This window comes from Epinephelus lanceolatus, chromosome 9 (genome assembly GCF_041903045.1).
Source record: "Epinephelus lanceolatus isolate andai-2023 chromosome 9, ASM4190304v1, whole genome shotgun sequence".
Lineage (NCBI taxonomy): Eukaryota > Metazoa > Chordata > Actinopteri > Perciformes > Serranidae > Epinephelus > Epinephelus lanceolatus.
This window is the reverse complement of record NC_135742.1, coordinates 13,868,511-14,137,607: the sequence shown is the minus strand read 5'-3', so window position 1 is coordinate 14,137,607 and position 269,097 is coordinate 13,868,511. Positions and strand designations below refer to the sequence as shown.

Sequence of the window (269,097 nt, the reverse complement as noted above, 5' to 3'; positions counted from 1 at the left end):
TCACAATAATTCTTCCAAACTGATGATTAGCAGGAGGCATATGATTTTTACCATGTTTGCCATAGTTGCATGCTAATATTTTATATTAGTACATAACATAAAGCACAGCTGAGGCCGATGGGGACGTCTTTGTTTTGTAGGTATTTGGTCATAAACCAAAGTATCGGATAAAATGAAATTTTCAGGTCAGGGAATCAGAGTGATTATAATTCATCTTCAGGGGACCATGAATGTCTTTTACAACAATCCATCCTGTAGTTTTTGAGATATCTTACTATGTAATGACGAAAACTCTGTCTGTGTGTCTGTTCCACGTTTTTCTCCTCACTGAATTGGTCAATCCATGTGAAATTTGGCACAGTGGTAGAGGGTCATGGGAGGATGCGAATGAAGCAATATTACATCAATTGGCCAAAGGGGGGCGCTATAGCAACCGATTGAAATTGCAAACTTTGAATGGGCATATCTCATGCCCCGTATGTCATAGAGACATGAAACTTTCCACACAGATGCCTCTCCTCATGAGGAACAAATTTGCCTCAAGAACCTATAACTTCCGGTTATATAGATTTTCCGCCATTTTGAATTTTTTTTAAAAATTGATGACTTAAAATTGATCTCTTCCTAGGAAGTTTGAGCGATCTGCATGAAACTGGTTGAACATAATCTAGGGACCAATATCTAAAGTTCCCTCTTGGCAAAAGCTGGAAAACTTACTAAAACTGAGCTTTTATAAGGCAATGAATATTGCAGAGGGCGTGGCTCATCACATAAAGGTGTATAACATCTCAAGGGTTTCACCCATCACCACGCAACTTTGTAGGCATATGATCACACATAATCTGAGGGGACCCCTCCATTATTGACCCCATCAAACAAAATGGGAGCGCTAGAGAGCTAATTTCTTATCGAGGCCTAACTGCTATATCGATTTTTATTAAACTTGGTAGATATGTAGAACAGGACACCTCAAGGTGACTGGAGAAATTTAACTCTAATTGGCAACTGGGTGGCGCTATAACAACAGAAAAATGCTTAAAAATGGCTGAAATGCGACCGATCGCTGTGGCTCCCCCTGTGGCCGAATGTTGTTGTTGTTTTTTTCTAATTTTTGGTGTGACTAAGTCATGGTATGGTATGCTGTACATAATCACGGAAACTGTCAGTGTGTCATTCTGTCAGTCAGTCATTCTGTCTGTCCCATGTTTTTCTACTCACTGACGTGGTCAGTCTATGTGAAACTGCACATAGGCATTGAGGATTGGCATAGGTAGAAGGTGACAAAGCTACCAATGGGTATGGACTAGTTTTAATTAAAAAACAAACAAACAAAAATGTCCAGCTAGTGGTGACGCACCAGGAAAGGTATCCCAGTTGCCAGAAGATAATGTGGGCATTATATGTGTCTGCAAAACATGATTTGGTGACATTTGCACATTTCATACGTGTCATACCAACATTTCTAATGTAATATAATATATGAACTGAACTGGAAGGTGGAGGGGCGGTGGATGGTGCCACTTAGGCAAGACAGCCACACACCACTATTGGAGACCAACAAAAAAATAAATCAGTTATGTTTAGCGAGTCATTGCTATGTTACCATCAGCTTTTTGGGCTCCAAAAGTGGGTTTATCAAGACATTGTGGCCCCCAAACCGAGTATTTTGACCTAAAACATGATTGTTTCTTAACCATAACCAAGTAGGTTTTGTTCCTAAACCTAACCACACATTAACCACAGGATACATAAAGTCTCGACATGTCTGCTATATAAAAATGTACAAATGTGACTTATACATGGTTTGCAAAAATGTACGATGCCAGCATTTTTCCTGGTGATTGATTTGGGAAGAATCACCTTCGTCAATAGGATGCATCGTCCAGCACCAATCCTTTCAGTATACTGAGATATTTGCAGAATAAGGGAAAATTTAAACTGCAGGTGGCACTTGAGGAAAAGCCAGAAGGTCACCAAAGACAATAGAAATCATCCTCTGAGGACTTTGAATCTCCATATCCCTATATCCAATCCATCAGATAGTTAATGAGACATTGCAATCTGGACCAAAGTGGTGAACCAACCAACCAACCTACACTGCCATCCCTAGAGCTGTGTTTCTAAGGCATTCCTACCATGGCTAAAAAAAAAAAAAAAAATCAACACAGGCCTCAAGGGAATAGTTTGGGGGAATATGCTTATTTTTGTTGCATGAGAGGATTGATATGCTGCAATCCAATGTACTCAGAAAAAAAGGACCTCCAACACGGGAAATTGCCATGGAATGGTCATTCAAATTGGAAACTCAGGCAAGACCAATCTTGCTCGAGCTGGCACACACAGTGCTCCAAGCAGAATGGCTTTTTTTTTTAATCAATTTTTACTTAATATAATGTGTTGCCTAGTGTTTGTGTTGTTTAACGTCTTGCAACAATGTTGGAGCTGCCATTTCCATTCAGTTGTGTGTACTCGGGTGGCATAGTGGTGCAGTGGTCAGCATTGTTGCCTCACAGCAAGAGAGGTCCTGGTTCGAACTCGTGGGTGGGGCGTTCAAAACCCAGGGTGGGGGAGTCCTTCTGTGCAGAGTTTGCATGTTCTCTCTGTGATGGTGAGGGTTTTCTCCGGGTACTCTGGCTTCCTCCCACAGTCCAAAGACATGCAGGTTAATTGGTGACTAAATTGCCCGTAGGTGTGAATGTGAGTGTGAATGGTTGTCTGTCCGGCGGCCTGTCCAAGGTGTACCCCGCCTCTTGCCCAATGTCAGCTGGGATAGGCTCCAGCCCCCCCGCGAGCCCAAACAGGATAGGCGGTCATGGAAAATTAATGAATAGATGATTTGCACTCGGTAGAAGTCTTTGAAAGCATGCCTATTTCTGTCTCCATCCGCACAAATCATAACCACAACTTTATGCTGTTGGCTGTGGTGATTCCCACTTTTACAATCAGTTTTTTGAATGAGCAAAGACAAGCAAAACAGTTGACATATTTTATACCCCATTTCCCTTCGCTAATGGAATTGTGGTAATTGATGTAGATCATCTGTGGATGCTTGTGAAGCTCAGAGACTTGCCACAAACAGTTTGCTTTGGGTGTCCATGTTTTTTGGGAAAGCTGATATTAATTATCAAATCAAACTTGCAATGGATTGCAGCATCACTACTTATATTAGGCTTGTAAATATGTAATGCTAGTAGAAGGACACAATTAGCTTGCCTTCGCACTAAAGGACTAAAAACAGGGGAAACAGCTAGCTAGCTAATTGTACAGATTCAACAAACAAGATATAATGTGTTAATTAGGGGGCTTAGGTGGGAGGACTTTTAAAACTTTGGACAGCATCAGCCTAGTTGTTTCCCATGTTTTCAGTCTTTGTGCAAAGCTAAACTTACCATCTGCTGGCTGTAGCAGACACATATGAAGTGTATAGTGTATATAGGTGGTATAAACCAGCAAAGGGCCAGTCTCCAGAGTTACAAAATAAACACAAACGCCTACACCCTCACTCCGGTGACCTAATCAACATTTTTCCATTGAAGGTTTGCAAGCAAAGCATTTATTTGCAGGGCAAGATAGAGGAGAGAAAAAAAACTAATTCCTCATTTTTACCAGAGCTGCCACTGCAGCAGCTAATTATGCATCAATTCTTTACTCGCAGTGTTTCTGTTGAGCTTTGAAAATGTGATGGAATGAGGTCACTGGGGGGCATTTAGAGTCCTTACATTAACTTTTCTTCTCTTCTCTCTGTCCTAAAGGGGAGAAAAGCAAAAGAAAAACGATGTCTCTAGTCAACTGGTGTTTCTAAATATAATCAGAAGCAATATGACTAATATACAGTGGAACTGCTTTATGCTTTTTTCTCAATTTTGTTGAGTTATACTCGCATTTATCCTTTACATCCTTTTGTTTTAAAAGATTATTTATTCAAAAACTGAAGAAGGTACAAGCTATATATTAAAAAGAGTCTTTGTTGCTGTCTTTGTCTCATCAAAAAACAAATAAAATTGGCCCTCTTCCCTTTGTTAGTTCCATCAGATAGTTTTAGACACAGTATTCTAGAAGGATTCCGTTGATACTGAAAGGAAAATTGAAATGCAAAATGAAACACTGGCAAAATCAACACAAAACTTTGTGAAGCCGTATATATTTCAGGGCATATCTCCATCATTCCCCAGCCACTTCAGTGAAAAACCAAGTAATGGAAATTTGTGTAATAAGAGACTCAATATTCCAAGTGGAGAGTGCACCCCTTGGCGGGAATAAAAGGCCTGTGACTGTACTTAATGAGACAAATTACACCAAAATGACAAGGTCTTAGATATTGAAATTTCAAACATTGGATATCCCTGTACTTCCACCACACATGAAATCAAAGAAAGTACCTTCTTTGTATTCATGGATTCTTGGCTAACATATCTAACAGGATTATTACTCTGACACACCATAACCTACAGCACTAGAGCAATTTCAACTCAGCTTATTTGCATGGCTGTTTTTCCTTGGGTAAATCCTGCAGTGTGAGTACAGAGCTACAGTACGGGGCTAAAATATGATGAGAGGCATGGTGCCAAAATACAACTTTGCCACTTTTTTTTTTTTTTTTTTGGCTCTTGAAACCCTATGTGGCTAGTCCACCATGTTCTTCACAGTTTACAGCCATGCTAGCAGCTCTGTGAGGCTCTACTTAGGCACAATGCAACCCTGTCTGCTAAAAATACTGTTTGTATAATACTAAATTGTAATTGTAATACTAATGTGTCCTTGACTTAATGAATTACTACATTTATGTACCATGATGAATTTGCAGGGAGGTTGTCGGGGTGGATGGTGACGTACAAAGTGCAGGACTGTGACACAGGATCCCGGGTTTGTAGAATCCTGTTTTAGGATTTCCTTAATAACCTACAGTATTTGCTGTTCAGATTAGTTAACTACGTAATGACGAAAACTGTGTGTGTGTGTTTGTGTGTCTGTTCCATGTTTTTCTCCTTACGGACTTGGTCGATCCATGTGAAATTTGGCACAGTGGTAGAGGGTCATGGGAGGATGCGAATGAAGCAATATTACATCAATTGGCCAAAGGGGGGCGCTATAGCAACCGATTGAAATTGCAAACTTTGAATGGGCATATCTCATGCCCCGTATGTCATAGAGACATGAAACTTTCCACACAGATGCCTCTCCTCATGAGGAACAAATTTGCCTCAAGAACCTATAACTTCTGGTTATATAGATTTTCCGCCATTTTGAATTTTTTTAAAAAATTGATGACTTAAAATTGATCTCTTCCTAGGAAGTTTGAGCGATCTGCATGAAACTGGGTGAACATAATCTAGGGACCAATATCTAAAGTTCCCTCTTGGCAAAAGTTGGAAAACTTACTAAAACTGAGCTTCTATAAGGCAATGAAAATTGCAGAGGGCGTGGCTCATCACATAAAGGTGTATAACATCTCAAGGGTTTCACCCATCACCACGCAACTTTGTAGGCATATGACCACACATAATCTGAGGGGACCCCTCCATTATTGACCCCATCAAACAAAATGGGGGCGCTAGAGAGCTAATTTCTTATCGAGGCCTAACTGCCATATTGATTTTTATTAAACTTGGTAGATATGTAGAACAGGACGTCTCAAGGTGACTGGAGAAATTTAACTCTAATTGGCAACTGGGTGGCGCTATAACAACAGAAAAATGCTTAAAAATGGCTAAAATGCAGGCGATCGCTGTGGCTCCCCCTGTGGACCAATGTTGGGGTTTTTTTCTAATTTTTGGTATGACTAAGTCATGGTATGGTATGCTGTACTCAGTGGGTATGGACTAGTATATATAAATGTAATTTCTAGGAGAGAGAGCTACAGAGTGCGGGTGTGAGCTAAATGCTATCATTGGCATGGTATCATGCTCACAACAGCAATGGACACATGTTGATGCTAAGCAGATAATATGTCAACATTGTAAAACTGGCTAATTAGCACTAAATATAATGTTCACTACAGCTGAGTCTGATGGAAATGTCATTAGTTTTTCAGGTATTTGATCTTAACCAGAAAACTGGACAATTGAAATGTTTGATCTGATGATGGTGCTGAAGGGAAAGTCAGGGGATCGCAAAATTCAGTGGGACTCATCCTCTGGGAAGCATGAATGCATGTACAAAATTTCATGGCAATCAAGTGAATATTTTTTGAGATATTTCAGTCTGGAATGGTGGACAGACTGGGTGACAGACTAACATTATGCCATTGTTAAAGCCATGCTGCTAGTGCAACCCGGTTTCACTCCAAAATTATTATAATCTGGCGCTTAGGCAGTGACTTGTGGCGTCAGACACTGATTAAAAAAACAGTCCTCTAACATCGGCATGATATACAACCAGTCCCCGTTGTAGTGTAAGGGTGCTCAGCAGCGTCGGGGGGAAATGCAGGCCGGACAAGAATGAAAGTGTAGGGAGTAGGTGGGCGGGAGTGGTGGTGGATGGGTCCAACAAACACGACCTTCACCCAGGAGAGCGATTTTTGCATTTATAAAGATTATAAAGCCAAACCCTGTTACCCTGTTCTTTTTCCAGAACCTAACCTTGTGCTTTTGTTGCCTAAACCCAACCACATGTTAGTAGTTGGAGGGGGAAAAAAACGTCATTTTGAAAAAGACAAAAAATGGAAGTGTAGTTTGAAAGAAGACAATGCATGTAACAGGCACAGTGTCAACAACCAATGCACACAGGGTACCTTGCACGTTGTACCTGGACATGAAAGGCACATGACCAAACGTTGATATGTGACGAGATTTGAGTGAGAACGTGTTGGTTGGTGTTGCTTGAGAACTCTTTATTCTACACTTGTAACCTAAACAGAAAGATCTCAATTTTCCAAAACTATGTATTGTTTTTTTAATCTTTCAGAACAATTAATCATATCTAAATATTTTCAGTGGAGTTTATTCCGGTTATATGATAATGACAGAGTCTTCAGTGATCGGAATCAGGCACTCACATTTACAAAATCCCTTAGTGGAACATTTTGCATGAACTGTGATTCTTTAACTTCATAAAATGCCTCATATATAGGTCTATTACTAGATCTTGCTGGAGTTGACAGCATACTCATGAATATTAAAGCTCACCTTACAGGTGTGCCGCTCTCTGTGTTTCGAGTTTGGATGAGCTATTTAAAAAAAAATAGGCTAAGCCTGCAGAAAGGTGGGAAACAGATGTGTGTTGTCAAAAACAAGTTTCACAGCGATTTCACAGGAGTTCAGAGACTGCAAACAGAGTTACAAAGAGGAACAATAGATGCTCCTAAAATTGCAGGTTCATCTGTCAGAGAGATTGAGAGCTACTGAATGCTGTAGAGGGAACACTCTTGAAAATGAAGACAACTTATTCCAAACATTGACAAACTGCCTCGGCAAGAAAACCACAGTGTGGCCTCCAAATTTGTTCAGTTTAGAATTAAAGTTCCCCTTCAGTATCAACAGAACTGCACATTACAAGCACCCCAAAGCAAGGACCTATAACATAGAGAACAGTTTGTGCACCATTTGTATCCAAGGTCGATATACAAAGATGCATTAATGTGGTCTAAGGAGCAGAAATGTTGAAGGGCTGATTGATGATGACTCATCTTCCAGCCTCTTTTCATCCAAAAAGGTCTGAATTTAAAGAAAGCCAACAGGATGCATCAGTGTCTGTTGCCCACCATTAAACATGTTGGTCAATCTGTAATGGTTTGGGCATCCATCTGGTCAGAGTCATCAGGTCCAATGTTTGTTCTGCACGATTGCATAGCAACCAGGAAATATGAGGCCAGTTTATAGGACCAGATGCACTCTAGGGTGCAAACACTGGCCCATAATGATGATAGGTTAGTTTAGGTTAAGTTAATCAATTCCATCTTGGATGGGCCAATTTAATTACGGGAAATAAACAAAGATAGCCTAGTTGTTTATTTCTAATCACTAAATGGATGTTTTAACGGATAGTTCCAGTCCTTGATTATGATTGGCTGAGACGCGCTTGAAGCTGTTGTAAAATACTCTATAAACACACAGCTGTGGCTGCAATATAATTTCAGTATTAATGCACCAATTAGTCACCTATTGTCATATGAGACGCAGAGCTAAAGAGGTCAACCGCTAACTGAAGCCTGAATCATTTAGTATCTGCCAGGATGAGAGCAGTCAGAAATAGGTAAAGCTTTTAGTTGTGAATGCACACAAAACCACAAATGTGCCACAGAAGAAACAAAAGCTACATTCACATTACAAGCAAATGTGGCCCATATCATATTCTTTTTTCTTTTATGTGACACCGATCTGAACTTTTCAGAGAAGTGTGGACAGACAAATCTTTTTTTAAAGATTTTTCCCTATCAGGTCCGGGCCACTTTCATATGTGTTCCTGAATCCAATACATATTCAATCACTGGCCATGCGACTGCTGTGAAAACAGTCATAATGAAATTCATGTGTGTTTTTCACACACATCCTGGGTCTTCAACAACTGGTTTGTGATCCTTAGGGGTTCCTCAGTTTTACTGCAAGGGAGCTGCCAAATTACCTCCTGACAGTTATATTAAAGTTTTAATTTAGATTTTTGTCTGAAAATACAAATTAGAATGATATACCAGCATATCATTAGCAAAGATAAATCAGCTTATTTATATAAGACATTTTAATTTACAGTACAACATTAGCTACAGGCCAACTGTTTCTGATGAATCCTTGTACAAATGGTAAGCTAGCTAACGCTAAATCATCGTGTGGCGCCTCTCAACAGTCCCAGAGCCTGGTATCCCAAATTTAAATGAAAGTCTGATGATGTCATTCTGCATAATAATCTGTTTGGGAAAATGTCACTGGACATATGTCCCCCTCAGAACATTGGGCAGTCCCCTCCTCAACATACAGTGAATTGGCATCTGACCTCCATGGCAAATCATCCGAGAGGTAAATGTTTGCACTGTTCCAAAACACCTGTGTCTCACAAATGTGATGTGTTTTGTTCTTCTTCCAGTGTGCATGTTTCAGGGCTGAAATCTGTTTGCACTAATGTCAGGTATGGTTCACTTGAAACATGAATGTGAACAGTCCAGGCAGAATGATTGGATCTGGGGAAAAAAATGTAATTGAGCATAAGCCCTGTAATGTTAGCACAGCCAAAGAGAGCCTATGGGGATTTATGTTTGAGCAATCAGGCAACCCACTGTGTCCTGTTGCTTTGCTGGAAAAATGCCTGTCATCGCTGCCGGTCAAACCACTGACCATTTATCTCCATTCTAAGCTAACAATGTACCTTTACATAGCTTGCATGTTTGTAGTGGTAGCCTATTGTGCTTTAGCATTGGCTATGCTGTCAATTGTTAGCAATGTAATTTTTTCACAACATAATGGGAACTTATTATTCTTTCTCCTAATGTTAGGTATACTACAGCCCAGAGGGTGAGCTTTTCTAGTTCTATGCTGGCTCATATTTGTAACGCAGCAACACTTTTCACCACATCTCTGTATTGCTTGGAAACCATTTTGCTAAATGTCGCTGACACTTCTTGGGGGAAGAGTAATTGTTATCAATAAGTGATTGCATTTTTTGTCACCATGCGTTTATTTTATGAAAAACTGCCAGACATATGTAGTAAACATTTTTTAAAAAGCAATAAGCCACTTGATACCGTGATTTATGGTGATTTTAGAACAGCTAAGGGGCTTTTAGGTACTCCACTCCGCATTGTGCTTAACAATGCCCCTTAGCTGTTCTAAAATAACTGTAAACCTTGGCCTCTCATGCCCCCTTCCTTAATTTTCTCTGTTATTCAGGTCAAAACTTGTCCAGTTGTGTTCCAACACAACCATCAGGGAGAAAAACACTGGCTTTTTTGTGTGCATCTCCATCATGCTATCACTCACTTAAATTGAGCTTGAAACACCAACATGCCTCATTTGCCTCATGAGTCAGACATTCTGCATAAAGTTGTGATTTAAATATAAATGAGAGATTAGTGAATGTCCATGGGCGAGATTAGAAGTTTGGAAGGAGAGCAAAAACCAGCAATGACGTTGTTAGAGCTGCTGTGGCTCTGCTGCTTAAAGGAGGCAGAAAGGCTCTTCTGCTTTAGCTGCAACAGCTCAGGGGAAAGTGGAGACTCTTGTGTTTTATCTCTGTTACTGAACTCTGGGCTGCAGGTTAAATACTGTACTGGGGCACAAGCCCAGCAATGAACACAGCCGTTAAAGGAAGGAGAGGGATGTTAACTTAGTTTGAAACCTGGAATATAATTTTGCTAATGGGCTGATGTACACCAGTCTGAGTCTGATTGTGATTTGGGAGGGATGACGTCAAAGTACAGGAAGTGCACATACATCTTAACAGAACGTTGTTGATAATGTCCTGTCAAGGTACCCCCAACAGCAGCCAGTTCACATTATACAGCCACTACCTGCTGGTCTGATCACAGTCTATATCACATAGAACTCCCCAGGCCAAATCCCATTGTTACTGTTGTTTCGTAGGACTTCTGTTGCCGCTGCGTTCATTTCTATTTTGTTATAGAGGCTACTTACTACATCAACATTTTTTAACTTGGGAGTTACTTGCTTGTTGCCTTTTTGATTTACTTGGCTCAGCATGGCAATTTCAGTCTGTCTGTCGCCCAGTCCACCACTTTGTTTCAAACTGAAATATCTCAACAATTGTTGGATGGTCCGCCTTTAAGTTTGGTTCAGACGTTCATGGTGCCCAGAAGAGTAATCTTGTTGACTTTGGTGATCCCTTGATTTTTCTCTAAGTCCATGTTGTGTTTTCAAATGCAACTGATACAGGGCGACGTGAGGCAACGTAGATGACGCAACAGTTGGCTTTCCTTGCCGCTAGTTCTTTGATGTCGGTTTGGTGTGTCTGCACCTTAAGGCACCTCCATGAGGTTGACTTTTGCTGGTTTGAGTGAAATGTACAAACATTCATATCCCCCTCAGAATGAATTGCATCTTATCCATACATGTTAGGCAAAGCATTGTTCTCCAAATAGGCTGGTTCTCCTTTTCCTTTAAAAAATAACAAATGTACAGCTTTAATTTAGGGTGCTTTCACACCTGCCCTGTTTGATGGCTTCAATTGAAATCAAGTTTGTTTGCCCCCCAAGTGCGGTTCAGATGTGAACACAGCAATCGCAATCACGCGCACACCAAAACAACTGGACCAAGAACTCCTTGAAGAGGCAGTCTCGGCCTGGTTAAAAATTAACTCTGGTGCGGTTCATTTGTGTTGAGAACGTGTTTGGGTTTAACAAGCATGAGCATGTTACAGTCCTGGAGGATTATTAATGTGCTCCTCCTCCTGTACTGCCTTGATATCAAAACATTGTTTTCTAGTTGGAGCCGCGCCTCGTTTTCAAACTGTATGGTTTGACTAAAATGAACAATGACAGCAATATAGTCCACGATGAGCAGCGCTAAAATCAACCTGCGTAGTTGTCCCTCCATTGTGACATTAGAAAGTGTCACATTTATCTTACAAGTGTACTCTTCTTCAATGTTTTGTTTACTTCCTGGATTTTTCACACATGGAAATTCTGACCAATCAAGAGCAGCTTTCTAGCGCAAGGCATTTGATCTGGTCCACTTGTAAATGCTGCTGTGACAACACGAACCAACTCTAGGCAATTATGCAACTCTGTAACAAAATTGGTCCTTGATTCAGACCAAAGCAAGACAACTCTAGGTCTGAAAGCACCCTTAAAGGAGTACATTGATTTTAATGTACAAGACATTCAGTGGAACAAGTCTTTCAAGTTTAGGGGAGACTCATGGATACCTGGAAACATTTTCATTCAGGTATCTTGAGGTTGTAGTTCAAGGGACCACTCTGAAAATGGCTATGCCAGTTTTTCCTCACAAAAATTTAGCCTAAATTTGGAGCCTTATTTAGTTCCCTTCCTGGCAAGCTATGCCGACATGGTTGGTACGAATGGATGCCTTAGGTTGTCTAGTTTCACAACATACTACTTAACCACTATCTAGCTTAACGAATGAGCGCATCACAGCCTCCTAAAGACCACTTCCCCACCAGCACCCCCTTGGTGGGCGCCACTGTTTGAGTCTTGATCATCAGAAAGATATAAACCAGCGAGTATTATTAAAATGGCACCACTATGGGACTATAAACAAAGGAAACAATGGTCCTTTATACTGCCATTCCTTTTCAGCTGAAATTGTTCACCAAATTACATCCTCGGTGCTGATATTAATAATTCAGACAGCCTGTGGATTTTGTTTATTAGAACTGGAAGCACACTGCCTCAGACCAGGTCACAATTATTTCAAACATCATTACATCAGATTACACAGGAAATCATACTGCGTGATGAGAAAGTTTCACACAAAACCACAGAGCACAAATGCTTTTTATGATCTCTATTCTCTAGCTTTTTTTCCACTACATAATCCTTGATTACGTTGGTGCATGGGATTTAGAAATAGCCTTTGAGTGATCAGCCTCAAGGACTAAAAACTGAAATTAGATAAATTGAACACACATCAGAGTCTGTGGGCTCATCCATTACACTCAGACATAAAAGGAGCAGAGGTCTAATTATGTAGTCTTTTTTGACATGTGTGCATGCTGAATGCTGATTATCCAACTTCCTTGTCCCATGAGCACTTTGGTTCTGTTATCCTGAGATAGAAATGAGAGCATTCATTCCACGATTATTGCTGGCAACTCATAAACCATCATCTATGAATAGGTATTGAGAGTTCTTTATAGAACAGAATGATTCTGACGAGTCTGAAGCTTTTACATACTGATCATTCAATGTCAGATGAAATTTAAGCTAAGGAGGGTTTTAAATGAGTCCTAAATAAAGAGGTATGGAAGGGTGAGAAAACTGTCAAAACAAGGCAGATCTGAATAAGTAGCTTCACATCTCCGATTTGGCTGCGCTCTGCTCCTCCTCCGGATTCCTGTCAGCACATGCTGGACCCAAACACATCAAGCAGACAGCCTGGCAGTCTGATGGGACCAGAAAGGTCATGCTACATTTCAGATGCTGTGTAGAGAGGGATCGGCCGAATGTTGGCGCTTGGAGATTTAATAAAGTCTGTCGTGGGTATATACCGTGTGTAGCCCCACACAGACATCTGTCAGACATACAGGACTAAATGATGGCTGGCTTTTGAAACAGAGAAAAGCTTCAGGGTTTGCAGAGTGTTAATGATGCTCCTAGTTTAAGATGTAATGTGCTGCAGCTTCAAAATGAAGGGTCCTTGTCCTTGTAGTTTAGTCTCAGATTTGATTGCTGTTGGTCAGAGGGATGGGGGCTTTAATTATCACTCCTCAATGCCAACACTCTGTTGTGCGTGTTGAGATGCCAAATCTTTCAGTGTGCTTTAAAGTCTGCTACAGTTTGATACAAGTTAGCATCTAAAAATGCAGAAAGAGCCTTCATGAATTCAGTATCCATGATTTTTAACAGAAGTTATGTATGTTTACATAAAATCTTGTGTCTTGTAAAACTAACACAAACTTGATTTGCTGGATGGTAAAAGTACTGAGATCTTTTACTTGAACTCTGAATCTGCAGCTCTCCTCGGCTTTATAGGGCATTTTAGTTTCAGAGTACTGTTAAGCTTTCTGGCCTGCAACTTTACAGTTTTGGTTCACTCTCAGCACTCCCATAGAATCATTTTCAGAAATAAGCTCTACCAACTCACTGGTGAAAATGGTGGAGAATTACACAGCTAAGGAACCAAACATTTTCCTCAGGACTTGGCAGAGACCAAAAACAGAGCTGAAAGAGAGATTGGATTCACATTCACCAGGTGGTCACAAACATGATTTCAAATGAATTATATTGTTTTTTAATAACTGCTGGATGTGTAAATATACAACTGCTTACGATCAAGTTCGTCATACCATGGTGATGATATGTCAATGTTTTGTTCACAATGTGTTTCTGCTGCCCCCACGGAGCCATCCAATCACCCTTTGCAGGTTAACAGTGCTGTATGCAACAGAGCAACAGAGCGTATCCATGATTCAGTGTTTTAACAAGAATTGCCTGCACATGGCTCTCAACTCAACGTAGAGATGACTGAGCCAGGGGAGCAGCTAACAGTGCTAACAGCACGAACACTTCTAACAATAGCAACAGTGCTGACAAAGATAAAAATGTTAACATAGGGGGAACTGGAGGCTGGGCGTTACACACATCAAAGTCAGGATGGCGTTATCAGCAGTAACCGCCATATGAGTGGAGTGGAGCTGCTGCAGTTAGCCATTGAAATACACACACAGGGACTCAACATGCACATACAGCCGCAAGTATCAAAACTACTCATGAGGTAGCAGAATGACCCCAATTCGAGTGCTATGTCATATTGTGTAAAAAGCTAGCCAAGGTGGAGGTAGCTGTAAATATTTTATATAGTGTTGGCTTGTCCAGTTTACAACATTGCATCATAATTTAAACACAGAGCAATCTGTTTATTTTGGATACAACTTTAATTAAGCATATAACTTATAAAGCTGAACATGTAACTTGAGAAGCTGTCAGATAAGTATATAAGTACAGCACTTGCCTTTGAAGTGTAGTGGAGTATAAGTGCTTGTTAATTTCCTGAATGATGTTAACTCTATGTCTTCTGTCATGCTGTGAGTCCTTAGAGGTGATACATTCAATGGGAAATTCAATGTAAAACGCCCAAACTAGATACTCCAAGAGGTGCCATGATGCACTGTGATACTGCCAGAATCCTAAGATATGTCATGATGCAGTTGTTCAATCATACCGCCCAGCGTTACAGTAACTAGTTATGTGATTGAACTGCTTTGGCAAACACAGGCAACATGCCAGTGAAGGTGTCCCAGGTCTTTTTATTTGGACTTTTTCTTGACCCAGCATCTGCTCTTGATGTGGTGAGTCGAAGATTTTTGCAAATGTCTCAATCTTTCCAAAATCCTCCCATTTGACTTTATTAAAATTGTCCGTTTTGTGCAGTACTCGTTACATTTGCAAAGCTTTTGTGCCTGTTAGAGGTGTAGACTAAGGGCAGCATCCCCAAACAGGGAACTACATGTTCATGCAAGTGCAAATGTCCAAAGTATTTGCATTTATGATTTCTTCTAAAACTCATTTTCTCTCCGCTTTGGAAAAGACATAAAATCTAAAATAAAATCTGTATAGTAATTAAAATGGCAGCTCAGAGTCTCGGTTTTTTTTTTTTTTATTTATTGACATTTACAAAGACCATGACATATGGTTGAAAGCTCCAAAACTACGAGATGGATCTCTGAGCTTAGATTACTTTGTTACACATTCCCAAGAATGAACTTCTGTGCCCAACTGTACGAAGCAGCTCTCAACGGTACCGCAACATGCCGTTGTACAGTGAAATATAATTTAACCAACTGCTTTCATTTCCATTTTTAAAAGCATGTTGCTGTTAGACCGTAGCTTTCCCAAACGTTCTCCCACTTTATAATTGCAGGGGAGCCGAAAGCATTTTCCCTGGTCTGTGGAAGTTATTTCATATCATGAGACACATCTGGCCCCCCTGTTGCCTCCAGGGGTTTATGCATTATGCTAAATAGTCAAACCTATCAGCACCACGTCGGCTTGTGCCAGCTGCTGAGTGTTGTGAAATTATGAAAATCACTTTAAATTATGTGATTAATTTTAGCAAACTTTGTTAACAAACTTTGTACCTGCTGAGGGTGTCACTCATTAGTGATCAGTGTAAATCTCACATACGTCTGTGAAGTTTGCAGGTATAATTAACTCCTTCATGTAGAAGTGCGCAATCTTTGTTGGAAATCAGATTTTATATATTACGTTATTCATATTTTGAAGCATTCGATTTTCCCACCTGCCTGTCATTTCCTCTGCAACAGACACTATATTCAAATCCTGTGAAATTATTAGGTAGCCGCCATTGTTTTTATTATTTTGCCTGGTGGATGCCGTGCCTGTAACGGGAGTCATAAAAACAAGCACCCCTGAAGATTAAAGTTGATATGGCAGAGGGAGTATTCTGGCGCTCATCATTCACTGCCTTCTTTTGGACAGCGAGGTCTGATGTGACCTGTGCTGTGATCTTTTCACAGGGTGTCTGTCACTCATGTCAGGCTCATATCTCAAGCTTGCGGCCACTGAGGCTGCACTCACGCTGCTGGCCTTCAAACTGCTGCACATCCCAATTTCCTCTTTAATTTTTTCTTTGGATGAATTTTGGTGAAACTGAAATACCTCAGCAACTACCAGATGGATATCCTCCACAGGATAAATCAGTTTGATGTCCCCCTGACCTTTCCTTGAGTGCCACTAGCAAGTCAAAGGATTTACTTATCCAGTGAAATATTACAACAACTACTGGATGGATATGGATAAATTTTGGGCAGACATTGATGGTCCCCAGAGATGTATTCCTAATGACTCTGGTGATACGCTCACTTTCCTTTAGTGCTGCTATGAGGTCAAGCAGCACCCTCAGGGGCTGAAAAATGAAGCCAACGTCAAAGTGCCAAAAACTGCAGTTCCTCAAATGGCCACTTGAGGCTCGCCCCAAAAGCAAGTTGATCTCTGTAGACTTTACAGCAGAAATAAACATTTTTACAGCCTGGTCCAAAAACGGTTTTGGTCTCTACAGCCGTGTGTATAGGGGTGGAATTTTTATATGAAGCATCTGTTTAAATTTAAAAAAGGTAATGGCTTAAAGCGGCTGAAAGGTGTGGCCGCTTTGAGTGAGACTGTCTGTGAGGCGTTACCACATCAGCAGATCAACCCCTTGCTCCTCCATATCTCCACCCTCTCATCAAGATATGGTTACCTCAGGTCATGTCTTGCTACAAAAACCCAAGATGGCCACATCACAGTGGCTATGTCCTTTTTTTATTATTATTATTTTTAAATCCCTTTTTCACCAATTAGTGCACACACATGTTGACAGTATGGACATATTAACAAATACAAAAACAAAGAGAAAGGCAGCAATAGATTTACAGACGTTACTGATTAACAACACACAAAAAAAGCATTAGATTAGCAACAGAGGACAGTGTGTGAGGAAAAGAAAGAAAAACTAGGGAAAGACAAAAAGACAACGAAACAAGGATAACTGTAGGGCATGGTCTGTTTGGGTTTGAATACATGTCAGAGTTTTGCAGGATGAGTTTGGTTTAGTATTATAAATGTATTAATAATATCTTTCTACTCATATATGCACACATTCCCACATACACTTATGTTTCCCTAGTTGCATGCTTGCATTCACGTTCGTACCCTGGTTGTGGCATTAGGTCACTGGCAACAAGATAGATTTGACGTAAATATATTTTAGTGATTTGCTCAAATTGGGTGCTGATTTTTACCTACTTTTCCAGTTTTGTATTATTGTTTTCTTGGCAATAGTTAGGGCCACAAGTAGGGCTATTTTGAATTGTATCCAACATTCAAGGCTATCGCTGAGTATGCCAACGGAGGAGATAATGGAATATTACATCCAAGGAATAGGGATAATGAGGTGGTTACTTCTTCTCAGAAACATTGCATTGGCGGAGGGTACCAGCGTGCATGGAGGCAGTCGTCAGTTGTGTAGAGTGTACACTGAGTGCATATGTCTGACGCGGGAAATCCAATTATGTGCGTCTTGTGCTGTGTGATGTGTGTTCTGTGGACGATCTTATATTGTATGAGCCTTACTTTGGTAATTCTAGACATGCTGAAGATGTTGTTACAGATTTATTTCCAGAAATGGTTATCAGTGTAAATGTTGAGGTCCCTTTCCAATTTGTCTATTGGAATGTGGGGTACTTTAGAGTCAGGGGAGAATATTAATTTATACTAATTTTATTAATGCTATCCAGTAATTGTTGTTGTTGTTCCAAGTGTGGGTTAGAGATATCTACTTTTGCTTTTGCTTGAGTGTTTTAATTGGATATATTGTAAGTATTGTTGCTTCACAGCGGCTACTTCCATTATTTTTATAGTCTATGTATGAGGTTGACATTTGGTGGATTGCCGTGAAATTTGTACAGACATTCATTCAGTTGTAAAACTAAAATTTTCAAGTCAAAATTTTAATTTTTCCAGTCGGCTACAGTCTTTGGTGGTTAATTCCCTTGCATAGCTTTACAACCTTTTGCACTCTGAGACACTTTTGTTGCCATATTGCGTGCACAGTCTTACCTACGCCATCATTGTTTAGACACTGTAAAAGGATCTATATCTAGTTTAGGGAAGACTGTAGTCCATATCCATTACCACCGTAAACTGATGGTGCTGGTGAAATAACAATAGGAGAAATCTCATTCCCATTTGATTGATATCTGATTGCACAATTTGATTAATTACACTGTTAGATGCTGGTTAGCTTACTCTCTTCCCTTTGTATTGTCTCATTGCCCCTCCTTCAGCCTGATATATGGCGGGTTGACTCTGCCAAATAGCCTGCCATTAATCTGGAAGGCTTAGAAGGTAATATGATTAACTACAAAATGTTTGCCTATGATGTTATGTACTTTCCTCAAATGCACCACATACAATTTGTGTTTGGTGCTTCCTAATAGTGTAGAGACAGGTGGTGATTTGAGTAACTGCACTGCGTGTCTGGTGTGTGTCTGTGTGCTGCTGCTCCCATGATGCTACAAGTAACTATGCCTTAACAAGCTCCACAGCCAGCATGCAGTTCCACTCCTGTGGAGAGGGAGACATCCTGATTGGCTCATTCTTTGTTATAAGCCCACAGTCTTCCCAATTAGGGGCTCAGAGTATTGCTTTGGGAGGTGAGGGACAGGGAGCCCAGCAAGTTGGGTCAATCACTGGGTCGAGTCTGGCCAGCTCTAAACAGCTTGTTGGGTTTTTCCATGGGGAAGATGGTGTGTCGTTGTTGCACTGGAATTGTACAGTGTTTTGTAAATCACATTTCTTCTTAGTTTTTGACAGTTAGGGATGAGCTGCTATCCCGGAAATCATGGAGCTCATATTCACAGTCGAGAACAGTGGAAATGTGCCAATGCTGAGCCAGTAGCAACATTTGCTTAAGCTGCAATTCGGTGCCTTTTGGCATTAAAATAGCTATATATAAAAAATTGGGTCCATTCCACATTATCAACCTATGCAGGTCTTGGTCTCCTTGTTCACCTGGAATTGGCTCTCAGTGTTCAGGATGTGTTGTGGCAGAGACATTTGCTGAGGGGGTGACATCTGGTGAGGATGAGCAGGTGGAAATGATGTCGGAAAGCAGCCAGAAACAAAAAAAAAAAGAAGTTAAGTGGGTGGCAAAGATAAAAAAAGGAGACAAAATATGTTCATTAACAACTCATTGAGATGATGCAACTATCGACATGACACTCTGTATAAGCTGCAAGTGACAGACGTGTGAACGTTTTTACAGGTTTGGTGAGCCAGCCTGCACACGCTGTCTGCTTCTTTTTTTGTTACAAGCATGTCATTTGCTTGTGTGAATACTCTGAGCTCCTGTCCTTTGGAGAACATTTACTGCAAACCAATGGTTCCCAAACCTCAAAACAAAGTAGTTTCTAAAAGATACCCCGGCTTCAGACAAACATGAGCAGTTAAAGAGTGACTTTCCCTTCTTAGAGCAATTCATTTCAACACATTTTAAATTTCTGAAATGTAAAACACTATCCAGGAATTCAAACGCGTCCTCCAAATTAAACAACAAAACATTTCTTTTGTAACTCCCTTCCGTAGCCGCAAACAGAAACCCTTTCAATGCAACTCAATTCAGTGTGATTCAATAAATCATTATTGTCTCCAGAGAGCAATTATGGTGCAGGATAAAGGAAAAACAACAAATGTCGAAGAAACACACACTGTATATACGACTGCAATAAAAACACCATCAACAACAACAACACGGTAACAAACAAAGACTCTATAAACAACAAGTAAGAATAAAAACATCAAATTTGCAGAGTGCAATGAGTAAATTTGTGCAGCCATGGAATGTGCAAAGTGCAACAGTAAGAGGTGGACTGTAGTTTATGGTCAATGGCTGCAATCACCTTGGGATATAAGGAGCTTTGAGCTCTGGAGCTCCTGAGCCACTGAGGCCTATACCTCTGCCTAAAGGGCAGAAGGTGGTACTCCTGGTACAAGGGTTGGGATGGGTCGGCCACGATGAAGTTAGCTGTACTCAGCAGGTGTTTGTTGTACAGGGCAGAAATACTGAACTCATGACACCCTTGTAAGACATCCCTTTAAGCAGGTGTTCACCACTCTCTGTAGCTTTGTCTTACACCTCGCCTTCAGATTCCCAAACCAGCAGAGCAGAACAAAAAGTTAAACAACTCAATAAAGGAAAACAGAGTCGCAACTGTTTTGACCACACTGAAACAGTTCAACTTCCTTAGACAAAGATCTGACCCTATCGGCAGGACAACATTGTTAGCCCGCTTCTTCAAAATTGTTTAAAAATTACTGTTCAAAAAATGGTCAAGGTTTGGTTCGGTTTAGGTACAAACACAACTTGGAAACTTCGTAGTTTGGGTTACAATGACAGCTCTATCAAGGTATGTGGACCTTTGTCATCATGGTTATGAAAACAACTTAAAATGATACTGATACCAATAGAGTTATTCATTCAATAACCATTTTGTCAGAATCTTGATATGCTGAACTGCAAACTTCAAACACATCGTGCTCGACTTCACCACACCACACACTGGCCTGTAGCTGCTGCTGCAGGAGTGAGACCTTAACAGATGATTTGTGCTGATTAAGATTTAACAGAAGTCTTTGGTGCTTGGACACCAGAGGGAGATGAGATATTTTGTGATTGAGGGACATCTGAGTGGCAGCAGGATAAATCCCCCCCATGGAGTCCAGACACTGGTGGTGGTGGTGGCTGCTGACTCTGAGGCTGATGGCTGATGAGACGATGAGGCTGATGAATCTGTAAAGACTAGGTGGTGATGGGAAGGTGGAGGGCGCGTACGACAGCAGCAAGAAAGAACCATATTTACAATAAGGAGCAGTAACATGATATGCTGACTAAGAAGGTGTATTGCTGTGCTGTTGGTTGATTGTGAATCAGCTGATGACTCAGTTGACCTTCCCAGACGATGACACCTAGAGACAGTGAGTGAGCATACATGCAAGGTGTCAATAGCAGGGTGAGAAGGAAACATACAGCCTGGGCATGGACAGTGTTGTCTTCCTGGCTGAACTTTTGCCAGAGCCTCATGTGTTAGAGTCCGCCTGGCCACACACTCACAGTCACAGGGCTAACTGTTAGCATCACATGGCTACCATAATCTAACGGTTGTTAACAGGTTTAACGACGGAATCGAGCCGTTTCAATGTCGGTGTGAGTTTGTTGGGACATTTCAGTGACTCAATGTGGGATGTTAGCTGCTGTGTTAGCTCATGCTAACCAGGTATACATTGAACTGATGGTTCACTGGAGGTGGCAGCAACAGAAAGTTTGCTGATCCGGCGCAGAGTCTGGATGGTCTGGGATCAAACCCCAGGCGCGAAAAACATCAAATGCAGGTATTGTTTAAGTGGAGACAGTGCGATACTGCTTGGCACTGGGTTATTTCTGTCGATTCCTTTAAGGTAGGAAGTACAGATATTTACACCTAATGACAGCGTGGATATTTCCTACAGTGAGTGAGGACTTGAACACCTGCTAAAGAGAGTTTTTTTAAAATTCATTTGTACAGTTGGGAGACATTAAATACATATTTTTTGATGACGAGGCAGCAGTGCTCCTCACTGTGCCAGTCAGGTAAGACAGAGAAACAGTGCACTGGAGTCACAGAGTGGAAATGATATAAAAGCATGTGTAATTCTCTCAGCATTATTAAATATGAAGACTTATCTTGTCTTATTGTTGAGATAAAAGACCTCTTTAATCACATTTTTTTGACAGTTCTGCAGCAAGTTCCACCACCGTCACAGCAATGAAAAGAAATGTTACATTCATAAACATATTTCACTTGAGGGCTGAAAAAATGTGCCTCAGCAAGATCTGCTTCAAAATGTGTATGTGTTAGAAAATATCTTTTCCAGTGTGGAGCGCCTCGACCAAAAATATACAGCCTAGATGAAGAGTAACAGAGAGTCAGGTATAGGTAACATTTCAGTGTCTCACTTTGATTTACTTCATGCAGAAGCACACATCAGCATTATGTTAAACCTGCCTTCCTCAGAGCATCTTACTCCCACACACAAAGTGAGACTATGTAAAAAGGTCATACATACACAACACAGATTCCTCTAATTAACCACTATCATCGACCAGCGTGTAGCAGTATAGGTACATCACAGCAGATATTTAGTTAGCCTGGATTTCAGTATTTTTTAAGTAGGAGGAAAAAAGCAGTAAGAATAGATAATTTCACTTCTTCTGCAGAGGTAATGAACGCAGGTGCACCCCAGAGGTGCATCCTTAGTTCACTTCTGTATTCACATTTCACTCATGACTGCACTGCAAAATATGATAGGGACCACATCATTAAATTAGCAAGCAGCAAAACTGATAGAGGGAATTCAGAATAATGATGAGTCCCTTTCACGGAGTGGAGTTTGTGTGACTCACAGGGTGGTGAAGTGAAAATAAAGTTGATTTAAATGCCACCAAGATGAAGGAAATCATTCCTGACTTGAAGGCAAACAGCAGAAAGCACACACTTATTACTGTAGTGTCAACGGTGTTGCTGTAAAGACAGTCTTTTTTTTTTCTCCCATTATTATGAGTTCAAATGTCCAAGGACCTTAAATGTCTTTGCTGTGCAGCGATTGGCAAAGAGGCTCAGCAGCAAAAGAAAAAAAGAGAAAGCTCTGTGCAACAGTCAAGGTTTCCATATTATAGTCTGGTAAGCAAACTGCACTGATGAGGGGGAGGCTTATAGACAAGGCTGTAAAAACAGCACATTAAACAGCACTGGAACACAGTTGCCATCTGTGGGTGTCATTTAGGCAGCGTGATGGGGAGATAGTCACAGATGCAAAATCAACAGGGCGACAGACTGATAACTCCACTCTCATCAGGTAGATGCTATCAATGGAAGTGCCACTCAGACAGAAATGCACAGTGTTTGGTACCAACAGTTAACTCTCACAATGTCAAACTATTGAATTTGTTGCACCACTTCACTTACAGCAAGTTATTCAACTGGACAGTTCAAATATTTGTTACTTTTGCTTCATCGAGTGCTTTTAATCCTGATATTTTTCCCTTTTATATGTATCTTTCCTCTTATAAGTCCTGTCTATTTTGTTATTTCCTCATATTTTCTTTGGAAGGGATTATTACTAAATCGCTACAGGTGTTTAAAAAGGCAAAAATTTTCTGATCTACCGTCTTAAATTTGAAGATTTGTTGCTTTTCTGTGAGGGTTCTTCTTCATTTTAAACTGAATATCTTAGGGTTATGGAGTGTTAACTGATAAAAACAAGACATTTTAACTTTTCATCTTGTGCTCTCAGAGCTTGTGTTGTGCATATTTCACTTACATTTTGATATTTCATATACCAAAAGATGAATTTAAAAAGAAAGTCAACAGATTAATTGATAATAAAACATGTTGCAGCCCTGTTTGACTTGTTTTATGTAAAAGGAAAATTAGTAAATGTCTACAATGTGTAAATACATCAAGTATTTCCCATATATTTCAGTTGATACATTGCCCATAGTAAAGCAAACTTAAGATGATGTGATATGGATAAGACATTAATTATACTATTAAGCATAAGCTGTCTGTATACGCTATTATATAAAATAGCATATACTATAAAATTTTACATTTTAATAATGCTGCGGTTAACATGTGGCACAAAAACCACACCACCAGCAAGAAAACCAGCAATGCCTCAATAAAAACAACCACTTTTCATGCCTAAATAGCAGCTGGATAAACAGCAGTGACACAGCCATTTTTTTTTTGTTTGTTTGTTTGTTGGTCTTGAATAGTGGTCTTCAGCTTGGCAGGCGCCACTGGCAGCCTCTGTGACTGAAAAATGAAGCCAACATGAAAGTGCCAAAAACTACAGTTCTTTGAATGGCCACTTGAGGCTGGCTCCAGAAGCCAGTCAGTCCCCATAAAGCCAAATGATAAAATGCCCAACTGTACAGCAGAAATAAACATGTTTATAGCCTGGTACAAAAAACGGTTTTGGTCTCTATGGCTAATTTCCCCCTTCATGACAACTGTATGGTGGGTAGATTTTTTTCTAGCCCATTCATTTATATTTTATCAAGACTTAAAGTTACACATAATTAAGGGTGGGCTGTTTTGTGTGACAGGCTGTCTGCCGATAGTATTCTCGGTTTCTCAGTCAGATCCACCCCTCGCTCCTCCACAGCGCCGGCCTCTCCTCCAAATATGGACACCAAGATGGTGTCGGCCAGAATGCTGAACTCGAGGCTTCAAAATGGTAGTTCACAAACCAATGGACGTGATGGTAGATGCATTATTTTTACAGTCTTTGGTCAGACATTTTGCCTTGGTGTCATGCCATCCACCATCCCCTCCACCTCCAGAAAGTCAGCTCATATTCTTTTTTTTAAAGATATTTTTTTGGGAATTTTTAAGCCTTTAATCAATAGGACAGATGAGTGTGGAGGGGAGAGAGAGAGAGGGAGTGACATGCAGCAAAGGGCCACAGGCTGGAGTCGAACCCGGGTCGCTGCGGCGACAGCCTTGTACATGGGGCGCCTGCTCTACCACTAAGCCACCGACGCCCCAGTCAGCTCATATTCTTGAAATGTTTAATGATGCGTATGAAACATGCAAGTAGAATGTACAATGCCCACATTTTCTTGTGCCAACTGGCCTGTGGTGTATGCTATAATAAGTAATGTAAATTAGTTTATAATTACCTCATAATTGTTTTGGAAAATAATATAATTAGGAAAGGAACATTCATCTATACATTTACAAAAAACAGAGTGAAAGTCATCACTCAGCTCATTTGGGATCACTTTTGCTGAGTGAATGGATCCTCATCGCTGTTTGAGCAGATTTTTAATGCGTTTCTCGCCTCAGGTGCCAAGTTGATTGTAAAACCCGTGCCATGGTCAGCCTCTTTCATGTTACACTCTATGTTGTCAGTTCTTGCACTGAGCTCACACAGTCTCCACTGCCCCTGCAACCCTGCACAGAGTAAGCAGATAATGGACAAGTCCTGAAGTGAAGACCAGTTCATAGCATCTACAATTAGGAAACACAATCAATAATGTCACAGCCTCTGCTTGTGCTGAGAAGCATTACATTCATGTAACCGTTCACAAAAACTGCTGCTCCACTGTGTAGTAATTTATGCCGCATTTTTTATCTCGTATTTGTTAGATAACCTCATCGGACCCGAATTTCTTTCTGAGTCACAGAGAATTTTTACTTTAGAAGCAAGCATATATTGCTGTTATGAAGGGAGAAACATTGCATGCTTCACTGGGGACTGCATTACATAAGGGTGATTGAGTCAAATCAAGCTATTGTGGCTCCGCAGCCTGCCATAAACACATCAGTAAAAGCCAATCATCTTCTTCACAGGAAACAGTCTTTAAAATTGCTGCTCCAAAACTCACCAACTGAACCAGCATTTTTCACATACATAACTTTAGGCTTGACAAGTTAAAAGGCAGACGGGGGAAGAACACACAGTTTTCATGATGGCAGCATAATTACACACATTTCCATCCAACATGGCAGATTATACAATCCTAAAGTGTCCACTGCCCATTCCAAGCATTATGATAACTCTGCTTTTTTGTGTCTGGAGTGAGAGATTAGCTGCAGCAAGTACTTATACTTATGTTAGACAGTGAGATAATACTGGATTTAACATTTATATAAGTAATGCTTTACTAATGAACTAATGCCTCTCTGACAGCAGAGTGTACCTTTTCTCATATAAAGCTATTTTTTTTCCACTCCAGTCCATTCACCTAATTAGTCAAGTAGTACATGCTGGATGATTTTGGTTTTAGTCCATTATTTTCTACCATGCTAGACACACAACAAATATAATAATGATAATTTAAAAAATAATAACTCATGTTCCACCCCCTGGGTTGTAAAGGTGGCATAAATAGCTTTTCAGTGGGTCATCTAGCAACATGTAAATGTTTGCATCCGACGACCAGTTTCAATAGCTGTGTCTCAGTTCAGGGGCTGCAGCCTTTGAAGGCTGCATTCGAAGACCAATTGCATCACATCGGCGTGACCAAGGCTGTCCCATCTTGAAGGCTCCTTCAAATGCAGCTGAGAAATGCAGCCTTCTTTCCCAGAACTTGGAGGATGCAACAGATGAATCCTTTGTGGCCCAGTCTATCCCAAGATACATTGCGTACCGGTGATGATTATATACCTATATTATTAACAGTTGTTAACTAGCTAACGGTTAACTGTTGCTATTAGCTAAAAGAAAAGCTTAAACAATTCTTGAGGAGAATTAAACTAAATATATAACAGCCATCTCTGGGTCCATGATTTAGGGCTAACTAACTTACTAGCTTACTCCTTATTTCATCAACCGCAGCTAGTTGTGAGGTAACAAAAACACCAATAGGTCGGGGCAAGAACAACTGGTGATACAACCAGGAAATCCTCTGCAGACCAGACTGTCCCATTTCGGAGACCGTTCGGTTTGGCTGATGCAATCTTCAAAGGACGTGGCCGACGTAGACAACGAAGGCCGCGTCCTTCAAAGGCTGCAGCCCCTGAACTGAGACACAGCTTATGAGAATATGTATGTAGACAGTTGTCTTATGTCTCTGTGGTAGGTTTGTCCTCTGTAGAAAGTCGTCCTATGTCTCTGAGGTAGGTTTGTCCTCTCTATACAGTCATCTTACATCTCACAGGAAGGTTTGTCCTCTGTAGACAGTTGTCCTATGTCTCTGAGGTAGATGTGTCCTTTGTAGACAGTTGTCCTATGTCTCTGAGGTAGGTGTGTCCTCTGTTACGGTTTAGACAACAAAAGCGCGGGGTTAGGTTTAGAAGAATTCCATAATGGTCTGGTTTATAGTAAGTACATTTGTTACTAACACAATGTCATGTGACATATGTCACATATGTCACATATGTCACATCACATGTATCACTAGCATAGTATGCTAACCATACAAGTGCACTGCTAGTCCAATGCCAAAATTTTAGCTCTTTATACCACAGCAGTTGCTTGGAGCGTCAGAAAATGTTACCACCCAGTGTCTCATACCGCCGCTAAAAGATGCCTTGGAGCATCTGTATCTAACACCAAGGGCAACTGATCCAATGTCAGTATTTGAGGACGTTGAATTGTCCGCTACTTGTGTAATCACTACTGTCAGCCAAAGTGAAAGTGAAAGCCAACTCCAGATTCAGTCTTGTCTTGGAAAGAGCTTTGACAGTTTGGCATTCGCCTTTGTATAGTTCTGTTTTTTTGGCGCTGTATCAGCGATTTTCATAGCTTCCTCTTGGATATGTGCTGCTTACAGTCTGGAATGTGGTCACCATCTTTATAGAAAGTCCCAACTTCTCCTGTTTGCTGTGTCCAGGAATGACCCTAGTGAGGTCATGGTCATGGGGATTACTTTTGTATAAGACTATACATTGTTTTTTTAGGAAAATCCTGCATAGTATAATTTTACCCATATTATATAGTGTAACCTTCGTCACAAACCAAAGCATTGGACAAATTTTGACCTCCTGGTGGTGCTATGAGAAACCAGGGGATTCCCAAAGTTATTAAAGTTTCAGTTAAAGAGGTCAGAGCTTTGAGTTTGAACGATGCTGCGCTTTAGCCAATCACAATGGAGGGGGTGGGGCCGAGACGTGCAGGTGTCCCCAGGAAATGTGTACCTACAGAAACAGCAAGCTCCGCGTCCATGGCGACCGCTCCACCCAAAACGCCGTCTCGTCAATGTGAAAAAAATATTTTTTCCAGCGGAAGTCTCAGTTACAACATGATTGAGCTAACTGAAGTAATTTCATGTCGTATCCGACAACAGGAGGCCTTTAACAGATGACGTCCTGATGTTAGCTTTGCTGCTGCTGTTAGGCTGTTAGCTGTCCATGTCAGCTGCAGCCACTGATGCTCTCTAGACATTGTGATTTCCCAAAACTGAATCAATACCACACATAGCAACACAAAACTGCTTTGCTAGCTCAGTCATGTTGTAACTAAGATATCCGCTGGAGAAAAAAAATTTCATGGACCGTTTATTGAGTTACTGAGTTACTACAGACACCGCTAACGGGGCTAACAGCTAACGGTTAGCCCCGCTAATCTACGATAACCATGTTATTAATTACAAAACGTGCACACAGAAATAGTAATGTTTGTTGAATCATTGTGATTATGGACTTTACAAACATCAGATTAGTCTAAACGGTGATATAGTGACAAGGGTGATATATATATATATATATATAGCTAAACTCTGCTGGTTTTCTACCTGAAAGTATTTGTAAACAACAAGGCGATTCCCTGGGGGCACCGCCGGAAGTGAAGGGGTTGAGCGATCCCCGAGGCCCCTGCACTTCCGTTAGACGAAAAACTACGGGCTGTGCCTCCAGAGGTAAAGAAAAAAAAATCCTTTTATTTTGTTTTTTTTTTGTTTAACTGATGGATTTCCAGATTGCTGTTTTACTGCTTTGAATACTATCTGTCTATTAAACATTTGGAAAGTTAATCCTCTCTAACATCACAAGAGAGATCCCAATCAGATGTTTAGTCGGGCAAAGACTGTCTGCCTGAAGCATTTACAAATTCAGTCTGAAACTAATCACCTCACAACTTGAACAGTCCCAGTAATATACAACATTTATTACCCTTGTGAAGGTCTTGAGGGGATATAAGTGGGTACATATGGTGAAAAAAACCCTCTAAAGACTTGGGTTACTTGTGGACAGTACACGACCTGTTCCCTCAGAGCATAACTGACTTTTTAAACCGTCTTGAGGGGATAGAAATTTGTGTACGAGTGGGAGTGATGGGTCTTTCTAGGTCAAGGAAAGTGAATCCCAGGAAAGCTTTTACTTAGAGCAACACGATTTGCTTATCTTGAGTTGCCAAAGCCATAATCACATTGTCACTCTTCAAGGCTGCACTATTTATAGGCTTTTCTATTCATATAAACAGCAAATTACCACGAAAAGTAATCATCCTCCAAAGTCATAAAGCAAGCCAGGCCATTAACCTTGTTGGTGTCCTTCTTTGGAGACAGCTCACTTTTTGGGGGGGCTTAACATGATTTTAACTAGTGGATCTGTTGTTACAAAAATCAGAAGCCCACCCTAAAATTTTGAGTGACTGTGTGTAGAAATAGGTGACATAGTTGCCCAGCTGTCATTGCATTTGCATTTTCTTAAACACATTTGTGTGGTTATCTTTGGATGTTGTCCAAACACATGCTGTGCGTTCAGACTGGAAACATTATTTTGTCCATAAATGAGAGTGTGAGTGACTGTCAATCTGTGTCAGCCCTGTTATTAACTCCTGCCCAGTGCATGTTGGAAAATACTTCAGGACCCTGCAAACAAACAAGACAATGAATAATTTATGGCGTGGAAAGGTTTACCACAATCACGCCACTCGTATTAGCTAAATACCATCACAGCCATTCTTCATTTTCTCTGTCTGATTCACTTGTCATTTTGTATTGTTATGAAATACCAAAATGTCTGCAGGATTTTTGCATTTATTTACTCACACACTCCCTCAGTCTTAAAATTGTTATGAATTCCATAACGCTCCCTACGGTAAGCCCTCTTTTATTGGTAGACAGCATGCACATACTCCACTTCAGCGTGTTCTGTTTTCAGACTCTTGGTAAACTAGTCTGGGGCAAACAGTTGCAGTTACATCACAGCATCTATATGCTGTTGAAGTTCAGTATACAGCTGTACATCTCAACAGTATACAAGAGATACCAATATGATAAGATCATATGGCTATATGCATACGTTAAGTGTTAAAGGATATCTTCAGTTTCATATACATCATTTCAAATGCTTGTCTCCGACTTTGAAGTTGAGTAACAGAAATGATTAAGGCTAGATTTTTTTTTGGAGTGAGCAGTGAGCAATTTGAGTGTGGTGGCATGAAATCTGAGTCATTTGCAAAGCCATATTGAGCAGGGTGACCTGAAGTGGCTTTAAGCAGAGGAATGGATGGAACGAACCAACTCATTCTCACTTCCAACTCATGAAATACCAACATTTGGGCAGTGACCCTACACGTCAAACTATGACGCTCTAGGTACCCCTCCAGTATCAGTTTTGGACATTCAGGGATGACGTGTCAAAGTACTTTTGTTACATCCATTGTGTCTTCTCAAAATACAGGAAATATACAGTTTATGCTCATTAACTGCATGCAGTCACATTTCAAAATAAACTTAGAACATAGGTAGGGGCGCCCAGTAGTTCACCTGGTGGAGCGAATGCCTCATGTACAAAGGTCCTGTCCTTGCTGCAGCAGCTAGGGGCTCAATATCGACCCACAGCCCTTTGCTGCATGTCATTACTTAACCACGCAGGAACAAGAACCAGACCTGGGCCTCCCTGGTCTGCCTCCGGGGTTTTTCGGACCTAATGCGCTGCTGGTTCTGCCGGCCTGAATAGAATATAATGTCTATAGCCTTACTGTTGTGTACAGCCTTTATAGACTGAGGTGAGTAGTGATGCGCGGGTCGACCCGTAACCAGCGGGACCCGCAAATGGACCTGCGGGTCGAGCAGCAGTGATCGTCTGTTAAATCGGTCTGTAAATGATATTTTGACATTATTGGCTATTACTGTCATGGCATCCGAAGGTACTGATGTGTTGAGCAGGTGACAGTCCGCGGTCGTTTTCAAAACACACTCGTGTCACGCACTCCAAAAGAAACTTGCTGAAACTTTATACAATAATTTATTGTACAAAACAGGGGAAACAAACGTTGACAAAAACAGTTCCATAATTCATATTAAATTCAAAAGATAACAAAAAAACATCTGCAAGTTAGAGGGAATAGTGATAAAGTGGTAAAACTTGGCAATGATCCACAGCCTCAGACAGATGCGCTCAAGCGTGTCGTGCGCACAAGCTCAGTTGGTAGGACACTATATTTTCATATTTTTACAATGCGATTTAAAAGTTTTGATTTTTATTGATAACCTACATTTACCAACAAGAAAAAGACTACATTTAGCACCAAAAAAATATGTAAAAAAAAAATAAAATAAAATAAAAAGTAAATAAAAAACGAATATCGAATACCAAATTTTCATAACGAATACCTACCCATAGAAACGAATATTCAGATATCTGAATATTTGGGTACAGCCCTAAAATGTATTATTATTATTAATATTATTATTATCCCCTCTCTCTTACACTCTTCATGCTAATACTGCCCTATCAATTAAAGTCAAAAAGCCCTAAAAATATCTTAAAAGAAAAAGTTTTTAGGTGTACTTCCTTAGCCAACAATAGCATGCTGTTCGGTAGAAACATTGTGGTTTGGCTTAAAATAAGTACATTTGTTTCCAATGTAATGTAACGTCACGTGACATACATAACTAGCGTAGTATGCTACAAATATTACCACACTACTTTGTCATTAAAATAACTCAAGTAACTTTTGGATTCACATGAGACACAATCACAGCGATCTCCTGGGTGAAAGTCCGGAGTATGTTTGAACCATCCACTTACCCTCCCGCCCACAATTAGTAGACCTTTTTTTGCTTTTAATACCACGGCATTTCTCTGAGCTTCCAAAAATGCTGCTTACTGGTACGTGTCACCTGCGCTTAAAGGTACCTCAGGGCTCAGGGCCACTGACCAAGCATTGGTGATTGACAAGTTGGGAGTGAGAGAAGTTTAACTAATAGCTCTGTGAACGAGGAGAGGAAATTCTCAATACACTCTGCTTACATGCTTTGGGCCGGACATGATATCATGGGCTCTAGTTTCCCGGCACAGCGCAGGTGGCGCAGGGTGGCGAACCCCGCGCAGAGCTAGTTTCGAGCAGCACAACCCGAGGCGCGCTCAGTTTGGTAGTTTGGCAGACCGAGGTGCTCTGAGATGGGTGTGCCGGTGCAGCAGGGGGAGGTGTCGACAGATCCAGCTTAGCGCAGTGACAGTTTCGTTCCAAAAGGCTTCGCCAAAGGTGCGCTAAAAGCTCGAAACCAGGTCTACTGTCAGCGCAGGGGGAGTGCAGCCAGTGTAAGCTGAAGTTTGGCTGACTGGTGGACAGTGCGCACACGTCACCAAAACCTCACAGGCAGGTTTCGGGAATATCAGGTACATTAACAATGCAATAAATACCCACAAAACCACTATTCAATGTAACTATCTGCAATCAGCACATAAATGTATCTCTATATCGACTGTCCTGTCACATCTGATGTCAGATCAAAGGGGATTGGCACCGTTTGGCACGTTTGGCACGCATAATGGAAACCGAACCTGATTTGATTAACACAGCCTGCAAACTAATGAGTTCACATCCCTCTCAGCCAACCACAAACAGCCACAGCATTAGATAGGGAGTAAATATTCAGCATTTGTCATCTTAGAAAAGTCAAAAGAAAAGAAACAGAGTGAGACTGCGAGAGAGAAAGAGAGAGCGCGCACGCACGAGAGAACCACAACATTGATTTACAATTGTGGTGACCTCCTCCCAGGCTACCTTTGCATCATCAGCCCGTGGAGGTCTGCGCGCAGTTCCGTATATTCGGACACTGCGAGCTTGGACCTCCCGGACCAAAACATAAGTTTCCTCCTGGGAGGAGTTTGGCTGTCTGACGCTGCTGCTCTCTTCTGCAATGGCGAATTGAGTAAACTCTCATTACACCTTCGCGCGGCACATTTAAGGGCGAGGAGAGGGGCTCATTTGATTGGTGTGATGTGTGTAAAACCCACTCCACGCCTTCTTTCCTCCCTCTTTTCGACTTGCGCTGGTAGGAGGGACGGAGGTGGGAAAGAGGAGTAGCTGCGCCAGGGCGCACAGTGTGCCAAACTTACAAAATCTGCCTGGCCACCACGAAACTAGAGCCCCATGACTTCAGCTCTTTATGTTAGTTGTTTACTGCCGTCACATCCCTCAAATCTCTCTTAATAGGATGATGAGTGCACAGCCATAGAAATGGACACAATATAAAAAAGAATAAAACCCAAGTAAAAAAAAAAATACTATAATTTTCCTTTAAGCTAGCTGGCTGTTTCACACATGCAGATCCTCATCTCCAGCAGTGAATCTAGGGCAGAGTTCCGCTAAAACTTAGCATAAATTAAGCTTAATGTATAAATGTATAAAACAAATGAGCCCCTCTCTGAGCTTATTGGGGCTTTAAGGCTCTATTACAGTAAATCAAACAGCTGTTCTCCCATTTTAAGCTGTCAGATCACTTTGAGTTTTCTGGAGTCCCAACAAGATAACACACAGCACTTAACAAGTGCTCTTTGAATGCCCTCTTGTAGACTTGAATGGACAGCCTGTAACCTTATGCTTCATTAGATTCTGTGAGTGCCTGTGCCAGGCATTAGGCTAAATGACTTCTGTTTCCCCCAAAACACTGTAATAGTGTTTAAGGACCTCTGTCCGACAAAGGTTACGATCTGTCAAAGACATTGGCAGTTAAATTAGAAATACGCCAGTCTTACTCTCGCCTGACCGCTTATGGTGGCGGTCCCATCAGGTATATTAGCCAAAGTGCAGGGACAGGGCTTACTCCTCAAAAGCGGTTGAGTTTGTAATAGCATTTTCCCATCGTACATCAGGGGCTTATTCTTGGACAAAGATTCTGACCTTGTCTCAAGTCGCTGGAAACTTGACAGTTAAGGAGAATTTATAGGTAGAAAGTTTTAGTGTTGTCTCCATCAGGTTGAACAGGAAGGAAAGGTAATTTTTCATACTTTGTGTATTATACTGAAGGGAGAATGTCATGGTCCTTAGAGCAGTGCACTCCACAGGTCCTGGAAAAGAAAAAAAGTCTGAATGAGAAATGGAGGCCCACATTTTTATCTGGGCAAGTAATGATGATGTGTTACCAGCTCCAGGAGGAGGCTGGAGTAGAGGGTAGAAGAGAAGGTGAGACTCAAGGGTGGTTTGGAGGCAGGGGGTTGTGGAGTGCAGTGGCTAAATGTAATTTCCCAACAGGTGATTTTAACATTGAGTGAATAAAAAGGATTTCTAGCACCGTTTCTGCACCACAAATGGTGGTGAGTATTTGCAAAGTGGATAAAAGGAGTCAGACATTAAGCACCCTACATTTTTGTTCCGAAATGATTTTACAAGGTAAAGTGTAAATCCATTCCCAGTTTTTTTAAACATTTAAAATGTGTTGTACAAATTAAAAGAGACCTCAACTGATTTAGCACTGCTCACCTGTGACATTGTTTGACAGCAGTGATGGGCAGTCTGATTCTTTTCACCGTATTGGTTGAGTTGATCCATGTTAATGTACCGTACCTTTTGAGCCTTTTGAGTTTTGATACTTTCTGTAAAATAGGTGTGGACATGCACGTTTGACAGGCAGTGCTGCCCGACCCACAAAACTTCTCTTCAGTGCATTATCAGTCATCATGTATAAGTTTACATTAATAAAGATAAAATATTAATTTTAATCAACACATTCTCACTCCGACCTCGTCACATAAAGACGTTTGGTCATGGACTTTCCACGTCCAGATACAACGTCAAAGGTACCCTGTGTGTTGGTTGTTGACGTTTTGGGACGCCGTGTCAAGTTCTGCCTGTTACATGCATTGTCTTCTTTCAAAATATACTTCCATTTTCACAGGAAATTTATCGTTTACATACAGTCTCTTTCAAAATAAATGCACTACATCGGTTAAAAAAAAAAGCACATGGTTCGGTCTAGGAAAAAAGAACAGGGTTTGGCTTACGAATCTTACGGGACATGAACACCGCTCTCCTGGGTGAAAGTCAGTGATTGTTTGACCAATCCACCACCCCTCTCACCTGCCCTACTCAGACTTAGTGTTCAACTTAAATCATAACGTTATAATATAACGCCAACTGGCCGCATGTCATGCCAACATTGAAGGAAGGCTTTTTTTCGTCAGTGTCTGACACTGCAAATCACTGCCCAAGCACCAGATTTCAACTTTGGAGTGAGACTGGGTTGTTTTAATGAATTGAATAAGCATCCCATTGTATGCAGGTAGGCTATGTCAGCTCAACTTGATGTCACTGATAAGGGTGGGTGCACATAGCTAATGCCCCAGGTACCTCCACAGCCTTGTGCTGCATTCATGTGGTGTCAGACAAATAAAAATGGGTTCCCCATCATATTTCATAGTCCAACTGATCCTTTGCTCTTTGTTGTCAAGGCTTAGAGTTTAGCAGAACTCCAGCAGACAACTGGCTCCACACACACCTTCCTCACTGTTAGATCAGAACTACAAGAAGGGAGAGATTAATAAATGAACAATTTAGACCTCAGTCACATTATTGTTTTAATGGAAACAAGGGTCTGACCAATGTAAAGAAGGAGAGCGGTGTTTGTGTCCCGTACAATTATTAAGCCAAACCCTGTCTTTTTTCCTGAACCTAACCATGTGCATTTGTTGTTGGAGGAAAAAAACATCAATTTGTGGTGTTGTACCAATGTAGTGTGTATATTTTTAAAGAGACTGTATGCAAACATTAAATTCCCTGTGAAAACAAGTGTATGTTGAAAGAAAACAATGTATGCAACAGGCAGAACTTGACACAGTGTCCCAGAATGTCAACAACCAACACACCCAGGATACCTTTTATGTCATATCTGGACATGGAAGGTCCATGACCAAACGTCGATATGTGAAGAGGTACCACTTTCCTCAAGTGAATAAATTGTAGCCTGCAATCTGTAACCATGATCTTTTAGGAAAACAAAGAGAACACTGACGTGCCATGCTGTTGCTGGCTAACTTGAGCTTAGCTCTTTGTGGCTAAAAGTTGAGGATTGACTGGTGGATGTCAGGGTATTTTTGTTTGAAACTGGAGCTCATGTAAGCACACATCATGTTTTGTTTTGCAGGAAGAAAACATAATTGGATTTTGGTGTAACAATATAAAAAATGGATACTTTATAATGTTTTGGCATGTATTATTAAATTGGGGCACAAAATGTACATGGCCATGAACCAAAAGGGTAAAAAAAGGTATTTTTCATTTCACCTCGACTTTACATGCTCTGAGCAGCAGCACATGAATGCACCATTGGCCTTGGCTGGGAGAGGTCTCTACTTGAGTCAGATTTAATCGTTCCTCGCTCATTTATTCAGCGACGTTGCTGCACTACGTAATGACACATTAGGAATTCATGAGCACTCGAACGTTCAACAAGCTGACCCGGTGCATACCATACAATAAAAGGAGTTGTTCAAAAAGATTCATTCATTAATTTTTGCCCATCACTACTGGAGGGTCTAAATTGAAAAATGAAATAGGCTAGGCTACAACAATTGATGCAGTGGAACCAGAAATATTTCTATTTTATTTATTCACGATCAACAGTGTGCCTCACGAAGGACATAGAGACGGTGTGTGGGGAAACATTCAGCCATTTCAGACAAAAGTTGCTACCAAATCAATGCAAATTAACCTGAAAACTTCCTGTGAAGAACCACCAAACTGCACACCTCGTAATCCTACCAAGACTTTCAAACTGAACTTGCAGAGCTACGTTGCATAAAGGTGTTCTTTGATCTGTAGCGTCTGTCGAACTCCTTATCAGACAATGGTGTGACAAGAGCGGAAAAGCTCTGAGGTAATCTTTGTTATTCTGCTAGAAGTAGTGTTGCCCACAGGGAGAGGATTCACAGACTGTTTAATCAGCCATATTAATCATACATTATTTATTACAATTACAAGAGCTGCTCTGTGTGCAGCAGTAGCCTCAGCCCTCGAAGGCAACAGCATGAAAAAGAGTGTGTGAATAGATTAAACTGAGCCTTTGGCACTTCTCAAAGAACAAAATGCATCGTTCAGGACCGACTGAAAAGACATCTTTCTATCAGCCCTACATGATGTCAGTCCAGAGGCAAAAGGGAATGACACGCACGTTACTGCTGTGTGGTATATCACACAAATTGTCAGAAGTGGCCTGAGAGCCTGCACCTCTTAGCCATGTCTGTACTTCAAGGCACCAGGTTTGAGCACTGAAGCTTGATCATCTCCCTTAAATACAAATAAGCCACAGTGGAGGAATGCAGTAATTAACAGGGTGAAACTATTGAAAAGTGCATGTCTCAGTTGTCGCCATTAGGCACTTTGTTCACTACCATACTTTTTGGGAGCCAGCACCTGCTTTGCCAAACACAAAGCCTAGCAGAGAGCTTGCCATTACAGGTATTTCTCCAGGCCATCCATCATCGTGGCACGGTAGCGCTGAGGTATGCTTAGGTGAGGCTGATTAAAGCCAAGGATGCCTCCCGACCCGCTCCGAAGGAAATGAGAGGGGAGGGAGGACCCGAGCCCCTGCTCCATCCATCTCCCTACTGCTTTATTCATGTGCTATCTGGTTCACTGGCTTTTGCTTCGTGTTCCCTCTCCATTACTTGAATTCTACGGCAGGTGCTGGTGAATTGTGCATGTGTCATTATATGTTCCACAGTACCTTCCCCTAACTGCTTTTTTGTGTGTGGATGATTGTGCATGGAGAGATTAATGCCAACCATTTATTCACAAAATTCACCTTGTCGAATAATGTGAATAAAGATAAAATGACATAATAAAATTATAAAAGGTGGGACTTATTAAACATACAACAATATTAAATATTAAACCTCCTGTGGATTGGAGGCTTGCAGAATCTTTTTGAATCCTTTTTTAATATTACCCCTACAGTAAGCTTCATTTGAAATATTTCCCATTTGTTGATTTCAGTTTTTTTTCTTCCTTTTTTTTTATTTATATTAAAATTTTTGAACTCTATGAGTGGTGGAAGAAACAGTCAGAACTTTTACTTACGTTAAAATAGCAATACAGCAGTGTAGAAAAACACACAAAAGTCCTGCATTCCAAATTGTACTCAAACTTGTGAAAGTATTAGCATCGAAATATGCTAAAGGTACCAAAGGTAAAAGTGCTTATTATGCAGAATGGCCCACTTTGGAATAATGTATATTATATTATGAGATTATCATTACTCATGCATTATTGTGTGCATTAATGTTGCAGCTTACTTCTTATACTCTTGGTAGCTTGTGAATTTTCCCCAGGGATCACCTTATCTTAACCCATAATAATATATTCTTTATTTGTTAAAGGTTCAGTGTGTAAGATTTAAGGGAATTTAGTGGTGTATAGCTGTGAGGACTGCAGATTGCAAACAACTGAAACTCCTCCTGGTCAGAATTCCTTCAACAGTCATTGTTCAGGAGGTTTTTAACGAGAGCCGAGCCATTCATTGAGGTCTCTTCCTCTCCAAAACAAACAGACCCAGTGATTAAAACTGGTAAAACACTGAATAAATCAGTTTCACGTTAAAAAAAAATATTGTTTTTAAGGTTCAAATGTAAATCTCATTTGATTGAGTTGATGTATAGAAGGTAAAATGTACATGATTGCTAAGGTTGAAGCTAAGACATTAGTTCATTATTTACTTTCCTGTATATCTGTGGAGGAACTGTCAGGTGTGCCATTAAGGCGGAATTTGCTATGGGACCGTGTGTAGCGCAGTGTTAAGAATGTCTTGCCAGGCTCGACTTTTTCAATTCAATTGAATTCAATTTTATTTATAAAGCCCATTATCACGAATCACAATTTGCCTCAGAGGGCTTTGCAGCATATGACATTCCTCTGTCCTTTGGACCCTCACAGTGGATAAGGAACCCCCCCCAAAAAAAGATCAAGTGGATGGTAGGAAAGATGGTCAGAGGGACGTTTAAAGGACTTTAAGAGCTTTAGGAAACTCTTTTTATGACAAGCCGCCGACAAAGTATTTTATTTCACTTTGTTTCTCATGATCGCGCCGACCGCCATTTTGTTTTCTCCTCTGTCATGTTACACTGTGTTAACTGTATTGATGCATTCTCTGTTATGTTTATTCTTAAAAGTAGTTTTTATAGCATGACAAGAGGGATATACTTCAGAGAGACAGAAATGCCCAAATTAAAGCCCGCTTGAGAGAATCGACCTGTGTTGTTGTGAAATGAGCTACACCCTATCTAGAGCCAGTGTTTGTTTTGTCTTTCTCAGCTACAGTGGAAACATCTCTGTAGAAGAGGACTTCCATGTAGATATAAATGGCTCATTCTAAAGTAACAACAACACAGCGGTTCTTATTTTCAGGTGACACAATAAAGAAAACAAACTTATTATATTATATTCCATTTCTGCCCATTTGCCAATTTTCCCTAAAACCTACACACTGGACCTTTAATTAATCTTTTATTCTTGATCTGAATCTTCAAAATAACTTGTAACTTAAGCTGTCAAATAAGTGTAGTAAAGTTAAAAGTACTATATTTCCTGCTGAACTGTGTAATAGAAGTTTGAAGTCATAGAAAATGGAAATACTCAGGGAAAATACAAGTACCTCAAAATTAAATACATTACTTTCCACCACAGACTCTAATTGCCTGATTTGATTAACTGCAGTGTTGAAATGTTTTAATCTTGATTTTCCAGTGTGAAGTACTGTGGGACTTAATTTTGAAACGTGCAATATGAATAAGGATTTTCCCCAAGTAAATAATCAATTATTTTTAGTCTCAAGCTTAACTGACTTAAGAACATCATATGTGGCAGCTACTGAGGTGAAATAGAGGTTTCAACTACAGGCTTACAGAGTTAAAATGGGCCCCAGGACTAGATTTAACCGTCCTTTAAAAGTAATCAGTAATAATTTTAAATCAATTCTGAACAGTTAATCCATGAGGAGAGGTCTGAATTGAAACAGTGTGATTTTGTCTGCTTTGTCAAATAGGATCTGAGGTGCTGCTTTCAGAGGCAAGGTAGAACTGAGAGAGATATGTGACTTGATTGCAAAGTAGAGAGCTACAGTGGTGTAGCCTTGGTTTTATTTTGGAAATCAGCATTTACATTTTCCCTATTTTTTTCTTTATTTCTTTCACTTTTCTAAATTATAAGAACATAGAAAGATATAGCCTATTATGCAGGATCCCCCCCCAAAAAAACAAACAAAAAAAACAAGCAAACAAAAAAACAATGTATAGACTCATACAGAAGTAACCCCTCTCAATCATCAATTTTGACCCACTAGAAGAAGAAGGGGAAGACATACTTTATAAATCCCAGAGGGGAAATTCAATTTTTCACTCTGCTGTCATATACACACAGGCTCAAAATACACACACATGCACAAACAAGACCTATAAATGCATTAAATGGAGAGATGTCAGAGCGAGGGGGCAGCCTATGGACAGACGCCCCAAGCGAACACACTCACACGCCAATCTTGTCATATATCGACATTAAGTCATGGACTTTCCACCTCCAGATACGATGTGGGGCGGCAGTAGCTCAGTCTATAGGGACTTGGGTTGGGAACCAGAGGGTCTCCTGTTCGAGTCCCCGTCCAGACTAAAATATGGAACGTGGACTGGTGGCTGGACAGGTGCCAGTTCACCTCCTGGGCACTGCCAAGGTGCCCTTGAGCAAGGCACCGAACCCCCCAACCGCTCAGGGCGCCCCACCAAGGGCAGCCCCCTCACTCTGACATCTCTCCACTTTGTGCATGTATAGGTCCTGTTTGTGCATGTGTCTGTCTTTCAGACCTGTGTGTAATTGACAAGCAAGAGTGAAAAACATTGAATTTCCCCTCAGGAGGATTAATAAAGTAAATAAACTTAAACTTAATGTGAAAAGTACCCTGGGTGTGTTGGTTGTTAACGTTCTGGAAGGCTGTGTCAAGTTTTGCCTGTTACATGAATTGTCTTCTTTCAAAATGTTTTAGTCCAGATGGGGACTTGAACCAGTGACCCTCTGGTTCCCAGCCCAAGTCCCTACTTGTACCACCACACTAGAGAAATGTGGTGGTAATTTTTTTGCAGAGACTTTGCCCTCTGCCTGTACTTTCTTATTTTCTGTGTCCGGGGCGTTCATGGGCGTTTATACCCACAGCAGGTGAGGTTGGTGCTTTACAAAAAAGGTAGCAACCAGCTGCCAGACCATAAGCAGCAGGCATTCAGGAGACACAGCGCCAAAAAAAGAAAAAAAACCCCCACACAAACATGGTTCTCAAAAGGTAAGGCAGCACTGCACTTTGCTCTGCATGTTTGTAACAATGGTCCATGTTTGCTATTTCACAGTTAAAAATATGTTTTTTGTGAAGTAAATATCTTTGACACAAATGTTGAAAGAACACACTGAGCTTTTTGTCTTAATACCTGTAATTTCTTGTCACTCTGGCATAAATTTATAACCACCCTAAAGTTATTGTGTTATTGTACTTTGTAATTTTCTTGTTTGATTTGTTTTGATATTAAAGCAATTAAAACAAAGAAATAATATTATTTAGGCATTTTAAATCTTCCACAGTTAAAGAGGTATGGATATCTGTGGACAGTCTGTGGAGCATAGAAGGTAAGAACAATGTCCATTTGAACTCAAAATCTAACATTAAGTTATATTCATATTTCTGTCACAGTCCAAACAAGAAAACAAGAGGTAGAAGCTTCACAAAGATATGCCTTGTTGCCTTACATGTTATCAGGCCAAGTGGGATTGAATAAATGAAAAACAGGATGGGGCCTAAGACTGAACCTTGAGGAACTCCACAAGGTAATGTGTGCTGAAAAAGGAGTTTCCTATAGAGGGAATGCTGTCAGGAGAAGTTTGCCTTCAGGGCTTTCTGCCAGAAAGGGCTTTGGAAAAAGGTTTTGGAAAAATATCAGGGTTGGGGTTAAAATGAAAATATTTCAGCCAGAAAGGGCTTTCTGGCAAAAAGCCCTGAAGCTAAACTTCTCTCATATGCTGGTGATAGGAGCTGGAGCAGTTTAGTTTTTCCTTTGATGTAGACCCACAAATCTAAGGCAGCCCATTAAAAATCAGCGTTGTCAAATGGTGCATTAAGATCTAATAGGATTAAAATTGAACTTTTAACCCCAATTTGCTGCAAAAATAAAATCACTGGCTGTAACTTGTGTAAACACAAGGATGTTTCTATGTGTTGCTCTAAAATCCAGATGGAATCTTTGCTTTGAACTGATACCTCACATAAGACTTGAGGTCTGTATCCAGATGTATTTTTAAAGAGGTATTTTAATTTAAAAAAAAACAAACAAAATGAGGGGAAACAACCTTTTGCAAACAATGAGTCATTATAGGAATATATATGTGGGCAGGGGGGGCAAGTGATTGACACCGTACAAATTGCAGATTCTATCAAAAATAGGAGAGATGCTCCCCCCCAAAAAATGACCCAGTCCATTTAACATCAATCACATGAAGATGAAGTTTATACAAGCAGGTCGTTTGGAGTGATTAACCTTTTTGGCATATGATAAATGTAAATGTTATGCCCTTAGATAAATGTGCTGATTAGATATGGGCATTGGGAGCATGCTGATTTGAAAAGCCTTTTTGCTACATCAACGTGATGAAACATCACTAATAAAACTAATAAATCGATTATACCCACTTTAAACAATTTGCATAGGCTAAATATTTGATCTTTACAGGGAGGAAATTTGGATCATGTTTGACAGTGATTTTCATACAGACAGGGGTATTCAGATTTAAATTTGCCATCCATAAAGGGAAGAGTTTCATAACATTTTGCTTCGTGTTGCTGCTCTTGTAAGATAGAAAATCAAATATTCAGTGTTATGCTCGCTGTAAGACTGTATGAGCTTTCTGGATCTTGTTGGATGCTTTTCAATTTGTAAAATGAAATGAGAAGTTGTGAGATTAATACAGCTTACCTGTGTGGATCACTGAGGCTTCCTTATACAGCACTTGCCAAAGATGTGGGAATGACTCAGAGAAAGTCGTGCTGAAGTCTGGGCCCATTAACTTTTTTTTTTTCGTCTTCTTGTTTTTATGCTTCTAATGAGCTGTTTCATCTCAAGGGGCTTATCCTGCTACTGAAGTGAATAAACCTAGTGTAATGTATGTTTGGAATTCAAAATGAGTTTAATTTCCTTTCTCTATTGTGTAACATAGTACCTTTTGTTAGGGGATCGATTTTGATCTGAATTGTACAGCCAAGGTGACATAATATTCAGTTTAGATATTCAGTAGAATAAGAATGAAGTGTTCCTGATTCTGTCAGCTATGGCATATGAAGGTAGCAGTGCCGGACATAGCAGATTTTGGTGGTCTTTTTTAGTTTTCTCTTACTCAAATGCTCTCCACATACACTCCACCATCCTTAACAATGCTCTAGCATGTTCTAGCTGCTGTGGCTCGGAGGTAGAGCGGGTCGTCCACTAATCAGAAGATCAGTGGTTTGATCCCCAGCTCCTCCAATCCACATGTCGGAGTATCCTTGGGCAAGATACTGGACCCCAAATTGCTCCTGATGGCTGTTCCAAAGGTGTGTGATAGCGTGTGAATGGTTATTGAGTAGCAGGTGGCACCTTGTAAGGTAGTATTGGCCACCAGTGTGTGAATGTGTGAAAGAATAAAGAAGCTCATACTCTCCATGCTGAGTGTAAGCTTTTACCCTCGGGCAGATGATACAGGATAATCAAATTTAAGCTCAACCATTTTAAAAATTCATTTGTGCCAACACCAATAAAGATTTTAGATAATAATATTGCTGGATGCTCTCTGTAGTAAGTGTTTTGATGTTCTTTTCATGGTGTATGCTTTTCATTTTTTCTGGAATATTATTGTAAGGCAGCAATACTTGCGCAGCTACTGAGTCCGAAACAAATTTCCCCACAGGACCAATAAAGTATATCGTATCGCATCGTATCGTATCATACCGTATCGTATCATATTGCATTATATCATATCATATCATATCATATCATATCACATCGTGTCGCATCATATGGTATCGTATCGTATCGTATCATATTGTATCGTTTTGTATTGAATGAGTGAATGTGACATGTAGTGTTAAAGCGCTTTGAGTGGTCAGAGGACTAGTAGGACACTGTACAAGTGCAGCTCAATTACCATTTACCATTCTGACTATGATGTTCACTCATATACCTCTTTTCCACCAAATTAGCTCCGGTTCTTGATCCACTTCCTGTCAAGATCTTTGGAACCTTGGTGCTTTCTAGTAAACAGCCTCCCATTTCCCAGCAGTTTTGGGCTGAATCACTGTAATCAAGGATGTGTCTCCAACAGGAGAGCAAATCACATTGCAATGACTACCTGCAAGCTCCTGTCCTGGTATTATAGATGTTTATTTAAATCTAAAAAACAAGCATGGACGGACTATAAGAAGACGTATAGAATATTATTACATGCAAGACTCCATCCTCCTTTTCGTGCCCGCTGATGTTGCATGGTTCACACTTCAGGTAAAGGAAAACCTGCTTTTTTTTGGGTTCCTGCTGGATAACCAACGTTTGATCCATCCATACATTTTCATCTGCTTATCTGCAGCGGGGTTGCGGGGGCAGCAGGCCAAGCAAAGCATCCCATACGTTCCTGTACTCAGCAACACTTTCCAGCTCCTCCTGGGTTACCCCAAGGCATTCCAAGGCCAGATGAGATATGTAATCCCTCTAGCGTGTCCTGGGTCTGCCCCGGGGCCTCCTACCAATGGGACGTGGCCCAGTGTTTCAGGTTCTGGTTATTTGTAGGTCAGAATGCTCCAAATGGTCCGAAATCAGTTGTGGGAACCAGAATGGAACCTGTTCCGTGTTTGTGGCAAAGGGGTATCTCTGAACCCATTAAGGTAAACTGTGTTGCCAGGACTAGAGGTGGAACCCCTACTACAGAGCGGCTATTAGCATTAGATCTTTTCCATTATTTTTCCCTTATGTTCAGTGTTTTTGAATTTAAATAAAGGTGTAGGGTGGTGGTCTACATGGCTGCCTATTTTACCTATGTGAAGATCTGCCACTGGGAAGTAATTGTATGAATGGACAGTTCAGTACATCTGAACTTATGTGCATGCAGTGATGCCATCAGCCAAGGAATGTCGGAATTTATTTTTCTTTCTGTACCCACTACACCACTGTGATAAAGAACTGCTAAATCTAAAACCTTGTCCTTGTAAAGGCTCCTGAAAAAAATATCACAATGTAGATTCTTGGCTTCTTATAGTGGAGGCATCCTCATATTAACAAACATTTAATGTGATTTTTGTTTTCAGGGTGGGGTTGTTCCTTTAAGTACATCAGATTCTTTTGGCAGCAGCAGAGGACGTAAAGTGTAATCCTCTAATGACAGTCAGGCCCGGCTTGGCTCACATATTACTGTGAAGAGGTTGTAGCTACAGCAGATCCTGTTAGTTTCAATTTTCTTACTGCTGCTGAGCCAGCAGAGTGAACTGAATGATAAGGGACCAGAATCAAGCCTAATCCTTCTATCTCCCTCCCACTGTGTCTCTCTTTCTCAAACTAACCACGACCAGTTGATCTGCCATCACCTCTGGCTGTGGGAAGAAGCCAATAAATGTTCCTCTAGGGTGTGATTTGATGTAAATTTTATTGTCTTCAACATTGACTGATTCTCATCTCTTACTAAGATGTAAGCAGGGAAGGAGGGGAGCCTTAATGTTTTTTTTTCCATTCTGCTCCTGCTCTCCACCTTCTCCCCTGGCAGCACAGAAGGTTTGGATTGGAAGAGGCAGCCTTAAAGCCTTCCCTTGGTCTATTTGACATTATGTGGCAATCCAGAGATGGCAGTCTAAGCAGCATAATCTGGACCCCCTACCATCTGCCTGGGATGTGACCCATGCTTTTGCTTTGAAGAAATATTGCACACAGAAATGTGCTTACAATTTCAATGCTATAGCATATGATTTATTTATAAGTTTTTGGTCATTTGCAGACTGGCACACCTGATTTCTCATATTTTTTCGGTGCATCTACTCTAAAATGCATCCAACAGAATGGGAAAGCTTCACTTTAATATAGCAGTAGGCTTGGTAACTTCATGCCACTTCACTGTTTAGCAGGGAAACATTTTAGCTGAGTGATTCACCTTGAATAAAAACAAGTCGAGCTCAGTGCTAAAAGAACATATTTTTTGTTTCTCCTTTGAAAAAGTTTTTTATTCCCTGTTTATTGTACTTCATTTGACTGCTGTCAGAGCTGTTTCATGTGCATCAGCATTTGAATTTTGACTCAAAGGGAGCACCTCTGTCTGAACCAGAAACTCTGCAGGAAGCTCAGCAGAGGAAAGGCAAACGACCCAGAAACAGACCTGCGTGCGTGTCTGCGTGTATGCATGTGCGTGTGCTGTGGAGAGGTGTGGGTAACAATGGGTTGATGTAAATCAGAAGAGCCATTTCCAAGTATGTTATTTGTATTCATACAGTATGAAGAGCTTTCAGTGAAGGATTATTAAGAAAAGAGGAATAGTCACAGACATCACAATTTGCCTTTTTGTTATTATGTTTAGAATGATTGTTTGGATATTTTCAATATATATTAACTGTTCTATAAACCTATTAAAAAGGAAATATATAATATTAATGTAAATAATGAATGAAAACAATGTGGAATCGCAACAGTATGTTAACAGTTGGCTGCTGATCACCTTCAGTTTTGACAAATGGAGACACTAAATTCACATTAAGCTTTTCAGGATGTCCTTGTTTGCTAATTGTGTGTTTTAGGACAGTGCAGTGTGTGGCTGCAATGTTGTTTTGCAGTCAACTCTCATATCTAAAATCTCTGAGCTAAGAACAGAACACAAGAACAGACGTTCGACTGTATTACCACGATATTATAAGGAAATTTAGGGATTATTTGATGATGGATTACTATAATATAAGCAAGTTATAAGTCCACTGATATAAACTAAAAGCATAGAAGAATGGGTACCGGGAAAAACACAGGAAAAACACATTTACTGATAGCGCTGTAAAGAGGTGTTTCGTAAGGCTAATACAGCAAAGACTGATTTGGTGTTTTAAGAAATTCTAGGCAAATGTATTTTTCTGTGTGCTACAGATTTCCTCAGTGGCATCTGAATACAAATAACACTAAACATGTTTGAAAAATTATGAAATATATTATTTGTGTCTTCCTAGATTTTTGTTATAGGTATACTATGCAGGATTTTCTAAAGACAAAACATATAGACTAATACATAAGTAATCCATCTCAATCATCACTTACGACCCCCTAGAAATGTGTGGTGGTGTATTTATCTGCAGAGACTCTGCCCTCTGCCTGTATTTTCTTATGAAGTGAGGTCAGACTTTATAAAAAAGGTAGAGACCAGGTGCCAGACTGTAGGCAGCATGCATCGAAGAGGAAGTTGACGAAAATTGCGGACACGCTGCTGAAAAAATGAAAATATTGGGTGGCGAAATGCCAAGTGGACAAAGCTCGTTCCAAAAAAGAGTGAATCTATGGTTGGCTGTCACTTTCCCTGGCAATACTGTTTACAATTTGTAGCCGACAGTTACTGCATAGTATACCTTTAACTTCCATATAAGAAAGACACTTGAAGCACCTAGTAGTGTTACATCACTGCTTGGGCAAAGGGACAGACTACATGTGCCATGTAATTAGTACAAAGTTGAAGGAAATAATTAAAAATCTTTGACATAATGTGCAGCCAAAAAAGTCATAATTAGAAAGGTTTAAATTTTCATTACGATAATGCATACATTATGAGAAAGCTTTTGGCATCAATAACGAGACTGAAAATAAATAGAAATCATAGCAGGTTTCACACCCGGCCATACTGAGTTGTAAGCAATCCAGAGATTTTGTGTGTGTGAGAGTGTGTTGGTGTGTAAGTGTGTGTGCAGGGAAATGACTGAAGGGAGTCGTGTGACAGCTTTCAGGAAGAGCCTGGGGACGATCAGACCATCTCATAAAGGATTTTTGCAGCAGATGGTTGTCTGCCTGGTCGGGGCTGAGCGGTGATTCTCCCTGCCCTTGTCTCTGACCTGGTGTCATCCTTTTTTCAGTACGGAGGGCAGCTGAAGGCCAGTGATTTTTCATACTGGAGCTTGTCCTTGGAGCAGGGAACCAGCAAGCGTATTCAGACCTGTGAGAATGCTCTCTCTAACAGACCTGTGTAAAATTCAGGATTGATTGTGAGGTGCTGATGAACCTTTTTAATGCTCTTAAGATGTATTGAAAAACATGCTTCCTAATCTCATGGTCATCTGTCTTTATTCATTCTTTATAACTCTGGATTTTACATCTGTGTTGCTTCACAGATTCAAGGCTTTATTGGTAGATGTTGACTCTGGGAGGCTTTAGAGAGGCGGTTTTAATTTGGCCACCCTCGGCCATAACATTTGTAAATCCTCTAATCAAGAGGTATTCCCCAATATTGTCTCAGAGAAGTGTTTCATGGGACATGGACAATAGCGCTGACTGATGATCTCATACACTCTGCATTGAAAAAAAAAAAAGAATTTACCATGGAGGGATAAAATATTTATGATGCATTTGGAACAAATCCCATCATGTATTCGCCTCTGCAATTTCCTTTGAATGTGGAGCGGAGTGAAAGAGGCAGGAGCTCTGCGCTGCTCTCTCCAGAGATGCCTGTAGACAAATGCTGGCTATATCAAAACTTCAGTGAGGGAGGTGACAGTGTCAGCTGCTGAACTGTGGGGGAGTGCAATGTGCAAGCGGAAAACAGTGTTTGAGTCTGGCTGCTATTGGATTCTGGCTTTGGTTTGGCCTTTGCAAGGTTTCTCTACTGACACCTAATGGTGATAGTGATATAAAATATTAAAAATATCTCCAAACAATTAGAGAATAAATATAGACATGACACACATATCTTATCCTCACAACACCAGGGGCTCCTTGAATAAATCCACTTTTCCAAGGGCTTTGCCTCTTGTTTTTTATTCTCCCGCCTATAAATAATAAGCATCCTCTTTTTTCATCCTTCCTCACACCTTTTACACTGCATTATTTATAGAAAAAAAAGAGTGGAGGTATTTTACCACCAATTACTAGGTTGTATAATACATTATTAAATCAGTAATCTATTGAAATTATTTATTTTACATCCTTAATCTGAGTCAGTCTCACTGCTTCTAGAATGTAAAATTAAATCAAAACCTACATTAGAAAATGAGATTGAAATTATTGATTATTTGAATAATCAAACATCCAAAGTGCATTCTCAAACATGCTGCTGTAGTTCTATTGCATGAACTATAATCTATTTTGGTTTACCCTTATACATTAGCCGCACCGTGAGTCTGAGTTGGAACAGGTCCAACATTGAGCAAAAAAGATAGAACATGGCGCCTGACTTTTCAAGTCCTTGAAGGTTAATTATTCAAGAATTCCCTCTTCTCACAAGAAGCCAAGAACAGCAGGAAAGCACAGTGTGCTACAGCATCTTCCTTTTTCCCTTTGAGAGTGTCAGAAGTTTAAAACCACTGTTCGACTATAATTGAAATGCACATGTTGTCTGAAGTCTGGTGCCTTCAAGCAAGGCAGAAGGAAAACATAGTACAAACATAACCTCAGACACTCTCTCCGTAAGCAGAGCAATCAGCGATATGGTTCTAATCAGCGACAAGACTAATCTGCTCTTTGTTATTTCGATTATGCATGCATTGTGAGTGTAAATGAGGCTATGTGTGTAAATTAGTTGGTTCATCTGATTAAAGATTAAAAAACACACCGGTACATGAATATGTCGGACATGTAAACAACAACACAACAAGAATACGGTTTCCATAATTAGATTTTGGTAGTTTAAAAAAAAATCAATTGAAAGCAATTAAGATTCACATAAGGAGCCGAATTTCTGTGAGAGCTGAAAGGGGATATAAACAAACCTCAAACAGACAAAACTGGAGGCAGAGGAACGCCTTCACCAGATTCACATGTTGAAATCTCCTCAAAACATTTATGTCATCTGTGTATAAAGGCCTCTTTTATTCCTCCTTCATAACAATTTCCTCAACCAAATATTTTCTCATCCTTAACAGTCAGAACTAGACACAGAAAAATATTTTGACAACAGGAAAAGCAAAATTGTAGCCTCTCCTCGACTAAAAAATCTTTAGACTCTGTGGGCCATTATGCAACATCGCCTATTCACTGAAATTTCGAACGGCTCACATTGTCATCAATAAACCCCAAACTGCACTACACTTTCTAATCCAAAATCAGATAAACAAACAACTACAGCACTGTTTTAGCTGCAGATACCTCATATGCATGGATGGATTACTGAACAGGCCCAACAGGCACAGGCCCAGAGGTTGAAAATGTCAGCCCACCCCGGCTTTAACCTGCAAATAGATTTTAAATAACCACAATGAGACACAAAACAACTACAAACAGACATATAACAACACATTGTCAGTCCAACCTCGTCACATATGATATGTGCTTGTGGAACTTCCACATCCACACACGTCGTGCAAGGTACCCTGGGTGAGTTAGTTGCTGACGCTCTCCAACACCACGTAAACTTCTACCTGTTGCATGCATTGTCTGTTTTCAAAATACATTTATGTTTTCACATGAAATTAAACGTTTGCATACAATCTCTTTCAGAATAAATGCACTACATCGGTACAACACCGCAAATTGAACTTTTTTCCTTCAACAACAAACGCACATGGTTACGTTTTGCCAACACTTGCACACAGTTAGGTTTAGGACAAAAAATAGGGTTTGGCTTTACAGACTTACTAGAAGCAAACACCAGCCTCCCAGGTGAAAGTTGGTGGTTATTGGACCCATCCACCACCCCTGCCGCCTACACTACATTTCCATTTAACATTGCTGGGCACCATTAAACAATAATAGCAGATGGCGCTGAATCATGTCGATGTGAAAGGATGACTTTTTTCGTTGATTTTGACACTGGAAGTCTCCAACTAAGCGATGGTTTTTGACACCTTTGGAGTGAGACCAGGTTGCACAAAATGACGACAAGGAGACACAAAATGACCACGGATACCAAACCACAAAAAGATACATTAGACCACAAAAAACCCAAAACAACAACAACAAAAGAAGAGGCAAAAACCACCATATCATAATCCGCCTATTCCCATATCTTAATAAGCATCATGTCCTTTATGAACCAACCAAATACCATTTCAGTGTTCAGCAACGTCAGCTTTCTCAAGCAAATGAAGAGAATTCAAAATGTGGGTCTTTCTGGTCCCACTAATCACCTGTTAGTGCAAAACACGCCTCCAATAAAGACATGTCATGACAAATCAGAAACAGTAAGACACAATGAACAATAGTTAGACCAATGGAACTGTAAAAGTTAATTAATTTATAAAGCTAGAGTGCACCAGGGATGGCGTTAGTGTCCCCTGGTGCCCTCGTCAAAAAGCCTGCAGAGTTTTTCCTCTGGATTTTTGCAAAAATTAATTAAGTCTGTGGTGAACAAACATTTATGACACTTGCATGTTTTGCTCAGTGAGATAATCTCCACAAATGAACACCACTTTTTTGATTTTTGAAGCCTAAATGCAATCACCAGATGTGAAAGGCAAGATTATTTGGGAACTAAATAAAAGATGTTCATCAATATTATCATGGTCACAGATCACAGACAAAATTTTGGGTGTAACAACACATCACTATGGAACTGTTCCAGGAGTGGCTGGTGGCTATTAACAACATGATGTTCAAATGAAATCAAGCTCCAGTGGCAGCACAGTGGGCGTCTAGACCTTCATTTGCTTTTGCATTTTAGATGGAGGAGATCTTACCCCTTTCTTCTCTTTTCTTCTTCACAACTTTGTTGAAAAGTTGTTCTCTCAGAATATTTAAAACTTGCAAACAACACTAAAGCTGCAAACCCCAAGGGCAGTTGGGTGATGCATGAAAAAAAAAAACCTGATAATGAACTGAAGAAAATCGTACTTCAGACTAAACAGAGGAGAGGATTTCACTCCTGATCAACACTGATCTTCTACAATGCCTGTACATATCTCTGTCACGTCCCTGCTGGGCAACACATCTATAATACTTTGATGATTTCATTCAGAAACATGAGCTGTCTTAAGAAATATACCGCAAAAACTACTACGTGAATATTAACTACTGTATACTGTGTGTTTGCAGGTTTTGCTTAATCCAAACATAACAGCAGGTGATTTCACTGATTTAAACTAACTGTGAGGGTGAGGGTGTGTTAAATGAGATGCTCAGGTGTTTACTTGCATTAAAAACTGCCTCCACATATTCAGAGTGATAACCATGCTATCAGTTGCCTAGTGCAAGAACACAACAAAACAAGACATGAACCAGCATCCAGATAGCCCTGAAAAATCACCCGCTGGTTCCCCTTCCCTTCACACGGAAACACTATCAAGATTGCAGAGGAAACAGGGGGGGGGGGGGGGGGACTGGCAAAAAGCAACTTGGTAAGACATTTCCCACAAATTGCAAAAATAAATAATAGATTTAGAAAATGATTTTAATTATTATTTTAAGGAGAAAAAAATCTAGGGAAAAACTATATTTATAATTATCACTATTACATATTTAAGATTATGTTTAAGAATTGTTAGAATTTTTAGGCTCTTTTTCCAGGTCATTTCTTTGTTTGTTTTTAACTTCTTTTTTTTAACTAATTTTCTTGTTTTTAATTTTCTCTTTTGACTAATTTGTTTCTAATTTTTTAGGTCAGTTTTTGTCTTATGTTGCTCATTGTTGTCTTCACATGTTTTTGACAGAAACCAAGCCAATTTGCTCAGGTTTCAAAGTGTTAAACACATAAATAAATATAAAGTATTTAATATTTTCCCACCAAAATCTTACCGGTGTGTTACCGAAACACGATTTATTGTTAACCAAAATGTACAGGGGAAAAAGAAGTGTTAACTAAATAAATAAAACATGAACATTTCAAATACCAGCTACTTAAATGTTTCAGAGACTGTTACTTATTTTACTTTGTTACTGGTGGATGGGGTTTGCGTTGCATGTGTAGGACTTGGATTCATGACCTAAGTATTTCTGAAATTCTGGCTACTGCCCTGATGATAATTTGGCTCTAATACTTCTCAGGGTGTACACATTTTTCATGACATATTTCTGACTTTTTTTTCCTTTTAGTTTTGGTGAAATATGTTAACTAACAATTAGCCCACTGTCATTACTTTATAAGGAAGAAAGTTTTTTTTATTTCAACACAAAAATAAGAAAAGTGATTTTTAAAAAGTTCCACAAACGACTGTAAAGAAAAATAACAAAAAAATAAAAATAAAAAATAAAAATACTGTTTAAAGATCTCTGACACGAAGCCCCGCCCACTCTGCAATGTTGCATCAGCATCGCAATATCCGGACTACGTCATCAGCCCCTACCCGGCACTTTACTGCTTACATCTCACACTGTCCGCGGACTTGCAGAAGTTATCTCTCAAAGTGAGGTAACTTTTCACTTGTGATGGCGGACCAGGCTGTCGTGGAGAAAATGAACGAACTGCAAGTCAACGACACCAAAAAGGTGACACCTCAGTCTCGTAACCGGCTACATTCACGTCCTATTAGCTAGCTAGCAGCTAGCCTAGCCGGTGGTCGGATTCATGCTGTCATTCAGCGTCCAGCAATGTGGCGATGTGGCTAGCTAGCTTTATAGTAACGTTGTGCTAGCTTTAACTTATATGTGACGCTCAAATTAGCTGAAGAGTAAGTTTCATGTTTGTTTTCATCTGTTTAGGTGTTAAAAATGCGACACATTGCCGTTGAGCTAGCCCAGTCGGCGAGTTTGGTTTGGCTAACGTGGCATAAAGAGTGCCATACGCCAAATTCCATTCAAAAATCTGTCAATTAAATGTTTCACTGCTTGTCGGTAGGCTCTCACGCATATTTCAATAACAGTTAGGACCTAGCAAGAGTCATTTATGTTCAATTTGTAAATCAGCATACACCAAATGCTCCAAGCGGATCTTTTTCATATAAACTTGTCTCTTAAAAATGGTTTGTAACGTTACTTCCACTCATTTCTAATAATAACCTTAGTGTGCGTTACAACTTGGAGGGGGCTGTCAGGTGGTGAGCACTACTTTTAAATTATCACCGGGTCACTTGCATGCTGCATTTACCCTTGTAGTTTTTGTGAAAGCTTTTCACTCATACTATAACTGCTCTGTACTACTTTTTAGCACTATGTAACAACCAATTTTAAGATAACAGATAATTATATTGAAGTGTTAATATGTTTATGTGCCTCCTGTCAGCAGTGTACGTTCCTATTGTTAAGCATTGTGCTAGTGTTTACCTTTCCAATCTCTTATGTAAATAGTGCGTAGGTTGTGTACCTGAAGTTTTCTCTGAGTAAACTTCATACCAACTTGTGTTTCATTTGCTTTCCTCTTGATAAAAGGTTACTAATATCCTGGTGTGATTTGTGCACAGGGGGGAACTGGAAGTGGGAAAGATGGAGGAAAGAAGAAGGCTAAAAGTGCTGCAGGGGATTCTGGAGGCAGGGCTGAGGTGAGTTTCGCAATGAAGCATCAGAAAGTAATTAGATGCTATTATTAGACATAATGATGTTTTGTTTCTCAAGAGGTTGAATCATGATGCATATTTAGTGCTTGTGGAGATCTGTAATTGCAGGCTCACGTTTCTCAAAGAACTCACACACTGGCTTTATGGTTGTTAAGGTTTTTGATCAGATACTAGTATGGTTAAAACTTTTAATGTGGTAAAGCACTCCACAGATTTCCAAGCACAATGAATAACAGGTCAATCGGAAACAAACCTTGGGATAGTTTGAGCATGGATACAAGTTACAGAACATATTTCAGCAATCTAAAAGACAGACTAAATATGAGGTGTTGCTTTCAGTACATTACTTGCCGAGTAAAGTGGTGTGTCTTTGTACTCCTCACTGTTTTGTCCAGATGTTCCATAATAACTCAAAGTAAAGATGAGGCAAGCTGAGAAGATTAGAAGATAGTGGGTAGACAAAGGAATTAATATTTCAATTAAATATTTTTAATATATTTTACATAAGCCTCCTGTTTTGGTTTGATGTGTGGCTGACTGAGACTATCAGCTATTGACACTTAGTATTAAGAGGGAGATAAACAAGTCGTACAGATTAATACCCAGTGCAAGTTACACACTGACAAAATTTTACACCACCCTCCATGTACTCACACCTTTTTTGTTTTCATGTAGCTGACACCAGCACCCCAATACATTGACGACCGGCTTACTTTGTACGCCAAACTCAAAGCCGAGCATGAAGCTCTGATGGCAGAGAGGGCTGCGAAGGATAGCCGACCCATCAAGGTGACACTGCCCGATGGAAAGGTGGTGGACGCCGAGTCCTGGAAGACCACACCTTACCAGGTGGCCTGTGGAATCAGGTCAGTGTGTTGACGGGATCGCTGTAACTGTTACCTAATAATGTGACACCTTGCTTTCATGCAGCACAAAAAAAAGAAGGTAAACCTCAAGGGTGCTTAAGGATTTTAATTTCCAGAGATTAGCTGTCAGGTTTGTTTGTACAGCCTGTAATCATTGTTACAGTTTCAAAAGGTTTCACAACACCCACGTTATGAAAACGGTAATTGAAAGTGACACCTGCCAACCTTAGACGTCCACTGAAGACAAGAAAGTACGCTGACAAAAAACCTCATTAGTGTTAAAAAAGCAGTGGAAACTTTGCTGTGGGATAGTCTGAGAATGATCTCCCTGTCATCTTGGTGCAACATACAACAGGAACCAAAACTGTTTTAACAAAGGTTAAATGTTAATATCCAAAGCTATCACTATTGTTGTAAGAGTGGATGGTGTATTGCTTCGTAAAACTTAAAAGCACCATCTTCATCCCCACCTCTGTATTTTCTTTATGATTCAGAGTTTTTACCCTCTGTGGGTCATAAGCCTGTTTTTAAAATCCTAAAATTCTCATGATCAAGGCAGTTGGGTAGTTTTGTATGTGTATTTTAATTTCAGAAGCCTGGGGGGAGAACTTCAAAGGTGTGGCACTGTACTGTAAGCAGCATCCCCTTATCTCCTCCTCTCAGGATATAAATCTGTCAAACCAGCAAACACATTGTATGACCAGGGGCAATGTACGGGATGTAACAGACGATGTTGTGTTTGACCTCTTTTGATCATGTTTAGGTGTTCAAATTGCTTTTTTCTAGTATAATGTCAAATACCATTAATAATTGTGTACTTCTGTGGAACATTTCCTTGTTTTACATCCAGCCAAGGCCTTGCCGACAACACAGTGATTGCCAAAGTGAACAAAGGTGTGTGGGACCTGGACAGACCTTTGGAGGACGACTGCAGCCTTGAGTTGCTCAAGTTTGACGATGAGGAGGCTCAAGCTGTAAGTCCACCTCATCCCTGCTCTGACACAGTGCATATATTTGTTTATTTTTCCCCCTTACATATGTATGAGGGGAGTGTATTATCATAAATTCATTCTTAACACCCTCGTCTGGATTCATAGTGTGCTCCTTTTTGAGCACTAAAAATTGCAATCACCTGCCTCAACATATCATTGAGATTTGTTCTATGTGAATTGCTTTCTCATGGCGCTAACTTGGCGTCTGTGATATATAGACTATACTCATAATGGAATACATATACAAAACAGTTCTTCAGATTTTCTACCATCAAATCCCAGTTGAATATTCAGAATAATTCATAGTTTTTCTTTATAAATTTTGTAAAATGATGTGCTAAGGTTATAAATTATATTATCTCACAAGTGAAAGTGTAATTTAAAGAAATTTGGCGGTTACATACCAGTAGAGATGGGGGAGAAAAATTAATACAGCATAGTATCGCAATATTTTGGGTGGCAATTTTGTATTTATACACGGATGCCAAGTATCAATTTATTATATGAATTATTGATATTGCATATACAAAGTTTTGGTAGCCTGCTAGAAAAATAAATCAGTTGCTTTTTCAGTCCACTTGATACATTTTTTGCAATAAAACTGACTGAAGTGAGATGAATAGACTCAAAACTATCTTGTTAGACAAATCAGATGTCATTAACATTTTTTGGGGACATAATTTGCAGTTGAGAAAAGGTAATAAATCGCAGTACATCTTATTGCAATACTTCACATATCGCCAAACATTTAAAATCGCAGTAATATTGTATCGTGACTATTTCATATCGTGGGACCATTGCTGGGTACTTAGCAGTTCCCAACATCTTGCAGAGTTCGTTCAACCTTATTGATATGTAGCTAGGGCAGGCAAGGTTAAAGTGATGAATGAAAGGTTTACAATCAATAATAAACCTTAGAGCTCTGTGATGTTCCAACTGCCAGAGACGCAAAGACATTAAAAGGAGACGTGAGAATGTAAAACACTGCAGCCATTGTGTACTGTCATAAAAGTGGCAGCAACTGGTCCCTGAGAGAATAATGAGACTTGTTCTTAAATTAAAAGCCCAATTTCAGCTTCATCTTCTATACAAGGTGCTGAATATTTTACCTGAAGAGGAGCCAGTCAGTTGACATTCTTAAGCACCATTTGTCAGCAGGTTTCGTCACATATCTTAAAGATTTTCTGCTTTTTTTTTTTGTATTGTCAGCACTCAGGAGAAGTGATTTTACTCAGTTTAAGTGGTTTAAATGTTCTTAAGGGCTTCAGCGGTGTCTGCAGCACAGTAAATGATCAGCTCAGACATGAAGGTCACCAGTCTTGAGTTTCCCACACAGTCATATTTCTCACTGTTATTAAACTGTGCTATTTTTTCTAATCCGGCAATGTGTTTTTTGTATATTGTTTAGGTTTATTGGCACTCCAGTGCCCATATCCTGGGGGAAGCCATGGAGAGGGTGTACGGAGGCTGCCTCTGCTACGGTCCCCCCATCGAGAATGGCTTTTACTATGACATGTTCCTGGAGAACAATGAGTGAGTGGCGCAGGCTTTGGGTTCTGATTTGTCTGTATAATTATTTGTGTTTGTCAGTTCTCAGTGTCATGTTGGTGTGTACTTCAAGACTTAGCAGCTGTCAGTCTGGTTTACTGGCAGAGACTGGTGACAAACACAAAACAGGTTGATTGTAATGACAGTAATGCCGTCAAGCCTGATTTTTCTTGGGTGTGGATTTAAATTTGCATACTTGTATGTCTTCCCATAGGATTGGAAGCCCTAAAAGCAAATCTATTCAAAGCACAAAACTAGAGGTTATGCCTGTGAAGCTTTGAAAGTGTGTTGAGACAGCCTCAGAAATGTGAACACTTCTTTTTCGTAAACAACTTTTTCACTTGACCTTTCCCTGAAACAGATGCATTTCTCCCTGCTGCAGGCTGCAGGAGAGCGTGAGGAGTGCTGTCTAATTAATTCTACAACCTCCTTAATGAAGTCATTTTATGCTAATGGCATTCTTGGAGATGTTTTTTTTGCAAGGATATTTTGACATTGCTCCAGCCCTAAAGCCAAGGACTTTCAACTATTTGCCCATGCTTGGCTGAGGTTATCAGTTTCGGGAAGTCAAAAGAATTACATCGGTGAACAAAAGGCCTGGCCACATGGCGTATTGTCTGGTCACATCCATGATGCCCTCTAGAAACACTGGCAGACTAAATTTAGCCACAAGTGCACTTTGCATATTAATGTGAGACTAAGTGAGGCAGTCATTGTCTTTGGATGTAATGTGCTTGTTGTGTTTCTCTTTTGATGTTTTGGACAGGGGCGTATCGAGCAATGACTTCCCATGTCTGGAGACCTTGTGCAAGAAGATTATTAAGGAAAAGCAGCCGTTTGAGAGGCTGGAGATCAAGAAGGAAACTCTGCTGGAAATGTTCAAGGTATCAGAAAACACAAACTCATTTTAAAAAGGAACATTTAACAAGCAACAGAGCTCTGAAACTACTTCTCATCCTCGACAGTACAACAAGTTCAAGTGCCGCATTCTGAATGAGAAGGTCACTACTCCCACCACCACAGTTTACAGGTGAGTCCATGGTCTGTGCGTGTAAGTGTATATCTTTATATATTAGTTATTTAATTAGTTTGATATGGACATCACTGTGGCATTTGTAACCTGTATTTATGCACAGCAGCCAGATGCACTGTGTTTAGTGTTTGTAGTGAAACACTAATTTTCAACACCTGTCCACAAGAGGCTTTTTTGAAAAGTTTAAGTCGAAAAAAGAAAGAGTACATCCAAATACATACTCAAAAATACATCCACAAATTTATCCACAAATACCCTAAAACTTCATTTAATTGCCTGGGCTATTATTTGCGTGTATCACTGAAATCAATGGGCCTATATTTGGGACAGGTGTTCATATGGGACAGGCCTTCAATTCCTATCATTTCAATCAAATTGTTTATTTAAGTCAGCATGAATATTACTTGAATAAAAATCAGGTTTCAGATAATATAGAAACTATGAATAACTCATTTAATCTAGCTCCAACAGACAGTACATCACAACAATACTCACAACTTGGAATAATTTTTATGAAAAACCCTTTCGATACTTTTGATCTGAGGACCCTTATGGACTAAAGGAATATAGATTACTTACGGGGTAATTGAGGAATGGATACATAATCGAGGTAGCCAACAACCCGGTTTTATACATCTGAAGAACTTCTATTAAAAACAAAAAAAGAAAAGGACAGTTTGGCAACCAGACCAGGCGCCTCATTCAGACAGGTGCTTATCTGTCAAAATGTGTAGCCACACCAGGCTAGTAAAAGGAACAAGGCTTTTAATTGAAGTTTTAGGGTACATACACAAAAAAACAAATTACAGGTGCATCTGCAGGGGTGTTAGATGTGAGAACAATGTTTCTCTTTTAGCGATGATTCATTATCTCTCGTAAACACATTAAAATTGTTACATTTTCTATTTGTTTGTTAGACAGTTGTATAGTTTTTCTCCCTTAACAGAGCAGACTGATTGTCCAAATTATGTTCTGCAATGTAATGCAATGAGATGGTTACCGATCGTTGAGCCCTGTTTGTTAATACTGTATGTTTTTTCTTATGTCAAAAAATCCCATTCAAAGACCAAAACAAAGAATAAATCGATCCTACTGACAAGTATTATCTGTGTCGCAAAAGCCTGATGTAGCCTATTCCTCTGTGTCATAGGCGTCTTTCATTACGATGAACATGGGCACTGTATTACATATCAATTCAATCCCACCTGGACTCCCCTGCAGTCTGAAGCAAACACGAGTGCACCAAATTTGCGACTGAAAATATCCCCCAACAAATACACTATTAACTCATTTGGATAATGTTTGCTAAAACCTAGTGCCCAGTTATACTATGAAAATGATCTAGCCTCTTTAAAGAATTAAATCATGTTTCTTTTTAAAGATTTACATCTTAAGTAGAACCCTTTGGGCTTGGGGTCAAGTGTCAATGACAAAAACACTTACCCTATTCAGTATTTTCAAAATGCTCAGCATGTATAAACACTCTGTATTCCAGGTGTGGTCCCTTAATTGATTTGTGTCGCGGGCCCCATGTGAGACATACAGGGAAAATCAAGGCACTTAAGATCCACAAGGTGAGACTCTTTCTTTCCGCACATTATGTACATCAAACCTGTTGTTAGTGTAAATGTGGATTTATCGTTGATTAATCCAGGTAACACTTCAAGTGCTGCCCTGAATGTCTGCAGGAAGCACATTTGTCCCCATTTCTAGAGCTACCTTATGTTTTATTCTCAAGGGATTTGAAGGACCCAAAAGACTGATGAAAGCTAACATATTCCCTTTGTGGTGTGCTAGAATTCATCTACATACTGGGAGGGAAAGGCGGACATGGAAACCCTCCAGAGGATCTATGGAATCTCCTTCCCTGACACCAAAATGCTCAAAGACTGGGAGAAGTTTCAGGAGGAGGCCAAGAACAGAGATCACCGCAAACTGGGCCGGGTAAGAAGTGAAATGTGAAGGTGCTGGCGGCTAGAAAAAGAGTTGGTCTTCATAGTCATTTTAAAATAGTCTCCTGTAGGTTTTACTCCCAGAAAGGACTGTTTTCTACTGTATGTCATGAAATGTAGGTAGGATACTTCTGAAGTATAAGAGCCAGGAGTGGGTTTAATGTGTGTCTGATGTTATCAAGTCACATCTTTTCAACAGCATTCCTCAAAGGCATTTCTGAACAATGTAAAAATACAGTACTCCTGGTGTTTTTGCAGCAGAATAGTAACAAGAATCACTGTCCTACAACAAGAGAAGCAGATTTCTTTATATATTTTTAAATGTCAAACGCTCAGAAAGTATCACTGACTTGGGAAATTGGTAGAAAGTTGTTTTACATGAATAGTATCGATCTAGAATAGCATTATACAAAAAATACCCATGACTCATTTTCAGCTTTGAGTGATGGCAAAATGGTGCTTAACACCCATGGTGTAAATCAGCAGTAGAGCTTTTCGCAGCAGGCATTTTGACTTGTCGTAGTAGGAAAAGCACAGGTACAATTGTTAACAATAGTGATGGCTGCATTCCACTTAAGGGAGGTCCTGGCATTGTGCATGCTGGCTCACTGGAATACATTACAGGGACACTTAATGGAACTGAGCCATCTTTAATGTTATCATTTTCACCTGTGCTTTATCTACTATGATATGTCAGAATGTCTGCTGTGGAAAAGATGTTCTTCACAATTTTGGAGCAGTTTTAAGAAACTAGGAATATCCTTACTGCCATGTAATAAATTAAAAACCATGTTGATAGCGAAGTGATGGTTCATGGTGTGTGTGTTGTTGCCTTTCACTCAATAACAATAACAGGTGTGTTAAAAAAAAAAACAATCTGAGCAGTTTGTATGTTGTCAAACAAACCCTGGTTACAGTTAAACATGTGATGAACCCCTGCATTATTAGATAAACCAGTTTGGCCTGAGTGATGGCTCTTTTTTTACTGTCTTCCATCACACTAATAAACCTGTTTTTATTATTCAGGAGCAGGACCTGTTCTTCTTCCATGACCTGAGTCCAGGGAGCTGCTTCTTCCTGCCTAAGGGGGCCTTCATCTACAACACCCTGATTGAGTTCATCAGAGTAAGTCAAAGCTGTCTGACCCACAGCGGATAATTGCTGTGATCTCACTCTAAACTTTCCGACAGAAGAAAAGACAGAGGGTATGAATCAGAAAGTTTAAATTGGCAGAGAGACCTGGGGAGAAGGGAAGAGCAGATTTGGATCTTTAGTCGGCCTGTGTAATAATAATGGCTGTATACGTGTATTCACAAGATGTATTGCTGCAATTTTAAATCACTTTAAGCGTCATATTCTTTTATACAGAAGAGCAGTAAAGGATTGGTTATATGTTGATGATGTGGCTTCATGTCATGGTCTCGAAACTGATAAAGTAGCGGCTAATGAATATAGTCTTAGAACCCCAGGGCTGTGCACATAAAACAAATTAATTTAAAACATGAACATGTGCGTGCAGATGCAATAAAATGCAAATTTATGTCCGCACCCTCTCTTCCCACAACAATAATGCTGTAAGTAGGTGTTGACAAATCAAATTTATGCTCATTCAATAGGAGATTTCTCATTTTTAGCAGCTAATAGAAACACTTTGTGTTCAAAGGTTAACTTCACACTGTGCAAACTTAATTATGAGTCTCAAAATAGCTCATTATTATTACTACTATTCTTTGGAATAAATTCAAATAAGTAAACCAGGTGTGATTAACAGCATTGAAGGAAACCTCTGTTGCACCTGCTCTGTTATAAAGAGCCACAGATCGATCTGATATAAAACACTTACTTTCTTGGTTTTCAGTCAGCGCAGTCATAATGCAGTGCACATTTGAAGCAATTTCACTTTGAAGTGGTAAAATAGATTTCTGACTGAGGAGTAATGAGATGTGTTTATTAAACAGCTCTGCCTATACAGGCAACAAAACACCCAGAGCATTCAAATATTTTTCTGGTATATGACTGTCGGGATTTGAAATAAATTACCCTATTTTATTTTATTGTTGCCATCAGCTTTCTGTTTTGAATTTTAAAACTTATATCAAACTAAACAGGCCAACTCAAGGTGCATTAAAGCACTACAAAAATGTTACCTTTTCCTTTCAGTTCACAGGGAGTCCCCTTCATGATGTGTAAGCAAACTGAAGTGTGAATATTGAATAGAAAAAACTGCCCTTATTGTCATTGCACAGTGTACAATGACATTTGCTGTGCAGCTCCTGAAATGGATACATTAAAACTCCACATATGCATGCACGCTCACACCCACACACACATGCGCACCTGCCATACAGATAAATAATGCTAATTAAAAAAATAGATAAAAAAGAAGTAATAAAAAGAAGTGGCATATTAGAAGCTACAGTTTGTGCATTGTGCCAAATGCTATCACACCTTACAAAGACATGATTGCACATTTAAAAGTTAGTGCACATTTCTTCATTTGTATGGCAAATACTTGTCCAGTTGTCACTCCTGTGGGATGGAGTATTGTGGTGATGTTAAAGGGACAGTGCACCCAAAAATGAAAACTCAGCCATTATCTACTCACCCATATGCCGAGGGAGGCTCAGGTGAAGTTTTAGAGTCCTCACATCCCTTGCAGAGATCCCAGGGGAGAGGAGGTAGTAACACAACTCCACCTAATGGAAGCTTACGGCGCCCCAGATTCAGACGTCCAAAAACACATAATTGAAACCACAAAATATCTCCATACTGCTACCCCCTCTCCCCTTGGATCTCCGCAAGGGATGTGAGGACTTTAAAACTTCACCTGAGCCTCCCTCGGCATATGGGTGAGTAGATAATGGCTGAATTTTTATTTTTGGCTGCACTATCCCTTTAAGGTTGGTTGTAGGGTTGGGCACTGAAGTCAAGTCAAGTAAAGTAAAGTAATACGTTGACTACAAAAATTACCATTTATATATCAGTTACTCATGCTGTGTTGTAGGGATGTGCCATATCATGTTGTTCACGATAAAACCAGTATAATTTTTAATATCACATGAAAAATCAATATTGTTATGCTTGCGATATTTTGACTTATCGACATATAGACATCATACTGTTACCCATGGCAACAACAAGCATGGCTGAAAGTGAAATTATTATCAACTGTGGCATCCTGAATGTTTTATGAACAGCTCCCGGACTTCTCAGACCCTTTTAGCGACTTACCGGTCAGAGGGAATTCATTCAGCGGCTCCTCTGGCAGCAGCACAGCGTCTCTCCCTCTCCTCTCTCGCCGTGTGCACACGGGAGTCGGTGTTGTCAAGGGATTTTATCATAAACCTTTGGTAATGTAAACCTGCGTGCTGCTCGCGGCTTGACAGAAAACAACATATATGTGAATGTGCGATAGTTCTGGTAGCATAACAGCCTGTCACAGGTTATAGCATGATGATTAGAGGGGATATGTCAGAGCATAAAGGTCCAGGTGGAAAAAAACACACATGCCTCCAATGAACGAAGAATCCCAAAAACATTGTTCATGAATTGAAGTAAACAAGGATCACATTTAACGACAGCAAAACAATATCAAAACATCCGTTTACCATCTCTTACACAACTTGTGCAGTATAATCTAAGTCTCAGTACTTCATGGACACATGCATTTCCAGTTAATCGATACAAAGCTCTATGGCTGGCTTTCAATCTGCAAGTTGTTTGGTCTATTTCTTTGCAATTTAATTTTAGTAGTAGCCTATTATCACTGCTGTTCATGATTGTTTTTTTTTTTTTTTTTTAAATTGAGTACCTATTCCACATATTTGTTAGGTGTGTCTAAACAGAGTGAGGGAGGCGAGCAGACACACACACACACACACACACACACACACACACACACACACACACACACACACAAGCAGATAGAGACAGAAGATTAGCTCTACGTGTGATAAGAAAAGAGCAGAGAAGCAGAATCGCTGGTTGACCCCTGCTGCTTCTTCAGAAAGTACATTTTTTTATTGCAGAGTTGAGGACCTAAAAAAGGTGCCATTAGGTGCTGGTACTGGACTCCAGGTATCGATTTGAATGTGAGTGGCACCAAAACCTATGAAGGTGTGAGGGATGGTGTTGTGTGGAGTTCAGTTCAGCGATGAGGTAGAAGCTATTCTCGAGCCTGGGAGTGCAAGTCTTTAACGCCCCGTAGCGCCTTCCAGATGGCAGCAGAGAGAAGAGATGGTGATATAAGTTGCATGAGTTGCATCCTTCAGATTGCTGTTGGCTCTGTGGAGGCAGCATGATCTGAAGATGTCTTTCAGGGAGGGCAGGGGAAGTCCAATTATTTTCTGGGCTGTGTTTATGACTCTCTGGAGAGCTCCTCTGTCTGCTGCTGAACAGTTGGCATAACATACTGTAATACAGCATGTCAATACTCTCTCTGTAGAGCAGCGGTAGAGGGCACGGGCAGCTTCACAGACAGGCTGCTCTTCCTGAGTGTCCTCAGGAAGTAAAGTTGCTGCAGAACCTTTGTTGCCAGAGCTGTGGAGTTGATTGTCCATGTGAGATCCTCTGTGATGTATTACTAGAAACTTGAGGCTAGAAACTCTCTCCACTTCTACTCCTGTGATGTTTAGAAGAGAGGGCTCCTCACAGTGTCTCCTTAAGTCTCTGATGAGTTCTTTTGTTTTTTTTATGTTCAGTGATAGATTGTTTTCTACACCATCCTGACAGTTTGCAGACTTCATCTCTGTGAGATAAGATAAGCTTTATTGTCAGTCGCAAAGCAAAAGAAATTCTCATTTGACAGCACTTGATATCAAACAGACAAATAAAAAAACATTTATAAACAACACACACACACAAAATATGACCATAACTGTTGAAACTGCAGTTGATCAGAACAATACAATTCAAAGACTGTGTTTGAGGCGTGTGTGGGGATGCAGTCGTATGTATAGAGGAGGGGACTCGGCATGCAGCCTTGTGGTGCGACAATTCTGAGAGGTGGGGACTGATTCTGACTCCCCATGGGTGATTGGATAGTCCTTGACCCACATGCTCAAGGAGTTTCCAAGACCCAGGTTAAGCTATTCGGTGACCAACCTGCTGGGAACAATAGTGTTGAATGCAGAGCTGTAGTCTATAAAAAGCATCCTTACATATGGCCCCTTCTGTTCAAGGTGGTTCACAGCAGTGTGGAGAGCTGAGCTGATGGCATTATCTGTGGATCTATTTGCTCTGTAGGCGTACTGGTGCTGGTCCAGGGTGGGGGGAGGGTCGATTTGATGTGCTTTAAACCAATCTTTCAAAGCACTTTGCTGTAATGGGTGTGAGTGCCACTGGTGTATAGTCATTCAAGCAGCTTGGGCCAGATGCACACACGATTTATACACTAAAACTATGCATACGCCTTTTCCCACACATACACTGGTATTTAGAAAGGAAGAATGAACAGTAAGAATTTTTTGCTCCTCAATTTCACTGATTGTGTTATTTATTATTTATTTATTTATTATTATATTTGTGCAAGCTGCAAGGCAGTCTGTAAAGTGTCAATCAAAGGCGCATTTATAAAGTTAATTTTAAAGTATTTATGAGTGATGAATTTTGTCATTGTTTTTATTCATCTCTCAGGTTAGTGATCAGTTAATGTTTTTCTGTGGAGCAATTTGTTAAGTCATTTTCAACGTGAGCTATATGAGTGAATCATTGATCATCCTTTTAACGTTTAATAATAAAAATGATTGAGATTTTATCGGGATGATAGTTTGCAGAAGTGTGATAAATTAGTGGTACGGACTCTACAGATTGCAACAGCTGTGTGACAGATGCTCTGGCACTGTCGGAGAACCTCGCCAATAGGACACAGTTAGTAAAATTGCACTGTCTTTACCGTACTCCTCATTGACAGTTTAATGAAAGGTGGAGGGGCACAAGTATCGATAAACACTCATTTCTACATTAATTTATGGCTAAATGTGGATGTGGAAATGAGGCTCGTGCATGTGCACCCAGCACCACAATGATTGAGATTTTTATAAAACGGAATCAGGCGTATTTATGGCTTTATAAATGTGACGAAAAGAATGAGGATTCACACACAGTTTTAGTTGGGAATTTACAATTTTATTGCTTGGCCCCTGGTGTTCGCCTGTTTGGGCACTGGTGAGATAATTGCTGATTTCAGACAGGCAGGATAGTAGACAGGGACAGGTTGAAGATGTTAGTAAACACCTCCGCAGGCTGATGGGCGCAGTCTCTGAGCACTCCTCCTGGAATCTCATCATGCTAATGCAGCAGTTTAAACATCCTCCGAGGTAGTTTACTTTTTCAAAATTTCAGCCTATTTATCAGTGAGTCCCCAGGTTTTGACAAACAGTTTTAGCCGGTTGTTTGTAGTTGTGATGTGTTCAGAGCATTATGAAGCCGAGTTGCTTGAGGTGCCAGTAACCCAGAACAGTCTTTGTGAGAAAACCTTTTTTCTGTCTTTGGCAGAGCGAGTACAGGAAGAGGGGTTTCCAGGAGGTGGTGACGCCCAACATCTACAACAGCAAGCTGTGGCAGACCTCTGGCCACTGGCAGCACTACAGTGAGAACATGTTCTCCTTTGAGGTGGAGAAGGAGATCTTCGCCCTGAAGCCCATGAACTGCCCGGGACACTGGTGAGGTCTTTTTCTCTCAAATTGAGATTTCTGTGAAAGTGTGATTTCAGTTTCCAACCCACACCACTTCTGTTACACACTGTGTATCAAGTCATGCTGCTGTAAAAAAAATACATTTTTTCAGTTAGTTTCTGTCTCTAATCAGAGAAACAACTGTGTTTAATGGAGGCAAGGCTACTCGTTCTCTCCACTTCTAAATGTGTTTGTAGAATTTAATGAGCTCAGAATATTGTTGTTTAACCTTTGTACAATATTTAGTTTTAATATCTAACAAAAAAGATTCTGTGGCAAACAGGAACAACCATTAAACAGTGTTTTAGCACGCTTGAATAGCTTTATAAGAGTTTGCACAGGGGTTTATTATCAGGAGCTGATGCAGTCTTCGTGAAATAGCCTCACATTTCACTGCTACAATAGATTGTCATCCAGCTCTGCTCAACTTGTAATGGACTGATGCTCTTGCCATGTTTTCAGTTGTTGAATGACCCAGTTCAATTTGCTGCTGAATGCTGCATTGCAGTGTAATGAGCCAGACTGCAGCTCTTTGTATTCAAATCTTTTATCTCCTTTTTACTTTTCCAATCTTTGTGCTATCCACACTGGCAGCCCCTCTGGAGATCAGACTAAAATGGAAATTAAGCTCGCACATTTTTGTCAAAGTGTTGGATGTCAGTTAAATCAAGTATTGAATGCAGTCTTTCTTAGTAGAAAAAAAGCAGTAAGGCAATTTTCAGTTATTTTGATAACTCAAGGTCAAAAAAGGCAGTGGTAATTTGCGTGTTTTTTTTACACAATGCTTGTGTTTCTGTTTGGCTGCAGCCTGATGTTTGATCACCGGCCACGCTCCTGGAGAGAGTTGCCCCTTCGCATGGCCGACTTCGGCGTCCTGCACAGGAACGAGCTGTCAGGAGCCCTGACAGGCCTCACCCGTGTCCGCCGCTTCCAGCAGGATGATGCTCATATCTTCTGCACCATGGACCAGGTGAGGCCTGCACTGATGCATTAACATGATGCAGCCATGTTCAGACCTTTTTAAGTCGTACAATAAAAAAAGTGACCTGATGGCATGAGTAAATGTGACGTAAAGGGTAATTCCACCAATTTTACACATCAAAGTCTGTTTGCAAATGTTGTGAACTACTGTATGTGGAAAAGTTGCTTATAGCCCTGATTTAATTGACTCAAGTGGCGTTACTTGTACAGCGTCTGTTGCAGCTGAAGACAATGAAAACAATTAGGGGATGTGAAGTTATAAAGAAGTGAACTTACCCCATCTCTGTCAGCTACATTAGGTGCTACTAGCATAATACACTCCAATCTCTGACTGAGCTGTTGGTTGTCGACTTGCATCGTGGATGTAGGTGCCAGGTTTTGACAAGGAAGAAGAATGTGTGGAATAAAACGCACAATGTCTCTGCTTCTGCTGCATTGATTCAGATGCCTTTTAAAAACACATCTGTCCATCATGACTCCGACAATGTCATCGGAGTGCAGTGCTAAATCAGTGCAGAACTCTTAAAGACAGCATTTTATTCATACCACTGTCACATTTTCCTGGCAATACCTTTTGATAAATGTTTCCACTTGCTATTTAGATCAATAAAAATACAACAGATGTATTTCTAAGATACACACTTCAAAGCAAGTTAAACAATGTTGAGACATAAAACAAACACACAGTGGAGAACGTAGTGGGAAGCTGTCCCAGTTAACGGAGATGTGGCTTTCTGTGGAGAAGAATTTCTCTCTGTTTGAAGAAGCCCAGTTCTGAAGGCTCTCAGTGAATCAGTGTCTTGCTGGCACCATTTATTGAATAAATTCAGGTAATGTTGTCAGTGAACAGTCTGTCACATTCTCAGGTTAAGTGAGAGGACTCCACAGGCTGCTGCAGTCTGGTGTAGCAACTTGCATCTTAAGTCCTTTCACCACGGAGGTGTGCTGTCAATATCGATGCACACAAACAGGATTTTGGAAGACAGAAGAGATTTCTTAATTAGGTTGTTGTTCTAATGTAGTAACACCGCGACTTGAAGCCAGGATCCCACTGATTTTGTTTTCTCTTTATCAGTAATGGTAGTGGATTGGATGGTTAATTGTTTGATTGCTCTTTGTAGACAAATTAATTCACTTTTAATTTTTCACTTTGACTGCAGCAGCAGCTGAAAAGTACTGCTTGTACTGTTACTGTCTTCTGTGACTTATCATATTGTGTTTGTAGTTTGTAGTGTTCGCAGATGGCAGCTCATATTTAGGACTTGAGAGTGAGACTTTTCCCTCTAACATAGAGGCACTTCTTTTCAGTCTCGTCTTAGTGTTTTATGTCCTGTTGTACCACATGTTTCCTACATCCAATTTATCACTTGTAGTGGAAGTGCATGATCGTCCTACTGGGATTTGCGGGGTAGAGCACCTTAGTGCAGCTATATTTTTCAACTACATCTACTGGAAATAGTCAATCATGATGTGTAATCTCCAATAAAATGAGCAGTTTATCCTCTCATTAACCTGATTACATCTTATGAATTCATTCTTTGTTAACCTCTTCCACTCTGCAAGGACACTGGCATCCTCAAAAATTGCCGTCTAGCTAGAGTGAATCATATGTCACGTGAAACTAGACGATCTAAGGAATCCATTGGTACTAACCATGTCATGCTAGCTAGAGGGTTAAATAACGATATCTAAATGAAAATGGCTTCTATGGGTATCCAAGTCTCCTCTTTATAGACACCTTCACTTGAAGACGTCCCATGAAGTTTTTTTCTATTGTATTTGAATATTTCTGCATACTGGGGTCCCTAAACAGTCTTGGAATTGCATAAATTGGGTATGACTGAAAAAGCTGAGACAGTTGTGGATTCAATGAGCCCAATTTTATTCATGTGTGATGTTAGCCTCCAGAGTTGCCATTTTATTGTAGTGAGAACATTTCTTTGAAACTTCACCTCACTGTATAAAATGACCTATTGTGACTCCTAGGACACACAAAATTTTACAACCACAAACTAGAGACCTTGGGCATTCAGAGGATGTCTGGCTTTTATAGGTGTATTAACAATAACAGGGTTACTCAGTAGTTTTTGCTCAGAAAAAAATGCGGTCCTTCAAGAAATTTCCAAATGCTAAATGTTTTTGACACCAAATCAAAGCATAGATTTTTCAGTGGTGATCCTCAAGGTCTTAATATGGTACTTTGTGGGATGTTTGACCATTTGTATCAGTTGCTGAGTGGTAAAAATGCTTAAATTCAGCACCAAATCTGTTTAATACATAGCATCAACACAAAAATTGCTGCAACAATTTGAATGACAGAATTCAGCATGGGGATGGCCATCATATACTTCCATCATAATGTTCTAAGCTCCCATACACTCCAAACTTTAATGTTTGAATAGGTGTAAAAACAAGAACAATGTTTATTATATATTTATGACTAGAAATACTTGACACAAAACTGAGCTGCATCTTAAATTAATCTTCAGGCTCCCAGCTTTCAGATGATCTACATTACTTCTATGTGCCACATACCGCTGTCTCCCCCTAAAGATCCCCTTTTGTTTTTTACCCCAGATTGAGGAGGAGATCAAGGGCTGCCTGAACTTCCTGCGGACTGTGTATGACGTGTTTGGCTTCACTTTCAAACTCAACCTCTCCACAAGACCAGAGAAGTTCCTGGGGGACCCAGCCGTCTGGGACCAAGCAGAAAAGGTAATCAGAAGGCCTCTTGTTTCCCTTGTATGGTTGAAAATGTGAATGCTACTCCCACAGAGTCTCACTGGGGAATCAAGACGCTGACCTGTGATATTATCAACATGAAATGTGGGAGCCGCATCACAGATGGCTAAATAAAAGTTTGATTTGCAGACCTAGAGAGCGTTTATATTTTAATGAATGAGTTTTGTTCTGTAGAGCTGCTATCAGTTCTGAAGCAGAAAATGCTCATTCATCTCCAGAGAATCTACATCAGTGCTGTCTTTGCTGTCAAATCACATTCCTTCTCTGTGGATTAGCTCTACATTTCACATCTTAGATTCAGCTCTGAGTTTCTCTGGGAGAGAGCAGGTAGTGTTTAAAACAATCTCGAACAAAGTAATAACAAGAGTGAGCGCTAATTAGTCTTTATTGCGTGGTGCTTTCAGCATTAGACGACACAGTGGGTGTCTCTCTTGGGACAGCTTCAAGTATAACAGATGATTCTGTAAAATCACTAAAAGACAGTTGTTGGATACAGGTGCCACCAGTTAGGGCTGGGCGGTATACCGGTTTGTACCGAAAACCGGTATTTATTTTCGTTATGCTATGAATTTTTCATATACCGCAATACCGGTGAATAGCCCAAACAACGTCCGGAACGTGCGCGGCGGGAAAGTGTTTCAGCGGGGACCCATTTCACCGCTGCACACGACAGGCACGCTTCAGCGGGTGAGAGAGAGCATAGAAAAGTTTAGAGGCGAGAATGGCTGCCGGAGAGAGTCCTGAAAGCAGAGCAACTGTACACGATGACCCAGAAGAACTCATACCAAAAAGAGCAGTGTTTCCCCTATATGCAACTAGCAGCGGTGCACCGCCGTTTACAATTCTCCTCTGCTCTCTGTATCGCGCACGGCGGAGTTTCGCCCCGATGTGCACACACACACACACACACAGCGCACACACACAGCGCACACACACAGGTAAGTACACTAGAGCACGGCTCGGACCGCATTTTCCTGACCGAAGACGACCCGTCCCGAGTCCGAGACAGTTACGGCCGGGCTCCACTGGGCACGTCAGCGGCGCGACACGTCTGTAGCGCGAGTCCCGTAGCAGCTCGCCCCCTCGGTTAATCAATTACAGCGGCTCCACCAGCAACGGGAGCGGCGCGACAACCCCCGTCTGTCGCGCAACAACTCTCTATTTTAGGTGGCACTTCTATTTTTGTGGCCCTACGCTCCCCTACGCGACCCTCCAGCAGATAAAAACTACATGAAATAGTGTGCTAAACGAGCACAATGTGTTTTTAAATGAATAAACCATTATCAGAGGTGATATGTGATGATTTTTTTCATGCATTTATCCATGTTTAACCGTGACATTGTGTAAATGTCCGTGGCGGACATTTGAAAGCGAGTAGATGACAAACAGTACAGTAAACTTGTAGATAACTCAAATATATGTAATAACTTAGGTGGAAAATGCTTTAACATTTCATGCAGCCTACATGCCTACGGCTCGGCAAATGGTAAACAACCCCGCTGGCTTCTCTACGTGTTGCTTCCATACGCAGTCAGTGGAGCCCAAATGAATGGAGCAGAGCGTGTGTTGTGTTCAGGCTTGTCAGGTAAATAACAAATTCCGACACTGCAGCATGTCAAGTTGGCCGAACATGAGCGAAATACCGTGAAACCGATATGATTTTTTCTTAAAACCGTGATATGAAAATTTTGTCATACCGCCTAGCCCTACCACCAGTATTGTTTTATCAGTAGCACAAGTATATGAAGCACATCCAAATTGTTTATTAGTCTTGCAAGCCTTTATCTGAAGGCTCTAAATAAATAAATAGTTGTCTGTTGATGACGTACACGGCATCTGTTGAGTTTCACAGCAGGGTGAGATTTTCTTTGCCATGACATTTGTTGTCTTCTTGAACTGATTGTTTGGAGGTATGTTTTATTTCACCAGTGAAATATTACATCTGTAGTGCACATTATCACACTCGATACGAGCCAGAAAGATGTTTTTGTTTTCCTCTGTTTAAGTGTTTTTTATAACACTTCTGGAAACTTGTTACAGAATAAGATGATGCTTTTTATGCCCCACTGGCTCCAACCACGTGTCATCTCCTTCTTCATTGACTGTTACGTTTTAATCATATCGATATGCTCATCTTTCTGTGGCAAAATGCATCCTCTGTTCTCTCATGCATGACCTACTGGAAGGATTTTACGTGGTCTTAGGGTCCAACAAATCGCACACAGTGGCGCACAGGGGGCTGTATCCATATTCACACTGTAATAGATGACAACTCAGTAAGTATGGGTAAATGAGCCAGATATAATGCAGCCAGATATGGGTACTTATTGGTGTTTTATAAATGCTCCTTTTAATTTCCGTCCCTGGTTCATAGTCAGTGGTGTCATTGTGCTGTCCTCAGTGCTTCATTTTAACTTCATTCTTAATCGTGTCTTATGCCCGCTGGCAGCAGAACATTACAGATGATAGTGGAAGTTATTTTTAACATGTTATTTTATTAACAATCAATCCAGTGGCCACAGTAACTGTTAAATATTAAAGACTTTGCAGTCTGCTGACGGACAGAATAGACCAGTGAACTTAAAGGCTACACTGCAGAGATTGTTGCTCACTGCATGTGTTTCTCACAGTTTTCAAATTAAGGATAATATGAGTAGGACCAGTAACACATCTGAAGCTGTGAAAAACAGAGGAGAATTATAATAGCTTCTAAGTTGCAGCTATTTGGTTGACCTATCATGACACTTTTCTCCAAGGAAAACATTTCCTAAATTCAGCACTGACTTTTTATGATTAATGTTTACATGCTCAAAGGTGGAAAATTATATACACAAAAAAACTGACTTGCAAACTTGGCACAGCGACTGGAACAGAACTTGCTGCATGTTTCCCTCACCTCATTAACTCCCATAAAATATTATTGAGACGTTAACATTTCTCAGTTCAGTGATTAGTTCCAGATGAAGAAAATGTCAGGTCTAAATATACAGCTTTGCTTAACACCACTGTTTACTCGCGTGTTGGTCAGCCGTTGACATTGTAACAAAGCGGTAATTGTTTTTACAGCAACTGGAGAACAGCTTGAATGACTTTGGGGAGAAGTGGGTTCTCAACCCCGGTGATGGAGCTTTTTATGGACCAAAGGTGAGCCATGTGCTGCAGTAATGATGTACTTAAACTGTAAAACAGCAGGAGGGTCGCTGCTGAACGCTCGTGTCGTTTCTTTGCAGATCGACATTCAGATCAAGGATGCCATCGGCCGGTACCATCAGTGTGCCACAATTCAGCTTGATTTCCAGCTTCCAATCCGCTTCAATCTCTCCTTCGTCAGGTCATTTACTGCTTTAATATATGTTTAAAAATAAAATGGCAGAAGAGTAAAATATTGTTTTTTGTGGCTGCAAATGCATGTGTATCATTAAGCATACTGTAATTCAATTTGCATAAACAAAGAAGTTTTGTGTAAGAAATATTGAAGAAATTAATCCATGTTATGGCATATATATGGGATGACTTTAAGTACTGATGTGAAAGTAGAAAATAGGATTGCTTTAATGAAACTATATGATGTACATTTATGGAGAAATAAAAAGACTATTGTAGCTGCCCCAGAAGGTATGGAGTTTTTAAAATGTTAAAGTAAAAATAATGCTGTCTTACAAAGAAAAGAAACATTTGCTGTCCCCTAATAATGAGAAAATACTAATTTCTCCAGATGATCACTGTTGTTGTCGTTTTGATTTTCTTTCTTTGTGTGAGTTCCTAATTTTTTCCCTCCTTCAAATGATTTTGCAGCCACGACGGTGACGACAAGAAGAGACCAGTGATCATCCACAGAGCTATCCTGGGATCAGTGGAGAGGATGATTGCCATCCTGACTGAAAACTACGGAGGCAAATGGTTTGTAAACAGTCATTTTTAAAAGGCTAATAGGTGCTGATGGGATGCTTTACTCCTGAGCACTGATAGAAACTTTTAGATTGACTGAACAGGAATATAACGGGGGAAAAATGGGGGTGTAAATATTTGCTCATATACCTGGTTTGCTTTTCTGCTAAACATTTCAATGTGCCCTCTTCTGTTTCAGGCCGCTGTGGCTCTCTCCTAATCAAGTGATGGTTGTACCCGTGGGACCGACCTGTGAGGAGTATGCCCAGAAGGTAACCACTGACCGCAGCTTCCTTAGTACATAATGTCACTCACAAGATTAGATTAGATGCAACTTTATTGTCATTGAACACAGAGTACAGACACAGGGACAACAAAATGCAGTTTAGCATCTAAACAAAAGTGTAAAAAGCAGTAGAGTGCAGAGTAATGTACATAGTGGGGATATAAAAAGCAGTAAGGGGTTGACATCAATACACTAGATACAGTATAAGCAGTGTGTAATGAATACGCTAACAGTATGAACATGTGCAACTCAAACTGTACTGAAGTTATAAGACATTTCAAAGGAATACTTCATCCACAGAACGACCATTTATTTATCAGTTACTCTTCCTGTGTTACACTGAATTTGTAAAGAAAACTTGTTATACTTGCATGGCTCCAGTGAACAGAGAATCCAAATAAGGTGAATAAGGATGTCAGTTTAGGTTAATTTTGCTTTTGAGAACCCAATAACTGCAGGTTAGCTAAAGTTAGCTTTGGCTGCTCTTCAGTGAGCATCATCCAGGTCAGGTATAGGCCTGGGACGATCAGCGATCAAATCGTATATTGCCGATTGGAGGGTTGCCAGGCGATTTGCTGGATATCAAGGCGATTTTGGAAAAAAACAGCGCTCTACTGTGCATTAAGAGATGTTTTTTGGGGAAATACATGGCTGTCAGAGAATCCCTGATCTAGAGCAATGACAATCCACAATATGAAATTTAGAGGCAATCGCACAGCCCTAGTCAGGTAAGAGCTAGCTAGCGGTGCTGCTCATTTGGTTGTACTGCTGGTTATGTCCTGGTAGCAGGACAGGGTTGCTGTGGAAACATGGTGGCCACCCCTCCGGTCTACCGGTGAGGAAGCGGCTCAAATTTGAGCTGCAAAACCCCTTTATTATGCTAGCACCACTGGCCATTCTGACACTGCTACCTGTGCTAACACAGCTAACAGCCGCTTACTCTCTAGGGCAACCTTGGGAGAGACTGGAGGGTCAACACAATGTTTCCACAGCAGCGCTGTTGGGATAGCGTTAGGAGCAGTAATCGCCAAATGAGTGGCACTGTTAGTTGGACCCGGTTGGTGTGCAGTGCAGTAAACTGACGAGCTACAAAAGTAACCTTTAGCCTGACCTAGGTAACCTGTCAAAAATATTATTGGCGGTTATTCAATAAACAGTTAACTATTGACATCCCTAAAGGCAAACATTCTTGATGAATTGAAGTAAACATGGACAGTGTTTAATAATACCAAAGTTAAATCAAATTATCCATTTACAAACTCTCACCCAACTCATGCAGCTTAATCCAAGTGTAATTTTTCCAGTTGTTTGCTCAGTGCTTCACAAACACAAGCATTTTTGGTAAAATCTTACAGTTTAAAAACTCAGTACAAACAGTCTCTCACACACAGACGAGTAGTGTGCTTTGTGTAGGTAGAAGTGTGATATCGTAACCCACTTCTCCCTAAAAATGCATGTTTGAGAAACACTGAGCATACGACTAGATAAATGAGACTTGGATTATACTGCAGAAGTGTGTGTTTGTTTGTTTGTTAACAGATGTTTTGATACAGTTTTGCTGTTGTTAAACGAGGACCCTTTTTTACTTTAATTCATGAAGAGTGTTTGCCTGTTTTGGATTCTCCATTTACCCTAAAGGCATGCAAGAAAAACAAAGTTTATTTTCTCAAATTCAACATGTGGTGAGAAACTGATAAACAAATGGTCGTTTTGCAAGTGAATTATTGCTTTAATTCAACAGTGTGTTTTATCACATATGCACCCACAGGCAGGAATCCTGTCCTGTTTCAGCACTGCTACAGTGTTAATTGTGCTTTAAGTGTGATGTTTTATGCTTATTGACATGGCCTTAAAATATTTAACAATATAAAATACTGTCATCTTCTGAAGTTCATGTTTCTGCATCTTTAAAAAGACTAAAAGGAGAACCACATGTTTGTACAGCTTCACTTGTATTTTCATTGCTCAGGCCATTGGTTGTATTAATTATGATTTAACAGTTTACTCACCAAATGATTTCTGAGATCTCAGAGTGGGGCTACATTGTCAAAAATCGACTCAATGGGGCAAGAGAGAAAAATGGCGTGAAAATCACACAGGTTGTAATCAAGCTTTCATTTTTAGCCACATCAGCTACCACCTCATTTAGAGAACCCTAAACAGAGGACACAGGAATACTGATGGATTTGAACTGCCAGTTCACCTCTGTTTTCTCTTCCAAACATATTAAAACTAATCTGTTGGCTTGTTTACAACCTCACTGATTGTCTGACTGCTTGTGTTTGTTGCCATGTTGGACCTATTTTTAACAGGCACAGTGTTATAACAACTGATGGCCAGAGCAACAAAAATAAACCCAAGCTGTAATAGTAAAATTTAGGTTACCTTTTAAATCGTGTGGAAACTGAATTTGATCAGTTTTTGTGTTGAACACGTTACTTGAACAAAAAATCCGTTTGTAAAATAAACAGCTGCACTGGCGTGATATCCATGTAATTGGAAAAGACAGCAGGTCAGTCCACACAGCGTGATAATAATGGTTGCAGAAATATAATCTTCAGTACAGCCAAATTGACAACTTGTCCAAAATGTGCTAGACCACATTTGAGAAACAGATTTATGGAGGTCAGTTAAAATGATGAAAGGGAGTGAATGAACTTTTTAAACCCGCTGGCACGGACTTAACTGTTTCACTGTTGGTTGTCTGTCTGGTTAATGTGGCAGGTCAAGCAGGAATTCCACAACAGCGGCTTCATGGCTGAAGTGGATCTCGACCCCGGCTGCACCCTGAACAAAAAGATCAGAAATGCACAGCTGACACAGTACAACTTCATCCTGGGTCAGTGGCAACACACTCTTTCGTTCACTCTTCTGTCTTTTTCCTATCTTTGATCTTTGATCTCTTTCTCACTGTCAATCTGGATATTGATTTTTGTTCCTCTCCTTTGTTCTCTTTGCATGTTTCCCTGCTTGGAAAAGTGGTGGGAGAGAAAGAGAAGTCAAGTAACACGGTGAATGTACGCACCCGCGATAACAAAGTCCACGGCGAGCGCACTGTGGAGGAGTGCATCGAGCGTCTGAAACAACTCAAGACCTGCAAGAGTCGAAACGCAGAAGAGGACTTCTGAGCTTCCTCACACTCGCTGCTATCAGCTCGTCCTCCTCTCAACAGCACCTCGAGTCTGGTAACTTTAAACGGGCTATGTGGTTGGAATCAGTTTTGGATGAGGGATAAAACTACTCTCACATTGTTGCCTGGTCTCTGCTTTTTGTCCCCTGGAAATCCTGTTTTTTTTTTTTTTTTGTGATTCAACAATTGTCTTTTTATTCGGTGTCTTCCGTTGCCTCTTTACTGTATCATTATGTTTTCGGTTATCATGTGCCGTGGTTGCTGTACTCATGGAATGAAGTATGATTGTCCTCATCCCTTCTGCTTATACAGAATACAAGCCCAGTTTGCCAGAAGAAAATGTTCACATTTTATGTTTCTGCAAACAATGAATATGTTTCATATCGTCTCTAAAGCTGCAGACAACTTTTTTTCTGGCGACCCTTTGTGGCATTTGTGTGGGTGTTTTTGGTTCTCAACATAGGTGTTTCTAGCAGCATATTGCAGGGTTTCCCAGCAGCCTTTGAGCCATCAAACCTGGGTGTTTTTTACCGACACACATTGCGCCGCTTTAATCACCGAATTTGGGTGTTTTTCACCAACCCATCTCTGCTTTTCCAGCGGGTTTTGTGGCACCTAATGCGGGTGTTTTAAGCCAAAACACGATCTTTTCCAAACAATTACCAGCTGATTTTTGTGCCAAAACCTAACCACACCTTTGCCCCAGTGATTCGGAAAGATTCAACAGATCAGCTACAAAATAATGTATAAATGTAGCGTATTCGTTGTTTGCAGAAACTTAAAATGCAAAGACTTTTTGCTGTAGATTGGGTTGAGAAGGTGATTACGTCTTTGAACATCTGATTGATGAACTGATTAAAACAGAGGGAGAATGGTTTGTTACACTGTCTTAACAGTTTCTATCAGTCATTCTTTCTTCAGGGAATTGTACATGAGTTACACTTTTGATAATTAAAAAAAAATCTATTCTTGATCTGTGTTATGCTTTTCTTTTCCATGGCAACGTATTTCTTCCTGTCCTCAGTGTTGTGTTATCGTCATCTGTAAGGATATGGAGAAAAAGACACAGTTAATGAGCATTATAGCATAAAGTAATCATGCAGCTGACAAAGTCAACATGTGCTAAGATCAATATATGGTTATAGGTCCTACTCACAGTCCACATTATCATGAAATGTGGTGTTCGTCAAGTCACAACTCTCAACTCAATTTTAGGATCCTACATATTGTGGCCAGGGTTGAAATTATTAGATAGTTTGCAAGTGGAAACATTTAATTTTCCACAACAGAGTGGTGCAGGTTTGGATGAGAGTTGGGGAGATGAATGTCAGAAAGGTGTTCCGCTACAGTAAAACTGGATCCTTATCACCTTCCTCCACGAGTCCATCATCACTTAGGACGGAAATTGGCGATGTGCTGGAGGGTAAACACCTGATGCTTCTCATTATTACATGCTTACTGAACTCAGAGACCATTTACTCTTGCTGTCTGCACCATTACACTGATACTGTCTACTCTACTCTATAAATAAACAGCAGGAGTCTGTTTATTCCTTTTTTCCTAAGAGGAAAATGTTTCCAATTACATGTAACCAGCTGGACGAAACATGCAGAAACACCAATAGAAAATCACACAAATAACTGTGTATTACTACTAATGCTCAAGTTATTTATTTTCACAGCAATTCCTGACTTTGCCTCCATCACATTATTTCTGCTCCAAACGTCCAAACGCTCCACAGCTTTGATGACACTTTCACCGAACCCTCGCTTTAAGTCTCAGATTATTATTCACACCACTAGTGGGTGCTACATCTGTGCACTCAAGCTGCACAGCTGGAGCAGACAAATAGTATGAGCAGTGTGTTTAACAACTGGAGAAAATGGCCCGGCACAAATCAATGTCATGGTACTAGGAGGAAAACACACACACCAAAAAAAGAAACTAAAGCACTTTGTTATAGCTTTGATTTTTGCATTTTTCTAGTCATTGTTAGCTTATTAAGGCTGAATATTCATGAAGTATTTACAGGTACAAGACTTAGTAACTCCTGCCTTGACATTGGCCTAGTAGATATTAGTACTATTCCCTGTTTTATTTGGAAATTACAGACATGAATCATGCAAACTTCTCTCATTATTTTAAGTAGGAACATTAGCACTAAAGTTAAAGTTGGAGTGAAAGATGTACTCACACTTGCTGCAGAGGCCGTGGGCACCTAACTCTCAATGCAGGCCAATGAAAACATTGATTTTGGCTGCTCTACAAGTTGCAAGTAATTAAAATAAGTGAGAGGCCATTAGTTATTTTGGCCAATTTGAACTTTTCAGCACCAAATAAAGCATTTTCACAGGGTTGGGGTCTCATGCCAGTCTATAATTTAGGCTTACTGAACCACAGGTCTGTGACATAGTTAAAGAGACTTATTAAAGTTCTTTGTTATTATTGTGGTTATTTTGGTCGTTTGGTTTTTAAAATTGCTGAAGGTAAAATTTCTGATTTGCAAATGCACTGAAAGAAAACCATAACAAAAACTGGCTTTATACTCCTATGCAAACACCAACCTGCTCCTCACCATCGTAAATGTTCCCATACTGAGGTTTACTTCTTTTAGGAAATGGGGGACAAAATGAAACCACCAGAACAAAGAAATCACAATACATGAACTGATTCATCTCTGTCGGTGCAAGGAGGACACCCTCATATCAATTCTGACCACAAGGTGGAACAACACAACCAGGATCTTGTGGGGGGAAAGAAGGAGTGGGGCTAATGTCAGCGGAGTGTGGGAGAGAAAAACATTTTGATAAGGGGTTAATGAAAAAGTCAATGGAGTAGGAGAGTGTCAACAGACAGAGCGAGACAGCCAGAAATCTCTGGGGAATTGGCTCGTCTGTTGACTCTCAGCCTCCCCGTGAATCCTCGCTCCCTCCTGCCCCGTTGGATCCTTCCTGTATGCTTCACTGACAACTTGGCCATGAAGGGTCACAACGCTTCAGTGAACTGAGCAAACTTTTCTCTCTCTTGCCACACATGTATTTCAAGGTATCGATTCACATGTTATAAAAGGTCCCACTTCTGTGGCTCTTAGCTTAGATAATGCTGGGGTAAGTCAAGGTATGAAAACATTACAAGTGAGCTCTTTTTTTATGAAGGAAAGTTCAGGTTGGTCAGTGGTTCTGGAGATTTTTTTTCATACCAGTCTTTTAATGCTTTTCATCATTTGTTTGGGTACTTAGTTCTAAAATACTTTCAAAACACTGCATTAACTGCAGTTCTCTTCGATTCCATGGTGACTTTTTTAATGATCTACCTCAAAGAAAGTGTTTGATGTTTTGGGAAACATTTATTCACATTCTTGCCAGTATTTAGATGAGAAGACTGATGCCGCAGTTCTTTCTGTGCGCTAACAAGGTGTCCAGAGGGTCTTATGAAGTATTCAAAGTTTATACATCTGTTCAGTGACAAATAAGGCCCCTGGAAAGTGTCAAAAGGTTCAAAGGACTATGACATTTTGTTATAATTTTTTTTATATTATATACTATGACTTTATCACATTTTCTATGACAAGTTAATCTATGGCATTGTTATTTACAATTTTTGTTTTTCATCCGACATACTATACTATGACTTTTTTTTCCATGATCTGGGACGACATACTATACTATGACTTTTTTTTCATGAATTTGGACGACATACTATACTATGACGTTGTTTTTTTTTCATGATTTGGGACGACATACTATACTGTGACTGTTTTTTCATGATTTCACATGACTTACTATAACTATTTTTCATAATTTTTGACGACTTACTGTACTAGGACTTTTTTTCATGATTTTGGATGATATACTATATTGTTAATTTTTCACATGACTTTGGATGACATACTATACTATACTATGACTTTTTTTCATGATTTTAGATGACTTAATGACTTTTTCATGATTTTTGATGACATACTATACTACGACTTTTTTTTCATGATTTGGGACGACATACTATACAATAACTTTTTTTTTCATGATTTTTGATGACATACTATTATGACGTATTTTCCTGATTTTGGACAACATACTATACTATGACTTTTTTTCATGATTTTGGACGACATACTATACTATGACTTTTTTTTTTTCATGATTTGGGACGACATACTATACTATGACTTTTTTCATGATTTGGGACGACATACTATACTATGACTTTTTTTCATGATTTTGGACGACATACTATACTATGACTTTTTTTTTTTCATGATTTGGGACGACATACTATACTATGACTTTTTTCATGATTTGGGACGACATACTATACTATGACTTTTATTCATGATTTTGGACAATAACCCGCTCAAGACTGTGGAGATGACAGCGGACTTCAGGAGAAGCCCCCCGACACTGCCCCGCCTCACCATCCTCAACAGCACAGTGTCTACTGTGGACACCTTCAGGTTTCTGGGTACCACAATCTCTCGGGACCTGAAGTGGACCTCCCACATAAACACTGTCTGGAAAAAGGCCCCGCAGAGGCTGTACTTCCTGCGACAGCTCAGGAAGCTCAACCTGCCTCAGAAACTGCTGATCACATTCTACACAGCCATAATACAGTCTGTTCTCTGCACATCCATCACGGTCTGGTTTGGATCTGCCACCAAACTGGACAGGAACAGACTGAAACGGACAATCAGGTGTGCAGAGAGGATTATTGGGACTGATCTTCCGTCCATCGAGGACCTGTACTGGTCAGGGGTCAGGAAACGGGCAGGGAACATCTTTGCAGACCCCTCACACTCTGGGCTGTCGCTCTGATGAACTCCTAACAGTCACAGAGTGGCAGGACAAACAACACTTGCGTCCTTGTATATTGTGAAATTTTTTGTATTTGATGTACATCTGTATATTTTTTGTATATTGTGTATTTCTGTATATTCCACTTCTTCTACATTTTGATTACTTATGTCAATTCTGATACACTGACAGCAAGTCTACCAGAGTCAAATTTCTTCTATGTAAACACTTACATGGCAAATAAAGCTGATTCTGATTCTGATTCTTGTTCTGATTCTGATACTATTCTATGGTATTTTTTCCTGATTTTCAAAGTCATACTGTACTATGACATTTTTGAGGATGTGATATACTATAACGTTTTTATCACATTTTTGATGACATACCATACTATGACTTTTTTTAATGATTTTTGATAACATACTGTATGATGTTTTTTCATGATTCTGGATGACATACTATACTATGACTTCTTTTCATGATTTTTGATAACATACTATACTATGATGTTTTTATCACATTTTTTGATGACATACCATACTATGACTTTTTTTTCATGATTTTTGATGACATACCATACTATGTTTTTTCATTATTTTTTAGGGCATACTATACTAAGATTTTTTTTCATGATTTCAGACGACATACCATTCTATGACTTTTTTTGATGATTTTTGATGACATACTATGCTATGACGGGTTTTCATGATTTTGATTGACATACTATGTGATATTTTTTTCAAAAATATTTTTTTACAACACACTATACTTAGACAGTTTTTTCATGATTTTGGACGACATACTATACTATGATGTTTTTTTCATGATTTTGGACAATACACTATAATATGACTTTTTTTTTAATGATTTTGGACGACATACTATACTATGACCTTTTTTTCAGGATTTTGGACGATACACTATAATATGACTTTTTTTCATTATTTTGGACGACATACTATTCTATGATGTTTTTTTCATGATTTTGGACAATACACTATAATATGACGGGTTTTTTTTAATGATTTTGGACGACATACTATACTATGACTTTTTTTATGATTTTGGACGACATACTGTACTGTGACGTTTTTTCATGATTTTGGACGACATACTATACTATGACTTTTTTTTTATGATTTTGGACGATACACTATAATATCACTTTTTTCATGATTTTGGACGACATACTATAGTATGATGTTTTTTCATGATTTTGGACAATGCACTATAATATGACGCTTTTTTTAATGATTTTGGACGACATACTATACTATGACTTTTTTTCAAGATGTTAGACAGCATACGATACTATGACGTATTTTCATGATTTTGGATGACACACTATTTTATGATATTTTCAATGATTTTTGATGAAATACTATTCTATGACTTTTTTTCATGATTTTGGACGATACACTATGACTTTTTTCATGATTTCGGACGACATACCATACTATGACTTTGTTCATGATTTTGGACGACATACTGTGACGTTTTTTCATGAATTTGGACGACATACTATACTATGACTTTTTTTTCATTATTTTGGATGACATACTATACTATGATATTTTTTTAATGATTTTGGACGACATATTATACTATGACTTTTTTTTCATTATTTTGGATGACATACTATACTATGATATTTTTTTAATGATTTTGGACGACATACTATACTATGACTTTTTTTCATGATGTTAGACAACATACTATAGTATGACTTTTTTTCATGATGTTAGACGACATACTATACTATGACTTTTTTCATGATGTTTGACAACATACTATACCATGATATTTTTTCATTTCTTTGGACGACGTACTAGACTATGACTTTTTTTTTATTATTTTGGATGACACACTATTTTATGATATTTTCAATGATTTTTGATGAAATACTATTCTATGACTTTTTTTCATGCTTTTGGACGACATACTATACTATGACTTTTTTCATGATTTTGGACGACATGCTATACTATGACTTTTTTTTCATTATGTTGGATGACATACTATACTATGACTTTTTTCATGATTTTGGACGACATACTACACTGACTTTTTTCATTATTTTTGACAATACACTATAATATGACTTTTTTTTAATGATTTTGGACGACATACTATATTATAACTTTTTTCATGATTTTGGACGACATACTATATGATGACTTTTTTTTTTATTATTTTGGACAATACAGTATAATATGACTTTTTTAATGATTTTGGATGACATACTATACTATGATATTTTTTAATGATTTTGGATGACATACTATTCTATGACTTTTTTTCATTATTTTGGATGACATACTATACTATGATATTTTTTAATGATTTTGGATGACATACTATACTATGACTTTTTTTCATGATTTTGGACGACATACTATACTATGACTTTTTTTCAAGATGTTAGACAACATACGATACTATGACTTTTTTTCAAAATGTTAGACGACATACTATACTATGACTTTTTTTCATGATGTTAGACGACATACTATACTATGATATTTTTTCATGATTTTGGTCGACATACTATACTATGACTTTTTTTCATGATTTTGGACGACATACTATACTATATTTTTTCATGATTTTGGTCGACATACTATACTATGACTTTTTTTCATGATTTTGGACAACATACTATACTATGATATTTTTTCATGATTTTGGACGACATACTATACTATGACTTTTTTTCATGATTTTGGACAACATACTATACTATGATATTTTTTAATGATATTGGACGACATACTATACGATGACTTTTTTTTATTATTTTGGACAATACACTATAATATGACTTTTTTAATGATTTTGGATGACATACTATACTATGATATTTTTTAATGATTTTGGATGACATACTATTCTATGACTTTTTTTCATTATTTTGGATGACATACTATACTATGATATTTTTTAATGATTTTGGATGACATACTATACTATGACTTTTTTTCATGATTTTGGACGACATACTATACTATGACTTTTTTTCAAAATGTTAGACGACATACTATACTATGACTTTTTTTCATGATTTTGGATGACATACTATACTGTGATATTTTTCATGATTTTGGTCGACTTACTATACTATGACTTTTTTTCATGATTTTGGACGACATACTATACTATGATATTTTTTCATGATTTTGGACGACATACTATGCTATGATGTTTTTTTCATGATTTTGGACGACATACTATACTATGACTTTTTTTCATGATTTTGGACAACATACTATACTATGATATTTTTTCATGATTTTGGACGACATACTATACTATGACTTTTTTTCAAGATGTTAGACAACATACGATACTATGACTTTTTTTCATGATGTTAGACGACATACTATGACTTTCTGTCATGACTTTGGACGACATACTATACTATGACTTCCTTTCATGATTTTGGATGACACACTATTTTATGATATTTTTCTATGATTTTTGATGACATACTATTCTATGACTTTTTTTCATGATTTTGGATGACATACTATACTATGATGTTTTTTTTCATGATTTTGGACGACATACTATACTATGATATTTTTTAATGATTTTGAACGACATACTATACTATGACTTTTTTTCAGGATTTTGGACAACATACTATACTATGACTTCCTGTCATGATTTTAGACAACATACTATACTATGACTTTTTTTTCATGATGTTAGACGACATACTATACTATGACTTTTTTTCATGATTTTGGACGTCATACTATACTATGACGTTTTTTCATGATTTTGGACGACATACTATACTATGACATTTTTTCATGATTTTGGACGACATACTATACTATGATATTTTTTCATGATTTTGGACAACATACTATACTATGATATTTTTTCATGATTTTGGACGACATACTATACTATGACATTTTTTCATGATTTTGGACGACATACTATACTATGATATTTTTCATGATTTTGGACAACATACTATACTATGATATTTTTTCATGATTTTGGACAACATACTATACTATGATATTTTTTCATGATTTTGGACAACATACTATACTATGATATTTTTTCAGGATTTTGGACGACATACTATAGTATGATTTTTTTTAATGATTTTGGACAACATACTATACTATGATACTTTTTCATGATTTTGGACAACATACTATACTATGACTTTTTTCAGGATTTTGGATGACATACTGTACTATGACTTTTTTCTGGATTTTGGACGACATACTATACTATGACTTTTTTTCATGATTTTGGACAACATACGATACTATGATATTTTTTCATGATTTTGGATGACATACTATACTATGACTTTTTTTCATGATTTTGGACAACATACTATACTATGATATTTTTTCATGATTTTGGACGACATACTATACTATGACGTTGGTTTTTTTTCATGATTTGGGACGACATACTATACTGTGACTGTCTTTTCATGATTTCACATGACTTACTATAACTATTTTTCATAATTTTTGACAACTTACTGTACTAGGACTTTTTTTCATGATTTTTGGATGATATACTATATTGTTAATTTTTCACATGACTTTGGATGACATACTATACTATGACTTTTTTTCATGATTTTAGATGATTTAATGACTTTTTCATGATTTTTGATGACATACTATACTACGACTTTTTTTTCATGATTTGGGACGACATACTATACAATAACTTTTTTTTTCATGATTTTTGATGACATACTATTATGACGTATTTTCCTGATTTTGGACGACATACTATACTATGACTTTTTTTCATGATTTTGGACGACATACTATACTATGACTTTTTTTCATGATTTTGGACGACATACTATACTATGACTTTTTTTTTTTCATGATTTGGGACGACATACTATACTATGACTTTTTTCATGATTTGGGACGACATACTATACTATGACTTTTATTCATGATTTTGGACAATAACCCGCTCAAGACTGTGGAGATGACAGCAGACTTCAGGAGAAGCCCCCCGACACTGCCCCGCCTCACCATCCTCAACAGCACAGTGTCTACTGTGGACACCTTCAGGTTTCTGGGTACCACAATCTCTCGGGACCTGAAGTGGACCTCCCACATAAACACTGTCTGGAAAAAGGCCCCGCAGAGGCTGTACTTCCTGCGACAGCTCAGGAAGCTCAACCTGCCTCAGAAACTGCTGATCACATTCTACACAGCCATAATACAGTCTGTTCTCTGCACATCCATCACGGTCTGGTTTGGATCTGCCACCAAACTGGACAGGAACAGACTGAAACGGACAATCAGGTGTGCAGAGAGGATTATTGGGACTGATCTTCTGTCCATCGAGGACCTGTACTGGTCAGGGGTCAGGAAACGGGCAGGGAACATCTTTGCAGACCCCTCACACTCTGGGCTGTCGCTCTGATGAACTCCTAACAGTCACAGAGTGGCAGGACAAACAACACTTGCGTCCTTGTATATTGTGAAATTTTTTGTATTTGATGTACATCTGTATATTTTTTGTATATTGTGTATTTCTGTATATTCCACTTCTTCTACATTTTGATTACTTATGTCAATTCTGATACACTGACAGCAAGTCTACCAGAGTCAAATTTCTTCTATGTAAACACTTACATGGCAAATAAAGCTGATTCTGATTCTGATTCTTGTTCTGATTCTGATACTATTCTATGGTATTTTTTCCTGATTTTCAAAGTCATACTGTACTATGACATTTTTGAGGATGTGATATACTATAACGTTTTTATCACATTTTTGATGACATACCATACTATGACTTTTTTTAATGATTTTTGATAACATACTGTATGATGTTTTTTCATGATTCTGGATGACATACTATACTATGACTTCTTTTCATGATTTTTGATAACATACTATACTATGATGTTTTTATCACATTTTTTGATGACATACCATACTATGACTTTTTTTTCATGATTTTTGATGACATACTATACTATGTTTTTTCATGATTTTTTAGGGCATACTATACTAAGATTTTTTTTCATGATTTCAGACGACATACCATTCTTTGACTTTTTTTGATGATTTTTGATGACATACTATGCTATGACGGGTTTTCATGATTTTGATTGACATACTATGTGATATTTTTTTCAAAAATATTTTTTTACAACACACTATACTTTGACAGTTTTTTCATGATTTTGGACGACATACTATTCTATGATATTTTTTTCATGATTTTGGACAATACACTATAATATGACGTTTTTTTTTTAATGATTTTGGACGACATACTATACTATGACTTTTTTTATGATTTTGGACGACATACTGTACTGTGACGTTTTTTCATGATTTTGGACGACATACTATACTATGACTTTTTTTTTATGATTTTGGACGATACACTATAATATCACTTTTTTCATGATTTTGGACGACATACTATAGTATGATGTTTTTTCATGATTTTGGACAATGCACTATAATATGACGCTTTTTTTAATGATCTTGGACGACATACTATACTATGACTTTTTTTCAAGATGTTAGACAGCATACGATACTATGACGTATTTTCATGATTTTGGATGACACACTATTTTATGATATTTTCAATGATTTTTGATGAAATACTATTCTATGACTTTTTTTCATGATTTTGGATGACATAATATACTATGACATTTTTTCATGATTTTGGACGATACACTATAATATGACTTTTTTCATGATTTCGGACGACATACCATACTATGACTTTGTTCATGATTTTGGACGACATACTGTGACGTTTTTTCATGAATTTGGACGACATACTATACTATGACTTTTTTTTCATTATTTTGGATGACATACTATACTATGATATTTTTTTAATGATTTTGGACGACATATTATACTATGACTTTTTTTTCATTATTTTGGATGACATACTATACTATGATATTTTTTTAATGATTTTGGACGACATACTATACTATGACTTTTTTTCATGATGTTAGACAACATACTATACTATGACTTTTTTTCATGATGTTAGACGACATACTATACTATGACTTTTTTCATGATGTTTGACAACATACTATACCATGATATTTTTTCATTTCTTTGGACGACGTACTAGACTATGACTTTTTTTTATTATTTTGGATGACACACTATTTTATGATATTTTCAATGATTTTTGATGAAATACTATACTATGACTTTTTTTCATGCTTTTGGACGACATAATATACTATGACGTTTTTCATGATTTTGGACGATACACTATAATATGACTTCTTTCATGATTTCGGACAACATACTATACTATGACTTTTTTCATGATTTTGGACGACATGCTATACTATGACTTTTTTTCATTATGTTGGATGACATACTATACTATGACTTTTTTCCTGATTTTGGACGACATACTACACTATGACTTTTTTTATTATTTTGGACAATACACTATAATATGACTTTTTTAATGATTTTGGATGACATACTATACTATGATATTTTTTAATGATTATGGATGACATAGTATTCTATGACTTTTATTCATTATTTTGGATGACATACTATACTATGACATTTTTTAATGATTTTGGATGACATACTATACTATGACTTTTTTTCATGATTTTGGACGACATACTATACTATACTATACTATGACTTTTTTTCAAGATGTTAGACAACATACGATACTATGACTTTTTTTCAAAATGTTAGACGACATACTATACTATGACTTTTTTTCATGATGTTAGACGACATACTATACTATGATATTTTTTCATGATTTTGGTCGACATACTATACTATGACTTTTTTTCATGATTTTGGACGACATACTATACTATGATATTTTTTCATGAGTTTGGTCGACATACTATACTATGACTTTTTTTTCATGATTTTGGACAACATACTATACTATGATATTTTTTCATGATTTTGGTCGACATACTATACTATGACTTTTTTCCAAGATGTTAGACAACATACGATACTATGACTTTTTTCATGATTTTGGACGACATACTATACTATGATATTTTTTCATGATTTTGGACGACATACTATACTATGATGTTTTTTTCATGATTTTGGACGACATACTATACGATGATATTTTTTCATGATTTTGGACAACATACTATACTATGACTTTTTTTCAAGATGTTAGACGACATACTATGACTTTCTGTCATGACTTTGGACGACATACTATACTATGACTTCCTTTCATGATTTTGGATGACACACTATTTTATGATATTTTTGTATGATTTTTGATGACATACTATTCTATGACTTTTTTTCATGATTTTGGACGACATACTATACTATGATGTTTTTTCATGATTTTGGACGACATAATATAGTATGATATTTTTTAATGATTTTGGACAACATACTATACTATGATATTTTTTCATGATTTTGGTCGACATACTATACTATGACTTTTTTTCATGATTTTGGACAACATACTATACTATGATATTTTTTCATGATTTTGGACAACATACTATACTATGATATTTTTTCATGATTTTGGACGACATACTATACTATGATGTTTTTTTCATGATTTTGGACGACATACTATACGATGATATTTTTTCATGATTTTGGACAACATACTATACTATGACTTTTTTTCAAGATGTTAGACGACATACTATGACTTTCTGTCATGACTTTGGACGACATACTATACTATGACTTCCTTTCATGATTTTGGATGACATACTATTTTATGATATTTTTGTATGATTTTTGATGACATACTATTCTATGACTTTTTTTCATGATTTTGGACGACATACTATACTATGATGTTTTTTCATGATTTTGGACGACATAATATAGTATGATATTTTTTAATGATTTTGGACAACATACTATACTATGATATTTTTTAATGGTTTTGGACGACATACTATACTATGACTTTTTTTCATGATTTTGGACAACATACTATACTATGATATTTTTTCATGATTTTGGACAACATACTATACTATGACTTTTTTTCATGATGTTAGACGACATACTATACTATGACTTTTTTCATGATTTTGGACGACATACTATACTATGATATTTTTTCATGATTTTGGACGACATACTATGCTATGATGTTTTTTTCATGATTTTGGACGACATACTATACTATGACTTTTTTTCATGATTTTGGACAACATACTATACTGTGATATTTTTTCATGATTTTGGACGACATACTATACTATGACTTTTTTTCAAGATGTTAGACAATATACGATACTATGACTTTTTTTCATGATGTTAGACGACATACTATGACTTTCTGTCATGACTTTGGACGACATACTATACTATGACTTCCTTTCATGATTTTGGATGACACACTATTTTATGATATTTTTCTATGATTTTTAATGACATACTATTCTATGACTTTTTTTCATGATTTTGGATGACATACTATACTATGATGTTTTTTTTCATGATTTTGGACGACATACTATACTATGATGTTTTTTCATGATTTTGGACAACATACTATACTATGACATTTTTTCATGATTTTGGACGACATAATATAGTATGATATTTTTTAATGATTTTGAACGACATACTATACTATGACTTTTTTTCAGGATTTTGGACAACATACTATACTATGACTTCCTGTCATGATTTTAGACAACATACTATACTATGACTTTTTTTTCATGATGTTAGACGACATACTATACTATGACTTTTTTTCATGATTTTGGACGTCATACTATACTATGACGTTTTTTCATGATTTTGGACGACATACTATACTATGACATTTTTTCATGATTTTGGACGACATACTATACTATGATATTTTTTCAGGATTTTGGGCAACATACTATACTATGATATTTTTTTAACGATTTTGGACAACATACTATACTATGATACTTTTTCATGATTTTGGACAACATACTATACTATGACTTTTTTCATGATTTTGGACGACATACTATACTATGACTTTTTTCTGGATTTTGGACGACATACTATACTATGACTTTTTTTCATGATTTTGGACAACATACTATACTATGATATTTTTTCATTATTTTGGACTACATACTATACTATGACTTTTTTTCATGATTTTGGACAACATACTATACTATGATATTTTTTCATGATTTTGGACGACATACTATACTATGACTTTTTTTCAAGATGTTAGACAACATACGATACTATGAGTTTTTTCAAAATGTTAGATGACATACTATACTATGACTTTTTTTCATGATGTTAGACAACATACTATACTATGACTTTTTTCATGATTTTGGACGACATACTATACTATGATATTTTTTCATGATTTTGGACAACATACTATACTATGACTTTTTTTCAAGATGTTAGACAACATACGATACTATGACTTTTTTTCATGATTTTGGACAACATACTATACTATGATATTTTTTCATGACTTTGGACGACATACTATACTATAACTTTTTTTAGGATTTTGGACGACATACTATACTATGACTTTTTTTTCATGATGACAGACGACATACTATACTATGACTTTCTGCCATGACTTTGGACGACATACTATACTATGACTGTTTTTCATTATTTTTGATGACATACTATACTGTGACGTTTTTTCATGATTTTGGACGACATACTATACTGTCACTTTTTTTCATGATTTTTTTAATAACATACTATACTATGATGTTTTTATCATATTTTTTGATGACATACCATACAATGACTTTTTTTTCATGATTTTGGACGACATACTATACTATGACTTTTTTTCATGATTTTTTTATAACATACTATACTATGATGTTTTTATCACATTTTTTGATGACATACCATACAATGACTTTTTTTTTCATGATTTTGGACGACATACTATACTATGATATTTTTCCTCATGATTTTGGATGACATACTATACTTTGAAGTTTTTTCATGATTTTGGACAAAAAACTATACTATTACTTTTTTCATGATTATTGACGACATGCTATACTATGACTTTTTTCATGATTTTGGAAGATATGAGATACTGTGGCCTTTTTTCATGATATTTGACGACACACTATACTATGGGTTTTTTCATGATTTTGGAGGACATACTATACTATGACATTCTTTCATGATTTTAGATGACATACTATACCATGATGTTTTTTCATGATTTCTCACTTTTCTATGTTTTTTTTTTTATCATTTTGAAGGATATGCTATACTACGACTATTTTTTTCTGGTATATTTTACATACATATTCATGCTAAGCTCAGCTAACTGGCTCGTGACTGGCTCTAGCTGTATATTTAACAGACAGATATGACAGTGGTGTGAATCTTCTCATGTAACTCTCAGCAAGAAAGCAAATAATGTGTACGTCCCACAATGTTGAACTGTACCTTTAAAGCACATAAGGTATGCTGAGATTTCTCACCCTATCTGCCCTTTGTTCTCAGCAGTTACAAGTTGTTGTCTTTGTTTTCGTGTTTATTTTCTTGTTACCATGACACCTTGACTGCAGTGTCTGCTGTTATATGCTCAGTCTGTATGATGTATGTAAAAGTTTTTTCCCTCTACATTTTTCCAGCACTGACAGCCAAAAGCCCAAAAGCCTCCCCTGTGACACACTCATGTTCCTACCTACTCTCCGCCCTTTCATCCTCCAGTCATGTTGCTTCTGGACTAAAGAAATGCATATTTGAATGCTTACCAACCATTTTCTCCTCCAGATATTTCTCTGTCTCTGCAGCAACTCCTACCATCTCTACCACACACACACATGCACACAACCTCCTCCTGCACCATTACCCCTCTGCATAAATGCAACACAACCCCAAATTATGGTCAGCCGCTTGTGAAGTTAGTTTTGCTTGGGAAAACCAAGCTGCCATCTTTAATATCATAATGTTACCAAATTATATGGTTCTAATTGGGAACTGTTTGATCACACTTTCTGGCATCTGGAAAGCTTGCGTGTGACCTTAACAGGCTTTTTTTCTCATCTCGAAAGCATGACCTTTGCTTCTGACCCAGCATAAATTAAGTAAACCACTTTACACCAAGGAGAAGCCTACGCCACTAGTCACACCCTGCATGTAACCAACGCCAACAACTCACTGTGCATATCTGTGATGTAGGTCTGGAGCATCTGCACTCAAGACAGCTGCATGTTAAAGGGGAACACCACCTAATTTAAGAATTCCAATAAGTTATTTCCACGGCCTGGGAAAGCTCAATCGATATTGTGAACACTACCTACTCTCTCCCAAAAGCCAGAAACCAGAGAAGTAAGTCTCAAACTTGTGATGTCATAGGGTATTTAATCTGGAGCTGCTCCATAGGCAATAAATGGGAGCCTGATTTTGTGGACCCACAGAGTGTTTTTATACCGCTATGGGCTTTCTTTTATTGTAGTGTTCTCAGTTCTGAAACAAAATGTACCCATATACTCAGAACATTCCCCCTGGGGCTCTCAATGTCATCTAAAACATATTTCCCAATTCACTATCAATGGACATCACAAGTTTGAGTTTTACAGCTCCAGCATTTGGATCTGGGAGAAAGTCGTTCATGTCCACTGATATTTTTGGACCATCTCTGACCATAGGAACAATGTGCATGTATTTTGAAACTCAATGTACAGTACAGGCCAAAAGTTTGGACACACCTTCTCATTCAATGCGTTTTCTTTATTTTCATGACTATTTACATTGTAGATTCTCACTGAAGGCATCAAAACTATGAATGAACACATGTGGAGTTATGTACTTAACAAAAAAAGGTGAAATAACTGAAAACATGTTTTATATTCTAGTTTCTTCAAAATAGCCACCCTTTGCTCTGATTACTGCTTTGCACACTCTTGGCATTCTCTCCATGAGCTTCAAGAGGTAGTCACCTGAAATGGTTTTCCAACAGTCTTGAAGGAGTTCCCAGAGGTGTTTAGCACTTGTTGGCCCCTTTGCCTTCACTCTGCGGTCCAGCTCACCCCAAACCATCTCGATTGGGTTCAGGTCCGGTGACTGTGGAGGCCAGGTCATCTGCCACAGCACTCCATCACTCTCCTTCTTGGTCAAATAGCCCTTACACAGCCTGGAGATGTGTTTGTCCTGTTGAAAAATAAATGATCGTCCAACTAAACGCAAACCGGATGGGATGGCATGTCGCTGCAGGATGCTGTGGTAGCCATGCTGGTTCAGTGTGCCTTCAATTTTGAATAAATCCCCAACAGTGTCACCAGCAAAACACCCCCACACCATCACACCTCCTCCTCCATGCTTCACAGTGGGTGGAACCAAAGATCTCAAATTTGGACTCATCAGACCAAAGCACAGATTTCCACTGGTCTAATGTCCATTCCTTGTGTTTCTTGGCCCAAACAAATCTCTTCTGCTTGTTGCCTCTCCTTAGCAGTGGTTTCCTAGCAGCTATTTGACCATGAAGGCCTGATTGGCGCAGTCTCCTCTTAACAGTTGTTCTAGAGATGGGTCTGCTGCTAGAACTCTGTGTGGCATTCATCTGGTCTCTGATCTGAGCTGCTGTTAACTTGCGATTTCTGAGGCTGGTCACTCGGATGAACTTATCCTCAGAAGCAGAGGTGACTCTTGGTCTTCCTTTCCTGGGTCGGTCCTCATGTGTGCCAGTTTCGTTGTAGCGCTTGATGGTTTTTGCGACTCCACTTGGGGACACATTTAAAGTTTTTGCAATTTTCCGGACTGACTGACCTTCATTTCTTAAAGTAATGATGGCCACTCGTTTTTCTTTAGTTAGCTGATTGGTTCTTGCCATAATATGAATTTTAACAGTTGTCCAATAGGGCTGTCGGCTGTGTATTAACCTGACTTCTGCACAACACAACTGATGGTCCCAACCCCATTGATAAAGCAAGAAATTCCACTAATTAACCCTGATAAGGCACACCTGTGAAGTGGAAACCATTTCAGGTGACTACCTCTTGAAGCTCATGGAGAGAATGCCAAGAGTGTGCAAAGCAGTAATCAGAGCAAAGGGTGGCTATTTTGAAGAAACTAGAATATAAAACATGTTTTCAGTTATTTCACCTTTTTTTGTTAAGTACATAACTCCACATGTGTTCATTCACAGTTTTGATGCCTTCAGTGAGAATCTACAATGTAAATAGTCATGAAAATAAAGAAAACGCATTGAATGAGAAGGTGTGTCCAAACTTTTGGCCTGTACTGTAGTTCCCCTTTAAGGCAAACCAAGCAGCAGTACAGTAGTGTAGTTAAGAGTGACGTTAAAAAACAAACAACAGGAAGTAGATTTGTGGCAGCTAACAGGTTTCTCTTTCACACAGCAGAAGAAGGCTGAAAACATGTGCATCCACAAATTTCATGTAATTTAATCTGACTGTTATATAACTGTTTTGCATTACTTTTAGCAAGCTAGCTTAAAGGTCCTGTGCATAGGAATTAGGAGGATATATTGGGAGAAATAAAATATAATAAGTAAGTTTACTTTACTGTACAATCACCTGAATATAACAATCATTGTGTATTCCATACCTCAGAATGAGCCGTTTCCCAGCAAGCATTTTTTGGTTTAAAAAACGTCTAATAGCCGTCTACATGAAGACCTGACGTCTAGGCTAAATCACGGCTGAATTTGGGCAGTCAGTGAAAATTTGGTAGACGTCTAACCATAGCCAAAGTGTAGACGTCATCAATTATACGGCTATGTAGAGACCATGTCCAAAAAATGGAGATAAACATATTTAAATTACTGTTGACTCTCCATACGTGATTGAATATCATACCGCACACCATCTGCAATGGCGAAAATTACATTTAATCACTTTCAAAATTAAATCGGCTAGATTTGGGTTACATGTAGCTAGACTAAATCGGAGCTAAATATAGCCAATACATTCAAATCACGACTATTGCTTGCTGGGTTATATCTTCATAGGGAGCGAGTCCTTGTTTATGGAGATTGCCATGTTCACCACCATGTTTCTACAGTAGCCCAGAACGGACAAACCGAACACTGGCTCCAGCGCAGCAGCCACCGTAGTTAGAAGCCCATCTGTGGGGAGCAGCATCAGAAACACACTGGCTTATAAGGTGAAACTGGTTAATTTACGTGAACATCTGGATCTTAAGTTATCAGAGACAAAAGGTGATCATACATTAGCATGTAGCGGGCAAACCTGCCTGTCTCCAACATGCCGAACAGCGTTGGAGAAACACTGATTTGTAACGTGAAACTGCTTCATTCAGTGTTTTTACCAGTTTAAATCACCGGGTCTGTTTGTTTTGGAGAGAAAGAGACCTCTGCGGATAAGGGAACTGCCCATTGGTCTGACAGCCCATTGGTTTGACATCCCATTGTTCCGACCATATTGAACCCATTGTTCTGAAGTCCCGTTGTTCCGAAATCATCATGATGCCCTGTGGTTAAGGTCTGGTTAGGTTTAGGCACAAAAACCACTTGGTTAGGGTCAGGAAAAGATCATGGTGTGGGTTGAAATGAAAAAGAAAGTGACAAACACATAAGCCGTGAGCCTGCTCCGCCTCAAGCCTTTCCCAGCTGACCCAGAGCCGGTCACGGCGCACCATACGCCCACCGCGAGCCATTCAGCACCGCGGACAGTCGGACTAATGGGATGTCGAACCAATGGGCTGTCGGACCAGTGACATGGACCCGCGGATAATTTGGCTCCTGGTTAAAAAAAAAACAAAAAAAAAACTCCTAAACAATGAACACAGGAATTCTAACCGGGAGAAGTTTAAGCTGGTTGCAATCTGCAATCTTCACCACTAGATATCACTACATCCCCCTAAATCTGACACACTGAACTTTGAGTTTAGCTTTTTATTTAATACTTTTAGCTAACTATTTCACAACTGTATCCATACATATTAGCTCATCATTTCAACAATTTATTTATTACTTTTAGCTAATGTTTATCCATTCATTTTAGGTAATTTTCACCTATTCCATTAAATTTAGTGGTTAATTTATCGCCTCATCACAACAGTTTATTCATTACTTTCAGCTAATATTGATTACTTCACCAAAGTGTTTCAACCGTTTGTCCATTTATTACTTTTAGCTTTCTATTTCAGCTGTTTATGCAGTGTTTTATCTAACTGTTAGAACACATTATTGATAACCTCTGGCTAATGTTTATTATTTCAACTAGGTAACTGTTGATCCATTGATTTTTTTCAACAGTTTGTTTATTACTTTTAGCTAACTATTTAAACAATATTTTGACACATTTTTAGCTAACAATTTTTTTCTGTTTGCATGTTCACTACATTTCATACGATTTCTAATAATAACAACACGTGGCTTTAAGATGTTATAACTGACTCAGGCTAGTGCCGTGTGGATATATTTAAAAATATCAAATAATTATTTTGTTCCGCTCCTCCACAGTCTTTCCACTTGCCCCAGAGCAACTGCAGAAGTACCCCCTCGGGTATACTCCGAGTCTGGGAATCACTTATCAAGACCACTGCATCTTCGGATTTTCCTCTCAGATCCATCCAACAGGACGTTTCCCACAAACTGACTGTGACAAGTATTATTTTAACAGGTGTTTAATAAAGTTTAACATTCTTGGGCTGCAGTAAAGAAAACATTAGCCTCTGACACTTTAAAGGCCCCAATGTCTTTAACACAAATCAGCATTTTAATCTCGGATGCAGCGCCCTGAGCATCACAGTAGCAGCCGAAGTGCCTTTTTTGTTGCTAATACACTCCTTATGGTAAAGAATTACATACTGTAAATCACCCATATACACAGTTCACCTTCCTTTCATGCCTGTGTTTGTTTAAATTGGCCACTCCGGCCAGAATCTAGCAGCCTCATTACAACCAAGCCAAAGCCCATTACTCTGCTCTGCCCACGGGGAATAACACCTTTTTCTTCATTAACCAGCGAATAAGAGCTGTTAGCCACAGTTTCCATTACGGCTTGATGCAAAATAACTCACCGCTCACTCACTCGACTAATTTTCAACAGATTTTCCCATTTAACACATTTTGTCCTCAAGCACAATATCTTCACATTAAGTGAGATGCTTATGTACTTTTAGAAAATCTACTGCCATGAATACAGCTATTTTTTACTTTCCTCCATACAGCACTTTTCCCAGCAACACTTGCCCTCAATAATTCTGTGCAGCCTCTGACTGATCCCCAAGCACTTCAACTGTTAGTTGGCTGTTCCAGCCATGAATTCCTCCTTTCTCACCTTGCTTTAACTCAAACAGTCTTTTCCTTACATGCAGCCAGCCAGATGTTTAGGCTGGAAGTTCTCCACAGAGGAGGCCTCAGTGGTATGCATGGTTGTTATTTATCTAAATTGTATTTTTCTCCTTAACAGCATTTTTTTCCTTCTTTCTGCTCTCAGGGGTGGTTTACTTTAGCCCCAAAGTAGGAGGTGCAGAGAGGAAAGGCTTTGCCAGCATACCCACAATTCACCAGTGGCTGACGGAGCTGATGAAGTTGAAGTTGACAGCTGCATAAATCACTGGCTCATGGTGCTAATAGGTGGCAGTATAAAATCAAGCGCAGACCACCCATGCTGCAGGGCAGAAATAGGAGCATCAAGTCATATCTACCGTGCAGCACTGTACAGCCATCCGAAACACTTAACCCCCCTCTGGCCGCCTGGCCTGTTTCAGTCCAAGGAGCTCTCTTAGCAACACAGGAAAGGCCCGTCTGGCATCCGCAGTGCAGTGATTCATATTTGGCACTTTCATAAAGGTTCCAAGCTGTTGGAGTTTTTTCGGGGCCTATTGTCGAACGTTTCACCCCTCAATTGCCCTTTCGGAAAAACCTATAAACATTTCAATGCCAATAACTGAACAGGAGCCTTGCTTTTTCCTCTTTCATATGAAGATCTCAATACGTCGCAGGATACGCTTTTTTGTTCTTCCTCTTCACGGTGAGGAGAAAGGGCTGCACAGTCACCATTACCCTGATTTTTTTTGGTGCGTAGTATATTTCCACGTATGAATGGAGAGGTGCTTGAGCTCATTGAGAAGAGCTGCTAAGAGAGGTGTGAAGGTGGCTGTTTGCGGGGCCTCTTCCTTTGTCAAAGGGGAGATAAAACACAAGCAGAGCACGAGGGGGCGGACCCCATCACACAAAGCAGTGCATATTGCTCAATAACATGGCCTGGATCCCTGGGTTTTAGCACAACAAAACTCTACCTTGGGTGAAGGGCCCCTGTGCCATCGGCTTTGGCCATGTATGAGGAGAGTGAATGTAGACCCTCCCCACCCCCCCTGTTTTCTCCATGTTTTCTAGCATGTCTGAGCTTCTGTTGTGTGCCATGACTGTCACATATGATGAGGGTGCTGCAAGTTTCCCAGGAGTACTATGGTATACTAATGAACACAAATCCATACAACTAGAATATCTTAAGTTTCTTCTTGTCTTGTGGAGTCGGAGGTGATGGTGAATGGTGTGACACCTAGAGGAGACGGTTACCAAGCTACAGACTACTGCAGACTACTGTTCAAGACCAACAAACACTGTTTGGTTCAGTGACCTGTCACTGTTTTTCCAATGGCTTTTAGGCACCAAATGTGGGAATATTTTAGCAACTTGAGACTGTTTTCCAGCAGCTTTTTAGGCACCAAACATAGGTGTTTTGTAGCGACCAGTGTATTTTTTCCAGCATTTTTTTGCACCTAACATGGGTGTTTTGGAATGATCCATCTTTTTCTAACAGCTTTTTAGGCACCGAACCATTCCTTTTTTTTTAGCGACCTGACACTGTTTTTCCAGAGTCTTTTTAGGCACCAAACATGGGCGTTCTGCAGTGAGCCCTCACTCTGTTTCTGATGCCTTTTGACAAAATGTAGGGGTTTTTTTTTAGCAACCTGTAGCTGTTTCTCCAGCAGCTTTTTAGGCACCAAACATAGGTGTTTTGTAATGAATCTTCATGCATTTTGCCAGCAGAATTTTAGGCTACAAACATGGGTGTTCTTTAGTATTTTTTCCAGAATTTTCATGCACTGAATGTGGGTGTTTTGGAATGATCTATCCTTTTTCTAAAAGCTTGTTGGGCACCACACCTGTTTTTTGGTTGTTGTTTTTGTTTAGCGATCCAACACAGGCCTTCAGGCACCAAACATGGGTGGTTTTTTTTAGCACCTTGTAGCTGTTTTTCCAGCAGCTTTTTGGGCACCAAACGTAGGTGTTTTGTAATGATACATTGTGTTTTTCCAACAGCTTTTTAGGCAACAAACATGGGGAGTTTTGAAGGTGTTTTGAAACAATCCATTGTTTTTCTTGCAACTTTTTAGGCACCAAATCTAGGTGTTTTTTAGCAGCCCATTGTATTTTTTCCAGCATTTTTTAAAGCATTAAACTTGGATGTTTTGTAACGATCCGTCACTTTTTTTCTGGCAGCTTTTTAGGTACCAAATATGGGTGTTTTGTAGAACACCCTCACTGTTTCTCCACTGGCTTTTGTTTTTTTTTAGCAACCTGTAGCTGTTTTTCCAACAGCTTTTTTGGCACCACATCCGGGTGTTTTAGCAACCCCTCTCTGTTTTTCTACTGAGGAAAGTGCCACCAAAAGCTTTTTTTAAATTTAATTTTATTTTTTGTTTAACCATGACACTGTTCCATTTCCAGCTGGGATAGTGCCATGAGGAACGTCTTTTTTTTTAAAAAAACAAGACATTACTGTGTTTCCAGCTGGAATGTCAAAAGCAGATATTTTAAGCCAAAACATAATCTTTTCCAAACCATAACCAAGTGGTTTTTGTGACTAAACTTAACCACTCGTAACCACAGCATTGTTGAAACATAAAGAAACAACGTATTTCGCTTAAAGGGGCAACAGTAGAGTTTTTAAAGATATTTTTATTAGGATAACAAATCCCCTGCAGAGACCACAATCAACAATGAATTGGTGATAAAAGAAAATAATGCCAGCCTCATGCTCTAACACCACACTTGGCCCACATTTCATTCAACTCATTAAGGGATTTTCCTTAGCTCATTTCAGTGTGAGAAAAGCTGAAACCTGCCAAACCACACAGCAGGATTAAATGCGAGAATTTAAATCAAGGGAATGACAAACTAATCACACCTGGATTCACTTCACCACCACAACATGTTTAGAGTCTTCAGCTAAAAAGGGTCCCCTCCTCCCTGTTGACATGTCTTCTGTCTCGACTGACCGTATACACTTCAACCTCTGCCTGAATCCTCTGGCTCTGATGCACTTCAGCTGCTACAGGGTGTCCTTTACTGCCTATAAATGGCTTGAGGTCATCTCTCATTAAACTAGAGTGTGCAACAAAATGACTCCTGACTGTGTTTGCCCCCCGACGATAAAGCCTGAGTGTTTATGGCAACTACCTGTACTTGGCTCTCACTCTCTGCCCAGGTGGGCTGACAGGGGAAAAAGTCAATACATGATGTCGATGTCTGTAACGTTGCAGGAGGATAAGCCTGGTCTGTGGTTTATGTTATTGGCTTATGTCAGCAATGAAGTTGATGAATTTGACAAAGTACCAGCTGCTGTAAAAAATGTGCTTTGCTTGAATAATTAGTGTGAAGTTCTCTTTTATTAAGGAGTTTGCAGTTTGGGCGGATTTTATGAATACTAATCTGCGGTGTTGAATAAGCATCAGTGGGTTCTTTGTGTCATTATATAAACAAGTAACCTTAAAATGCTTCAGTGGTAACCTTCAAATTAAAATGTTGGTCTTAAACTTCAGCTAATACATTAGCTCAGTGTGCTGAAGTTCCCTAATAGCATCTTTTAAAGGTTTAAGGGATCTGAATATGGGGGGAAAAATCTGATCAGTATTTATGTGAGAGCCTACAGTCGTATTTTTCTTTTCATTTCCTAAATGCACTCATCATAGGCTGAGCATGATTGATGTTGGACATACCTGATGTGTTCCTGTGGACAAGCAGCAGTTTGTGGTGTTTGTGGTGTGTGATCTGTTGGGAGGGAAAACAGAATTACAGTCAGTGGTCAGACAGTTCTTACAGCAGAGAGGCTGAGCCGAGGCTGTTAGGCTGACCGACAACCACAGCTTAGTGTAAATGGTGGAAAGTGGTTAGTGTGGGCCATCTATCTACCAGTAATCATCTCTTCATTAATGTATTATTTAGTTTATGTACATATTTGACCTTTAGGAATTAAATAAAAGTTTTCATCTCATTATGTTTGTTCTTCAATGGATCCAGCTAATAGTGAAGAGCTATTCAGAGATATTGCAGGAAGATTAATCTGAGTATAACTTTTTCAGTGTTAAATAAACTGCTCTAATGGCGAAGTTTAATCACTTACTGATACACTTAGCCAGTATTAAAATTCCTTTACTTATTGGCTTAAATTTGGAACAGATGCAGCTTGCGCTGGGTGAGTTTTGTGTGGAATTTCTAAGGAAAACTGAAAAGATGACAAAACTGCGGTTGATTTTAAAATGTTTGCTCCCAAGGATTAAAGGAACGGTTCACCACAAAATCATAAATACATTTAAAAAACTCAACAGAAATGTCTCTTTCCAGAAATCATGACCCTGTTACTCAAGATAATCCACAGATCTTGTTGTTGTGTTTCATGTAGGGACTATCTTTCTACCAAATTACACCTGCAACTGCATCACTGTGCAGAAGGAAGAGTGCATCTACTGCTAGCTCACCTAGCACCACTGACCTAGCTAACGTTACAGCTCAACCGAGGAGAACACCATTAATGTTAACACCTTGCGCTGTCACGAACATGAGCCTCTCGTCCATGAGTAGATGCACGCTTCCTTCTGCGCAGTGATACAGTTGGCAGGTGTAGTTCAGTAGAAAGAAAATAGTTCCTCACAGCAAGGTCTGTGGATTATCTATTAGTTTTTTCGGCATTTTGAGCACCACAAGCCGAGTGCCATCTATCTATGGCTGATATCTCCAACACTTGATAACTTAAACCAAAATATTGCAGATTGATAAATAGCACTACAGGTGAGAGAAAAAAATGTACTTTTGATTTTGCCAGATTTTTTGCTGTAATAAAATCAATTTGAATTACAAAACTGTAGATGATTAATTTTAAAATGGTGCACTCTGATTGAGATTGAGGGATTGAGTCCTGCATATCTGATTAAACCACTTGTTTACCTGCCTACAACGTTGTCTTTGAAGTATTTCACTCTGGCTGGCTCGTTATTATTCTAAATTAAGATCAGCCATTTTAGCATGAAAAGAATTTAAAGACGCCACAGCAGCTGAAAAGTTGATCCAGTGATGTCACTGTAATAATGGCATTTTGAGGTCAGTCTAGATGTATGATAGTGTTAATAAGGTTTAGAGAAGATATCTTTGTTTGAGAACATAGTGTTCAGAATGTGCATACAAATGCCAAAAATCCCAGGCTTCTGCAAATATTGTTTCAGAGAAAAGGGTGTAGATATCCCTTAGATTCCAGGAAGACACTCCAGAGCAAAGTAATGTAACGTTTTTGTTTGCTTACAGTGAAGCAGTAGTTCAGTATCCTGTCTGCACTCAGGTATATTGCTGTTGAAAGATCTTACAGACCTGTCTCTGTAACCAAAACACACATCTGCTTGTATTTACATTTCCAGTGTTGGCAAAATATTGAGTTGCTGTGTTTAAATTGTTCGGTTTAGTTTGTGTAATCTTCAGTTTTTAAATGGATGAAATGCCCCTAATTGCCCTGCAGTCAACGGGACGTCTCGCTCTAATGCTCCCTGACGTGACATCCCACCCAAGAGTGACATCATGCCATGAGGAACTGTGACCTCATCCGGCATGCTGAGCAGCGGACCAATCAGGCTGCCAATGACTCTGGGCCTGCTTTTTTAATGCTGTCATGGGAGAGGTGGCTGCATTCACAAGAGCCAAACAAAAGGCTCTTTTGTCCCTGCGTCCACATCTGTCCGGAATCACCTCCCCTAATTACCAAGGTTAGTTTTTGGAATTGACAGCATAAATATTAAACTGTCAAACTCTGTCTGTTGGCAACACCTTGCAGTGTGAGTCATTGGCTGCCGAGGTTGAAGGAAAACAACACTCTCTTTCTCTGTGCTGAGCTGCAGCGCTGGTCAGCGAGCACCTTCACATTCATTCCTTCATGTGCCTGTTAGAGCACTCATCTAAAATACTTGTCTATTTCTGCATTTTTCTTTGCCATTATTTTAACCAGCATAACTATGAACACACAATTAGTGGTTTTTACACCAGCCAGGCGTTTGTTCCTAGAAATGGTTAGACAGAGAGTGTGTTTACATGGACACTGATAACCTGTTAATGAGGCGTATCCTGGTTATGATCATGATCATTTATGGTGTTTACATGAGCCCAGAGAGACTGGGTTGTCCATGTTTACCTGAAAAAATACAAGCAACGCAGTTATTGATTACTACAGTCTGTCTGGGCAGGCACCTGTGGTGTTTACAAAAGAAGGCCTGCAATGGGAGATGGCAGTGACAAGAAATATTAAACACTACTGTGGTGGCTGTCTCAACTTACCAAAGTTCTTCGGCCACTTAGTTTGTGAGGGGTCTCAGTTTTGACTTGTGTTTCTGTTCCTTATCTGGAAATCCACACCACTCACATGAGGCAGAAAAAAACCCTTACAAAAACCCCCAAAACAAACAAACAAAAAAAAAGGCAGGCCAATCCTTCCAAAATTACATCTCATACGGTCCCCTACAGACTCAATGTCCTATTTCTATATATTCTCACATATTACCCAAATCAACACAAACATCACATCGTCTTTTACGCACGTTGTCCACAATCTCCTTTTGTCATGCGCACTAAACTGCCTTACTGCCCCATACCTGGCATAAATAACTTCCTTAGAAAATGTGAAAAACTTCCACACTAGTGACATGTCTCGAACACATTGTTGTCGTTCTTTTATAATTTTCAATTATACGGACCACAAACCAACTTGCATACCACCACCTACTGTGTTGGAGCGTGTTGATAATGGCTTGTTGCGTCGATGAAAGAAATATGGCTTTGTTTTAAAGTTGACCAGCAAGAGTCCACGTGGGGTGGGGGGAAGCAGTGGTGGGTGGATCCAGCAACCACCAATTTTCACTAAGTTGGTGGAGCCAAACCGTGTTCTTTTTTCCTAAACCCAACCACGTGTGCGTGTTGGCTTAACGTAACCACATGCATTTGTTGTCGAGGGGAAAAAAGACGTCAATTCGAGGTGTTTTACATTTCCTGTGAAAAGTGAAGTTTATTCTGAAAGAAGACAATGCATGTAACAGGCAGACCTTAACACAGCGTCCCAGAATGTCAACAACCAATGCACCCAGGGTACCTTGCACGTCATATCTGGACGAGGAAAGTTCATTACCAAACGTCGATATGTGACGAGGTCGGAGCGAGAATGTGTTGAACATACACAATGCTGATATATCTGCAATAAGATTAGAATAATAAGTCTTGCTCTACTTCTCACAGAGCTAGATATTGTCCCATTTTGAGTCTATAAGCAAAGCTGCTGGCTCCAGCTGCATAATTACCGTACATTTGAGAGTAGCATTGTTTTCCTCATCTAACTCTCAGCAAGAAAGAAAATAAGTATATTTTCCAAAACATAGAGCTATTGCTGGAAGATAAGCATGTTGCACCATAAGGTGCACATGAGCAGTAAAAAGAAAAAACATTTCTACATTTGCTGCAGTCACCTCTTAGATGATCTTCCTCTTGGACTGTTCTGTGTTGAAAGGAAAGTGAACTGGCAGACTTTCAGTAGCAGAAAGATGTTTTCTTTGCTGCTGTTTAGAGTGAAACACTCCTTAATCATTTTCCAGACAAAGCCCTGGATTGCGGCTGAGAAAATGTTCTGCCTGCAAATCTATCGCAGATGATCTTTTCAGATGTACTACGAGACGGAGGAATACAGCTGTATTGATGGGCATAAAACCTAAACAAACTACGCTGACAAGGCGGAGAGCTGTGCAAACAGAAGATTAGAGGGGAGATGAAAGAAAGAGGAAGCCGGTTCAGTCAGTCGCTGCCAGCAGACTGTGGCTTTTTGCTACTGTATTCAATGGAGTGTTTTGAAACATGAACTTATTGGAATACAAAATCTCAATGACATAAAATGCAGCATTTCCCATCAGATCAATAAACACAGAGCAAGTCGTTGCTGATTATTTGCATTTTGTTTTGCTTTTTTCATTAGTTTTATCTTCATGTATATCAATAGTAAAACTATAAAGCCTTTTGGGTGAGAGGGAGGAGTGGCGGGAGCGTGCATAGTCTTTGTATTGATTAAAAAATGATAATATCAAAACAAAAGCAGTCCTATCAGTCCAACAAGTCCTTCAAATTAAACCCCAAAATGGATTGTTTGTCTGTCCATGCTTTCTAGAACAACAAACAGAAATCTTTTTATTCTGTGCACCTAACTACAGGACACCAATTTTTGTCTGTGCCATTCAAAATCATTATAAGTTATTGTTGAAAAATAAATCTGTTTCATGATGTGACAACAAGGTTTGGTTAGGTTTGAGATAGATAATGGTTTGGGTACTAAATTGAGATTAGGGGAGCTTTGTTGTCACGGTAACAATTTGTGGTTAGGGAACAATCAAGGTCATGCTTGGAAAAATGACGACTACATTTACATGCACACTGACAGTCCGCCTTTGTTCCAAATATGACAATATTCCATATTTGATACTCGTCATGCAAACAACATATTTCATTTAAATATTCCAAATTACGCCAAATTTAGCATATTCTGACATGTGGGATAAGATGGTACTGACAGTTTTAATAGCATTCTTTGGACATCTATACAGCGCATTCGGAGAAAATGCATCTTGTGACACACGGCCTCTTGCCTGTTTGCCATCAGCACCGTGCGTCATCATGAAAGCATTGTACTCAGATCTACTAGCCACCTTTTTGCAAGGCTGTGGGGTAGAGATGCCCAAAAGAGAAGTCCACATTTCTGGTTGGAAGGAGAAACACACCTGCTTTTAAACATCATGAAAGACTTGAATATGTTGGATATGCACAAATATCGCAGTGCTGACCTTTTCAAGAAGGTGGCTTGACAAGCAGCTCCAGATGTTCCACTTTTCTATATTTTGACATGACAGATAACATGTTAAGGCACCATAATCAGAGTATGCATGGCTGCATGTAAACAGGAGTATTAGTGGAATGTTTATTTTTATTAGCCATGTTACCAGCTTAGTAGGAGTATTGTCTTTTTCAGAATAAGGGCAAAAAAGTGTAATATTTTGTGCACGTAAATGTAATCATTGGCTGTCATTTGGAGATGGTCAACAAACAGTGGTCTTCCTTGTTTAAGTCCGACACGTTGTTGACTGATCCATTCACTCTGAAAAACCTGCAGAGGGCTTTGTCACTTAAACATAAACAGATGTCACTTTGGGGCATTGGCTGAAACAACTTGATTCATCGCATCAAGAAATTTATCTGCAACTACTTTGATAATTGTCCAAAAATTTATTGTTTGTGACTTGTGAAATGTGAATGTATGCTAATTGGTTCCCAATCAGTGAGCCCAACTGATACTGGGCTTCGGGACAATTCTTATTGGGTGGCAAGTAAACAAAATAATTTGTCAGAAGAAGGACTTTAAACTTTGTCCGATTTTGAACAGCATTTTTCATCGTTCTCTGTCCCATCCATAACGACAACACACAGATTTATTGGTAGCGCAAAACAAGCAATTTAAAGAGGGAATCTTAGGCTGAGGGAAATTGTTATGGGCATCTTTTTTGATGTTCACTTTGTGTCTGACATCTAATATAGGGCAGCACCCTGAAAATTTTATGATTTGAATCACAAGTCAGAGAACCCTCAGTCCTTGAAGTCAAGTAGTTGTTTCGCAGTCTGTCTGCCAGTGTACTGTGGATGGTTCAGCCCCAGATAGCTGCAGAGTGAGCACTCCTCGCTATCACACTGCTATCCGGCAGAGACAGCTGCAGACCCAGACCCAGGGTGAGTTTGAGTGAGACAGACACAGCTACCCAGAAGAAGAGAGGTTTTACCCGGTCAGGCTACAAGCTAACATTATCTTCTGCCTTCTGCTTAGAAGTGGTGAATTTACAGCTCACAGAAACTTAGTATGATACAGTTTTTGTTTTTGTTTGATACCAAGTGTCGGCAAAACACATTGTTACACATTTCTGATCCTTCTTTAGCACAGTAGCACGCATTAGCTTGGAGGGCTAACTTGGCTTGTTTACTATATTATGTGAACGTCGCTGTCAACACAAACATTCCACCGAACCCCCGTTCAAACCTTCAAATGTCACATGGGAAAAAAAGAAAAACAAGAGTCAAATATTCGTATGGAACAGCCAAATCAGATTCAGCTGACATAATTCTGAATCAGGTAAAGCCCTAATTTTACAGAAACTATAAGACTATAATTCAAACACTATACGTCTCATAATTTGATCGTTAAATTCATAAAAAACAAAGATAGTTATATCAAAATACAAAAAAAAAAAAAAAAAAATTAATACGGAAATAGAAAAATTGGACAGAGGAACTTTTTAGTTGAATTTAACAATGAAACGTGATTAATGTGAAAATACAAGTAAGCTTTTTGTGACACTTGTACAGTACACTTTGTTGTACATTGTGCTTGTGCGTGTGTGTGTGTGTGCGCGCTTGCTCTTCCCATGACTCGGAGGCATGAAAGGACACACAGTGGGCTCTCCTGATAGCTCCTCCTCTTTAGTGAGACAACAAAAGTGCCCATCGTGTTGTTTGGTTAGCTTTGCTGTAACCCCCACATCCACCGCTCCATCACGCAGCAGCCAAAGACAAACGAACAAACGCTGTCAGCCAGAGTCGGTTGCTAAACAACCAAGGTAGGCATCCTTGGAGATTAGTGGCGTTGCCCTAGGTCTTTAGGACCCCTAGCTGTGCCGTGGGCTGGCCATGTCCCGCCTGCAGAGAAGTGTGACAGAGAGACCTGACAGCTCTGCTGCCTTGCCCAAGGACACGCTGTCACTGAGGCATAATAAGAGCGGACTGAGTGGTCCCCGGCCGTCAACAACACCACCCCGCTGGACGATTAGAAAGAGCTTCCCAACAAAGAGGCGGCCAACAAAAGGCCCATGTTAAATTAGGCATTTAATTCAACACTCGGTCACAAGGGCAAAGTAATCAGAGGGAAATCGTAAAAACATATTAAAAGGACAAGGAGAGACGGAGAGTCAGATGAGCCCACAGAAGTGATTTTTGGTTATGTGAAGAAATACTGAACACAAACTACAGAGAGAAAAGACACTGTATGATGAAACTATATTTGGAGCTTGATAAAAAAAGATAATCTTGTGCAACAGTGGAAATAAATATCCTAACCACCATATCTGGTTTAAACTCCAAGCTAAACACACATCTCTGAGGAGAAGGCGAGTTGAATTGCCATGCATGTAAGGCTTAAAATTATTCTGAGCACATCAGAGCGTGAGGCAGGATTTTAGATTTATAGATTCCTGTACTCCCTCCTACTGGGCCAGACATAAAAATCTGAATTAAAAGTATTTCCAGTGTTGTAGAAAAGCTGTTTGTGCAATTACAACCACAGCGTACGACAACAAAAACAGGCCACAACATAAGAAATGTAAATCTAAAGCCTGAGTCAGTGGGATACAAGCTGTGCTCTGGGTGAGTGTGTCCGTACCTGGTAACCTGTTGAAACTTGTAATCTCCTGAAGTGTGTCACATTACACAGTGACACTCCTCAGGATGTCAGGGCCGGTCTGCGTCTCAGCGTCAGAGCTCAAAAGTCGAGGGCCCCTATAAAAAAACATGAAATACAGCGTAAGTTTTAAAAAGTGACATCAATGAAGTCATCTGGCGTGCACCCGTTTCCTCAAATCACAGTCTTGAAGTGCTCGTTTTGAAAACTCTGAATTTGCAGTTGTTGTTATTTTATGATTTAATTACAAGTGTAAAGCTCTGAGGTATTGCAGGGGGTTAAAGGAGAGCTGCTCTCTCAGCGCTTGTTGAGCAGAGGATAATTATAGGGAGGGAAAACCTCGTCAGAGTCACAGGAATTCACTCTGATTTATTCAAGAGTGAAAGGATTCCTTGTAAGCCTTAAATAAATTTTAATTGCAGTAAGCTGTCTAACACAAGGGACCCCCCACCCCCCCGCCCCCCACCCCTCCCCTCTGAACCCTGGTGAGTTGGGAACTTTGATTAGATTACAAAAAAAAGTATTGAGGAGGGTATTAGAGGTGCCACAGGGGTCCCAATACTCACACAAAATGCCTAATTTATACTTAGCTTTTGCTTTAATGCAAAAACACACACTTGCATGAAGTCACACAGCAGCACAGCAGCGTACCTGCACAGCAACATGTCGACCTGTCAGAAAAACCCATTGATGTCGTAATTCAGTAAATGTTTTATAGATGTAACGGAAATGCAAACCCGGTTTTATTGACAAACCAGAAAATAATGAGTGTAAACCTCTAAGTGTTGCGTTTAAACGCAGGGGTAAATTGATGAGCAGACGAAGCCTAATTGACACACTTTGGAATGCGTGTTTCCGATATCCTTTGGCGAAACAGCCTCCTGCCCTCGTGTCTCACTTGTCAAGTCATGTTGTGGTATTTATTGGTTTGATTCTCCAGATTTGCTCCTGTATTTTATCCTCTTTAAACACCCGGCGCTCGTGTGCATTTGCATCGCTGCTTTCATGCATGAATGTGCCTTTGAGTTGTGATTTTATTTTCCCTGCTCATTGCAGAAATCTCTTATATTTCCACAGTAATATCATCTTATGCGCATGGTTTATATGTATGATAATAAATAACAGCATAAATGTGTAAAGATTAGGTCCCTATTTTGTCGATAAGTGTAGTTTCTCTCTGGCTAAACAATAGAATTCACCTGAGATTGGTCCCTGAAGAGACAGCGATATATGGGTTGGAAAATTACATAGTGCCTCATCTCCCTTTGGAACAATCAATGTAATGTGAATTCAGCCATCTTTTTATTATATTTTGCTTTTTTATTGTTAACAATCGTCAGTCATCACTTGGGTGCAATATCAGTAAATATTCAACTGTGCAATATTTATAATTCCTACATGCAATAATGTGAATTCAGCCTCTGTATTTATTATATTTTGCTTTTTCCCTACTGTTTAGTTGTTATAATGCTCTGTTATTCTTTATGGATGCTTCTTGTTTTGAACTATCCCCTTTGCTGTGGTAACAACGCAAATTTCCTCCTGTGGGTCTGTGCAAGATTGTCTTATCTTATTGGAATAATTTCAAACTGAAAAGGTAAAGTTGCCTGAAAATGTCTAAAAATTAGATCCTTTAGTTTTCTGAACATTTATTCCATGGAGTCTGAGATTTTGTTTGGAAAATTACAAAAGAATCGCACCTTCTTCAAAACCTGATGACTTACAATCATACAAATTGTGCACAGAGGAGCGACGTACTGAGGCAGTCTCCTCTGTTAAGTCGGAAAAAAAAAAAACCTTCTGGACACCGTGCCTCTCTGCATGTGTGTGCCCTGGAGAAATGGGCCAGTAAAAGTTTTAAATGAGCGCTAGACAGGTGTCAGCAGTCTTTTAGGACAGACAAATCTGTCCACGCCATCGGATACTTTCCCTGCAAAGGAAACTGTCTGGGCGGACAGGGAGAAAGATAGAGATGGATAGATACAGAGGGAGAGGGAGGTACGTGGTGAAGGGAAATTAACACCTACATATGTATATACTTTGTCTTTTTCTCCTCTTGTTTATTCTCTCTTCTCTGTTCTCTCTGCTTGGAGGGACAGTTTGGGGATCTGCTATTGACAAATAGTACATATGTTAATAATCAATTGTACTGTTCAGTATTATTAAAGGAGTAGTGCTTTACAGCTACAATATGTTTAGCTTAATATAACTTGCCAAAAGAAACTCGTGCACCACCTATAATATTAAGACTAAGCTGAGCACAGTGAATGAATGACATAAGGGGTGGAGAGTTTGAAACTTTATGTCTTAAAGAGACGCCCTTTTTCCTGGTAGGACCAGAGATTTGAGACCCCTGCACAAGTTGAAGCCTGCTACCTGGTGCTCAGGCCCCGAGGAGTGAAAAGGGCCGATAATTGAGCTGGAAGGAATGGAGGAAGGGAGTCACGTTCCCGAAATGAGTCCAAAACAAAACTCCTGTTAATTCTCCTCATTTTTCAACTCCTGTCTCAGACATTTAGGGATTGAATCCAAGAGAGTTTAGAGAGGAAACCACGTCCAAAACTAAAGTACAGTCATTTAATGTTTCCTGCTTTTTCCAAAGGAGGAGAACATAACGCCAAAGCGAGGAGAATAAAATGTGTCCTTTCAGCTTTCTGTCGTCCTTTTTATTTAAGAAAATAAGCGTTATCTTTATTATTTACAGCCCGTAGCTTAAATAAACTGAATGTATCTCTGGTCTGCTAGGTGCTAGTTGTACTTCACTTCAGTGTTTCCATTCGATTTCATACTTCTACTATTGTACATTTTTTACTATCTGCACTTATCTGACAACTTTAGTTACTAGTTACTTTGCAGAACTGAATTACTAATACAAAACATAACTCAACTCATGACTAAATATTGTGTAATATTATGAATTAAGCTGCCCAGCAGTATACAAGGTGATTAAAATGAGCTCCACCTTAACCAGCTGCAACATTAGAGTAAGGAACACAATAATGCATCAGTAATTCTAATCCACTGACATTATATATTATTCTAAAGTGAGCCATTCTGTATAATGAGTACTTTTACTTTTTGTACTTTTAATTTGGATACTAATAGGCTACTAATGTAGTACTTTTGCTTGTGGATTATTTTTACAGGGTGCTAGTACTTTTACTTAAGTAATCTGAATACTTTATCAAGACTAGGTTCCTCGGTTTACTGTTAGTATTCATGTTAAAATCATAGGCTGTCTATTGAAATCAACATGATATATTTATTTACAAATTATTACATGTAAATATTAGGGGTATAAAGATCAACAACAAAACGTGCATGCAGGCTGAAATTCAACTGAGCTGTTGTGTTGGGAGATGTAGTGACTGAAACCAATGGTGAGCAAGAAAAATAACGATGCTACATGTATTTTGTGAGGCAGTGAATGGAGGAAAGTCCACTAGCCACTAAGTAAATGTATGCAATGTAAACATGTTTGAGCTGATAAGGAGTAATCAGCAAAAAGCAAGTGACATGTCTGTGAATCTTAATAGATATTACTAAGCTGAATGTTATACTTTTATTAAATGATCTTGTATTTTTTTTAGCTGTTGGGAATAGTTTGCCTTCAGAGCTTTAAAACAGATAACCCTGAAGTTTTAGGAAAAAATGGTTTGGGTTCAAATGAAAAGATTTCTTCCAGAAAGGTCTCTCTGGCAGAAAGCCCTGAGGGTTAACTTATCCCGTGTGCTGTTTTAAGTGTGTTAGTGGAGTCAGTTTAATGGAAACTTACTATTTAAGTGCTGTTTTTATATTTTATGGCCAAAAGCAAAAAGAACGGGGACTCTGCCTCTTCTGTAACTGATTGTGTTAAAGATCAGATAATACTGTCTTAGATTGATCGCAGGCCCCTGAATCGCATCGTATCGAAATCTTATTGTGGCAGACTTTGTAATATCGGCAAATATAATATCGTTGTCCAAAGAAGCAATATGATATCGTATTGTGATGAAACTGGTGATTTACACCCATATTACATATGTGACTCAAAGTGAACTTAACCATACTACAATGCATGAATTTCACTAGAGACAAAAGCAAAAGTGTCAACATTCATCCAAGCTAGTTCGCCTTAGCAAGAGTTTATTTGGTGTTTTTCTGCATCGTGATTGGGTCAAGGCAACAGCTAGGGGGAAAATAATAAGTGACCAGCTAGCTCTTACTTGAGTTAGTTCTCTAAGCTGTCTATAGTTGCAGTCAGGATTCTGAATTCTGCCAGTCAGTGTGCTGAGGATTACAGACACAACATAGAACATTTTTGAACCTTTTTGCTAAAACGTCCAGGGAATTTAAGAATGAATTAGAGAATGAAGAAGAAGGAATAATTTAAGAATGTATTTGAGCACTAGTGTTGTTTGGTAGCTGGTGTTAAAGTGAAGTCCAAGATATCAAAGAGTAATCCAGCATGGACAGAACAGTCCTCTGCACCACAGTCATTTCACCAAAATGAGTGAAAGGTCATTAGTCCAACAGTCATGTGGGATTTGACTTTTCTAACCAGTTCCTCTCTATATGATAGACAAGGCATTCAATTTAGGGAGGAAAACTCAAATTGAAACTGTGACCTTTGCTGGTCAAGGTGGGATGATCTCAGTGGCGATGGGCCTTGAGGCTGCGGTGGTGTTGGCTGATTGATCCGAGCCTGTCAAAGGTCTTGAGGCAGCTTCTTGTGGTGTTTAGCGGCTGTGATGACTCAGCAGTTTCTCTCAACAGACGGATCATTCTGCAGCAGCAGTTCCGTCCTGCAGGGTCACAACCTGCACTGGACAGGGAAGACCCTGCAGGCTCTGAGTCACTCACAGGAAAAGACCTTCTGCATCTGAGTGAACACTGTCTCCCTCTTTCTGGATGTCTGTCTCCATTTCCACTTTATTTCTTTCATGCGGATTTAAATGCTGGTTTGTACGGCTGGTTTTTTAACATTTATAAAATAATGGCCAGTTTAGTGTGTTCTTTTTTTCTTTGTTACTGACTTCCACACTGATACTAATTCCTACTGATGCCCATCACAAGTTTCCAGAAGCCAAGGTTATATATACAACTAACTATGGTGGACACCAAGGGTAAGCATGCTACAATGGCCTAAAACATTTCCATTACAAGAAACATGACACAGCTTTAGAAACAATGGCAATTCAAAAACACATACAAAAATCCAAAACAAATACAACAAACAATGGATGCATGCTGCAGGAAGCAAAAATAAAAAATATTAACAGCATATTTGCTGGTCTTAAAACAAGCACATTCAAGTACTAGAGTTTCATCCAACTTCTGTTTGGAAATATCAGTCTATATTGGGTGGACTTTTACTTGGCTGAATATTCTTGAGCTTGTGCAAATAAAAGGTTAAGTTCGGCAGAAGTTTTGGCTCCGATTTTGCAGCCCTCCTGATGAGATGCTCTAAAACCCGGCAGCAGAAGAAAAGAGGAAACCAAGAGGAAGAGCAAACCACAGGAGTCTCTGTGGAAAGCCTTAACCTGCCTCTGGCTTGATCCCCTCCACAAAGGAGAGCTTTGATGGGCTGATGCGCCGGCTTGTAATGAATATCACTGACAACATCTTCGCACCTCCTCCTACGCACCGCTGAAACGACACAATGGCTGTGTCAACAGATGCTCTGTTGTATAAAGGAAAGCCTGACAGAAGTGTATCGCTACACGGTACATGCAGAGATACACAAACAATTATCCTATAACAAATAATGAGACAGCATATGTTCTTGTAAAAAGATAATTATATTTTGGACTTTGACAGGAACTTTTCATGCCTGAAAAGTTTCGGTTTGTGCTGCTCTGAATGTTCAGTACAGACAAAGAAAACAGCGGAGTTGATTTCTGGGAAGTGCAATGCAAAAACTGCAGTACATACTCATGTCTTGGATTAAAGATAGCTTGCAATTCTCATTTATTTTAAAAGGAACAGTTCACCCCAGAATAAAATAAACACAGTTTTCCTCTTACCTGTAGTGCTATTTATCAGTCTAGACTGTTTTGGTGAGAGTTGTTGAGCGTTGGAGATATCGGCCGTAAAGATGTCTGCCTTCTCTGCAATATAATAGAACCAGATGGCACTCGGCTTGTAGAGCTCAGAGCTACAAAATAATACATTTGAAAAACTCAACTGCAATGTCTCTTTCCACAAATCATGACCAAGTTGCTTGTGGAAACCAATTTCCTTTTACAGCAAACAGCGTGCAGAAGGAAGCGTGCATCTACTGCTAGCTCACCTAGCACCACTAAACTAAGCTAATGTTACAGCTCACCCGAGGAGGACGCCATTATTGTGGACATCTCACAATGTCCTGAGCATGAGCCTCTCATACGTGACTAAATCCATGCTTCGTTCTGCACTGTGGTATGGTTGGCTGGTGTAGTTTGGTAGAAAGAAAATAGTTCCTACATGAAATTGCTCACAACAAGGTCTGTGAGTTATCTTGAGTAACCAGGCCATGGTTTCTGGAAAGAAACACTGCTGTTGAGTTTTTCAAATGTGTGTTGTTGTTTTTTTGGCACTTTGAGCACCACAAGCCGAGTGCCATCTGGTTCTAGTATGTTTGAGGAAGGAAGATATCTCAAAACAATCTAGACTGATAAACAGCACTACAGGTAAGAGCAAGAATGAGTTTGCATTTCTGGTTGAGCTGTCCCTTTAAACCAGTATGTCCTCAGTTTTAATTTATGTTTATGCTGCCTTTCTTCTACTTGTCTGTACAACTGTAATTGCAGATGTTGGATTAATTCACCTCTCCGTGTACTTAGGTGAAATCACTGGCCCCTCGCTTCCTTCTCTGCTCACATGAGGCTACCTAATGGTCAGGGTATTTTTCAACCATTGGCACGAGTGCTGCTCCTCATTATCCCAGGCAGCTGTTACTGCAGGGATAACCTCAGATCTCACTGACCTGTCAGAGAAGGCAGCTTCTTAACTTGAGATCTTCATTGACACTGAGCATGTGCAGATAACAGCCCGGTCACACTCCTCCGCTGACACTTGTGGCTCTTATGGGGGCTTTGCAGTGTTCAAAAGGTCACTGTGGATGACACTCAGGACATTTTCTTTGTTCTGTCGCTTTTTTGCTGCTATCCTGCTTTTTTTATTAGATATTGTCTAGATACAAAATATCTGTATTTCAACATTCAGCAAATACTTTTGTTTGAAATTGTGTCTAAGTTGTTAAAACTGTATAACAAGCTGGCTACGCTGGATAAAGGCATCTGTATTCATCAAAGAAAGTGCTTGATTGATGGTTTCACAGCACCCCTCCTATTACCCCTTTTCTTTTTTTTAAAAAAAAATATATATATATATTTAGGGCTTTTTCCTTTTAATTGACAGGACAGTTGTTAGCTTGAGGAGGGGAAAGAGTGGGGCAGGTGACATACAGCCAAGGGCTATAATTTGGAATTGAGCTTGCAGCCACTGTGGCAAGGACAAAGCCTTTGGACATGGGGCGCCTGCTCTACCAGGTGAGCTAATAGACATCTCCCATTACCTCTTTTCAGTGTCCACAGTGTGCACTCGTTAACTTACTGCATTTTCTACACTACATGTTGTATGAACTAGATGGTTTCAAGCTAACCTGAACCTCAAGGACGTTCATGGCCTGTCATCAGTTTTGGTCTCTCCCATCTTTCCTTGTCAAACAAAGCAACCATTGAATTATCACAAAACTAAATTCTATGATTGCACATCTTATCCACATGTCTTGTCTTTTTCTGCTGGTTGGTTCAAAAGGACCTTAGGCTATCTCTTCTTTTAACAAAAGCAACTTGTTCCGTGAGAGGCACAATTAAAGAGTGGGAGGCAGGAAGATTACACACAGGCTTTATAGGCACCTCCAAATGACTCAAGAGCAGACTATTCACCAGCTGGTAAAATTATCCACCATTGTCACGAAACATTCAAAGCCAATTTTTTTCCCTGTAATGCACCCACCTCTCCTCCTTCCAACTACGTTACCTCTGCGGGGGTTATATAAAGTCGAGGGGAGATTGAAAATAGTTCTGACACTCGGGCAAAGTGAAAAAAGCATTCAGTCTGGCTGCTGTCAGAATAGATGAAGCCACAACAGTCTTCAAAAGTCAGTAACATCAAGCACAGTAGATTAGTGCGAAGGAATTGGGTAATAACTTTAACACATGACATCTTACCACTTTCCATCACGTACGCAACTTCAAAGGGGGAAATATGGTATTTATTGATGTGCCCATAATTCAGTTCTCCTCTAAAGCAGGTCAGATTTCATTGGACAGGGCAGGGAGAATAGAAACCAGATGATACGAGGCCTGGGCCTCAAACTCTGGCTGAGTTTTCACTTTAGGCCCGCAGGTTGTCGGGTCGAATCCTGATGGGGGAGAGGCCCGTCCTCTCTGGATCATGGCGGCAGAGAGAAACAACAACCTCTGGACCAGTCTCTCTGACGCACCCTGACATCCCTATCACATGAGCTCAAGTGAACCCTCAACAACACCACCCGTCATGTTTCACATGTGTTAATTTCAATAGATTCTAAAGTGGATTTTGAGTCCATAAAAGCAGATGTGGTAATGATAATTTTATCAAACAAGTGTCAGTGTTAAGACCAGTGTTGTCAAGTTTTTAATCCAACATCCATTACTTAGAATGACAGAAGCTGGATGCTTTAACCATTTATTGCTTTTAGCTAACTATTTCAACTGTTTTTAAACTGTATCGACCAAATCACAATGTTTACAAAAATATACGGGTAGAAAACCCCTGTGTCATGTATATAAAATTAATGGCGCTGAGCAAACAGGACTTAGGAACAGCTGAGATATCAAGAGAAAATGGTTATTTATATTTATAGATTTCCATCTGCTAAGAGCAAACATGCTCGAGGACAGCTCTGGACTCAACACAGCAGCAACATGTCTTTTTTCATGATTTTCTCATTTCAGTTATCTAAAGTGCACATTTGATCCTTCCATATCTCACTAAAATTAACATTAGATTGTACTTGTTGGGCCACAGACTTAAGAAAACAACAGCATGAATCTACCCAAAACTCGCAGTTAACATTAGTCCAACTGGGACTGAAATGAAGCTGTTGGGTAACGGTACCTTTGGTTTGTCAAAGACACTAGCAAAACAACATAGTAGATAAAATAACTGCAGAAACATCACATAGGTTGGACCCTCATGTTTAACTAGTTATTGCTGAAAATGTCAACAAAAATAAACAACTTTGCCGATTTCATATATCTCCACAATTTAAGTTACTTGCCAGTTCTCTACCCAGAAATCTTTATTGTTGTTAATGTGATGTAACAGTGATTCGGCCTATAAAGTTTTAGACTTTTATACAACTATTTAAACCATGTTTAACTTCTCTACTTACTCGCTAATCTCTATTAACAGATATTTGCATATAAATGCAGAATCTGTTAGCAACATATTTTATGATCAGTTGGTTCTGGTTCCTGTTTGTACTCTGTGTAGTATTGATCAATCACGTCTGGGCAGGCTTTGGTTGCATGCAGGTGGGGAACAAAATAGGGGGAATGGATTGGCCAGAATACAATCTTGGAACCCATTCGCTCATGTCTGACAATGATTTAGCTTTTCTTTACTTGTTTTTTTTATCAATTTATCTGCATTTATTTGCACACAACTGTTTCTGGTGTTAGTCATCTCTCAACTCCAACTCCATTCTTGCATCTCAAGTTGCTAATCGGATTGTGAACAATGCCTGGCGCCCAGAAGAGGAATTCTTGGCCTGGATATCTGCTGGCTGCACTGCAACACCCAAAATATTAGCCGTTGCCTCCAGAGGCTAAACCGTCATCAGACATTTAGCCCGTTTTACACAGAGATTGTGCCACAGGGGCACTACAAAGTCCCTTCTTTACACGTTCTTTGCATTTTTACACTGAACCAAACAACGGCAGCATCATGCCACTCCAGTATGTGATTCTAGACAGCATGCCAGCATCGTGGAATCAAAACAGGCGTGACATGTAACACATCAGCGTCGGCCTCTAGTGTGACTTATAAAACACGCGTCAGCAGCGCTTTATAAACAATAACAATGCCATAACATGACAATAACAATCGTATCCCGTCCCTGTTACTTGGCAGCTGATCTCATCCTCTGCTCGGAGGGTAAGAAACCTCATGGTTTTCCCAATTTGCGGACATTTTTGTCTGCTCTTCCTCTTCTTTGACTTAGCCACTAACTGCTACAAGCTACTTTTAAAACCTCACGTGGGTTCTTCACACCCATGCCGCCTCCTTGATCCCATTCTGCCAGCTCTCCCATTTATACAGACATCATTTCGGTGCTGGTACTACCTCCATTCCCAACTCAGAGGTGAGACAACTCTGTCTCTCCATTCCGCAATCATACCTTAACTGTGAGGGAGAATAAGGGTACGATATTCCCACCTTTAATAGGCAGTATAAAAGGGGCTTTTCCTAATACCCTATGGTAACTGCAGAACTACCCCCTGGGGTTAAACCTCTGGCTGGGAATCACTACTCCAGACAGTGTTTATTAGTCCTAGTCTAACACCTTCAAACGAGCAGCTCTTGCTTGTATTCAAATCTCTCTAGCACTATAAGAAGCATAACAACGTCATCATGTAATGTGATTATTTTTAGCATTGGTCAGGCCTGTTATACCGTAAACAGGAAACAGCTTTTCTCAGTCCTGCATTGCAGCATATGTATTGTTCCACCAGCACACTTCATACATATTTTCTTCAAAACACACAGCCTCTAACACGACATGCAACACATGACTGCCGAGCAAAGGGCAACAGGCTTATGTGAGCCATCCGTCCCATCTCACTCTGCAAACGCCAAAGGGATTTCCACAAAGCAAACACTGGTTAGCCTCGCTATTTAGTGTGGAGAGCCACTGCAGCCAACAAGTTCACTTCCAGAAAATAGCTCAGTCTGCCCCTGATAGGGCACCAGTGTGTGTGTATGTATGTGTGTGTGTGTGTGTAATCCTTATGATTCTGCACTGGCCCAGATAGCTGAAGCAGTGAATAATTTGCTGGCAAAGATCCAAACTGGATGTGGTTTGACTCTATGCTGTAGATTTTCTCCCAAAGGGGGGGATGGTGGTTGACTATCAATTACAGTGGCTGGAGCCCTGCAATCTGAGATCCTCTGTGATTCATCCATGCTACGCCTGCATGCTTGACTGGTATTCATGTTCTCCTGCAATAATCACCACACAGATGAAAAAGAAACCTTCACATGTCTGTTGTTATCATTCTGTCGGCTGCTGTCAGTTGTTTCATATTCTTAACGGCATCTGTGATCAGCTGCAAAACTTTAAGGGTGACAGAAATCAGGAATGCGGAATTTAAATGAAAGCAAGGCCAGTTTCTTACACATTGTTAAAGTTACATTTGCTCTGTAACAGTTTAAATGCAGCTGTTTGTAATGTACTTTGCATTTCTGAGCTGCCTGGTTTTGTACTTTTCCCACGGATGAGTTAGATGACGTGATGTCACGCAGACATATTTCCAGTGCAAGTTTGATGGAGTTTGATAGTGGAGCAATTTTCAGCAACCTAAAACATCTGCATTATGTGTCAGGTTTATCCTCCAAATCCAAGCAGGAGGGAGTTTGTACAGACTCACTACTTTGCAACGAAGCTCAACAAATAAGAAAATGATTGTTAAACAGGTAGAGACGCCAATTTTCCACCGACATTCGCCCCAGTGGGCCTAAATGCAACGCAGCCACAAGACATACTGCAATTTGGGTGATGGACAGGGCCGCAATCATAGAGAGGCGCCGATGTTCACAATATGTCCAGCTCTGTTCTTGCTTTGGCTGAAAGCAACAAATCTACCTCTGCTTCTTCTAAAGTTGATGTGAATAGTAAGAGCCTTGAAATCCTTCAACAAAGGTGTGTTCAGTACATTTATGAACACATTTTTATCATCACTGTCACTAAGGGCAGTCGTGACGCATAGTGCGTTACATAATGAAAGACAGTGAAAGTTACAGAAACAAAAATCTGATAATCAGTTATAAATAATAGGTTGAACTATTGACCGTAAACCGACTACTGAACTGAAGACAGCCCGAGTTAGCACTGAAAGTCAGGCCACATCAAAGGTGATGTGTTCACTTACTGTTGCGCATAATGAAATGACTTTGCACAGTGATGTGATAACTTAGTTTAGGGAAAAATGAACACAGTACACACATACATAATCAGTGATTATAAGTCTTTGAATTGAACTGACAGCCCAGTTGCCAAAATAAAGTGTTGGTATTTACAGTTACATTTGTACATTTCATACAGATCATATAAAGATTTCTAAAGTGACGAATTTCAGATCACGTATATACACAGGTTTACATTTTTTTTCCTAATTTCACTTGCCCAGTGTATTTCAGACATCTCAGATTCAAACTCTATTCAGACCAGGGGTCGCGTTAACCGGATATTCTCGATCATTGACCGGTTTTTTACAACAATGATCGGAAAATCTGAAGGCTGTCGGCCATTTTGACCGGTTGCAATTACCACCCCTGCCCACTTGGCGGTGGAGTGCACAGTCAGTGGTTTAAGTGGTTTTCACACTGCAGAGAAAAAGTCATTCATCTGCTTCATATAGCGCTGTTGACATAACGGCCTGGACACACCAGACGCGGTAATGCCGTAGAAGTCCTGCAAGTATACCCGCAGGCGCTTGACTGTTCACACAGGCAGCACATTTCTCCTGCGCTCTCCACGCCGGTTAAACATTGACTCCACTTGTCTGTTCCTGTCAGTACTCGTTTTTTTCACATCAACAGATCATTTTAGCATTTTAATTGTTTTTTATAACGTAATAAGTTAATGACAATTTGTCATTGCATGTCCATGTATTGAGCGTGTTGTATAGACACTGAATGAATAGGGCATATTGTTCTGACCATTTAATTCATGTAGTTATGTCTGTAGGCTCTGTGACACAAAATTAAAATTGTAATGAAGTGATTAGGGTATTGAAAAATGTGTTTGGTTATGCACTGTTGTGTTTAAATTATAAACATGGTATTTCTCCTCACGTTCCTCAGTGAATGCTGTTGTTATTTTATGTTGAAAATTGGCCGGATTCTCTCGTCTTTTCTGTGTCCGACTTCCTGTTTGGTACGATCCGCTCTATCCAGCTTGACAGAAGCGCTTGCGGCTCGCATGAAAAATAGACCAGACACCAAACTGAAGCGCTGCGTTGTGTGGATGTCTGTTCATCTTTTCGTTCATGTCCTTATTAATGCACACTTTATAACTTGCTTGTTGGATTTATTAAAAACGAACGAATGAAAACTAAATGTTTTTGAATACCTTTATTATCATTTAAAAACGAAAATTAAAATGACTTTTATGACGGATCAAAATGACCGGCGACGAAAAAGTCTAGCGCAACATCTGATTCAGACATAATTTCAGCTAGGGCTGGGCAATATGAAGATATTACATTGTTATCGAGATATGAGACAATATATTGTCTTAGATTTTGGATATCTTTGTATCGTGATATAGCATAAATGGTGTTTTTTCCATTGTTTTAAAGGCTACATTACAGTAAAGTCATGTAAATTTATCAGCTTACCTGACTTTTTAATTAACGCTTGCCATAACCCACTTAGTCATTATATCCACATTAATGATGATTATTGATCAAAAATCTAATTGTGTTAATATTTTTTGAAAAACAAAACAAATCACTAGTCATTCATACAACTTTTTTGCATCAGTGAGGGTATTTGGTCAGTAATATTGTTATGTTTGATTATGTCTCTCACTCCCAGCATTAATTCAAGTGCTTTTGAGGGGATTTAAACATATCCAGATATATATTGTGTATCAAGATATAGCTTAAAAATAAAGTGATATAATTTGCAGGACATATTGCCCAGCCCTAACGTCAGATAGCTGGCTGACAGGAAGAGAGAGACAAACCCAGGGAGAAAATGTCACAGCATATGTAATGGTAAACAAACCATGGTCAAACACTGATGCATAATACAGCTAAAGAAAATTAGTTTGCTGTTATGTTAAATTATGTGGAGGGTTATCCACAAGGCTTTTTGTAACAATTTCATTATACACAACAAATTCCATGACTTTTCCAAGACTTTCAATGACTTTGAGAATTTCAATGACTTTTCCAGTTTTTCCACGACCATGGGAACCCTGTGTATATGAGCCTACTTTCTCATCAGGTGGTGGAGAGGGTGGTAAAAGGTATGAAAACTAGGTGAGACGGCTGCAAAGAGGGCTGCCAAACCACAGAGCACTGTTGGAGACCAGTGACGTTTCCAGCTACGTTTGTGGCAACCAAACCGTGTATTTGAAGCCAAAACATTTTTCCTCTGCCTAAACAAGTAATTTTTCTGCCTAACTACACACTCACTGCAGCGTTGTCACAACTAAAACTGAAACATGACACATAATAAAACACACACATTTCAACATATCAGTTACATATGAAACACACATATTTAACACATCCTCACTTTGCAGATATGTACAAAGCCAACAGTCATTCTGTTGATTAGGTTGGAACTGCACTAAGTGCTTTAAATAAGCAAAGTAATTCACAATTTCCAACCAAAACGCGCTGTTCTGTACACAGGCTACGACTGTACATTGGATGCACTGGCTTTTCTGTTGCAGTCAACGTGCTGGTAGCCATACAGTCAGGTGCAAATGCTCTGGACATGAGCAGCTCACAAAATCTATGTCACACAATCCTCACACAGGTGCTGTCAGTGGACATGAACTGAGGCAAGTAAATGTGCCTTAATTGTTAGAAATGCAGGAAATGACAACTGCAAAAGAAAGCAAGTGTACACTGCAGGTAAAGTTTAATGCTTTCAATACACCCTATAAAATGTGGTGAGTTTCTAGCATGAAGGTTTTTGCATTGTTATAGGGAAGAAGGACTGACAGTACAGTATATACGTCACAATAATTCAGAAGTTTCTGAAAAGCTGAGCAATTCTGTACCCCTTGTATTAGCTAAAAACCTTTGCATGTGATCAATGAGTTAAATTGAAAAACATTTTTTCTATGTTGTTATGCAAAAACACGTTAGAATACATTAACAATGGAACTATCCCTAAAAACAACCTGCATGACAGTGTGTACCAAATTGGCTCAATTGTCTGTAATTTAAATAACAGTGCTTTCATTAACTACTATATAAAACCTTTTAAAAAATAGGAAACAACAAAAAACAATAATGGCAATCATGTTATTTTCAAAATGGCCGTTAACATGTTTGGGTGTTTTCTCCAAATTGTGTCAAATTTCTACTTCTTACGTTGTTTGTATATTACAGATTGTCTGTGATTTACTTTGTTGTGATGATGTGAAATCTTGCAGCCATGTATTGGGGTACTTTTCGTGCAACCAGCCACGTTTACACAGCTCATTAGAGAGCAGGGAGTGAGTAACCCCCAAAGAAATGTCAGTATCTGCTCTGTGAAACAGTCATTCACGAGACATTCTTTGATTCCTCATTGGACAAATTGATATGCAGCGAATAAAAGAAAGTCTTACGCGCACACATTACACAGAGCTTCCCGTTAGTGTACGGGCCTCTCATTGTGCAGCTCAGCCATCTGTCTCCCAGCAGTAGGTCCTTGTTACCTGTTGTACTCTTTCTTACCCTGCTCATTCACCAATCCAATCTCTGTGCCAGCAGTCCCTTTCACCGTCTCGTTCAGTAAAGAGTTCTCAAAGAAGATTTCTCACAGAAAGAGGGATCCAAGTGTCTTGGACTTTGACAAAAAACAGAAAAGAGGAGCCTCTCTGTGCTGCTTGATTAAAGTATTAGTTATTAAAACTCACGACCTTTCTGATTCTTTAGGATTATTTGATCTGTATAAAGTTAAATAAATGGAGAAAGTGAATTCTTTAAACCCTCTAAGGTTTCAAATTTAAGCCACATCACTGTCAGAGCCTTTGGCGATGGGCGAGGTGGATATTGAGAGCGATGGGGGACAGATGCTTCTCCTTAGAGCATGGGAGGGAGTTTGCCCGTGGCCCCTGCTTAGATGAGATGCTAAGTTTACGTTGCACCAGTCTGCAGAAGTCTTAGAAGTCAGTAGGATGTCCAGACCCGAGACATATGGAGTAAGTTAGAAGCAGAGCAGCGAGCCTCGGGCCCTTTCTGTCTCTGTACGGGACCAGCGGTGAGCGGTCGCCTCAGTGAGACATTTTCCAATCGCTGCAGGCAGCATAAAGCTTCAAAGATTACAGTCAAAGTTTATGTTTCTTGGACGTGAGAACAAAACGCTGGCATCTAATAATGATGAAAGGATTCCTGAGAAGGTGCCTTACCTAGCAAAGCATTTAAATGCGAAGAGACTTAGATGAAAGTTAATATTTAGGTGGCTGTTTGTCATTTATAGGCATGTTGTTTGTATTATGTTTAAAGTACGAACATTCATTCAGACAAAACTGCATATACACACACTCACACTCTTTATTTTTGTCCACTTAATCAACATTTTTCTGTACTTTAAACTGTTTTCCATTTCAGTAAATCCAACATTTTTCTAAAAAACTGAGCAGCTGCTTTTGTGACATTCTGTCTAATGACCCTTAGTTAACTTTGCACCTAATGCAGCCATTATCATTGAATAACAGGAAGTTAATTTTCCTGTTCCTAAACTACCCAACCTTTTCTGACCAATGACCTCTCAGAATAAGGGGTCAGAGCCAATTATAAGCAAGCTGCTAATAGTGCCTTAGTGAGTCCAGATGTTGTTGGCGTCCATTAGTTAAACTCAGTGCACAGAGCAAATGACCACAACAAACTGGGTTGCAGTCAGTCTGAAACAAAACCTGAACACAAAGAAGAACATTGTCTGGCTAGACCATCACAATGTGTTTCATTTACTGCTTTTGTTTCTCGCATCTTGTTGCATTTAATGTTGCTTATATGCTCCTTCAAAGTGCACAAGATTTTATGAAATCTGTGTTTTTAACAGTTGGCTTTGTTGAGTATTTTCTTATCTCAGCATGTCAACACAGTTTCAACTTTAAAGTGACCACTTGGTGAATGTCAGTTTTATTAACATGCTTTATGTAAAGTTGCTGGTCTCTAAGTATAGCAGTTAAAGCTTATATAAGGCATCTGCAGTCTGAGTTAGGGCTGTACCGTATATCGCTTCAGCACTGACATTTCAATGTGCACATGTGCAAGAGTCGCAATGAAACTCACATGATTATCATTTTCCATAAATAATGTTACCTTTCAAAACTTTCTCTTTACAACAGGTTATGTGTGTATGTGATGCAGTCTGGTATTATTTATTAGGGGCCTCGGACACAGTGAAGCACATGCTTTTCCGAGCCTACGGTATTCAGCACAAAGTGTCTAGATAAACTCAGGATCCAGTAAAAAGGGCCGTGTTTTGTATTCGCTGCACAGAAAACATAAAGCATATGCTTAATGCAACATTATCACGAGGCCTCCAAACCACAGAGTTGTCAAACTGTAAAAGCTAGTTACCAGCTACGAGCTACGCTAAAGCTAATTGATTCAGCCTACAGAAACCAGAGGCCTCCCAATTACAATACGGAGCCGAGAGGCTGGAAAGATGACGTCAACAATAGAGGTCTGTCTGATAATTAAAATTAAAGCAGGCACAACGTGAAAATAAACGAGGAACAAAAGGGGAGCAACATAAGGGGGGCCACTTTGTTTTGGGTAAGCGACATGCATTATTAATTTGACATGTTAGATCACTGACTTTAGCCTGGATTGATAAAAGAGTATAATATGATTTCTGTGGTGTGATGGTGAGTCAATCAGTGTATTTAACGACCTGATTTCCCCTCCTCCACCTCAGAACAATTTTTCAGCTTTTATTATTTTTATTTTCTTTGCAGAAGCACTGCCCTGCAAAATCACACCAATAATTTCTGAATGATTACTTATGTCCAAATAGCTACTTAAGTCACCTGGTGAAAATTCCTGTATTTTTTCATATTGTAATATGTATATGTATCACCGAATATACATTTCTCCCAATATCGTGCAGCCCTAGTCTGAGTTAGTCAAATCAATTAGGTATCTTCCAAAGCTGAAGTTTTCAGTGCAAGATCTGGTGGATTATTACAAAGACCAGTAGACTCTTAAACCTACATTTATTGATTTAATGTGAATCAGAATCAGAATCAGTTTATTTGCCATTTGCAGAAAAACTGCATTGGAAACGAGTTGCGAGAGCTCAGCATAAAAATACATGAAAAACAGTAGACAAGGTTAAAAAATAATTAAGAGTAATAAAAAGACAGGTGCCCCCGTAGATCAACTGACACTCACTTTGGACAAAGTGCATGAATATAAAGTGCATTATTTATACACATGTACAAGAAATATAAAGCATACACCATACATTGTTAAGTATGTGATATGAAGTTGTTAAGGCTACGCACAGCACTGGGAAAGAAACTATTGGCAGACCGAGAGGAAGAACATCTGATAGAACGATAGCGTCTGCCGGATGTGAAGAAGAACAAAAAGACCAGCACCAGGGTGACCAGTAGGGTTGTTTACAATACCTAAGGCGCGGGACAGAAGCCTAGAGCCGTAAATGACATCAATCCACTACTCATTCTCTTTTTAGCTCTGTTTTTGGTCTTCACCACCTCTTGAAGGAAATATCTGACTGTTTAGCTACTAATGCTCCATCAGGTTCACCAGCTAGTGTTGCTTACTTGGCCTGTACACAGTTTGGTGCTGGGCAGCTGCCTGCGGAGGCTGGAAAGAGGTTTGACAAGAGTGGAGAGTGAACCAAAAAAAGTTTTGGACCGGAAAACCAAAACAATGATCCGAAACGTGCGAAAACGAGACCTGAGGGCAACTTTCAAGTGAAATTTGTTACAAGCACCCCCTTTCACGTCGCGTGTTGTCAACAGAGGCAATTTTAATAGACAAATATTACTTATGTGAGTAATGTCTTAAAACAGAACTGAGAAATGATGAACCCATCCTTTAAAAAAACAGCTATGCCACCCCTGATTTATGCGAGTTCTTCTTATATTCCTATTTCCATGTCCAGGGTGGGTGGTTGCTGTGGGAGCTTGCTGGGAGTATACCTCACTCTGTCAAAACACCTTCTTTCCAGCTTAACAGGAAGAGAAATGAGAACATGGCACATTTTGTCTTGTTCCTGTCTAAACAAACATTACATTTTCAAGTTTGTATATTTAAACATTGAAAGGGCGACACTGCTGCAGACACATTAATTCTGGGCTGTACAGTTGACGTTTTAGTCATCACTTGGAAAGGCACACAGGGACACATTTCATATTGAAGCAGTAAGCTGTGTAATGACTCCTGCAGGGTGTCTGTATATAGTCAAGACACAAGCAAGAGATGAACTCAGGGTGCTGAGTTTATAAACTCTCCTATTACATAATCTACAAATCTCCAGTGGTTTAATAAAAAAGATTAAACTAAAGACACTCTTTGTATGTTTTCCATGCAAGAGACTCGTTTCTGCAGAGCTGCTTCTCGGGTTTTGGTTTTCGAGGGTAGTCCATGAACAATTTATGTGCTCTTTTGTTTGTTTACTGTGGTTTGCCGGTCATAAAAATAAATTTAGCTGAAGGAATCACTCTTGCTCGTGTTCCCTCTCTCCCCGAGTATTTCTCTCACTCCCTCACTCACACACACACACTCTTGGCTGGCTGTCAAACCCTCCGAGCCATTTGGACTGTCACACCCACCCTTGGCCAGAGCTGAAATTAATTGCTGACTAAAAAAGTGCCTAGCAACTCCCTCAATGCGCAGCAAAAACACATCAACAGGTTGTCACTTGTGATATCAAGCGAGTTACCTCCACGGAGTTGTAAAAGCTGACACTGTGATACACGGCCAGAGGAATTTACATGACATCACAAAGTATGCCAGAGGTGAAGCGTCGTCGAAAAGAAGACGAGATAATATACAGTGTGTATGATGAGACTACAGATTTGTGATGCTGCAGCACAAAGATAATCCACATGATTATCATTTCCTTTCATTTTTTGGCAACAATTCTGGAGCAAATGCTGCTTTCATAGAAGTTATCATTATTGGCTCTTTATGACTTATAAATACTGCTAGAATTTTCTTTATTTCCTCCATCAAATACAGAAATAAAGTGCAAACAAACGCCATCTATAAAGATTATCTAACTTAAATTATTAAATTATTAGATAAAATAGTAGGAGACAAGGTTGGTAGGTGGCATAAATGCTGCAAGTCTTAAGAGACAGTTAAATACATTTGAAAAACTCAACAGCAATGTCTGTTTTCAGAAATCATGACCCAATTACTCAAGATAATCCACAGACCTTGTGGTGTGCAGTTTCATGAAGGAACTACTTTCTTTCTACCGAACTACCCGCCAACAGTATCACTGCACAAAAGGAAGTGTGCATCTCCTCATGGACGAGATGCTTGTGGTCATGTCAGCGTGAGATGTAAACACTAATAGTGTCCTCCTCGTCTGAGCTGTAACGTTAGCTAGCTCAGTGGTGCTAGGTGAGCTAGCAGTGGATGTGCACGTCCTTCTGCTTTGTGATATGGTTGGTGGGTGTAGTTTGGTAGAACGAAAATAGTTCCTACATTATACTGCTCACAACAAGGTCTGTGGATTATCTTGAGTTACCGGGTCATGATTTCTGGAAAGAGACATTATAGCTGAGTTTTTCAAATGTACTTTTTGACGCTCGGAGCACCACAACCCGACTGCCATCTAGTTCCATTATATTGGAGAGAAGGCAGACATCTCTAAGGCCGATATCTCCGACACTCAGCAACTCACACCAAAACAATCTAGATTAATAAATAGCACTACAGGTAAGAGGACAAATATGTATTTTTGATTTGGGCGTGAACTGTACCTTGAAACCATAGGAAAATTGCAGGCTACACTGAATCCCAGACATGCACAAGTGCTCTTTACTGCAGCTTTTGCATTGTATTTCCCAGAAATCAATTGTACTGCTTCCGTTTTCTTTTCTTTCTGTACAACTACACATCACTGCTCATTTTTAAAGACCTAATAGATAGAAACTTTTAGATAAACAGAACTTTATTTTGAGACTTGTAAAGCATTTAGTGCCCTGACAATCTCATCAACATGCCATGTCCCCTGCTGTCTGCTGAGTGCACAGGAATGCTCACAGTAGGAAATTGAAAACTTACTCACACAAGCCTGGGCAGCGGAAATTAAAATAATGAAGTCAAGCGTTCGGAGGCCCAGATTCAAAACCTGAAGGCGCTTGGTCTGAGACTTTTTTTTATTAACCTGCATCTTTGGTCGGAGGAACGCTTATGAAGTGCAGCTGGCAAACAGTCCCCGAGGCAAAACATGAAATGGACCACGACAACCATCTCAGTTACTGTTTTGTTTTGTGACCACATTTTGGTTTCCCAACACGCTCTGTTTTCTTTTTCTGATACAGTGTATGTGGAAAATAGTTCTGTTGTTTGCATGACTCGCATGCTGGTTTCGATGGTGTCGGACAATGTGCACCACAAATGTAGATGCATAAAAAACTATCTCCTTGTCTGATTCAAGCGCCGCAGGAGAGTTGAGTCTTTGTTCTGAACTCAGCTCTATAAATGCTGAGAGCAGAAATTCCTTCAGCGATATTGCGCCTCTAATTTCCACTCAAAAGACAACATACATGTCATGACAGTCATTCCTTATCTTTCCATCTCCTGCTGGTGCTATCTTCCACTTCTGGCAAAGAATGTCTGCTGCTGTGTCAGGGTGTGCAGGCAGAGGCAGCATGAGCGAGCAAACAAGCAGAAAAATGAGCTGACATGAAACAGAGATGACTTTTACTGCCTGAAGCCTGAAATTGTTAGTGGGTTCACAAATTAAAAGTCACCTAATTTCATTTCAGGTTTTGTTATCTGGGATATGACTGGGGGCTACTGTTTCTGTGAATCAGTGAGTTTTGAATTCCATATCAGAACATGACATAATTCTTGATCGTCTTAGAGGCACCTCATGGATGTTTTACAAAGTTGCGTGTACACATTATGCATGCGTATGTAAAGCATAGTGAAGATGTGCCTACAGTGTTGAATGTGCTTTGCTCTGCTCACAGAGAGCCAGGCTGCATGCGCATGCTTGCTTTTATTTTGATATCATTTGTTTCTTGTCCTTTACCTTGGTAATCTGTAAAGCATGTTTTGCCTTGCCTTGCACAAAGACACTGGCCCTCACTTGACTTGCTTTCTGATCTCCGTAAAGAGTTTGTTGATGACAATAACTGAGTACCAATTGGACATATCTGAGCTTTGCTTTTTGCTAAAATACCACCGACTGGCTATTTTGTAGGACATTATTAAGTCTGTTGGAGAAAATCAAAAGCCCCTTTTTCCTGCTGCACAAAAACCTCACTAACATCTGGCTTTTGTATTTAATGGGAAAGGTAACAATCTGTATTCATTCCTGGGACAAATTACTCTGCAGTCGTCACAGTTATTTATCAGCTCCAGCACAGATCAGCTTCAATCTGCAGTGATGGAAACACGATACCCGTGTGGACGTGCTAATTTTAGCCCCTTTGTCCGCCTGATACAATGATGGGCCGCCACAAAGTACTGTTTGTCCAAGCAGCGCTCGAACATTGTTTAAAATAAAGCGGCACCAAGTTTGAAGGACAGACTGAAAAAGTTAAAAAAGAAGGAACCGTAACATTTTGAGTGGCCTTCATGCTGCATTCCACTGTTTACTAACCTGTTTTTTGGCCTGTCTGTGACATGGAATGTGACATAACATAAGATATACAGTACAGGCCAAAAGTTTGGACACACCTTCTCATTCAATGCGTTTTCTTTATTTTCATGACTATTTACATTGTAGATTCTCACTGAAGGCATCAAAACTATGAATGAACACATGTGGAGTTATGTACTTTACAAAAAAATGTGAAATAACTGAAAACATGTTTTATATTCTAGCTTCTTCAAAATAGCCACCCTTTGCTCTGATTGCTGCTTTGCACACTCTTGGCATTCTCTCCATGAGCTTCAAGAGGTAGTCACCTGAAATGGTTTCCACTTCACAGGTGTGCCTTATCAGGGTTAATTAGTGGAATTTCTTGCTTTATCAATGGGGTTGGGACCATCAGTTGTGTTGTGCAGAAGTCAGGTTAATACACAGCCGACAGCCCTATTGGACAACTGTTAAAATTCATATTATGGCAAGAACCAATCAGCTAACTAAAGAAAAACGAGTGGCCATCATTACTTTAAGAAATGAAGGTCAGTCAGTCCGGAAAATTGCAAAAACTTTAAATGTGTCCCCAAGTGGAGTCGCAAAAACCATCAAGCGCTACAACGAAACTGGCACACATGAGGACCGACCCAGGAAAGGAAGACCAAGAGTCACCTCTGCTTCTGAGGATAAGTTCATCCGAGTGACCAGCCTCAGAAATCGCAAGTTAACAGCAGCTCAGATCAGAGACCAGATGAATGCCACACAGAGTTCTAGCAGCAGACCCATCTCTAGAACAACTGTTAAGAGGAGACTGCGCCAATCAGGCCTTCATGGTCAAATAGCTGCTAGGAAACCACTGCTAAGGAGAGGCAACAAGCAGAAGAGATTTGTTTGGGCCAAGAAACACAAGGAATGGACATTAGACCAGTGGAAATCTGTGCTTTGGTCTGATGAGTCCAAATTTGAGATCTTTGGTTCCAACCGCCGTGTCTTTGTGAGACGCAGAAAAGGTGAACGGATGGATTCCACATGCCTGGTTCCCACTGTGAAGCATGGAGGAGGAGGTGTGATGGTGTGGGGGTGTTTTGCTGGTGACACTGTTGGGGATTTATTCAAAATTGAAGGCACACTGAACCAGCATGGCTACCACAGCATCCTGCAGCGACATGCCATCCCATCCGGTTTGCGTTTAGTTGGACGATCATTTATTTTTCAACAGGACAATGACCCCAAACACACCTCCAGGCTGTGTAAGGGCTATTTGACCAAGAAGGAGAGTGATGGAGTGCTGCGGCAGATGACCTGGCCTCCACAGTCACCGGACCTGAACCCAATCGAGATGGTTTGGGGTGAGCTGGACCGCAGAGTGAAGGCAAAGGGGCCAACAAGTGCTAAACACCTCTGGGAACTCCTTCAAGACTGTTGGAAAACCATTTCAGGTGACTACCTCTTGAAGCTCATGGAGAGAATGCCAAGAGTGTGCAAAGCAGTAATCAGAGCAAAGGGTGGCTATTTTGAAGAAACTAGAATATAAAACATGTTTTCAGTTATTTCACCTTTTTTTGTTAAGTACATAACTCCACACGTGTTCATTCATAGTTTTGATGCCTTCAGTGAGAATCTACAATGTAAATAGTCATGAAAATAAAGAAAACGCATTGAATGAGAAGGTGTGTCCAAACTTTTGGCCTGTACTGTATATAAATGAGCTATCCCATGTTTAAAAAGCCCCACACAAGTGCTTATTTTGGTGAAAACAAAGGTCATAATTTAAGTGTAAAGACTTGTCAAAGCAATTCTTAAAACTAAGGGAGTCAAGTCACAGGTATCCATATCCTGTTTTTAAGTGAAATGCATTTCTTTCAGGCATTTTCAGGCATTTCTTTTTGGAATGCTGTCTAGTAAAATCAACCATCATCTGAATTTCTTTTCAAAGCTGCATTAATAGTGTTTTTATAACAGAGACCAAGCCTTTTCAAAGCCACCAACAATTAATGTGCAAGATGTTTGCCTGAATTTGCTGTATCATTTTGTATTATTCAACCCTTGAGTGACTTTTATATTTTTTCTTTCAGGTTTCAGGTCAAGTCTAAGGCATATTTCAAGTCTTTATTTTTATGAAATACGTCTGACGTAAAGTCTTGAGTGTAAAGTGTACAGCTCCAGTAGTATTAAAATAAAAGTCACTTGAGGCGATACAGTTTTTACTAGGAATAGGAATTAATGCGATTTTACTTATAGTAGATACAATATTGAGTCTGCTTTTCGGCCTCATTTCTTATCGATTCCCTTATTGATTCTTGTTGTTTTTTTGTGTGTATCCGTCAAATTAAAAAAAAAGGTCTACACAGGTTTTCAGCATTATTTACAAAATAGAATATTTACCCTAAGACATGCTGCTCAGTTGGGAAGCAGTGGTACTCATACATAGAGTGTCAAATACATGCAGTTAAGCAGATGTTGTGAAGAAAGATGTTTCAGCATATTGCTGGTGTCTCTACCCTGACTTTGAATGATCATTTTACAGACAGTACAAGCTGCAATGCTGTCATGAAGTCACACTTTGGACCATTTCTTCCTCTCCGCCATGACTTATTTTTATAGCAAGTTCCCAGCAGCATGGACGCATTAGTTTGACATGCACAACTGTTAGAAAAACATGCCAGTATTGATAAAACGAACTGACAAACTCTGAGGCAAATGATTCCAATAGATCAGACAATTTGAAACTGGTTCTCAACTGGAACCGGTTCTAAATTCCCATCCTTAATTTTGACTGCATAAACCGAGTTGCAAAAAGTCCAAATTCTTTCCACCTTATGTACTGAATTTTAAAGCAGCTGAGGAAAAAGTTCACATACAATGAAATGCGCGGAAAAACAAGTTTTACATATTTAACACCGAGGCACTCACAAACCTCACTTTCTCTCCCCAGCTGCCATGATTCACACATTATTTCCTGCACAGATAATTGTGACAAAAGTGTAAAGACTGAATTGATGTCGAATATCTTAACAAGTGCATGTCTAACAGGGATGGCATCTGGACCCTTAGGCCTTAGTTGACCCATCGCTTCTCTAATTGTGTATTCTTTAAAATAGTTAAGTAGCTGGAAGGCCTGAATGTAGCTCTGATAGTTCAGGGTAGCACCCAGGGAGAAGGACTATGCTCTAGGGTATCATGGGAGGAGATTTTATCTATAGCTCCATTCATGGGGAAATATTTCTGTCCATTTGGCAGAGGACTGCTCTCTCAGTAGGCTCAGCCAGAAGATAAGAGAGATGACTAAGGGCAGGAGACAAGCTAATGGGAGGGAGATTTCCCATGGCTGGCCAAACCACTAGCAGCTGGCCATCTGCAAAAACACTACAAAGCACAAAAACATGATATTCCCAACATGCTCTGGCCATCATAAGGATCAGATTTACAATTTTAACTTGTTTGCATTGTTTTGAAATTATGGCTTTCGGCTGCATAGAATAGCATGTAGCATTATTTGTGACAACATTTCTGTTGTGGTTTGAGTTAAAATTACAGGTTTAACTCTTCAGACACAACCTGTCTTTGTCTTTATTTGGGAAAAAAAATGGAGTCAGATTATTTCCTTCCATTTAAATACCTCACCGCTCACCGTTTTTAGTTTTAACAGATTTTTACGGGAAAAAGACCCATATTTTAACGTAAGCCTAGTTATTATGTCCCCTATGCATCTAAATGTTTCCTGCTGCAACTTCATGCTGATCGCTGTAGTCCTCGACAGGCACAGTAGAGAAAATGCCTCTGGCAATGTAAAATGAAAGAAAGGGGGTAAGCTAAGAAAAAAAGCTGCTGATTTAGGGCCAGATCTCTAAAAACAGAGGCACACAAAATCAGCATTGGCTTAATTAATTTTTAAAAATCAAAACCATAAATAATGAGCTCCTCAGATTAACTATGTAGATACACAGAGCAGACTAGCAAGGTGGACTTAGACAATGTTATTTTTGCCAGACTGTAGCATATGATGCCGGCCCCATAAAAGTCTGAGATAAGTATCTGTATGACATAAGCCTTAAATTTATTTAAACATATTTAATTATTACATGTTACAATATCAGAACAGGTACCGCCACCGTTATGAAGAGAAAGTAGAAATAAAACACTGATTGAAATTAAAGTGAATTTTATGTGTTTAAATGTGAGAACAGGTGCTGCCACACTGACAAAATTCTCCTTTTGGTAATCGACGCTGACAGGACGTTTTACAAACTATTGTCATTGGTGGAACTTGGCTCTGATTGTGGATGATGGCTGCACAGCCTACACCAGTCATGCAGGGATGTACGTGATCGACCAGAGCTGAAGAGAGGAGGGATGTGATCAGTGGAGCAAAAAGGAGCTGATCAGTTGGTACAGCTCCAGAGGAAGCAGGTCCCTTCTGCTGTGTGACTGTGTCTAAAGACCCGTTTCTACTAAGCAGTATGGCACAGTTCAGTTCGCTTTTTCCGTTCCGTACGGTCCCCATTTTTGGTCCCCCCTCTGTTGGGGTACCCAGCACACAGATCTGGTACTAAAAGGTGGAGCTGTGAACACTGCAATCTGTTGATTGGTCGATAGCGGATAGTCACTCTGCTCAGGGCTGAGTTGTGGCTGGTTTTGAGACTTATGTTACCACTGTTCATAACGTGGAGAGTTTTACATACATTAGTAATCTGTAACTAAAAAATGAAAGGATGTTTTGCTGCCTCTTGCACCAGCTGTAGTCTGAGAAAAAAATAATTTCATTCGCTGGGCCGACTGCCAGTGACTTTTCAGGTGGAACATTGACTTGTAATGTGACTCAATCATGAGATGACAACGTGAATCCATCAGCACACCTTAAATTTACATGACAACTTTGACCATTCCATTAGTTTCTATTGTCTGTCTTGGATGACATATACTTTTAGTAATGAGTAGATTTTCAAGCATTTAAAAACATATATCAATTTAGACCAGATTATGTGAGCTGCATAACATTATAATCCTCACTCAGAGAAACACTAAACCCCTGTGCTTGCCTGAGAAGAACTAAATGCACAAACCCGCTATTTTCAAGTATCCCATTGAGAGAGACTCTCACTGTAGCCTGTTTTATTTTGTTCTGAAAATGTCAGCATGCAACCCCATTCTGTGGATGCTCGACAAAGTGCAGACCTATCTCTGTGTCACCAGTGATGAGGAAATACAGCAATACAATACTGTCTGTGGTGGATACACTAAACAGACCAAGGGTCTATGTACCATGTCTGAAGGGTTACTTTTGGTTCCAAAGGTACCATACTGACAATGTTTGGTGGAAACAGGGTTTTAGCGTACTGTCAGTCATTTTAACATGTGTTTTCATCCATTTTTGGGCTGAACCACAACAACAGGGCCAGCATTATAACAACAAGTATGTGTCAGTCCTTGTTTTAAATTAGAAGCCCTCTAGTGTTTCATCCACAGTCAAGCCATATACAAGATTCTGATCTAGTCTTGTTATATGTAGTCAAACACTGTACACTGCAGTGCCTTTGCTTTTTTAACCCAGACAAAAAGTCATTGCAGTGTGTGTGATATACAATAAGAGGAAATTATCTTGCCATTGAACTACTTTATTTGATCTATGCACCATGTTCTGTGACTGCAGGTGACTTTCTGACTCATGAGGGAGTAACGCAAAAAAAGATCTGCACTGATTACTTGCTAATTGTAAATTTGTAATTATCTTGTTCTCCCAAGGCGTGCTATAGTTGCACATCAAAGCCCTCCAAAAACTCTAAACACGCAATTAGAATTAAAATACTGATTAGAGTGAGATTTAGTGTGGAAAAAAAGAATCACACACACACACACTCATACACACTCTCGTGGACCCATCCAAAGCCACCGCCGGAAAGCCTGCGGTCTGCGAGAGAAAAAATGTCCATAAACACGAGTGTGGGTTTGCCTTGGCTAAAGCACGATACTGTCTCTCTCTTCAGTGGGTGTGTAAATCTTTTCTGCCTGGTGTGCTCTGTGTGTAGCCTTAAGCAGCACTCCATGCCAACATGTTTTTTTTTCACCCCCCGACGACTTTGTGGTGCACAATCGTTTCGATGTTTCCCGTCTCTGTCAGTGGTGAGGCCCTGGGCCAAGGCAGAGATGGAATATAGAGTCATGCGCCAGGCAGACTAACGGCCCTGGCTATTTCCTGTGGCGCGTCACTGAGCGATGGGATTGGTCTGCACTCCACTCTCTCCAGTATGAGAATCTTTCTGTGTTGCATCAGGCTTCAGTTGAGCAGATTGGTGCAGATCTGTCCTCTGTTTTCACTTAAATCTGCTCTTTTCTCTTCCCCGCCTGCCGCCTGTCTAACTTCCTGTGTTTCCCTGCCTGTCTGAGATGACTCAAATATTTCTGCTTCATAACATGAATTCTAAGTGGATTTGAAGCTGTGGTTAATCAGAGGTTTATCGTTTCTGTGACCAGTGTTAATTTTGTGGGGAAATCCGACCGCAGCGAGGTCCATTTATAAAAAACAAATATTAAGACGGGCAAGGTTCTGAGACTTTTTCAGCCAAAGAAACCAAAGGAGAAATCCAGCCCGCGATGATGAAAACATATTTCTGCTCTGGTTATGTGGGGACACCACCAGAAGAAAGACTGTGGGCCATCTGGGTTTCTGACCAGCAGTTAAAGCTGTGATCCAAAAAGTGTCATCCAAAGACCAATACGCTTACATACAAGAGACTCACATGTGATGCACATCACTGGACACTTTCTTCCACCTGCATTGATCCCTACTTTTACAAGACTGCTGTCACAACTCATGGTTTCCCAGCAAATAGTACAACAAATGACTGCTAAACCACAATAAAGCCGCCCACACGATCAGTGGTAAAACTGCTCTGCGCTGGCTAAGCCATTGTTTTCCCATGAGGAGAGCGGTGGCGCCCAACTAGGAGGAGGTGCTACTCTTGCCGTGATGCTTCGCTCAAAATTGCAAATGAGAGCTGCACCAATGATTCAGTTTATTTCAACTCTGACATCATTTGCAGCAGACCTTTCAAAGAGCAACAAATGAGATAACAGTTCATGTTCTGCACCCTTCCTCATACTGAGCAAAGAGCATGGGTGGATGAGAAAATGGGCCCCTGGGCACGGATATGCAAAAGGCCCCACTGCCTCCCCTACAGGAGCAAGACACAGACTTTGGGGTGGTTTGCCTCTTTTTTGTTGTTGATGTTTTGTATCTTTATTTAGTCGCTATGCATCTACATCTCGTCGTGGTCTTTTTGTGTTTCTTGGTGGTAATTTTAAGCCTCTTCCTGGTGGGTAATATCAGGCCCCGTTTATATGACAACGATTTCAACTGAAAACGGTAAACTTTAGTTGCGTTTTGGCCAATCGTTTACATGACAGCGGTGTTTTGGGTGCCTGAAAACGCAACGATTTGAAAACGGGTTCCAGAGTGCAACATTTTGGAAACGGCAGCGTCTCCGTTGTCATGTAAACGTGCAATATGCAGTTCCTCTGAAAATGGACTTTTCACACATGCGCATTACGGTTCCAGTCACTAGGCAAGCTGACCGTCACAACAACAATGCCAAGCTCTGTTTGTGCTGCTCACCCTGTTGATTTGAAGTGAAGTGTAGATCTGTTACTGTAGCAACTCCACCTCGTCGTCCATCCAGACAAAGTTATCTGTGCATGCTTTTGCCAGTGTGTCTTCTTTGTTTAGGTTTGTAATCACGGCGTTGGAGAGGAAGGCGCTTCAGCACAGGTGCATGGCATCATGCCGTGGTGTTGCTTTGCAAATTTACACTGACACCCATTGGCTTGGCGTGCATACTACAGCGTTTCCAGTAGATTTTGCGGCTCTGTGTGAACAGGGATCGTTTCAATAAGGTCGTCATATAAACGCAGACTTTTCCATTTTTACTGAAATCGTTGTCGTATAAACGGCCCCTCAGTGACAGATGGAGGCCAGAGGAGCCCCTGACACCTTGGGCTCCTGGGCCCCCGTAGGCCCATTCAGTTATCCATCATGGCAAAGAGCATATCTTATCATGTGAAGGCAGCTTAATACAACACAAAATATGTTCAGTTTCCTTTGTATCTTTTAGTCTTTTCTAAGACTATTAAGGTTGGCTAGTCTCTGCCATAGTTGCACAGTGTCCAACATTACAGCACAGGTCAGGAAGTCATAAATTCAGATCTGACATTAACGGGGAAAAAAAGACTCAAAACACAGTGCGTGTGAGGCTGTCCTTGTAATTAATCCTTCTGGCAGCTGTATTAAATGATGGAAGCAAAGGAAGAAGTTGGTATTACAGAGCAGCATCTGACTTTAACACAGGAGATCGCTGTTTCCAACAAACAATCAGCAAACAGACTTTTTTCATAAGTGCATCCTCTTAATAATCTGCTGCCAGATGGAAACTGTTGTCATAATTTAGTGTTTGCCCCCTTCCTCCTTTTTATTACCTGTGTGCAACAACACAACTGCGGGTTTTGCGTGTATGAAGGAGAGTCAAAGAGAGAGCACTCACCCACACACCTTCTTAGGAACAAAATGAGTAAGTGTTGCTCTGCAATAGGTAGCCAAATGCACCTGGTTACAAATTATCTGCAGCATTTCTTGCACACACACAAACCTCCAGGGTGACCTGCAGCAAAGCTTTTTCTCTCTTTATGAGCCAGCTTTGGATAATTACGTATCTTTTACAGTATAGTTTCCAGTTAAGAGTGCTTCACAAACAAAGAGCTTTACAGGGATCTGGAGGGGGGCTGCTACGTCTCTTCAGTGCCGCTCGCATTCAAGGTGCATGAAGAGAGGTAGTTTACTTTGGCTGGTGTTGAGCAGAGCTCAGTCAAGCAGGGATTTGAAAGGAGATCAGAAGGTTTCACATTGTGGTCACTTTGTTTGATTGGGCTTAATTCCTCTGAGTGCCAGTAACACGCTTTCCTTTGTTGATTAACTGTGAGCGACACACAAAAGCTGCTCGTTAGATAATAGTGACTGCTGAGTGAAGGCATTTACATGATTTGAATCCACATTATGCTGCATGTACTGGCTCAAACCCGAGGCTTCGCTAAAATACACATGGTCTGAATTATCACCAGCTTCTGAATGGCTGCAAAACCCACACACACAAAACATTACTGCATGAATGAAAAGCTAAATAAAGCAACAAAAGGTGTTATCTAACAGGGGCTAAGATTATGCAAGCAAAGGGTTAGAAAGTTAAATGTGGGTCTGTGCCCTTTGCTCTTCTCCTTGAGGTTTTGTTTGTTTAACAACTTTAGATCCTGGAAGCTCTTGGAGGTGCTAAAGAGGGAGGGCAGGCCGGGTGTCAGGAGGATGTTCCTCTTCCTAAAACCAAAAGGAAGCATTTGTCCCAGTGGTTTATGTTTTCAATGCAAAGAGGAGTTTGAAGAAGATGTTTATTTAGTGCTGAAAAAAATCAACTGAAATTCTTTAAATCCGTTAGTCCCCTAAGTAATTTATGTGCAAAAATGTCTGGGTCTACAGCCATGGTTCTGGCTTCTCTAATGGGAGGACTGGCTGCTTTGCTCTGTTTTATATCATTGTAAATTAAATATCTTTTTTTTTTTTTTTTTTTGATTGTTGCTCAGATGATTTCATGACAATCCAACCAATAGTTGCTGAGATATAGGCCAGTACTGCCTGTCCTAGAGCCATCCTGCTACCAAAGCTAAACATGTGGTGCACTAATTTTAAATAGAAAATGTATTTGTAAGATATATCTTTACAGTACATTAGCAACTAATTATTATTTTCATGTGCTGTTATTTTATCGATTAACCTTTTGAAGTGCAAACAACTTTTCAGCTTTCCTTCTTAAGGGTATGGAATTATTGTTGGTGTTGCTCTCACAAAGATAACTTTCCGTTTTTGGGAAAGTGATCCGGGTTTCACATTTACTTAGGTTGTTCGCTACTGGGGATAGTAACTCACATTGATACTTATACTGATACTCTATGGTAACTAAGGATAGCTACTAGGGAAAATAAAAGCTCCATCCTTTGCTTTTGTTTGCTGCGCAATGGTTGACACACTTCCTTTGTGCTGTAAAACAAGTCTTCATTTTTTGGGAGACCACTGGGACCACTCATTGGGAGGCCACTATGGCAGACAGAATTGCATAATGAAATCAAGTTTCAAAGGGGAATGATCTGAATGCTAGGGCTGCACAATTAATTGAAAGATTATTGGACTTGCAAATTTTTGATTAAGGTAAAATATGTCACAACATGCCATAATAAATGAAGCACTGTGGTGCTTCAGAGGGACATCAGACATAAGGGGAAAAACCACATCAGCATCATTTTTATATATTTTCTTCCATATGAATGATATGCAAAAATTACAATTCCCACTGCAATCCTGACTTATATCGCAATTGCAATATTTGTGAAAATAATCACAATATATTTTTGTTGTAGCCTAAATGCTGATGGTGTCATTATTCTAATCCCATTTTATTATGCAATCAACCTTAACTTCATAATTGGAAGTTACAGCAAAAAATGTTCCTTCCACATCAAGTTCATGTCCTGTTTCTGACTTGAGCTTGAAGATATCTAATTTACTATAGTGCAAGACAAGAAAAAAAGCTGCAAATTGTTTGACAATTTGACAACCTGGAACCATCAAATGTTTGACATTCTTGACTTCAATAAAATAAATCAGTTATGAAAAAAGTTACTTATTGTCTGTTGACTACCTAATAATAAAAATATAAATCATCCATGTTTGACTAAAACATAATTAATCTTCAGCTGCAGATGCACAGAGCTGAAACACATTTAGAAGATAAGCATAATTTTGTGTCTTAAGTTTTTGCATTATAATGAACATTTTCACCACGCAGTCAAAACTGCCAGAAAAAACAAATCTTCCAAATGGCAGTGAACCAGCTTATCATAACACAAATGTCTTCATGTAAAGATTGCTTTTTTAGTGGTTTGAGGGAAGCTGTGATGACAACATGACCAACCCCGCGAATGAGCTTGGTAATTTCACTTTTGGTAAACACTGAGGTCGGACAAGCAGCGGTGGTGAAGTGGGGTTTACGAAGGAGGAGGTCTGTGATGACAAACTGAGGGCAGCTCTGTCAAACTCTGTTCCACTTCTTCTCCATCTCATAATACAAACTGAGCCCTGACAGACAAAGATCAACACTGGGATGTGTTTAGCCCGAGCCAAATGGCGGCTGCACACCTCATCTCTCAGCAAACGCAGCATGTCTCCACCTCACGACGACCAACAGCAAGAGGAACCGAGTAGAATAGCTGAGAGCAGCCAGCTGGCCCATTTACACACAAACAGAGTAAGTGACAATTTAAAAATGCCCTTATAGGAATGTCTCAGATCTATTAAACTGAAGACACGCTAGATTAGAGAGAAATATTGTCCTCATTAACGCAGGTTTAGCATCATCTGGTGCTAAATAGTCTGGATCCAGTCACACTGGGGGTTTCCAAGATGTATGAGCGCCTCCTGCACTTCATTCCTCGATAAGTGGAAGGCAACTAAAGAAATCAAATGTGTAAATTGGGGCTGCAACAACTAACTGATCATTCTCATTAACAGTTAATATGATCCAATTATTTTTTGATTAATTTACTAATTGACTAAGTAAAGTGTCAGAAAACAGTGAAAATGTCATTTTTCCAGCCCCCAAACTAATGTCTTTAAATTAGGAATGGCCTTTATTACACTACCTTTAGTCGTGAGCATAGCATTAGTTCAGGCAGGACACAATGTCAAGCTCAGCTGACATCCCAGCTACATCAGCTGATCTCAAGCACCTCAGTTAACTGATGGAGCAGCTGACTGATGGAAGGCTAATACATCACATCACATGATTTCTTTCTATGCAACCAATTGGTGAATCTCATTCAGGGCGCCGTATTTAAACTGCTCTGGCCTCTTCCTCTGCAAGCCTCTTTGAAACCTCCCTCCACCCCAGCTCCTCCTTTTCATGTTGTGTCTGACTTATCATTTCTGTCCGTCATTGATGCTCTGTTTTGTTTCCTGGGGGGGTCTTTGCTTCTGCTCTCCCTGCCTTAGGCTTTTATGCTTTCCGTGTACATGCATGGAAGGGCAGGGAGGTTTGCTCTCTCTGCCTAAGGCTTTCCTTGTTTGCACATGGAAGGGCAGAGAGGTGGCTTAGGCTTTCCACTTTGGAAAGTGGATAGCATAGGTCTGGAAAAGGCAGAGAGCCCCCAGAACAGAACCATACCGCCAAATATAAAACTGATGGCAATGGTAATAAAGTTTTCCTCGAGTGATCCTGACTGAAATCTGTTTTTTACTGCTGTGAAAACAACAAATTTCTCCTTCAAACAACTGTATTTCTCTCCAAAAACTTGAGCACATCATGATAACGTGATAATTTCCCTCACCCAATAATAATTTTTACTGAATAGAGCATCAACGCATCATAATGTAACTCAATGCAACCTTTGTTAGCTATGTCCACGTCAACATGGATTTGTTGTGTAGCAGTGCTGCAGAAAAATAGGGTGCATCCCCTGGGAGTTGACAGTGGGTTTTATGCATCCTTTCGTCCTGAAGGCGTCCCAGGGAAGACCTCTGTACATCCCAAACACATTTTCTGTTGGCCCCAGGACAATGGGATGCAGTTAGCCTCTAGGTCTGCTTTGTAGTCTGCACAAAATTGCAGTGACACTGCCATCGGTGAATGCCATCTTGACAGTCCACAAGCTGAATATTGGCCAGTACCAATGTGCAGCTGATAAATCGGTGCTTCCCTACTTTAAATGGCTCGCTTTGTCATAAGACAAAGATAAGCAGCAAATCCTCATATCAGAAAACTTTGAACCAGAGCATGTTTGGCATTGTTGCCTTAAGAAAAAATTATCAAAATACATTCATCAGCTGATTAACTAATTGACTAATTGTCTCAGCTCTATTAAACGTTAATAGCCTGTAATTAAAAAAAGGGGACATAACTTTGCAATGCTGCAAAAAATGGCAAAGAAACATAAAACAGCAGGAATGGAAATTCAATTTGCAAAGGTTTTATGAGCCAAGAAATGTCGCCAATTCAACTTGAAAATCACTTAACAAAAATACATATGGCATCAATGAATATGGACTTTATTTCAGGAAAATTGCCCCTTATATTTTAAGACAGAATTTTCCGCAAATATTATCAAACGCAGCAGTAAGTGTGTTTTTACAGTATCATTAAGTTACGTGCTGTTCCTGAGGCTGAACAAATGTTTCGGCTATAAGCCCGGCCGATGAGTGTACACAGGTATCTCATTAGGATCTTTTCTCTGGCTGGTTAACCACCACCAAACATACACAGCTTGGCTTCACGCCCGCTAAAGAAGTACTAATGTCAAGATTAAACATTGTGGTTTCCCCCCCAAAATGAGGCCAGAGCACGTACACACACACACACCCACACACAAACATCAAACAGCTCAGCTGCTGAACCTGCACCATAACACTCTGCAATTAGTTTGTGTTTTGTTTGATGATGATCTCCTCTGCCTCGAGGCTCTTTCAGCTACATGATGAAGTTGTCCCACTAACCTCATCATACAACCCAGTTCCTCCAGCCGTGTCGTGCCACAATGTCTGATCAGCTGGCACAAGGAAAACATTATTTTGTTTCTTAGATACTGTATTATAATCTACTGTACTGCAGGTTGACAAAAAATAAACAGCAACTCATCACACACATCACTCTTCTGATATCCAAACCACATACGCATGAAATCAGAGGATCATATTTCCAGGATGAATGTTACATATTAGTAAAGTAAGCAGAATGTATTGTCTTTAATTACATTTAACAACTCTTGATGAGATTTGGAGACATCTCTATTATCTGTGAACTCTCTCTCTTTGAAAGATTCGGCTGATTTATGGAGATGAAAAGAAACGATTTACGGTGCCAGCTTGCTTTGTGGCTTGGATGCCAGATACGTAGAAAACAAAAGAGGTGTTAAAACCAAACACCAGACAGAGCTCAAGTCAAGACCAAAATTACAGCGCGGAAGACGCCAAACTTGTAGAGAAATCTTTCAACTGTCTTATAAAGATGCTCAATTGTGTGTGTGTGTTTTTTTTTAATAGAGCCAGAAAAGGATGAATTAAACATAAGAGCAACATAGAAACTTTTATGTGAGTTATTTTGACTTGATTTCTAAAAGAAATAACAAACAAATCTGCTGCAGAAAACATTCTGCAAAGGAACAAGACATCAGCTAGAAGTCTGAGTCCCAGCCAGGAGTTTTGAAACGCACTGCAGACCTGATATCAGATCTGCTCCGCAGAGACAAAGCCACCTGTCCGAGAGGCCCGCCGAGAGGCTGAATGCCAAATCTCCAGCAACATGTCAGATTCTTTGATTAACATTCCTGCCCGGGACTCATTTAGCAGCTCTGTCAACAGGTGGACGCAGGGAGACAGGCGGCTCACGGGCAGAATTACTGGAGGGAATTCTGACTTTGTCCTTCATCACCGCTAATAATGAGACAGGTGAAAGAAGGAGCTGAACCTGTGAGTTTCCCTCTGTTTCTCTCCCAGTCCACCCCCACCTCCCTTTTACAAAGAGAGGAAAAGAGTGTGTGTGTTTGTGTGTGTGTGTTTGTGTTTGTGTTTGTATGAGATAGAGAGATAAAAAGAAAAAGATAGAAAGTGTGTATGTGTCAGAATCAGTGAGAAGGGTCTACTGGAGCTGTCTCACTGGCAGGGAGACTTTTCACTTTTTTTTTTTTTTTTTTTTTAAAAAAGGGAGGGTTTTTTTTTTCTTCTTTCCAAGGACCCCGGGTTAGAAAATCCTGTGAAAGCAACAGCTGTTGTTTCCTTTTCTCCAAACAAAGACCAAGGACTCACTGGAAGCTGATACGCCATTCAGGGGCGGTTGTAAAACGAAACAGGCGCTGGAGGAATGAGTCAGTTCTTCTCTAAGCCATGACAATTTGTCGCTTCAGGCAAAGATAGTCCAACGAGAAGAGAATATCTAATGGCAGCCCCTTTTTAGTATGAACCGAGAAGCAGTAAGGGAAAAAAAGAAAAAAAGAAAAAAAAACAAGAAACTCGTGTGTATAATCAGACACGGGATGATTAATTTATTCAGCTCAGCTGCCAGCGGGGAGGTGCCAAACAAATGAGTGAAGAAAAGCACAGAAAGTGAGACACACAAACAACAAGACTTTCTCAACTTGTGTTTTGCTTGCACTTCACAGCTAATAATTTGAAGGGAGGGGAGTCGTATATCTCCGCACCAGACGGTGCCGTTTTCATTTTGCAAATAAACAAACATTATTTTCAGTGTTTGGTTTTGCAAATCTGGAACTGATTGCCTGGATCATAAATCCCACTGTAGCCCCTGTCGTAAAACATTTTGAATATTGAGCAAGACTTTGTACTACATATACCACAACACTGTCCCGACTTCACACTGATTGTTCAATTCAAATAGTGGGAGGTGCAGCTGTAGGTCAGACACTAATCTAAATATTTACATCCTTCTCTCTACAAATCCAGTTTCAGGGTTTTATGTTTGACTGTGTCAGTAAATAATCCTGTGGCTCAAAGTTAGACAGAAGCCCATAATTCTCTGCTGTGTTGCCATCCCGGGCCACACCAGCTAAATTAATTTCTGGAGCTGACCACAAGCTCGACACAAGTGTTGCAATTGGTATGTTTGTTAGAGATGACCACGGGCTCTTGAGAAGAAGAGGAGACAACTGCAGATTGTATCTGAGTGCGCACTGTGGGAATGAGCACAAGAGACGGCATCTTTGTCTTCTAAATATGAGAGGGGAGGACAGAAATGTTTATGTTTCTCTGGAGTACTTCAGGGACATCTTATCTTATCTGAGACAGACTAGGTGGGCAGTTCGCAGAAACATGAGAGCATGGCATGGCTGCTGCAGATCCATTTGATCCATTGATCAGATTATGTCTGAACTACCTGATCGGCATTCGGCAACATGTCTATAACTGCTCTGTGAATATCCTCTTTCCTATATTTTTGCAGACTTTTAAAGGGATACTTCAACATTTTGGGAAATACTCTTATTTACTTTCTTGCTAATAGTGAGATGAGATCAATGCTACTCTCATGTCTGTGTTTAAAATACGAAGCTACAGCCAGAAGAGGAGTAGCTTAGCTTAGCATAAAGGTTGGAAACTTGGGGAAAAAGCTAGCCTGGCTCTGTTTCTGTGAAGAAAAATCCTCCAACTATAAAGCACACTAGAGGTTTGGTATTTTTCCATACACATATGCTGGCTTGGCTTGACTTGGTTTGACTCGGTGCATCAGCATTTCCATACACCAGGGCTACCTGCTTGAAGGTGTGTCTTTAAATGACGACACGCTTGTTCTTGTGAACCAACAGATCGTTTTTCTGTCCACCCCGCTGGTGTTACAGTGGTCAACAACTTGCTTGTACTCATGCATGGAGCAGAAACAGATAAATTTGAGTTAAGCTAAAAAGCCTTTATCCAAAAAACATGGCTGCTAACATTGTGGACCAGAGTTAAGCAGAACATTTTATAAGCTTGGCAGTGGGTGTCACCCATTCGTGATTAATAAGTGAATGCAGGTGGGTTACAGCAATGGATCACAATGAGAGGCCACTTTGAAGGTGACAGGCCTCCACAAGTATTCAGAAAAACAATATATCTTGTACTAAAACCATTTTTCTTCCCATGTGCTGACCCTTTTCTTCAAGAGCACCTCCGTCTCATACGATAAAGACAGTCCTCGAGCACACTACTACCTTGTTCTCCAACTTTCTTGTATTGTTGTTAGCATTTTTTAATTTTCTTTCTACACTGCATCAACATATGCTGGCCAAGTGTTTACCATTCTCCTTTCTCTTTGTGTTGTATTTTGTTTAGAACGCAGTTGAAACTGATGAAGTATCTGCTATGTCTGGTTATAGCAACGGAGGCTATTTAAACATGTTGCTGAAATTGCCACTGAAAGGTGATGTTGAATAATGATGATGAAGCCCATCTAAGGTCACCGCAACCTGCTTGGAGGCAGTTGAGCATGCTTTGGCCCAACTGCAGAGATAGGGCATCTTGGGTGCAACTTGCGTGTTTCAACTACTTATGAAAATGCAAATCAACGCAGCCTGGTACGACTTGGCACGGCCAAAAATACCAATGGAAAAGCCCTGGTAGACTTCCTGGAGTCTCAGCTGGTTGGCTGCCAAGCTCATAGTGATGACAAGACTCCAGACAGTAACCGTGCCCGGCCAAGATAAAGTCATGATCCCCGAAAAACCTTGACTTTTTACACTTCGGCTTACGTTTTGTTCAAAAAAACAGAAACATGTTACTAGCGACAAGCTAATTTAATTTAGAGGGGCTGGTGGGTGGATTTTGTTACCGCTGGAAGGAGCCATGTGGCTGTTTAAATCTGTTTTCAGTCTTTATGTTAAGCTAAGCTAAAAGCCTTCTAGCTCTAGCTTCATATTTAGGGGACAGACATAAGAGTGGTAATCTTCTCATTTAATGCAAATATTTACCAAAATGTTAAATTATTTCTTTAACTGTCACAAAACTTTTGTTATTCTCTGCCTTTAGAGCACAATGCAAGTTATCTTACTTTTTTCATTTTGTGTGTATACACTGAGGCTGAGTCAGGAAGGGGGACTGAGAGCTGAGTGGAAGCAGCCGGCTCCTGAGTGGTTTACCTGTTTGACTGCCGCCAGCCCTGAACTGTCTGCTGCTGTCTGACTGATCCAGGCCAGGGGCTGCAGTCCTGCAAAGACTCTATAATCCCATTTAATCATTAATAAATGATGAAAAATTCATGCCAACTTCATTATTTATAAACCTTGTCCCCATGGGTTGAAAAAGAAATAATCAGCTTAGCAGCATCTGAGATAAATGTGACATGCACATATCTTAACCAGCACAGCACTATGATGCACAGAAGCTAGCCCAAGTAATCACAAATGTGTACTGTTAAATTTTGTTTTCATTTGTGAAATTTAATGCATTTATTTAATGAAATTTAATGACAATTTTTTGGTTCAGAAGATACAAAAAAATATCACGATATAAATGTTCAAAATAATAATTACACAAATAGTCACAAATCAGCTTTTAAATTATACAAACTATCCTCTGTTGACCAGAATTTAGCCAATCTATTTGTAACTGAAGGAGCCCGCACTAAGGAAGCCCTTTCCATTACTGCCCGAGGCATGAAGACATTTTTTCTCTTTTAAACACCTTAGTGGAGGTAATTTTGAGAAGATTCCTCTTAAATCATATCTATTATTCCAAAAGTGGATAACAGGCTCAGCAGAAATATCAAATATTCTGTGAACAAGTTTATAGATCTCAATCAAGTCACCTCTGGTCTGCTGGAGTTGGTTGTACTTTTCTTAACCTCTCCTCATATGACATCTCTTCCAGACCTGAAATGCTCTTTATCGCTTTCATGCCGCCAGTTGTGAAAAGATCGATGTCACTCTCAAGTCTCCTCAACGTAAAGCTGCATCCAAGAAACAGACAGCTTAGCACAAAGACTGAAAACAGGGAATCAGCCAGCCTGCTTCTGCCAAAGGTAACAAAATCAGCCTTCCAGCTCCTCTAAAGGTCACTAATTAACACGTTACATCTTTTAAGTTTAACCCATTAAAATCGAAGTGTAAAATGACAAGTTGTGGTTTTTATGAGGAGTTATGTGCAGGACTATTTCTTGGCTAGGCTGACTGAGTTCCTAGTGAATTGCTGTCACTGTCGCCATGTAAGCTAAGCTAACCAGCCACTGGCTCCAGCTTTACATTTAGTGCACAGATATAATAGTGGCATCACTCTTCTTCTTTAACTGTTGGCAAGATAGCAAAAAGCCTATTTTCTAAAATATCAATCTATTAATTTAAATTTTGATTTGCTAAACCTTCTATGGTAACCAAAGTTAAACTAAAAAAAACTATGTTGCACCTTAGCATACGAGTTGGTTATATCTGTAAACACGGTTTTCTGTCTGGACATCCCTCCAGACTACAACAGCATTACTTTGCTTTATCAGTGTTTGATAAAGAAGATGCTTATTTTCAGGTTGATAGTTATTCAGATTTTGTGTTTTACTGTAACATATTTACATGCTTTTACGTTCAAAAAAACATTTTATTTTCTGTGCTGGAACACCTGCATTCACTTTCAGATTGAGACACTCTATTTTCGCACCTGTCTCTTTAAGACCCCTTCCATAAAAGCCCAGTCTGCTCTGATTGGTCACCATTTCTGAGTCTTCTGCATTTGCCCCATGATTGCAGGCAGGGAATAACTGTAATTTAATAGAGCAGCACTTTCTACTGTGAAAACTCACCACTAAATGCTCTGAAACACAAACAGACATGTTCCAGCAGGAATATGATTCAAAATCAGGGAGAAATTAGCAACACCGGCAACCAAGATGACAGGTTTTCCTGATGTTAGCATGTAGCTACATGTAGCAGTGTAGGCTGTGTAATGTAAACACTGCAGTCGTGGATGACCATTTAAATAAATCTGTCACAATCTGATGACAGCATGAAACCAAAGTGGAAAAACACAGTCTGAAGCCTGAGGTTTTTGCTCACAGGGGTTACCTTTACATATGTTTACCTCATTATTTGAAACTTGGGCCACGATTAATATGAACACCCAACATTGTAACATATATGACGGAAAATAAGGAAAACCATGACTGGTCTCCTTTAAATGTTGATATAGGCAAACCCAGTCAATGATTTGGTCAGTCTGGCTATCTGTCTCGATCCTCACTAGATGTTGGTTGTGACGCACAGTTTAGGATGTAAAAGAGATTTTGTTGTTTTTCCATTGCTCATGTTTCACTGTAGACAGAGGTCTCTATAAAATCAACCTGGAAATACTGTAGTTGATGTTAATTTTCCAACAAAAACAGCACTTTGTAGTTATTGTAGATGCAGTCTTTGCTACCATCTGCCCAATACATTGTACAGCTCATGTGCACAGCCATTTTCCTTCTCAGAGTCTCAACATCTCTCCCTCATTCTTTCTGTGTTGCTTTCTGTCCCACTTCTGCTGACACAAACACTCCCATTTCCATGCCAAAATTTTGGCCTGTTCACTTTCACTCGTTCCTGCCACTCCTGCAGTACCCTCCCCCAAACACACACACACACACACAACTTCTCTGTTTCTTGCTCTAGACATTACCAACTCCCTGTTGTACGCCCCACCTTCCTCTGCTGTTCCTGCAGTGTCTTTAACATGACATATGAGCAGCTCAGGAAGAGACTTGCTCAGCTTTCCATCTTTACCAAAGAGCTGCTAAGCTGGATTTCCATGTGAGGGGAAGAAAGGGCCTAAATGTGATCCAGGAAAAGAGCAGTGAAAGAACAGTTCTGGGTTTTTGCAGTATGATTTTTTCCTATAATCATTATCCTCTTTCTCCCGTTTGTCATTGTCATAATCATTTTCATTACGATGAAGTTTTTTTTTGGATATTTTAAAGGTTCAGCCTGCAGCACGTCGCAGTAAAACATGGTGGGAAATGAAAGAACACATAATGCCACCAAGTATGATGATTCTCATGTTTTAACATCAATTCCCTGGGAGTTGCCTAGAGTTACTTCTACTGTTTCCAGCTAAAAAACAAACAAACTGCATGTTGTCAGTGAAATATGCTACCCAAAACAACCGCAGAAGAGGAGAAATGTCAGAAAATCTCTCTCCTTCATTTTTTTTTAAAAGTTTGTGGGTTCAATCTGTCATCCTAAAACAATGCAGAGACATCTGAAAACCTTCCTGCTCCATCATGAACTGAAGCACAAAGAGGGCTTTATTAATGACCCTGAATCACCAGCCCTGCTCTCAGTTGCTTTGGTAAACTGGACCATTGTGTGTCGCGCCTTTGCAGCCCCAACTGGGATTATTCATTATGTGTTTAGCTCATGTCAGTGGAGTTTATTACAGATTCATCATGTTCTGTGCCTTTGTGCTTCACAATTTAAGACACAATTTCACTTAAAAAGACTGAAAGGTTTGGATTGTTTTGGGAAGTCTTTTACTTTTAAAGGTTATTGATTGTTTAATAGGAGATATTTAAAAATCAGTTGAAAGGTGTTTGTGTTACATAATCGCTGTGGAGAAGAAGTATTTCCTAAAAAAAAAACGTCTTAAATGCACTTCTGTTTGCTTTGGATATGTGCCTTTAAATCAAGTAATTGCTTCCTGTTCCAAGTCACACTCAGCACTTCTTTTACTGCCACTTGTTGGACTTCAAACAGAAACGTCCTCCGCTCTGAACCTCTTTCAGCTGAGAGGTGAAGTGCAGCCTGCTGACGGCTTTCGGATGTGTTTGCTCTTGGGATTTCACTTCAAGATGTTTACAAATGCCACTGCAGGGAGCACAACAGGAAGAAAGGAGATTTAAAGCAGAGTTTTGAATGACACACTGAGCTCATGTGATTCATTTACTAATCTGCTGAGTAAATAAATGAATTAGGATCATATAGATCACAGTCATGCAGGTTTTATAATGATATAAGATAAGATGAATATGTGTTTAAGGAGATGCAATAACAGCTCAAACAACACACTTGCAGAGAAACTTAACACAGCTGTGTATTAACTCTGAGTTTAGGGACAAAACTGGGAGCCAGTGTTGTGATCGGTACCTTTCACAGCTAACTCTGTCCCACGCCTGCCTTCTCATTCATTTCTTTGAAGGCTCCCATTTGTGTTTGGGTTAACAAAGCCACATCAACTCACACACCGACCCAACATATTTATGACCTACAGTCTGTACAGAGGTTGTTCTGCATGAGCCTGCACTGCTGCCTGCCCTCTGCTGTGAAAAGAGAGGGAGCATAAAAGAAGAAATGAATGTGTGAGGGATGAATACGTGGCCCTGGGGGTCAGCTTAATGGAGTGAGACCCCGGCCCCTATTGACTTCCACTGCCAAACTATTAACTCCCCACAACTCCCAAGCTACGGCCTCATTATTCATGTCGGGGTGAGAGCACATTTCCTGTTTATAAATTTTGTGTTGCTGTGTTGACTTTTGTCGGCTGATTGCTCGGAGACTGTTAAATAATCGATGTTAACTTATCGTTGAGAGTGTAAAAGTCTGTGTAAAAGTCACTTTTAATAGCAGGCCACACCCATTAAAGTTAACGTGACTCTTTTGGGCTGTTTGCAAACAACTGCCTTGTCAACACTGTCACTGAAAAAAAAAGATCAATGTAAAAAAAACTAATTTTTCACTGAAATAAAAGGCAGCTATGTTGCAAAAAACGCCCTAACAAACATCTTGAACTGATTTCCCACTTCATAAAACTATATAGAGAAGCCTTTTAAAATGTTTGTGAAACCCTCATTATTTGCATCATCTTGTCTCTTAAAACTGATAACAGCATCTAAAAAGTACCAGAGGTTGCACTGGTGAAGAGGTGATGCTTCAGGTACTGGTTGAATCAAGGAAATACAATGCAAGAGGTCTAGTTTAAAGGGACTCTGTGAAGTTTTTAAGCAATAGATGTGCTGTGGACTATTTCTCAACAGGGCACCTTTAAAGGAGCAGTGTGTAGGATCTGGAGGTATCTTTTGCAACCAGTTGAAATTTCTCCCATGGGCCTAGTGTGTGGCCAAGATGAAAACATGACAACATAAATGGCCTTATCTAGTGCCAGTGTTTGTTTTGTCCATTATAGGCTACTGTAGAAACATGACAGACTCCGCGGACAAGGACCTGTTCCCTGTGTAGATATAAACTGCTTATTCTAAGAGGACAAAAACACAACCATTTCCTATTTTCAGATGATTACATTAATGAAAACATACTTAATATATATCATTTCTGCCAATATATTCACCTAAATCCTACACACTGGTCCTTTAAGTAACAGTTTGATGAGTTTGAAGGATTAGCAGTTGGCAAAAAAGCTGCACAGCGGTTTGTACTATGAGACAGGATTTTACAACTCTGGAAAGTTATCATGGCAGAAAATGTTGTTCACGAGGAAAAAAGCAAACTTCCTCTGTTCATGCAACAAAAAAAAGTTGCATTATATTTGATTGACCAACCCAATTTGCTTCTGCATGACATCACATGCATTACACCAAAACCAACCCTTCTTTTTCAGCCTGAGGCCACATCCACACTAATGCGTTTTTGTTTTAAATCTAAAATGAGCTCCATACACACTAGTGTTTCAGACAGGAAGCAGATTGTCTACTCTGCAGTTGGTTCCTTAGTAACAGATGCAGACAAATAAGACCACAGATTTTGTGGCTTGGACCGATGACGACGTGGAGATGTAAATGAATGTAACATGAGTATGAGGTGGTCAAGGCAAAACAAATTTGGAGTTGTTACAAAGCAAATACGGTGACATGTTGGAGTGGTACCAGGAGCATTATCCACTCCCAGAGGAAGTAATGACAGTGGGAAAGGAGTAACATCACCTGCACAAGGAGGATAAAATCACAAAAGGTATGTAGACCTAGATTTAATGTTTTAACTTGACAAGCTGTGACTGATACGACCCAATCAGGAAGCAAACCTTGTCTACGTCAAAAAGTCTCAGTTTTCACCTGTCCAGACCAAAACGCATTTTCAAAAGGTCTCCATTTTAGTCGCTACAAAATGCCAGAGTAGTGGATGCTCGATGTAAACGCAGCAATAGTTAGGTGTTTTAAAACAAAAATGTATTGGTGTGGGTGTAGCCTGAGCCCTCAGTGATGGTTTGAATGATTCTTGTAGCTTTTTTAAAACAATGTCAAAAAGGACCCACTAATCAAAATATTTCTCAAGGGAGCCACTTCTGGTCAAAAGCTGCACAGGGTAGCTTTAAGAACCCTGGAAATCTGACTGAATTTGACTTTCGCTGAGTGCATGCAGAACTTAAATGCTGTCTAGAAACTTGCAGCAAGGTGGTTAGGCAGTGACGCAAAGACAATCTTCCACAGAGACAAAATATCTGGAAATAAATCCACTTTTGCCACAAATAGTGATTACTGGAAAGCTGAAATTGCTTTGCTTGAAGACAACTGCAATATGATCCTCTGAAAAGTTCATGTGGCGTCCTGAGATGTTATGGCAGCTAAGGATCCCACTGACTTAAATGTGTGTGTTGTGTGTGTGTGTGTGTCTGGGGGCTGGGGGTGTTATCAATAACAAGCGAGAGGGGTATGTTTCTTTAAGACAAGCCCATAAATGGTGGCCTGGTCACCACCTCCTTCACTGAGAAGGGGCTGGCTGCAGTTCGAGTTTTCCTTGGCGGGTCAAGCCTGCCATTGAAGTCTGAATGGGCTGCCATGGCAGATTACACTGCACAGCTGTCCCCCTACCGTGGAAATTAAGTTATGCCCCGTGTCAGCAAGTTTTGTGTTTTCCTCTCTCTGTCTCTTTCTCTGTCTCCCGTCCCTGCCCCTCCCCCCTTTCCTCTGCCCCTCTCCTCTAATTCCTTGAATTGTGGAGGCCTCTCAAGCCGGAGGAGGCTTTCAGAGGTAGAGGTTGGTTGTGGGTAACCGTGCTGGGAAAAAGATATGAGAAGCAAAACAGCTTTGGTGCACCCATCAGCTTACTATGAAACTCTCCTGCTATCCTCCACAAACAGACGCTCACCTCCAGTTGCACATGTAGGCATTTGCAAACACACCGGCACCCACACACACACACACACACACACACACACACACACACATAAACACAAGCAAACAAACAGAGGCGGCCCTGACTCGTTGTCCCAGCGCCTCTTGGATTGCGTCCTACTGCACTTGTGGCCCCTGCCTCGTGTTTTGTTTATTTGTGGGTGAAGTTGTTTGTGTTGTGGTCAAAGTGAAAGGCAAACACTCCAGCTCCTCCAGTGATGTGTGAACATGCCGGGAATGTCCCCTCGAGCCCGCAGAGCAGCTGGACCTGCTGGCTGTTACAGGCTGACAGAGGGTGCAGCCTCGCTCCAGCCGTGCAGACAGAGCACGATAAAACGTTTAACACTTCAATTAAAGGGCCATAAAAGAGGATTTACTGCACAAAATGACCATAATATATCTGTGGAGAGTTGATTGGCTGATCAATAGCCATTACTCAAAACAAAAACATTGTCAAATGCTGACATCTGTCCATGTCATTTTGTGCCATTATTCATTCAGCTGTGTTTAGCTACTTTCACAATTTATGTTTCATATAAGGATTTATCCAACAGACCGAACGACAGCAATGTTGTTCACTATACGCAATTTATGCTGTCAGAACAAGCCAATAATCACATAAAAAAGTGTTATTTATCATCAGACTTTGAGGTGAACAGTTAAACTATTACTCACTGTTGCAACAAGTCCTCTAAACTGTACAATATAAGTTGTTTGTCCATGCCCTTCACAACGACACACAGGTTTTCTGAGTCTTCTGAGTTTCTTCCAAAACTACTACAGGTCACTGCTGACAGATTAATCCGTTTTATGATGTGGCAGTGGTATAGTTAGGGTTTGGTTAAAGTTAGGCATACAATCAACTTTGTAAGGGTTAGGAAAAGATTGAAAGGTATTCTGTTACAACTAGGGAAACAATGTGGTTTGGGTTAAAATAAAAACTCTTTTAAGGTTGGTGGAACTTCATCGCCACGATTAAACCATTAAACACATGGTTGAGATTAGGGAACAATCATAGTATACTGGTTAAAAAAAAACAAACGTTGGCTGCTGGTAAGAAGCAAACATCTGTCTCCTGTGTTATAATCCTCAAGTCAAAACCTGTTTTTAAATATTGTTTAGCATCAGCCTTTCCATATGTATACATTCTTTAATAGCTCTCTATGTAGTAGTTTTCGTAGTCAGTGGCAGTGTCTGCCATTCCTGCCCAGGGTTCAACTTGCCATCCTACAACATGAGTTTGTTTGACTGCACTGTAAACAGACGCTGTGTTCTGTTTATTTCGTAAAGTCTGAGCTAAGAACACATTACAGACACAATAGCATGTCTACAGATAAGAGTTAGACAGTGCTGTGTGTACGACTGTTTTTATGAGAAACGAATAACAAAGAAGTGCGGAAAAAACAGTATAATAAAGCTTTATATTTTATACTGTTGATGCACAGAGGAGCCATCTTGGATTTAGAGGTCAAAGCTTGGTTAGGTTCCTCTGACTTTGGCAGTCAAAATCCAGCTTTAGGCGGCATTCAAGTTAAAATTATCGACTGGGAACTCTGTTATTCTGACTTCCTAGTGGAAATGGAGTGCACCAGATACACTGGTTGTGCCACTGTTGAATATGCTGCTCCAAGAATTCTAATAAACCACACTTAAAAATACCACCAGTAATCATGAGTGTCGCCAAATCAAACTGGACTGAAATCTTAGGAATTGTAACTTAAAAGTCAGATATTTTGTTGACCTATGCATCCACCCTGACCTCATCCCTTTACAGACTTTCTTGCTCTATGGCGTCCTCTTACGTCCTCCTATGCTTCTGACATTATTACTACAACTGATTTGTCATTATTAACCCATTTAAGCCCACCGGCAACAATAGTTGCCAAAGTGTATGCTTGTCATTTTCCACTTAAAAATACATTTCTAAATACTATACATGTTTTATATATCAATTATATGTGAGTAGACACCTTAGAAAATCATATTAAGAAAAAAAATTAAGTTTCCACATACTTCCTGTCACATGGCGTTGTTGTTAGCGCTGACTGTGTTGCACTGTGTAGTAGATTAGAAGGACTGAATGATGTCAAATACAGGGAGAACATCTTTAACACTATTGTACATGAACAGGGATATAGAATTGGAATTGTTTGGTAAAAAATATCCATTTCAAATTGCGTTAATTTCACAAAATGGTGGCCCCCAGTGGCCATGGGAACAAACTCTTTCGTGTTTTCCACAGAGATAAACCAGGAAGATTAGAGAGGTATACTTTGGCAGAGGTTTTGGACATCCTTGATGCAGATGATCCCTCTGCAAAAATCACAAGCATTTCAGTTGTGCCAGAGTCTGAGAATAATGCCCGCGAAACAGACTGTGACAGCGATTTTTCTGATGATGATGATGTGACCTGTGATCCCAAACGCCTACCATCTAGGCTGCTCAAAGGAGACTGCTTTGTGTCTGATGGTGACATGCAACTACCCATCATTGATGATGGACAAGAACCTGAGTAGCTATGTTTCCATCCAAAAGTGATTCGAATCATTGGGAAATGCGCATTAAAAGAAATACGAATCCTGTGTGTTTCCATTAAATGTACGGACTTTGGTGAAAACTACGAACTCACACGAGTTTTCTGCAGAACCGAAAACAAAACAAGTCTCGCATTGTTCTTCTTCTACGTTTTCTGGTGGTTGGCAACCAGCTTGTAAATGCATTACCGCCTTATTAAGGCTAGAAGTGTTCTTATTTTGTCCTCCGTCTACACAAGTCTTGTGTTGTTGTGTTCTGCAATGTTTTTGCCTTGTGAGTGAACCAGAATCACCGGAAGCAGTTGGGGTGAAACTGCGCTACATCAGACTTAATTCGAACATAACTGTTTCCATCCCCCATTTTGTGAATCAAAATTTTTTTCTCATCAACCAAAACCCAGCTCTAGCGAGTGTATTTTAGTTTGTGCAAATCATTGATTTTAATTTGAATTTTGGCGTTTCCAAGTTTTTTGATGACAAAATTTATGAATTAAATTGTTCTCACACTTGTTTTAAATAATAAAAGTCTTTCTCAATAAAGACAGCTGAATTACATGTTGTTTTTTGTGCTCTAATTCACTTTTCACCATTAGAGGGGAAGATACAAGGTATGTGCCCACCAGCAACTATAGTTGCCGAACATTCAAATGAGATTTTCTAGAACAGAGAGCACAAAATGGAGGAAATAACTTTAGAACATGTTCATATGGGACTCAGTTAACATGATTATATGCAAAAAACATTGAGAAAAATTTGGGCACAAATGGGTTAATATGGTATTGGGCTAGAGAGAGTTTTTGGTGTCATTTTCTTTCTGATCATTCAAAGGCTCAACATTTATTTCCATATGTCCATCTCATTTCCACAGTTTTACTACTTTAACCAATTAAAGATGCATTCGGCACTTCCTAAGAATGTTGATATTTGAACTCAACACCAAAAAATTACACCCGTCCCATCATGATCCACAATTATCATTTCTCTCGCTACCACTGCCTTTCTCTTTATACATCCATGTCCTTTCCCCTGTCCCGTGCACAAGCACAAATGCCCCCTTGTTGCTGATTGGCTGAAATAGTGCTGCGTGGCTCAGTCCAAGCCGCTTTGTTTCCCATTTATAGAACTATGGCTATGTATGAACGCTGTTTTTTTTTGTTTGTTTATTTGTTTTCCAGCACGCACGCAGAACAGCCAGTGGTTCGTGAGGGGATATTTGCCTGAATTTGACAAACAGTGTATTGGATTAGAATCGCTGAATGCAAAAAGGGTCTATGCATATTGAGAGCTTGTGGGTTGTCTCAACTCGATTTTTAATGTGGAGGTAACTGAACCGGTGGCATGCAGCGAACAGTGCTAAAACCATAAACACCGCTAAACAATGGCAACAGTGCTGACAGAGCTTATGGTGTTAAGCAAGGGGGAACCAGAGGGTAGATGCTACTCTTCTGCTATGCCACCCTCCCAATATCAGCAGTAACCACCATATGAGCACAGTGGAAAGCACTAGCCATGAGCAAGCCAGTGGATTAAAGAATAGGAATGTGACGTGAGTGGTAGTGAGCACTACAAAGCATGGTGGGACTTGTGAGAATGAGTACTATTAAAGGACACAGTTGTGTTTATATCTTACTCAGCTTGATAACAAGCTGAGTAACTGTCCGACCTGTGAACATATGTTTTAATCAATGACCCAAACACGAACCGTAAACCTACAAACCAGAGCTAAAAGTTTCCTGTAGTGAAACACCACTGACAACCTACTCGCTGCTGGTTATATTTAATGTCACTTCCAGTAAATATCACAATATAGAATATGGGTTTTCTGTTTAAAAAGTACAAATGTAAGAAGACAGTAAATACCCATCTTTAAGGTTGTTACATTTTAAGTATAGTTTGAGCGCACAGCTGATAACCCACATGGTTTGTTTACATGAGCGTACAGCTGACAGGTACAGTGGTTGGTTTACATGATGCTACAAAAATGCATATTTGATAGAATCAGTATGGACAGAGAGATGTTTGCTTGCTGTTAGGACATGGTGTTAGACCTGCGTATTTGAAGAGATAAATATTTTTACTGGACATTATGAGCGGAGAGATTCAAATATGTTGGACTTCAACAGATTTTTCTGCTCAAAAGCTGAATAATGAAGAGCCTGAGTGCAGAAGGGCTGATAATAAAGCTGCTTGCTGTGTGAGAGGCACAAAGAGAGACAAAGGGAGGGGAAGAGAAAGTCGAAGTTGGATAATTGCACATCTCTGAAAGTTAGTAACTTATTTAGAACACTGCTTTGTCACTTTATGACCCACCCACCTGAAACCAGCTGTATTTTCTAACAAGCTTCCCCAAAATGCCTGACCCCAACACCAATTCGTACCAATCAGGACCGTTTATTTCCTTTAATTTCGCAAGATAGCGCTCCTTTGCTTCCTTGTTCAGCTTTCGGTCTATTCTTGTTTTTTGTCTCTGTTAAAAAAGCAAGTCCTAAAGTATGGATGCTTCTACTCAGAATACAACATGCCATGACATTGTTGTCTTCACTCTACACACACATGCACTAACATGCACACGCAGCCGGGCCAGCTTATCACAACAAACCACAGAGAAGCTTGGATCAAAGCACACACAGAGATAACGTGACTTCAGTTCAGATCACTTCCACCACAAGACAGTTTCTCTGCAGAAATCATTACAGTTCCATCTTGAGTAAAAATTTCTCCAGAGAGATTTGATGATCCCTGCAACCTGTTGTTGATGCTGCACAGTCTGCACACACAGCCCAGTACAATTTGATTCAGTCGAACCAAATAGCTGTCATTAGGATTTCATGGCCGCAGCATTGGGATAGGACATGCACTGCAACAAAAACACCACACACAAACACACACACATTAGTGTTCACCTTGTTGGTGTGTGCTTTCTGAATATTAGATATTCCTTCTTCAGACTGTCATATTTTTTTCCATTCACTACATAGTTGTTAAGTCACAAGTGAATAAGGGAGCTATGTTGGTGGTACGAGTGCTTGTGTGCACTGTTTGGATTTTTAGCTTGGGACAGTAATTTGACAATATTCAGAGGGTAATATGGCAGCAGGAGGGATGGATACAATTCTCAGCATTTGTAGTTTAGAGAGGGATGTTTTGTTCACATCTGCACAAAGACTATTCAAGCAAGAGGGAAGCGCTTTAATTCTTTAAAAAAAAAAACATTGTATTTGCATTTTTTCCCAAAGCAAACCAAATACTGTTCTATTCTTCAGCAGCTAAACTACTATGGGTTTTGCTTTTGGGTTTTTTCTCCATTGTCTTTTTGATTTTTCCAACACTACACCGGCTATATAAGCGCTGAAGTACAGCTAACAAAACCAGTGTGCAACAATTTGTGACCCCCTTTGTGAAATGCTCAACAGCAACATTTTAAACAGCGAATATATCAAATGGCTGCCACAAACAGTCAGGTAGCAAAGCGTTCTGCTGGTGACAGTGGGATTAGTGCCGCAGGTTTTCTCTCAGGACCCGAGGAGTCGGGCTGCAGCTTGAGTAACTGGATTACAGGCCTTTTTCTCATTTCAAAGGGTTGTGAACTCAGCAGAGGTCTTGCATGATGAAATCAAAGTGGCAGCTGAAATAGAAGGGAGGAAAACAACAAGAGTTTCTCAATAGTCTCCTGGAATCGGCCAAGCAGCTAATGAGAGAGATGCAAAATCAATGATCTTTGCTTCGCCGTGTCACCGCCGTCTACTTCACGTGGCATGAATTCAGAGGGCAAGGGCAGGGAGGAGGAGAGCATCATCTGGAATTTAAATAACTAACAACACAAAACACATTCCAAGTGAAAATCGCAAGCAAACAACTAACAGCAGCGCACCTCTTTTATAACTACCTTTTTAACAAATGTACATCTGAGCTATGGCAGGAGCTCAGAGGGGAGTCGAGGTGGAGCCCATTCCATCGAATACCCTGTGGTAACTTTAGGGGATTATTTCCAAATCCTTTCAAATGAACTTTCCATCTCAGTGCCTCCTCCTCCGTCTCAGCCATTCCAACTGTCCAACCATTTCTACATCACTTTCTGCACAACCTCGCATGGAGCCAAGGCCAAAACAAATGCCTGTGAGAAATATGGTCAGCACACATCAGGAATAAAGAGCTCACTTTAAGGCCTCAGAAGGTAGTATAATGGGAATACAGTTACATTATATCAATGTGAGAATCAGACACAGGAAGCTTATTTGACATATTGTGCAGTATACATCTTAGCAAAATGGTCAAATATGCAAAAATTAAACTTTAAACTTACATTAGCTTGTTTATTAAGACCAATGTTGCAACAAATGCTTCGAGAACACACTGAAAAATACAAAACATTTCAGTGTTTGGTTTGATTTAAGTTATTTTTTTAAGTAAAACAACTTCCAGCTGAGTCGGCCCCATATATGTTTTACCTCTGCATGAAAAAACGCCACCCTAGCTGGTGCCAGGATTTAACTGAAAACACGGCAAGGAAAAGTAGGGCTAAGGTCAAATATTCCATGTTTTCAATATCCCAAAGAGTCATAAGGAACTCGTAAAATTCAATATGTCAACTTAACTTATTCAACTTACATTGTTGAATAAATGTACAGGAAGGAAGAAAATGAAAATAAGAGTCATTTTGTAATATAAAAAATGACTAAGGATTATTATAGATCTCAGCCGACGCCGAGCTTCAAACCTCCTGCGTCAGCGCTTGAGAGAGCTGCACCTTTGTAAACATTGTGCTGTGATATGCATGGGGTGAAGGGGTGAAGTGATCTGCATGGGGTGAAGTGTGGGCCGTTTTGTTCAGGAGGCCAAAGAAACAGAGCTTGGAAGTGAACTGAGCTCACTGAAGCAAAGTTGATGGCAGAGATACCTTACACACGCTCAAAGAGCTGGAACACAAACAGTCACAGTTTGTAAATTAAACCCAGAACCACCCCCCAAACACACACACGCACACACACAGTCAAACACACTCCACTGTGTGTGTGGAGGAAGAGAGGAGGACATTTTAACTGCAGTACTGGCTGCTTCATTTATTTAGTTTAAATAAAAAATACTATAATATGGGAAAAAACTTTTAAAAAACTAAAAACAACATCTAAATTTTCCTTGTAAGTACCACTCCAACAAATGTATTCAAGCACTCATTGTGCACCATTTCCATTTTATGACAAGCAGGCCAGTTTTGTGAGATTTTTTTGCACCTCATTCATCCATTCACACACCGTGCATTATTATGGCCTAATCAACGCATGCTGCGCTTTTTCTAAGTGCTGAAACTGCCTGAACAAATGCGAGAGGCAAAAGAAAGACAAGGAGGAGGAGGAGGAGGGGAGGATCGGCTGGGCTGCAGAGCTATTCTCCTGCTGGAAAGCTTCAGGCACGGCAGACTGCATACCGACACTGCAAGAAACTGACATGGTTTTTCTATTTAGAAGGATTTGGGGGTCTTTTTCTGCATTCAGCACAGAGTTTACTGTTTTACTGAGATGTTTAAAATGTAAAAGCATGGGAGAAATATTCTGAAGGAGCGTTTTTCTTTTTTTAAATCAAGGCTGAATTCCTTGAAGCACAAAAGTGAGCAGCACTGGGATAAACAAATGCAGGTTGAGGAGATCATTTAACAAAAACACAGGGGATGTTAAGTGTGGATTCGGGATAAAGCATCCCTCGTCAGGCCTGTCATGTGTTTTCTTCTCCTTTTCTTGCAGTGGAGGGTTGAGACCCAAGCGGCAGCAGATCGTTCCCACATGCTTCCCCGCCGCTCGGCTCTCCAGAGGTGTCAAGCCAGCCTGAAAGAATGAAGTGCCTCCCTATTGTGCTACCCAACTATTATGTGCTTAACATTTCCATGACAAAGATGCCACTCGACTTCTCCTCCATCCATTCAGCTGGAGGGCCCTTGTCCCCCCTCTAATGAAACATTTTGCAGCAAATCATTGATTTAAAGCCCCAGAAGCCGACCAAAGACAGGGGCTGCATGATGTGCAGTATGTCATGGAAATAATATTAACAACAACTCAGCTAAGAGAAATGTGCATTACATATATTATATGCACAGTAAACAGCTGCAAAAATAATTATTTAAATAAAAACCTTAAAAGTGCATACTACAGCTCATAATTTCAGCCAATTAAAGGAAGTAGCTTTAATCTAATTAAACAACAAAGCTGAAATCTGTCATCACTTCCACACTGATTGGCAGATCTGCCAAGTAAACACTGGAGTAAAATGATTTTTTTAAATTTGAAAAACAGTAAAATATCAAATTTTTCATCTTTAACCCAAACGTTTGCAGTAAATTAGAATATCTGTACATTATTTTTTAAAAATTGCACATTGCGCCTTTAACAGCCAGTGACTGTAAGTTGTGATACCTGAGTGCAGAGCGTGTTGATGTTGGTGGGGGAGGGGGCAGAGGGTGTTTTCTTGATTTATGGTGCCAGTTGCTTTTGACAACAGCCAGCTAAATCAAGACACAGCAGGTCATTAGGCTATCAGTCAACAGAGGAAGCTGGTCTGCATTTTAAATGACCACGCATTTACTGCACTGGAGTTACAGAGACAGGAGTGTAAAAGTTAATACATTTCTCACTCACACACAACTATAAAAAATTATGTTTTTTAAATGTCTTTAAATACGAGTATTTATACACAGTATACCATTTACTGCCTAAACCACCTTAATGGATACTGTAAGCAGCACAGACATCATATAGCACTTTACATCAGTCTATTATGGACCAAAGTAAGTTGCTTTAACCCTTATAGTGGCTTATTTCATACACATATGACCTTAATTACTGTGCAAAGTTTAGTGGGATTTTAAGAACTTAACACAAGTGTGTCTAAAATAGAAATTCACACACTTATCAGATTTCTATAGGCCATTTATTTGGTCACCTAACTGAAGCGTATGCATACAGCAAGTTACTCCAAACTGAAACATATGCAATGTGAGAAACTTTAAATAAGAACGTAAACTAATGTGATTCTGTCAGTATAACTGATTTTTACATTTATTTTCCACTATGCATATTATAACAAAATAGCTTTGTTTACACTCATTGACGGAGCAATAATAATGTGTTATAGAAGGTTTTCAGACTTTTCAAAACTTTTACTTTCTGACTGAATTAAGGCACAACGCTGCCAAGAGGTTTAAAAACCAACAAATAACACAGTCACGAGTGATATCTTCAAGTTTCCTTTATGCCTTCTATAAAAGTATATCATTAAGGCAATCATACAGTGGATTTAGACATTTCTTTCTCTAGGCTATACACAGTGAATAAATCACCCAGCCTAAAACATAGAGGATTCTCTGGAAAAAACAAATCTATATAGGCTATACACATATATACAATGCACATTATCTTTGAAGAGAATACAGTCAAAATAACTTCCCTTTAAAGCTGGAATACTCAGTCTTTTATTCACATGATGAACATTTGGATGTAACTAGGTGGCATGTAATAAATTACTGTTTCACTTTAAGTCCTAATCTATTTACATTTTCATACATTTCATAGATTCCAGCATTAAATACGTGTAAATCAGAGAGCTTGGTGCCAAAAGGCAGCAGTGTCATATAAAAATAGTTCATATCTTTAACAAAAAAAAGAAGACTGGCAGTGCACAGCATGTACTGATTAAACGTTGAGTTGTTACCATAACAAACCAACTTTGTCTCTGTCATGACAACTTTACCATCAGAGTCTGTGACTGAGAGAAAGCAGACAATCTAATTTAGCTTATCACATAAGCAAAGCATCTGGAGAGCCGTGGAGTGGTGTGATTTGATAAGAGAGGAGCCTGGAGCTCAGGCAGTTTTTCAAAAATATCTTTCTGGTCTCATTTGCATAGAAAATATCCTGATTTGATATCCTTCAGCTTCTATAGCTCTTAATTCAAAAAAGGCTGCGCCAAAGCACTCTTTCCTTTAGTCTGTGAGGCTCTAACCTTTCACAATAGTAGCAGGTCAAGGAGTGACAAAAGTTTAGATTGCCTTTTATCCGGACAAAAGTCGGGGCAGATTATGAACCCGGGGATTAAATGAGGGGCAATAGAGCCAAAATGGATGCCAGCAGGGTCAAAACACAGTGGGCCGCTGGAAGAGAGGCTCCGCTCTCCGGCTCCTCTAGATAGTCCGGCTCCGGGGGGTCGTCTTCGTCGTCTGGATCTTGGCCGTAGTCGGACCCGCTGCCTTCTTCCCTCACGGGAGAGTCGAAGCACAGCGCCTTCATGCTGCTCTTGACAAACTCACAGATGGCCCTCTCCGTCCCGTCACACATACATGTGTCCAGCTGCTGACCCTTGGGTATTTTACGCATATTCGCGATCACATTCCGGCAGGCGTTCGTGCAGATCGCCCCGCTGAAAAGTTTCCCGCAGTGCTTCAGATAATCGTGCATAGCGGAGCTGCACTGCCCGTCTCTCTCGCATTGGCGCCGCGCCTCCGTGCAGCCCGTGCTGGTAGTCCTGGGCAGGCAGGGCTCGATGGCCCGTTTGGTGCTCGTGCACACCGGATCGTGGGCGCAGCTGCAGTCCTCCAGAGCCGGCCCGCTTTTGGTCAGGTTGAGCTGGACGAGCGAGGAGATGCAGTGGCTGGGACACTTCCTCCTCTCCCCGTTCAGCACGGGGCCACATGCGCGCGTGTAGTGTTCGTATGCGTAATTGCACTCGGGCTCGGCTTGGCAGTTCATGATGGCTTGCCAGCATATCAGCCGCCGACCGTGGGACGGTGAGGCCAGTGATAAGTAGCCAAAAAACAAAAGCACACAACCAAAAGGCCAAACAGATCTACAGACGCCCTGTGCCAATGCGCCAGAGCTTGCCATTGTTCTGGCTGCCAGGAACGGTGAAACTCACAACAGTGTCATATGTAAAACTTCTACTCTACTTCCATGGATGGTGTCTTCACTGGAGAGCGTTATTTATTCCGAGGCAGATGGTGTGTGATAGGCCCGTGTGTGGGCGTTCAACAGGCTGGCACTGCGCTGTGTAATCCCGGCTCCACAAACCCGTCAGCGCTGATCCATTTGAGCCGGATTCTTGAGCGAACCTCCCGTTATCCATACATGATTGGGGCGAAAACTAAAATAGAAACTCGCGGGAGTAAAAAGAGACACCGAAAAGAAAAGTTCTCCACAAGTTTAGGAGAGTTTCTGCAGCGGCTCATTCCATCGCAGTGACTCTGAGTTCACGCAACAAACTGCCTCCAGCTCAGCGATCCCCTCTCGCGTCCTCTCTCCTAGCGGATCTCAACCACAAAGCGAAGCCGGACCAGTCCCGAGAGCTCTCTGCTGGGCTGCGCTGGATCATTTAGCAGTCCTTGTGCGCGCGGGAGTGCAAACAAATAGTGCATGAGGAAAAACAACAACCCTTGTGGGTCGCAAAGTGGTCCTCTACTCTCTCCCCTTTGAGCATTTGTCTTTCTGTTCCTCAGCCCCCTCTCTACACATTAGCGAGGTGCCTCTCATTGGTTGGCCACTTGTTGTGGGTTCATACGTAGTGATGGGCGGGAGTTTAGGGTGGGAGGAAGATGGTCTTGAGAAATACAAGGTGAGGTGGGATGTGTGGTGAAGTAGTGGAGAGAGCAGTCCTCTTTATTATCTGAGGGACTGATTATATTAAACTTTATGTGCTCACTGAACCAATAAAATCGTATCACACCTGAAAAGTAGGTATGTAATAGTGCATTTTTTTTAAAAAAATACAAGGTTCTCATGAAAATATTAATTGTTTATATTATGATCACCAGCTTTGGTTAATAATTTCAATTGGCAATATAAAATCCCATTTAATATCCTGCTTGCAGGACAATAAACGTTATAGGGATTTAAGTGCCTCACAATGTTATACCCCAGCTGATGTTTTTAGTGTAAATACTTTACAGCTGAGTGTGAAGTGGTCAGGATGAGAGTCAGCACCTCCAAATCTGAGGCCATGGTTCTCTGCCGGAAACTGGTGGACTGCCCCTTCTGGGTTGGGAGAGAGTTAGTGCCTCAAGCAAGGGAGTTCAAGTATCACGAGTGAGGGTAGAATGGAGCGTGAGATGGATTGGCAGTTTGGTGTGGCTTCTGCAGTGATGCGGGTGCTGCACCGGACCGTTGTGGTGAAGAGGGAGCTGAGCTGGAAGGCAAGGCTTTTGATTTACTGGTCTATCTACGTCCCAACCCTCACCCATGGTCATGAGCTCTGGATAAGAGATGAGATCTGAATAGGATCTCGGATATAAGCAGCCAAAATAAGTTTAGATATGGGGTTAGGAGCTCTGACATCCGGAGGCAGCTCGGAGTAGAGTTGCTACTCCTCTGCGTCGAAAGGGGTCATTTCAGTTGGTTCGGGCATCTGATCAGGATGCCTCCTGGGCGCCTCCCATTAGAGGTGTTCGGGGCACGTCCCACTGGTAGGAGGCCCCGGGGCAGACCCAGAACACAGTGAAGGGACTGCGCATCTCATCTGGCCTGGGGACGTTTGGGGTGCTACGCTTGGTCTGCTGCCCTCGCGACCCAGCCCCGGATAAGCGGAAGAAAATAGATGGATGAATGGACATTACTTTGAACAGTGGTCTTTTGAACGGTGTTTTTTTATACACATAGAAATGTGCTGGTAAGTAGATTTAGTAAAGACAACAGTCATTGGTTTTATCTACATTTTTATCACGATTCCCCAATTTCACACAAAACAGGATACAGTAACATGGTTTTAAAGGTGAAACACATTTTCACAAAAACATTGTTGACATTAGTCCATATTATCACCAGCTTTGGCTCATAATGTTTACTTCACAATACTCAATACAATCCTGTGACATCTGCTGCATTACATGGACAATACTAAACGCCATATGAAATAGCTTCTGACATGTTATACCCAGAAAGACCACTTTACATTTTTCTTCATCAGAAAATAAAAGGCGACAGAGGGGGGGATTAAAACAAAGAGTCCAAAGGTCACAATTACAGCAAATAATGTCTTTCAACTACCAGACCACCAATAAAACACAACTTGTACTCTAATATCCTGCAGATAATTGACAATGACACAGTGACTGCACTGCTGTGCAATAATAAATTGAACTCCACGCCTGCAGTGCTAATGATCTTTGCAGCATCCTCACTGATAACTTAATCATCCACATCCTATTAACTCTTCCTCGGTAGAGCAGTTGAGTACAAATTAATGGTGGTATAAGAGGGCACTCAGTGACCGTCATTTAATATAATCACTCATTAAGGCTAACTCACCCTTATTATTGCACTACATCACATGCTGTCGAATGTTAAAGCAGTGAATCACAGGTACTTCTGTTTGCAGTGTGACATGTGATATGATATAAATCCTGCCCAGAGGAGTCATACTTATGTCAGTTAAACATGACTGACTTCTACATCCTTTATAGCATGTAAGGCTGCACAATATACGTTTTCTTGTCTTTATCCCGATGTCAACTTGTGCCATAAACACATTGTGAAAGACTGCGATACTGCACTTTGAATATAGTAACAATTACATTCTGTCTGTAAGCACTATTTTGTCTGATACCTGCCTTGCTGTTAACTTTCTGGCCAACAAGAGAAAGTCCTCGCTGTCAGGCTTCATCTGATTGGTCAGTATCTGCATGCCTACAAGTGAGTTTTATTAGAATAGTGCTGCTGTTCTATGCTGAGTGGTTAAAGGAGGAAAGTGTGACAAGATGAGCGCAGACAAAAATGTGATGCAAGAGAGGAACTGGTGCCAAAAAAAATGTGCACATCAGCCACCTGGCTATATTTTGGATACAAGTCTGAGTCAAGAACGGACTGCACTTTAATATGTATTCATTTATCAGAAGTATAATCAGTGTCAGGGTATTAAACAACATGTTTTTCTCATGTTGTGCAGCCTTAACAACAGGCTATATCATGAACCTTTCAGTTTTTCTGTGATTAACTAATGACTTTTTTTTTTTTTTTGCTTTATCAATCATTCCTTGATGTGCAGTGTTTGCTTAGCAGTTTGAAACAGCTGTCAAGATGAAGAATCGGGCAACAGGTAATTAATTGTTTTTCTATGAAGTGTTTATCCCTGCGAATCATAATATCTTGACACAGCCTCAGTGAAGGAGTTATCACTGCACACTTGTTGAATAATTCTGCAGAAAAAAAAGGTTTGAGGGAAGTGTTGATTCTGAGGGCTGGATGCCAAAATCTGAAGTTCACTGTTGATGCTTTAAATATTTCCGCTATCAAACTCTACTAGAAATATCTTGTGACATCGTGTGGTGCAGACAAAATATGTGAAACAAAAACAAAATGGGCCCAAAGAGGCAATTTTTTTGAGCAATTCCACAATGTTAAAATAGCTTTAGTGCATATATTTTATATACTATAATTAAAGTAATGCTGTTGCTCTGTTGGTTTTGATTCACACCTCACTTTCTACTCATGTTTTCAATAGTTTTTATTTCCACATATATTTAGATAATATAGCATGTGGATGTGACTGTACTGAGGAGGTTTTTCTGGGGTTAGAGTTCTTCTGTTTCACAACTAACAACATGACTGTAGAATAAAGCAGTTTGGAGTAAAAAAAAAAAAAAAAAAAAAAAGAAATAAAAATTAGCAGGTCCGTTAATTTTTATTCACCAGGTTTGAATTATAGTTTTCTGTCTGGTGTTGAACGAGAGGTTTTGCATGTTTACTGGTATTAAGTGGACTGACCTCGACCACAGCAGGGCTGCAACTAACAATTTTGATGATTAACCTACTGATTATTTCCTCAGTAATTCAATTAATTGTCTGGTCTGTAAAATGTCAGAAAATCATAAAAAGCGACCATCATAGTTTACTGAAGACCACATTAACATATTCAAATGTCTTGTTTTGTCAGGTCATGGAAAACTAAAAAAACCCACAAATATTCACATCTGAGGAGCTGACACCAGTGTTTTCTGTTAATTGTCTTTAAAATGTCTTAAACCACATTGTAAGTGTCGTAATCCACATTTAAATGTATTAATTTTATTGTTCATTAATCAACTAATGGTTTCAGCACGGTTTCTCATGTAAACGTCTTTTGAGCTGAAGTTTCGCAGACATTTTCTGACTCTAAATAAATTGTAATATTATAAATGTAATGGAAAATCCACAATTTTGGACCAAGTCCAACATTTATGAGCTGAAGCTCCTCTCAAACTAGCCCTGGATGTGTGTTTTTATATTTCTGATACTTTATGTCTGACCATCAAAAAGGTCAATAAAACTTTTTTCTTTGTTGAAAAAGTTTTGACTTGACAGCTTCTTTCCAAGAGCTCCGATAGTTGCCTGCAGATATCTGCCTGGACCTCATCATCAAAATGACACATGAGCGTGTGTGTGTGTTGGTGTGTGTGTGTGTGTTGGTGTGTGTGTGGGTGTGAGTAAAATGATAGCCCACATGTTGACACATGAGCGAGAGGAGGCAGTTTAGCTCTTGAGGTTTGATGTGGATGAGGGAGTCAGGGAAAGAGAGCAGCGAGGGCACAAAGGCTGTTTGTGTTTCAAACAGCATTCTGATCTCAGGAATGTACCTTTAGGCCACAGCCGTGAGCTTCCCACTGCAAACAATGCACTCAATGTCAGTTACGGCTGGCTAGCACAGACGCTGCTGGCGCTACTCCAAGGTCCCAACTCGTCGAAAATGATGGATACGGGGAACTCAATACCTCAGGAGTCCCTCTCCTGCCTTCCCCTCCAGCACAAAGAATGGAAACACTGTGTGCTTCGACAAAAGATTCCCAAACACCAACATCCTCATTGTTTCAAGTGCCTTTAACACAATTGTAATATGAAACAGAGGCAACACAACTCAAGTGAGGTATTCATTCATTCATTCATCTTTTTAGTGTAAATAATGCTGCGATTTTACCATAATAATTTGCGTATTTTGAAAAAGACTTAAGTCAAGACTTTGAGGAGAACAGACCTCTTTAAAAACTCATCGACCACATAAAAAAATCTTTCATCCTAAACACTTACAGACGGGGGGAAAAAAAGAAGCTGATCGAATCTTCCAACACTTGTGTCTTTGCCAACAGCTGTACGCTTAAACCAGATGTGCTACACTGAGAGCTGAGTGTCGTTACTTTGAGGGCTCAATTAAACCAGAGTTCTTGCCGCAACAGTCCAATTAAGGGACAAACATAATGGTATTAAAACCATCCCCTGCTGATGTTCTGAGCACTGAGAGCTGGGGAGGCTCAGTAATGTTTTGTGGAGAACATCATACCAGGACATAAAGTTAAGCCGACTGAAATAAAAACATACTTATAATTTATACACGACCCCATTGCCAACAGGTATTGTATAAACCACCCAATGTCTTTTTTTTTGTTTATTTTTTACGACCCCGATTTTAAAAAAGTTGGGACGCTGTGTAAACTGTAAATAAAAACAGAATGAAATTATGTGAAAATCCTTTTTGACCTATATTTAACTGAGTAACATAAAAAGACAAGAAAAAATGTTAAAACTGGAATTTTTATTTATTGTTTTTTATAAATACACACTTATTCTGAATGTCATGCCCGCAACAGGATCCAAAATAGTTGTGACACACTCAGTAAGCATTTGGGAACTAAGGACAATTATTGTTGAGGTTTTGAGAGTGAAATTCTTGCTCAAGATTCGCAAGCGGGCCAGCCAAAATCTTTAAGATTTAAAGACTGTGTGTGTGAAAGAACAGGCCAAAATCCCATCTGAATACTGTGAGACATTACTTTGTTTATACAGAAAATGTCTTGAAGCTGGCGTTGCGAGCAAATGCTTCTCCAAGTAATTAATAAATATCAGTGAGTGTGTTCAGTGCTTTCGTCCTGTGTCATTCCTCTTTGCTGCGTATCATTTTTATGGATTGAAATGTTAAGATGTCTTTATTTGTGTAGTTTTACAATGTATCCTCACACAACGGTTCGTATGATATCCTATGAATTAGTGTCCCACAAATGAGGTTACATACTTAACATAAAGTTGCAGAGGTTAGGTTCAGGCAAGTAAAATTATAGTGGTTCGGTTTAGGAAAAGAAACACAGTGATGATGTGCCTTGAAATGACTCAGAGTTCACTCAAGGTTCACGCGGTTCTGAACACCGGCCTCCTGCGGAGAGTCCCGTGTTTTATGACCCATCCACCACCCCAACCTGTCTCCTTAGGGCAGGTTAGGGTGGGCTTCCCTCTTTAGTCCCGTCAGCGCATTCATCACATGATCACAGCCTTCACAAAAAACACTGGATATACACGAATTAATGGCTCATGATTATGTGGGATATAAACACAATTTGGTGCACTACTTTTTGTAGGAAAACTTACAAGCACTGCATGAGAACAGCCCAAATTTTATTGAGTTAAAACCAATGTTTTGTCTAAATTATATGCAAATAACTGCATTGGAAATATGTTTAATGAAAAAAATTGGTGTGCTGTATACTTACATCCCCCACTGTTTGCCCAAAAGGATTTGCAGATCATTGCAATCTGCTTTTTATATACGTTTTACACATCATGCAAACTTTTTTGGAATCAGGGCTGTAAATGTTTCACAGTTTTATTTTTGCATGGAACTAATTTCAACAGCTTTGAAAGTGTGTTTGTAAAACTGATGTGTGTGAAAATCTTAATACCATATGTTCATGCATCATATGTACATATAGCAGAGACGGCCTGTTAAAAAAAGGATGTATAAGTTTGAAAGACGCAAAAAATCCTGCACACTGTCTGTCACTTGTATTCACTTTGTTGATTATGTTTTGGTATTCAACCTAATAAAGGTCTGGGGACCAAAATAAGTACAAGTAATGGACAGCGGGCAGGATTTTCTCAGAGTTTATGTCCATGCAACTCTCGGGAGTTTGTTGAGATTAAATGGCTTCTTCCTGTGCTAATAGTTTCTCTCCAAAATACAACATAAATACAATTTATACATTATGGGATTAATGCTGCCACATTTTTTAATCTTTGACTCAATGCTCACAGGACTGCTGTTTGTAAAGTGTAGAGAGCTGTGTTGGGAGGATTTCATCAGTAACCGAGTGAGCTGAATCCCAGCAGAGGCAGTCGGCAGCAGTGGGCCTGCAGCATGCTGTCTGAAAAAGGAAATATCAGGATACAGGAAATGAGTTGGCAGGAACTATCCATTCAAATTGCTTCCTCTTTTGGATTTCAGAGAAGTGATAATGGCAAGTGATAAGTTATTTGGACTGGAACCAAACAAGATTAAAGATTCATTTCCTTCCTCGTGTCTCCCTATTAATTTGCCTCTGTTTCGGCCGCCCCCCTTCCAGGGATTTGTGTTGATTTGTTCGGTTTTGAACTGCACAGTGACGCACGAGTGATTACAACCATACAAGTTGGCAGATAATGGCAGAAAGCCAAAAATAAACCATCTATTTTTACCATTTCTAGAATACTTTGGACAGGAATCCCTGGAAATGGCTTTGCTTGTGGGCCAGTGTGAAAGGGAAAATCCCCTGCAGCACTAAACAGCAGCACGTTGTCCCTTTTTCACGACACTGAAAAACATCAAATAATGTGGTTTTCGGGGAATAAGCACAGTCTACTTTTCTTAAAACCAAATCAGCAATACAAATCCACAGTTTTAGGGAGTGGTAAATTTAAACTTCCTTTCTCGATGTGCTTTAAAATAACTAACAGACTGGGTGGATCCCTTCTTCAAAACCCTGCTAAATGGTTAAATTGTTAAATGAAGTGTTATGGGGGGCGTGTTCCTTTAATCAGTGAGATTAAAGTCATCCATCATGTCAAACAGGCACCGATCCTGCTGACCCTTTTAGCACAGTCCACTGCATTATACTTTCCACAAGATTCAGCATGATCTGATCTGCACATTAGTGCTTCATCAAAAGAGCAAACAGACTCGGACAAAATAATTATCACGTTTGGCCATTATGGTCAGGGGTTGCAGCAGTCGGAGTCAGAGCTGTAAGTTCGATATTTGTTCCTCATAACACTTAATATATAGTCGATCCATAAGAGTTTTTAATGTCTAAAATCCATAAAATCAATCATTGCAACAATTTATGAACTTTAAGTGGTTTCAAAAGTTTCAAAGGAACTAAAACTGCAAAATGGTGTTACTATGAAAATGCAACGCCAACTCCAACAATCCATTATAGAAAAACAAGACAAAACAATAACATTGGGTGCCTAGGGCTAAGGTGCGCCACAACAACCCTAGTGCAGTCAGACCTTTATTGCATGTCGTTCCACCATCCCTCTCCCCACTCATTTCCTGTCTTCTCCTCTAACATCAGCATCAAATAAAATGCCTAAAACATCCTCCAAAAATATGAAATAAAAAAGAAATGGGTGTTTTGAAATACTGTAGAAGTTTCGTCAAACACACAGAAAGTGGAGTTCTAACCGAAGCTCTTTTTTGCACGAGTTTTGCAATGGAACAGACTTTGCTTTTGGTGGCTTCAAAATTGAACCTTGAGGCCACTCTGCAACGAGGAATTTTTATTTTTCCTGGATGACAACCCCACCTGTCTGTTCCAGGTGTCTGCTGACAGAATGATAGTGTTAGTCTTCCCCCAGCACCAAAAACGCTTGCGGATGTCTTCGCAAAACGTCGACAAGGCAGACCAAGCAGCAGTGTAGGTGTTGGTGGTAGCAATCACGAAAGGCAACAATGGCTATTACCACTTAACACAAGTCATAAAGGCATTTGATCGAGGCACCTAGAGACTAAGAGTTTATACCTCGTGTAAACATGTGTCTTAGGTGATTGAAACACAAGCAGAGAGCGCTAAATACAAGTGTAAACGACCACCAAGACGCATTGTGATCCAGTGACTCAAACTACTTGCCTAGGTGGTCTGGGACGCATTTGACCACATATATTTTGAAATGTAAACGCTAATGCATCCCCAACAAGCATGTAACATGAAAATATGTCATCAGTGCAGGTGGTTGTTTAGGTGACGGTGTGCTAATGCTCTATACCTTTCGTATACTAGAATGAAATGGATGACGTGGAGTGTGATTGTCCATCATTTTGCCCTATGGAAGGACACATGTTGCATTCTGCTGACAGAAATCTCTCTAGCTGTACAGACACAACCACTAACATGACTAGCGTGCATGCCTGCGAGCCGCTAGTTAAAGTGTGGATGTATAACCCTTTGAACTTCTAGCATAAGTGACGTAGGCAGTAATAAAATCTGAACACAAGTAGTCAGCTGGATTACAGACACAGGTATTAATGAAGGTAAATATCAGCCGTCCACGTGTGTTCAGATCTTCAAATTGCATGTCAACATGCAGTGAAAACAGGCTCTGAGTGCCTCCCTCTTCCTGCCAGGCTCCCAAGTAGAACCTGCAAACTTGTTTGGAAGACTGTCATCATTTGGGCCCCTATAACAGGCAGACCAAGACGTCCTGATCACAAAGTCAGCACTCATCTTGGCCCTCATGTCCTCCAAGAGTAAACAGTGAAGTGCATTAGTGGTGGAGCATGTGCGCTCAGAACTGTAATTACACCCAGGTAACTTTTACAGTGTTTACCCAAACAGACCTCTATGAATCTCTACACGGCCTCCACACACCACATATCACACAAGCAGCTGTTGCAACACATGCTGCTCAGCCATCAGCCTGTATGAGCGGCTGTTTATACAGGCCTGAAGGTCTTTCATATCACTGCAGACAAACACCAGCACATATGGACCAACCAATAAAGACCTACCCTCTGACAGACACATGACCTTAATCTCCCAAATATGGAATGCGGCAAGAAAGAATTTAACAATATAAAAACACAACAAAGCAAAGGTACACATAATCACTTTGACCACACGTGCAAAACATTCCTGATCTGCTGTTGATGAGAGGATCAGCTTCATTGTAGAGAGTGATGGAGACTTAGCGACAGTCCACACTTTATACATGCTAAACCTGCATGCTCTATTACTGCAAACCAGTCACAATAGAAAGTTTCATTCTAGACAGTTAAGAAGAAAATAATGAGATTGGGTAGTTTTACAACTGGCTAATGGTATGATAATGGCAGGGATAAGTATTGTTTCAAATCTTTTGATATTGCTGCAAATGCAGCACACAAGTTTAAGAACGAATACCAATGGGATACCTTGTTAGATACTGTGTTTTGAGGAATATAAACATATTTTTTCCCAATTTAACATAAGTTAATACACAATTCTTAATGCCAAAAATGAAAAATCTGATTAAACATTTGTGGCAAACTTTCATTTCCCGAAACTTAATAGTATGGACACATTTCAATCAGTAATCAAGAAGTACTGGGGTTCAGTTCCCTGCATAACATGGTGGTAAAGCATATTTTCAGAGTGTTTTTATGTTATATAAAGCTATGTCTTTATGACAGCATCAGTATCCCACAGTGTGTTCATACTTGACAACTCTGCAGGGCACAATTTCCATCAATATGTGTCCTATACCTGTATGTAGCAAAACAGAAAGTAAGGATGTGGAGGTTGGCATAGTGGGTGGGCATATGGCATGTTTAACTTCATGCAGGAAACGGGAGTTTTCATGCTGTCACAATGTTAGCGCCACCATCTGGTCAAAATTTCAATTTGTCAAATACTTTAGATATTTACTTTGGTTTATGATTAAATATTTATAAAGCTTATGACATTTATATCATCCTCCCCTGTACTTTGTGTTTACTGCTAATTAGCTAATGTTAGCACGTTAAACTAAGCCACCTGGCAGATGTAAGTCCAAAATTGAATCTCTTTTAGCTCAGTTTTGGGTGTCCACCACTCCTGAGGTAAATAGCTGCCTGCTGTGGCCAAAAACGATTCTTTGAGAAAGATGAACGTGAACCAAAATTGCAAAAATGTGGCCCTGACAGATATACAAGAGCTAAAGCTCGCTGTAAAGCTCAGTAAAGCAGAAGGGAGCAGCAGATTTGGGGGATAATATTTTGTCTGGTTCATCACTAAGAGCGAGCCCTCTCATGTCATCACACGGTTTTTAAAATCATCATTTAAAGGCTCTCTAAGTCTTCCTAAGCTTGAGAATTTTTGTCACATACAGCAAACATCTCCTCATGATCCGCTAGCTACATGTCCTCTGAATATGCTGTGAAAAAGTCCAGTCTCTGTAGGCAACCCAGGCTCCACAAATGGCAACTAAAACACTTCTGTTTACGTTCAACAATGTTATCAAACACAACGGAGCTAGCTCGCCTTTTAGCCTCATTGTAGCCTGTAGCTCTAACTGCCTCTCTGGGCACCGCATTCACGTGTGCTCGCTTGCACGAGACCATGAGACATGGGCACCGCATTCATGTGTGTGCTTGCTTTCGCTGGTCTCACGCTGGCTGGTTGGTGCAGCCTGGACCAAAATGTTTTCGTTGCCATTTGCGGAGCCTGGCCTGCCTACAGAGACCGGACTTTTTCACAGCATATTCAGAGGACATGTAGCTAGAGGATCGTGAGGAGATGTTTGCTGTATGTGACAAGAACTTTTCAAGCTTAGGAAGACTTAGAGAGCCTTTAATACATTATTATTTTCATATGTAGCGCCTTTAACCAATGTTTTAGCTGCCAAACTAAAGCTTTGATCCTCTGCCTGAACCTGATTGGGTCCAACCTGACCTGCTGGGTTCAGGCTGGGTCAGGCTGTAATTTTTCAAAATTTCCCCAGGTTTGCATTTGGTCAGGTTCGCTCCTATTCGCAGGTGTTTTTATTTATCTATTTATTTTTAATGCAGACCTTATAGTGTGTGTGTAATGTCACAAATAATGTATGGACATAGGCTATGTGCTCAACATTCGGTAGAGGAATGTTGGAGGTTGTTTCACAAATGTCAGTTACCACACAGAAAAGACTTTGGCCTTAGCTTGTAATTAATGTTTTATTATTAAGGAATGAGTATTTTCTTTTGCAGTGGAAATTCATGCTTTTAGCCAGGCTCAAGCCCAAAACTGCTGCCGTGGTTCGGGCATTGGTCACACTTTGGACAGAAACCATGTAGGCTCACATCTGGCCTTATTATTTGGGCCTGATCATAGCTTCATGCTTAACCCTAACCATACACTGACCATGGTTTATTTGCCATAACCACAGTAATTCCCTAACCATACTGTAGTTTCCCTGCCCTGAGATAGAAAGTGAAAACTCTAAACACCTTGGCATTGGACATAAAAAAAACTGTTGTCACTAAATATAACCTGGGATTTTAGAATTGTCCAAAATCAATATTCTTGTCTGGCAGTAAGGCTGCTTTAAGTATTTTATAATTTAGGATATTAGGTTTGACATTAAAAAAGAGATACTCTACATTGAACTCCTCTGTGCATTGATAATATTTATGCTACAGTAAAGTTTCATGTACACAGCTGATAGGATATGTAAACAACAGAACGCTCTGCATAGTAACATCTCACCATCTTGCATGGCTTTCAAACTTGCGTCGCAGAACCCCCTGCAGTTATTTGGCAGGCCTCCAAACCTTGAGTACCAATTTAAGAGATTAGACCCAGAAAAAGCACACAAGACCAAGACAAATGGCCCCCACCAGATCTCCCCCGGCCAACCTCTGGCATCACAGTCTGCTATAGAGATGTCAAGTAGTGCGGGAGGGAATGTGAAACCCTAGCATGTTCCCCCATTTGGCACGTTCCTGAGGCTCCAACGCAGTTATGAGGCCACTTCATAGGAGTGTAAACTGTGTATTTAAAAAGCCGTCATTGTGGGACTAACATTGGCCCTGGTGTAGGTTGTTAGAATAACTGAATGACACAATGGTTTCTTTTCTAAATAAACAGATGTGGGTAGGCTATTAAAACCTTCATTTTTTTTCTCTTCCTCTTCGTCTCCTGCTCCTCCCCTCCTCCATCCCATCTGTAAGTGGCCTCACACACACACACATACACTTTCTCTCTCTCTTTCACCCACTCTCCCTCTTCCTCCCTCCCTCGGTCCACATGTCTAAGAAAGGCAAAGGGCCGGTTTCCTCCTGCAGCTGTTCAGTACAGACGGGCCTCTATTCCAGCCTCCACGGTGAAGTGATATCGGTCGTCTGCCCGGGCTGATTAATTGCGTGTCATTCTTAACTCCTCCAAGACCACTGCCCCTCTGGAGCCCCCCGAAAGCCCCCCCACTCCTCCTCCTCCCCCACTCCTCCTCCCACGCTGCACATGGAGGAAATGAACTCACCACAATCCTGCTGGCACTGGACTCCTATCAAATCTAATTCTCAATGAAAGATTACTGTGGGATTTCAGAAAGGCTGATGCCGCTCCAAATAATAATAATAACTCATAAGTTCTGTGGACAGCTAATGAAAAGCAGCTTACTTCACAATTAGAGTAATAATAAGTGATATATTCTTCACCTCTCTCAGCTCACTGAAGCCGACATATTTTCGCCACTAGTTGATTTAAAAGGTAGTTTTAAAAGCAGTTCTCATGTACCAGAAAGAATTGTGCTTCGTATCATTAGAAGGAACAACTGTAGCTTGTTTGTAATAAAAAACTAACTCAATAATTACAAAAACAAAAACACAAGTTGCCAAAGAAACTCAAAGAAAGAAACAAAGAAAGATCATTCTCAGCTGTAACTGTAAAGTTTAAAGATAAATGGTTTTACACGGTGGTCCGACCTATCTGACATTTCACGTACTGTGTTGTTCTGCTAGCATGTTTGATAAACCAAATCTAGTGGCGGAGGAGCTACGCAATACACAGCTGTGGACAGGGGCCTCAGCAAAACATATTTTAAGTTTAAGTGTACGCTATATTTGGAATACTGTCATTGCTTTACTTTACGTACTATCTGTGCAAGGCAGCAGTAAACCGCCACTCCAGTGTTATAAATTGACAGTTTCTCAGTGGAGTCTGGCGGCTTTGAGTTATCTGCTTCAGTTACCTGTCAGAGAGGGCTGTCTGACAGCATGTTCAAGCAGTCAAGATTTTTTAAATATAGCACACACTTAAACTGATACTGGTTTTGTTATAGGTGAGCCTTTTTCAGGTGGCTAAAAGCTAAGCAACTGAGGCAGTGTTTGCTCTGAGCTATTTCATTTTATGTACATGCCATGGGGGGTTTCTACCTATAAGTTACTGTAAACCAACACTGCCACCAAGAGATCCGGACTTTAAGGACCCAAAAATGTAGAAATCCCAATGGTCTGGAGTTCCAAAAATTTGGTAATTTAAAGCCCTTACAAGGAACTTTCATTTTGAGTTGATTTTGGCAACCCTGTGGACAAAAGCGGTAGTGTTTTGCCGGAATGAAGCCTACATTTCCCATGAGCTCTAGCGCGTATTGTCGTAAAGATGCTTACCTGGCTCGCGCATGTGTTTGTTTTGGGGATGAATGAAACAACAAGACGGGAAAACTTTGCCCCCGCTCCTATCGGGGATCCCAGCTCACCTCTGCCGCACCCCAGCTCCACCTCTCCGGCATAGGCGCCACCGTCGCCGGGGTAAACGCAGCGGTCGGCTGGTAAGGCTGAAGGCCTGTTTGGCGAGCACTTCCACGGCTTCTTGGACTGAGTATGGAGCGGTGCCTCGCCTCTTTATTTCTCGGCACTCGCTGGACCCTGTCAACACCTGGCTGGTATGAGGTGTTCCAGCCCGGCGGCCCCTGCTCTCCCCGTCAGGGTGAATCTGCGCAACCTGCGGCCTCTGTGTGTGGCTCCCCGGACAGCTAAAGCCGTGGACCCACCGGCTCCTGCCAGGATTGGGCTGATAAATGCTAGATCACTAGCGAACAAAACGTTTATCCTGAAGGATTTCCTGACTTCCCGAGGATTGGATTTTCTGTGTGTGACTGAGACGTGGCTGACTGTTGGTGAGTCCAGTGCTTTCACAGAACTTTTACCCGATGATTGCTGCTATTTTAACTCCCCGTGGACGTCGGGTTGAAGAGAAGGAATAGCACCTATTCATAAGAGTCACAAAAATGTAAGCAGCTAGGTAAGATGACGTGTGCCGTCTGAGCGCCGTAAATCGCTTTGCCCTGGAATCGACCTGGGGCGGACCCGGACACAGTTTCCTAAAGGTATGGATAGATATACACTATATAGAAATAGCTTATCTTCACACCGATGGTCTCATTTGCTGTTGTAGGTCACGCACAGACATCAGCAGGAACGAGAGACTTTTGCATATCCAGTTAAAAGTTCCTTGCAGCGGCTTTAAGAGAAACTAATGGGGAAATGTGGTCATCTCAGACATCACCCAAGTACCAGTACAGATTATCAAAAAATTAAAGTTGGCAGTGAAATCTGTCTTACTTTCTTTATTTTCTAATATAGAGTTACCGAGTAAGTTATTTTGGTAAAACCTGTTGGGAAAAAAAACGGGAACAGGGAGCCCTTCTGTCCAGAGTTTGCATGTTCTTTCTGCATCAGCGTGGGTATTCTCCAGGTACTCCGTATCCTCCCACAGTCCAAAGACATGCAGGCTAGATTAATTGGTGAGTGTGAATGGTTGTCTGTCTCTATGTGTCAGCCCTGTGATAGTCTGGTGACCTGTCCAGGGTGTACCCTGCCTCTCGCCCAATGTCAGCTGGGATAGGCTCTAGCCCCCTGCAACCTCTACCAGGATAAGCAGTTACGGAAAATAAATGAAATGAATAAGTCAAACTGACTTTCTGTTGCTCCTTTCAATCAACTGGTTTCCAACATTTCCAACATCAAAAACAATGAAGGGGATTCACACAAAGCTTGCATATAAATAATAAGCGATGACCAGTTCTGTAGTAGAAATTTATGGCTTAGTGAAAACTGATGTGGGGCCATTTTTAAGGAGAACAGACTAAGTCAAAGAAACTTAAAATAAAAACCTGGTTGCTTCAGTGGAAAAACACAAAAACTTTCTGAGGTTGTTTTGTTTTGGAATTCTGTGTGGAAATTTGGCAATAAAGGAAAAACATACTTTATGAGCCAGAGAACTACTGAAAATATGATCTAGACAAGTAAATGTACTTATGAAACTAATGCTGGAAGCGTGTTTTAAAAGTCAGAACATTCCAACCACTACTTGCCAATGTCCCCAACAAAGAAGTGCAGGAGTGCATTCCCAGCTGGTTCTGCAATGCTGATAAGGCAGCGCGGCTGCCTGGTGACCAAATAAAAAGCACATGTCTGACATAGCATCAGAGATGCATCAATCCTCCGTGAACTCTTGACTCCGAGGGGATTACCGTGGATAAGAATGATGTGACCAATCCACATGTTGCGTATTTTGAAGAAACACAGGCGCCATTTTGGAGTGTCAGCTTTCACAAAACGTTTTTCAAATCCGAACAATTGAAGTATGTAGTGTTTTAATGTTGAATGTATTTACTTATGAAGCTGAAGATCCTTCCATAAGGGCAGTTTTGCTATAACCACATGCGTGTACTGTCTAAAGGTGCAATAAACATGATGCAGAATATCTTCTAGATAATAAACTCTGTCTCTGTAACATTGTGTATGTGCCTCACTCCCCTCAATTTGCTGAAAGCAGGCTTTTAAAAGACAATCAATACACATTTGGTCGAGTTGTGGTTATCTGAAGGAAGTCAAGGCAACAACAATAATATCAGAAAGCAGAAAAATGCTAAGCCAAACATGTGAAGACAAGACCTGCTTCAGAAACCATTGTGAACACTTACTTTTTTAACTGCAGATTCCCTGCCTTCACCTTTAGCTTTTTGGGCTTTAGGGATGCCAAATCACCTTGGCCTCAGGCTAGATGGTGTTTCATTGTAGACGGCACATCAACATGACTGACAAGTGTACAGGCAACAGCTGAGGGAGGAGGAGAGCGGGACTAAAAATTCACTCCCCTGAACCAAAAGGCAAAAATCTGATCTGAGCCAGAATCTCCAAAACAAGTTAGCGTTCACTTTGGGGCCCTGTTACTGACTCTGAAATAACTTGTACAGACATATATTGACTGGTCTAACATCTTAAATTTTTTGGCCTGAAGATACAAGTGATGTCGGTTTTTAATGTGCCAGCCATATCTGGTCAGCAAAAAGCATTTCTCCACATCATTTCTCAAGGTGAGGAATTACTTTATTACTTAGTGATCACATCATAACACCAGTCCAGGGATAGTTAAGTTAGCTAGAAAATAACTTTATTGTTTGGGATTGCAGACAAAAATTTATATAAATATATATTTACTATGTCTGTAGTCAGAATTCTCAGCTGTTCAATACAAATATTCAACAATTTGTTCCTTTTCTTTTTTTGGCAAGTACTGCATGCTAAACAGTGTCTCTTTTTCCAGAGTTGCATCAGCGTCTTAAATCCTGCACCCTCAATAAAAGCGGGTGTAACAATGCATGGATATAGACTAATATATCGATTCAATGATCAACAATCAAATATCATTGATGCAAAGTGAAAACAGCGATACGTATCGTCATCTTTAAGATATACCTTTATTTTGAAATGCCATGGCACATTTGTGTCACCATTTCCGTCCAAGCACATTTCCCATCTAAACATTCAAGCTGTGCTAGCCAACAATGGGAAGCAGTCAAGAAAAAGACAATGAGGATACTTGATACGGATATCCTCTCATATTGATTGCAGGCCCCTGAATTTAAATTGAAATTGTATCATTGCAGACTTTGTGATATCAGCAAATATCGTATTGTTGTGTAACAAATTGAAATACTATTATATCAAGATGAAAGTTGTGATTTACACCCCCGCTCAATACTCTATCTCTGGAGCTGCCAGAGACAAACATCTCCTTCTGAAGTAGTCTCTAAGTGGTGGGGAGTGAGGCGGGGGGACTATGGGGTGCACTGGTTAGCTAACTTAATTAGTTTGTCTCATTTGTGGTCTGATAAACACTGAGACAGAGGAAGACAGAGGCAGGGAAGGAAGGGGCAAAGCAAATCAATGCACCCTGAGCAGCCCGAGAATGAAACAAGATTTTGGCCATTTTAAGTAGTAAATAAATAAATAAATAACTGAATGAAACACAAAATCAATCTGTGGCTATCACTGTTGATATTCTGGTGGGCCAAATCTTGAAGAATTTTAAGTCAGCTAAGGGATCACGGACAGATGATTCGATCAAGCCCTCTATTTATCGACTTAAAACGCTGTTAAACTTGTAACAGATTGATATTAATTGAAATAATTAGGTTTTGTTATGTGGCCTATTGAAATGGATGATGTCAAAACTGTTAAAGTTTGAAGTCTTTCTGTCTGATGGATGTACATCTCATTAGTTGAAGTCTGTCAGTTAGGAAAAAAGAAATTATATCTCAGTAGAAGACCTCAGACAGCAGGCTATTTTAATATTGTTCTTTTTCTTTTTTTTTTAAGAGAAAACTTGGTGTAAAATTCCTTCCACAAAATGTAATGTCTTGGCAAAGGGGTTTTCATATTGATGCATTTGGTCCACTCACATGTGCCTCACGGTCTGGGATTTCCATAGTCTGAAATTACTTCATTAAATCATTTCACCAAGACAAGTTTATCGTAATCATGCAATCAGGAAAATTATCCAAGATAAGGAGCGTTCAAATCCAGTACATCACCAGGACTCTGACTTATTATGGGACACTTTTATGCTCTAAGGACTCACTCACTCACAGTTTTATCTTTCTGTGCAAGGAGACAGGCTTTCCAACATTTTTCTCATGGGTATAAGAATCCAAACTTGCAAATGTTAAACAAAACCCGCCTTGGTGCTGATGTTTTGCCACAACATACCCCATCAGTGTCTGCTTTCAACTGATAACAGCCAGGCAATCGCTCCAGTGGGGCCCCAGATGGATTTGGACAGATTCATCACAACTAACACCCCAGGTCAGCTGCAGGTAATCCATCAGGGCGCTGGGTTAATTCAGCAGTGTCAGGTAAGAGCAAAATAAGTCTGAGCGTCGAGGTTATGACTCCATTGACACGATTTATGGCGTCTTCCAAGTGTGAAGCTCCGTGCGCATCATTAGAGCTGGGCTGTGCACATGTTGCACTCTGATATAACATGGATGTAAAACTCTCACCTTGAAGGCTTTTGTGTAAGTGTGTAGTGTGCACAGGGGGTTACACACACACACACACACACACAAACACAGGATTACATTATTCTCTCACATCCATTAACTCTGAGGAAAAGCTCTCGCTCTGTGTTGCATGATGTGGTGTTCGATTCAAACCACAGGAGTGAAAGTGACAAAAGTAACCCCGTCAACAGCCTCATTACTCAGCACTCTGGGCAACTCCTAACAAACAAGTCACACAGCATACAATAATTACCAGGAAGAATTAGGCACCCGTCCAATCCGGAAAATGTGTCCCATTACTGGAACCTCATTACACTGATGTCAAATAAAAAACTCCAACAAGCCGTATCAAAACAACCGAAAGGAAACATTTTCTCAAGACAGAGTTCTTTTACAGCATCTCAGAATTGGACTCTGTGATGCTGCATTACAAAGACATTGTTAACATAAACATAACATGCGGCTCATTATGCATTTTCTACAAAACATCTGTAGGCCAAGAAAACTAATGACTTCATATCCCATATTGGATCGCTTTGAGAATCTCATTAGACTTGTTGCCACAATGGTTTATGTTTGTTTGGTTTATGCTGTATAAACAAGTAATAAGTCAAGCTGAATTCACAGCTAATTTAACATTGATCCACAGGAAGAGGAAGCTCAGGATAGTGATGCCTGAGGCTTAGTTATTACAAATATTTATTGGCCATCCAAATATCATAGCTATTTAGCTTCAGTCACCATTTCTCAAGGCTCCAGTACTGTCGCAGTTTTTGTGTTTTATTTATTACCTACACAAATGGGTTATTTTCTGTGTGTTTGTTTGTTAGCAGGATAATTGAATAACTACCAAAAGACCCTGTATGTGACATTCAGAGCATTAAAGGACAACTTCGGTATTTTTCAACCTGGGCTCTATTTCCTCATGTGTATGTGTGCATATGATTCATGGGTACCACTCGTTCTAAAATTGGTTCAGTATTGAGCCGCGAAACGAGCTAAAACGGTAATGGGGGCAAATGCGTCCCGTATAAAAGTGCTTTTTTTCGCCACTGACCGGTTCAGATCGCCAGTGTTATCTCTGTAGATAGCATATTGTAGCGGCCCTGGGGCAGTGGTGAGTGTGAATGAGTGGCATCAGCTGTCAGTCAGTGTTGGAGCAGAGAGGGGGATGGCGTCCCCGCTTGGTATTGTAAATGAGTATGTGTGTGTGAAGTGTGTGTTACGCTATAAGAGTCAGAGGACCGAGTCTTTTACGTGCCACCCCCTGGAGTGTTACCGGAGTTTTTGGAGTGCTCAAATAAATGGGCCTTTTTCGAACGCAAGAACAGGATGTCGCGCAACACCCCGTGAGTTACAGCTTTCATAGGCTGCCTTTGTCGGACAGTGAGATGCTGAAGTTGTGGCTAGTTGTGCTACAAATGGATGCTAACACTCCTCTCCAGACACTGCGCCTTGCAGACCATCGGGTCTGCAGTGCTCACTTCTCCCAAGATGACTACTGCCAGCCGAAGAAGAGAAGACATCCAATCCCGAAACACCTCTTCCTCAAGAAAACGGCTGTCCCACAAGTAGAGAGAGCTACAGACACAGTGGAGCAAAGCTCGTGACATCACAGCCCAGAGGTAAGGGAAAGGCTAAGTTAGTATGCTATTTACAGAGATAACACTGGCGATCTGAACCGGTCAGTGGCGAAAAAACACACACTTCACACACACATACTCATTTACATTACCGAGCGGGGCTGCCATCCCCCTCTCTGCTCCAACACTGACTGACAGCTGACTCCACTCATTCACACTCACCACTGCCCCTGGGCCGCTACAATATGCTATTTACAGCGATAGCACTGGCAATCTGAACCGGTCGGTGGCGAAAAAAAGCACTTTTATACGGGACGCATTTGCCCCCATTACTGTTTTAGCTTGTTTCGCGGCTCAATACTGAACCAATTTTAGAACGAGTGGTACCCATGAATCATACGCACAATCATACGAACAAGTAAACCTCTTTTTGCTATGTAAATATATTGTTAAGTAATGGCATCCTGAGCAGAGGATAAAGTCAAGCTACCTCTGTATGTGTTGTAATTTCAACAACTCTGGGGTTTGTTGTGGCAAGACGGTCCGGCTGCATGTGCATGTTAGTATCCCACTGTCTGTCTTAATGCCGCTGTTTTTCCCTGCGGTTATACAGCAGTTACCATTGATATTGGGATGCGGGTGTTACAGAAGTATAGCACCCACCCTCCAATTCCACCCAGTTAGCTGTCAACACTGTTGCGGTCATTTAGGGCTATTTATGGAGTTAGCACCATTAGCTGCTAACAGCCAGCTCCGCCACCTCCATGTTGAGAACCATTTGCAAACAACTCATATGCTCTGAATTTTGCATATAGTCCCTTTAAAAGATTTCAAGCACATTTAGTGGAAAGTTCAGCCAGGGTGCCTAGGAGGTTTTGGCTCAAATCTCCTGCATCATGATGTGTAGATTCCTTGATTCAGGCCCATTTTTGACCATCATTTACTTTTGTTTTTTTGTTTGTCTTTAATGACCTCAACCATTTTTCTGTAACTGTAAAAATATTGTAGGTGTGGCCTGATTTAAACTACCATAATTCATTGCAACCGATTTTCTATGACACAGAGATATGTCAGCTTCTGACCAAAATTAATGTGAGTAAGTGGATTTTTTGAAACATAGGAAAACCTGCTGAAATTAAGCATAAGACTCAATTCCCATTGCCAGTAGACCAGAGCTGTCTGCACTGCTCTGCAGCAAATGAGTATGCCTTTCTGTGTTGTTTTCTTTTCTGGTGTGTCATGTTTGACATTATGGACGAGCCTGAAAACAGGGTTGTAAACAGTAGAAAGCAACATGGTGGCCAGTGAAAAATGCTTATTTAAATGTGCCAGATTTAGCCATACAGGCTAATTTTCATCTGCAGTCCCTGGAAGATTGATAGTATATGTTTAAATAAGAAAAAGACATTAAATTAACATACAAAAGCACAGAAACACACAACCACAGATAAAAGCGGTTGATGGCATGTCCATAGAAGGGCACATAAGCACAGAGCAAGCATATAACCATAGACACAAACAAGGCACATAGGCACAAACAACATATAAGCACTATTAATAAAACAAAGACCTAACCTTATAACCTAAAACATTAAGAGCGTACTACATAGAAGTACAGCATAAAACACAACAATGACCAAAGCACACAGCCACAAACAAACACACAAGAGCATACAACAAAGCACATAAGCAAGAACAACAATTGCTACATCTTTTTATAGCTCTTACTTATTCAGTCTCTCTCTCAAACTCAATGCTGAGTAATTTTGAACGATGTTTTTGAGTGCTGCTTGGATGGAGACGGATGGTATTTTGTGGCTGTGCATCTCACTGGCAAAGGGGCTAAAATAAGTGCGTCCACCTGTGTGTTGTATTTCTATCACTGCCGATTAAAGCCGATCAATGCCGGAAGGTGATAAATATCCGTGACCACTGCAGAGTCATTTGTCCTGAGAGTGAATGTCAATGGTAACCTTTCCCATTAAATAAAAAAGCCAGATGTAAGAGGGATTTTTTTGTGCAGTGGGAATAGGGCTTAATTTTAATAGCAATACTTCACCCACAAATTGACCATTTATATATCAATTATTCATGCAGTGTTACCTTGAATTCATGAAGAAAACTTTGCTTTTCTTGCATGCCTCAGGTGAACAAAGAACAGTAAACTTTGTTGACTGACTGAAGCAAACAGGGGCCACAGTTAACATCAGCAGAATTATATCAAAACATCTGTATACAAACTGTCACATCCTGGGACTAAAAACAAAACTTTCACTTTTCACTTTCAAAGGCTTTCACTTTCAGTCCTGTTCAGAGAGGGCTGAAGGCAAGGTAAAGCCATGTGTTTGGGAAACACTGAGCATATGACTGGAGACATGAGACTTGAATTATATTGCATGAGTTGTATGCGAGTATGTAAACAGATGTTTTGATACAGTTTTGCTAATATTAAACGCAGTCCCCTATGACTTCAATTATCAACAGTTTTTGCCATTACTGGATTACTTGTTTACCGGAGGAATGCCAGAAAAACAAATGTTTCCTTACAAAGTGGGAAAAGTATTCCTTTAAATTTAAATTGACATAAGTCAGTATTCTGAATTTTGCACAGTTCATCCTAACATTTATTCCTAGGCATGAACATATGTAGGAAGTATCCAGCACTGAACAAAGTCATCAGGGTTTTTCCTGCATAGAGAATTACAAGGTGGCTGCTTACATTAAATTTCGTCCCGCTCTCGACAAAACTCTCACAGGTACCATAATGGAGAACAGTATTTTCTAGCTAGTATTGCACTTGATTTCTGTCACTTGTAACTGTAATTGCGGCATTACACTGATGAGGTGGTCCTGTATTGTAATCAGCACAGCGCACTGGGAAACTGCCAAAGATGTCTGCATACCGCAGCAAGCCCGATGTTTCCACTGATAACATCTTTGTCACAAAAAAAAAAAAATACTAAAGAAAACAAAACTCTTTTTTAGCCGTTTGATGATAGTCTTACATCATCAGTTGGAGTTTATAAATACTGTTGAACTTCTACTACTTCTTAGTACAAAAGTTCAAGCAGACATCCGTAAAGCATGATATTAGTCAATTACAATACATGAGAACATACTGTAAATGCCACAGATACTGATAAAAGCACAATTTATAATAGGAAGTAAATAATTTAAAGTTGACTGCTTTGGCCCAGCAGGACACTCACTCTAACGCTAACAGTTTTAAGATTCTTTAAATATTTATCAGTTACTTTCCGAAATCCACATTAACATTAGCATAAACTAGATCCAGGGCCCAGCACTTATTTTAGGAGAAAATATGTCACTTTTAAAGCTGGTTCAGCAGTTACTCCTGTTATTTTCTTCTTCCAAATCAGTGGTGAAGAACACAAGGAGCATCAGCAGGAGTTTTTTTTATTATGATGACTGGTCTGTTAACTGCATACCAAATTAATTGCCTCCTAGGTTACTATATGACCGGTTGCTGATAAGCAATGTAGCATTTAAAAGGAAATGTTTTTAAATGGAGTCCAGCAGAGTGCTAACATCGCTTCCAGCAAACTTCCCGGAGAGCAGTGAGGGCAAAACAGCATCACCGATCAGTTTTACCAAATATTCTCTGGTCTAGCTCAGCTAAAAAACACTGTCAGCACGTTAGTGTGTCATTCACTGTTGCTAATAATTTGACTATTCAGCCCCAGTAAAATGCAGCCTTGTTTAATTAAGGAGTCAATTCCTTTTATGTACAAAAACCGCTGCCCATGTCTGGGGGGTAAAAACACACCTAGTCTTAAAATTAAGTAAGTGAACTCTTAAAATCACCATTTGGACTATTACAAGTAAACCAAACACCACATAAAAGCTGAATTAAGAGTAACATGGTTCAGTGGAATGTGTTTAGTCTTCCTCAGAAAGTTGGAAACAGTGAAGAAGAACTGCTCCGGCTTGTTAATTGAAAGAAGAGAAGAGAGGGCACAAGAGAGAACTGCACATTAGTATCAGGGAGGTGATACTGTCAGAGCTTCAGTTCACAAACTGGAGGCTATAGGTTTAAAATGTTAATTTTCATATTTATCAGTAGTACCTGCACTGCTATTTCTACTTTTTGCCCAAAGCACTGTGGGATTTGGGCTTCAAAAACTCTATTACACATTAGATTAGATCCTTTTTTACAAAGAGTAGCCAGGATAGGCTGACAACGAAGACCCGCTTGCTTTTTCATACAGAACCAAACAATGCAGACATATTGCCACCACAGTGTGTGAGTTTAGTAGCATGCCGGCACTCTAGACACAAAAAAAGGCATGATCAGACAAGTAACACAACAGCATCAGCCTCTAGTGTGACAGGTAACATACATGTTGACAGTGCTGTCTAAACAATAACAACAGCATAAAATGGCAATAACAATCATTTACCATCCCTGTTATATGGTGGTAGAGGTCATCCTCTGGTTGAAGGGTAAGGAGCTCCTGGACCTTAACGTCTCCCCAGTTTGTGGACATTTTCGGCTTCTCTTCTTCTTCGAGTTAGCCACTAACTGCTGCTAGCTGCTTTTTACATCTCCAAGCAGTGGGTCTCACACAAACAAAATGTTACACCTGTCGCGACCTGCTGGCTGTCCCCTTTACACTGACATTGATTCAGCACTTTTAATAGCTACCTCTGATGTCAGCTTAAAGACAAAACAACTCTGTCCCCCCATTCCACGACTGTACCTGAACAGCGAGGCTGCATAAGGCCCACATCACACTGCCTTTTTATTGTTGCCAGGCAACCACCCCATCACCTCTTTAGCATATCACATCCTTATCCTCCCGTGTAATCGATTGGCCATTATGTTTTAATTTATTTTATTCATTTCACAGTAATTAGAAGCTAGTTACTAAAATGTTGAGGCAGAGAGTACTTGCTGTAGCTCTGCTCGAGAGTGAGAGACTGTCAGCAAATAGTTTGTTGGGCACAAGGAAATGGAGATCTGTGTGGGTACTTAAGAACCTAAAAAAAGAGGGTAGATCACAGGAAGTACCACCTGTTGGTCCAGGAGCTTCACCTCAATGCATAACAGCATAACAGAAATTAATACAAACTACAACAAGTCCATTGGTCCTGCTGAGCGACTGAGCACCATCAGTTTTTCCTCCATTGTTTACCAACTGTGAACTAGTTATCCTGACCATATCGTGACCATAGAAGGCAATGGGAGAAAACAGAGATGACGTGGGACGTTTTTCCACTCTGAGTTCAGCGTGTTCCAGCCAAAACGTCAGGCGCCTAGAGTGCAGAAACGCAAAGCGCGTAGCATTGCAAAAAATAGCAAGCAAAGAGCTTCATACTAAAACACTTTCTGTGTGACTGGGGCCTAATGGCACAACATTCCTGCCTTGAACAGGCAGTGTAATAGGGGGCTAATGTCACAGGACTGTGGCTCCAAGCTTCACAGAAAAGCATAACTGGATACAACTAGTGTAAGTAAAAATAAATATCATTTATGGCTCATGAATGACAAAATCTAAAGTCTAAAGTTTAACTTAATTAAAGGAAGGCGTGACATCTATGTTGATCAGTTTCAATCAGTGCTCTGGAGTTGCCTTCTTTGGCTGCTTGGTTTCGTTGCTGCACTCACATTTCCAATCCAGGTGTGCACCCATGAACCCTCCCCATGTCTCTTTGTGTAAAAGGGCAGGTGTGTCCTGCTGTGACGGCCAAAAGTTTACGACCTCCTGTGTTGCCATGTTCTGTTACCTCACACTGTTAGCCTCTGGTCGTCCTGTGAGCTGGTCGGAATGTAAGTGTGGATGTGCAGTGGCTTGCTCGGGACACTTTTTATGACCCTTGGGTGCTTGCTAACTCAGTCACCTTTCCAAACTTAACTGAAAATGTTTTGGAGGAAGATGTTCATTCATTTGAACAAACACAGAATGCATGCACACACAGATAGCAAATACATTTATGTCTAATTTTAGAGATTTTACAGTAGAGACTCATGGGATGGGACAGCAAAACTGATGCTTGAGTGCAGACTCCAGCAGTGAGGCCACATATCCACTCTATTACATACCATATCCATCACTACAAAGGACACTGAAGCAAAAGGGACATTTGGCATAATCGCGGTCATTTCCTGGACCCAGCCGTGCACCCCGGCTGTCTCTGTGTATGGAGTCTGGCAGTCTGGGCCCATATAGACAGTGCAAACACACAGCGAACACACTCATCTATCCAGCACACAGCAGACCTCTGATCCATCTGTGACAGCAGCCGAACAATCTGCTCCTTCTTCTGGCCTTCCCTGTCCAGACATACTTTCTGTCGCAATCTGTCCGCCCTGAATGAAGATAAAGGAGAACACCAGGGCCTGATTTATCAGTCAACATTGAACTATCTGAAAGTCCCTCGCAGATGGCTGGATAATGTCAACTTGAAGACCTTTCTCTGCCCCTGCTGGTTTCTTTTATCTACCTCTTCCAGACATATTCCCGAGAATACTCAAGAGCACTCATGATAAGCCTGCTGTTTCAAAGTTAGAACTCAAGGATTTAAAAAGAGGGTCTCTGTGTCTGGTTATCACAGCAGCATATCACTAACCATGAACATTTAGATTCTAGTAGTCATGATAATAACTGACAAAAATATGAAGTCACTTTCCATTTATTAGATGCCTGAGGTGACCTCTGGGGTCAAAAACGTCAGGCACTCCAAAGCCAAGCTGGTAAAATTAGAAAAGGAGAGAAACACAGCTGCTCTCAGCTAATAAAGTTATTACTAATGTTCCAAACAAACCTGGCATTTGTCAGTGTGTTTTTTCAAAGACACCTTGACAGAAGCGTTGTTGCCAGTTAAAGTCTTTCATGCAGTAAGTAGCGCCTCTGTTAATCTCATGTTGATTACTATTACAGAAGCTAATAAGGGAGCCTTACAAACTGAAATGTGTTATTTATGAGTTGTGTGACTTGTTTTCTTGAACAATGATTCAAGATTTAAAGTATTAGTATAAACTGATTTTTTTTTATTCCTGTCAGCAGCCAAATATGGTAATGGAAAATTGTTTCCTACTTACATACCCTGCAAACATGGAGAAACATCTATTTCGAGTTTCTGACCACCTTAGCTCTGATTATGCCCTGTCTGCATGTATACAGATATTTTTGTTACTGGATCATTTCCTCAGTTTGGCCTCTCATCCACAGGCAAACAGAGTTTTAGGTCACTATAATAGAGATCTTTTTGAACTGCTTCTAAGGTGCAGACTGATGTAATCTCCTCCGTTCTTACATGCCAATTGCTGCTTTGTGCAATGAGCAAACGCTAAAAACAAAAACAACAATGGCGGACTACCGATTTGCACAGATGAACAGAGTGATCTGCTGCTTCTAGACTTGCACCGATTTATCGGCAGTGCTTGGAATCGGGTCGGTTTTCACGTGATCGGCCGTGACCTGCGACAGCCGGTCAGTCTAAAATATGCCGATTTAAAACGCCGGTCAAATTTCCGCCGCTGAACTGCGGAGCTCTTACTGCTGCACTGTCCCGCTTCAAAGTGAAAATGTGCGTGTCCGCGCGCTTACTGGTGGGCGCGTCCTGAAGACCTGTGTGAATTTTCCACAGGAGATATTTTTACTTTTGTCTATTCAAGAAATTACCCACAAATGCTTTACACCAAGAATTCTTATTTTATTTATCTATGTTTTTATTTATGTATGCCTTTTTTACTTATTTATTTAAATACTGTACCTGAAGTTATATTTGAGCAAAAAGGAAAATGTTTCTTTACCTGTGTCACTGTTTTTGTTTGTTTGTTTGTTTGTTTTAGATGATTATTGAAAAGCTGGTTGTATCTTGGTTAAAATGTTCTAATAAAGGAAAGATAGAAAATATTGCAATATCTTGTGTGCTGTAAAGTGGTTTGAAAAAAATGATATCGGAATCAGCCAAAATCGGAATCGGACATCCAAACACTCTGCAAATCAGAAATCAGTATCGGCCCAAAAAATTGTAATCGTCTAGCTGCTTCCAATGTTTTCGCTCCACCTCAGCGTCCAAGGTTTAAAGTCCGCCAGAAATTACAGTTTTGGATCAGGATCAGTCTAGCCATCAGAAGGTGGGACACTTTTTCATTGAGGAATGGAGGGAAAACTTTAGCATGGCCAGAGCATCACTTGAGCGAGTGAGCTCCTTCATCCTTATAATTAACAGGAATCAATGGTGATAAGCTCTCCAGTAGGTGTTTTTAAAACGGTAGTATTAGCCTGTACACTTTGCTACCTTTGTGACAGGGGAGACTGCTGAAGACTGCTAACGCCGGCGAGCTTTTGGGGTTGTTTTTGAGGTTCTTCTGTGTATAGAAATCTTTTGTAAAACAAAGGCTGTATAGACATAATTATCTTTCAGAATGGAGAGCCTTAGTGTCCACCAGCTCCCAAGGCAATTATCTGGCTCTGGCTGCTAAATGCTCCTCTGCGCTCACCAGTTAGTCATTAGCTTTGTCTTTGTGCCATTTGGTGCTGGGCAGATAGTGTACACGTTTGTTAGCTGCCAGCTACTGCTGAAACATGGTGGATAAGAGTGATGAGAGAGTTGCAAATTTAAATGAAGCAGTAATACAAGTTCAAGTTCTCAAGTTCTTTATTATTATCATGTATGTGACAAAAGCAGTTGTTAGCAATGAACATCTTAGGCCCGAGGCTTCCTCCAACAGCTCATTAAATATGTCAAGTAAAAACAAAATCCAAATCTAAGACATTAAATAGCACTACGGTTCTGTCTGGTGTGCTTCAAACTCGGTCATGTTCCAATCTCTGATCTGAGATTATAGTTTTAAGTGGTTTTGACTGAGTTAATTCAAGATGTAAACCTAGTTTGATATCGTCTAGTCAGATCAATCCATCAAGTGAAACAAATGCACACCCAAAGAAATGTCTTGGTTGCATCAGTCCAGCAACACACTTACAGACAACAGACAGAAACCCATTGGCATGTATGGTCCAAGTAAAACAGTGTCTTAAATAAACAGTAATATGACATTGCAAGGCACAGCATCTGTCTGTGCTAGTTCTTGTTGTCTTTACAACTCCTCTGCTCTCCTGTCAAGTTAAATGCTCTGCTGATCACATAAATGCTTTTCTTGTCTGTCAACGCAGCTCAACCCGCAAACACACGATAAAAAACCTAATGCAATATTATCTGTAACTGGCATCAAGTGTTTTTTCTGGAGGTGTTGTAATGTAACGTCTGAAATCCCTTCGACCTCAAACCTCAAGCGTGTTTTGACAAATCTGGCACGTAGGGACAGTTTTTGTTTTGTTTTCTAAAAGTATGTAGACTCTGATAACTGTCAAAATGTAATCAGTGTAATCTTGATGAAACAGACTCTAAACTCAAAAATAACTGGTAAAATGTTGCCATTCTTGTTTGTGTCTGTCTCACCTGCTGAAGTGGTGACAATTCTCTCTCCATGGACAGCAGACAGAGAGCCATATTTAGATTCAGTTCATGGTGTTCATGGTGTTCGGCTCTGATTTGATGTGATGAATGCATGCTGCCAGGGCATGACGCTAACTTTTGGTCCACCGCTTGCAAGACAGCAGAACCATTGCACCATCTAAATTAATTTGATGGTGCACCAGCATGTTTTGGCTGTATGTGTTTTTTTAGTAAACACTGTTTGGATGACTGATTTTGCCTTGTGAATAGCATTAAGTTTACAACGATTGTCGCCTTACTTCAGTTAACAGTACAGACGTTTTCCCCTCACACAGAAAAATAAGGTCAACACATCTGGTCTTTGAATCTTTGATATCAAACTATCCAGCACACTCAGGTCTTATCATTAAAGCATTTTCTCGGCTTGAGTAAGCCTCTTCACAGAGGAAGAAAGCACCCGGGCTATGCTTTGAACTTGAGATAACATGGTCTCCACATGGTGTGTGTTAAGGAAGTGCTTTTGTGTGTGTGTGTGTGTGTGTGTGTGTGTGTGTGCGTGCGTGTGTTTGCATGTATTTGCATTTTCACGTCAAAGTAAAACTAGGCATAAGAAACACTTGGCAGCAGAGTAGACTTTCCTAAATGTTTTTCTCATGCCGGCACCTTGAAAAAGACGAGAGGAAAGTATTTAAATTTGTTCAGCTACAGATATTAAACATCAGCACTCGCAAAAGTAAAAACCTACAAAACATTAACTAATTAGCAACATCGTGATGCCGTTACTCTCGATTGTAATGTTTCCTTCAGCCTCAACTTCAGTCCAGTTTCATGTTTACTGCATCCAGAGGACAAACTCTCCTGGGTGAGGCTTCTTCCTTCTTAGTGGCCTGATTTTTCCATCAGGCTTCACTCAAGTCTCTGGTCGGAGTTTGGGGACAAGCAAGACCTGATTTACACATCCTCCACTTCCCCCACCAACCCACCCCCTCCCCTACCTGACAGGAGCAGCTGCACCTCATGACAGATAGGCCATGTCATCTCCAAAATTCCTGCAGGGCTGCCCTGCTCTCAGCATTTCTGTCAGCACTCAATATGACGTTCTAATTTTACCAAGGCTGGCACGCTTGTGCACCGTTAGTGTGCAGACGAATGCTCAATTGTGCAGATACGCGTTTTGGCAACATGTACCAGTGTATTGAGCAGGTATACTCAAATGGAAGTAGTAGTACTCAAGTGCAAATTTTGAGGATGATGACTTAATTATTTATATTTTTGCACTACATTTCAGAGGAAATACTGTGCTTTTAACTCCACTAAATTCACTAAAAGCAACAGTTACTGATCCTTCCACTAATTTTGAGGAAGTTACTTTGATTTTTACTTGAGTGAAATTTTAAAAGCAGGACTTTTACTTGTAATTGAGTATTTTTACATTGTGGTATTGCTACTTTTACTTAAGTAAAGGATCGCAATACTTTTTCTTCCACTGCAACATACACACACACAAACCAAAACACAAGGATAAACAGATACAATTTCAAGAAAAGTAATTACTTGTTGGTGTTTCTGGAGAAGAAACCAGCGCATGCTGACAGGAAATACATATATTTCCTTGCTTGCAACATCCTTGTTAAAAACTCTCACTCCAAGTTGGAATAGCTCAAACACAACATCCAATGCACAGCCATACACAACGCAATGCAGACCCTTCAAGGTCTTGTTAAGGCCATGGAATGAGCTGCACAGCCCTCTGGGTAATGGACTGGGGATGTGCTGGAAGGAAACTCAAGCCTTCTTGCCATTCCAGGCAGAGCACAGCAGGCCCTGCGCCGTATCAATGACAAAAGCAGACAGGCAGCAAGCGCTGATGCATAAAACATGAGCCTGAGAAAGTTAGCACAACTGAGGCAATTATCATTTTTTGAGGAACACGGGATAGTTGCTGAAACAGGATGCCCAAATGAGTGTTGGGTAAACCACATAATAACTCCATATACCAAAGTACGCTGTCATTATTGAAGCAGTGCGAGAACAAACATTGCTACTGTCCTTTGTCTTTAAGGAGAAGTGTGGAAGATTTCGGGGGATTTACCGACATCCAGTGGTGAGGATTGCAAATTGCAACAGGCTGAAACTTCTTTCGGTTAGAATTACTTAAGCGTTTATTGATTAGGAGGTTTTTCCTGTGATCTGAATTATCCGCAGAGGTCTCTTCCTCTCCAAAACAAATGGACCAGATGATGTGAACCAGTAAAAGCACTAAATAAAGCAGTTCATGTTTTAAAAAATCAGTGTCTTCCTTTGCCAATGATGCTCATCGTGGATGGGCTGCTAATTAACAGTGGCTAATGCGAAAATGGGAATGACCCTGTCTACAGCCAGTGTTTGGTTTGTCCGTTCTGGGCTACTGTAGAAAAATGCTGGACTCCACAGATGAGGACCTGCTCCCTATGTAGATATAAATGGCTCATTTTAAGGTAGTGAAAACACAAGCATTCTTATTTTCCGGTTGTTATAAACTAAGGAAAACATATTTATATAATCCATTTCTGCCTATATAGCCCCTTAAATCTTACATACTGGACCTTTAATGTGACATAATTCTACGATCTGTAACTCTGATCGGAGGTATACAGGTAAACAGACAGCACAAAGTCAGACTGCCAGACTTCATAGAGACAATGACAAAGAACTACTGAGGAGAAAGTATGCATATAATGATATCTAGTGAAAGATGACTTTGCTAAGGAGTGTTAACTCTAAGCCAAACACATTTAAACAAGCATGTAGTCAAACTACTGTGTAGTCCACAAAGATACAGCAGTTTTGCATAAATTCAGACAAGGCCAAGGAGCTGTTTTGGTTGAAACCATATGGGACTCATTTGCGAGGGAACTTCTGGCATCGATTCCAGGGCCTGGTTTTGATGTTCAGATAGGCACAGTACACATTTCGGTCAACATGAAACTATTCCAAGACAAATGTGTCGCTGTCACTGTAATAGTGAGGAAAATTCCAAACTTAAACCATGCCCACATTTGAATGACTTTTACTTCTTTTTTTCCCCCACACTTCAAACAGAAATGTAAGGAGCTTGTTCCATATCTTCTAATAATTCCATGTCGTGTCCATAAAAAAAAAACAAATGTCAGATTTAATATTCCTTGTCTAGAAAGTCAAGCGCAGATTTTTATGGAGAGATATTCCAGTAATAGGATTCCATTTTAAAAAGTGTATAAACAATTGTGTCTATAAAGTTACAGTGAATGTTTCTCCGTTCAACTTTAACAGGCAGATTTGTGTCTGCTTTTCTCTCCTGCTTGGATCAAATTAGTTGAGGGGCCTGTTTAGGGAGAAGTAAGGCTACAGGAGGGACCAACACAAGGTTCAACTGCAAAACTCTTCTATTGCATCAGATTCTCATACAGTTACATCAAATCTTTAAAAAAAAAATAAAATAGGGCACATAAAGAGCGAGAGGCTTCCCAAAACAAGGAAACTCGTGATGACTGTCTGTCTGAACGAACCTGTGACATCCAACAGGGAGCCAAGAGAACATCTGTGAGAGCTGCACTGGTTCCAGTTTTTAGTCATAAGTAGCAGTTCAACTATTTTACTAAAAGAGATAATAGTTTTTTAGGCTAGTAGCACCTTTATAAAGTTTTCTACTTCCTCCACACAACTTCAAACACCAGCTGCAATGGAGAGAGGCTGCTTTTCCCCCAATACTTGTAAAAGAAACCAATAAATGTAGAGATAACATGTTACTGGCATCAGTTGTTAACATTTTCTTACATGTGATTTTTTCCAACACTGTTCTCACGATGAAAACAAAAGCGCAGTGTCGAGTTTGGGTCCCAAGAGCAGACAAACACTGTGGTTGCACAATCCAACTCCCACAGATAAAAATGCATACAAAAACAAAATGTTCTACCTAAAGTGTATGAAATTGCTGCCGATTACAGTGCTGGTAATCATTCATATAATGCTGTTCTTTGACAGCAGCGCAACATATTTGGGTTCTGGTAATCTGGAGTGTTGGCCTTGAGTGTTTCTCAGTAATGTCCTCACTATGTTAGCCATGCTGTGATTACAATCTGAGCAGCTATGAGAACGCCATTTGCTTAGATGTGTGGTTAAGTACAAGGAAAACAAATCCCACACACACGTATAGTAACATGCAGACATTGTGGCACCAAAATACCAAATGCTGCACCACCTCTTGTACTTCAGATACTTTCTACACCGCTCTGGTGAAACACACTGGAGGGAGAAACTAGATAAAGTATTGAACCATTCTCAAATTTCCACTGGCCAACTTCTTGCTCCTTTAAAGCCAAGTGAACGTCTGAGCGAAGCCTACAACTGGTCCAGGATTCCCAGCAGGCCACAACTACCTTTAAGCTCCAGTAAAGTGGTTTCTTGGCACACAAAGGGAAAGTTCTCCCATTTTAGCGAGCAGTTTAATCTTGCGGTTTTTCTGGAGCTGATGGATTGAACTTTACCTTAAACATTAGGGCTCTTTTGTGGAATTGTGACCTATAGATAACAGTCTCCGAGGGTACAAAATTACATCATCATGTTACACCAATGTTAGTGTCAGTAGTTAAAGGGGAATTTCATGTATCCAAGTCTGTTTACAGATTGTGGGGAGTACTACTGGATACGTGAAACAAGTTGTATAAATCCTTGTGTGGCTCCAGAGGGAACCAAGTGAAATCTGATAAATTGACTGATTATCTTTGGGTTAAGGACTGTTGGTTGAACAAAACAAGACATGTAAGCCCTTTCATACCCTGAACTTATCTAGATAGTACCCAGAGGAGCTGTATGTGAAATGGCAAATGTTAACATCAGTTGGACTGGACATTAAATGGACTTTACTCTGCTAGCACCCTAACGCACAAGTCTGTGAAATGTTCAATGGTGCCGTTCGTTGTTTGGGAATATCAGAGAAAGGGAGTGGGCATGTTGATGATGTTTTTTATTATGCGATTGGTGTAAAACCAGAAGAATACAAGCATTTAAGGGTAACAGAAAATAGTCATTTACATCAAGACGCCAAAGAAATGTCTTACCGGAGCAAGTGGCAACCTCGGGGACTGAAAAATGAAGCCAACACTAAGTGCCCAAAACTGTAGTTCCTTGAATGGCCACTTGAGGCTGGCTCCAGAGGTCAGTCAATCCCCATAGACCCCGATGTTAAAATGCCCATATTTACAGCAGAAATAAACATGTTTACAGCCTGGAATAAAAAACATTATGGTCTCTATGGCCTACTTCCCCCTTCATGACAACTGTACAGGGGTGAATTTTGCTATAACTCACCCATTAACATTTTATTAAGGCTTAAAGTTACACATAATTAAGGACAGGCTGCTTTGTGTGACAGGCTGTCTGCCAATAGTGTCCCGAGCTTCTCAGTCAGATGCACCCCTCGCTCCTCCACAGCGCCAGCCTCTCATCCAAATACAGTCACTTCTAGCTCCAAAAAAATCAAGATGGCGCCGGCGAAAGTGGCGAACTTGAGGCTTAAAAATCCACAATCCAATGGGTGACTTAACAGTAGGTATGTCCATTATTGTCACATTCTATGTGCTGTCTGTGGGGGTTGTCACCGAAATGGTCAGACAAATTGGAGGAACGGCAAGGGACTTGGGGTTGTTTATGATTAGGGCTGTCGCGGTGAAGGAATTTCCCCTGTGGTGATTAAGGGTGGCTAAGCAGCAGGATATGCAGTATTACTGACATTTTTTTGTTCTTTTATGAAATAACCTAATTTATCCTGATTTTAGTGCTCTGTGAATAAGTTACATTGTTAGGCTATTATTACATATATGGTTGTTTTTTAAAAAACATGTTTTGGTCTTTATGCCTCGATTAACAGTACAAATGAAGAGTCCCGGGAAAGAGGGGAGAAGAGAGAGGGATGACATGTAACAAAGGGCCCCAAATTGGAACCGAACCTTGGCCGCTGCGTAAAGGACACAGCATTAGTACATGGACTCCATCATGCTATACCATGCGAGCTAGTGAGGCGCCCCTATTGTTGCTTTTAAAATGAAATAAATGACAGTTTTAAAACAAATTTACTATTAATCTTGCCCCTATTCCACTGTGATTGGATGGCTGAGTAAAAAGTGAAAATGACAATGGGTTTTACCCAGAGTAGAACATTTTTCAATTCTCAACGACCAGAAACAAAACAGCAGCTCTCACAAAGTGGACGCTCAGAGGCTTGTCAATGGCATTTGTTGCAGAGTGTAAATATGCAGCGCTCCCGTAGCAGTTGCTTTCCATCACCTACTGCTGGCAGTAGCACAGTATTGAACTATTCAGTCATCGCGGCGGCCTTATTTCTGACCAAAGTACAAATCCACTTGGTAAACAAAACATTGCAATTTTGCAGCACATTTTTCGGCGTCATGTTGTGCCTCCTTTTTGCTCTACCCAGGTGCCAACCCTCACTTAGACCAAAGTATTTCCAGCAGGTGAGAACGTGTCTGATACATGCAATCTCCTGTTGTGCACTTCACGTGTGAAAGGGCAACTTTGGACAATGTACGGACCTGATTGAGTTCATATGAGAAAATGGCTTTGATGACAGCACCCTGCTGTTTATAAAATTTTAATGGCCACATCATCACTACATTTGTTTTCCAATCCTGTTTTCATCGTTTCACAAATACTTCCAGTGAAAACCTCAAAGGCTAACTGCTGCTGCATAGCTGTGTACCAACAGACATAGTGAGGGCGGGAAACCTTCTTTATATTTCATGATTAAATTAGGTATAATAATACATGAGTAATTCAGACTTCAGACTTGGGTCAAGACAGTAAATTTTCATGCAGTAAAAAAGTTATGTAGATTAAAACATGTGTAGAGTCTACATCCTTTCACCCATAGCACACAGTGCCATTTAAGGCTTTCAGCTGCTTTAAAGCATCTCTTATGGCCACTAATAACACCAAAAAGGTTTGATCCTACATGATATCAACGCTAATCTAATCAAGTCTTGTAAAAGCACTTACTGACATATAGTTTAGCATAACAAATGATGAGGTTTTACCCAACAGCAGTATCACATTTTATTAGAATGATCCTACAATCCCACGTTAGAAATAACAAGTTAGAGCAAACGCAATAAGTTGGCTTTGGAGCAGGAAATTTGAGAATGCTTTCGAGTGCAGGTATTATATATCATTCAGTGTTTGAAGACAGAAGGGCAGTGGTAAAGCCTGCTGGAATTTCTTCACCTCAGCTCAATTTGACAGACTCATATCAAAGTATCCGCACGGAGCTTCAGCCTCTCTGTTTTTTAATGCAACCATAATGCGCTACAAAAGAAGCCTCCTCTTTGAACAGTATAGACGGTTGCTGTAGCTTCTTCTCCTGCAGGCCGTGACTCTTTCAACCTGTAACTTCAGTCTACCAGCAGCTGCACGCCCGCATGGAGCCGCCTCCATGAGAGATCCACTGCCTGCATCCATCAGACCGACAGAGAGAGATTGAGGATGCGGTCCAGGGTGACAGGCAAAGCAGGTTAGGTTTCATGTTCACATATTGATCAGAGGAGATATAGAGGATCACTCATAGGGACAGATACCCACTCCAACTCACACAGCACTATTCTTTTAAAGGATGAGGCTGATGTTATTCTCTGTTTATGTAGTGTCAACAAACACAGTGACCTGTTGCAAATATATTAATTTATTTTTAAAAAGGGTAAGTAATTTCCTCAAACAGCTGGGCACTGACGTTTTTACCAAACATTACTCAAACATGAGTAAATCGTGCAATATTTGGGAACAATTTTCAGGAATGGATGAATACATGTAAGTACAGTGACATTACACTTTCATCCCACCATAATACTACTATGTCGTGAGAGAGAGAGAGACCTGTTCATTCCTACTGCTCCCCCACTCACTGTGTTTTGCAAGGCAACGCAATGGTTTGAGTTGAAGGTGTGAGAAAGAATAGTATCAGTAACATTGTTAACACTGTGCTACATTACAGAGAAATACAAAACCGTATTAATGAATCTTCATTAATATAGGCCTATATTTTATCTACAAGTGCACGTCACACACTGAGCGAGCCGCCTGTTAATGACGCTGTGGCCTAATGGGCATGTAGCTACTTCCATGTTTCAGATGATACGTCATGTTTGTAGTCGACCAATGAAGATGAGTTTACATATCACCTTGGGTTCATCCTTCACCTTCTCAAAATGATCCCACATTTTGGATTTCCTGCCCGACATGTTATTAACTAGCCTGTGGAATAACTGCAGGTACCAGCCCTGGAAATTAGGGGCCATACGCATGCTGCGTCTTAAACCAACTGAAAAAGCGAGGTCGGGTGGTGGGTGCTACTTTTGTGACTTTTTTGTGCCAGCTTTCAAGCATTGCATAGCCTATTCAGCAGAGCCAATCTTCTTTCAGGCGCTGTTTATAAGTGTGTAGGCCTATTGTCTTGTGGAGCAGATGTAAAGCTCTGGGTAGCCCTGCACTAACATGATCAACTTTTCCGTATTTATCAGACTGAATATTTACAGAAGAAGGGAAAGATATGTCAGTTGTGACATAGGTTGTAATGCGACTAGGGCTGTCCCAAACAATTATTTTTCTAACGATTAATCTAGCAAATTTTTTTTTTTCGATTCATCCGTCCCGAGTGAGACAATTATAACCGAGCCCGGCCCGAACATGCACCACGGCACTGTGCGCACAGTCAATCGAGCAGAGCCTGTGTTGCGTTCAGGCGCTGTTGCGTAAATAACAAATTCCAGCACTTGAGTAGTCCATAACACAATAGCACAGCACTGATGCTGCACTGCCGCTGCACGCCGCCATTTTTTTGTTTGAACTGATGCGTCTACACTAATAATTTGCGTCAATGTATTTACATAGTCGATGACGTTGACAATGTTGACACGTCACCCCAGCCCTAAATGTGACTCCTGTCTGACTGTTGAACGTGGCCTCTTCCTGTGTCTGTCCTTTCAAACTAAGGTTTTGATTTATTTTGACAAGGCACAGCTCTTTTATATTAACAGCTATTTTCACGTTTTTGGTTCCTAGCTTCTTAGTTTCCTTTTGAAAGTACTTTGTAAACTACATTGTCGAGTTGAAATTTTTGCCAGAAAATAGTGTGCGCACAAGACGCAGATGCATTCTGGGTTGGGCACGTTACCAGCTCTAAAAAAAATCCACTTTGCATTCCATCTTTCTGCTCGTGCTCCCCACTTTCTCGTGCTCACTTGATTGAATTTGTCCATCGTACGGGCGTCAATAGAAGTAAATGGGAAACTGAGTCATTATTCCTTAGACAGAAGTGCAATGTGACCACACCTTTAAGTATAAACAGCACCACTCATATAAACTACAGTGCCCACGTTCATCGTGATGAAGGAACACGTCACCCAGTTTAACAGTGTAGCTCTCTGCTGTTTTATGGAGAGGAATAATATATAGGCTTTGACTATACAATAACACGACAATGTGAAAAAGATTTCTGTATTTTTTTGTTACCTTTCTGTTGAACTGCCCCTTTATCAGCTCCCGAAAGGCCTTTGAGGAAGCGAGAAGATGAAAGAATGTGTTGCATTGATTATCATTTCACATTCATGAATTCTAAGTTAAGTAAGAGCCAAATACTTGAAGGGAAATGGGATATCTTCACTTCTGTCGGCGACAGCTGGTCAGAGAGAGAGGAGAGCAGTGTGTGTGTGTGTGTGTGTGTGTGTGTGTGAGGATGCAGCTGCAGCCTGGCTATATGATGGTAGGGGTCCACAAGCAGATGGGGGCTTCAGACTGCACTGCAACACGATAGCCATTTTGAAATACCCACATATTTTCAAAAAAATAAATAAATAAAATCACTTTCTGTAACGAGGTCTTTGAACATAACAGCCAAAGAAAATTCAATATTTTTAAAGCTCCTATTTATCTAAGTTTTTATCTTGTGCTTTTAAGCTCATACACCCTGATGAGTTAAAAAATGCTTCCTGCACACTGTAAACATTTTTAACTTTAGGACCTTATTGCGTTATGCGCTCTGATAAGATAAGTTGCGTAATAATCAGTTCATATACAGATGCACTGTGGTGTCTGTCTCCTGTAAAGCTTCCCAGAGCTGTCAGCTGATAATGGAGTCCTGCAGTCGCCTAGAATCCAGCTTTTGTCCGAAGTCTTCAGGTTTGAGATGACTGAAGAACTTTGGCATCTGAGCTGAAGGAAACCTAATATTAGGAATGCCCCCCATAAAGCTCCTCTCCCTCCCCCTCTCTCTTACTCTGCCCTGAGGGCTTTTAGCAGAAAGCCTCCTGAGGTCTCACTCTAATGATATCAGCAATTTTGGTTTAACAGGAACGTTGCATGAAGTTTACTGCGGGTCAGTCACAGATCGGCTTTCTGTGAGGAGTGTCTGATTATTAGAACGTGTAAGAGGTTGTTCTCTTATTATCTGACGCTGAGAGGAAACTTTCTTGTGGCAAAAGACGGCTTGATTAGAAGTTAAATTCCTCGCTATGACTGAATTATATTATATTATATATATATATATATATATATATATATATACTGTATATCAGTTTAATCTAAAGCAAATGTTGAAACACAAGATGTTTAAGAAATCTCATGAAGGCACACATATGGGTTTGGCTAAAATATACGACATAACGACGTGGTAAAGTCATATAAAAAATATATTTCAAACTGATAAAGAAGCAAAGGAATAACTAACTACTTAAAACCAATGAGGAAATGAATAAAATCCCAAATTTATACTGTTCTCCAAGAAGAAAGACACTCTGGATAACAAAATAAATCACATATAAGTGTAAGACGCACGTTGACAGATATAAATACAACTTATGAAACTTAACATAAAATCACATTTTGGACTTAATCTAAATGAGCAAACTTTCTAAACATATTAATAGCAAAAACAGCATTCCTGCATGAAGCTTTGGATCATTACTCTGAGGCATAACTTAATATAGAGTTAGTTTTCCAGATGACATACTAGAGGTCCAAGAGAGTGGCTATCTTCATTATCGCTGCAAATCCAAACCTAAATCCCTCCATCAAAAATCCCAATTTCCATAAAGTCTGTAGTCAGGATAACAGCATAATGAAATGTCACTTGAATCTTACACATTTATGTAATATTATAAAGGTTTATAGCATACATTCTGGGGTCTCAATAGAGTTAAATATTATAGGCTGACAGTGACAAAGGAGAGAGCTCTCTCACTGCCCTGGATGTGACCAAAACCTTGTGTCCCTCAAGGAGGTCGACCCCATGAGGCTGCGACCCCATAAACTCACAAGAATGTCATCAGTCTTCTGCCAAATCGGTTTGATTACTTCTACTTTTCTCATGTTTGTCTTGTGTGACAGTTCTGGGAAAAAATGAAAATAACACTGACCGCACAGTTTGATGTATGGCCTAATATTGCAGGATTTTAGGTGACACAATACATCATTCTGCAGCCTTACAGACCCTCAGTTGTAATAACTTTATCATTGATTTATCTTATATCAATGAAGTCGGGTTTCCAGCCAGGTCGCCAAGTGGTGAACTGCACAGATAAGATCCCTTTTTATTATTAAATCTATTATTAATGGCACTCCAGGGTTCCTGGACAGTTTCCATTTCATTTATATTTTAGAAAACAGAGTCCGAAAACTTTTATTCTCCGTTTTCTTTTTATCCAGACCTGTATATTACTAAAAATCGAATTCCATACTGCATAGGAACCCTGGCACTCTCATGGCTGTAAGTTAAATATGACGCTACAGAAAATCCAGTCTCATTGACACCTTAGAGTCTCTACTGGTTGCCTGGCAACCTCAGTCACGATAAAACAAGTTTTGCACCTGGCTGAGAAATAGTTCACACACGTCCCCGTTAAAATCACAAGTTGTTTGTATATTTTGTACGCATTAAATAAACAATATATAACATATTAAGTAGTGAGCTTCTGTTGCGTTTACATGGAATGAGGCGGATGATAAACAGTGGAAAGACAACACCTTCCGGATGGTCCGGCGATAAGTTGCAATGTACAGGCTATAATGTTTACAAAGAATGTAATAAAATATATATTATATAATTGTTGTTGTTTTGTGTTCATTACTTTTTGGAATTTTTCGAGTAATGTCCAGATTGCCTGTTTCCGCCTTGTGTGAAAGAGCAACGTAACATCCAGTAGTAAATTATGTTGCAATGGCTGACAAAAAGTGGCTTAACTTTGAATGGCAATGTCGTCTACAGTTCCGATTGCTGGTATTCTCTGTTGACCTCCCCTAATTTTACTGTCCTGGTCACGTCCACTAAAATGACATCTGGTGTGCCATCTACCGTCACCCTGACTCCATGTAAATGCAGTATTAGAGAGAAGTGTTGGGCTTGTTACTCTAAAAATTTAATAAATTACTCATTACTCATTACTTTTTAAAAAGTAATAATATGACTTTACTCCCTGCCAACGGTAATTTGTTACACTACTTGTTATATTACTTTTCTGTTACACCCCATGAATTGGTAATTGCATATCTCCCCAAAATTCAGATGTGGTATTTTCCTCAGGTATTTTCCCAAGGCAGGAGTCACTCATGGAGCATAATTTCATCCCCCACATATCCAGCCACAAGCTTTATTACCTCTTTGTAGCCTGCACCTGCTCACGATTAAAATCCAGTTTTGGTTGTTTAGCCACAGCCGCCCTTGGTGGGGTGTATTTCCTGGAACTTTGCATTGTGCTGTCAGTCGTAGTAGCTGAGGTGTTTCAGACCGGAGGTCTGAGGACGTGTTTTTTGCAGTGGAACAAGTTTTAGCCCAACAATCTGCAGCAACAGTGTTCTTGTCATGTTTCCACTCGCCAAAATCAAAGTACTGTAGTAGGAATATTTCCAGCCGCTAAGGTCAGCGTTTCCATCATTCAAACTAGCTTGCTGCTGTGTGACGTACCTGTGCAGCGCAATGATTACAAAAATGAGTCCTCTGATGTACTTGTTGTATTTCAAGTCAGTGGTGATGTGATAAAAGTAACGTTGTAGCGGGTTGTTTGGTTTTGGGGTAACTTATTATTACTGACATTTCATTAGTAATTAGTTACACTACTTGTCACTGTTAAAAGTAACTAATGAACTATTTCTTTAAATCAGATATTTCAAAACATCTTACTCTCCTTTTACAACATAATAATAGGCTTCCATTATTAAAGCAGAAAACAAAGCTAATAAATGCCTTCTTGACCTCACCATGCAAGAACATAACTCTCGCACAGCGGCATGTAAATCCTCCTATACGTAACCCAAGTCTGGACATGAGTTACAGCGGCTATAATGTGGTGGCTGTTTCACTTTTATCACTCCAATTATAGTTAAAAACATGACGCCTGCATAAGTGCCTGCTTGAATTTTCACTGGTCAGGGGGAGAAAGAACGGAGGGGAGAGAGGAGGAGGGCTGCAGAGGGAAACGTACCCTCAACATTGTGAAGTGAGGGTTTATGAAGAGCCTATCCCCCCAGCAGGAGATGTTTTATTAGTGGTGTTTAAATGACCGGCTTGTTAAACATCAAGCAGCAGGCAGGCAGCCAGGCGGTTGTGGCCTCAGGATCCGCTGCAATGCTACATCGCTGGCTATTTTCACCCTCTTCAGAGCTTTATTTGACATGCTAGTGTGTAGACAGGGTTGTTTCGAGACACAATAATCACTTTTAACTTAAGTTGAAACACTAGATTCCCACCTGTGAGTGGGAGTCGGGACTCGGGTGGTCCTGGGTTGTTCAGTATCTCCCCAACGTCAGAGGGAGAAAAAAAACAGACCAGGGAAGAGAGGTTAGATAAATAAGAAGCCTTCTGAAGTCTTGATGATATTAACACCTTAAGACGTGCAGCGAATGAACCTAAAAACCTCACAGTGATCTTCACTCACACACACAGACAAAGATTAATGTTTCTAATCAAACCAAAAGCCAAAGTTTTAAATTCTAATGTATGATACTAAGTGATTCCTTTGCTTGAAGGTCATGGGAGCACATGAAAAGTAAGTGATCCCTGGAGATGAGGGGATGCAGTCATGGAAAATCTGGGACATTAACTGTGTTCTTTGATGATGACACAGATGGAACATCGGGAAATGGGAAAAGTCAAGTAATTGCTTTAGATGTCGATCCATTTTAGGGGATTGCTCAGTTATTGCTGATTATTTCCATTCTTTTCTCTTCATTTAAATTCCTCCTGAACAGTTCATGTCTGCGCAGCTGTCTGTGACATTTTCTTAGGGACTAATGTAACCAATTACAAACTGCAACGATTGATGAGTTAATCAATTAGATGACTGACAGAAAACCAATTAGCAAAGGTTATTTTCCAATTATTCTCTGGTGTTCTTTGTCATTTATGTTTACATTACATACACATCTATTACATTGTATACTATTTTGTAGGGGATATGGTGAAACTTAACATCTCTCAACAACACTGTGGTGACGGTTTGGTCATGATTTAGGCACAAAAACCACCTGAATACAGTTAGGAAAAGATGTTATGGCTTAAAGTACCCATGTTTGGTGGCTCCAACACCACTGGGGAAACACTATAACGTGTCAGTGAAAAAACACTCAGGTTCCATGGCTCCAATGTGCTAGGAAATAGGGGTAGGTATCACGATATGATATTGTCACGATAAAATATTATTGCAACTTTAAATATATTGTGATATGCTGAGTATTGCGAAAAAAGGTATTGCGATATATTGCAATTTATTACCTTTTTCAACTGTAAATTACGTCCTCAAAGGAAAACTTTGTCAACATCTGTTTTATCTAATACGTTTTCAGTCTGTTTATCTCACGTTAGCCATTTTTTTGCAGCGGCAAAAAGTATTTTGTGGACTGAAAAAGCAATTGATTATTATAATAATAATTTTTATGAAAAAAAAAATCGATACTTGGCACTGCGTGACGATACAATCTTGTCACACAAAAATATCGTGACACTGAGCTGTATCGATTTTTTTCCCCGCCTCTACTAGGAAATGCAGCAGTGTTTCAGAGAAAAACACCCAGGTCAAATGCCAAAAGTGCCGCTTGAAAACGCTGTGATGCGCTGCTAGAAACAGCCAGGTCCAGTGCCACAAACACTGGGGGAAATGCCACGAAGGGTCATCAAAGACAACCGATGTTGATGTTTGCTCATTTCGAATAGTAGCCCGCAATTGGGCAGACATCTTGCATAAGTGGCATGCCATCCACCATCCCCTCCACCTCCTGGTGATAAAGACAGCTTATATCATGTCACTTTAGAAATGTTGATATGATATGTATGAAACGTGCAAATGCAACATATTTTTGGCATGCATAAACATACAAAGCAAGCATTTACTCTTTGGCGACTGGACTGCAATACTAATCGTGATGAAATTGTGATAGACATTTTTCACTATTTCCAGACAGTTAATAGAACAAATGATGGAGAGATTAATCAAAAATGAAAGTAATCCTTTGTTGATGTGACAGAAAATTTGATGAAATAATTATACATCACTTTCTGGTTCTGATAAAATGATAAAAACTGTCATTCAAAATCTCAGGCTCCACTCATGTATAAGTCCAACAACAACAAAAAAATGTACATTCTGACAAACATGACACCAACAGATGTGGATTGCCCGTTTTAATTTGCAAACACAGCCCACTAAACTGCAGAGACAGTAAGGAGCTTCGCAAACTGTTCAACTGAGTATGTGAGATAATTATTCTGCACCCAAGAAAATTATTGTGGTATCAAAGATTTTGTACCTAATCACTTCCTATCCCACTGTCTGTCAGTCAAAGTGGGAGGATTCTGGCTGCACAAAAGGTCGTGAAGACAGAATATTTTGCAAGATGTTTCTCAGTCTCAACTTTCAGTGCTATTCTCCTATGACTGAATTATTTTATCCTCTCTGCAGTCTGGATTTCTGTCAGAGCTGCTCGAGGGGTGAATATGAGGACTCCTCTGGCTGAAGGAAGAAAATTGGCACAGGATCCAAATTTCAACTTGAATGTAAACCTCAAACTAGAAAACTTTCAAGTGTTTTTGCTGTGGATGTCAAATAAAAGTAAAATTCAGTCAATAATGCTCTGACAGGGTTAACCTTGGGGACTTTCAGTCTGATAAACTGAAGTCTGAAGCTCATTTGTCTGCAATGACGCAGCTTCAAAGATGTTGAAGGACATTAACACTCAAAATGAAAAACACACTATAACTTTTTTAAAGATGACCATTTTGCAGCAGAACAAAACTGAAGAAAAAGGGACAAATTCAGCGATTTGGCAGTCTCCACCAAAGGAGGCAGCTGCTATTTCGAGGACTGAAGGTTCTCATACATTTAGACAGACAAGAACAGCATGCCATAACGTAGATAAGTACACAGGCAATAGACCTTGAAGCTATTCCAAAAACTGGCCACTCTGATTCACAGAAGACAACTTATCTCTGCAGTAACTCAAACAACACACTAGATTTAGAAACCTTATCATCAAATCCACCTGCAACAGTCTAAATAAAGCCCTGTTGTCCTGTCGGATGGATTGCTGGAGTGCCAGGCAGCACTTGTGTTCGTTTGCAGCTCATTTGTGGTCCTGGTTACCCTGAACACTAAGGGGTGGTCTGATCTGTTAGTCAAAGCTGTTACTAATATATTAACAGTGTCTTCCATGCCCCTGCCTTAAGTTACTCTTCGATCGAAGGAAACTTTATGATTTCTCTTCACTCAAGCTTTCTCTTGGGATTTCTCTTGCAAGTGATCAAGGAATGTAGAACAGTATCTAAATAAAGTCATACCTTGATCTTGGTATGCAGACTGGTTTTCTGATAAATCCCAAAGTCAGGAGTAGCTTGTTCGACCCACCAGAGTAGCAGATTTCACATTTATTAAACATTTAAAAGACTGGGCTATGTTGTATGAAATGTTATGACAACTCTGCACATTTTAATATGTCAGGTATTGTCAGGAGAAGTCTAATGAAGTCTGAGTCTATCCCAGCTGACACTGGGCGAGAGGCGTGGTACACCCTGGACAGGTCACCAGACTATCACAGGGCTGACACATACCGACACAACCATTCATACTCACATTCACACCTAAAGGCAATTTAGAGCCACCAATTAATTTAAACTGCATAACTTTGGACTGTGGGAGGAAGCTGGAGTACCCGGAGAAAACCCACACTGACATGGGGACAATATGCAAACTCTGCACAGAAGAGCTCCCCAACTCTGGTGTTCGAGTCCCCCACCCTGGGTTTGAACCAGGAACCCACTTGCTGTGAGGCAAAATTATTTCCTACATTGTTTTACTGACCAAGTTTAACATTGAGCTTAACACAAAAGGCACAGATGAAGTGCAATATTGCAGTCCTTCATGATGTGTTTATCATGCAAGTTGACAAAAAACGATAGTGTACAGCCCTATTGTACAGAAGAAGATGCAGTTTTTTCATCCCGTCAACAAGCCCAAAGAAAGTGGGCGTTGCTTTGAAGCCAATTTACATAGTGGCCAATCTGTGGAATTACAACTTTCAAGTCCGTCATGTGATGCCATTGGGCCCAAAAAAGACTTTCCTATAGACTTAAATTGTGAAAGAGGCATCTGTAAATCAGTGAGTATCAGTGGATGTCACAGTCCCCACAAAACCATCAGAATTTGAATCTATTAGTCCAATAACATTTGGAAAGTCTATAAGAGATGCATGATAAAGTCATTTTATCCCCATATAAGTTGGCAGAGCACCAAACCGAAAGTTTGCTCACTCAGCCGATAGAGTCCCTAATGTGCCTGCTTTATCAGCCACACAGTGTGGAAGCAGTGCCAATCATTGAGGTATATTTATATGCTGCAGTTGAGCGTTTTGGCTTCAGACGCCACTGAGCAATTTTCATAGTAATGAACGGGGTCCCACCTCCAGTGCTGTATCTGGCTCTCTTTTTACATCCCTAGTTTCTACCTTCTTCTCATTAGCCATAACCAGTGGTCAATCAAATATTACTACAAATATTTTAATTTACACAATCAGCTATTTCTTGTGATACCTGATCATCTGTTGGTCAACAGGATTAAATTTCCCATGTGGCCTCTGATGATGCAGGTGACCGTTGCCAAAATTGTCTAATCAGCGTCACACCTCTCAGTCTGTTTAACTTAAATTTTACAGCGCTTGGTTCATTTGTGAAACACCAGTGTGAACAAGAAAAGGACCAGAGGGACAAAGCAACATGGTATAATTTTTCCCCCTTCATTCGGACCTGATGAATCGAGCTACAGGTGTGAAAGCGTCCTTAGGCAAAAGGTAGTTCCATAGAAAATGCTCACAGCGTTGTTTGTGGGTGATTCAGAGTAGCCAGACATTATTTCTGAAAACGCTGTTGCTGAATGTCATTTTTCAATACTGTGAGCACCACAAAAGGAATTTACCTCCACTGCACTGGGGCAGCAACAGAAATCTCAGAGATGGATATCTCAAAACCTGGATAAATAAAACCAAAACAAACATGTAGGAGCCATTTCTAGATACTGTATCTCTTAGTGTAAGAAAAGATGTTTTTGACCCTCATATGGAACCTTACCTTCTCTAACTTTCTGACCTTTTGGTGATTTAACTTTTTCCCGTGACAATGATGTGACTTTTTCCTTTACAGGAGAATAAGCAGGCTTTTATTACCGAGTCCTGAGCCATCCATCTGATAGATTTGATTTTGATCCTGCTACAACTGCCCGGCGTGGCTGTCCAGACTGCCTGTGATTTATCTGGTGTCTCTAGATTAAACAGTGTACACTTCTGGCAGCGTTAGAGACAAGCTGCGCTCTGAACAATTTCAAATGTAAATAAAACCTGACTATGAAAATCTGTCTTTGAGCTTTGGGGCTTCATTGTGTTCTCAGAGCAAATGAGGGCAGGGAGCCGGAGTCGGATGATTGACTGCACAGGGAGTCCTCCTGCAGCCAGTGAAAAATGTAGAGAGGAGTTTGAGAAAGTTGTGCAAGCCTGACAACCTGGGCTAGAAACCAGGATACTGTGCAAAACAGACAATTTTTTTTTAGTTTGATACACATTTATGACCACAAAGCACTAAGGCTGATCAGATGATTCAAAGAGCAACATGAAAGGACAGCAAACATTCGGTGTAACGGAGTCTAAGCAGAACAAGCTGAACAAATTCCCCTGTTCTGTGATTATATTCCATTAACCCCAGCCTGTTTTCGCTGTACGAGACATGGGTTGAAAGCAAATGCTGGCAGCACTGACACAGTCCTGTATTAATGATCCACTGGGGAGTGGTTTGAGTCCAGAACATATTTCATGAGCCAGAAGAATGAGCGCTGAGGTTTCTGGTTTGGGGTCATCTGAAGAGTCAAGACCAAACATCCCTCGTGGAGTCCCCACAGGAAGTCATCACTAAGAGTGCAATTAGAGAGAGGAAGCCCCATTTTTTTGCTTTGAGAGTCTCCTTGCCCAAAATATAGCATTAGCATCTCTATCTTGGGTGAAGATAACTGGTCGATTCAGTTACATGTGCCATAAAATAGTTGTGGAGCTGTTGAGAAGATAGAGGTGTAGTCCTAAAAGTCATGCTGAAAATTTGCCTTATAAATTCTGTGAACATAAAGATAAGTAAACAACACTCTATACTTCAAGACTTTAAAAATACAAGTTCTCACATCCAGGAGCTGAAAAGAGCTGGTATCATTTGAACAGTGCAAACACAATGCCTGAGTTTTGGCAGCCTCACATTGAGGAATATAAAATGCTCCTCATTTAACAAAGTAAGACAAACGTCTCAAATGCATCTCAAATTTTGTCACAGCACAACAAAGCTGTAGAAGAACTTTGTCGAGATAAAAACCCAGAGATTTCCGAGACAGCAAATATGTTCTGATCGTTCTTTTTTATCAACATAATGACATGACACTGTTAATCTGAACCTATCAACAATAACATCAAATGTTGAACTTAACCACTGAATGTTCACTGACATTTCATTTAATTTTCACATTTTTAAATATTTATATTTGTAGCAAATAAATCAAGATTCAGCTTTCTTATGGTAAAGTTTAGCCCACACAGTACCTGATTAAGATCAGGAAAAGATCATCTGTGTGACCTGTGTGGCCAGCAAGTCACCCAAGTCTCATTTGATTAAATTACCTTTTGGAGAAACCCCTAAGTGCAGGATGAGGCAATAAACGTTTGAGACTATTTTACAGGAGGAAAATAAACAGGGGTTTTACAACACATTCTCATCCCAACTCGTCAAATACCGATGCTTGGGTGAGTAGCCCTACACATATAAAAATGACACGCCAAGTACCCTCCCGTGTCAGTTTTGGATGTTCAGGGACAGTGTGTCAGTTTACACTTGGTCACATGCATTGCGACTTTTCAAATTACAAAGGAAATGGACAGTTTCTGCTTGTAAAAAGCATATTCTTTTTCAAAGTAAACTTTGAATGGAAGTAAAACACTTCATTTTTAGGTTTGTTTCCTCAGGTACATGATTATTAAGAACAAAAACATTAGGATTTGGCTTTAAATGAGTACTGTTGTTATTAACATGATGTAATGTCGCGTGACATACATCATTAGCATAACATGCTACACATGCTAGCACATTATGTTGTTAATAATGTTGTTTTGTTTTTACACAAGAAATTAATGGCAGGCTCTCGGGCGAAAGTCTGGAGTTAGTTTGACCCATCTACCCTCCTCCCACCCACGCTATGTGCTCTTTTTATTACAGTAGTTGCCAACAATGCCAGAAAAAGCCACTGCCCATTGTGTATCACACTGACGCTAAGCGTGTGTCTGTGTGACAGTGTCTGCCACAGAGAGGAACTGACCGAGTGGCTGTATTTGATGAGTTGGGAGTGAGAACGAGCTGTATTTTGATGTAAATATACTCTGGCTTTTGACGTTCATTTGGCACATAAGAGATAAATGATCAACTAACAGAGGAAAACTGAATTAAAACTGGGCCAATGTTTTTTTTTTTACCGAGAAAACTTTGGTTTAAAAAAACAAAACAAAACAAAAAAAACCTAGCTCTTCCTTTGCTCGAAAGATGATGCCAGGGGACATAATCCAGAAAGTATTTCCATATCTTATTAAAGCATAACCGGCAAAACAAATTAGTGGTATATAAATGTAATTTATAGGAGACAGGCTTGAGAGTCTGACTAAGTGTTTGATGCCATCTTTTAGTACTGGACAGTTTTTGATACTTGGTGCTCAAGACTCTTTTGGTTGGTACCCAAAAAGTATTCTGGTGTGATTCCCATCCCTGGCTGGGAATAGATGGGGACAGTTTAAAAGACATCTAACCAAAGAGAAAGAGTCTTAAGTAGAGTTAAAAAGAGAATCTGAATTTGAAGCACTTACAGGTTTTAGGCAAAGTTATTACTGATTAATGGAGGTGAAGTAATGCAAAAACATCTTAAAGTTATCAGCTCATTTTTATCAAATTAGACAAATCCATTTCCATATGTTTCACAGTTACACTTTGGAGCTGCTGACCACTCTTCTGAAACACATCAACAACTTTTAAATAAAAACTTTCCAAGTCTCTCTGCGTGCTGATGTCTCCAACTGCGATGACTTTTGCGTGACCGCTTACTCACAAAGCTGAATGATGTGTGTTTACGTGTTGAGGAGTTTGGCGTTAGCACCAGGCGGGCTCCTGCTCCAGCTGGTTGTTTATGTTCATTCTGGAGACCAACCACCTTCGACCGACATCAATTCAACCAAGAGAGACACAACCACCATGGGTGAGTGTTCTCTTACTGTAAATATTTCCTTAGCTGTCGGCTGCCCTCCCTGCCAGGGCTCACATTTTAAAAAGGTGTGGGCTCAGACAGATTTAGACAGTGCGGCTTTACGTGTCTCAGTACATCAGGGCCTGTTGAAGATTACTTGTCAGTTGCAGAGTAAGTGCTCTCTTAGCAAAAATACTGTCAGTCTTTCTACATGACGACTTTAGAGAAGTTAGGCTCAATCCCAATTCTCATTTTTACCCCTTCCCCTTCGTCTAGCCCTTATCCCTCAAAACGGAGTGCCAAGGGCTAGGGGTGAAGATATTTCCCTAAGAAATGGGACAGCACTCGATTACTGCTACGTCATCAAACGTTGTCGCTAGCTGGCTGCTACGTCAGCAGAGGCGACAAGTGTTTATCACAAACATTCAAAATGCCATCTGCAAACGTTGTAATGTCCATTGCTTGGGTTTTAGTGTTATTTCTGCGGCTGTCCACAAGTTGCAGAAATCAAAGGAGGAGAAGATATCTTTGACGCATACAAGTGCTGATGGACCAGTTTTTGGTATGTACGGATTGGCTGTAAATAGACGTTTTGTTGTATTTAACATTAACCGAGCTAATCAACGCTAACGTTAGCTAACGAGCTTACCTAAACATGTGTAAACTTTCGTGTATACATTTATAGCTCGCTTTGGCTGCTCGTTGCGCCATTTTGCCGGTGTTCACATTTAATTGTGGGAAAATTCCATGTACCCCTTGGTTGCTAGTGTGTTCCAGGAAAATCTTCGTTTTAAGGGCTATTTGGCCCTAGCCCTTGGCACTCACCCTCGATCCACAGGAGAATTGGGATACCCCTTCCCCTCACGTGAACGCGCAAAACTAAGGGGTAGGGCTAAGGGAGAGGGCTAAGTCTGGTACAGAAATGTGCTTTTATTTACCAAGTTGATTAACGGTGGCTTTGCCTTCGTTATTACAACAAATTAGAAAGGTTGCAAATCTCATTTTAGGAAATTAGTGTGCACCCATTTTGATAATCAATTAATATCTTGCGTTATTAACTTGTGTTTTGGGGTCTTGGACAAGACATTTTTAGACATCATCATGACCCCTGGGAGCTTGTCATATTAAAAACTAAACTATTAATATCATGTTAATAATACAGGTATGATAAGATTGTGTGAATAATCCAGCACCTCTAAAATCATTCCCGTTTCTTTCTGTTCTCACTTTGTCTCCGTCTCCACCTCTCTACACTTGTATTTCCAGTGATATTCATTTCCCAAAAAGCAGACGAAACTCACAACAAATTAAGGCTGCCACCTATTAGTCGACCAGACGTCACCACTTTGAGAAGGTGAAGGACGAACCCAAGGTGATATGTACACTCATCTTCATTCGTCGACTACAAACATGATGTATCATCTGAAACATGGAAGTAGCTAAATGTCCATTAGCCACTTAGCACAATCATTACTGCTTTGCCGACAGCGTCATTAACAGGCGGCTCGCTCAGTGTGTGACGTGCACTTGTAGATAAAATATAGGCCTATATTAATGAAGGTTCATTAGTACGGTTTTGTATTTCTCTGTAATGTAGCACAGTGTTAACAATGTTACCGATACTATTCTTTCTCACACCTTGAACTCAAACTGTTGTGTTGCCCCGCCCAAAATATTTAATTTAATAATCAAATTAATATCGTAAACATGCGGGCGACAAGAGTTTTGACTGATAGCATTATTATAGAAATCGTGATAATATCATTTTGATGAATTCTTTTGGCCATGATAATTGTGTTGTGAAAATCTGATATAGTGCCAGCCCCAAGGTGTTTGCCTCATAGTCTCATCTACAGTAGTTTGGTTGACTAATAGGGGGCAGCCCTAGCACAGTGAGAGTATTTCTTAGAGCAGCGTTCTTATTTTAGCGTAGAGCATTGGATTGGAATTACGAGCACAACTATTGTCCATTGTTTTTCCCAGCCTTCTTCGGATAAAACTGAATGCATTCTCAAAGAAAGAAGAATATAATTCTGTTGGAAACACTGATGAGAGCACACATGATTATGTGGACTTGAAGAGGAGAGCACACAAAAAACTGTACTGGAAAAATACAGGACAGATACCTCCAGGACATTCATTACTAGATTACTGGTTCATGGTTTTGTCCTAAAAGTGATAATAGCAGTTCAAACGTTCAGTACATAGTCATGTTAAGAGGGTCTGGAGCTGGTTTACTGTGCGGATTAAATGTACCAGTGTACCAGAATGGGACGACTGAGTGTCCCCCAAAATCAAACGATTCTTGGGTGGCTTTTTATTTCAGAAAAGCAAACACTAGAATGACTAATCACAGAGCAGTCCCACTTTTCTTCTGTTCTTTTTCCACACATTTGGAGACTTAGCACTATTCATCTTCCCAAACAGTTTCAGTGTGAAAAAAACACTTTTTTATTCCAATCCAGAAAATAATGAGTGACCATAACATATTAGTTGGATTTAGAAATGGATTTTTTCACAATAAATAATTAGTTGCTATGGCTATGCTGAAGGGAAAATATGATGTTGCTCCATTGGAATGTCTCCTCCATGTCCTGCCAAATCTGAGCTGGAAACACTTAGTAGGGAACCTGTGTGTACTAGGAACCGCTAATAATTTGCTTAAGGGAACCCACATCTGGTCGGATGGCTGAGGCAGAGGTTAAGAGTGTCGAAACTGGGCCACCGCTCCCTGCCAGTTGCAGGCTGAGAATAGGGCCTAATGTTAAACAAAAATCTTAACTACAGGAAATAGGCCTGTTATCATAATATAACCATTTGCCTTGGCTGACAACCAGACTAAAATTGCTCCTTGTTTACTATTTTTGAGTGGGGCCAGAAGTTTATGGACAGATAAATCACGAATCCTTAGCCGAGCAACTGCAGTCGGACGAGCTGTTTATTTTTAGTGTGGAGGCCAAAAAGTAGAGCAAATAGACGGAACAAGTGTGAAAAAAGGCAAGTTTGTTTACACAGCTATCAGCTTTGTTTGAGGGCTTAGATGATAATCCGGAGAGTTCCGCCCTCGGAGCTACTGAACACTGACGAGCGCTCAAACGCCTCACAACTCCTTACAACAGCTGCTTTTAGAAACAGAAGCAAACACAGAGGAGTTACAACCTGGCTGCAACAAAACCAAAAACAAATGAAACAGCATGGGGATGGAGGTGTTTCTTCAGCCTACAAAGGTCTCTGTCTCTGTCATTTAAGGAGTTATAAAATAGAAAATGCAGTAGGCAATTTGGTAATTTTCTAACAGCGGGAATGGACTGTTGTGTCTCGTCTCATCTCTCTTGGGCCCCCAGTAACAGCGTCAGGCTGTGAAGCCAATTGACAAAGTGGCCAAACCGTTGGATTACAACCTCAGAAAACTGTCACATGATGCCACTGGGCCTAAAAAAACTTGTGCTTGTAGACCTAAATTGTGACAGAGGCGTCTGTAGATCAGTAAATACATTTCTTTGAGCATCATAACCCCCTGCAATATGACTCGTGTCTTGGGATGCACCGGTTGTGAAGTGTTTCAAAGTCATTTAGTCCTCATTACACTACCCTTTGCAAATGAGCACAATTTAAATGATACAATTTACAACACAAACTTTAATATAACCTTCTTTTCCATGAAAAATATCTTTAATAACTGCTTCAAAAGTCTTTTTAATATAACTATTTTTTCAAGTTTCTTGACAAAAACTGCATTTTACAAGATGACATTCAAACACATCATGAGAACGTTATTGTTTTCCTTCGACCAATAGTCATTTTTAATGAAAAGAGCCTACCCTCAATCTCAAAAATCTGCGCTCCCGCGAAGTGCTAATGCTGTCCCAATTCTCAGTGTGTTGAGTTAAGGGTGAAGATTAAGGGCTGTATGTCCCTTACTTTTGAGATTTTCCAGCACCACACTTGGCTGTGAGTGCTATCCCAGAATCCTTTGCGCATCATCGGCTGAGCCCAGCCGAAATCAGCCGAGTCCGTACGATTCATTCAAAGCAAGATGGCGGCAGAAAGCGGTAAAAAGAAGAGTTATACAGTACAGGCCAAAAGTTTGGACACACCTTCTCATTCAATGCGTTTTCTTTATTTTCATGACTATTTACATTGTAGATTCCCACTGAAGGCATCAAAACTATGAATGAACACATGTGGAGTTATGTACTTAACAAAAAAAGGTGAAATAACTGAAAACATGTTTTATATTCTAGTTTCTTCAAAATAGCCACCCTTTGCTCTGATTACTGCTTTGCACACTCTTGGCATTCTCTCGATGAGCTTCAAGAGGTAGTCACCTGAAATGGTTTTCCAACAGTCTTGAAGGAGTTCCCAGAGGTGTTTAGCACTTGTTGGCCCCTTTGCCTTCACTCTGCGGTCCAGCTCACCCCAAACCATCTCGATTGGGTTCAGGTCCGGTGACTGTGGAGGCCAGGTCATCTGCCGCAGCACTCCATCACTCTCCTTCTTGGTCAAATAGCCCTTACACAGCCTGGAGGTGTGTTTGGGGTCATTGTCCTGTTGAAAAATAAATGATCGTCCAACTAAACGCAAACCGGATGGGATGGCATGTCGCTGCAGGATGCTGTGGTAGCCATGCTGGTTCAGTGTGCCTTCAATTTTGAATAAATCCCCAACAGTGTCACCAGCAAAACACCCCCACACCATCACACCTCCTCCTCCATGCTTCACAGTGGGAACCAGGCATGTGGAATCCATCTGTTCACCTTTTCTGCGTCTCACAAAGACACGGCGGTTGGAACCAAAGATCTCAAATTTGGACTCATCAGACCAAAGCACAGATTTCCACTGGTCTAATGTCCATTCCTTGTGTTTCTTGGCCCAAACAAATCTCTTCTGCTTGTTGCCTCTCCTTAGCAGTGGTTTCCTAGCAGCTATTTGACCATGAAGGCCTGATTGGCGCAGTCTCCTCTTAACAGTTGTTCTAGAGATGGGTCTGCTGCTAGAACTCTGTGTGGCATTCATCTGGTCTCTGATCTGAGCTGCTGTTAACTTGCGATTTCTGAGGCTGGTGACTCGGATGAACTTATCCTCAGAAGCAGAGGTGACTCTTGGTCTTCCTTTCCTGGGTCGGTCCTCATGTGTGCCAGTTTCGTTGTAGCGCTTGATGGTTTTTGTGACTCCACTTGGGGACACATTTAAAGTTTTTGCAATTTTCTGGACTGACTGACCTTCATTTCTTAAAGTAATGATGGCCACTCGTTTTTCTTTAGTTAGCTGATTGGTTCTTGCCATAATATGAATTTTAACAGTTGTCCAATAGGGCTGTCGGCTGTGTATTAACCTGACTTCTGCACAACACAACTGATGGTCCCAACCCCATTGATAAAGCAAGAAATTCCACTAATTAACCCTGATAAGGCACACCTGTGAAGTGGAAACCATTTCAGGTGACTACCTCTTGAAGCTCATGGAGAGAATGCCAAGAGTGTGCAAAGCAGTAATCAGAGCAAAGGGTGGCTATTTTGAAGAAACTAGAATATAAAACATGTTTTCAGTTATTTCACCTTTTTTTGTTAAGTACATAACTCCACATGTGTTCATTCATAGTTTTGATGCCTTCAGTGAGAATCTACAATGTAAATAGTCATGAAAATAAAGAAAACGCATTGAATGAGAAGGTGTGTCCAAACTTTTGGCCTGTACTGTAACTCTGAGTATTTTCCTTGCAAATGTGAGTTTAAAAATTATGATAAGCATTGTAATATCTTAGTTAAAGGTCATTTTATGGATTTTAGACCTCTTTGTAGTGTAAACACAAACACATTTTTTCGGTAATGATCGATAGTAACGTTAACATTAGCCGTCGCGGTGCACACAAGCCATAACGTTAGCTGTCGTTCAATTAATGTTACGAAATATCATTTTTCTCAGTGGTAATATTATTAAGTTTTATCAATATAAGTGAAATGTTTGCACCGACATTTTTGTAAGATGACCAGATGGTGTCATCTACTGTAGCCGCAGTTGCAGACAGCATGATTCGTGTCGTTCATCTGTAACCTTCTTCTTCTACGACTACTGATGATGTAATTCTTCTTCTACGACTACTGATGACGTAATGTATCTTCTTCTTCTTCTTCTTCAGACTGGACAGAGCTTTGGCATATTGCTGCCCCCCACAGTCTGAAGACATATCTGCCTTTAAGGGGTGTCCCATTTCTAAGTCTCAAGATAGCCCTAACACTTGGTTTTTAAGGGCTAGTGAGATTGAGGGTTGAGCTTGAAAGTTAAGATTAAGGGTTAAGATAGGAATTGGGATTGGGCCTAAATGCACCATAATGAAACTCAATGCAACCTCTCTCAGCTGTTAGTCCCGGCCACCAGCTGCTAACAGCTAATGCTAACTAGCTCTCCTCCTGCTGATATCGACACAAATTTGTTGTTCACAATGTAGCACTAGCATGGGAAACAGGGTGTGTCCTCCGACACGTTCATAGTGACTTTACCGCGTCCTTTTGTCCCGACAGCATCCCGACCTTTGTGGAAGATCTCTTTGCTTCCCAAACTAGTGTTCCCGACAGCACAAGAGGAGCCCATTAGTCTTAAGCCCTGCTTCGTAGCCTGCACAAAACTGATGTGACACAACAGGAAAACATCGGCTACTGCCATCAGTAAATCTCATTTACCGCAGTCAACAAGGCAAATTTCAGCTGATACCAATGTTCGGTGGTTAAATCAGTGCAGCCCTACTTGTTTCAATATCAAGATTTGATCCAGTCGGTCAGATAATGTAATGATAATAAATCATTTTATCCCTATTCTAAATAGTGGAGGGCTAACCTGGAAATGAGTTGCTCTGCTGGTGAGTAACATCATGAGAGATGATTTAAAGCATGCAACTGTCAGCAAGTTTGCTAATACAGTGCTGGCCTACAAATGCTACACTGGTTGAAATAAAAACGAAATTAATCCTCAATAATTTAGTGGTTATAGGTCATGGTCTGGATAGGAAGGCATCTAGGTATGGACCCAGGGGATGGAGAGGGCTGGCAGGTTAACATGTGAAAGGCATTTTATTTATTTTTCCTAACAAGGGGGACAGTGTCTCCTCTTGTCCCCCTCAAATCACCAACTGAGATTATGTTCCAAAATGTGTAACTCATTTTTTCCTTCTCTCTAGATTTCACTTTCTATCTGTAGAAGAGAGAAAGCACAAATGAATAACCAAGAAGGAATTCCTGGCAAGGTGTTTGTGTTTCAGCATCATGGATGAAAGTTAGTGTGAATTTTGGCCTAAAGGGTCTCACCTGTGCTCCAAACACTGTAAAACTCTGCTGACGAAGCGCTCCTTCCACTCACATAACCTTCAGCTCTTCTAAGTAATAAATTAACTCAAAGCGACAGCATTGCACAGTTTGACCCAACGTGAAAACGACCTCTCAAATCCCTTCTGAAAGACCCTTTCAGACGACAGCAGCAGGACCTGAGCGGCTCACCAGTGACCAGGAACAAGCCTCGAATCAGTGCAGTGTTTTGGCAGCGCGCCCTGCCCTGCGCTGATGGAATCAGTGTTTTGGGTCCTGCGTCAGGGTGTAGTTTTCCATCAGAAATAGGGTGAACCACATCCATATGAATCGCTGCATATTTGAGGTTATTAAAGGAGGGGCTTAGTGGCCCAAGCTGGCACGCTGATCCTCAGTTCTGTGTATGATAAAATTTTAGGACCCGGGACAGTGCGGCACCCTTGTTACTGCAGCAGACCCGCTGGGAGAGGCCTAAAGTAAAAAGGAAAGACCAGCTGGGAACACTTAAAACCAAAGCTAGCGTATTAAGTTTTTCCAAAAACAAAGTAAAGGTCTTTTCACTTCTATCGCTAATATAATAGGTTTTCTTTTTCTTTTTTTTTGCTCTTAAATGTGAGCAGCGGTTGTTTCACCCAGCTTGTTTTGTGTTTTGCCTGCCAAGGAAAAGTTATTTTTATGAAGTTCCTTAGAAGTTAAAGGTATGAAGGGTGGGGCGGCACTGATAGGAAGTAAAAAATACAGTGTACCGTCACAACAATAAAAACCTCTGAGTAAGTCAGAGTCTCAGGGGCCAGACGGCAGCCAAAACTGACCCTCCTTAGCATTTTTTTAATGTTTTGAAACTTCTTGGTTTTGATTTATGAATAATTTAAAGTATGTAGATTTTGAAAAAAGAAAGAGCACATTTTTCCTCTCACACATGAAAAGTTCGATATATTAGCAACAAAAACGCAAAATAGCTCGATTCAATACACTCAGAGGTTTTGCTGCCACAGCCTTACTTGGTCTGCTTTGACCTATTGACCTTACTGTGGCTAATGCTAGCTGATGATAGCAAACATTGGATACATATTGCTGTGTAACTGACATTAACGAGTCCCATGAGTGTGTGTTTGATCATGTCACGGATAAATCCAACACAGATAACTGTTGTTTCCTGCTTATGATCTCATCCCACTTGCTCTCAATCAAGTCACAGAATGACGATACCTTTAAAGCAGCTATAATCAATATTTTTATGTTGACAGCTGGTTTACATGACTACCGTATGTGAAAGCTCCTAATGGCAAAGCCACAGATTATTATCATCCAAGTCTGCAGTTCCCTGCAACTCAAAAAGTTTTTTTCAAGCACCTTTTAGCTCATTGTTTTTGTTTTCTTGTACGCAACTTTACTGTCTACTGGTTCATTCTTACAGCTCTCATCAGCCCTTTTTAAACAGGAATTGTGCAAATTTGCATGAAAGCCCAAACAGTCTTTTTTAGCATTGGCAGTATAAAAACAAAATCGGGGAGTGCGGCAAAATGCAACCTGCCTACTTTGGACCTGTGCCTTTTTCAGGGCAATGGAGGGCGTGAGCAAGTAACAAAACTTGTAGCTCAGCGTGTGACGTAAATAGTTACATGGGAGGGAAGCCGCGGCTGGTCAGTCCTTCGGCAATTCTCTTGTAAGTTGGCCCGTTCTTCACCATTCCTGTCATCTGACGGTTAATGGCCTCTTCATTTGCGAGGGCAAGGAGGGCGCGCAATTCTTTGTCTCCCCAGTTGCTCATCTTTACAGTGTCTGTTAGGTTTGCGTTTCCCTCTTGCTGCTAGCTGTCCGCTAGTTCCTGCTATCAGCTGTTTCCTGTTTATCCACCGCCAGTGGGTCGCACGTGCGGCGTCATCAACAGCTCCTCCCACAAGTCTTCAACAGCCCCTCCCGTTGTGGAAGGCCGCCTCTGTCTTTTTAAACTAAAAGGGTTCCGCCAATATGTCTACCCTACAAGGCGGATAATTGGGCACCTCGGATCAACTCGCCAATCCGGCTCTGTGTGTCTGAATGCTTGCAGCTTGCCGGCAAAACGTCCCAACATTCGCAGAAAATCTGGCAGTGTAAAAGGGGAAAAGCTCTGATAAATCCTCTGCAGACTACCTGGTAAAGTTACGGATCAGCTGGTAACAAAAAGGAGAATTTAGCAGCTAAGGAGTGAGATATTTCCCTCAGGAGTTGGTGGAGACCAAAAGCAGAACTAAAAGAAGGAGTGAATGTCGACCTGACATTGATCAGCTGGACAAAAACACAAGTCCATATGAATACTTATGTTTCTCTAGCTGTTTTCTTATATGAAATCCAGAAAATGTCCAGATAATCAGGACTAGAATTGCCGTTTTTGCTTTCATGTAGCACACAACAGGAGGTTTTCCGTGTCAGAAGTGTTTGTAGCTACTGGACATACTCAGTTTGGTTTCGGTGAGGGTTCAGTGAGCCTGTAGGAGGAAGGACATGATGCAAAAAGTACACTGCAGAATTCACAGTGTTGTGTTCAAGTAGCTGGTTCATAATTTGGTCATAAACATTCAAGTCTCTTACTGTTCTTTGAATTCATCTGACCATTTTGGAATCGGCGCTTACCAAAGAAAGTTTCAGAATTTACTCGTCTCTCCAACTGGACATTTTTGCTGGCATCTTTGTGTAAATGACCCTTCTTCACCCTTGGGTGTCTGCATTGTTTTGCACCAGTTGCATGATGGAAACCTCAACACACCCACTAGCTCCCTATGGATTCTGCAGACAATTGCATGCTCTATTCACACATGGGCTCAATCAGATATTACATGGACTTTGTACCAGGGAGTTAGCAGGAAAGCGTCTGTTTAATGTCCAATTCAACTGATTTGGACATTTGTGTTCTCACACACAGCTCCTCTGGGTCTAGAGACGTTCAGAGTTGCAGTGCATGTGTAAAAGGGGCCTGTTTGTATTTAGTTGTTTTTTTTTAAATGCGTTTAATAAACATTCACTAAGTTCCCCATATCAGCTTAAATAGTGACAATAATGTCAATAATGTGATCACAGGTTGTTTCTTCTGCCCCCAAGTCGCCAAAAATTCAGTTATTGCAGGTTTAACGCAACTGACTGAAGAGAAAATGGTGCCACTGTGACTACAACAAGCCTAAAGCTTCTTCAACAAAAGTTATATAGCCTCACCTTACAAAGTGCACAGACAGCCAGTCTCACATGATTTTAACATCTTTATCAAACATGAGATGATGCTGTACTCCACAGAAATGCAACATAAATCCTCAAGAAGAATGACAAAGAGAGAACAAAAAAAGAAAAAGTGGGTATTGTATGCAGTGTTTTGTCCCACTATCAATTACACGAGCACGCTGTGTAGACAACTCCAGAGGGATATAATTAATGTCTCAGACCAACAAAAAACAGATGTAATTCTGTTCATAAAGAGGCCAACATGCAGCCTCTACTAATGTTTTACTGTGAAACTATTTGCTTCAGGCACTGCTACATGCTTATTTGTTTTAACGAGGATTTCAGGCTCATGATTCTCTCATATTTAAGTAGTGAAACACAAAGAGCAGAAAACTAGACCAGCAATGGAGAAAGGTGATATTCACTAAAATGCTGGGACACTACAGGTATGATAGGAAAATCAGTTGTTCGCTTTAGGAAAGACTTGATTCATTATGTCGTTTTGGTGCGTTTGGAGCTGGCACGTTTCTCTGGAAAAACAAATGAACATATGCTGAGTATGTAAGGTCACTTTTATTTTCCAGACAACCAAGTGTTTCATTTAAACACCATTAAAAAAGCTCTTTGTGAAAACAAGCCAACAAGCGACAACACTAAGTGCACCTAATGGAGGCAGGAGTTCCTCCTCTGAGTCTTGAGCTTGGACTTTTGGACATAGTTTATCAACCAAAGTAGAATGGCGACACATTTTAATAGGATCCTTTTCTACTAGATCCATTTGATCAGATTTCGCTTGGTTTTATGGATTACTTGCATCTTTATGAGGCTGCGACATCAAGTTTGTTCTGCAAACACAAGAATGACCATCGACATCTGCAGGGGTGCAAGCCAGCTTTCCTTGCCTTTTGTTTTTGGTCACTCTGACTAACATGGTGACTCACTTTTTAATAGGAAAATGCAACATGGTCTCTTTGAGGTTTAGAATTATTTCTAATGGAAAAACCTTTGCAAAGCCAAGTTACTGAAACAAATTCTCCAATACCAGCCCCTTTCTATGGGGTCATTACATGCAACGAGAGGATTTTATAAGGGACAAATCAAGGAAACAACATCATTACGGATTACATTTGTGCTAAATTTACTTGACTCCAGAAGTTGTTTCTAATTTTTTAACACCTTAAGATGATAGGTTCTGTCCAAAAGTCAATAGTTACTGTATTTTATTGATATTTTAATACTATAAAAGCATTGCTTGTGTTAAATTGGTTCCACTGCTATCTCAACAAAGTATTATTTTGTTTTCAGGGTGGAACAGGTAAAAGTCTGTGTGAGACAAACCAGTAGGTTTTTGTCTGCAGGCCTATCTTAACCATCTGAGGGAACCTAAAGCAGGGGGCTGTACCCAAATCTACAGACTCTTGTCAGAGTTCATTTCCCCCCAAACCTCCTCCTCTCAATGAATTCCAGATGTTTTGCAGACGAAAGTGAATTTTAAGGGGTGGAGGGGTGCTGGCAGTTGAGGGTAGTTGTTTTTTTTTTGCACAGTATGTATAATGTATGTATGTCGCCTGCCTAAAAAGCAGCATAAGCCTCTTACACCTGGCAGGATTCCAAGGTCATACTGAGACATTTCGTCCTTAATGTCTTAAACAAGTAGTGAAACTCACAACTGAGCTGTAAAACCAGCTAAATTATTTACATTTGCAATAAATGCAAATGCATATTATAGAACTGAAGCAACTGAAACAGTTGTAACAAAGAGCGAGTCCTCACATACTATACACTTGCCAACTCAGTTCAAGTAACAGCCAGCACAGAAACTATTCCAAGTCTAATGAAGTCCTGACTTGCACATCTTTGGCACAGAGACTTTACAATTCTGTGAACCCTCAGATTCAAATAGTAGGTCAGGCAAACATGCAGAGGAGGTGTTTCAGATCTAGTGACTGTGTGTGGTCCACATCACTGGAATAATCTGAGGTAATGAAGTCATGACTGGAAGAAATATACTGCTCTCTATTTTTAATAAATATTAAATCCGTCTTGCCTGAAGGCAAGATGAAAAGAAGCCTCGACCCAGTGATCCTCTTGGCTCGTAATAAAGTGGCAGCCCCCATGCAAGCTTCTCAGACCAGGGGAATCAAACGAAAAAATGCATGAAATGCAATTATTATCCCCACAGTTTCTACAAAGTCTACACTGTATGAAAGATCTAAAAGCATATTGATGAGACGTTTCTCTTGCAAACTAAGCTGGAAGTGTGAGCATGCACATGACAAACCTTTAAAACTTCTGTAAGCATGTTTTTGCTTTTTAGCTATTAGTGGTTTGTTTGTTTTTTTCAAGTATGAATGAGGCTGACGTGAGAAATTAGCGCTCTGCCATGAACTTCCCTGACCCCTCATCAGATCCATTAAGGCATCCCTCAAACCGCTCTAAGCACCACTGTCCTCGAAGCAGTCTGACTTCTAGCTGCAAATCATGGTTTCAGTCTCACCACTCTTTTGCCTGACTCACTCGGCCAGGACTGCACACTCATTGTTTGCTTTCCTTCCTGGTAGCAGCACACGTCGGCTACCGCGCATGACATTGGCAGCAGATGTGGCGGGGCCCAGAAAAAATAAACTGGCCGACGATGATGCCGTCCGCAGAAGCTAAATATTGACTTAGCGACCTGTAATCAGATTCACACACATGACAGAATGGAAATAAACAGCAACATTTGCCCGTGTCGCCTCTGCCGACCCTCCCACCACAACACAGGAACCCCAGCTCGCTGGGAAAAACCAGCCGCCTGGGGCTCTCGGCTCAGCCGATCTGGTAATGAGAACTTGCCTGTGACGCCAAGGGGTGGGAATAAGAAAATAGGAGACATATTATGATGTATAATTAGTTGTGTGACAGTCCTGCCGCCTACCAGCTCTAAAATCAAGCTCTGGAGTGAAAGCTTTGGAGTGGGCTCCCCTTGGACTCCTAAATTTCTTCTCAAAATAGAGTTTAACTTAAAAAGTTAACTCAAGATTTCTAGCAAAAGGCTGTCTTTTGAAGATGAAGTGAATGAGTCCATGGTTACACTGTGCACTGCAGCTTTATTCTGACCTTAAAACGCAACAAATAAAAACAGCTTTAATATTAGATTCAGTGGAGTTTGGATCCTAGGTTTCTGCATTTGACTAAAACTAATGTAGCCTGTTTAAGAGATAACCTTTCCCCACATCTGTTTATAAGATCAATGTTAATCCAAGCATCTGTTTATCTGCCAGAGTCACAGCGCTGGCTCATCTTCTACAGAGAGAGAAAACATTAAGCCTGCATTCTCTGAGCTCTATAAATTAAGTCTCCAAATATAAGACCTTCATGTGGTTGGAATCTGGAGATTAAACAATGGTCGTAAATCATGCACATCTGGGGTGCAATAAATCTGTCATTCTATCTTTGGGCTCATCTCGCTCTGGGTCCCGTTTACCAGGATTTGAAGAGCTCACAGTGCAGATAGAGGGATCACTTTGGGAGGGGATTATCTCACGCGGTTGTTGTATTGTTCATCCATGAAAATCACTTTTTGCTATGGATCAGCATGCACTTGGAATCAAATTGTCCATGAATTTCATTACTTAGATACTTACATTTGTTTCCAAGGATTATTTTGGCTCACAACAAGGGTTTTGCTTTCCACTGATCTGCAAAAAGGCAAGATTGATTTAGTGGTGACTCACACAGCTACATAGTTTCAACTGAAAACTTCTAGCAAGTCCAACCTTGCGTGTTATATCACAGAATTATATCCCAAAATGTCCTTCACCTTGAATTATGAGTGCACCTGCTGCTATACCTGCAGGAACGAGTTATCATACCAATTATTTCTGCATGAAAATTCTGTTGTGCAGTAGTTTTAAACATGCGCTATCTTGTGCATTATATAAGACACCAGTCATTTCTCTGGACACATACACACAACCACTCCCTTATTCATGTGTTAAAATATGGCAGTCATTCCTTCTTTATTATGCAGCAATGTGTTTTTATGTCCCTGTCAGAATACTGTTGAACACATTATTGTATCATTATGTCGCTGAGGAAAAGCAAAGCTTTGATCAAGCTATAGTCACGTTTACATTTGAGTTTCACGCATAATTATTATTTCTCTCCATGTCTCCCTGGCTTATTCGCAGCAGATGTTTGGGAATTGATTCTGTATTATACACCAAACCATCTGTTCTTCATTCTCTCTTTTATTTGTTTTGTTTTCTATGAATTGAACACACTCAAAATGAATGTTCAAAATCTTTTATCACTTGCCAATGGACCAAACTAATGAGGGATATGAAAGCTTTCTGCCGAGCTTCATGTTTTGGAGCACTAAAGCCTTCAACCACATACTTTTGTAGCCTATATATATGTATCTGAAGTCATCAATCTGAGGTACTGTAAGAGGATAAACTGACGTTGCAGTCAACAAGATGTTCATTTTTTCCACCATAAAACAGTTAGAGGAATAAAAAGCTTCAGTAAGACCACACCAAACTGCTGTGGAGCGTTTCCAACACAAGCTATACTGTATGGTTTTTGCACAAGTTCGATACTTCCCTCTTCCCAACCTTCTGACATGCACTTAAGTATACCAGGAACATTTCTTCATGCAGTCTCTTCTTGTGAATTCAAGCAACAACAACTCTGACTGCATTGTAAAGAATACATGACGTCCACTGTGATGTTTTATGCATCACAAGCAAGTTTCAAGTCTCTGCAAGATTTGGATTCTGTGCTGACATGAACTGAAACTACTGGCTGCCTGAAAGGTAAAGTAAGGAAAACACATTAAATCTAAGAATCTATCGTACGCTTTTGGAAAACTGACATGTTCTCTTTGAGATGCTCCAAGTACATCTAACTGTTGGCTCGTTTTAGACGTATTTCACAAAAGCTTGTAGCCTTAGCAACAAGTGGTAAATTTTACAGTGCAACTCAGACAAGTTTGGGCTATCTGACAAATGATTGAATCATCTAACTCAAGGAGGCAGCCCTAAATTGTCAGCAAAAGCCTGTCCCAGCATGCAGTATGCATAAGTCACTGCCACAGTAAAACACACATATACATTCAGATCTGTGCACAATTAGGGGTCATTTATTCTACTGAGCTGCATATCTTTTGATGGTGGGAAGAAACCTGATGACAGAGATGAAAATCATGAAAAACAAAGAAAAATGCTACAGAAAGGAGTAACATTGTGATCAGACAGAGTCAGGGCTAAACAATAAGAACTGCCCTACTGACCGTCATGTCAGGCTAGTAACGCTAGCAAAAAAACATTAACACATTGTTCTCTTCAGAGCTCATGATGGAAATGGTTTTTCCCACACATTCATTGATTACTGGTGCACCGCCACAATATCAGCATTTTCTGCCACATTTTAATTTTTTTGGAGCTGTGTTTCTCTCCCTCGCTTTCATGGCGTTTTCATGGAGCGTACTTTGGGCACAGACGGAGAAGCAGAGCGGCAAGCTCAGTGAAAGTAAAACGTAATCATTGGTTAATTTGAATGGTTGTACTGTCCATTGTTTTTCCCAACCTACTTCAGATTAAACCCAATGCATCCCCATGGATACCACACTGCTGTCCAGTGCTGGGTCTGACCAGCAAAAGAAAGCTTGCTTTCACTCGCCTCTGCAGCAGCTGCTCCTCTCATCTACAGATCTGATAAGCTCTGACCCATACAGCCACAAACTGATTCAAGAAGTTCTTGTGTTATTATCAAACAGATTTTTACTCTATTCTCTCTTGAAGAGTTTCAACTGCGCTGTGTTCACAAACGTGAGAAAGTCTCCATATTCAGAGTTTAGAGTTTGCCAATCCGGCGCTATCAAAGGCGCAAGTTTTCAAAAAACGTCGCTGCAGTGCCACAACAAAAGCCAACAGGATCTTGCTTGCATGGCAGCCTTTAGGGTTGCCAACAGCACTGTTTCTCCAGAGTCCTGCCGGTGTTTGTATGAAATTAAATAAACATGACAATTAACTTTGGTCTTTGCTAATAAATAAACCAAGTTGTACAGGACAAGAAAAAAATGACTCTGGTCAAGTAGATTTCTGACCGACAGCAGCAGCAGCCTCAAGGGCTGAAAAATGAAGCCAACATAGATGTGCGAGTGATTACAGTTCTTTGAATGGCCACTTGAGGCTGGCTCCAGAAGTCAGTCAGTTGCCTTAGATCTCCATGTTAACTTTACAGCAGCTCACTCATTTACATTTTACTAAGGCTTAAAGTAAGGCATAATTTAGGGCAGGCCACTTTGATTGACAGGCTGTCAGCTGATAGTGTCCTTGGCTACTCAGTCAGATCCACCCCTTGCTCCTCCACAGCGCCAGCCATTCACCCAGATACGGTCACTTCTGGCTCCAAAAACCGGCATCTGATAAACCTTCAAACTTCTGTATTATTCCAAGTCTGAAAAATGTTTTCCTGATAAAATAGTTTGATCAAGCTAACTTGTCCAGGTAGGTAAATATATTCATGACTATACGCCTGGTGTATTACCATATATAGTGAAATGTGAGAGTAAAAACAGAATGTGGAAATATATTTTAAGGCTCTGCAGATGCTACTTTTTTAATACAGTCTAAATTGCAGGTTTTGAACCAGGCCCAGGTAAGATGGCTGCCATATGGTTCCATTTGTGTGTGTGGGAATGTGTTTTGACATTTCCTCTCTATTGTTAAGATCTCAATGAACAATCCAAATGTTGCCTTTTATTTCAGTAGGAGGCTGTAATTGTCGGATGCCTGGATAAACTGTCAGCTTAGACCAATTTCTTCCGCAGCCATCTGGACCATTCACGATTTGGCCCATTAGTCCCCCTTCAGTGCCTGCACATTTTTGGCCTCCCTACACAGGAGAGGAGATAGCGGCTCAGATGACGCCAAAGGTAATCACAGGAACTCCAATGAGCCTCTGCCATTGGTGCATGGACCAGACTGATAAGTTGGACAAAATGCACATTGGAGGTTGAGAGGGAGATTTTATTCCAGGCCAGGCTAATTGCTGCTGATTGCCATTGCAGATTGGTGGATCGTTGGCTAATCAAGATGGCAGCAAATTGATTAAACCCTGGCCAGTCCTTTGAATAAGGGCCTGTTCCCTCAGACTTAAACGATGCTATCATGGAAAAAAAAAAAATCAGCAATCAGGAAATAAACACAATTGTTTCGTGAGAAAAATGTGTTGTGTGTGTATACATGCATCTATTTGGTCTGTTTTGTGATAGGAAAGGAGATAAAACACATATTTCTGAACTATCAACACAAGAAAATATTGGATAGAATAGGATTTAAGCCAAGTATTACAATTAAATTAAACATACTGCTACCTCCATGACCAGCTCATAACTATCTAAATGTCATCCTACAGATATCTTAGTGTTCATTACTAAACTGCCACAATTTAGTATAAATAAACTACCAAATATCTTTTCAAGGTTCTGAAATCTTCCTCCTGAATAAAGGCAGTCATGAGAACAAGTTTTGTGAAACCCACTGGGTTTGGAAAATAGTTTATCCTCCTAATCTCTCTGTAAGAAACGGAAGTCAGCAGGGTTGACCCTCAAGTTTGATGATGTGTTCCATAATGGGCGTATTGTGTCTGTGTGTTAAAATGATGGCCTAGCGTGCTGCAAGACTGCTGCCACATGGAAACAGAAATATACAGTGGTCAATGGGGAGCAGAGGTTGAATAACGTCCAATCTTGTGACACATGGGCTATCAGTCTGATGGTGACAAGCCTCTGAGTATGAGGGCTAATATTTCAGGCTGATTCGGTGGAGACAGCAGATATCCAGGTTGGGACCTCCTTTTCTGTGGGCTGGTTATTTGGCTAATCTCTGTAAACAGATATCTGCATAAGAACGCAGAGAATTTTTTTTAAAAAAAGTTAATATAAAATTAACTCATTGTCAGACAATAGTTGATGGGTTCTGAGGCTGCATTTTGGCCAATGTGTTCCAGCTATCCACACAGATTGTTTTGCTGCTGTTCATACATCATTGGTCAATACTACTCGGACTACAAATGGAAACCACAACACCTCTGATACAAAATCTTGTCTTGTCGCCTACAGATTCTGCATACATTTGCAGAATCTATACATAGAGATTAAATAACATCTAACAAACAACGTCTAATTATCGGGAAATATAATTTATTTAATAAAGGTGGATGCCACAAGTTAGTAAGATACTAAGGGGCAACAAGCGTCAACGTCCAGGGATAAAAACATGAAGCCGAAGTGGCAAATATTGCAGTTCCTCAGATGGCCACTTGAGGCTGGCTCCAAAAGTGAGTAAATCCCCATAGACCCCCATTTTGAAAGGTCCAACTTTACAGCAGAAATAAAAATGTTTACAGCCTGGTCCCTTTTAAATGACAGGCTGTGGGGCATCACCATAGTCTATAGCCCTTTTTAAACAGGAATTGTACAAATTTGCAGGAAAGCCCAATCAGTCGTCTTTCAGCATTGGCAGTATAAAAGCAAAAATCGGGGAGTGCGGCGAAATGCCGCCTGCTTACTTTTGTTCATACAGAATTTGCCTTTTTCGGGGCAATGGGGGCGTGAGCAAGTAACACAACGTGTAGCTCAGTGTGTGACTTAAACAGTGACTTGGGAGGGTAGCCGCAGCTGGTCAGTCCTTTGGCGATTCCCTCATAAGTCAGCCCATTCTTCACCGTTCCTGTCATTAGACAGTTAATGGCCTCTTTGTTTGCAAGGACAAGGAGGGCGCGCAATTCCTTGTCTCCCCAGTTGCTCGTCTTTACAGTGTCTGTCAGGTTTGCGTTTCCCTCTTGCTACTAGCTGCTCGCTAATTCCTGCTATCAGCTGTTTATCCACTGCCAGTGGCTCGCACGTGCGGCGTCATCAACAGCTCCTCCCACAAGTCATCAACAGCCCCTCCCGTGGCGGAAGGGCACCTCGTTCTTTTTAAACCAAAAAGGTTCCGCCAATATGTCTACCCCTACGCGGCGGAAAATTGGGCACCTCGGATCAACTCGCCAATCTGGCTCTGTGTGTCTAAACGCTCACAGCTTGCCTGCAAAACAGCACAACATTCGCCAAACATCTGACAGTGTAAAAGGGGCTTATGAATGCACCCCTCGCTCCTTCACAGCTCTAACCTCTCGTCCAAATATGGTAATTTCTGGCTCTAAAAATCCAAAATGCCGATGGCCATAACGCCAAACTCTAGGCTTTAAAATGGGTACTACAAACCAGCCGGTGATGTCATGGTGGCTACTATTATCTTTATACAGTCTATGAGGGGTAACAAGATTCTAAAAAAAAGAGGGAAGAACAGTTATGTCACCCTGTTATATGAAATGAAATGTGTGAATCCTCTTAAAGCATTTTCATGATCAGCTCTGAAAACTGCACATGGAAATGTGGCAACAGTCCCTCCATAATAAAGTTTAATTTTTCAGTTACTCCATGCTTCTTTAATGCCACAAAGTTTCTAACGTTTGAAGATGCTAATTGTTTTGTTGATGTGTGGCAGCTCTCCCTGGCTTTTAGTGGGGTGTCACCAGCAGAGTGTGTGAGAGCAGCTGTGGGGAAGCAGAGGTGATCTGCAGAAGTCATAAATCCTCCTCGGCTCACTTGTTGTTTGCTGAGTGACACTTCTTCAAAGAGAACCCCCGTCTTCAAATGAACTCGTTGCCTTCGCTAAGAGAAGTTTGGCTTGTCCAGCTGTTTAACATATTGCTCTTGTTTTCTTTTGTTCTGTTCAAAAGATGATAAATGATCAGGCAAAGCAGTGGACTCTTACAGTATCAGTTCATAACAGACCTGATCCCCCCCCCCCCCCCCCCAAAAAAAAAAAAAACAAACAACCTGGGGAATCTCATGTGCATCTTTTATACATTTTCCATCTCATCTAATTCATATCCTATGGAGCTTTGCACAAATGAAACTCTTCACTTGCCTCTGGCAGAAGGAATAATGTGGAGTAGTGAATGTTTACTACAGCAGACTGCAACCAAGAATTACAAGCACTTCCAAACACAATATTCGGCAGCATTCACTGTTACTTTGTCAATTATGCCTAATTAAATACAGAAACCCATAATTCTAGTTATTAATTTGTGCATGTTCTCTCAACTAAACAAATTCAGCAACTTGCTCTGGTTTTTCTAATTTAATTTATTTGAATGAGAAATTGATGAAAACTGAAAAATGTAGAGGGAATGGAGTACGAGCAAACAGGACAAAGCTCTTCAAAGGGTGTCAAATGACATCTCGTCAATTCCATTTTTCTAAAGAAAAACCCTTGTTTCATTGTTTGTTTTTTTGCAGTGCAGCAAGTCTAATATTCACTGTCCTTTGAGCTCTGTTTTAATCTAAAGGTCCTTTTACCTCATTGCACAGACCTAAACACAGTCCAGCTCCTTAACTTGGCTGTAAGCTTTAACTTTGAGAAGATACAAAGGGTCCATTATCCTTCTTGCGGACCTGGACACCTTTCTGTAGGGCAAAGGGATTTCTATTACTGAAAGAAAAGGGATGGAGAAGTGGAGACAGAGCAGTGAGACTCTGAAAATTACATTTAGATATCTCGTAAACTGATTTGGGCTTCACCACTCTGTTGTTTTTTATAGCTGCACTCAAGCTTTAGTCAACACTTGTGGTGATTTTAGTGGATCTTAGCCCTCAATTTCACAATGAAACCATACAGAGCTGTTGACGGAATAAATTCAATAATGCATCAAGCTGAGATTTGTCTCGGATGAATTTAAATCCGCCCTATTTCCATTTGGAAAGGACTGTCAGAGATACAATCGCGTCAGGGACGGGGGACAGCAAACTGTTGTTTATTCTTTAGTTTTCTCCAAGGCACTAAGAAAATGCCAACAAGGTTTCCATTGTGAAAGAACAGACGTCCTTTGTGTGCCCTGCCACTGAGTTCTCTGTTTCCATAGCCCTTTGCTCTCCACCCTCTAAATCATATAATATTCCTGAATTACAATGACATGTGCAGGATAGGGTTTCTCCTCTCTCAGACGTTTCTGTCAGAGCGTCTTAAAGTTTTGTCTTGGCCAGGGAATCTGAGCCCCGCTCCACAGGCAGCCCAACACACTGACTGAAGACAATGGCTTTCAGTAATTTATTGGTTTGAAGAGGTCTGGTTTAAAAGCCATAAAAAGTTAAAGTCTGATGGACAATGCTCTCTCATATCTCAACAACAGAACAGGTCAACTCCTGCTGACTTTCAAAACGACATATGTAAAGGCCTACAATTCAAACGGTCACAGTTTTAAACATGTCCTTAACACAATGAAACAGTCACAGCTCTGCTGCAAAACTATCTGGTTAACTTTAGGCAGCAAACGTGTGGTTGGGTTTAAGAAAAACATAATGATTTGACATTAAATAAGAACTTTTGTCAATAACATAATGTGTCCTATGTCATGTGACATAGGTCACGCACGTCACTAGCACAACATGCTACACATATTAGCATACATGGCTACATTGTTATAAAAAGAAGTCATTGTGTCTTCGGGACACAAACACCGGTCTCCTGCACAATCCATTACACAGATTTTGTCGCTTTCCATGTTACATTGCCCCTGTAATAATTACCATAGTCACTAGAGGGCACCGCCTTACAATAAACGCAGGTATGGGTCGTAATAAGCAGCCTGCACAGTCGACTTATGTGGTCAGCAGGCTGCTGATGGAAGAAGAACAGCATTCAGCATGGCTTTAATCAGTAAACCCAATTAATAAAACTAAAAGCCTTTACACACGGGCTGTTACAAATAAATGACATGAAAATGCAAAAACGCGCCTGCATCAATACTAATACTACCAGCAGTAATGCGAATATGCAACAGATCCACTACTGTCGTGACGTTGTGACCTTAAGTCCATTCCACACAACGTAATTGGCTGTTGCTTTCAACTGTGGTGCGAAAAGTTTAGAAAAACTGACTTCCGAAAAAACATGTCTTCGCTTTTTTGTACACAGTTTGAAAAAATATATAACTACAGCAATGACGTTTTTCAGGCTGATGTTAGTTAGCACCTCCCTGGTTACTTAGCCAAAAAAGCGGATGGAATTTTTTCCACTGGATTTTGGATTATTGCAGAAAATAAATGTTGCTCAGCAACATAATCTTCACGAAGTAACATCACTTTTATTATTGAAACATAAATGCAATCACCAGAGGTAAAAAGATAACGCTAGGCTATAAACAAACTACACTACAATCACATGACTAGGATGTAAAGGCATGTTTGGCATGATGACGCTCTCTAACCTCATTTAGCCACTTGTTAGCAACCGCCTTTTTTAAGACACACAAAAAGGTATTTACTGATGTATTTTATGTTGTAGAACAAAACATGAAAGTCTCTTGCACCTTGTTAACTACAGATCTAATTTCAGGCTTCCAACAAAAAACCTAGTGATTTTGAGACAAGGGAACCAGGAGTGCTAAAATGCTAACTCATTTTCTGTTTTAGGACTCACTAATGTAGCACTCCACTGACATGCAGATAAATTGCATGGAAAAATGCCAATGATGTGTAAAAGACTCAAGAGTATAAAGTCATGCTAGCACCTCTTCGAGGCTGTACTTAGTCTGCATGCTAACAATGCTCACATGCTGATGTTTAGCAGCTGTAATGTTGACCATGTTCACCATCCTAGTCTGTTGTCAGCATGCTGAGGCATGCCTCGAGCAAGGCTGAGAATGAAAGTAATAGTGAATGTCTACACAAGTTAGGCTACTAACACTGTACATATTTGGTTAATACATATGGACATGCACGTGTGCTTCTGTGTTATACCTGCACAATAATGTCTTGGCAGAGACACTTTCCATTGCAACTTTCCCTCTCCCTGCACTTTCTCCCGCCTCCATTCTCCATGCAGCTCTCCCTTCATGCCCTCCTCTCTTCCTCTCTTATTGGCTGTCGGAGACATGTCTGTGGTTCTGTGGGATCCTCCCATGTAAACAAGCATGTTTCACCGCCAGCAGACTGCCAAAACCCCTCAATTTGTCACTTCCCCAAGTCAGTTAGTGTTTTGCGGCTTGCAAGGTGCTAGCAAAGGTACTTCAAGGGGAAACCTCAGGCAAAGTGAGGCCAGAGATGGAGGAGATGTGGTCGGTGGGTTGCGCTGTTTTGTAGGTGTGCTGAAAGTACAAACCACCAAACAGCCTCCAAAAGAAACCAATACAACCTTCATCTGTTTACACTTCAGACTATGTTTTAGCTTGACAGATGTTACTTCTTAGCGAATTAGACCATCAGGTCGTCATATTACTCGCAGCACAGTTAAACTGTGGAACGGATGGTCACTGGCAGGCTCTGCACATCCAGAACTTGGCATCTGCCTGGTCTGAACCATAAACCCACCATTCATTAGCAGCACATGGCCATGGAAGGTTAATATGCAAAGTACAGGAGTTGAACACTCTCTTATGCAACCTGGCACTTCATATGATTCTGCTTAAGTCACTGTGTCAAGAGTTTAACAATAAAGCGTCAGAAATCACACGACATCCATTTTACTCACTCACACTACAGCACGACACATGAAGGAATTTATTTCAAAGCGTCCGTTTTGAAACACATTTGCTTTCCAAATGTCATCTGTCAATACTCACTTCAGTTAACATTATTCACAAATACTTAATGGCTGATTGAGGTCTCATGACCCCAAGCTTGACTAAATTCACAACATATCAGTAGTATGTCATTTGGCTTTTACAAAGCTAATTCTATTCTTTACTGGACTAATTCTATTATTATTTACCCATAATGACTTTAACACAAGAGGTCATTTTTAAATTATTCTGCAACGACTGTTAAAAATAAAAAAAATACTGGGGCGTCGGTAGCGTAGTGGATAGTGTCGGCGCCCCATGTACAGAGGCACTGCCTCGCTGCAGCGGTCGGGGGTTCGAGTCTGGCCTGCGACCCTTTGCTGCGTGTCAGTCCCCGCTCTCTCTCTCTCTGTCTCCCCATTTCACACACTCTCCTATCCATTAAAGGCAAAAGCCCACAAAAAATAATCTTAAAAAAAAAAAAAAAAAATACTGCTTTCAAATTTAAAATGTGAATATTTGCTGGGGGCTTTTTTGTCTTCTGTGATAATCTTAATATCTTTTGACTTTTGGACTGCTGTCTCTGCTGTGATGGGCATTTGTTTTGCTGTTTCTGATATGATGTATTAATTATTCAAGAAAATAATCTGTAGCTTGATCAATAATGCAAGAGATTTATTGCAGCTCTGGTCATGACATCTTATATGTTAATCTCAGCCAGAATCAAAGCGCAAATGTGAGTTTGGAGCTGAGTGTCACGTTATTATACTGAACATAATTCACTCATTTCGTGATGGTCTCCACAGTTTGTACCTGTCGCAGTGGTCTGATAAGCCACATCTAGAGGATGCAGTGTGGGTATGATGGTACTTGAAGTTTCATATTTCATACAAGGGATGCTCTAACAATGACAATGGACTCTAAAAGTTGAATATATCTGTATTTCAACAAATTTGTATTCTTTTTAGTATACTAAGTTGCAAGCTAGTGCTAAAAATAACTGGCAGAAATGATGGGAAATTAACAATTTGCTATACATAAAGTAAAAAAAAAAATTGATAGAGCAATGTTGACTTTCTATAATTAGAGTTACAAATACGTATCAGTGCACCACCTGGATGCATGGGGTCCAATCAGCCCATTCATCTGAAGAAAATGTTGACATTGTACGTTTCCGCAAACCACAAATACAACACATTTGCACGTTTCATACATAACATATCAGCATTTCTAAAGTGACGTAGTTTATAAGCTGACTTTGTCAACTGGAGGTGGAGCAAGATGCTTGCCATGCTGCAGACCATTGTAGAGCACTGTTCAACACCAAAAAAAAAATAAAACTGGTTGTCTTCTAGCAAATGATCGCTGCATTTAGAGTGGCTTTTTGGGATTGATTTCAAGCCAGGATAGTGCCACAAAAAGCAGGTGTTGTAAGCTAAAAAAATATCTTTTTCTAACCATAACAAAGTGGGTTTTGTGCCTAAACCTAACCATAGTGTTGTTGAAACGTAAAGTTTCAACATATCCAATATATAATAATGCAAATGTAACAAATGTTTGTAGAAACATACAATGCCAACATTCATTCTGCCATTAGGTTGGGTTAGATAGCATTTATCAAGTTTTTTTCTACATTCTAATTTTCATTTATTGTTGTAAGCCTAAAGTGATTCTTACATTCTCCAAATGTAAAATTCATAGCCTATATACCGATTAAAAAAGGGGTTTTAACATTTTGTCAACTAAAATGTGCGTCACATGTTTATAGCTTGGTGCCTTCTACTCTAAAAACATCACTAGCTACAGAAGTCTTGAGTCTAGCTTGAGGCTAGCTGTGGATTCCAAATCCAAAAAAGGAAAGGTCTCAGGGGAAAATAGAGAATTTAATAGTGCATGGACAAATTTGTTTGCTTCCATCAGCAACGTTGCAAAGTTAAAGTACCAAATAATCATAAATAGCCCATTGCAGGATAGCTACGCTATGGTAAAACACATGAATGAATGCTCATTTAGATCTATTAGTAATGTTGATAGGCTGAACTCATCTTAAAAGGCTGTGTTACCTTTATTATGAGGCTCAAATATGTTTAGCTGCTCCAGAGCGATTTGTTTTTTTGATAGTAAAGGTTGCCGACCCCTGCCTTAGAGTCTTATTAGCTTTACTTTTCAATATTTGCACGTCACTTAAGTAAGTAGAATTCAAAGATGTCTAATCGCAATGTTCACAACCTGTGCCTGCAACCTGAAAATGAGATGAGCAGCACAACAAAGGACATATAAAAAAAAAAAAAGATTAAGGGCAGATAAATAGTTTGATAAAAGATTCACCAGTGCTGGAGCTTAAATCCTGGTATTTTGCTGAGCGGGAGCCGGATACAAAACCAACCATCAGAGTTCATTCTTAATTAAACCCAATAAACATAAGGGACAAACATACAAACCTAATCTAAGCCAAGCACAGTCTGCACGGACAATAACTACCTATAAACCAGTCTGACTCATTGGGGCTGCTACCAAACGTGTCGCAGCCCCCTGACAAATCAACCATTCTTTCATGTATGAGTCTGTCCAGTTGTTGTCGACACAGATGAGTACACTTGCTGTAAAGGAGATCAAATCTGCGACCACCACATTACAGAGCTGATTCTCCAACCACCAGGCTTCTTTGCCAGCATTTGAAATGCAGTTAAGTTCATGATATTATGATATATTGGTGCATATTGAGAAATTTCAGCAGTCCGTGTTGGACAGCTTAGCGACTCAAGTGTCAGTGGTTTTGTGGGTGTCGGTACAGAACCAAAAGCTCGTATGAAAATACTTTCAGATGGGATTTGGTCGACGAAGACGCACAGTTGCCTTTGTCATCTGTGCATATGTGCACACATGCAGATGTGCACAGCCGCCCCCACACAACATACACACACACGCTCGCCCACACACTTCTCCCATTACTCGTCTGTTGTCTTTCCACAGCTCATGTTTGCCAGATGCAGCGAGAAACAGATGAGTTATAAAGACAGAGAGAGGGAGTGAGAGAAAGAGAGATGCTGATCCTGAGACACTGAAGAAAGGACTGAAAAGGAAGACACAGAAAGACAGAGGAGAAGAGTGAATAGAGAAGGAGCGTAGATAGAGATGTGTGCGTGTCTGATGATTCACGCCTGCATGGTAAAGGAGCAGAGGGGTCAAGGGGACTGCAAGTAGGGGAGGCGAAGGAAAGGGAAGGAGGAGACAGAGGGGGGAGTGCAAACCTCCTCTGGCCAAGCTGAAGAAAACACATGCTGGCCTCCTGCTGATATCTGTGTTAGCCATGAGACCGGTCTGGACAGGTCTGCTCACTTTCTCTCTCATTCTGCTTCACACACTCTTTCTCAAACTCACACACACCGTTTGCTCTCTGCCCTATCGCCTTGCATTTCCTCTTCTTTCATCTTCCTTTTTTCTGAGTACCAAATTGTTGCAACCACTCAGCCTCCCTATCATCTCTCTCTTGCTCTCCTGCTGTTCGGGCTGCAACCTCCAGTGGGCCAGTAATTCAATTAGAGCTGAACAAATGGTGGATTAATTGATTAGTCTGTCAAGTTGAGTTTAACTTTCGAGCAAAAACGCAAAACATTCACTCATTACAGATTGTTTTACATGTGAAAGTTTTGTCCGTGTAATGCATTACAGTAGAATATATTACATTAAAAAGAATTTAATCACTTTAAGAGCTAAAATGGTCAATTAATCAATGTATCCATCAACAGAAAACTGATCTGCAACTATTTTAATAATCTTTTTTGATCATTTAATCATTTTTGATAGCTGATTTGTCTCTTGCTGCAGTCATTTTAAAGCAAAAACATCAACAATTCATTGGTTTCATCTTCTCAAATATAAAGATTTGATGGTTTTCTTGGTGCCCCTTGATACCAAATTAACAAAACAATACATGAGAAGATGTCACCCTGGGTTCTTGGAAACTGCGAAGGGCATTTTTATCGTTTTCTGACACTTTATAGGCCAAACGATCAATCGATAATCAACAAATTGTTAGTTAGTTGCAGCCCTTATCAGGTAAAAGAGACAGTTCAGCCCAAAATAAAAATTACATATTTTTCCTCTAATGTGTAGTGCTATTTATCTATCTGGATTATTTTAGTGTGAGCTGCTGAGTGTTGGAGATATCAGCCATAGAGATGTCTGCCTTCTCTCAAATAATGGAACGAGACGGCACTCGGCTTGTGGTGCTCAAAGTGCCAAAAAATACATTTGAAAACCTCAACAACAATGTCTCTTTCCAGAAATCATGACCCACATACTCAAGATAATCCAACGACCTTGTTGTGGGCAGTTTTATGTCGGAACCATTTTATTTCTACCAAACTACAACTGCCAAACATATCACCATGCATAAGGAAGAGTGCATCTACTGCTAGCTCACATAGCATTGCTGAGCTAGGTAACGTTACAGCTCAGCCGAGGAGGACGCCATTAATGTTTACATCTGGCGCTGCCCAGCCCTACTGTGTGTCTACCCAACTTTTCTTGAGTCATGGATCCTATGTTTCTATCTACCTTGTACCTGCACCTGAAAATGTGTCCCACTTCGCTTCCCTTCCACTCAGCCTTCCACCGGGCACAAGGTCAAACCAGAACACAGAAAAAGCCCAGGAGCCTCCTGGAGATATCTGGAGAATGCCGAACATGGTCGACAAATGAAGACACAGCTGCGCTCGTCTGAGAGCTCCCAGTCTCCCAGGAACGTGGAGTTATGAGGCTGCTCACACACGACTCTGTTTGCTTAGTCTCTGACACGGAAAGACAACCAACACGAGAGATGGGAAGAGAGGGAGAGAGAAAGAAGGGAGGAGAAGGGAGGAGAGAGGTGAGACGAGAGTGGGTGGGTGAAAGACCGATGGTAAAGCAGAGGGATCAAAGTTAACACAGAAACAGATCCCATAAAGAAAGAGTAATACCAGAAAGATATTGGAAGGACATTGCTGTTACTGGAATGCTCAGACACCCTGCAGGCCCCACAACACATGATCAGTCTGGACTGCTTTCACAAACAAGTAGAAGTCAGACTGAACATTTGTCAAAGTGATACATCCCTTTGGAGAAACATTAACAAACACAAACATCAGATGCTAATACTCATTTCAATCTGTGGCCACAAGGGTGGGGCCTTTTTTTTCTTGTAATTGCAAACAGCTTCGTTTGTTTCTTGAAATAATGCAGAACAGTCTTATTCCAAAAACTGCAATATCATGCATTTTAAAAAAGAAAAATTGTTTCCCAAATTCTTGTGTCAGTATTGAAAACCAAAGGGATCTATTTTATTCAGCAACTGTATCCTTTGGCAGCATCGCCTATAATTTTTTAAGAAGTATCCTTTTACATAGTTTCTTGAGAAAATGCCTGTTTCAAACATTTCTGTTCAGAATGATTCGGCTTAGATTCTCAAACTGGACCAAACTCCTGCATGTTTTACAGCTACAACTTTTCCCTGCCGAGGTCAATCGCAGTCTGTCATGAGATGTCAGAACTCATGGTGCAGCCTTTTTTAGATATTATTTTGTGTTTTTCCAATGGGTGTGACTCACTTGGAGACAAAGTGGTAAAAAAAATGCTCCCATCAACACATTTTATTATATATTTTATAGATTTTTACTGTTCTGCGTTCTGGGATTCTAAATTTGGGTTGTGTCTGAGAACTGTAAGTTTCAAGCAGTATTTTGCCTTTAATATGGGTTTACTGCAAATCACATATACTTCAAATTGCTGGTGATGTTTTGCCAAAGTAAGTAGGAGATGAACTTTGACAACAATAAATGCACGAATGATATAAACAGCAACAGTAACATCTCAAGTCTTCAGTTTTTGGATATATAATCTGCTGATTGTTATCTCCGTTAATTGATTAATTGTTTAGGCTACTGCCTATGATCTTTTCCCACAGTCCAGAGAGTGGCGTCCAACTTATAATAATCAATTTCCTATTTTAAAGATTTCTGGGGGGCATTTTGCCTTTTATCAATAGGACAGTCAAGTGTGAAAGGGAGAGAGAGACAGAGAGAGAGAGAGAGTGACATGCAGCAAAGGGCCACAGGCTGGAGTCGAACCTGGGCTGCTGCGGTAACGACCTTGTATATGGGGCGCCTGCTCTATCCACTAATCCACCGACACCCCTGAATTTCCTATTTTATAGCATACAGAAAAGGAATATATCACCATATTTGATGAGCTGGTACCGCCAAATTGTTTTTCTATTTTTGCTTAAGAAAATGACTAAAATCATTACTGAATAATTAAAATAGCCAATGATTAATCTCCTGTCCATCAATTAATCAATTAATCAACTTATTGGTGCAGCCCTACTCGAAAGTAAGTTGATTTTCATATTGAAGATAAAAATTAGGACTGGGCGATCTGGGAGAAAATCAAATTTCACAATATTTTTTCACCAAATACCTGGATATTAATATTGCAACAGTACTGGGTAGGGTTGACTACTGGTGCTTTCACAAAGTAATTTCACTAGGGCTGAGGCAATATATCAATATTATATTAATATCGGGATATGAGAGTAGATTTTATCTTAGATTTTAGATATTGCAATATTAAAAGTGCTGTCTTTTCCTGGTTTTAAGGCTGCATTACAGTAAAGATGCCATTTTTTGTTAATTTACATGATTGTTCTTGCTGTTCTGTTTTTTGCCTTCACCCACTTAGTCATTATATCCACATTACTAATGATTATTCATCAATTATCTCATTCTTCGTCATCGCAATGACTAAGTGGGTATAGGTATATAACAGAACAGCTAGAACTGTCTGGTCAGTTCAGAAAATTATGTCACTTTACTGTAATGCAGCCTTTAAAACCAGGAAAAGACAACACTTATGATATTATAATATCTAAAATCTAAGATGATATCTTGTCTCAAATATCAATATGGATAGGCCTATAACATTAACCTTATGTAAAGAACATGGAGGGAAACTGTGGCTTCCTGGAAGGTATATTTTTAGGCTTGGTATACTAGCAGGCGTTTGGAAAATGAACACGAATTAATGTAAAATACACGATTTGTAGCAAATGGACAACAAACTGCACAGGTATGGTCCTTTAAAACTAATATCCCAGAGTGACACACACACCAAAACTTCATCCAAAAGGTGTCGGTCATTGCTCCTGGTTGGTGGCCCACTAATGTCACACACATACACACACACACACACACACACACACACACACACACACGCTGTTGAAACAGCTGGCCAAGCTAAACCTGTATCAGTTAAGGCAACAAGTTCATTTGAAGACAGGGGTTCTCTTTGAAGTCGTGTCACTCGGTCAGTGAGCCAACGCTATTGTGAGCTGAGGAAGATTTACGACCTCTCCGGCTCTCCTCTGTTTTCCCACAGCTGCTTTAACACTATCTGCTGGTGACAGCACAGCCAGGCAACTGATACAGACTCACATCAAACGCCAAGAATAACACGTTTTCACTCAAATCTGCACTTTTTGATTTAGTAAGTGCCGTGCATTATGCAGTCACTAAAATCATGCATACAAGCTTTGTTTGGCTCGGATATACAAAACTGTACAAGCTGCAATAACTCTTTGGGATTTTTTTTTTATATAAAATCTGTATTTAATTTGTGTCTGGGTTTAAATCCTGATCCTGTTGACAAACTTGTGCTGTGACCACCTCTCATCAGGTGGTAGAGGGGAACTTGAGATTTCAGGGTGAGGCAGTCTTGGCCTAATCCACCAGTAAACTGGCGCCCCCAGATGGCCATAAGCAGGTACGTCAAAATAGAGTTTGTTATAAAATGAAGGGCTTCAACTTACCATTTTTATCACTGATCGATCTATTGACTATTTTATTGATTCAGTGATGAACTGTTTAATTGATAAAAGGGGAAAAATGGCCACTATAATTTCCTGAAGCCCAAAGTAACTTTCTCAGGTGTCTTTTCTGACAGAGAAACAGTCGAAAAACCTAAAGATATTCACTTAATGGGCATTTTTCGTTCAAAGTGACTCATATCGATTCATCATTTACCAAAAATGTTGCAGGTTTTAATTTGATTTGCTTTAACTTAACTGTCAAAAGAAATCTGGAACTTTGGCTTGCATCTTGAGACATCAACTGTTTCACACACGCACATAAATACAAAACAACATTTAACCAGACAACATAACCACATTAAACACTTCAAATCACATCAGACAGTGAGAAAAGTGGATGCAGTGTGACAGATTGATTTTCTGTCGATGCACAAATCTTTGTAACACACACTACATGAAATGATGTAAAGACATGCGTGCACATTAATTAATGTACAGCCACGAGCATTGCTTCTCTATGACTGTGCCTACCTGACAGCAAAGGACAATCTGTTGCTCCACACACCCACAAATTAAATTTAAATATTCAAATGTTTGATGGCACAGACAGTTTCATACTTCAACAGCTGGCTGGTTAATGCTTCCTCTACTCTCCTCTCCTCTCTGCAGCGACACTACCACCTACCCAGGTTTTAAAGCTCTTTTCCACCATTATTTCTGTTAAAAAAAAAAAAGAAAGAAAAACATGTTCTCACTGCATTCAAGTTATTATAACAACTGAGCTGCACTTAAAGGCCATTATTTATGTTAGAGCTCAGACTGCCAGGTTGAAACTAGAGCATTTGTCTCCCATGGCTAAAAGGGAACCGGTGGAGTCTGAGTGTAAGGAGGTAATGCTGCCATTACACAGCTCTAATGTATCTGCTCCTTCTTGGCTCCCTGATGGTGGAATAACTGTCCAACTGTGATCAGAACAGCGGTCGCTTCCTTCCTAAAAAGTCATCTTTTCAGCCATTACCTCATGTCACCTTGAAACAATCAGATCCCCTCTCTACTTTTCACTCAGAAGTTTCCGGAAAATTCCCCTCTCAGAGCTCTTAAAATATCATTGTGAGCTCATGGGAGTATTGTAATAGAAATATGGCCTTGCTTTTAATTGTTTGGCTGTAAGTTTATGGGAACAAAAGCTTGTTGTGCTGATCACGTGGCAGCATCAGTTTAAAGCCGAGAGCGTGTAAGTCTGTAAAGTGGACCAAGAAATAGACTGAAGTCAATCTTCTGTGAGCAGTTTGGAGAAAATTACATCTATGCATAACCCCACTGACTAAAGCAGATAGAAAGGACATTTGATATTTAAAGAGTGGACAGCTAAGAAAGTCACACAGATTCGTGCATGTGTAAGAAATAGGAGATGAAGGAGTGAAAAATAGTGGCTAGCAGCAGAAATGGTGTGAGAGCACATTGTTTGTCCTTCACATTTTAAGTAATATACTGCGATGTTTGAGAAAATGTACCCGCACCTGCTGAAAACAACTGCGACAATGCATGAGTCATCTTCTTGCTCGTAAGTGCCTGTCCTTCATCTGCTGCAGAAGTTTAACTGTTACATAAGGTTGGACATATGAAAAGTTTCTTTAGAGCATCTCAGTTCAACATTTAATGATATGGAACCATATAAAATGTAGCAGACAACAGACATATACACTATTATGTATATTAGGGTTGCAAGTGCAACTAATGATTATTTTCATTATACAATTGGAATTAATCAGTTGTTTAGTCAATAAAAACATCAGACAAGAAGAGGCGTGGGAATCACCAGAGGCCCTACTTCAGTCACAATACAATATTATTGCAATTTTAAATATGTTGCAGATGTAAATTATGTCCTCAAAGGAAAACTATGTCAACACCTGTTTTATCTAATAAGATGAAGTTTTCAGTTTGTTCAGCTCACTTCAAGTGGACTGAAAAAAGCATATGATTATATTGTTCTAGTAGGGTACCTTAAGCTTAACTTGTATTTGTCTTATTAATAATTTATATAATTAAAAAAAAAAACATACTTGGCCCTGTGTGACGATACAATATTGCCACACAAATTATCATGATATTATGCTGTATCGATTTTTCCCCACCCCTAGACAATGGTCAAAAATGTCCATCATAGTTCCCCAGAGTCAAGATGATGTCTTTAAACAGTCCACAATCCAAATACTCCATCAAAATGGTTGCCAAATCTTTTCCATCAATCAACCAGTTGATTAATTGACAATTGTTGCGGGTCTAATCGATACAAATTTATATGTTTTTAATTGCTGGGTCACATTGCACAATAAGGAGAAACTTCATGCAGAAATTATTAGGTGAATAATTAACTTACAGTTGTTACTGATTATTAATTTTGTGCAAATAATGTATCAAACAAAACTCCCCAACATTTAGTGGTTCTAGTTTATCAGATGTGAGGACTGGATTGCTTTTCTGCAACAAGTAATTAATTAATTGATGAGTCGATAGACAGAAAAATTACTTAGCAGCAATTGTGATAATCAAATAAACTTTTAGGCCTTTTTTCCCCCGGTAAAACTACAGACTAATGGACTACAGACTACAGACTAAATAGTTCCTAATTATCTACAGGGAAATGTTTTTTCTTGTCCTGGATTAATTGAATATCCTGGAGTCTTGAAATAATAACTGGATAAAACATGACATCTGACGACATCATCTTTGGCTCAAAGACATAATAGTGAATTTTTTTCAGTATTTTCTGAAATGCCATAGAGCAAATTATTTATCTATGAATTGGGAAAATGGTGGTTAGCGATATGGATTAAGTCTTCTGTGTTGCTGCATGCAATTTCATATAATGATATCACTTATAATAAACAAAATATTTATAGTTAAAATAACCACATGTGAATGTCTGCCAGTGAATTTAACACCTGAAAAATCAATATCCTCCATAACATTGATGCAAAAATCCTCTAAATTAATTTTGTCCTAAATAAATGGTGACCTAATATAAAAACGAATACTTCACCTTCCAAATAAACATTAGTATATTAGTTACTTATCACATCTTACATTGAATTTGCGAAGAAAACTTCTTGCATGCCTCCACGGTGAACAAAGAAACCAATAACAGAGAGAATTCTTGATGAATTCAAGTCAAAGGGGACCACGTCTAACAACAGCCATATTATAGCAAAACATACAAACTCTCACACAACTCACTGCAGTATAATTCAAGTCTCATTTATCCACTGGCGTCCCCATTACTTCCCAAACAGACAGTCCTTTCCGACAGGGAACTGAATAGACAGTGAAACTTATCTTCACTCTCTTCAAAGCAGTAATTTTACCTCGCTGAGCATGGGAGCTGCTGGTGTATCACTGCATTGACCAGTTAGTTTGTTTGTTTGTGTTACTGTGTGAATTTGGTGTTTCAAGGGGCTAGCTCAGATTTACAATTTACTTTCCGTGTTAATAACATTCTGCACCCTTATGTTCATATAAATGGCAAGGACAAACATTAGGAACACCTCTCAATACAATGTATGGTAGTCCAGTACAACACCGCTTTAAACTATGAGGTTAATATAATTTAATGTACACCACATTTCTGACAATCTCACCAAAAACTGAAAATTATCTGCTTCATAAAGACAGAAGTTATGTCCTTAACAGTTGAGTTGCACTAGACAGGTGATGGCCCACCTAATAAAGTGGCCACTTAGTTTATGTCATCATACCTGCCAGTTTATGTCATCATACCTGCCAGTAATAACTCTAATGCATTTTTGTTCAACATTATGAAAAATACACAATCACTCAGCCACAACAGGCCTCAGGCAGAACATGTAGAGCTGTTTTATTGTGGCTAAAATGATGCCTGTGACTCAAGATTAAGTCGAGCACATTTTCTCCCTCAAACAATGGGACAAGCATTTATGGTGCCTGTTAGAGTGAAACCTTTTGCTTTAGCACAAACTAAATACAGCACTAGTTGAGAATATTCTACAGCCAACAGTTTGTGATCAATACTTTCAGGCTTATGAGTCATTTAACATCCTGTCAGCATTCACTGCACACCTGTCGCTCCAGATTCATGTGCTTTTCAGATTTTTCTACAAAAAAAAATCCCACATCCTGTGAAAATTAGAGCCGTTTTTTAAAAACAAGCATAACTTCTTACGCAAAAACGCAAACAAACAAACCCAAAGCAAAACTGGGGTCTCGAAATTGCTACGTTCGTAACCATGAAATTACAAGGTAACATTATAGTTTATACAGCTATAAAAACATAATTATGTGCTGTGGCTTTATGAATACTGCGGTTTTCAAAATTAGGTCTCTTAGAAAAGCTAAATACCTTTCTGTTAATTTGTTCCCTTTTCCCAAGCCTTTGATTTGGCCACTGTGGTGAGATAAATGTTTAAAAATCACGGGGTTAGCGACTGAGACACTTTGGGTGAGCACACAAGCGTGTCGGGCCAGAATGAATATGGATTTGATTTGCAGTGCACGCCAACGCTCCAGCCAATACTAATCGCCAGGGAAAGCTTGTGAAAACCATGATGGATTCCACAGACATGGTTTTTGAGCTCGGGGTTTCATCACAAATCCATTTAAGCTTTTATGTAATTTGGTTAAATATACAGAATCCTTTTTATCTTTTTATGTGTCCATTTTTGACCCACTAGCCTTGTTGGAAAGTATGATGTAGAGAGGGAAATTCCCACTGAAACTGACCTCTTTTATGAAACTGAAGCTCTGCAGTGTGTGTGTGTGTGTGTGTGTGAGCACATGTGTATGTGTGTGTGTACGGGTGTGGGTGTGTGAGTGTTTGTGTGAGTTTATTCCTATGGTGTTTAACAGAGCTCTGCTGGCACCAGCATGAGAGAACAACTCGGCTTCCAGTCCTGACCGCTGTCCAATCCAATTTCCACAGTGTTAACTGCAAAAAATGATTTGCTGAAAAGCAAAATGTCAGCCAGGAAATAAAGGCAGTGACGGGCTGCTCCACCCTGCTGAGCTTAATGAGAAATAAGACAGAGAGACTAATGTTGAGGCCAAGGAGTCAGGTTTTCTGACCTGTTACGATTCCTGAGAATTAGGGGATGAATCCAGGAATCCACAGACCTCTATGATTACATTCACATCACATTTATTCATCGCTGTCTACAAGGTAAATGTTTTACATGTTTTAAATGTTACATGTTTTAAATACATGAATGGCAAGATCTTCCTGATACATTTTATATATATTTTTTTTTTTCATTTTAATCAAATCAAATCAGACTTTATTTGTATAGCACTTTTCATAGTACATTGAAAATGCAGCACAAAGTGCTTCACAAAATAAAAACATACAACAAAAATACTACATACATATTGAAAACCTGCCCCTCCCACACACACACACACACACCAGGTGAGGAAAGAACCACCTATGGGGAGCTCATCCACACTGAGAGGTGCCACAGCCTACGGCCACAGCGAGCGCCGCCACAGAGACCACCCCGACCCAGACAGACCGGGGTAGACTCCACACATGGTGCAGAGCCCCCCAGTCCTCCGGACCTGAGGGATCTCCAGTCGACGTCCCCGCGGGCAGACCGGACACACCTCCCAGTGTGGAGGCCCCCCATGAGGAAACACTGGAGCTAAAAACTAAAAGACTAAAAGGCAATATGATAAGATAAAACAAGTATGAGATACAATAATGATAAAATGCATAAAATTTTAAGGATTTAGGGAAAAAATAAAGATTTAAAGATTAAAATAATATTAATAATAAATTAATAAATAAATAAATTAAGATTTAGAAATGTAATAATAATAAAACGCATAAAGATTTAAAAAATAAATAATTTAAAAGCATTAGAGATTAAAATAACATAGAAAAATAAAAAGAGTAAAAGAAATCAGGTTCAAGAATTTTATCAGACATTCACCTTCATTCAACTACGCAAAAGTTTTTGATGTTTTTTTTTTTCATATGTAGAGATCCACAGTTATGGAATTCATTGAATAAGTCCCTTAAAGCATTATCTTCCAGGCCAGCTTTTAGGTCACACTAAAAAAAATTCTCATTTCATCTTGAATCTTTTGGGTTCTGCTTCTCCCACTGGTTATTATTAACTTCTTTTTAGGTTTATTTTTATTCTTTTTATTTATTTATATTTTTTTTTTACTATGGTTTGTTTTCTTGTGTGTAAATAGATATTTCTTGTGCTATGCTGTTCTGTTTGTTGCTTATTTCGTTTTGTCTCAATAAATGATGTAACAACAATAAAAATAATTATTATATTTTATTATTACTATCAAAAGGTATTTATTCATTTATTATTATTTAAATAAAGAAGGGCTTCGAGTAAGCCTTTCGGGGAATGAAATGACTTCTATTGTATATATTTTGTATTTTCCTATTATTGTGCAAATATGTAAATAAACTTTCATTCAGTTTTGTATTTGTTTGGCTTGTTTCAAAAACATCTGTTACAGAAAATGCCACTGAGTTCTGACTAAACTGAAGCATTTTCTCTATGCTGCAGAAAAATTAAGGCTCAGTTGCTGTGTTTCAGGCTCAAAATTAGGGCAATATATCGATATTATATCAATATTGTGATATGAGACTACATGTCATCTTAGATTTTGGATATTGTAGGTGTTGTCTGGTTTCTGTCTGGTTTTTAAGGCTGCATTATAGTAAAGTGGTGTAATTTTCTGAGCTGACCAGGCTGTTAAAGCTCTTCTATTATTTGCCTTTACCCACTTAGTCATCTGTATTACTGATGATAAATTGTTAACCCTCTAATATTGTTGCAATATCAACATATTTGGTCCAAAATGTGTGATATTTGATTCTCTCCACATTACTCTACCCTAACTGAAACTGTCAGCCGTAAGGGATTATAACTCAAGCTTTTCATATCAGTCATCACTGTGGAACCAGACAGTCAGACTCCAACTGGTTAGATCCTTAGTGTGATTACTGCGAAGCGTTTGCAGCTTTCTAGCACTGAGTCAGCAAATTAATAATAGTCAGCAAATAATATCTGGCATCTTTGTAATGCCTAATGATGTTGCTACTTTTTGTTTCCATCTCACGGCGTAATTAAAGTGGGAAAAGGCAACTTTCCACCCCTAGTGTCCAAGTGGTATTAGTGGTATTATGGCAAAGACAGTAGGGTCGCTTTTCATTTTCCTCAGAGCCCTGCAACTACCAGCAACACGGGACAGTATTTTGTTTTCCACACTTACTTTGGTTTGTCCAATGTCTGTCATTTGTGATAGCACAGAACCTACATGGAGTCAAGCAACTGATAGTCACTGGGGAAAAGTAAAGTACTATCCTCTTCCTGTTTTGGATGCACATTAGCAGACGCACTTCCTCTGTGCCGAATATCGAGCTTTCATTTTCTCGAGAGATCGTACCCGGTGGAAGATACAGTGGAGGCAAAGCTTAAAAGGAACCAGTCTAAATGCAGATGGTGTCATTATTCTATAGCCATTTACCTCACAATGATAAGTTAAAGCAACAAACTTTTAAAAGAGGTAAACTATAACACCAATAACAAGAACAAGAGAGGAGAAAATACAGAGTATGTTTTTCTTTCTACATTTGTTACTAGAAAAATAATTATATATTACTCCCAAACCATCTGTTCATGCATGCTCTGTCAAAGGCACAAAAATGAGTGAAGACAAGCTTAAAAAATATATATATAAAAAAAAGATATGGAGGAAAAAAATGACTGCAATTTAGCAATTTGGCAAGTAATGTGGCCGACACTATCATGGACCAAAAGCAAAGATGCAAAACTACTAATGACGGCTGGCTCTACAACTCCTCTCACTCAAGCGCTCAAAGTTCTCTAAAATAGTAGTAATAAAATATCAACTTGATGATTCTTTATCACAACACCGTATGTTTTTAAACCCTGACTTCACTTCATCCAAAACTGTGCAAAAATCATCTCAGCCTATCACTGCTGTCACCTCTAATCTGCAAATACGGCTCCAGTTACTGCCAAGATGGCTGCAGGCCAGAAACCCAAATATAGCTTTAAACATTACTTTAGGTACCTTTGGGTGACACACAGATGCTTCCATTATGTTACAGTTTAGTATGCCAGCTCATGTAGAATGAATTTATGATGTTAAGACAGAATATGTGCAGAGATGTTATTTGCCAACCAAAGACTCTGACTTCACCACAAGCAAAAAACTAGATGAGAGCATCAGATAATCAGAGATAATAATCTCCCCCAATAAAAACTAAGACACAAAGCAAAACATTTTAAGGTAAATGCACAGCAGCAGGCCAAAATACATCCTGTATGCAGCAAATTATTATAAACGCACATTTAAACTCACATGAAACCATAGCTTGTAGCAGGTAATGTCTTCCAATGTATAGTCTTGTAGCATGGTAAGCTGCAGATGAAAATCAGTACATGAATATATACATAAGAGTGTCTGAATGTGTTAACCATAGAGCAGAAGATCAGCGTTGAAATATTTTTCTGATGCTTAGAGTATCAGTTAATATATGAGTGTGTTGACTTCACACAGTGTAAATGTGTCTAACCATCCAGTGTGTGCTAGACTGAATTTCACGTTCAGTGTCCCTTAAGGACAATATTGCAAGGAATAAATTATGTGCAGTAAAAATTCACATTCATAAAACCAAAAGTGGAGACCTAAATGAGTATGGAGACAGAGGTTTGCTGGGACAGACAGTAAATAACACCAAAACAAAGCCAAACTCCAACAGCCATCAAACAACAAACCAATACCAGGAAAGCATCAAACTTTGCCAAACAACAACCACAGTAAAAACAATTGTAGCCACAAGATAAACTCAGCACAGATAAAGACAATGCAGCACACAGGCAGCAGCATAAAAGCAGCAGACACTGAACACAAATCTTCACACAGCATCACAACAGCCAACAGCATCAACAGCCTCACAGCTTACAAACACTGTCATGCTACAAAGGCTGACTGAGCAGAGCCAAGACAAACTCACAATTTGCACATCAACACAAGAGCAGCAAAGTCTTACCTTGGTGGAGTAAAGCAGCCGCATCTCAACAGGAGGTCCAAGGCTTTCAGTGCACCTGTGCAGGTGAAGACACGATGCAGAGCTAACAAACAGAGCAGGACACACGATGCAAATGCGTTATTTCCCCACAGATCCTTCCATAACACACAGGACTGTTTGAAGGCTAATAAAGTGCAACTTACTGCGACTTGTTTGTAGCACAACAAAGTTTGCAAACGTGCAACACAGCAGCGATGGGAGCAGCGCCACTGAGAGCTCAAGTGGTCCGCCATGCAAAGGTGAAAGGGTGCGTTGGATTTACGTTGCAGTGACTCGAGTTTGTCATGTGTCATCAGTGCCAGCTCCTGCTCCACCTGGGTAACAGCTAATGGTGCTCTGTACATTTTAATAAAAGCTGAATGTTGAATATTAAATGTTGAAGTCCATTTTGTTATTTCTCTTTCAGAACAAGTACAAAAAAACAATAAAACATCAAATCTTTAAGACAAAAATATGAAGTGTAACTTATGGGTGGCTGAGACAGGAGTACAATCAATCAGAGTTAGAATTTAGATAAAGTGGGTAAGGCAAAGTAAAAAGATAAAACAAGATATGGGTCATTCTTCAACTATGGTGCATTTTGCCGGGAAAATTTAAGAAAATCTAACACATTTATACAATTCATTAAAATGGGTATGAAGCTAATATTACTGCTGTAGATTCAGTTCACTTCAATTCAATTTTATTATAAAGCCCAATAACACAAATCACAATTTGCCTCACAGGGCTTTACAGCATATGACATCCCTCTGGCCTTGGACCCTCACAGTGGAAAAGGAAAAACTCCCCCCAAAAAAAACTTTAACAGGGAAAAAATGGTAGAAACCTCAGGCAGTGCAACTGAGAAGGGATCCCTCTTCCAGGACAGAGAGAAGTGCAATAGATGTGTATACAGAACAGATCAGTATAATAGATGTACAGCAATCCTTATGACAAAATCAGAATGATAATCAGAATCAGAATCAGAAATACTTTAGTGATCCCCGAGAGGAAATTATTTATGTTACAGGTGCTCCTTGCAAGAAAGAAAAGATATGTGAAAATATAAGAAATTTAAACAATAGTATTTACAAATATATAGTTAAATAAACAGGAATTATTAACAAACATAAACGTAAATAAATATTTATATATATACATATATATATATATTGTAAACTGAACAAGATTATTTACACAAACAGAATATATACAGTCAGGGTGAATGGGGTTATTGTACAAGTTACATTTGATTATTGCAGTGTGTGTGAAAAAGTCTCAGGGCCACTCAGAAGGAGGAGTTGTACAGTTTGATGGCCACAGGCAGGAATGATTTCCTGTGGCGCTCAGTGGTACATCTTGGTGGTATGAGCCTCCCACTGAAAGTACTCTTGTGCCTGACCAGCACATGGTGGAGTGGGTGTGAGACATTGTCCAAGATAGTTCATAGCTTAAGATAGTTCGTAGCTTACGTAGCAAAATGATCAATATTCAATTAGAAATTAAGCAGTGTTGAGTGTTCAAAATCTTGCACAAGGCCAAAAAATTATAATGAACACCACAAATAGAAGGCCACTTTTTATATTAAAAAAAAAAAAATCCATCTATAATCGATCATGTGTGTATATTGTTATTGTATTGTACGTTTCTTTTGGTGCCAAGTAAGTGTGACAAAAATAAAGAGAAACAGTAAAAAAAAAAATCACCCATTACCTCGTGTGATAAAAAAATCACATAAAGTGACTTATAAATGTAAACCTTTTATGTGTGTTGGTCACGTGTTCAGCAGTCCTCAGACACTGTTGCTCGTCCTTGTGGTGTTGGACTTTACACTGTGGTATCCAGTGGCGTAAGGTCATTACAACGGGCCCCAGTGCACACTGTTATGATGGTACACTAGTTATGAGTTATGCCTACACTAGCCACTGTATAATCTTATCACATGATCAAATAGAGACTTGACACTGGATAACACCAACATACATATTACTGACAAATCACCATTGCTCATGACAAAAATACCAACAAAAATAAGGGATTATTCATTTATTTGTGAAGTTTTTTACAGTGTATGTATAGTTTATGGAGTGTAGGGATATATTACTGGCTATTTTACAAAAAAAAACAGAAAAGAAAAACACAATGGAGATGGTGTTTTCTTTTCAAAGGCACATATAGCAAATGGCAGATGGAGTTTTTCTTTGAACACAGTCATATTTCTAAGGTAGCAATCCAAATTACTCACAAGGGCCTGTTTTCTGCCACACATATAATTGGAAGGCCCACTCTCTCTATGGGCCCCAGTGCAACCACCCTGCCTGCATTGTCTGTATTTACGCCCCTGGTGGTTTCTCATACAAAGTCTGCAAGAGGGGAAAAGAGTCCTTCAGGATGCATGAACATCACTGTATTTTAAATGGAGGCGAGCTAATCATAAAGGTCATTTTTCCTTGGTAAATAAATGCATGGTAGTTAAAGTACAGTAGTTTGGGACTCCTATTCCTGTTTTTCAGTCGCCCCCCAAAGGCCGACCCACACTTCTCCCATCAATCACACAATGAAACAAAGCAACAAGTCATCCAACGTGATTACAAATATTTGCCTGTTTGAAACTGATACAGTGGCGGATGTTGGGGTGAGGAGAGCGGAGGGCTGCGACCAGCTGTGCAAACACAATCTAGATGATTTATGAACCCACCTGTGAGCTGCTAATGGTCCAAAATGACACTGGAGCCACTGCAGCTCTGTATCCGCGACCTACTGATTAACCACTGCTACACAGGATGATGAATATACAGTACAGAGACGCAGGTGGGTGGTCTGACAGTCAGAGGCAGTTTCTGCAATTTTTCTTCCATTTTAATCTTGTTATCAGTTTGTATACCCCATAAAGCTACAACATTATGCATGCATATACAATTCTTTTTGATATCTGATGGCAACTCTGCACTGAAATAATATTTTGCAATGAGTGAAGTGGTTTTGTGTATATATAACAGAAGAGAAGGGGATGGAGAGATGGATAAAGCATGAGTGAGTGTGCACACAAGGGAAATAGTAAACAGAGGGGGTTCAAATCCCCCTCCATAAAAACATAATGGAAACATACTATATTTGGTTAAGTGGTATCAATGAGCCCCCTCACTTGGTTTCAACCACAGGACAAAGCATTGTGTCTGGAACACCCAGTGTTGGGGAGCAAATATTTACATGTGTAAATGTACCTGTAGACTGTTACTTTATTTTTAAACAACTGTGTTTATTGGATTTTAATATACTTAAACAAAAAAAAACAAGGGATACGAAACAGAACATTCACAGTAAGGCATCGCCTTAATATCAACTGCTACGACAGGGCAATACAATGAGTACTATTCCAAGGTTCAAAATAAGTAATCAGAAATGCTACCTACACAAGTATTGACAGTCTATGGGAAAGAAAGAGTAAAGAAAATGTACATAATTATGCTGCATTCAAGAAGTTAAGACTAGTAGGCCTCTGTAGCCTAGTAGAGTATTTACCCTTAATCATAAAGGTTTTTCAAGGGTGACAGAGTGACAGTCCAGAAAGCCAGGCTTGTAAACTTGGTCTAATAGTAGATTTCCAAAATAAGGCTGTAAACTGTTATAGTTACTGAGAAAAAAAAAATGGAATTAAATGCAGTTACAAATCAAAATGTTGGTGATTACAAAGGGGTTACATCAGAATATATTATTTTCTGTAAAAAAAAAAAAAGCCATAGGCCTATATGTTTAATATGGTACAATATCTTAGGGCTGCTGAGAAACTGCACCTACATAGGGCAACAAAAACCTTTATCTTGCGTGGGTACAATGGACAACCAAGAAAGGAGCACTTATGATAGTAAAGGACTAAAACCTTTGCTGCTGTTTTCATTCACATTTTATTATTTTTTGCACTTTGAGTACCCTTATTTTTGTGCACGGATGTCCTAAATAAATAAGCCTTTGAACCTTTTTTGTGTCTGTCCAGCTCAGCTGCATTGGTGTGCAGGTGTCTCCTCTGCATCCTATACATTGAATATAACTTTCATTCTGTTGCCTTGTATCGTCCTCTGCCTTCTTTTGACATATTTCCATACAGTGCGAGTCAGCAAAGCCATACAACAAATTCAGGTGTAAATATGTGGTTTTAAGATGTTCAAGACACTTTATTGCTTAAAACATTTGTTGGAAAAGACATCAAAAAAAATAATCACATGTAGAAAAGTTACATTACTTTGACGAAGTAATTAAAATTGTTACATCACATCTTTAACAATGTAATTAGTACTGTGTTACATTTGAAAAGTAACCTTCCCAACACTGACAATAGAGGGCTATTTCAAGATCAGAGCCTAATAAATGCCATAAAATACATTTTACAAAATAATCTAAGTTAACACTGAATGTTTATTTACAGCATCAGAAGGCTGACTTTTTCATTTGGAGGAGGACATAGGAGACAGAAAAGTATGTATAAAAATATACATAGCCTACAAAAATATATAACTTTGATGGTCGAGTACAAAAATGCCCTCTAGATGGAAGTATTGTGTTATAATTAATTCAATACCGGAAGGTTTCTCTGTAACAAAATGAGACAGATGAGCAGTCAGTCAGTTATTCTTAAAGGGAGATTATTTAACAAGCTTTACATGAGTAGCTGCCTTTGAAGAGTCATATATCACAGTTTAAGTGAGGTAGAGACAAATACATGTTCAGCTGCATAAAAAGAAATTGTACCACGGCAAAAAAAAAAATTCAGCCTTTACAAGAAATGTATTCAAAATATATATCAATTAAAATAGTGCACAGGGGTAGCTGACAGCAGCATTACACGCAGAAATGGACAGCATAAACATGTACAGTATGAACATTAACACACAAACACCACACACGGTATGGCTGCTTGACAATACTGATATTCGATGGTGCGAGTATATGAAGGACCACATGATGGCAGAATGGGACCATAAGTGATTACATTCTCCTACAAGGTTTTTCAATCAGCAATTGAAGCATTTATCATAACCTGTTGAGACAGGTAGTTTTTGAAATGTGTATCTGAGACCATGGGTGGATTATAGGACATTGGGCCCCTGGGCACAGATTAAAAGGCCCCACCAATCCTCCCACACAGGAGTACAACGATCAGAATTATTCTTATTACATTCTCAGATGAATCACATTTTTGAG

The 269,097-nt window shown here is 39.9% G+C and overlaps 2 protein-coding genes and 1 long non-coding RNA gene across 3 annotated transcripts; 1 reads left to right on the top strand and 2 right to left on the bottom strand.

Annotated features, from left to right (window-relative positions):
• The first annotated feature begins 53,308 nt into the window (after positions 1-53,308).
• tars1 (threonyl-tRNA synthetase 1) lies at positions 53,309-79,535 on the top strand. Its single transcript, XM_033619445.2, has 19 exons — positions 53,309-53,466; positions 54,378-54,455; positions 55,146-55,336; positions 56,187-56,310; positions 57,737-57,861; positions 58,643-58,760; positions 58,842-58,906; positions 60,405-60,483; positions 60,707-60,853; positions 61,888-61,986; positions 67,357-67,523; positions 68,343-68,505; positions 71,094-71,231; positions 74,325-74,402; positions 74,489-74,589; positions 75,054-75,158; positions 75,346-75,418; positions 78,157-78,271; positions 78,412-79,535. Exons 1-19 carry the CDS (start codon positions 53,407-53,409, stop codon positions 78,558-78,560), a joined length of 2,175 nt encoding a protein of 724 aa, XP_033475336.2. The 5' UTR covers positions 53,309-53,406; the 3' UTR covers positions 78,561-79,535.
• LOC117252487 (uncharacterized) lies at positions 79,468-264,221 on the bottom strand. Its single transcript, XR_004501331.2, has 5 exons — positions 264,063-264,221; positions 263,881-263,962; positions 112,058-112,173; positions 104,289-104,340; positions 79,468-79,603 (listed from the first exon to the last, which is right to left on the bottom strand). It is a non-coding gene; the product is annotated as an uncharacterized LOC117252487 (long non-coding RNA).
• gas1a (growth arrest-specific 1a) lies at positions 168,934-171,515 on the bottom strand. The gene has a single exon (XM_033619446.2). It carries the CDS (start codon positions 170,891-170,893, stop codon positions 170,105-170,107), a length of 789 nt encoding a protein of 262 aa, XP_033475337.2. The 5' UTR covers positions 170,894-171,515; the 3' UTR covers positions 168,934-170,104.
• Positions 264,222-269,097: the final 4,876 nt, after the last annotated feature.

What these genes read in the sequence shown, in the direction of transcription:
- tars1 (XM_033619445.2), top strand. Translation starts at nt 53,407, where the DNA reads ATGGCGGACCAGGCTGTCGTGGAGAAAATGAACGAACTGCAAGTCAAC. An exon ending in ATTCTGGAGGCAGGGCTGAG is followed by an intron (nt 54,456 to 55,145) that starts GTGAGTTTCGCA and finishes GTTTTCATGTAG; the next exon opens with CTGACACCAGCACCCCAATA. An exon ending in GAGCTTTTTATGGACCAAAG is followed by an intron (nt 74,403 to 74,488) that starts GTGAGCCATGTG and finishes GTTTCTTTGCAG; the next exon opens with ATCGACATTCAGATCAAGGA.
- gas1a (XM_033619446.2), bottom strand. Translation starts at nt 170,893, where the DNA reads ATGGCAAGCTCTGGCGCATTGGCACAGGGCGTCTGTAGATCTGTTTGG.